At 40.0% G+C, this 288,358-nt stretch overlaps 2 protein-coding genes across 6 annotated transcripts; one reads left to right on the forward strand and one right to left on the reverse strand.

The window, feature by feature from the left end:
• Positions 1-12,644: 12,644 nt before the first annotated feature.
• On the reverse strand, positions 12,645-124,365 carry NPY5R (neuropeptide Y receptor Y5). The gene is made up of 2 exons (XM_063460024.1): positions 124,193-124,365; positions 12,645-14,112 (listed from the first exon to the last, which is right to left on the reverse strand). Exon 2 carries the CDS (start codon positions 14,101-14,103, stop codon positions 12,757-12,759), a length of 1,347 nt encoding a protein of 448 aa, XP_063316094.1. The 5' UTR covers positions 14,104-14,112; positions 124,193-124,365; the 3' UTR covers positions 12,645-12,756.
• Positions 124,366-124,549: 184 nt separating this feature from the next.
• On the forward strand, positions 124,550-221,996 carry NPY1R (neuropeptide Y receptor Y1). 5 transcript variants are annotated; one of them, XM_063460027.1, is made up of 4 exons: positions 124,550-124,597; positions 197,996-198,102; positions 219,185-220,027; positions 220,576-221,996. In XM_063460027.1, the coding sequence occupies exons 3-4, from the start codon at positions 219,338-219,340 to the stop codon at positions 220,990-220,992; spliced, it is 1,107 nt and encodes a 368-aa protein (XP_063316097.1). In that variant the 5' UTR covers positions 124,550-124,597; positions 197,996-198,102; positions 219,185-219,337; the 3' UTR covers positions 220,993-221,996. The 5 variants fall into 5 exon arrangements, with proteins under 5 accessions (XP_063316097.1, XP_063316098.1, XP_063316096.1 ...); XM_063460028.1 differs by lacking the exon at positions 124,550-124,597 and adding an exon at positions 125,592-125,642; XM_063460026.1 differs by lacking the exon at positions 124,550-124,597 and adding an exon at positions 125,664-125,820.
• The last annotated feature ends 66,362 nt before the right edge of the window (positions 221,997-288,358 follow it).

Genomic DNA, 288,358 nt, shown 5'->3' on the forward strand with positions numbered 1-288,358 from the left:
TACTAACACCAAGTAAAAATGACTTGGTATTAGTAAATAATATTCCCCTACTCGCTATACCGCGAGTAGGGGCATGTCTAGTAAGCAGTGAGCAGCCTGTGGCTGCTCACTGTAAAAAAAAAAAAAAAATATATTGCCCCCTACCCCTAAACGACGGGTGGGGGCCGTAAAGTAAAATAAGGGAGGGAGACCTATTGTCCCCCACCCCTGAGCGGTGGGTGGGGGCCATAAAGATAATGAGGGGGGGGACCTACTGTCCTCCCCCCCGGCCCCCACCCCTGGGCGGCGGGTGGGGGCCATAATGGTAATAAAGGGGGGGGACCTACTGTCCTCCCCCCCGGCCCCCACCCCTGGGCGGCGGGTGGGGGCCATAATAGTAGTAAAGGGGGGGGGGACCTACTGTCCTCCCCCCCGGCCCCCACCCCTGGCCGGCGGGTGGGGGCCATAATGGTAATAAGAGGGGGGGACCTACTTTCCTCCCCCCCCGGCCCCCACCCCTGGGCGGCAGGTGGGGGCCATAATAGTAGTAGGGGGGGGACCTACTGTCCTCCCCCCCGGCCCCCACCCCTGGGCGGCGGGTGGGGGCCATAATAGTAATAAGGGGGGGGACCTACTGTCCTCCCCCCCCGGCCCCCACCCCTGGGCGGCGGGTGGGGGCCATAATAGTAGTAGGGGGGGGGGACCTACTGTCCTCCCCCCGGCCCCCACCCCTGGCCGGCGGGTGGGGGCCATAATAGTAATAGGGTGGGGGGGACCTACTGTCCTCCCCCCCCGGCCCCCACCCCTGGGCGGCGGGTGGGGGCCATAATAGTAGTAGGGGGGTGGGACCTACTGTCCTCCCCCCGGCCCCCACCCCTGGCCGGCGGGTGGGGACCATAATGGTAATAAGAGGGGGGGACCTACTGTCCTCCCCCCCCGGCCCCCACCCCTGGGCGGCGGGTGGGGGCCATCATAGTAATAAGAGGGGGGGGGGACCTACTGTCCTCCCCCCCGGCCCCCACCCCTGGGCGGCGGGTGGGGGCCATCATAGTAATAAGGGGGGGGGGAGACCTACTGCCCCCCCCCGGCCCCCACCCCTGGGCGGCGGGTGGGGGCACTAAGTAAATTCCCCCCCCCCCATCAAGGTGACTAGGGGTGCCCAAGCCCCTAGTCACCCACCCCCCACCCAAATAAAAAATGCCCCTACCTACCCCCCTCACCCTAAAAAATAGTGAGGGGGGAATAAAATTGCTAACCTTTTTTCTAAAATCTTCATTTTTCAGCCCCAAAAAAGGCCAAATAAAAAACCATCATAGCCGTCGAACTAAAAATAAAATAAAAAACCCGAGCGCAAAAAAAAAAACAGACGAAAAAGAAAAAACCCGAGCGCACAAAAAATTATCCATCTTCACCCATGGAGGGCTCCGCGCAGACTGAGCTCCGCAGGGCGGGGCAAGTCTTATAAAGCCTTGCCCCGCCCTGCAATTAGCCTAAGAACACTCTGATTGGTGGGTTTAAGCCAATCAGAGTGCTCTTTGTCATTTTACAAGCGTGGGAAAGTTCTTTGGAATTTTCCCACGCTTGTAAAATGACACAGAGCACTGTGATTGGATGGATTTCAAGCCATCCTATCACAGTGCTCTGTGTCATTTTACAAGCGTGGGAAAGTTCCAAAGAACTTTCCCACGCTTGTAAAATGACACAGAGCACTGTGATTGGATGGCTTGAAATCCATCCAATCACAGTGCTCTGTGTCATTTTACAAGCGTGGGAAAGTTCTTTGTAATTTTCCCACGCTTGTAAAATGACACAGAGCACTGTGATTGGATGGATTTCAAGCCATCCAATCACAGTGCTCTGTGTCATTTTACAAGCGTGGGAAAATTCCAAAGAACTTTCCCACGCTTGTAAAATGACAAAGAGCACTCTGATTGGCTTAAACCCACCAATCAGAGTGTTCTTAGGCTAATTGCAGGGCGGGGCAAGGCTTTATAAGCCTTGCCCCGCCCTGCGGAGCTCAGTCTGCGCGGAGCCCTCCATGGGTGAAGATGGATTATTTTTTTGTGCGCTCGGGTTTTTTCTTTTTCGTCGGGTTTTTTTTTTTTGCGCTCAAGTTTTTTATTTTATTTTTAGTTCGACGGCTATGATGGTTTTTTATTTGGCCTTTTTTGGGGCTGAAAAATGAAGATTTTAGAAAAAAGAAGACGTTGAATGGTAAGTTTAATTTTACTTTACAGGTTAGCAATTTTATTCCCCCCTCACTATTTTTTAGGGTGAGGGGGGTAGGTAGGGGCATTTTTTATTTGGGTGGGGGGTGGGTGACTAGGGGCTTGGGCACCCCTAGTCACCTTGATGGGGGGGGGGGAATTTACTTAGTGCCCCCACCCGCCGCCCAGGGGTGGGGGCGGGGGGAGGACAGTAGGTCCCCCCCCCATTATCGTTATGGCCCCCACCCGCCGCCCAGGGGTGGGGGCCGGGGGGGAGTACAGTAGGTCCCCCCCCTTTTTTCCATTAGGGCCCCCACCCGCCGCCCAGGGGTGGGGGCCGGGGGCTGGAGGACAGTAGGTCCCCCCCCCTTATTACTATTATGGCCCCCACCCGCCGCCCAGGGGTGGGGGCCGGGGGGGAGGACAGTAGGTCCCCCCCTATTACTATTATGGCCCCCACCCGCCGCCCAGGGGTGGGGGCCGGGGGGTGGAGGACAGTAGGTCCCCCCCCCTTATTACTATTATGGCCCCCACCCGCCGCCCAGGGGTGGGGGCCGGGGGGGGGAGGACAGTAGGTCCCCCCCCATTACTATTATGGCTCCCACCCGCCGCCCAGGGGTGGGGGCCTGAGGGGAGGACAGTAGGTCCCCCCTCATTCCCATTATGGCCCCCACCCGCCGTCCAGGGGTGGGGGCCGGCGGGGGAGGACAGTAGGTCCCCCGTCCCCCCCTTATTACCCTTTTTTTTTTTTTTTTTTTACAGTGAGCAGCCACAGGCTGCTCACTGTTTAGTGGACATGCCCCTACTCGCGATATAGCGAGTAGGGGCATTGGGGAGATTTTAATCTCCCTTGTGCTATTATGGGGGTCATATTGACCCCCATAGAGTGAGGAGGGGACCTGGGGGGCTTATGAAGTGGTGGGGAGCACTGCTGCCTGCCGCTTCTGTCTTTACATATTACAAGGAGGGAGCTGCACGCCGGTAGCTCCCTCCTTGTAATAAACCGAACAAACAAACGAACACTGATACACAGTGTTAGTTTGTTCGTCTGATTTTTTCTATTCATTCATTCGTCTGTCTGATGAATGAATGAATGAATAGGTGAAATTCCCGTTCGCATGTCCAGATGTTTCACTGGGCATGTGCGGGAATCTCCCAGTCTGTGTAGTGTGGGTAGATGACGTGTCCCACAGGGACTTCACCTACCCACACAAAGATGGCGGCGCCCTGAATATAGATCGGGGCAGAAAATAAAGAATAAAAATTAGGTAATGTGGGGGGCATAGGGGCATTTGGGGATGACTAGGGGGTCGATTGGATGTAGTTGAGGCGGGAGGGGGGTTAAAAAAAAAACGGAATTTGGCATGACAGTGCCGCTTTAAGGGAACAGGTATGAGGAGTCCCATCTCCCATGACACAAATAAACAAACAACAGACTCATAAGACAAGGTATTCATGCTCCAGGAGAACAAACGTACAACAGATTCCCTCCTGACACCTAGCAGTCTTGATGTGGAAAAACAGTACATTCAGATTTTGCAGGAACTGATTGATTACTCACATTTGGGTGTGATTATCACAGTAACCTAATGACAGTAAATACAGCCAACAGCTGATGCCAGGAAATCTGTATCCTCCCTGATGCCGGGGGAACCAAACTTTCCCATGCATTTAAATGAGTGCAGGACAGTGCAGAATCCAACTATCTTCAATGAGCTCCACAGTACTGAAAGTTTCCTAGCACTTGGGGAATCATAGTAAACCTGAATTAGGGGGGAGAGAGAAGGTAGTCCAAATGTCCCCGTGTACTTGCCTCACCAAAACAGAACCCCATCTAGCCCAGGGCTCATAGTCAGTGGGAAGTAGGCTGACAAATAAGCAGGCTCTACCTTTCACAGGTATTAGACAGGAACTGACACGTGATTCTTGGTTGTGTAAGATAAATGCATTTCCTTATGGTATAAAACATCTGTATGATTTGAGCTAGGTGATACCACAGTCATGGATTGAAATGGCACATTTTTTATTTTAATTTTTTTTTATTTTGATTCTTTATTTTTGGTGTGCACATAAGAATTCAGCTCCTCCTGTCCCCAAGGGCTGTGAAAGCCAAAATAGTCTCCATGGAAATAATTCACTTTGTATAAATTGTACTTTATGTTTTTATTTTGGTCATATTATAATAATCTTTTTCAGGAATATTGCTTCCATTGAGATGCTTATAATGTATTCCATTTGTATTACAAGCTTCTCTATATGTATTATCCTCAAATACAACCCCTATAAACCATGTATATTAGCTGTAACTTCACAGAGCCTCAATTATTGTTTATTGCTAATTATTAACACCATCTACCAGTATACAGAATTTCCATACTTTTAAAAACAATTGAGTTGATTTAAATTTTAGTAATGCCATATTCATTTTCATAAACAAGGCTTTTCTGCTAAAGTTTCCCAGTAACTATGCAGATGTAGCTCTAATAAATGAGTTACTATTTCTGCAAGCTGACTTGTATTGACATTTAATAACTGCAACATCATTGTGCAGAGGGTGGTCGAGCTGCTTCCCGGGACAAAACTATAAACATACAGGGATTATGGATTAAGTTCTTTTCATAAGGGCAGCATTCTCTCTGTAGGCTAATTATTTTTACTGCTTTATTTTCAACATTTTCTTCTTTCTCAAAATTCTTCCCACTTACCACATATCTTCTTAAATTCATGAATAGATATTTCATTTTACCAAATCCCCAACTGCATGAGGACAAAGTCATATTAAAATGATGACTTTGTCCTCACGCAGTTGGAGATTTGGTAAAATCTCTGAAATTATTTTTTTTATAGATGTACTCCATCCATCTGTTTGCATTCCATACCCATTCTGTAACTACAATGATCTAAATCATATTAACACTAATCTAAAAAGCTCTTAACAATTTATACCCTCGTCATATTTCCTCTCGCAAATCTCACAATTCACAGTCATTCTACTCTGTGACTGAACTTGACTTGCAGTGCTAATGCTCACATACATTGACATACCTCACATACATAATACCCTACCGTACCTATTTGATTTCCCCCCCAGTCCCTTGTCCTTTAAGAAGTCTTTCAAAACTAATCTATATAGGACATCTTATCATGTTTCGGAGTGATCTAGTCCTTACACCAGACTTGCTGTCTTTTCTTATATAATTAGTGGTTGCCAGTGGCGTACATACCAGGGTCGCAGGGGTCGCGGCTGCGACCGGGCCCGGCCCACCAGGGGGCCCGGCCGCCCCTGCGACCCGGTATGTACGATCTGGGCCAGCCTCTTCTCCTGGGGGGCCCAGGAGCCGGCCACCTCCGGGCCCCCGAGGCTGGCCCTGCTTACACACGGCGGCCGGCTGGTGTGCGAGGGAGCACTCTCCCCTGAGTGCTTCCTCTTCAGCTCCCTCGCGCACCGCACTGATACCGGCGCCGGAAGATGACGTCATCTTCCGGCGCCGGTATCAGTACGCGGCGCGCGAGGGAGCTGAAGAGGAAGCACTCAGGGGAGAGTGCTCCCTCGCGCGCCCGCAGGACCAGCCAGCCTGCCGGGTGACTGGCCCCCCCAGGAGCCCAGCAGCACCACTGGACCCCAGGGAATCCCCTCAGCACTCCAAAAGGTAAGGAGGCTGGGGGGATTAAATAAAAAAAAACATGTGTAAGTGTAAGTGTGTGTGAGTGTGTGTGTGTGTGTGTGTGAGTGTTAGTGTGTGTGTGTGTGTGTGTGTGAGTGTGTGTGTGTGTGTGTGTTTGTGTGAGTGTTAGTGTGTGTGAGTGTTAGTGTGTGTGAGTGTTAGTGTGTGTGTGTGTGAGCGTGTGTGTGTGTGCGTTAGTGTGTGTGTGTGTTAGTGTGAGTGTTGGTGTTTGTGTTAGAGTGTGTGTCTGCTAGTGAGTGTCAGTGAGTGTGTTACTGTGTGTGTCTGTTACTGAGTGTGTTTGTGTGTGTGTGTGTGTGTGTGTTAGTGAGTCTGTTTGATGTCTGTTAGTGAGTGTGTGTTTGTCAGTGAGAGTGTATGTTTTGTAAGTGAGTGTGTATGTATGTCTGCCGCTGAGTGTGTCTTTGTCAGTAAATGTGTGTGTCTGTTAGCTAGTGTGTATGCATTTGTTCGTGAGAGTGTGTGTGTGTCTTCAGCACTTACCTTTCTCCAGCGCCGGACTCCCATGGCGCTGGGGATCCCTCCGCCTCTCAGCTCCGAATGCGCATGCACGGCAAGAGCCGCGCACACATTCAAACCGCCCATAGGAAAGCATTACTCAATGCTTTCCTATGGACGTTCAGTGTCTTAAAGCCACTAGAGACAGCCACTAGAGGCTGGATTAACCCTCAGTGAAATCTAACAGTTTCTCTGAAACTGCTATGCTTTCAGCTGCAGGGTTAAAACTAGAGGGACCTGACACCCAGTCCACTTAATTGAGCTGATGTGATCTGGGTGTCTGTAGTGGTCCTTTAAGTGTGTGTGCATCTGCATGCAGTGGCGTACATACCGCGGTCGCAACCCCTGCGACCAGGTGCCCGCCGCCATGTGTTGCTGCCCCGGCCCGCGCAGAGTAAGCGCGAGGGGGGGGGGGGGGGCACGGATCAATTTTCGCACCGGGGCCCCATGGGTCATGTGTACGCCACTGGTGGTTGCACTTTTCATTCTCTCACCTTTCTGTTACACAGCTTACCCACACTTTATTTTGTTTTATATGTTTAACTAGATACAGGAGATCTCTTCTCCTCTGTCTCGTTATTCTTTTTTTATATCAAATATACAGTGTTAAAAGTTCTAAATATAACGCTATAAAATGTAACAATATTCTGTTTCACTATATGAATAGTATAGTAACAAGTTCAATTACTAGTACTGTTTTGTTTACGCTGCTTTATTAGAATAACAATATGCACTGTAAAACCATAGGGCAGGCATCTTTACAGAGAAGAAAACTGCTTTCATGAAAAAAAGCTCTCCAAATACAGTATTACAAAGCTATTCTCTGCTGAGGTACCAATGTCCTTTTATTCCAATAGTCCACAATGTAGGAGTATTTATAATCATTACAGTAACTTCATAGTACTGAAGTTGAAAAAAGGCTTAAAGAGATGATAATAAGAAGATTACAAATCCTGTCTTTTCTCTGCTTACACGGTTTTTAAACTACATGAAGATTTACAAAAACATTTTTTTTGCTTCTGTACGTATTATTTCAGATTTTCTTTTAATGCCTATTAACACTTGAATAGAATAATGGTGACAATGCTGCACAAGTAAACCATCAAATGCCCGATGTGTTAGGTGAGTGAGTCAACTGTAATGTTGTAATAAAAAAAAAAGTACAAAAAAAACATTGTATACTGGTAAGTTAAATGGATAAGGGGAGGTAAAAGCTATTGCAAGCTTTCAACACCGTAACACCTTCACTTCAGACATAAGATTACAAATAATGATGAGTGACATATGTTGTGTGCGTGTTTTATATTTTTTATTGACAGCAACACATTTTGTATTTAAAAAAATATCAGAATATTTCTTGCATCGAACTTCAAAATCGTAATAATAGTCTTATATGAGTGATTTGATACCAACTAAGCCTTTTCACCCCAAAAAATAATATTATGTGTAAACAAAAATTAGTTTAATTCAGAAGGCTACACACAGTGACGTACCTACCAGGGTCACAGGCGTCGCAGCTGTGACTGGGCCTGTCACTCTAGGGGGCCCGGCCTCAGATACGACCCCTGTTCACCCCTTGCGGCCACACTCTGCGCCCTCCCAGACACTCTTTTATTAACAGCCTTGGAGAGCTTATAAAGTGTCCTAGAGGTGGGTGTTGTGTGATTTAACCAGGGTTTTAGCACTGCCATTAAGGTGGTTGTGGACAATGTTATTGTTCAGTGTGTGCTCTGGGGGGCGGGGTCTCCGGCCTCAGGCTGCTGGCAGGAATCTTTCCGGGTTCCAGCTCACTGAGAAATTCTTGCTGCATGAGCTGGTGTTCAGTGGGTCCCTGCCAGACTCCCCAAGCTGCTAATTGGGCTGTTCTTCCAGCAGCCAGACAGAGAGGAAAGGAGGATGGCAGTCAGCTGCCCAGGATCCCGGAGGAGCACAAGAGGGCTCTGCGGAAGGCAAAGGACATGCTAAACCAGCCCCCTGAGGACATCCTGCGGGACAAACAGCGGCCTATTGGATCCTGCCCCCCAGGATATTACTGCTCCCATGAGGATGGCAGGGAAGGACCCTAAGGATCACGATGTCTAATAGAGGAATGATAAGATGAAAGAGGTGGACCTTATGAACTGCTGTTACCTGTGTATGCTGAATTCTGGCTGCACGTGTATAATGTTTTTGAGTGTGTGTCAAATAGAAGTGAGTGTCTAGTGAGTGTCTGTCAGTGTGTATGTGTTTCAGTGAGTTAGTGTCTGTGTGTCTGTCAGTGTTTGTGTCAATCAGTAAGTGTCTGTCAGTGTGTGTCAAATCAATGAGAGTGTGTGTCTGTCAGTGTGTGTGTCAGTGAGTGTGGTTGTCTGTCAGTTTGTGTGTGTGTCAGTGAGTGTATATCAGTTTCCCTGTGTTTCCTCTCCTTGTGGGTTTCCTGACTTTGCCTGATCTCTGGATTTTGCTGATTGCCGCCAGCCCTGACCTCTGGACCGTCGGACTCTGATTTCTGCATGACTGCATATCCTTCTTCGGATACCTTTGCCTTGGATTTTTTTCTGTTATTTTTATTAAAGTCCCTGTGCCATCACTGAACCAACAGCATCCTGTTCTCAACCTCAAGATCTCTGTGGATCATGCTTGTACGGGAGAGCTGTTACTGTAACTGAGTTCCAGGACTGAACACGACCCCAGTGGTTTGTTACAGGGTGGGAAGATTTGTGGGGGTTACTTATACCTTTTTGTTTTATTTAGGTTCCTGTCTAATTAGGGATACCCATTGTTGTGCTGGCCAGGAAATATATATAGATATATATATTGAAACGTCTTTAAAATATTATGTTAGTCCAATAAAAAAGGTATCATTGCATACTGCAATACTCTGGTATTTTGGCATATTATAAATATATTTTTGCTTTAGTTATTTTCTTATTTCTCATTATTTTTTTTTCTTAGAATTGCATTTCTGTGTTAAAATGTATATCTGGAATATTGTTATTGTAAATGTAAAAATGTTTTGCAAATCTGAATGATTGATTATACTTGCTTGCTATCTTTAAAAATAAATATTTAAATTGCTTTGTAATTTTACATTTTATGCTAGCTATGCATCCCACACATAAAATGTGTTTTGAAGCAAAAATAATTTGGCAGTGTAGATTAAATATAATTATGGTATTTAACACATTCACATAATCTATAGAGGAATATTTAAAAGCCATGAAATCTAAACAAAGCAATTAATAGAGAGATTTTGTTACTGCCAAATATTTTTTTCTGGAGATCTCTCGGGACACCCCACACATGGTCAGTTTGCACTGCCAAACACCTATTTGGGAACAAGCTTTAAAGAATAAACCAAAAAGGCACGTAAATGGGCCAATGTGAAGCTAAATATGCACATAACAAAATATTATGTATATATGTTGCAGTACACTAATAGGAGAATTTTCACACCATCTGTTTCAAATTAACTTAGAAAAAGTAACCAAGAGAGGGAAAAATAGGAAGACTAGTAAAATAATAATCTATATTTATTAAATATATATTATAATATCTAGATATTTAAATATAGATATTTTATACTGTTCCAGCTTTTTCTCCCTCTGTAGCTCACTTCTCATTTACTGGCTTTCCCCTGGGCATCAGGCATCTTTTTTTTCCCATTTATCATCTCTTTTTTTGGCATCACAGGTGGTACTTAGAATATGGATCACAGAAGACATCTTGGGACACGGTAAGCAAATACCATTTTGAGCCATAACTCTCGTGGTTCTCAGAAATCTTTTGGTCAGTAAAGGTGTAGCAGGAACATATGAAGATCTATTTACTAACAGCCATATGCGATTTTGCTAAATTTAACTGATTTCATTCAGCTCAGTCCTTCTCCATTTGGTTTTTAAAATTCCTCTGTATTCCCAAATAACTGTATGATAGTCCAACTGAGTCTACTGTATGCCTTTTATTTTTAAATGTATCTTATAGCTGCAGTGCGTTTCAACTGAAAATAGTTTAAGAGAATTCCAACTAAATTGCAGCTGAATTGTAGCAGAATTTCCCTGCTAATAAGAAAATAAAATGCAAATAATATTAGAGTAGGTTTTGAGGTGGATTAACGGTTGTGCCATCTTTATATGTTAACAGGGTTTTGGGTCGCATTGCGATGACTTATGATTAGGTAGATAGTTACAGAGTTAATCAGTAAACTCAGAATTTTCCACAATTAAATTTGAAAAAAAGAGGCAAAAATACCTGATCTGAAAAATACTCCATTATATAGTTTTTTATTCCTAGTTCCTGAGTTATACATTAGATGATTCTTTAAGCCGTTATAAACGCTGTGGAACGCACATCCATTTTGCTTCCCGAGCATGGAACGCATAAAGATCACGTGATCGGCAATTATACACGTGACGCATGACGTACGACGTGGCGCATGACGAATGCGGAAGTGGCTGGAGCTTCGAACGGACCCGGCTTTTTCATTGCGGCTAAACAGCTACACCTGAGAGGAAGATTCCGGCGAATCGGATGCAGGCATGGGGAAGACACCCACTATTACACCAATGACTTGGAGGGCTTAGCCCTATATAATAGCTTTTGATTGTTAGCGTTTTTAGGATGCTGTTTTATGTACCTGTAAAATTTGATTTACTGAAAGAGGTCCCTGAGGAAGTCCTTACTGTAGAAGGACGAAACGCGTAGGACCAGCATCTCTTTCTTATTTGTTTTTATTATATTTTATTCAATTTAACCTTTTTCAAGTAAATAAATCGCCTTTAAGTATTCCTTTGGTTGCTGTCTGTGAGATTTCATGCTGACCTGGATACCCTATCGGCTATCACTTGAGGAGGGAATTTTAAAGGAACACACCCCCCATTTCCATCAAGGGGAGGCACCTATAATACGCTTTATTATTCTGGAATATGTGAGTGCATTCTGATCACTGGCAATTTTCACTATATTTTATTAGCAATATTTGCACTATGTTTTGTCCTCTATTATAGGTACACTAGCAATATCCCAAAATATCCCATCAACTATATAATCCTGCAATTTGGTTATCAGCTGGGAGATAAACCTGGGAGGCCGTGTACCTATCAGTTAAGTTAAAGTTTTTTTGTGGTTTTTATCACTTTTCCACGGGTGTCCGTGTTGTTTGTTATTTGCTGAAAAATACTCCACCTGAGCCATACTTACAATGTATTTTTGCCTCCGTTTTTCCACTTTGGTTTAATTTGTGAAAATTCAGTTTGCTGAGTAGCCTTGAACAGGTACAACCAAATTATAGTAATTTGGTTGCAATTCCGCTGTTTGTAAACAACTGCATCCGCTATGACATACAGAGGTTAAGCTCATTTCAACCAAGAACTGAACTGCAGATAAATGAAAGTGAACATTCAGTTTAAATAATTACATTTTTCTTGTGTATTTAGCTGAAAACACCTTAATTGTGACATCATCATTAGTCTTGTGTTAGTTTGATGTTTTGGTGTTTAGTGGATTTTAGCATCAGATAGAGACTACCCATTGACAAACCCATCTTTAGATAATTATTTTTTGTAAGAACAGGTGTGATAGAATTATTGCATTTAATTGTGTTTTCTTTTTTTAAAATGATACCCATATTTTTCTCAAACATCTATGAATCACACTTTTTGAAGAAAGTATATGTACTATAGACGGGAGAGAAAGCCTGACAAATAGAATGACAGCCTAACTTTATATGCTAACATGCCTTATGAAGGGATACTTATGTTGTGAAAGCTTGCAAGATATATCAGTAACCTTTATCAGTCTGTTAATATCACTTTGTACTTTTTATTATGCAAAACATATATATATATATGTATGTATATGTATATATATATATATATATATATATATTCTCACTAAACAGTATATTACCATCATTTTACAGAGTTAAATCAATGACAAATTTACAGCAAAATGATACGTTAAGGAAATATAATTTCTTATTCATTTATACTTTGAAGTCAACATATATTTTTTAGGACCTCGTAGAGATCATATGCATGACAATTGTCTATATAATGATATATACATATTTCTTATATAAAGATATAATTGTACAAATGTTGCTTTACAAATAACTAGTGAGGCATATCCTAGAACTATCATAAAATGTATTTCCTGGCATGTATATATAAGTGATTGTATCTACATATTTTCCAATAGATCATAAAAAATGAACAATAACACCCAATTTGAGAAATTGACTCTATACATCTTTGAGCAAGAATTGATAACAATACTGTATTATACATTGCTACAGTATACCCTATTTGGGGGGGGGGGGGTATGTGTTAAAAAGTTTTTTTGTGTGTGTTTGCTTTTATGTAAACTAAGAATTTACAATCTGTAATGTATTCTAGACACATCTGAACTCAGGATATCTGGAAACATTGTATGAATGACATCAAATCAGCTTTGATTCCATCATTTAAAAATCCATAAAGTATCGGATTTAGACAACAGGACACCATGCCAAGCAAATGACAGATGCAGTACACTAATTTAAAATGTCGATTGGAAATTAAATTGGCATTAAAATCAGTTACAAGGTGAAAGAGATGAAGTGGCATCCAGCTGACAGCAAAAGCCAAGATCAATACAGTTAGTCTGCAGAAAACCTTCCTAGATCTTTTTTTTATACGAGTTATGGATTTCGATACAGAAATCATGTTGTTCAGTTCAGAATTCTCGTCTGGTTTCATTTCAAAACATATGGGTACTCCTGGCAAATATGCACTAGATGGAAGTGTGTGGCTCCGTTCTGTTGTAGATGTTTCTGGAATATCTCCAGTATTACTTTCTTGATGTCGTCTTAGAATGGCTGGAACAACACTAGCTGTTTTCTTACTGTACCTTCTTCTGTGCTTTCGAACACATGAATAGCTCCATCTTCGACTGCTGGAAATTTCGACGTCAGAATGAATAGTTTTTGGTTGCTGAAGCGTGAGATTTATCATTTCATTTTCTTCAACTTTAGTGTCTTTGTTGGGCAGCCTTGATCCTATACTTCTACAAACGCTTGTGTGACTTATGGTTAAGCAAGATAATGGTAATATATATTGCACAAGCAATAATGATATAGTGAAGGCAATTCTGTATGAATCAGATGGCCATGATTCTATGCACAAATAACTGTTCATAAGTGATTCCAGATTAAATGCTTCCCTTAAATTAATAATTTTATGAAACACAGGCAAAGGAGAACATATGGTGAATCCAAGAGTCCAGACAATGGCAATTAAAAAGTATCCATGGTTTGCAGTTAAATTTGCAGAGAGTGGGTGTTTTATCATATGATATCTAACCAAAGCAATAGACATGAGCATTAAGGTAGATATAAGAACAGATACACACTGGAGGAAAGGCACAACATGACACATGATTTCTCCAAAGATCCATTGGTCTAGCAAGACACATGTAAGTGTAAAAGGGGAACAGAAAAGTACTACTAAAATATCAGAGAAAGCTAGGTTTCCAATAAGATAGTTTATTATTGTCTTCTGCTTGCGTTTTTTGAAAATGGCCAAAAGAATAAGAAGATTTCCCATAAATCCCAGGAGACTTACAAAGGTATACAAGCCAATCAGAAAATATCGTATGTCATCAACACTGCTGTTATAGTCCTCCCATGCTGGAAAATCAGGCTGTGTTGTTGCAAATGTGCTGTTTTCATCTTTGGCAACAGTTCTGTTGATTAGATTGTTTGTTTCCAAATCCATTTTGCTGTCCTAATATCAATAAAAAGAGATTAACAAATTTAAATTAGAGAAATGAAAATGAATCAATCAGTTTAATTATAAAATTCAAATTTTAGCCACTAGTTGATTAGATTTATTCTTAAATAAATGATAGAATTGATAGAACAAATCATATTTTAATCCAGATAGCTACAAAATTGTAATGACAATATAAATTTGAGCATATACTTTTAAAAACAGTAAATACATTTAAAAAAAGCAGTCACCATGTCAATGTTTATGCCCATGGTTTACCTCTTAAATTGTTTAGCGGTATATTGAATCAATTGTAATTCATTTAGATTGCATAATTAGTAGCTGAATTTACTTTGCAATGAACATGATCACAGTAGAGCAAACTACCATCCTTTAAGCTACTGGATGTTGCTAGTTGGAAATTAACAGGTATACTCATGAATGTAGGAAGGAATAAAATAACACAACAGAAAAGAAACTGTCATTATCTGTATAAATAAAAATATTGAATCCAAGAAATGTTGCTCAACTCCAGAAGACCAAGTTTCCCTGCTCGTCAGAAACCAAATGCTGAACTGACACTAAAGAGAAATACACACTATGTAAATGTATAATAAAACCACATTTCTTAATGAAAATTTTATAAAGTAACAAGGCATTTTGTGACAAGGATTATCTAGGGATGCTATAGCAGCTTGTAAATAATTTTTTGAACAATAGGTTTCCATTTGTGCACCCGCTTTTGTATGATACAAAAATTACACTAATAGAGATTACTTACCTACATTCCAGCTCTATGACTCGCCACCTGCAGGCACCAGCTACACCTTCAAAAAGAAGCAATGGATTGGAAATAGGCATTCACGTTAGTAAGCAATATTTGATTCCAGGACCAAGTTTTTCTTGGTTCTGGAGGAGGAAGTGCCTCTAGTGGCTGTCAGGAAGACAGCAACTAGAGGTATATTAGCCCTTCATTGTAAACATTGCAGTACAAAAATGCTATATTTTAGATTGCAGTTTTAAAATGACAGGACCACTGCACCCAGACTACTATTGAGATGAACTGTTCTTGGATCTTTAGTGGCCCTTTAAGCATAAAGCATAATTAAGCATTAATATCTAGTACCTGTGCCTACTGTATTCCTACATAAAGGCATTATTTGTAGATTCACAAAGGTTCTTTAGATTGTAGGTCTTGTGAGGACCTTCCACACAAATAATATACGTATACCATCTGACTGTTGGAGTTATTGATTTAACCCCTTAAGGACCAAACTTCTGGAATAAAAGGGAATCATGACATGTCACACACGTCATGTGTCCTTAAGGGGTTAAAGGACTAGTCTCTTAACCCTCATTATTGAACATTGTTAATTTTTTATGTTTACAGGGTCCTTATTTCTTTATACAACACAATTTAACCATTCCTGACATATCATTGGTTTCACATGTGTATTTATATCCTGACTATCTTTGTCTATTTTCATTTATTTAATAAAAGCTTCATTTTATTAGTGACATTAAACTTCCATCCCATAAGTCCTCTGGTGCCTTTCAGCGGTCTTTCAGTGGTCTTTGAGTTCTTTTTTCATTCTTGATATTAATTTGCATGGCAATTGTCATTAAAATCTCTCTGAATCAATAGGGAAATTATTGAAACGAGAAAAGTAATTAACGTTTCACAGCTGTATGCAGATTTTCCATTAGTAATGACTTGGAGATTAAAATTATAAAACAAAATACATAAATAAGTAGTTTTTAAGTAGTGCTGTAAAAGATTAAGGAAATAATGGAATCATTAATTTTCATCAAATTCTTGTTATCTCAGAGTGGAACTGTATGTAAAACAAATCATTATTTTATGCCTTAAAGTGACATTATTATACTTATTTGGTTTCCTAATGAATAAAGTAAAGAAACAATTATGTTACACTAAAATAAACAAGTGACAAGCACACGAACATGTAAGGACCAGAGAACACTTTGTAGGACTTCACCTTTTATCTCTCATGAGTTGGACCTTTTACTCTCTGATGCAAATTCTCTGATTTAGGGAAATCTACAAATGTGATATTCAATCTATGGGGCTGTAAAACTGACTCTGGTTCTGTGCTATTTATGCACTCGGTACATGTGACATGAATATTAGGCCCTCCTCTAATATTGGCTCCCTTGGAAAATATAGCAAAGAAGGCTGTGAAAATGATCTTTAGCGTTTAAACATTTGATATTTTGTTAAAAAAAATATGCAAATATACTCTGCTCTCATGAATATCAAACAATTGCAAACTGGTTTATCAAAAAAATAAATACAAAATAAATCTTTGTTAAATATATGTGTGGCACACTTATTGGCACCCCTATGAATTAATGTGAGAAAAATATATTTGAAGTATATTCCCATTTATATTTTATCATTTTAGCACACATGGGTTTCTAGGAACAGGAAATTGTTCAGTGACTTCCGGTTTTGCTGAGGTATAAATATAAGGTAACACATAGGCCAAACTCCCTTAGTCATTCAACAATAGGTAAGACCAAAGAATACAGCTGTGATGTACAGCAATACGTTGTTGAGCCTCACAAAATAGGAAAAGGCTATTAGAAAATGTCAAAATCATTAAAATACCATCGGGGCAAAACCATGTCAAAACCATTTCCACCATCGGGGCAATAATTAAGAAATTACCATGAACTGCAAATGTTATGAATCAACCAGGAAGTTGTCATGTGTCTATATTGTCTCTAAAGAGGATGGTTTGAGTGGACAAAAAATCTCCAAGGATCACAGCTGGAGTTAGTTGCATCTTGGGGTCATAAAGTCTCCAACATTACAATCCAACTTCACTATACAACATATATTAAATGAACACCTAACTGCCTTTGCATGAAAGCTTAAAATGGATTGTGGTTGGATTTTCCAGCAGGGCAAATATCCAAATCAACTACATCAAAATCAAAACGAAAATGGTTTACTGACAACACAATTAAGGTCCAGCCATGGCCATCCCAGTCCCCTGACTTGTTCCCCATAGAAAACCTGAGGGCTGAACTGAAGAGGAGAGTCCACAAGTCTTGATCTTGAAAGTTGAAGGATCTTGAAAGATTCTGTATGGAGGAATGATCTCAGATCCCTTGCCATGTGTTCTCTAACCTCATCAGGCATTACAGGAGAAGACTTGGAGCTGTTTTCTTGGTAAAGGGATGTTACAAACTGCTATTTGTAACTGGCCCTTTAAATGGAAAATTGCCTGGATTGTGGAGAAGCCTATTTGCCAGCCTCCTTCCTTATGACTATGGCCCTGTGTGAGCGGTGATACCCCAGATAGCTATGCCATGGAGCCTATTCATATAATGAAAGACTATGGGAAAGACTTTAGTTCCATGGCAATTGAACTGTGTGATCTGCGTGCTATTCGGTAGTTTTGTGCGCTCAGATCCCAGCTATCTGGGGATATGTGAAATGTCTGTGTGTTATGTGTAAAAGGTGACTTTCTGTATTTTAAAGTGTTTTATGTCTTTCTGTAACCATGTGGTTAATGGAGTCTGCTTCTAGCCCTGGATAATTGGATTACTTTCCTCTTTGTCTCCAGGATAGAGGCCTATGTAAAACCTGTCTAAACCGGTTTGCCGTGCGGCTAGTAAGGGACAAAAGATACTTTTAGTAACTTTTGAATCCCTGGTCGGATTCATGCCATTTTTTAATATGTCGTTCCCCTGAATGGATTGATTGTGGATATGTATTTTTATGTGAATGTGATGTATGGTTTTAGAGTTATGAAAGTTGTGTAAAAAGTATATTTTAACTGTATGTATAATGGGATTATGTGTCACACTAAGGGGAGGGGATGTGTGGGTTGCACCCATGATACTATTGGTTATTTTATGCCTCCCCCTGGGTGTGGTCTGTATGTGTACACTTGTAATAAAAACCAGGCTGGGTGTTCCAGCACCTCAGACCTCTGCTGACCCTCTAACTTGCAGCCTTGACTCATGTTTGTAGGGGACAGCTATAATCACTACAGGGATTGCTATGCTCTTCATACTCCCTTAGCTACTGAGCTCTTGTAAGAGCTCTTGTTCCTGATCCTGCTTCGCTCTACAGAAGGAAGAGGTTCACCTACTGGAGCCTGGTCGTAGATCCAGGGCGCAGAGCAGACGGCGAGATACCAGCCCAGCAGCAGTGGTTCGTAGAGTCTGCAGTACTTATGGTGGCTACGCAGTAGTTATGGTGTCTACGGTGCTGATGGTCCTTTGGTGAGCGCTAGGAGCATCCTTTTCTACGGTCCAACTTCCAGCCCGCCTGGAGGCAACCGTAACAAGGGAGATAGCACAAAGGGATGACTAAAAGATTGACAATATCTGTACCACACAAATGTATCACAAAGATTTATTTTAATAAATGTGTTTTTGAACAAAAGATCAAATGGTTAAGCAAGAAATGTAATTTCTTTGCAGCCTTCTTTGCTCATATTTACCAAGTGTGCCAATTTTATGGAGGGGAGAGGGAGAAATAGAAGAAGCAGAAATAAGAAACAGAGAAAAGAGAGGGAAAAAGTAGATACTGATGGGATTTTTAACTTGACAGGAAAACCTTTACCTATAGGATAAATAGAGGTCTTGCAGAAAGGACTAAAGTTTGCCCCCACATCAGATTTTTTTTATAGATATGAATAAGTTTGTTAGGAGATTATGCCTTAAAAATTCTTCCATAATAAGAAAGAAAACACTCAAATGGAAGAAACTACAGAATGTAATTACACTAGTTTTAAGGATAAGTCTCTTTTTTTGCCTAAAAATATGATCTCGAATGAAATTAAAACATTTGAGCTTATGGTAATGAGAGAAATAAACAACTTAAAACAGCTAAATAAGTTCCAGTAGAATTTGTCAGATAGGGAAAAGAAAGCAAATAAAAAATATGAGAAAAAAAATGACTTTTATAAAACCTGCAGATAAGGGTGGGTTAGTAGTCCTCCTGAAAGTCAAATAAATATTAGAAGCAGAGAGGATACTCTCTGACCAGTTAACATGTGAAAAACTGCGGACCAATTCTACAGAAAAAGTAAAAGAGAAATGTAATAGATATATAGAGAAATGATTAGGAAAAGGAATTTTAACTGAGAATGAAGCGAAATGTTTATTCAATCCAAAGCTCAAAGATTTTTTTTACTAGTTTCCCAAAGTACACAAAAATATGAACAATCCACCAGGGAAAACAATTGTATCGGGAACAGATTCTGTTTCATTTGTGAGTACCCGGTTACCTTACTTCAACCAGTAGTGACAAAAAAATCCAGTTTACATATTCTCCAGCTTTGTAAGAAATTACATGAATAGAAAACTATGTCCTAGCGACCAGTGACATCACCTCTTTGTATAGTATAGTATAGTATTATACCCTATCAGATAGGTTCAGAAGCATTTAGATATTTTTTAACAAAATTGAATTTTAAAGAGAACCAAATTGGTTTTCATTTAATTCTGACCAATAATTATTTGCGGTTCCAGAATACATTTTATTTGCAAATCAGTGGAACTTCGATGGGCACCAACTTTGTACTCAATTATGTTACCAAATTGTTTATGGCATATTAGGAGGAAAAGTTTGTTCATCAGGGGCACCCCTTGGTTGGAAATTTGGTGGCCTATCACAGATTTATAGATGATATATTTTTTATATGGCCAGGATCGCATACATATTACATTTTTTTTTTTTAACATTTTAAAATTTCAACAATTAGGGAATAATTTTAGCCTCCATTGTAAGCACTTTAGAAGTTAATTTTTTAGATCTCAATATATACATTCAAGGCACCAGTATTAAGACCAGAAACTTCTATAAGGAGGTAGACACAAATGGTAATCGTCACGGTTCTGTCAGCGTGGAAACACATCGGTCATGCCGACAGAAATGATAAATACTTGCCTTGCTCACGGCAAACCTCTAGAGGCTACATACAGCCAATCACAGCTTATTTAAACCCAACTTGCCTTTTGATCAATACCCTGTCATGGTTTCCCTTTGATAGTTATCCGAGAGTGTGTTCCTGATCGTGTTTTTCTGTTTTTTTACTTTGGCTCCGTTTTGACTTCCTGTATTTCTGGTATCCTTGACTTTTGGCTTTTCCTAATCGTTGTGTCTCATTCTGTGTCCCTGACCTTGGCAAGTATTTTGACTATTCTCGGATACGTTAAGTCCGGCCATTCTAAGATCCGGTTAGATGTTATCCTAAGTCATATGTGTGATACTATCTCTGCATGCTGGATCAACAGTAATCCTGACAGTAATATTGAGAAGAATAGCTTCCACAACAATCCCTTGCTCATTAATGCACATAAAGGCCAATTTCTGAGAATCAGATGAAACTGCTAAGATGACCAAGACTATATGTCACAGGCAAATAGGATTAAAGAACAATTTTTAGAAAAAGGGTATGAAGAGGAAGCATTACAGACAATTTTGGAGGACGTAAAAGTAGTACCTAGAAAAAATCTTTTAACTTAAAAACAAAGGGAGCGTAATAGTCCCATGACTAATGATATTACGTTTGTTTGTAACTTCAATGGGAATAAAAAAGTATGTAGGATATTGCGAAAATATTGGCATATCCTACTAGATGACCCAATTTTAAGGGAAATCGTACCTTAACAACTGAAGTTTGTTTACAGAGGAGCCAGAAATTTGAAACAAACATTATTGGAAAGCAATCTTAAACCCCCACATCTAATCACTTTTTATTAATTGAGTTTATTGTTTTCAATCATAAAATAGAAAGGGTGGGGGTACAGAAAAAAAAAGGGGTAGGGTGGGGGATTCAGGGTTACAGTACAAAGGATCAGATACAACACAGTGACATTCATATTTCATATTAATCACCACCTATCTATGTACGCAGTGGTTTGGGCGTAGTGTAGTCTCTGCTCGTCCCAATTTAGAACGGGCGTTACCTATACCCCTCTTTTCCACCTTCAAGTGTAACTCGTCATTGAGACAGTGTAGCTATCAGCCTTTTATAGGCATGCAGGGGCGATGCTCTGGCTATCTTGTGTCTGTTCGTCATGTGATACGTGTACCTGCTATATACCTTAACCTTGTTGGGCATTCAGGGGGGTCAAGAAGTCTCAAGTGTCGGCTATCTACTCGACGAGGCTCTCCACCTACACGATTAATGCCTCCTATATATCCCCCTAAGTGTGGCACTCTGTGATGTATTACGTAAGTGTCAAGGCATTGCTACGCCTGAACCTCCCAAATTAAAGCATAATAACGGAAAAAACAAATAGAATACATTTAAAAAACAATCTAACCTAAATCTAACATGAGGGAGAACCATACCTGCTTGCTATCCAGCAGCTATTCGGATTTCTATGGCTGTCGTCTTAGGCGATGGCATCGACCAGGATGGGGGGGGGGGGAGGAATAAGAAGCTCCCTGCCCTAAAGTTCTCTTATTTTTTTTGTGTGTTTTTTTTTTTATAGTTAGTAACAGGTGTGTGCATGATCTGGCTCTGAGGCCTATTGAAGGTTTTATGGAGGCTGGAACTGAAAGCGGCTACACCAAGGTTCCCAGTTTTGAGATATTTTATGTTTTTGGTCGGCAGTTATCGCCGATGAGATGTCATATACATAATTTAGTCGGATTTTGTCCATGAGGTTCTTTTCAGAGGGGCAATTGGTTGATTTCCAATTGAGCGCTATAAGAGCTCTAGCTGCTAGTATCACCTGTGCGGCCAATGCTTTCTCCTGCTTCGTCCAGCTGGCGGGAAGGTCCAACCATAGGCAGGCCCCAAACTCCAGCGGGAGAATAATATCTACTTTGCTAAGCAACCTAGAAACCTCCAACCACAATGGCCGAATAAGGTCGCATCCCCACCATATGTGGAGCGTCGTGCCTTTTTGTGCTCGGCATCTCCAACATCGGTCAGAAGTGTTTGGGTATATTTTGCTAAGTTTATCCGGCGTCAGATACCATCGGTACATTAGCTTTCTGTGAGCTTCAATATGTGAGTAGCACGCGGTATACCCAGTCAGTGCATTGACTAGTGCTAGCCATTTGTGGGGAAGAAGAGTTGTCCCACTTTCTTTTTCCCATTGGGACATAAATGATAGGTTTGGGGACAGTGGGAAGTTCGATATTGCTTTGTAGCACCTGGAGAGCAATTTAGGCCTAAGGGGGTATTTCCAACATGTCATAAGGAGATCGCATTGCTGAGTAGATTCCCCAGCCTTGCCCTCTGTGGTCCTATCTACATGCTCCAATAGTGCGCTTTTAATTTGGAGGTAAGGGAACACATATCTAGGAGCTAGGCTGTACTTCTGTTGGAGCTCAGCAAAGGGAGTGATTTCCGTACCAGTAAACAATTGGGAGACACTAGTGATGCCCGCTTCTGCCCATGTGGATAGTGAGAGCCATGGTAACACTGTGGACATGGCGTTTAATGGCGCCAATCTGTGAAATCTAGGAGTCTTAGTCTGAATTGCTCTAAACTTATCCCATATGTGTACCGTCAGTTTTGTTGTGGAAAGGAGCGTGCGCGCCTTCCCCCTTTTAGCTGGTGGGGACCACATGTGCTCTAGGAGTGTCTCCTTAGGCCATTGTTTGCGTTCCATGTCGACCCAAAGTAGTTGTCCCTTGTCTGCATGGAGATTTACTGCCTGGGATAGTATGGCTGCCAAGTGATACATGGCCACCTGCGGCACCCCCATCCCTCCCATCTGGAACGGTCTATACAAGGTGTGACTCGCTACTCTCGCACGTTTGTTCCCCCATATAAAGCTATTAATAATGGACTGGGCTTTTTTACAAAAACTTCGTGGAATAGTTAAAGGCAACATACGAAATAAGTACAGTAGTTTAGGTAGGGCCATCATTTTCACTGCATTAACTCTCCCTGCCCATGAGAGCATCACGTCTTTCCAGGAGTTCAGGTCTTTGCGGATGGTTTCCAAGAGAGGAATATGGTTTAGTTTGTATATAGTATGTATCGATTTGGCAACTCGTACTCCCAAATAGGTTACCGACTCCGTCCTCCAATCGAAATCGAAGGTCTTTCTTAACACCTCAGCATTCTCCAAAGGGAGGTTAATTGGCAAGGCTTGTGTCTTAGCCGTATTAAGTTTGTAATAGGAGATAGAGCCGAAAGATTGTAGGATGGGCATAAGGTTTGGGAGTGACACCTCTGGCCTTGTCAGTGTCAGCAGAATATCATCTGCGAACAATGAGAGTTTGTATTGATGTTCGTCGATATTGACTCCGTGGATGTTCGGGTTCTGCCTAATGATCTGAGCTAAAGGTTCTAGACATATTATGAAAAGCAGGGGGGACAAAGGACAACCCTGTCTCGTTCCATTCGAAATTGGGAAGGGTGGGGAAATGAATCCTGCGTTAGTGACACTAGCTTCTGGGAAGGTGTATAAGGCCATAATCGCTTTTATGAATGCGGAAGGAAAGCCAAATTTGTCTAGTGCCGATTTCATGTATAGCCAATTGAGCCTATCGAAGGCTTTTTCCGCATCCAACGCAAGCAGCAGTCCTCCCAGTTTGTTAGTGTTGAGACCCTCCAAGACGTTAAGAAGAAGCCTAGAATTGTCTGAGCCCTGCCTGCCTTTGACAAAGCCAGATTGGTTATAGTGGATTAGAGTGGGGAGTAAGTGTTTGAGTCTAGTTGCCAGGATTTTTGCATATAGTTTGGTGTCAATATTCAATAGGGATATTGGGCGGAAGTTAGCGCATGCTGTGGGTTTTTTACCCGGTTTAGGTAGTGTAACTATATGAGCTCGTAGCATTTCGCCAGGTAATTTACCTTGTGTGAAGCCTTGGTTAAACAGAGACACTAAATGTGGGGTAAGAGCAGTTTGGAAGGTTTTATAGTATATGGAGGAGAGTCCATCGGGCCCTGGTGATTTCGCGTTGGGTAAGTCTGTGATCATTTGTGTAACTTCCTCAACTGAGATTGGTTTAATCAGGTCAGGGATCTTATCAGTGGGCAGCGAAGGTAAATGGATTGTTTCTAGAAATTTATTTATCTGTTCTTGTGTTGGTTGGGATGTCAGGTTATCATCTTTAAGATTATAGAGTGTGCGGTAGAACTGAGCAAATTCCTGTACTATTTCATCTGGGTTTACAACTTTCTGACCCAGGGGATTGTGAACGTAAGCTATTTTGGTTGCTAGGCTACGCTTTTTAAGTCTATATGCAAGTACTTTCCCTGCTCTGTTTCCCTGCTCATAGAATTTTGCTTTAAGTCTTCGTAGAAAGAAATTTGTTTTAGCCACTTCCAGTTCTTGTAGTTGCGTTCGTATGTCTGTAATCTCTCTAAGATGCGTCTTTGAGGGTGTTTGTTTATTGAGTGTATTCAGTTTTGTGAGGCGGCTAGTGAGGGTTATATACTTGGCTATACGCACGGCTTTGGCCCTACTCGCATGCTTAATTAGTACTCCCCTGATATATGCCTTATGGGCTAACCACAAACTTTCTGTGGATGTGTTTGGTTGAGAGTTGGTCAGAAAATAGACTTCCAGTTCTCTATGGAGGTCTTCTAATACTTGGGGGTCACTGAGCAGGCTTTCGTTAAGCCGCCAAGTTCCTCTCCCTTTAGCAGGGAATTGTTCGTTCAGGTGGAGAATGATCGGCGCATGGTCCGACCACGATATCAGGCCTATACTAGTATTGACAACGTTGCCAATCAAGGAGGTAGGTATCAAAAAGCGGTCTATTCGGGAGTACGAGTTATGAGCCACTGAGTGAAATGTGAAATCCTTTTCTTGCGGATGTGTCACCCTCCATGGGTCTATAAAATTCTGCTCTAATAGAAGTTGATTGAGGTGCCCCGAGTTTGTTTTTCTGCCTATCTCAGTAGATGCCTTCACTGTGTGTGAAGAGGATGTATCCAGTTGAGTATCTAAGATGAAATTCGTGTCCCCTCCTATTACTACATCCCCTAGTCTGCCTTCGTCCAGTGCATTGAAAATAGTAAGGAGAAATGTGGTTTGTGCTGTATGAGGGCCATAAACGTTAATTAAGGTGTATGGGGCGTTATTCAGCAAACATTGTATAATTAAATATCTTCCCTGTTTGTCTGTGCGTTTTTTTACTAGTTCAAACGCCACATCTTTCCCGATAAGGATCGACACCCCCCGCTTCTTTTTAGAGAAGCAGGAGTGAAAGTCTAGGGGATATAGAGGGGAATTAAATTTGGGTCTTTTACCCCACTGGAAATGGGTTTCTTGGAAGAATACAATTTGGGCTTTAGCCCTTTTCGCTTCCAATAGTGCCAGTCTCCTTTTATTTGGGGAGTTGAGTCCTTTAGTGTTCAATGACAGAAACGTCAGCACCATTATATTACATACAACCTAATATGCTGTCTAGTATTGCTGAATGGCAATTCATACTCCTTTAACTTAGTCCCCCTGTCAGTTACCATCTCCCTGGGGCTCTGAGTGCAAGCCTCTTTATGTGTCCGTACTATGATTCCCTCAATCAAGACAAAGAAAAAAACAGTAAGATTTAAGAACTGAAGAACAAAATAACAGAACAAACATATATACAGTTGCCTGAAAACCACGTGACAAGCACATGGTAGGCAATCAGAATTGGTGACGTATACTGTATACGTCTGAGTGGCCTGGCTTGGGCCACTGGGGGGTGAAGTATCGGGTGGTACCATCTGTTGGATACAACATGTCATAGGGGACCTTCCCTATCCATGGATTTAACCTTAGACCGAGTCAGAGATGGTAAGTCTCCAAGTCGAGATAATGAAAGGACATGACTTATGTATCGCTGACTTGCTCCCTACATATTTCGGTTTACCTTCTATGTCCATTTATACTTATATATTTTTAACCGTGTTAACTTATGGGAATATGTCAAACATGCCCGGTTATTTTCCCGTGTATTTTTTTTTTTTTTTTTATTATTATTATTATTTTTACCTTTATTTTTTTTTTTTTTTTTATTATAGTTTTTTTTTTTTTTTTGTTTTTTTTTTGTTGTTTTTGGTTATTATTATTCTTTTTTTTTTATTCCTTTTTTTTTTTTTTTTTTTCTTTTTCTTTTTAGTGTGTTTAGTTTGACGTCTCATCCCATTATGTGATTTCTACCTGCATCCCATTTTACATTTACGGGATCCGGCCTCCAAAACACCTTCCCTCTCATTTAAAAGAGATGGAAAGAACTAATGACAATATAAGTGTCTGTGCCGTGACAATATAAGTGTGCCGTTCACTTAGCTGCGTCAATCCTGTGCCAGTCTCCAGCTACTCGGGATGGGTGGGCTTGGGTGTTCTTTTCCGCCGACTCTGGTTGCGGCAAAGGAATGTTCCACTGTGTTAGCCCGTTCCTCCCGTCTTCTGGGTTGAGAAACACCCTCTCCACTCCATTTCTCCGTGCGATGAGGCGTGTCGGGAAGCCCCATTTATACTGTATGGACGCCTCTCTGAGTGCCTTGGTGATAGGGCCAAAAGCTCTCCGTTTAGCCATCGTCGCTGGTGACAAGTCGGTGTATAGCTGTATGTCCTTGAAGCGTTCTCCTAGGTTCCGCGCGTCTCGCGCCGCCATCATCAGCCTCTCTTTTGTCGTATAGAAATGCACCCTTACAATGATGTCTCTGGGCACTGCCGCTGGCAGGCCCCTGGGCTTCATCAGCCTGTGTACTCTATCTAGCTGTAACTCCTGCTCAGAAGCCTCTGGTAGCAGTGCCTGAAAGAGTTGGGTGACATAACCTCTTAACTCCGGTTGTTTAACCTCCTCAGAAATGCCGCGCAGGCGGATGTTGTTTCTGCGGGCTCTATCTTCTAAATCCACCACTTTTGTCTCCAACTGTTGGATTTGAGACTGAAATGTGGAGTAGGCGTCAGCCAGGGAATTATGTGCTTCTATGACCTCCTCCATCTTGTTTTCCAAATGGGCCGTGCGGTCCCCAATAGCCTGCACATCTCTTTTAATATCAGCAGCTAATTTTTGGAAGTCAGCTCTCATAGTGTGTTTGAGGTCTGACAACAGGATCCTAATGTCCCCTTCAGCTTGGGGAATGTGTTGGAGGCGAGATACCGAAGTGACATCACTTGCCTCTGATTCAGATGCTGGTGAGTGCGCCACGTCGGCGCCATCTTGGAGCAGCTTGCTCGATGATGAGAGGGCCGAGATCTGCAGATTCGCGGCTTTCTGCCTCTGCTTTCTGGCTGGTTTGGACGACATCGCGGTCTGCCGGTGTTTAGCCGTGGAGGCAGCCGTTTTTTCCGGTCTAATGCTGTGGATACAAGCTGTTAAGGTACCCGGTCCGACGGAGCTAGTCTCTCACACGTCCAGTTTCGTCCGTGCCTTAGCCACGCCCCCCATCTAATCACTTTTTAAACCAGAGTAAAGGCAGTTTGGCTGTGGAATATGTCTCACATGTAGGACTACTATAAGCAGCAAGAGACATATAGTAGACCTGAAACCATTGGTTAATAAAGATTTTAAAATATGGGACCACCTGACATATTTTTCAAAAGGGGTTATATATGTATTGAAATGCCCCTGAAATGTATATAGCATATAGGAAGCACCATTAGGAACATTAATGTTAGGATTGCAGAACATATAAGAAACATAAGGAAAGGACTGGTGGCACACATTGTCTCTTATCACTTCAAGGCTTACGTGGAACATAACACATATTTTCTTTTTTTATATTTTTATATTTATTCAAAAAGTTTCAACAAATACATAAAATCACATTTGTTTATCCCATATAGCCTCATCGCTCCAAGTGCATCATAATTGCAACAATAGATAATAGCGTCATATAGCAATATAAGTGATAATATCTATCGAATTATTCAAAATATTTAGATTATATATAAACATTAAAAACAAAAAAGACAAGAAATAACAACAAACAAAAAAAGACACATATTTTCTTAATGATTTGCTTTTGCAACAATCTCCACAAATAATGACTATTTTACTCTAGTGGCAAAAGTTCAAGTGGAAAAAAAGTGTTACATTTTTAAATTCTTTTAACATATTGTCAAAGAGATTGAAGGATACAACATTAAGCTGTATTAAGACGTGCTGCTTTGGATTTTTACCAAATCAAAATATATATCTGGAATATAAATCTAGATTAGTGATAAAAAGAAATGGACAATGTCAGAATGTCAGACTGGAATGCATACTTTCTAGAGCAATAAATGCAAAAACAAATGCTTTTAGGTTTTTACATATATTTAAACTTGGCACTGCTGGGGGTCTTTATTGGCAGTAGCCTGTATTACATGGTATTATGATTGCATATTACTGCTTAGTTGACTTCTGCATTTGGCTTCAAACAAATTGTAATTTTACACATTTTGGGCAATCAGCAGTTTGTCCAAATTCCATAACACAACTGCTATATGGATGAATCATGAAACATTGATTGATGTTTATTTTATTCACAGATCAATTGAGAAGTGGCCAATAGAAGGTATAAAAAGAGGAAAACTAAAAGAAAATCTATAGTTATATGTTTAGATATGATATATTTAAGTAGTAAGTACTAATTTGGGTTGGACTAAGTAAAACTAAGCACTAAGTTAAGTTAGACTAAGTGAAAATTATATCAATTAATTTTAAGAACTGTGTTATGTTAGATGTGTTACCTTTATTCTCTTCATCATTTGGCACTCCAGTTGTTGTGGACTACATCTCCCACAATGATCTTGTTAAGATATTGTCAACGCATCAGGAGCTATGCAGTCCACAACATCTAGAATACTGAAGATTGCTTAAACTTGTGGCTTAATGTATATATTTTATGCTGTCCAACCTCTCAACCAGTCTGCTGCATATATACAAGTTTAATAACAACCTTTCAAGTCTTTGCTGATACAAAGATTGTGTAACCATTACATATGTTATGAGTTAGACTGAGCAGCATGGTTCTTTGCTTTCCTGAATAGTAATGCTATACCAGGGTTAGACAGCCTACAGCATTCCAGATGTGGACTGCATCTCCCATGATGCTTTGCCAGCATTATGGCTGTGATAGTGTTATGGGGAATGTAGTCTACAACATCTGGAGTGCTAAAGATTGCCTATACCTGTGCTGTGCTATTGAGCTCCTTGCTAGACTGCATTCCAGAGTTATCACTAAACAGAAACCAATATATTAAGGGTATTCTTTAACATAAACTATATAGAGAAAAGTATCGGGAATGCCGGACCGTTACACCAACAAGGACATTTATGACATTGCATTCTAAATACATACACATATTTAGCTGGTTTCCCTTTTGCAGCTATAACAGCTTCTATGGAAAAAACAAAGAACTGAACTGTCCAGTGACCTTAGATAGGATAAAATATAACTTTTAATAAATTCTCAATAAAATACACTTTAATGGATTAATTTTAATAAGAGCTACATAGATGTCAAGCTCTAGACGGACATAACATAAAAAGAGGAAAAATGAGGAAAACGTTTAATAAACGTATATGTCCCTACTAGGATGATAGGTATCTCAAACTGCAAGTGCAGACTTTTACTGTGTGGTTACGTAAAGAGATACTAACTGGTCTACATGGTGGGGACAAAGAGAAAAATGTGGACAAGTAGTATGAGAGCATAGAAGTCCTTGAAATAAGACATACAAATAGGGAGAGCTGACTAGATCTAGAAAATCGTCATGTAATGCTATAGTACTGACTCCTGCTGTATAGCAGGTCTGCAATAAGTTAGGGTCTAGAGACTCACTAAAATGAGCTGCAAAAATCACTAGGGGTTCCGACAGATGTACTGAAGTAAAAGACTATTAGTCTAATAGTCCGGCTTCCACCCCGGCAGGTCCCAGAGATTATTCCCAGCTACTTAAGCTCGGTCATAGTTTACAGCTGGTCAGCATCTGGCTGAGAGAGACCGCTGTTGGGGTGTTTAGCACGGGTTAAGTTACTTCAATAAATCAGAGTCGGGGTACCCTCCGATATATACTGCAGAGGAGGCTGACAATGGCTTGAAATTCCTTGGGCTTTCAAAAGATCAGCTCCATTAATATAGCTTAGTCGAAATAGTGCTGCTAGTCTAATTCAACTGCATGAAACAAGACTCCACAATCAATAGGGGTCTACAGACTCACAAGTACACACACTAGAAATATCAGTAGATTGCAACAGTTGCTAGGAACCTCAGTCAAATTGGTCTGACCCGTGTCCCAGCAATTAACTTTAGGTTCTATTGCTATCTTATGAACGGCACCCGATGCTGAAACTTATGGCAACTTGGTCTGGTCCGTACCTTAGCAAATAACTTGAATTCTTAATAAACTGATCTTGTTCAGTGAGTATATGAATATACAGCTTGTCAACGACTGTCTATGAGAGACCGTTAGTAAACTGCTTACACGGACCAAATAACCTCTCTTGGAATAGATCGAAGTCCGAGGACCCGCTGTTATATACTGCCAAGATAGCTAAGAGTAACTTAAGATTTCTAATGATTTCTAGAGTACATTTCTATGGTATGACTTGTTTAGAGTATAACCCCGCTGTTCGTACCCACTAGTACTGGTGCCCACTAGTGTATACAGCGAAGATTGCTAAAGGTAGCCTCTAGACTATCAAACGCTTACTGCAGTAAGCGTTTGATAGTCTAGAGGCTACCTTTAGCAATCTTCGCTGTATACACAAGCTGTATATTCATATACTCACTGAACAAGATCAGTTTATTAAGAATTCAAGTTATTTGCTAAGGTACGGACCAGACCAAGTTGCCATAAGTTTCAGCATCGGGTGCCGTTCATAAGATAGCAATAGAACCTAAAGTTAATTGCTGGGACACGGGTCAGACCAATTTGACTGAGGTTCCTAGCAACTGTTGCAATCTACTGATATTTCTAGTGTGTGTACTTGTGAGTCTGTAGACCCCTATTGATTGTGGAGTCTTGTTTCATGCAGTTGAATTAGACTAGCAGCACTATTTCGACTAAGCTATATTAATGGAGCTGATCTTTTGAAAGCCCAAGGAATTTCAAGCCATTGTCAGCCTCCTCTGCAGTATATATCGGAGGGTACCCCGACTCTGATTTATTGAAGTAACTTAACCCGTGCTAAACACCCCAACAGCGGTCTCTCTCAGCCAGATGCTGACCAGCTGTAAACTATGACCGAGCTTAAGTAGCTGGGAATAATCTCTGGGACCTGCCGGGGTGGAAGCCGGACTATTAGACTAATAGTCTTTTACTTCAGTACATCTGTCGGAACCCCTAGTGATTTTTGCAGCTCATTTTAGTGAGTCTCTAGACCCTAACTTATTGCAGACCTGCTATACAGCAGGAGTCAGTACTATAGCATTACATGACGATTTTCTAGATCTAGTCAGCTCTCCCTATTTGTATGTCTTATTTCAAGGACTTCTATGCTCTCATACTACTTGTCCACATTTTTCTCTTTGTCCCCACCATATAGACCAGTTAGTATCTCTTTACGTAACCACACAGTAAAAGTCTGCACTTGCAGTTTGAGATACCTATCATCCTAGTAGGGACATATACGTTTATTAAACGTTTTCCTCATTTTTCCTCTTTTTATGTTATGTCCGTCTAGAGCTTGACATCTATGTAGCTCTTATTAAAATTAATCCATTAAAGTGTATTTTATTGAGAATTTATTAAAAGTTATATTTTATCCTATCTAAGGTCACTGGACAGTTCAGTTCTTTGTTTTTTCCATTCAGTTCTATGGGTTAACCCCTCCATTTACTGTCCAGCTATTCTATCTAGCAGCTTCATCCTATCTTCCACGCTTATAACAGCTTCTACTTTTCTGGTAAGGCTTTCCACAAGATTTTGGAGTGTTTATGTGGGAATGTGTGCCCATTCATCCAGTAGAGAAGGCCTGGCTCATTCCAATAGGCAATCGATGGGGTTGAAGTCAAGTAACAGTTAAGTTCAAGTTCTTCCACACAAAACTCCTCAAACCAAGTCTTTATAGATCTTTCTTTGTGCACTGGTGCACAGTCAGGCTGGAATAGAAAAGGGCATTCCCTAAACTTTTCCCACAAAGTTGGAAGCATAGCAGTGTCCAAAATGTCTTGGTATGGTGAAGTAGTTAGATTTCACTTTACTTGAAGTACATGGCCTAGCCCAACACTTGAAAAACAGGCCCATGCCATTATCCCATGTTGTGATTACTAAAACACTGTGTAGATATTTATGTCTGCAATACTTTAGAACAGTAGATATCCAAACACATGACTCTTTGAAGACAGTCCATAATTTAACACTATTTCCCTCTTTTTTATTCATTATCACTGAATAACCTGGGATTTGCAATTAGCCATTCACCTTTCAGATATAATTTCATTGCAATAAGCAGTGAGCTTTTTTTTCTGAAAGTTATATCTACCTTGTATAAAAAACAAACAAATAAAAATACCTTTGTAGTGGTGTGGTTAATTCTGTGGTTAATGTTGTGATTTAACTTATGTACAACATATTTAGAAAAGGTATAAAGATGGACATAAAACAAACAGGTGCTGGGGGGCAGAGCCTAGCAGCTAAGCTGAGCGGTTGTGCCAAGTTTCAGCTCCTGCTCTAATCTACATAAATCGGGGGAAAAACCCCCCAAAAAACTGGCACAAAGCATACCGAAGCGGAGCTATCAAGACGGGGACACCCGGGTGAACCCACTGACACCGAAAACAAACGTGTGACCCACCGGGACCCTGCTCTGCAACCCTGAGGCCCACCGTAGATCGAGCTGTGGAGAGACTGCCGCTCTCCACGCTGTCTGACCTGGGTATGGATTCCTCTGGGCTCCCACCTCCTACCCCCCCCCCCCCCTCTGGACTGATGGGGTCATCTTGGTCCACAGCAAGCGACGGGAGAGGCATACACAGACCGAACCCGCAGCCTGAGGAACAGCAGCGGCGGGGAAGCCAAGGCGGTGGCAAGCCTACTAAGTGAGCAACGCCACAAACCTGAGCTGGAGGAATACAGCGACATAAAGCAGCGCATAGACGCAACCTTCACCAGATTCTGGTCCAGGCTCAGAGAAAAGATGCAAACACCTCCAACAAAACCGCATACCCTGCTATCCAAGGGCGAGCGGAGCCACGAGCGCAGGGAGCAGAGAGAGGCACCCTGGAAGCATATTGGGACGAAAAGGCAGCATGTAAGTGTGACACAACACGCGCCACCCATCGCCAGGAACCCCAAGCACCATCTAGCCTCACGGAAGATCCACACTCACAGGCGCCCCAAGCAGAATCCCCGGGCCCCCTGCCCGCGCATTGGCATCAGACGCCCAAACGCACGAAACCGAGCTCACGGTCTGCTGCCTGGAAAAGGTGTAAATCAGTACTGCACCTACATGAGAGCGGACAGCCGACACAGCATGGGGCACTACACTTCAGAGCCTACCCCAGACAGACAAAGGACTTGACCCACAATAACACCGCAACCCACTGAATGGCGGCGCTCAACCAGGTAGAACCCAGAGACTGTTACGGAGCACAGAACTGGTGAGACACCACAGCCACACACCTGGACATCTCTGCCCACATATCACTCAAGGCATACACAGGGCAAGGAGAACTCACACAACACAGGGTCGCTGACCCTCCGATGGAGGGCATTGGCTGGAGGAGCCTAAGACACCACATGAGCCTTCCCCCAGCCATACCAATTTAGTAGAATGCCTGTTTTATGTTTCTCTTTGATTTGCTTCCCCATGTTTTGCATGCAACTCGACCAACGACCAGCTAGGTCCACACCGGACCGCACTTAGACACAGAACACAGCACCTAACTACACTTTAGAAACTACCCTCACCGCTCCTGCTGTAGCCATACACTAGTACATATACTGATTCAGCACAACAACACAGTGGTCCTGGCACCCTAAGCATCACATACAGTTGTTCGACAAAGCAAAATACCTCTCCCAGTCGCACCCGCTGATCAAACCCGTAAGCATTAGTTAAGCAACGTACCCCTTTTCAATAGCATAGTCAGACGATAAGCCTCACAGCAGCCCTAGCTCGCACACTGACTCTCAACACACTATTGTTCATCGTTTCTCATTATAACTATAAAAATGTGCACAGTTATTCATGCCATGCATATGTCAATCTATGTCTCCTAAAACTCTGGCAACAGCTGTTGTGGCATTGCTGGCATTATGGTTATATGTATGATCTCTGCACGAAAAATAAAGAATTAAAAAAAAAAACAGGTGCTTCAATCACTTATGTGGGTCACTCCACAACACAGAGAAATGTGCAAATAGTAATTAACAATAGTGAGAGCACACACAAAAGTATTGTTTTACCAAAGAAATTGATACAATTCCTATACCTAAAAGACATAAATAAAAGCAAGCATAGGGTAGTACTGTAAATAGAAAATAAATAATAATGAGCAAAGAAAAAGAATAATCTCTATAAAAAGAAACAAAAAATTCACTTACACTTTAACCCCTTAAGGACACATGACATGCGTGACACGTCATGATTCCCTTTTATGCCAGAAGTTTGGTCCTTAAGGGGTTAAGTGCAGCTGTATTTTTTTGTTTATTTTCTAGAGGTTATTAGTTTGCTTTGTTTTTGTCCTTAGCTTAATAAATGTAAGTTTTTTTTAACCCTCTATCCGATATCCTGGATCTCTTTTGGGGAACTACTCTAAAGGCAATATTGGACGCAAGGCATAAAGCTGATCTCAGGGGACAACCATCGTTGCATCTCATTCAAGACAATTAAGTCTGAGCCAGCTGTTTGAGCGGCTTAGTAATATGTGAGTGAAACTGTTTGTTTATTTTTATTTATTTTGTATTTATAGTACTGCCCTTTGTTTATTTTCATTTTTGTCTTTTAGGTATAGGAATTTTACATGGTTTTTTTTTACTATTTTCTTTTATATATCTGTTTACTTGGCATTATGTCATAAAGGTTATTAATGCATGTGATACCTCACAAATAGCAATGTAAGTGTATTGTGGTGACATATTTTAAATACCAGTCATACTTTTATTGCACATGTGCTGCCCTTTATTTCACTGTCATTCTAATGTACTGTACCTGTGTACAACTTTGCTTGAAGTATATTAGAGAGATGTTTAAATAACCTTCAGAAATTATCTCAGCTTTGCAGTCACTTAGCAACAATCCTTTCACGTTTGCTCAAAGACAAAATCGCTCCAGATTGAACATTTTTAAACAGTGTCTGTTGTGATATCTTAAATAAAATGTATAACTCTACGTGAAGCAATTCTTAAATACCCAAATAAATTATTTGTCATAACCACTACATGTGCAAACAAATATAGCTAAAATAAAAAAATGTTTCAACTCTGATTAGATTTATAGATTTAAAAGGAAATTATTACTTAGGATGGTAAAAAGCACATGTTGAATATGATATTAGTTTCAAGGAAATTAGCACTATTGGCTTAGGGTACAATTGGTATTAAATTGAATCATTTGCAGAATTCTGGTAAATTTAATTTAAAATATACAATTTGGTTATCTATTAAAGGTAAATCACTTCTAATGGGGTATGGAAACGGGTACATGTCATTGTTGTAATTGGGTAGTAACCACTTACAAAACCATGATGGTTGACTGTTTAAATTGCAAACAGTCATTGTCCAATGGATCCCACCCTCCCACCTCCCCCCACCTACCCCACCCCCCCAAAAAAGCCAGTAGTTAAATTATAGGTGGCAATTATTCTGCTGCCCTCTAATAACTACTGGAGATTAGAACACACCTTTCATCATCCTTGTGTTTTTGTGTGTATCTACCTGTAAAATAATTAGTACCTACCACATCAAGAGTTGTTAGCTGATAGCCACACTATTCTTCTCTTCTTCTCATCAAAATTGTTATCATAGGATACAAAATCAAATCGTAGCAAGCTGCCATACATTCAAAATAACAAAATAACAATGGGCATACAAAAGACGATTCCTCGCAGCAGAGAGGATATGTGAAAAATGATTGTTCAGGCTTAATGCATGGATCTATATACCCCCTACACTATAGCCAAAAGGCTATCGTGCAGGGGGTACTTGAGTTGCTCCATTAACTACCATTTACTGAGAGATCGTATGTCAATGTAATGATGGTGTGGTGTGACAAGCTATGACAAAGAATGTTAAGCAAAAATCATCTATTGTATAATTCATGATATAACAAATGATGTAACGCAATGTGATGTAAGATACTGTTGTCTGAAAAACAAGATGATTTATTATTTATAACTTGCTTGGTGTGCTAAATACAAAATGGACTGTGTTGCAATAGATAGTCTTATTGATATTGTGTTCAAACTATTCATTCTTATTTCTCCTAATCTAAATTCTTTACAAAATGTTTTACAGCTGAAAATCTGTTATCTTTCAGCGGATGAAAACTGAAATGAACACATTTAGGGAAAAATAATTTTACCAATAGTGGCAACAAGCAGTAACCTTTCACTGGCTAATGTTTATTCACAAAAAAAGCAAAACACGAATCAAGCCCATAAAGCTCAATTTGCTTTCCCCTCTGCTACAGTGATGCTTTTCATCTAAAAAAAAGAAAACGATTGCTCTTCTAACATGATTATGCTTCTCTGCACTTTTGCAGAGTGACTGAAAATAGCAGCTCTCTTTTCAATTACCTTCTCTCAGATTACAATTACTCTTGTGGGTGAGACTTTAAAGCCCACATTTTTTTTCAGCCATATAAGAGAAGTACGGGACTATAGTTAATTTATACAACATTATATTTCTGCGTCCTATGATGTTACATAAGAGTGTAAGTGAATATATGTATTTCAAGAAACTGCACAGCAGTATCACATTGCTTTCTAGGGAAAAAAAATGCTATTTAATTACAAGAAATGAACGTATCTACTACAATCTAGTCCCTCTTTTTGAAATATTGCAAAGTAAGAAACACCATAAATTAAAATCTTGACATTAACCATTTCAGTTAGCGTTCTTCACTATATCAGAAAACTGAAATGAATATATGGCTATAAGCTGGAGTTTGTGAAACGCCATTATATAAATAGAATGAGCCAATCAAGTCAACTGGATGTCTCTATTACAAATAAATAATTCAATTAAAAAAACTGTGAGGTAATTTTAATCCATTCATATCGGGGGAGGACCAGTGTACAACTTGCCCTCTTCCTCCACTTGGTGGGATTGAGCACAATAGGTTAAAATACTAGAGGGTGCTCAAGCTTCTGCCCCTTTAATGGCTAATTCCTGTAAATCTCTGTAGATGTCCAGTCTTCTGGCCTATTACAGGTTAGCCCCACAAGGGTTAATAGAGACCGTAATTTATGCATTTAAAATAAAAATAAAAATGTGATTATTATGAAGATATTAGGTGTTCTCTGAATTCTGCTGAAATGAAAACAGACTATTAAAGTATAAAAATCAAGTATAAATCAAAACAAATTAATATAGATATCTCATGCCTCTACTGCCATAAATGTATATTACTGTGTTGATAGAGCTGATGCTCACTACAGAAAGCTCACAAACAGGGTAGCTGACACACGCAAAAGCTCACTACAGAAATCTCACTACACACAACTCACTACAAACATAACAAGACACTACTCACTGCTCACTACATAAATCTTACTGACACACACACACAAGCTCATTATACACAGATCACTACAGAAAGTTCACCACACGCAAGCTGTATGATACACACACACAACACAACATAACACACCTCACTGCACAATAGCTCACTGACATGCACACAAGATCACTAGGTCACACAACTTACTACAGACAGCTCTGTAAAGTGATTAGGAAAACAAACCCTTCTCGATTAACAGATATATTAAACTGCAGTGAACTACCTGATCTGAATACAATCTTTTTCATAGAATAAAAACTATATATTATTTATTTATTTATAAAAAAAATTACCAGGAAAGATACATTGAGATTTCTCTAGTTTTCAAGTATGTCCTGGGTTCACAAAACATTGCATTGATACAATAGGGTACAATAAAATACAAAAACAATATTGTTACACAATATATACAAAATTTAATATAGAACAGGTTAAAAATATAAATTCAACCATGCAGGTGCATTCTGTTTTGAGATATGTAGAGAGGGATCTCTTAAAGGATTTTAGGCTTGGTGAAGTGTGTGGGAGGTCATTCCATAATTGCGGTGCTCTGTGGGCAAAGGAGGATCAGGCTGCTTTTTTTTTTTTTGTATTGAGGTAAACTAAATAAAGTGCTGGTACTGGATCGGAGGTTATAGGAGGTGGGAATTGCCAGGGAGAGCATTCTGCTCAGGTAGTGCGGGAGCTTCCCAGAAAAGCTCTTAAACACAAGGCTGGAAAGATGAAGGGTGCGTCTGGATTCCAGCGACAGCCAGTTTAGTTCTTTTAGCATGTCACAATGGTGGGTCCTGTAATTACATTGTAGCATAAATCGGCAGAACGCGTTGTACAATATATTGAGTTTATTAAGGTGGGTTTGTGGTACAGGTGCATATACTACATCCCCATAATCAATGAATGGCATCAGCATGTGCTGTACAATCTTTTCCTTTACTGTAGGGCTTAGGCAGGATTTGTTTCTGTACAGGGCATATAGTTTTGGATAAAGTTTTTCTATGTGGAGGCCAAAAGATAGATTGGGGTCTAACAACATACCCAAGTATTTGAAAGAGTGGATTGCGATTAGTGTGCTATTTGATTTTGCTTTGAATAATAGGTGGGAATTGTGTAATTTGTGTAATTTATGTACTGTTCCAAAGATCATTGTGACAGTTTTGTCAGTATTTAGGAAGACTTTGTTTTTTGTGATCCACTTTTCTACCTCTGTAAACTGATCTTGGAGCACAGCCTCAAGTTGTGGTAGATTGGATTTGCTTGCAGAGATTACTGTGTTCATCTGCATTCATGTGTACATTTGAGGATTTGCATACATTAGGCATATCATTTATAAATACTGTGAATAGTAGGGGGCCGAGAATGATACCTTGGGGAACACCACACGTGACTGTGAGAGGGAGGGAGTCGCTGTCAGAAATCAACACATATTGTGAACGATCTGATACATATGATCAAAACCAGGTTAACTGACAATCACCAATACATGAGTTTTTTAGTTTGTGCAGTAGAATGTCGTGGTCTACTGTGGCAAAAGCCTTTGCAAAATCAAGGAAAATAGCTCCAGTTAGGTCTCATTGTTGCATGCCAGTTTGGATGTCATTGCAAACATTTAAGAGGGCAGTTGTAGTGGAGTGATTTGGGCGAAAACCCGATTATTCACATAGTTGAGTATGGATGCATTTTTCAAAGATTTTTGACATTACTTGGAGCAATGATTTTGGTCGATAGTTAGAAACCAAAGTAGTGTCACCACTTTTATGGATAGGCACTACTCTTGCAGTCTCTAAAGTTTGGGTATGTATCCAGACACCAAGGATTCGTTAATTAGGTTTGTGACAGGTTTAGCAATTGCCGGAGTACTGAGCTTCAACAGCATTGCTGGGATTTGATCAGGTCCAGACTGTTTTTTCATTTTTAGATTCTTAAGGTGTTTCTTAATGACAGTAATAAGTACAGGTCTAAAATTTATCTTGTCTTTATTGGGTCTTTTCAAATTTAGTGGTGCCTGATCCATATTTGTAGTTTCAGGATGTGTGTAATTTATTAGCTTGGCAATCAGGGTGGTGGAGCATCCGACAAAATTATTGTTAAAGGCATTTGTTACATCTAAGGGAAGTTGCAGGGTTTGGTTATCCACTTTGTCAGTAGAGGGTTGGGAGTGGATTGGGGTCGTTTCTAATTTATTGATGGCTTTCCAAAGGTTTCTAAGGTTTGAAATGTTATTGCTCAGATTTTCACAGAAATATTGGGCCTTGGCCAATTTTGTTTGTTTTGTGCATATATTTCGCCATTGTCTATATGCACAGTGATCGTTTATAGAGCCAGTACATTGGACTTTGACCACAATGAACCCCTAAACTGGTACATTTGGATGAGGTCAGCTGTGATTCAATTCATATCTGCCCCTTTTACTCTCACCTTACGCAGCGGGGCATGCAAATTCCAAGCTTGTAGGAGTTCAAACTGAAAGAATTCAACTGCACAGTCTAGATCTGGGATAAAGTTTAATCTGTGCCATGGGAGGTTCTTGATATCATTTAGAAAGGATTCAAGATTACATTTTTTTGAAGGACCTGGTGATTTTAACCTTGGGAGAGGATTTAGTAGCCTTTACATTGGACTTTGACCACAATGAACCCCTAAACTGGTACATTTGGATGAGGTCAGCTGTGATTCAATTCATATCTGCCCCTTTTACTCTCACCTTACGCAGCAGGGCATGCAAATTCCAAGCTTGTAGGAGTTCAAACTGAAAGAATTCAACTGCACAGTCTAGATCTGGGATAAAGTTTAATCTGTGCCATGGGAGGTTCTTGATATCATTTAGAAAGGATTCAAGATTACATTTTTTTGAAGGACCTGGTGATTTTAACCTTGGGAGAGGATTTAGTAGCCTTTACATTGGACTTTGACCACAATGAACCCCTAAACTGGTACATTTGGATGAGGTCAGCTGTGATTCAATTCATATTTGACCCTTTTACTCTCACCTTACGCAGCGGGGCATGCAAATTCCAAGCTTGTAGGAGTTCAAACTGAAAGAATTCAACTGCACAGTCTAGATCTGGGATAAAGTTTAATCTGTGCCATGGGATGTTCTTGATATCATTTAGAAAGGATTCAAGATTACATTTTTTGAAGGACCTGGTGATTTTAACCTTGGGAGAGGATTTAGTAGCCTTTATTTTGTGCACGCAGTACACAATATATAGGAAAACATGTAGAAAGTAAGATCCTCCTAATTCTCAGTAAAATAACATTTTGACTTCTTGGTAGAAAAATAATCTCTTGCAAGTACCAGTGAAATAAGAGACCAACAGGAATAGTCACTAGCAGAATATTATGAAACTCCCCAATATATTTTAGGACCGGAAAGTTAAATGTAAGTTAAATGACATTCACATACACTATATGGACAAAAGTATTAGGGCACACTTCATGTGTATAAAATGAAGCACCTAGCTGTCCAGTCTTCAAATAGAAACATTTGTGAAAAAATAGGTAATTCTGAAGAGCTTAGTGAATTCAAGCATGATACTGTGATAGGATGCCATCTTTGCAATAAATCAGTTTATGAAAGTTCATCCTTGCTAGATATTCCATGATCAACTATAGGTGGTATGATCGGAAAGTGGAAACATTTAGGAACATTAGTAACTCAGCCACAAAGCGGAAGACTTAATACAGGGAGTGCAGAATTATTAGGCAAATGAGTATTTTGACCACATCATCCTCTTTATGCATGTTGTCTTACTCCAAGCTGTATAGACTCGAAAGCCTACTACCAATTAAGCATATTAGGTGATGTGCATCTCTGTAATGAGAAGGGGTGTGGTCTAATGACATCAACACCCTATATCAGGTGTGCATAATTATTAGGCAACTTCCTTTCCTTTGGCAAAATGGGTCTAAAGAAGGACTTGACAGGCTCAGAAAAGTCAAAAATAGTGAGATATCTTGCAGAGGGATGCAGCACTCTTAAAATTGCAAAGCGTCTGAAGCGTGATCATCGAACAATCAAGCGTTTCATTCAAAATAGTCAACAGGGTCGCAAGAAGCGTGTGGAGAAACCAAGGCGCAAAATAACTGCCCATGAACTGAGAAAAGTCAAGCGTGCAGCTGCCAAGATGCCACTTGCCACCAGTTTGGCCATATTTCAGAGCTGCAACATCACTGGAGTGCCCAAAAGCACAAGGTGTGCAATACTCAGAGACATGGCCAAGGTAAGAAAGGCTGAAAGACGACCACCACTGAACAAGACACACAAGCTGAAACGTCAAGACTGGGCCAAGAAATATCTCAAGACTGATTTTTCTAAGGTTTTATGGACTGATGAAATGAGAGTGAGTCTTGATGGGCCAGATGGATGGGCCCGTGGCTGGATTGGTAAAGGGCAGAGAGCTCCAGTGCGACTCAGACGCCAGCAAGGTGGAGGTGGAGTACTGGTTTGGGCTGGTATCATCAAAGATGAGCTTGTGGGGCCTTTTCGGGTTGAGGATGGAGTCAAGCTCAACTCCCAGTCCTACTGCCAGTTTCTGGAAGACACCTTCTTCAAGCAGTGGTACAGGAAGAAGTCTGCATCCTTCAAGAAAAACATGATTTTCATGCAGGACAATGCTCCATCACACGCATCCAAGTACTCCACAGCGTGGCTGGCAAGAAATGGTATAAAAGAAGAAAATCTAATGACATGGCCTCCTTGTTCACCTGATCTAAACCCCATTGAGAACCTGTGGTCCATCATCAAATGTGAGATTTACAAGGAGGGAAATCAGTACACCTCTCTGAACAGTGTCTGGGAGGCTGTGGTTGCTGCTGCACGCAATGTTGATGGTGAACAGATCAAAACACTGACAGAATCCATGGATGGCAGGCTTTTGAGTGTCCTTGCAAAGAAAGGTGGCTATATTGGTCACTGATTTGTTTTTGTTATGTTTTTGAATGTCAGAAATGTATATTTGTGAATGTTGAGATGTTATATTGGTTTCACTGGTAAAAATAAATAATTGAAATGGGTATATATTTGTTTTTTGTTAAGTTGCCTAATAATTATGCACAGTAATAGTCACCTGCACACACAGATATCCCCCTAAAATAGCTATAACTAAAAACAAACTAAAAACTACTTCCAAAAATATTCAGCTTTGATATTAATGAGTTTTTTGGGTTCATTGAGAACATGGTTGTTGTTCAATAATAAAATTAATCCTCAAAAATACAACTTGCCTAATAATTCTGCACTCCCTGTATATATAAACTTGCAGAGAGGGGTCGCTGAGTGCGAAGGTCAGTTCGGGCACTGGTAGGCGGGAGCCCTACAGATGTGTAAGTGGTTGTGGTGGCAGTCCTGGCACTGGGAGGCGGGAGCCCTATAGATGTGTAAGTGGTTGCGGTTGCAACCTATAGTTCAGGTAAGTGAGGCATGGGGTGCAGCCTACAGATCAGGTAAGTGTGGCATGGGGGGGGCTACAGATTAGGTAAGTGAGGCATGGGGAGCAGCCTATAGTTCAGGTAAGTGAGGCATTGGGGGGCAGCCTACATATTAGGTAAGTGAGGCATGGGGGACAGCCTATAGTTCAGGTAAGTGAGGCATGGGGATTATAGAAAATAATTCAGGACTTCATGGAGGATGTAGTTCCTAAAATTGATTTTTTTTTCTTTTAAGTCCCATCTCTGCTGTATGTCCCATGTAGTCAGGTACACTATTACCACATATGTGGACCATGATACATTAAAGAAAAGGAAATGGCTACAGTCATGAAAGAGTTAACTAGGTGCATTACTGCTGCCCACAGTGTGTTTGGGGCAGCACAAAGCATTTAGAATACACTGGGAAAGGGCAGTATACCCTTCCATAATGTCCAACATGTCACTCAGCAGTGAGTGTATATATTCAGCAGTCTGTGCATGTATTCCGCAATATATGCAGGGCCGGCGCTACCATAAGGCGGCCCAGGTGGCCGCCTTAGGGCGCACCGGCCCTGGGGGCGCAAAATCAGGCTGACCGGAAGGAGGGAAGCGCACTGCGCTCCCCTCCAACCGACGACCTATTGTAGCGTGGCCGTCATCTTCCGGCGCCGGCATCCCTACGCGGTGCGCAAGGGAGCTGAAGAGGAAGCACACATGGGAGAGTGCTCCCTCCCTCACGCGCACGCGTGCCCGCCCGCCCGCCTGCCTTCCTGCCTGCCCGCCCGCCAGCAAGCCAGCCTGCCTGCCCGCCAGCCCAGGAGCCTAGCAGCACCACTGGACCCCAGGGAATCCCTTCAGCACTCCAAAAGGTAAGGAGGCTTGGGGATTAAATAATAAAAAAAACGTGTTAGTGTGAGTGTTAGTGTGTGTGTGTCTGCTAGTGAGAGTCAGTGTGTGTGTGTCTGCTAGTGAGTGTCAGTGAGTGTGTCTGCTAGTGAGTGTCAGTGAGTGTGTCTGCTAGTGAGTGTCAGTGTGTGTGTCTGCTAGTGTGTCAGTGAGTGTGTCTGCTAGTGAGTGTCAGTGAGTGTGTTACTGTGTGTCTCTTACTGAGTGTGTTTGTGTGTGTATTAGTGAGTCTGTTTGATGTCTGTTCGTGAGTGTGTGTTTGTCAGTGAGAGTGTATGTTTTGTAAGTGGATGTGTATGTATGTCTGTCGCTGAGTGTGTCTGTCAGTAAATGTGTGTGTCTGTTAGCTGGTGTGTATGCATCTGTTCATGAGTGTGTGTGTGTGTGTGTGTGTCTTCAGCACTTACCTTTCTCTAGCGCTGGACTCCCTTGGCGCTGGGGATCCCTCCGCCTCTCAGCTCCGAATGCTCTTGCCGCGCACGCATTCAAACCGCACATAGGAAAGCATTACTCAATGCTTTCCTATGGCCGTTCAGTGTTTTTGAATAGCGGAAGCTCCTCTAGCGGCTGTCAGTGAGACATCCACTAGAGGCTGGATTAACCCTCGGTGAAACATAGCAGTTTCTCTGAAACTGCTATGTTTTCAGCTGCAGGGTTAAAACTAGAGGGACCTGACACCCAGACCACTTCATTGAGCTGATGTGATCTGGGTGTCTGTAGTGGTCCTTTAAGTGTGTGTGCATCTGCATGCACTGGCGTACATGCACTGGCGTACATGTGTTGCCATGTGTTGCGGCCCTGGCCCGCGCAGAGTAAGCGCGAGAGGGGGGGGGGCACGATCAATTTGCCCAGTGGGGCCCCATGGGTCATGTGTACGCCACTGCACCTACCCTGGTGTCTGCCGCAGGCTGTGTGGAGGGGGCGAGGATATGAATGACATCATATCCCTGCTCCCTGTGTACCACACAGTGCGGCTGGCGCCCTGTGATGGGGCTGGGCTGCAGGACAGGACTCCAAGGAGCCAGACAGCATGCATCCAGGGGACAAGATTGAACTGATGTAAGTATGTAATTGTGTATGTCTCTGTATGTATGTATGTCTCTGTATGTATGTATGTAGGTCTCTGTATGCCTGTATGTCTTTGTATGTATGTCTCTGTATGCCTGTATGTCTCTGTATGCCTGTATGTCTCTGTACAAAATTTATGTGTCTGTATGTTTCTGTACGCCTGTATGTCTCTGTATGTACAAATGTATGTGTCTGTATGCCTGTATGTCTTTGTACGTATGTGTCTGTATGCCTGTATGTCTCTGTATACCTGTATATATGTATGTGTCTGTATGACGGTATGTCTCTGTATGCCTGTATGTATGTATGTGTCTGTATGCATGTTTCTGTATGTCTATGTATGTATGTATGTATGTGTCTGTATGACGGTATGCATCTGTATGTATGTCTATATATGCCTGCATGTCTCTGTATGCATGTATGTCTCTGTCTGTGTCTGTATGTCTCTGTCTGATTATTTCTGTGTTTGTATGAAACTTATTTTAAACGAGCGTGGGGGGCACCAAAATGCATCTTCGCCTGTGTAACTAAAAATCCTAGCACCGGTCCTGAATATATGTGTGTGTATTCAGTAGTCTGTGTGTGTATTCGGCAGTCTGTGTGTGTATGGTTAGCAGTCTGTGTGTGTGTATTCAGTTTTGAGTGTATGTATTCAGCAATCTGTGTGTCTATATTCAGCAGTCTGTGTGTGTGTATTTAGCAGTCTCTGTGTGTGTATTTTAGCAGCCTGTGTGTGTGTATTTAGCAGTCTGTGTACTCAGCAGTCTGTGTCTGCATGTATTCCGCAGTCTGTGTGTATGTATTTAGCAGTCTAGGGGTGGGGAGCAGAAACACAGAGGGAATGGAGAAGAAGTCAATTACAAACACTGAGGGGCTGGGGAAAGGATAGAAACACACAGAGGGGCTGGAGAAGAGGACAATGACACACAGAGGAGCTGGGGATGGGGCAGGGACACACAGAGTGGATGAGGAAGGGGTCAATGACACACACTTAGACTCTCTAATTGATGCTGAGACAGCATCTGTTAGAGGGCCACCCCTCCAGGGCCATTTATTATTATTATTATTATTATTATAAATATTACTGGCATTTATAAGGTGTGGAAGTGTTGTGGGTGCAATCTGGTACTGTGGGCACATTCTGGTGTTGTAGCTAGTGCTGTGAGTGCTGAGAGCTAGCTTTGTGTGCAGTCATTTTTTTTTTATAATTCAGTTATAGTGCTTTGATCATGGATATAGGACTAATGGGGTGCATTAAATAGTGTTAACATTAAAGCAGACTAGAAATTGCAACACTCAAATCAGACAATGGCAACTTGATGTTTTTTAAAGCTTTTGCATCAGGTTTGTCATTACAATTATGACCCCCCCCCTGGAAAATTTCCTGCGGACGCCCATGCTCCCAGTGCTCAGACTGCCATCACAACAACTTACACATCTGTAGGGCTCCCAGTGCCATGATTGCTACAACAGCCACTTACACATCTATAGAGCTCCCGCCTCCCAGTGCCTGGACTGCCACCACAACCACTTACACATCTGTAGGGCTCCAACTTCTCAGTGACAGACTGCCACCACAACCACTTACATATCTAAATGGCCCCCAGTACCAGGATTGCCACCACAAGCACTAATACATCTATAGGGCTCCCAGTGCCAAGAATTAGCTTTTTGGTCAAGATTCCTGTCACCATTCACATAATTTAGCCTCCCTCTCTCTTGTTTTACCACTTTTCAGAAATCCAAAGCACTTTGGAACTTCGGTAATTCGGAACTTTGCTAATTTGGCACTTCCAAACTTCGGCACTTTGGAACTTTGGCACTTTGGACATTCGTAAGCATCTGAATGTCCGAATTGCACGAAATTTGTCCGAAAATACATTTGGAACTGAACGAATTGCACATGTCTAATTGGGCCCCTTGCTTACAGTGAAGGGAAATCTTCAGCATACCAAGACCTTTTGGACAATGACATGCTTCCAACTTTGTGGAAGCAGTTTGGGGAAAGGCCTTTTCTATTCCAGCACAACTGTGATTCATTGCACAAAGAAAGGACCATAAAGACATGGTTAGATGAGTTTGGTGTGGAAGAAATTGACTGTCTTGCACAGAGCCCTGACCTTAATCCCATTGAAAACCTTTTGGATGAACTGGAACAGAGATTGTAAGTCACTCTTCTGGACAGAGATCTTAGATGTTTTACCTGTAATCTGCTGAAGCCATTACCACAACATGGCAGTCAGAGGCCCAAGTTTTCCTGCCACAACTGGGACAACTACTTGCCTTCACTTCCTTTCTAGTTCCTCTTTCAGTCCTTGGTATTTGTCCATATTCCCATGTTTCTTCTTCCTGATGTTATGGTCACTGGCTTTTACCACATCCACAACCACTGCTGTGTTTGGTTCCTTGTCTGCCATGATGTCAGGTTGTTTGACCACTACTTGTTTGCCTGTCTTGATCTGATAGGCCCACAGGACCTTAGCCCTATCATTCTCAACTACCCTTGTGGTATCTTCCATTTGGACATAGACAATTCCTCCCCATTTTCTGTGCAGATATTTTGGTACACCATCCCAGCAACTTGGTTGTACCTGTAAGAATATGCTGTGCCTGTTAACATCTTGCACCCTGTTACTATGTGCTGGATTATCTCAGAGGCTTCTTTGCACAGTCGGCATCTTTGGTCTTGTCTGGTGTGGTAGACTATCTCTTCTGTTGATCTGGTGCTGAGTGCCTATTCCAGTGCTGCTAGGATTGGTACATAAGTGCCACTGGTAGGACTTTTACAATGTATGCTACAGCCACTATCTGCCAGGGGTACACCCCATGGAGAGGTTTGGCTTTCCATGGAACCTCCTCCTTTTCTGCATCTTCTATGTGTTGTGTTCTCACGAATTCCCTTAGCAGTTCATCTTTTGAGGCCATCTTCATCATGTAGTTTTAGATGCTCTGTGTTTCATCCAGGACTTGACACTTGTCAGGTCCCCACCTCCCGGTTAGTGTACAGTCCCTGGCTGCAGGATTTCAGGTGGATTCCTACATTCATAGAGAGTAATTTCCAGGTCTTGACATTCATGGTAACCAAATCTTCTCTTGGCCAGGTCATTATTCCATCTTGGTACCTGATGACGAGTAGGGCATATGTGTTCTTTAAGCTGGGACTTTAGGACATGTGTGACTCTCTTGAGGTACTTGGATGTTGCTATTCTCCTTGCCTCTTCCTAATTGTTGCCATGTGTTTGCACCCACTCCTCCCCCCTCTCCCTCCCCCCCAGGTACTTCTAGCTGTTCTCTACATCTCCTATTTGACTTTCTGGTACTTGATCTCCTTTTTCCTGTTCGCCTTCCCTATTTTTGCTATAATCCACCAACACGTATCTAGTATGAATGACATTCCATAGTCCTTGCTGTTTATCCTAGTTAGGTGGATCAGTGAGTCAAGCCCCCACTTACACTTGGCATAAAGTTTGATGTCATTCATTTAGAGTATGTGGATGATGACCTTGAACATGTATCAGTATCCACACTTCATAATGATCTGGCTAAGGGGGTTGAGGCCTATGCAGAACAGCATTGGGGATAGCCCATCACCTTTGTATATTCCACATTTGGTGTTGACTTGTGATATTGTCTTGGAATTGGCTTCTAGGGTTGTTTTCTACTTTCCTATCGAGTTCTTGATCATATAGGACTAAGCATTCCAGTATCCATGTGTGTGTCAATGTGTCACAGACTTTCCTGTAGTCAATCCAGGCTGAGCACAGATTGGTCTGTCTGGTCTTATAATCCTGTGTGACTGCTTGGTCTACCAGCAGTTGATGTGTGGATCATCTAGTGTTGTTTTCAATCTCCTTTTGAGTATTGCTTATGTACTGACTCATATGCCCAATATTCTTGGATACTATGATGTCTGACAGGACCTTTCATTTTGTGGAATTACAGGTTATCGGGCCGTAGTTTTGTTCCGCCTTATGTTAGCCAGTCAGGGTGGAAGCCTGTTGCTAGCAGCTGTTTCATTTGTGCTGCTCTGCATTCATGTTTTTAACTTCTTTATCCAGTAGGTCTGTATCATATCAGAAGCTGAGGCTTACCAATTCTTCATGTTGGCTACTTGTTGGATATCTCCCACAGCCTGGTGACTGAAGCATGCAGTGTTCTGCTTTAAGGTCTAGTAGCCACTGGGCCTTGGTGTTATGTGATGCTTCTTTCTACCAGATGTTCTTCTAGTACGGTCCAGTCTCTGCACTTCGTTGGTCCTGGCAGCACTCCCTCCAGCAATGCACTGGTCAGCAGGTGCCTGTTCTTGTGGGAGGGGGTGCTCCGTGCCCTCCCATGCCACATGTGACATGTGGCTGACCTCCCCTCTGCTTCTGGTTACTAGATCATGAATTTTAGGAATCAACCAAATCATTTCACATTTTAGTAGAAACATAGTTGAAAGGATTTTTTTTCCAGTTTGACTATTTTGGCTTAAAACATAAAATTCATTGGTAATTTCTCTCTGTCAATTTGTATTGTTAGCTCTATTATTTGTAACTGCAGCCATTGCCACACATACCCTGCAATAAATTCTTAATCGTGATTATATGAATAAGCAACATGCCCTAAATACAGAACTGAATGTTCTACCTCGGGTTCTATAGTACTAAAATAGTCACTTTCTTTGACTTAAAAGCTTATGCATTACATAAAAATTCAGCTGTGTTAAGGCAACCCTGTGGGAATACATGTAAGCTATTTTGGAAGTTATAGATAGACTTAAAACTGTGCATAAAAATATGTAGATTTTCCTAAATACAATTTATATCAGGCTTTACTTTTATCAACTAAACAGGCAATACATCTGTCTCAGAAGCCCAACTCTGTCAATATAACACTTACAGAATTATTCACTTAACATGGAATTTTGTCTGAATGGACAAACTTTGGTGAAAATGGCCAAATTCTAATTGGAATGGCAATTTTCATATTTACTAACATCTGTGTCGGAAGAATTAGAGGTCATGTTTAAAATATGTTTGCATCTGAACCCTATACAAAACAAAGTATTCAAGATATGTAGAAAGTACCAATTATTAAGCTAAATAGGGACACGATATAGTCCTTTCTATCATTTTGCTTAAATGCTTTTGAGAAGTCTAAATATTGTTTTTATTATTATTTTTTAGCTCTACAATAAATTGTTATTTTTTTATATTAGTCCATATAGTCCTTTCTAGCCTCCAGGAACACTATGTGGGGAATGCTATCCCAATAAAATAGCATATTGCCAACAAACCTCAGAGCCAGGAATTTAAGGCTCTGTCTAAGGTGGCCATTTAACAGGTGCTGACATCTCACTATATTATATACACTATCTGTACAATACCACCTATGAAGTTTTTTCTCTCTGCTTGTTCCATATCTCCGGGAGAACATCGTTTGGTATAAAGGGGTGTGTTGCTGCCTCAAGAGCAAAAAGGAGTCACTTACGGAGCCAATAGCTTATAGGCTCCAACCCACGTGAGTGGTTTCAACCAATTGCTACTATTATTAATTTTTTATTTTTGTAAACCATCTGCACTATATTCTCTTTTTTTGTTTTACTTTGTATGTATATTTGGACACATTGTATCACTATGTTGGAGGGGTGAGTATACCCCCTCAGTATTTATATCTATATTCATTATAGTGCTCCACTCGCTGGTATATTGTTTATACCTTTCTTTTTCTTGTATTTTGCACTTTATTGTGGATTAAGGTATTCCACTTTTTGTGTTGAGCTGCTTTTATTCAGGCACTTTAGTATAACACTCACTATCTCAGTAAGGGATAGTTATTGTTTTCTCTGTAAATAGGGACACAATTCATCATTTATGATGCATATTCACAAATGATCATTCACTTGCTTTTTGTAAGTGAACAAATACTAGTACTATTATTTGTCTGTGGGCAAAATTAAAATTAGTCGATAAAAAAAAAATAAAGCATATGGGGGTCAAAAAATATTCATATTAGCCTTTAGGTTTTTAACCTCCCTTATATCCCACCTGCCATGCTGTTGGTGAGTGCATATCTATTAAACAGTGCCGGTAAAATAGGCTAGACACTGGGCAGCCATTCAGTGAATAACCTTGATCATTTTTAAACCAAGTAAATATGTAAGAGGTAAAAATGCATAACTGAGCTAATTCTGGAACACAGTTTTACATTTTTACTGCACCAGATGGTGCATTTGCCCTAAAATGCTTCTTTTCGTCTTTCTAAATATTTTGGCTTTTAACAAAGGACATAGTTATTAATGCATTTTAAAAAGTAATGGTTAAGTTTCACAATAAATTCCACCAGTTTGTAGACATTTCCATTTCAACAGACTGCCAAATTTAGAGAGGTGGAAACAAGAGTAAAAGAAAGTACTTTTCTTTCAAATAAGGGGCAAAAAGATTGATGGCTGCTTCCTTTTACTTCATTCAACAGAATCCTGTATTTCTTTATCCTAATGATGAAAATGACACTGGCCATTTAACAGGTGCTGACATGCTAAATAAATAAAATACATTTCTATTATCAACTGTTGTCTTTGAGGTTATGCTTGGTGCAATAATACGAAAGATAAGATTCTGACAATGCCAACAATAACACATAATTTATAACCCACAGTAGCCTTTAATTAAATGTTGCATAATTATTTGCAAAAAGATTACACTTAACACCTGAGCAAACATTGGAAATCGAAAACAAGACTAGACAATAAATCTAATTTGATTTATTTTAACTGTAATACAGCTTAATTTGTGTGCATAAAAGCTTTTCTTTAAGATAATTTTAGTTTTGTAATTTAAAACCACATTTAATTTGACTTCTGTTGGCCTTATGTTCATATTTACTCTTGCAGCATACATTTAGAAAGCCATTAGTAAATCATTACATTCTGTTTTCCTTATCTACAGGTATATATTTCTCTCACTGTTTAAAAAAAAAAAAAAAAAAAATAGAAATATGAAATTAATTGTTTAAATAAATCATATTTCATATAAGAAATATCTTAACCAATTCACTGATATTGGGATAGATGACTGATGTTTTATTTCATTAGAGAAAAGGAACAAAACACCAAATAAATATGGAAAAGATCAGATGTTATTCTGAACTTAGAGAACTGCAAGTCTGGTTCAGATTTTCATCATTGGAGATCGTATGTACCCAGAAATTGATTGAGACTAATAGTTTGGCAAAAGAAAGCATGTTTTGCTGAATAACATCATCATATCTCCAGGAAAGTGCCACCTAGTATATATATATTTTTCTGGAGATATCTAGAAACTGCTGGTAAGTGAGTGCTTGGGAATTAGTGACCATACATTTCCCTGAAATGTAGTCATCCCAAAATTTTATTGGATAATTAAGCAACACAGTGTTTTTGAAACTAAATCAATCAGGTAAACAATGTCATGATGGGTGCTAACCCAACACAAACAACCTGAACCAAAACTGAACCTATACTAGGATTGGAAGCGTATTACTAGTTCTTAGAGCTGGTCAGATATAACTCACAAAAGACAAAAGAAAAGTCAGAGTTATCCAAGGACAGGAGATACACACATTTTAACTATCTCTGAATCAAGCAGTGCTTGGGTTTAAATATGTATGTTCTCCTAAATCAGGGTTATAAGAAGTAGAAGCTGTTGTGACACTAGTTTGGAAGACATAGTATTAACACCCAAGGCCCATCCTCAATTAGACATTAGATCTAGCAAAAGATGGGGTATATTGACGTTGTGGCAGGCTAATGCATTGTATGATCATATACTGTAACTAAACCCCCATTATTTTTGCCTAGATTAGGTGTTTTAAAAAAAACGAATAAAATCTGTGAGCTTTAAAGTTGCTGTTTAGTAGATAAAAATCATTCTATTCCATCTTTCATCTTTGCCTGTCCTCTCTTCAAACCCACATCGGTAATTCTCATCTGCAAACCTTTTCTGCGACAATGCCAAACCTATGGAAGGCTGACTATTCTTATCAAGAATAAAGGGGACTGCACACAGTCATACAATCACAGGGTGCTACTGAGTATGGATCAGCATACCCTATAAAACCAGTATAATCCAAAGAGATATCAGGCACTCACTGTGACAGGAACCAAGCAGATTTATTGGATCAAAAAAAACAACTGGTTCTATTTTGATCCAATAAATCTGCTCGGTTCCTGTCACAGTGAGTGCCTGAGATCTCTTTGTATTAACTATTCTTATCTGGCATTCTCCTCATCAACAGTCCTTTGTAATGCCCCTCAAAACTCATCTCTTGAATAAATAGAAACCATATCTTCTTCTTTACCTGACTGCCCCTGTCTTTTCAAATTTAACTAGTGGTTCAATATCCATTTTAGCCTCCTGTTTTCCACTCTACAACATTCCTTTACATGTAATGCCTTCTCTAATATGATTAACTAAATACAATCATGATACCTTGCAAGCTCTTTTCCACACTGACACAGTGACACATCCTCTTGTGATTTTATTTATTTATCCTCTATTTTGTAACTTAATGAAATTGTGATTAAGTAATGATTAAAGACAGAGGTAAGGTAAGCATTTGGCTGGAATTCTTAGTTTTTGATTGAGATTGAAAATCTGTGTTTTGTCAAGATTGACTTCTTCTTGTTGACCCTAGATTGTTTTTGTCCTATGTCACATTTTAACCTTTCTGAAAAAAAGCACTTGGCAATGCAGTCATCACATAATTTTATCCAGCTCTCTGTAAAGCATGATTACACTACAAACTAAGTCCATTAAGGCATTCCCTGCATCTTGGATTTCTGTCCTATGGCTGGGCCTGTTCGCTCCTATACATTATCTAATCTCTCCATGCCTTTCCATGCTTACAAATCAATTACTTGTGATTTCTTGAAATCCTTAATAATGGGGGATTTAATAGGTTTGTCTGGCTGCATTTTCTATGTAACTATGTCCATGCCAATTTATTCGATTACTCTGCTGTTTACAGTCTAAAGAATCACTGATAGGAGTAGTATAGTTTGGATTCATTTTAATTGTATGCTTTTACTTATATTTTTCTATTATTCTATTTTACTGCCTGCTGATTTGCTCCTAGATTATTTCACATATCGAAGGAGTAGTGTTTACGTTTTATTTTTTGCATGTTTATCATTTGAAATATCCCATTCTATCATTTTCTATCATTTTTATGTCAACAAATTTTAACGTTTTATTTTACAATTTTTTTCAGGAGTATTAACCAGTAAAACTAGACTTCTAGTACTCCTTTGTGAACGTGTTTTACACATGGTGGCAAAAGAGGTTGCTGAAGATGTACTGTGTAACTTGTTGGGTTTTAATATGTAATTGTTATGATTACATATTGACACTCACATGCAAAAGTGACTTATATTAGGTGTGTAGGTGGCTATAGCTAGGGCATAGAAGGGAATGCAACCCGTTCACTCCATAAATCCCCATTGACAGCTAATCTACATTTTGTTCCAATACTCTTGTCGGCTTGTGATATTTTTTTAGAAACAGCATTACAGGGATTTCACAGCTCATGAATAGCCCCCCCCCCCCCCCCCCCCCAAAAAAAAAAAAAAATTAATTAAATGGTGTGCTGATGTCTTGACAGCCTTTGATCTCATTCCATTACAACCAAAGTCATGCCACTTTCATCAGGTTGAGTAACAAGGCTCATCTTTCCAGTTTATTCTGACCCTGTGTCACTATGCATGTGTATCTTTGTTTGTCAGTGAGTATGTATATCTGAAAGACTGTTGAAATTTTGACAATTGCATATTTTTTTATTTAGTTTTTTCTGATATTGATAAATACGATATTCTTTACTCTCTGCTAACTGATCAATCAGATCTTCAAAAACATGTATAAATAGCTAGTAAAACAAATCATGATGTTACTTGGCAGTCAAGCTTAGCATACAATTATAGATTGTTATAAAAAAATAGTTTAGCAAGTTTTGTTTTACATATTTTTTTAAGAAAACAGAGGCAATCATTTTAATACCAGGAATACTATGATTATTAGACTATGAATCCAGTCAATTATTGACACAGCACCATTATAAATCAGGCACACAAAAAAAGATCAACCTTTGAATATCCATTTTGCTGCTTTTTTTTTTATTTTTGCTAAAACCACAGTTTTTAGAAGCATCTGCTACATTTAAAGTATGGATTTGTTAAACATTTTCCTCTGCTGTAGATTAAATGTTTTTTTGTACATTAATAAATTAGCTATATGTCTTTGTATATATTAATAAATAGCGACATGAGAGTACGGAGCTGCACAGGTGACATCCACAATTATTTTTTTTATTATCTCGTGGGCACAACATAGGTAAGTCATGGTAACGAAATAGTAATACTAAATCGCGCATACGTGTTAACAATATCCTGGGCAGCGACGTCAGTACTTACTTTCCTGCTACCTTTAGGCTCCTGTTACAACCTCCAGAGAGCCCTTCTAAATGGGCTCCAATATGACAGCAGTATTGTCCGGCCCCTCTATGAGGTCAGGAGGATGCGACGTCTGCCTCCATCCTCCCAGCCTCCTCAGCAGATCAGGCAGCTTGCCTGAGTGGACCAGGAACTCTCTGGAGAGGATTCTTAGGCACCAAGGCCAAGTGTGCCGCTCTCCAACACTAGAAGACACCACCAGCAAGGCTGTAAGGGACAATGTAAGATATACCCTCTGACCACCCCATAGCCTTTCTCGGCATTAGGTGGACAGAGTGACAAAGAGCTAGAGCAACAGAGTGACATGGGGTCAGATGCTATAATCCTCCTGCCCCCCTGGTTTTGTATCACTTTCCTTCTGACCCCCGTCACCCTAGTCTTTTCTCTCATCCACTAATCTCATGTCCCTCTTTGTGTCACCCTTTTCCCCTAATCATCTAGCCTCTTGTCACTCTGTCCCTCTCACCCTTTCTCAACTGATCCCCCTAATCCCCTGTTTCCATAATTCTGTGTCATGTTCACTCTCATCACCTAATCCTCTGTTTACCTATTCCCTTGACTTTTGCCACTCTCCTCCTATCCTCTTGCTTTATGTCACTTGGTATCTCCCCTAGGTCTGTGTTACTGTCATTCCAATTAGTCCTCTGTTTCCCAATTCACCTGGCCTTTTGCCACTTTCCTCCTGTCCTTCTCGCTTTATGTCACTTGGCCCTTCTAATCCTCCTAGCTCTGTGTCACTGTCATTCCACCTAGTCCTATGTTGTGTCAGTTTGACCCCTAACCCACCTTTAGAGCACATCCTGTCAGAGTCACATGGAAACCGTGACTGCGGCCAACAGGTACAAGGGGGAGAGAACGGGAGGGTCTGCAGGGGAAGATGGGTGAATATGGAGGATCTGCATGGGAAGGAGGAGGAGAAAAACCCATGGAGGTTCCTGGGGGGACTAAGACACAAGGAGGGGTCTGCAGAGGAAGGATGGAAATATTAAGGGTCTCCAGGGGAAGGGGGGAGAAATGGAGGGTCTGGGGGGGGAGGGGTTGAGAAATGCACGGTCTGCAGGGGAAGGGGGGAGTAATAGAGGGTCTGGGGGGGTTGAGAAATGCACGGTCTGCAGGAGAAGGGGGGAGTAATAGAGGGTCTGCAGGGGAAAGGGGGGGTTAGAAATTGAAAGTCTGCAGAGCAAGGGGGGAGAGAAATGTAAGGCCTCTGGGGAAGGGGGGAGAAATAGAGAGTTGTAGGGGTGAAAGGTGTAGAGAAATGGATTGTCTGCAGGATAGGGGGTGAGAAATGGAGAAATGGAAGGTCTGCAGGGGAGGGGGAAAGAAATGTTGTGTTTGCAGGGGAAGAGTGGAGAAATAGCGGGTCTGCAGGGGAAGGGGGAGATAAATGGCTGGTCTGCAGGGGAAGGGGGAGAGAAATGGAGGGATTGCAGGATTGCAGGGGAAGGGGGAGAGATAAATGGAGGGGAGGGGAGGGAAGGGGGGGAAAGAAATGGAGGGGATGCAGGGGAAGTGAGGTGGGAATAGAGGGGCTGAAGGGGAAGGGGGAGAGAAATGGAGGGGCTGCAGGGGAGGGGAGAGAGAGGAGGAGGCACTGCAAGAAATGGAGGGCTGCAGGTAAAAGGTGGGAAAGAGATAAATTGAGGAGCTGCAGAGGAGGGGAGGGCAAAGATAAATTGAATGGCTGCAGGGGAAGGAAGGGGAGAGATAGAAATGTGGGAGAGAGAAATAGATGGGCTGAAGGGGGAGAGGGAAATGGAGGGAAGGGGGGAGAAAGACACATGGAGTGACCTGTGGGTGAAAGGAGACACATGGAGGATCTAGGGTGAGCAAATGAGACACTTAAGGGTTGGAATGAGACACATGGGGGGAAATGAGACACATAGAGGGGCAAGAGTGGAGGGGGAGAAAGACACATGGAGGTGCCTGGGGGTAATGAGACCTATAGAGGGGCTGTGGGGAGGATAAGACACAGTAAAGGGCTTGTGGTGAATGAGATACATGGGGGCTGTGGGGAGGAAACAAGACACTTGGGAGGATGAAACACATGCCTCCAAGGCTTGGGGGAGGGAAGGAGACACATGGGGAATGAGACACATGGAGGGGCTGAGTGCCTGAGAAACATGGAGAGGCTTGGAATGAGACACATGGAGGAGCTGAGGGCATAATACACATGGATGGGCTGGGAATGAGACACTTCGAGTGGCTGGGAATGAGAAACATCGAGAGGCCGGGGGGGGGGGGGGTGAGCCAGGACAAATTTCGCACCGGGCCCAGTGGTTTCTAGTTACGCATCTACCTTACCCCCTTTCAGGGCATTAGATGTACAGAGTGAAACAGCGCTAACCCCCTTGTGACTCTTTCCTTATAACCTCCTGTCATCGTAGACCTTTAAATTACCTAACTAAATTATGCATTTTTGTACAGCTAATGCCTAGTTGCTTTGTAATGTTAATTTAAAGGACATCATAGACTTGATTTAATTATTTTGAATCAGAATTTATTTTAATCTTTTCAAAAAAAAAATTTTCAAATGATTTATCTACATTAATGTCTATGGAAATTTTTGTAGATTGCAATAATTTCTGATTTAAAATAATTAAATCAAGGCCTATGGCCTCAATTTAAAGTGGTACTGACACCCTCCTCCTGAAAAAGTAATATATCATGAAGGTATAATTTTTATAATATACTCATTGTAAATTTCACTAAAATTACTATACAGTCAAAAGATTTAGTGAGACAAAGCATTGACTATGTTTATGTCCTTCACCTGAGACTAGATACTTGGCCATCTAGAGCTATCAATCCCCCCAGTCATCACCGGTGACAGCATCAGGGAATTGACTTTATCTATGGATGCTCCATAGACCTCAATGAAGCACTTTTGCGCACGTGTAAGAGTACAGCAGTAACATTGGCTCCTGGCGCTGAAGCGAATACTGCAAGTACTTGTAAAACAGAATAAGGAAGGTATGTTTTCCAAATGATGCCAAAAGGTCGGAAAGTAGTGTGTGGGTTAAGAAGACCCTCTAATCATTAAAGCTTTTTGATATGGAAATTCAGAGGAAGTTGGTCTCGATTTTAATATTTTTGGAAAAACTTTTCAAAAGATTTAATATGTTTGAATGTTTTAATATTTAAAACAAAATCTTGAAATGTCTTATATTCATTCTTTTTTTCTATACGATACAGTGTATTTTTTATATTTTAATATTTTTAAATAACAAATTTAGAACTTTCTCCAAAAATATTAAATAATGTATAAAGCGTATCAGAAAATATGAAATCAAGGTCATTACTGGAATATGAGGAAAATAGAATTTCCAGGATCTAAAATAAAAAAAAAAAAGAATAAGTACAAGAAAATAGATTAGCTTATCAAATGTGTAAGATGTACACTTGTAAGAATTACCAGATTTTACTAATTTCATGACGTAAAGTCATGATTTTATAAAGGACACGGAGGCGAATATTATGCTTCTCTCTTTCTTTAATATACCTCAGCAGCAAAGAAAAAAGTTTTTAAAACATTAGAAGAATCAATTAGGATAGGTACTCCAGGGGTTAACCTAGTATGCTATCCTTAGCCAATAGGAACAGTCCATGTATCCATGTCCACCCATGTGACCTCTCTTCTCCCTCTTTCTTTGATCATGCCGAAGCTTCAATTCATCAACTTGCGTAGATACTGGGTCCATAACCTGTGCGTCGACCTTCATCTTCATAACCAACAATGAACTTTAACCAATTGAATTGAGATGAAACTCGATCAACCATATCATTTACTGTGATTCGTTAAGCTTAAAGGAGAGAAAAAAGAAATGGTAATGTGTGGTCTAGAAACTGTGTGTCGCAGTTATGAAGGTTAAATCCTATAATATATGAACCTCTACAGACCATATGTTCTACTGTAAGCGATATTGTTTAAGAGTCATTCTAGTTCATTCATTACATTTCATACCAACCCACAATATTACTAGTCATACAATTTACTGGGTGGGATTTCACATCTTTCTTGATATTTTAATCATCATTCGCGATACTTATCATGTTTGTTTCGCGATACTTACCGGGTGGGCTAATATTCGCCTCCGTGTCCTTTATAAAATCATGACTTTACGTCATGAAATTAGTAAAATCTGGTAATTTTATTAAAGGACACGGAGGCTCATATTATGCTAGTTCAAAGCTGAGCAATGACTGATGATGTTATGTGTTCTGTAGGGTGAAAATAGTATTCTTTAAATGTGGATTCCCTTGACCAGTCGGCCGTCCGCAACAGGTCTTCCAACCTGCATCCCAGATTAAATGCTTTAGTCGCCATAGCTCCTCTAGTGGAGTGTGCTCCAAACATGGATGTATCAATGTTAGCGGAGGTCATCACCCATTTTACCCATCGGGCTATGGTAACCGAGGTTACTGGTTGATGCGGTGTGTTGATAGCTCGGAATAGTTCGTGCCGATTAGGGTTCCGAAATGGTTGCGTCCGTTTTTCATACTCTTTGAGACACGCTATTGGGCATAGGTTTGTATTGTGAGGGAATGCTGGGTAAGATACCGTAGTAATCGTTGTTTTTGTCCGTCTGGTAATATTAAAAGTGACCCCTGATGGGGTGAACGAACGTGCATCCACGTCCAATGCCCTCACATCGGATACTCTTTTGCAAGATATCAAGCAGAAGAGCATGGCCAGTTTCGCTGATAGCTGTTTAAGTGTAAGGTCAGAATTCTGTGGCCATAATTCCAATAAATTTAGGACTAGGTTTACATCCCACGTTGATGCATATCTGGGTTGTGGAGGTCTTGCAAACCTCACTCCGCGTAAGAGTCTACACACCAATAAGTGCTTCCCTATTGGTGTTCCTTCAAAGCCTTGATGTCCAGCCGAAATTGCTGACCTATAGACATTAATAGTACGATAAGCTAGGCCTTGATCATATAAGTATGTCAGGAAACGTAGCAGGTAATTCACAGGAGCATATACGGGATCCACCTGTTGTTCCAAGCACCAACCACTCCAGGAGTTCCATGCTCCCGCCAATAATTCCAACGTTGTCTGTGGAACCTCCGGGACGACCCATGGTCCCCTGATAGGAGCCACGCTAACAGCCTGAGTTGCCCTTGCATCATCAGTGGGTGTGGGTTCCCTTCGGGGTCCGACAAAAGGTATGGGTATTCTGGGAGTAGTCTGGGAAGATCTATAGACATCTCCATGAGAGAAGGGAACCATGGCTGTGTTGTCCAGAATGGTGTTATCAGGACCAACGTCGTCTGAGAGCGGTAGAGATGTACTAGGGTTCGTGCTATCAGAGCGAATGGAGGAAACGCATATAGTTTTCTGGTCGGCCATGGCTGGAGGAACGCATCCGTAGCTATTGCGTCTGGGTCTGGTCTCCAGCTGAAGAATTTCGGTAGTTGCGTGTTCAAACGAGACGCAAACAGATCCATGTGCAGTGGGCCCCACAGGTCCTGTAATCGTAGGAATACTCCGCGATTCAGGCGCCAATCGCTGGCGTCCCGCAGATATCTGGAATTCCAGTCCGCTACAACATTCGTGAGGCCTGGGATGTACTCGGCTCGTACCGATATGTTGCGGTCCAGGCAATATTGCCAGAATTCCGTGGCTAAATCTGCTAGGATTTTGGACCTGGTGCCGCCAAGGCGGTTGATATATTGCACCGCTGATATGTTGTCCATCCTTAATACGATGGAGCAGTGTGTCTTGGTACCTAAAAGGCTCTTCAGAGCAAATGCTCCTGCCATAAGTTCTAGGCTGTTTATATGCAGCATCCTTTCCGATTGGGACCATCTTCCGCCTGTTGAAATACGACCACAACGCGCTCCCCAGCCCTGTGTGCTGGCATCGGACTCTATTATACAATCTGGAGCGTTGCCAAAGATTGCTCTGCCATTCCACGCTTCCATGTGCTGCAGCCACCATTTGAGTTCCTCTTTGGCTGTGTGATCGAGCTGTACGGAGTCTGAGTAAGATTGACCTGATTGTAGTTGGGCCGCTTTCAATCTTTGTAGGGCCCTGTAATGTAGAGGTCCCGGGAAGATTGCTTGAATGGACGCTGAAAGTAGTCCAATAATCCTGGCCAGTTGTCTCACCGTGAGCATTGGGCGAGTTAGTGTTCTGCGGATCTCTCTTTTGATGGTTTTGATCTTTGTCTGCGGTAATTTCAAGGTTCCTTGGACCGCTTCTATATTGAATCCTAGGAATTCTATGGACTGTGAAGGGGTCAGAACTGACTTCTCCCAGTTGCATAGAAATCCCAGGTTGTTTAAAAGTGTAATTGTCCAAGTTAGGTGTTGTTGGAGTAGGAGTGCGTCTTGAGCCATGATCAGTATATCGTCCAAATATACGATCATGCGCACTCCTCTGCTGCGTAGCAGCGCCACTACCGGTTTCAACAGTTTCGTAAAACACCATGGGGCCGATGACAGGCCGAAAGGGAGGCAGCGAAACCTCCACATTTGAGCCTTCCATTGGAACTGCAGGAAGTGGTGGCATTCTTCCGCTATGGGGATGGCGAGGTAGGCATCCTGTAGGTCTAATTTGACCATCCAGTCTCCCAACCTGAGGAGGTCTCGCAGGCAATAAATCCCTTCCATTTTGAAATGGCGATACCGCACATATGCGTTGAGTGGGCGTAAGTTTATCACTGGTCTCATACCTCCGCCCTTTTTGGGGATAAGAAATAGGTTGCTCAAGAAACCTGGAGAGTGAGGCGCGACTTGATAGATCGCGCCTTTCTCCTTTAATAATTCTATTTCCTTTGACACGAGTTCCCTGTCTTGTGGGGTAAACACTATTGGCCGAGGGACCGAAGTTTGGACTGGGGTTTGAACAAATTCTATGTGGTACCCCCCCACTGTGTTGAGGACCCAGGCATCGGACGTTAGTCTGTGCCATGCCTCGATGAACTGGGATAGTCTGCCCCCCACATATGGTGTACAAGAATGGGAATTCTGAAAGGTACTCACCATAAGGCCGTCGGCCGTAAGTGGCGCCTCTGCGTCCTCTGGGTTGCCATGCCCTGCCCCTGACAGGGAAGAAGGGTGAGGGGTTTCTGGTTTCCACCTGTGGGAATCTTGGTGAAGAGGAGCCTCGGTAGCCCCGGTAGGAGCTCCTAGATGAACGGCTGGACAGACGGCCCCGTTGTCTGCCAGCCCCCCCAAAAACCTTTGGGGCGAACACACGCTTTAAGTTTGTTTGTGCTTTGTCCAGGGCTGTGAATGTATTAACGTAATTGCCTAATTCTTTGACAAAATTGTCTCCAAAAAGGAGGCCTTTCGCCTGCGGTCCAGGTTCAGACAATGCCATGTTGACCAGCTTAGGGTCGATTTTCATAAGAACCGCTTTGCGCCTTTCTGTACAAAGTGCCACATTGGAATTGCCAATCAGGCATATAGAGCGTTGTGCCCACTCTCTGATGGCCAAAAGGTCCACTGGTGTGTCCCCTGAAAGTGCCGCTTCGACCATGTCGAATATTTTTGCACTGGGGCCTAAAGAATCCAGCACCTTGTCCTGGCAATGGCGCAGAGAATAATCCAGCCCTTTCTTGGCTTTCCAGCCCGATTTACCCAGAAACTGGGCAATTTTGGGGTCCAATTCCGGTGTGGCGCAAGCCATATCCGGGACCGTCGGGCGTGGGCATTCTGCCCTCAACTTATTCCTGGTACCTTTGTCCAGGGGTTTCCTAATTCTGGCCGCTATATATTGGGCCACATGGTCAGCAGGAAACCATTCGGTCGACCTCGGGTGCTGAAGGTCATCAGGATTAAATAGGGGTTCCCCTTGCGGATCTAAAATAATTGAATCATCCGCTGGCTTTTGGCCTTTGTTGGCTGTTTTGCCAGTTAAACTGTGCTCTGGAGAAGAGTTCTCCGATTCCAATGAGCCCATCTCTTCTGGCTCGCTCAATACCTCCTCTTGGTCCGAATCAGTGTCGGATATTTCTGTTTGGGCTTTTGCCCATTTCCATGACCTCACCGTTTTTGCCCGGTGGGAGGCTCTCTTACGTGGGGGCCCCACGTCCTCATCAGTGACAGGGCGCAACCTGTCCGTAAAATCAGTTTTGGAGGTTTGTTTTCCCATATAATGGGTCTTTTTAGTAGCCTTGCGACCGCTAAGGGGGGCAGGCTTTTCATCTTGGGCCTTGGAGCTGGGGCCTCTGTGATTATGACCAGACGCCATAATGGCATTACTAATGGATAGGGTCAGATTGTCAGACATCGCCCCCATAGCCGTATAGATTGCTTGCGTGACTGATTTAGTCATGGTTGCATCTAATAAGGAATGGAACTCTTCAGAGTTCAATTGTTCCCCAGACGCCACCTCTTCCCCTAGAGGGGAGATAGGTTGTGGGGCAAGGGACCCACCATGTGTGGTGTCCTTATTGCTCGCAGCCGTCCTGGCACATTCTTGTTCCTTCGGCTGCTGCATTATATATATATAATTAAGTCTGCTCCAAAAGTCACTAATTTTGCACAGTAATATTGGCCCTCGGAATAAACAATTTAATTATAACTGCTGTGATGCAGTACAATATTGTCCCTTTAATATTAGTAATCAAGGACACAGGGAAGAATTTACCTTAAAAGGTAACTAAAATTGAGGAGATAGGGCAAGGCACAAAAAAGCTGTCAGCTTACCTAGTGTTCCCTCCGAAATGGCTGCAAAGGGACACTAGGCTGGCTGACAGTTATTAGCCACTACCCCTTCCTCGCGCTCCCGCCCAGTGGGTTGGGAACGTCAGGAGAAAAGCGCGGCAAATTTCTGCCGTTAGAGGGGAAAATGGCCGCCGCGCTATGCGACCGCGAATGCGCATGCGCGGGCGGCTCAGTGAAATGTCCGCACTGAAGCCGGCCGCCGCGGAAGCTATGAGGGAAATAAAACTTGACAGATTGCGGGTAATAAACTACCAAGCGGGATAGGGGAGGGGGGAGAGTGTTACTTGGAAAGGAGGAAAAAGCCCGGTCCACAGTACGAAGTTAGGGGCATAAGCCCCAGTAAACACCAGGGCTGCCCCTCCTCTACCTATAGAAATCCATATAAAGGGACACTAAAACACTCTACCTCCCTGAAATCAGCAAATTATGTACAATATTAATGTAAAACAGTAATATAAACACAAATCAATCTATTACAACCAAAAATCAACAATAATTTAACTCAAATACAGAGAGCTAAAATTAGGTGATACTTAGCTGAGGCAGCAGCAAAGAAAGAGGGAGAAGAGAGGTCACATGGGTGGACATGGATACATGGACTGTTCCTATTGGCTAAGGATAGCATACTAGGTTAACCCCTGGAGTACCTATCCTAATTGATTCTTCTAATGTTTTAAAAACTTTTTTCTTTGCTGCTGAGGTATATTAAAGAAAGAGAGAAGCATAATATGAGCCTCCGTGTCCTTTAATAAAATTTATAAACATTGCTTAAATCACCTAAACTATTTGGAGTATTTTTATTTCCTTTACTTCTAAGATAGATTCTCTCTATGCAGTTAGTTGATGGCCTGTGTTATGTTGTTAAAGTACATGTTGGATTCTAGCTAAAATGTATTGTTTAACCATTTGGATTGGCTGAAACACCGTAATGCCAGCTCTGACAAATCCTGTCGAATTGATGAATTTAATTTCTTGCAGTGTGTTTAGAGGGTTATTCAGTAAAATAAGAGTTCTAAATTAATTTCAAAATGATGTACTAAGTAGCTGAATTGGAAGCAAAATTGAATTAGATATGTTTTTCAGTTTGGCTGTTTTGAGCTCAAATTTGAAATTCACTGTGAATTCACATTAAATGATCTGCATTGAATAACACTGTCAGTATTACAAGGGGCTAACAACATGGGACTAACAATGAAATAGTGCCAAAATTAGATTAGATGTTTTTCAGGACCCTACCTTTCAGTCCCTGTCAGCCATCACCTCCAGCCCAGTTGTACCTCCGTCAATCGCTGCTTCCTAGTACTTGAGAGTACCATAGACACTGCACTGGAACACCATAACCACCGTAAACCCCACAAACCACCACAGCTTGGTTGGAGTCTCGCCATCCTCCCCCCACCCTGGACCCAAGACCAGGATCCAGCTTCCAGTGGGTAGACCTCTCCTAGTCCAGAGAGTGTAGCATGAACAGCTCTTAGAAGAGCTAGTGATTATACTCAGGGGAGTATTGTGATATAGCAATCTCCAGAGTGTATGTAGTTCTCTAATCCCCCAAACATGAGCCAAGACTTCATGAAGGGGTAAAGCATTCTGTTTAATGGAAGCCACAGCTGACCTTTTATGCAAGTAACCCAAGCAAGGTGTACGCACACATGGACCTTATTAATGTAGATAAATCACAATAATGTAGATAGATCAATCAGAACAGTGATTAAATGTATGACACTCCCCAACACATCACACTCTGCTTGGGAGATAATTGAATCAGTAACTGTACTAATTCTAATCCAATTATCTCCAAGCACAGAAAAAAACACACTTTTTTAAAACACCCCAAAAGCACCCTAAAAATACATAAATACATAAATACCCACAAATGTTACATCCCGTGATAGCCCTGATCTGGGTGACCAACATATCTAAAAATCACTCAGATCAGTTCAGGGGTTCAGGAATTTCCTGGAAGTCTTATTTTTGACTGACCATGCACATGGTCCCATGCCCAAAACAGTTCCAGAGAATTAGTGCCAGCGGTCGGTCTTTGTCTGGAGTACAAAAGTACATACTTCACATGAGCAGAGCCTTTTAAAGTATTTTAGCCAGGTCTATTGCAGGGCCATAGTCACAGGGTAAGAGGCTGGCAAGCAGGCTCCTCCAAGAACCAGAAACGAGGTTACTTTTGTCACACCCCTCTATCAAAATAGGGGATTTATAAAAAAAAAAAAAAAAACTTGGGCAGTTTATCACCCACTTACACCACTACAATAAAAGGCATTTGACAAAGGGTGAGCAGCAGCAAGAGTAATCTAATTTTAACATATTTTTTTAAGGTGGGTATACAAGGATATAACTACTAGCACCATCATGGCCACCACATTTTAGAATACTTTTTTTATACATAGAGTTAAAAAAAGACCTGCCATAATCAATGTAGGCAGGGTTCACTTGGGCAGTAATCTGCAGCCACATACTGTGGATATTACTGAGGGAAGAAGCTTCAAATTTCCTAAGCACAAACAGTTGTACAGAAGCACACTACAAATCAAATAATGAGTCTCTTACTAGATATAAAAATATCATAAATCAGTAAACAATTCTAAATCAGTGAATCAAAGTGAGTGTACATGACATTGGCAGTATTTGCTATGCATGAGGAACTTTTTATTTATTATTTTCTATCTATATGCTGTTTGCTTGGTTTTGTTTTTTTTAATTCACCAGATGATGAAGGGTTTTGATTGTTCCTGTCCAACCTGCCTCTGCTGACAACTGGTTTTATCCCCACATCCCACCTGCTCTGTCAAATGGTAACGGTAGTAGTGGTAACGTAGATAGCGCTGATATGTGGTGATATCTTCACAAAATCTGATACAGCAGCAGTGAACCTACTTCCTGTCCTAATACTTTCTTGTTCTGTTTTTCCCACCAATAATACAGACTTGAGGTATCTTTGCAGATGTTATTTCACATCGGCACACGCTAGGTGACCTTTCTCTTGCCCCCTACTCAATTCCTTGCTGCACAATTTACACTTTGCAAGTCAATTTTCTTGGAGACATTCAAAATGATCTCAAACTTTGATTTAATAGTGCAATATATTGCTTTGTAGCTGCTGAAGATACAGGTGGATTTGCATTGATGGCAGTGAAAGCTATCACTGGTTGATTAATGTGAATGGAAATGTTGATGGTGCCTGTACAGTTGATATTAATAGTAATGTATTTGTGATTATAGTGCTGGTGATGGTAACAATGAGAGTGAGTAAGCTACTTGTGCCAGTGGTAGCAGGTGCAGCTCCTGTCATAATTGTCTCTATTTGATGTGATGATTCTATAGCAGATATAGGTGCACTTGGAGATGATGGACAAGATGCACGCGACGAGTGCATACTAGAAGATAAATACGAGGCAGCTGCCTATCCTCACCAAACTTTCTTCTTCAAATTCCTTCGACTCCTCATACTCACAGTCAAGTAGCTCCTGGGCCAGAGGTGCTATGTCTGCCGTGGTAGGAGAAACATAATTCTCATCATTGGATACATCACTGCCAAAACTACCAACATTAGATAATGGGGACATTACTTTGGTACTCTGCTCTAAATCTTCACTAAAGCACGGCTCTGGTGATCCTCACAACATAGACTATGCTGTGCTCTCCTTCTGTTGCCTCTTGAAGAGGCACCAAGAAGGTACTATGCTTAAACTAGGTGTGGTAGAAGGAACTGTTGAGCCAGTCAAAGCACAAGTTGTTGCAGCATGAAAAAGATAAGAAAAAAACAATTGCCTCCTGGGTGTTGAATCTGATGTAATGTACATGCTGCTAATTGCATTATTATCGAGAACTTTCAATGTATTACACTTACAGCTAGGTACATTGACAACAAATATCTAGACAGGCAGAGTTATTCATTAAATCATGAAATTGTTATGATCTCACCAGGGCATTGTACATTGCTGGCAGAAATAGCTGAATGGTAAGAATTCTCCAAGTTAGCAATGTGTACAGTTAGGCTATTCTGGTCTTAAATTTCCCTGGTGAATTCCTGACAAATTCATGGGTTTAGTGAATTACACTGAAAATCTCACATCAAATTCTTAGTCTTAAACCAGTTACTTTTCTGCTATTATTACATTGTTTTTATAATACAGATATACTATATGTGTATTTATGTGTTTATTTACTATAGTCTTTAGCAGAACATGATCTAGAAATAGCTTAGTAGATGTGTCCCTATGAGATGTTCTCGGGGAATATAAAATAAAACAGTTCCATAAGATTGGAAGTCCTTATTTAAAGTCTATAGATTCCAGGAAAATCAAACATAAAATATATAATGTTAATAAAGAAAAAAACTATAAAAATAATTGTAAGAATAGTAGAGGTAGTTATAGTAACAAGGGGGAATAATCAAAATATGTGTCCACTTCAATGTTGAACCACGTAATGTGTTGGATGTACAAAATAAAAATGTGGAACTTATCTCTAAGGACCACTCTATCAGCTTGGTAAGTAATATTGTAAGCCAGATATGCAGAAGGGATACCTGATCCTCCAGTGGAGACAGCGTCTGCCTCGTGCTCTGAAGCAGACCGTCTACATTCAGAACTCGGAGGAACGCTGAAGGTAAGTCCCGTGGGATGCTGGAACCTTGTGTATCATTACCAGTTGCTGTGTGTAATGTCCGGCTGAAGCTAAAAGTAATCAACTTGATTAAGTGATTAAGTAAATCTATTCTAACTGAGGTATGCCCCATATGCCTATAAAATGTGAGAACTTCAAAGGGTAAAGCAACTATTTATTGATAAAAGTTATGATACACAACTCTTGGACACAGCCTTAAAGAAAGTGGAAAGTATAGACCGCTCCACACTTTTAAACAATAAAAATGGGAACACATCAAATTGTCAACCACTAGATAAATCTATGAGTGATATATGTCCTCTAGTGTTCAATTATAGTGCACAAACTCATCTTTTAAAAAGGAGCATTTACAAACATTGGCATTTGCTATGACAGGGCCCAATACTTGCCCCCCAACTACCCTTGAAAACGAGGGTGATCTTTAGGGGAGCACCCACACTGAGGAACAAATTAGTGCACAGTTATAAGAACCCCACTGTAGGCAAGTACGTTTTAAATACAGATAAAGGATACTTCAAGTGTGGAAATTGTAATGTATGCAAACTGACAGGCTCCAAACATAAGAAAATAACTACATTTCAGTCTTCAGTAACAGGACAGATGTTTAAAATTAAGCAGTGTATTACATGCAATACAAAGCAAGTGATCTACATGTTGGGGTTGCTGTGTGGCCTTCAATATGTGGGTCAAACTAAAAGAATGTTTAAAATCAAATTGAGAGAACATGTCTACAATATCAAAAGAGGGTTTGATAAACATTCTTTATCATAACACTTTAAAATGTACCACAAAAGTGATCAAACTTTACTCACATATTGTGGCATTCAGCAAGTAGGTGTACCACGGAGAGGGGGGAATTAAGTAAGACACTAACGTACCAAGAGATGTATTGGATTTTTTAATTTTAAAACTTTAGCCCTTCAGGATTAAATGCAGAGGTAGAATTGGTCAATATAGTGTAAGAGTAGTTATTATATGGAAGTATCCACTCAAGATAGACACTATTCTATTTAAGTTAAAAAATGCATTGTATCCATGTACACTTCAGCATTGATATGTCCTCTATATACAGTTGCAAGAAAAAGTATTTGAACCTTTTGGAATGATATGGATTTCTGCACAAATTGGTCATAAAATGTGATCTGATCATCATCTAAGTCACAACAATAGACAATCACAGTCTGCTTTAACTAATAACACACAAAGAATGAAATGTTGCCATGTTTTTATTGAACACACCATGTAAACATTCACATTCAAGTTGAATGCTATTTTTCAACAGAGATATCTTGATGAAAAAAGAGACACAATAATGAAGAGGTTGTTTCTAAAGTCTGATTGTTTTCAAAGTCTGCTGTACAATGTATTGATTGCATTATGATTTTACTGTTTCACTGTTTTACGGGATAATGCTTATGCTATTTTTATTGTCATTTATGAAAATGTTATTCTCATTTATATCTGAAAATGGACAGTTCAGCTATAAAATATAAATTTGACACTAAGCTAAGGTAAAAACTCAGTAGGAGTGTACAACCTTAAGATAAGATCTATGCCAGCTTGACAGAGTATATAACTGCAAGGCAGCGGCACCTATCTCGAGAAAGCCCTCATGAGAAGGGTGAAACGCGTTAAAGGTGCCAGCCATTACACACAGCAACTGGTAATGATACACGAGGCACCAGCATCCAGCGGGACTTACCTTCAGCGTTCCTCCGAGTTCAGAATGTAGACGGTCTGCTTCAGTGCACGATGCAGACGCTGTCTCCTCTGAAGGATCGGGTATCCCTTCTGCAAAATCTGGCTTAAGATATTACTTACCAAGCTGATAGAGTGGTCCTTAGAGATAAGTACCACATTTTTATTTTGTACATCCAACACATTATGTGGTTCAACATTGAAGTGGACACAGACTTTGATTATTCCTCATTGTGACTATAACTACCTCTACTATTCTTACAATTATTTTTATATTTTTTTTTTATCTTTATTAACATTATATATTTTATGTTTTATTTTCCTGGAATCTATAGACTTTCAATAAGGATTTCCAATCCTATGGAACTGTTTTATTTTATATTCCCTGAGAACATCTCATAGGGACATGTCTACTAAGTGCTAAAACAGTGGATTGCATTGTTATTTGATAATTTTGGTAAAATTATTTTTGTGTTTTAGCAGCTGGTATATATTACATGCTTGTGGTATTTATTTAATTTTGTCTATTTGAAAGTGATGCAAATTCAGCCACACTACACAGCTTAATTGGCATAATATCAGTTATTTATTTGCGCTCTCTTTTCTATAGTTGTTTTTATGATCTAGAAATGAATTTCAAAACCATCAACAAAGTTACGTGTTAATTACTCTACAAAGATGCAGTATTTCATATAACATCCATTTTATGTAAGCTAGCAATTAAAAGCTGAAACAGCTATGAAAAAAAGAGGAAAACTAAATTTCAATTATCACTGTGCTTATTGAAACAGAAAAACACATCAGAGAAATAGTCATTACAAGATTTAGAAGAAAACTGGATACATAAATCCCCCAAAATGATTATTCTCTTATAGTAGCTGAATATGGAAAAATATATTGTCTCAAGTCTTCTTTATAAATCTATAAATTCTTCAGCTATAAATTCTTCATGCGGCCTCCACCTCATGGTCGTTCATGTGAACAGCGGCCACCCACACAAACAATTAGAACACTGCGGTTAGAATCGTTACCAAGTGTTAATAGGGTTTAACAAGCTCCCCGGGTGGTCTCTGGTTCGTGCGGCTGTTCGGTTCCCGAACCATATAATCCCAATTGCACGAACAAATCCTTTTTAAAGTATATTAGCCAAGACCTATTGCAGGTGCCATAGTCCTTAGCCAAGACACTGGCCAGCAGGCCCCTCCAAAACCCCGTGGTGAGGTTCAGTTCATCACACCCAGGGCCAGTGCAAGGATTTTTGCCGCCCTAGGCAAAATTAAAGTTTGCAGCCCCCCCCACATGACGTCAAAATGCCCCACCCATATGATCTGCCATGTTAACTAATGCAAGTGCTGCAGTGCCGCCGTGTTTACATTAAAAGGCCTGCAGGGACAGGCTATAGACACCAGAACCACTACATTAAGCTGAAGTGGTTCTGGGGACTATAGTGTTTCTTTAATGTGAGGTAAATTAGAGATTAGTGCCACGAATAATATACTAGATTGCCTACTTACAACCATATGAGGATGATGATGGGCTCTAGCTGCAGTCTGGCTCCACTGGTCTGGTGTAGAACAGGCTCTCTGGAGGCTGTTTGCAACTGTGGTCACAAAAATCAATGTTCTGGGAGAACGGGAAGCAGCTCCATTTTTTTAACGCCCTTTACACAGCTCAAGGTTTGGGTGCCATGGTCCACCTTCATGTTCCACCAATGAGTTTGTTCACAGGAGGTGGAGTAGGGGATGTCCTGATGTGTGTAAGGAATGCATTGTGTGAATCTGTGTTTGTATGTGTAAGGGCTGCAAGGAGTGTTTCTGTGTATGTACGGGATGCAGTGTGTAAGGGGTGCATTGAGTGTGTGCAAGGGTTGCATTGCTTGTGTGTGTGTGTGTCTGTGTGTGTAATGCATTGTGTTTTTCTGTGTGCAAGGGGTGCATTGTCTTTGTGTGTAAGGGATGCATTGTGTGTGTATGTGATGGATGTCAATCTCTCCCCCCTCCCTTGTCACTCTCTTCTCCCCCTCTCCCTCCCTTGTCACTCTCTTCTCCCCCCTTGTCCCTCTCTTCTCCCACCTCCTTTGTCACTCTCTTCTCCCCTGCTTGTCCCTCTCTTCTCCCCCCTCCATTGTCACTCACGTCTCCCCCGTTGTCACTCTCTTCTCCCCTCCCAACCCCGTCAATTCCCCTTCCTGTCAATTTCTTTACCCTCCCTTTCAATTTATTCCCCCCACCCTCCCTGTCAATTTATTCCCCCCACCCTCCCTGTCAATTTACCCCCCACCCTGCCTGTCAATTTATCCCCCCCTCCCTGTCCATTTATTTCCCCCTCCCTGTCAATTTATTTCCCCCCTCCCTGTCCATTTATTACCTCCCCAGTCCATTTATTCCCCCTCCCTCCCTGTCAATTTATTACTTCCCCCTCCCTCCCTGTCAATTTATTACCCCCCTCCCTTTCTATTTATTTCCCCCCTCCCTTTCTATTTATTCCCCCCCTTTCCATTTATCCTCCCCTCCCTTTCAATTTATCCCCCCACCCTCCCCTACCTATGATGTAGCGTGGCCGAGTCCTGTATGGTCCGCGCGTACAGGGAGCTTTTGTTTCCTGTACTCGGCCGGACTAAAAGGAAGTGCACACTCAGTGTGCACTTCCTGTTAGTCTGGCCAGTTACAGGAGACAGATGCTCCCTGTACCCGCGGACCATACAGGGCTCGGCCACGCTACAATGAGGGAGTGACAGGAGGGAGCGCTGAGCGCTTCCCTCCTGTCAGCCCCTCTCCTCATGCTGCGCCCAGGCGTTGCGCTTTTATGGACGCACCAGCCTAGGCAAAGCTGCAGTCGCCTGAGGCTCTCTGCAGAGCACTCGGGCGGCTGTAGCATGAGGGGGGCCAGCGCTCCTGGCGGCGCCCCTTCCCAAGGGGCGCCCTAGGCGGCTGCCTAGTCCACCTTACAGGTAGCGCCGGCCCTGATCACACCTACCTTTATCAAGTTTTAGTTATACTCACCTCCTTCCTAATGGATACAGCACTGCCTTTTGCTCATCTTCATAGGTGTCAACTTTCCTCTTGGACTTCACCTGTTTGGGAATTCTCAAATAGCTTCACCATGCCTGAACACAGACTATATGTGTGTACTCAGGTTTACAGATATTGGTATACAGTCTTTGCTGATAGTCTGTCTGTCAGGAGGGAGTTGGAGTGCAATTGTAGCAGCAAGTTGTAAAGAAATCTGTACATCTACTGGGAATTCATTTATGGTAAGTGAATTATACCTCGATAAAATATGATTGTGGTGACTGTGGCTGAGTGCAGGTTTGTAGACATAAATTATATTATATCTACTGTACAAACTGTATTGCTTTACAAGACGTATACCTTTATTAATTACACATTGTCTTAATTTACTTAACCTTGAAAAGGCCCATTGAAACCTTTGCTTTATTCACCTCATTGCCCTTTGGTTTTTTCTCATGAAGAACATTTGCTTGTGTTCCAGATTATCTTGGATTGATTGATTTATTGTTTGTTCATTTCCTGACATTGGCTTCTCGTAATTACTCTCTGTTTGCTGCCCTTACTGACCTATTGACTTGTCTTTTGATTACTATGACTTCTGGATTCCTTAATATCTGCTTCTTTTTGTTTATGCTACACCTTTCTTGTAATCAAGTATATAACAAGGCCTTCTAGGAGGTTTTCCAACTTTATTAAATTCAGAAACCATAAAGATATCCTTTCCATCCTTTTTTATTATATACAAACAGGGATATAAAATCATCTGCACTGACCTTACAGAAAGACCCCTTTGAATGGTATTATCATCCCAACTATTTGGTGGTAACCCCAAGAAGTTCTAAGGGTTTAAACACTTTGAACTTATGCCCACAGCCTTTCCAAAAAAGGGGTTGGAGGGAGTGTTTAAAGACACACAAGGGGGCTGTAAGATGCACAAATGAGAAAAATAGAAGATATGATACACTAAAAGAAGTAAGATATTCAAAACCGGGTATATGAAACACAAAAGGGATGCAAGAAATTATAAAGGGGGTTTAACCGAGACAAGAGGTGAAGATGCATTTCTCTTTTTGGGGGGGATGGCAAAATGCATCATCACCTTGCACCAGCCCAGCCCAGCCCAGCCAATTACAATGAATTATATATAGTGCAACATATTTCACAGAGCTTTATTTTGGTAGCACAACAATGACATCATTTATGAATATCCGTGATTCATGCAAACCATAGGCAGATCTTCATTTGATAAAACCCTTATGAATTAACACCAATGTTCTATAAAAGCAGAATTAGTCACTAAACTCCAAATTCTTGTGAATTTAACCCATATGGAAAAAAAAGAGTAAACTAACTAAGCTGTGACTATAGCTGACGTTTTTCTTAAATCAGCTACTTTTGCCAAAATTGTGCCATTAAGATAAATCACAAAAATATTAAACTTAGTAAAAAACATTTTATGTGATTATACCAGATTAATTCAGGACATTTGCCTCCGAGATGACCTGAGAAACAGTATTCTAGATGTGGCCTTCTCCACTCTGAATGTTTGAAGGATGACTGCTAAAATGTTTCCCTCAAATTTTGAGAAATTATCACCCATGTTACCAATATAGATGTGAGGCTCCAGAAGAGCCATCATATGGGAAAGTAACCATGGAAACTTTAAACTCAATTAGCTTCTTAATACACTAATCCTCAAATTCCATTGCCACTTGAGAAATTTTTCAAGTTAGGTGAGACCTGTTTATCAGAGGATGAAAAAGTATACTATAGAAGGGAACTACTATGCATCTACTGCAAAAAATATAAAACATTTACTCCTTGATTTTGGGTATATTTTTCATCAAGAGTCATTAAGGGGACACATACCTTTATTACCAGAAAATAAGGGAAACTGTATGATTTAATCTGTTACCTTAATTTGGTCATCCTGCTCCATTTCAACCAATATACTTCTCAAGTTAATTGCAGAGGATAATGTGCGGGATATAGATTTTGCAGTCTTTCATAAGAGGTCATTTATGGCAGATTATAGTAGTCTGATATAGACTAGATATATAAGAGTCAGAGAATTAAACTGACATTGTCACTCTGTTGAACAAAACAGGCACTCAAGGATCAGTTAAACAGAAGGTTTATTTTAAAAAGTACAACGTTTCGATCGCCAAGAGACCTTTCTCAATCTTGGAGATCAAATAAATCTGTTGTTTAACTGATCCTTGAGTGCCTGGACCACAATCTTGTTCAACTATCATGGTAGGGACAGCCAACCCACTCCTTTTTGTTAATAGTGTCACTCTGTGTGACATCTATATGCCTATATCCTTTTATTTTGCATTCGGTTAGCAATTTAAAAAATTGAAAGTTACTCAAGTAACCCTTTCCAATTGACTATTTTTGTTCTCTTGAATTCAGTTCCCATCAGCCCTGTAACCATACAGCAACTACTGGTGCTCCACTACTTTAAAGCAGTTAGAAAGTATATAAAATGTTATAAATAGGTAGTACATAACCCCAGGGTCTGCAGCTGTTACTAATCTCCAGCTTGCATTTCTTCCATTGTGATCTTAGATAGCATATAAATACATTAAACTCCCTGCATTCACATGGTTTATTTCATTCCATGGAAAATCTTGCGACAATTAGATATTTTTATTGTATTGTCCAAAGGAATCAGTAGGTGTTAAAGAGAAATTTATAAAATCATATGAGGAATGTCAAACCTGAATGGATCTGTTAAAGCACTGATAACAACACTAAGAATAGGAATGAAATTTGCAGATACTTTAAGATTGGAATAGTAATGCTTTTAAAAAACATGTCTACCAAAGTAAACTACTGATAAAGGCTAAAATAAGATAAATATAATTTTGGCTATTATCTCCCATAAATTGAATCTACACAAGAACTGGATATATACTTGTGAATTAAACCATTAAAATCTATTTCCTTTTTTTCTCTTTGTGGAATAGCACAAATAAGATCTTCAGCTTGTAAACTACATCTCCTCAGCCATGATTTGCAAACTTGACATCATTTATTCTGCTTTTGAGTTGGTCTTAAATTGACAGATTTGGAGCAGTGCACATTTTTCTAGAGATGCGTTTGTCTGAGTCATTATCAGCCTGTCCCTTGTGGAACCTCTTGAAGCTGAAACCTGCAGAGGATCTTCTGTCTGACACTACACATCAATTTTAAGACAGCTTATTTTTTACAATAAATAAAAAAAATCTCATAATAAATCATAATATTATGTTTCCTCTGAGCTTTTACGCTATTTATGTGTTTTTCAATAAAGTCCTGAATATCAGCTGTTGCCTTTTTCCATATGCACGTGAACACCTTCTCATACATAGGCACAAACAAACTCACACTCAAACAATGATTACTGCACTGGTCCCCGATAATTAGTGATGTCGTGAACATAACATTTTCGGTTCGCGAATGGCGAACGCGAATTTCGGCAAATGTTCGTGAACCCGCAAACCAGGCGAACCGCCATAGACTTCAATAGGCAGGCAAATTTTAAAACCCACAAGTTACACGCTGTGTAATTTGACTCATAACTCTCTGATTGGTGGATTAAGTAACCAATCAGAGAGTTATGAGTCAAATTACACAGCGTGGGAAAATTCCAAAGAACTTTCCCACGCTGTGTAAAATGACACAGAGGACTCTGATTGGTGGATTTCAAACCAACCAATCAGAGTGCTGTGACAGGTAAATGTAGAGACTTACCTGTCAGTCTCTTCATTTACCTGTCAGAGCACTCTGATTGGATGGCTTAAACCCACCAATTAGAGTGCTCTGAGCCTAATTTTTGAGCCTTTATAAGCCTTCCCCCGCCCTGCAGAGCTCAGTCTGCGTGGAGCCCTTCGCCTGGTGAACATGGATTATTTTTTTTGCGCTCGTTTTTTTTTTTTTGCGTCGGTTATTATGGTTTTTTATTTGGACTTTTTTGGGGCTGAAAAAAGATTTAGAAGAAAGAAAACATCGAATGGTTGTTTTTTTTTTTTTTTTACAGGTACTTAGTTAAAGGTCCCCCCCTCATTATTTTTAGGGTGAAGGGGGTAGGTAGGGGGTTAATTTTTTTGGGGGGGGGAGGGGGTGACTAGGGGTTTGGGGACCCCTAGTCACCTGGGGGACACACATTTTTTTAGGGCCCCAACCCGCTGCTCAGGGGTGGGGGCCAGGGGGGAGGACATTAGGTCCCCCCCTTTTAGTATTTAGGGCCCCCACCCGCCGCTCAGGGATGGGGGCCAGGGGGGAGGACCTTAGGTCCCCCCCTTTTTAGTATTTATGGCCCCCATCCACCGCTCAGGGTTGGGGGCCAGGAGGGAGGACCTTAGGTCCCCCCTTATTAGTATTTAGGGCCCCCATCCGCTGCTCAGGGGTGGGGGCCAGGGGGGAGGACCTTAGGTCCCCCCTTTTTAGTATTTAGGGCCCCCACCTGCCACTCAGGGGTGGGGGCTAGGGGGAGGACCTTAGGTCCCCCCCTTTTTAGTATTTAGGGCCCCCACCCGCCACTCAAAGGTGGGGGCCAGGCGGGAGGACATTAGGTCCCCCCCTTCTTAGTATTTAGGGCCCCCACCCACCACTCAGGGGTGGGGGCCGGGGGTGACAGAAGTTCCCCCCTATTGTTTTTTTTTAGGGCCCCCACCCGCCGCTCAGGGGTGGGGGCCAGGGGGGAGGACCTTAGGTGTCCCCCTTTTTAGTATTTAGGGCCCCCACCCGCCGCTCAAAGGTGGGGGCCAGGGGGGAGGACATTAGGTCTCCCCCCTTCTTAGTATTTAGGGCCCCCACCCACCACTCAGGGGTGGGGGCCGGGGGGGGGGGACAGAAGTTCCCCCCTATTGTTTTTTTTAGGGCCCCCACCCACCGCTCAGGGGTGGGGGCTGGGGGGAGGACAGTAGGTCCCCCCTATTCCATATCATTGAGTAAACTTTGACAACCCCCCCACCGCCCACACCCCCGAGCGGCGGGTGGGGGGGTTGTCAAAGTTTACTCAATGATATGGAATAGGGGGCGGACCGAACATCGCATATGTTCGCCCTCCGCGGCGAACGCGAACAAGCGATGTTCGCCGGGAACTATTCACCAGCGAACTGTTCGGGACATCTCTACCGATAATATCTGCTTATTAATTAGCACTAGTGATGATGAGAAATATGTAATGCCGGAGGTAGCCCTATCATCTGTTTTGATTATCTAATAGGCATGACATATTTTACACTTATACCAACATGCAAATAGGACCATTTTATTTATAGTAATTTCTCAGAACAGAGATAGATGCATTAGACAAATAGAAAATCGTGTGGGATAGGTTTTTCTTTTACACAAAGATTAAGCCTCTTAAGAGTGCACTTCATATTTTATTTTAATCCATCTGAAACAGTATCCATTTTTTAAAAAAAACTATTGCCTGTCAAAACAGAATACAAATGACTAAAGAATTATCTACTTGGTTCTTACATAAGAGCTTCCAGATACAATTATAATAACTCTCCTTAGAATTATGGGACATGTATAAGGTAAGTATGCCACAAAAAATGTAACAACATTATTATTAGAAAATATACATGGGGTTTCTGTGCTAATAATCTATATTAAAATGAGAATAATTTATAAACAAAGAAATACAAAAAAACACCACAAAAACAAGAAATAGGAATATGAGTACGACAATAGCCCAGTGCAAGCTTCCCTCTTCAATGAAGTTTACATAGATTCAGTCAGTGTGGAAGACAATTACAGAGTACTTTTATTGGGTAATGTAGTTTTCAAATACACTCTGTTCGATACACTTAGGTAGTATCATCCCTGCATGAGGTTGGAAAAATTGTCTGTCTGTCTGTCTGTCTGTCTGCCTGTCTATCTATCTATCTATCTATCTATCTATGTCTGTCCATCTGTCTATCTATTGCAACCAGCAAAATATTTTTTTTAAATTAGGTATATGTGTATATCTGCCCTTGAATACATGCATGTATCAAATTTAGATTGAATTTGTTCAATCTGACTTAAATTTCAACATGCACCAATTATACAATATGACCATACAATTCAAAAGAGAGCAGAACTATGACAAAAATGGTCTGACTGACTGAAGGACAGTGCTGGAGATATTTTTTTTTTTTTTAAAAAGCAACAGCCAAACAGACACAGAAAGGTAGTTAAGGATGGAAGTAATATTTAGGGATAACAAAAAAATGGAGAAAAAAACTGAAAAAGAAAAAGAAAGAATGAAAAACATGGAATAGAAAAAAACATTTAGGCTCATCACAAAGAACAAAGGGAATTTACTGAGACAATGACTCAAAGAACAAACAAGAGAGAGGGAAAACAGAGGGAATAGAATATGAGAAAGATTGTAAAAAAGACTGTTGAAAGGGAAAATATGAGAAAATGCAGACAGACTGAAAGAATAAAAAAGAGGTAAAGAAAGTGAGTGCAAGACAGAGAAAATAGCATTTTATGATAGAAAGATAAAGTTTGATAAAAACCTATAAAAAGATGAGAGGGATAACAAGATTATATGAAAATCTTGAAAAAGAAGGAAGAAAAAGCCAAATGTAGAGTTAAGCGGTCTCAAAGGAGACAACAGAAGCAAGTGGCTGGAATGCATGGTCACTGACCCCATCATTTTAGTTCAACAAATCGCTTTAAAAAAATCATAGATTCTCTTTTGGTTTTAACAAGCTGCTAAAAAAGAATGTTAACCATTTAGCAGCAAAACATCATAGATTCTCTTTGGGTTTTAACAAGCTGATAAAAAGGAATGTTAACCAGTTAGCAGTGTGATCCACATATTTGTAATGCATATTGGCTGGCTTGTAACTACAAAACAATTTGCTGTGGGCACTTCCATAACTGTAGGTCTGGAAATTGTTTTATATGTGGCATATTTAGGAAACTATTTTCTGCTACACCAAAATGTTTTTTTCTCTACCAGTACCTTGTGATATATATATAAAACTGAATTCATAAAATGTGTTTTCATTGTTAACTGACCTGAAATTACCTTCTCATCATATTAAACAATAAATGTAAAAAATATAAAAAAAATGCTTTTAAGGAAATCTATTTTTTTCAAAAATAAAACTTATAATAAAATATAAATCTTAAAACTCAACTAATTCTTTAACACAAAAATAATAGTTTTACGCATATATACATGAACAAACCTTATATCAACAAAAACATAAATTAAATCCTAAACACCAAACTTTACTTAATTGTTTCTTATATATTATAAGAAAATACATCCCATAGAATCTAGAAGTAGCTAATAAGTATTTTTATTCATTATCTAGACAAATGTAATTGTAGACTAACATGTCCTGCAGTAGTTGACTCAAGGAAGAATTTTTTTTTAATGTTTTTCTGATTCATGTAGCGTAAAGGCCACTTGTTTCCTGCATAAATTGTAAGATAGATTCATTACAAAAACTAGCAAAGAGTGCACATTTCAAAAATCAAGAATCCACTGTGGGTTAAGCCCCACTATATCCTATAACCACCACAACATTGGCGGATGGAGTATATCCATTTCCTCCCAGTGGTTGTTCTTTATCTCATTTTGTCAGGTTTCAATACCTAGGTTGTGTAAATACTGTGTGTGTTTGACTATTTAATTTGGGCGTTTAACCATTATTTACAACAAACTATGGCAGGTTTTCTTGCTAATAAACTAGACAGCACAATGTGGTGCAAAGATGCCGAAAAAGTTTTTTCCAACGAATTATTGGAAAATATGGAGGTTCCCTCTGATATTCATCAGAGCTTTAACAAACTTAACAAAACTTATAAACAACAAATAAGGGCTAGTTGGGAGATTTCATCCTTGGATTTCTATCTAAAAAAGAGTATGATTCCAAGAGGGCTTAGAGTCCACACGGTTCCCTCCTCCCATGCTGAAAACCAAGAAATGGTTAAGGAATGGGAAGTAGCAGCAGGACTTTGTTCCAATACATTTATGCAAATTATCTGTAAATATGAAAAACTCAAACTGGAGGCCACCGATAAACAACTTGAATCTGAACTGAGTAATATCCATCAATTCCAGTCTGACCCCACATTTAATCAATTAGAACTTAAACTGAAGCAGAACTTAGACAAATATCAACAAGTGATTAAAGTTAGAAAACATCAAAAATTTTTAAGGGATCTGAAAGATTATGAGACCGGCAACGTATATAGCACGTTCAAACGCCGCCTAAGAACCAACTCCGAAAACGCACTAACTTCGGATTATGACTCATCCGATAATGATTCGGAGAATAGATCACGGACACAAGTCTGTCCATCAGATTCTGACTCTAACACCTCTAACCAGGGTAGCGCTAGGGGCATCTTGAAAAAAGGGGTGAATTTTTTAGAGATGGGCCATTTGGACGACCCCCTACCACGCCAACCCCCATATTACACACGAAACAGGGGCCGGGGGGGGAGAAGCACCACAAGGAGACGACGATACTGACAAATAAACTTCAAATTATCAACCTCTCCATGCACCCTCTAACCCCTCAGGAAACAAGTGTTTTATCGAAGGGCCTCTCCTTTGTGCCTGTTCCACCCTTTAATAAGTTCATATGGGTAAAAGATTTACATCTATTTGCTAGAAAACTTGCTTTATGCAAGTATCACCAAATCAAACTGGATAAAAAACTAAAAGATCTAGGCATTCTTGACAAGGACTATGAGTGTCTAATGACTCTGATATCTCTCCTTGACGAGAATGACACTGATACCACTACTTACCAGACAAATTTGAAACCCCCGTGTCGATTCACACCGAATCTGGGTAGTTTCAAAAATATTGAATTTTTTCTAGAATCAGTGAAATTTGCTATTGACAATATTCACCATAAGGATTTGGATATACAGCCAAACATGAACCTTACAAGATCGGAGAACAAAGCCCTGCAGGCACTCAAAGGGGACATTACAATCACTATCAAACCAGCTGACAAGGGAGGGAACATTGTCATTTTAAACACCACTGATTATATCAAGATGTCACTTAAGATACTTGAAAACAGAGACACATACCAACCTCTTGAAAAAGATCCTACGAATACATTTCTTCAGGATTATCGAGTGATTTTGGATATGGGCCGCAGTAGAGGGGTGCTATCCAGGGAGGAATATGATTTTATTCTTAACAAACTACCTAGGATAGCTACCTTCTACTGCCTGCCCAAAGTCCATAAAAATCAAACTAATCCTCCCGGACGCCCTATAGTATCCGGTGTTGACAACCTCACCCAGAACGGCAGTATCTATCTTGATAGGGTTCTCCGCCCATTCGTGGAAAAATTACCTTCGTACATACAAGATACCAAGCAAACTTTGGTCCGCCTCTCAAGTTTAGAAATCCCTGAGTCTGTGTCACTCTGCAGCCTCGATGTGGAGGCTCTATACTCCTCGATTCCACATAAGGGGGGTATCCAACATGTGAAACATTTCCTGGATAAAAGGGGTCCTGCCTTCAGTGACCATTCCCTTTTTACTCTAGAGCTCCTTGAATTCATCCTTAGCCACAACTACTTCCTCTTTAACGAGAAATTCTATCACCAGATACAAGGCACTGCGATGGGGACGGCTTGTGCCCCATCGTATGCCAACCTTCATCTGGGTTGGTGGGAGGAAGTAGTTGTGGCGACAAATTCAGCCTTTGCACCATTTAGACCCTTTATCCATCATTGGGCCCGCTATATTGACGACATATTGGTCCTATGGACAGGCAGCGAGGATCTATTCAAAAACTTTGTATCACTTCTCAACACTAATAACTTGAATTTATTTTTTACATCAGAATTTGGGGGAGATACACTGAACTTTTTAGACCTCACAATTACATTGAGGGGAGACTCCATCAGTACCACACTATACAAAAAACCTACATCCTCTAATAGCCTCCTACGATGGGAAAGTTTTCACCCCCAACCACTCAAACGGGGGATTCCCACCGGACAATACATTAGAGCCCGCAGAAATTGCAGCAGCATCGAAGAATTCAAAGTACAAGCTGATGCACTACGACAGCAGTTTCGGGACAAGGGCTATCCGAACAAATGCCTCAAACAGGCTTACAAAAGAGCTTTAGAGGCAGATAGGAATAGCCTTCTATTACCCAAGAAGGTGGAGTTCTCCACTAAACTGCAACCACCACGTTTGATAGCCACATTTGATTCAGGCTGGGAGGCCGTCAGAACTGTTTTTCAGAAGTTCTGGCCGTGCCTCTTGGACGATACCCACCTAAAAAGAGTTCTGGGACCTAGAGTTGAAATGACCGCCCGTAGAGGGAAAAACCTCAGAAACATTCTCGTTCCGAGTCATTTTCACTCGCCCCCTGTACGTACCTGGCTACACAATACCACGGTGGGATCATATCAATGTGGCCACTGTGTGGCTTGTAAGTTCATTAAACGGGACTCCAAAACCATCTCCGATAGCACCGGAAAAAGATCGTTCAAGATCAAATCTTTTTTCAATTGCAATACCGCGGGTTTAGTATATCTCCTCACATGTTCTTGCCACTTACAATACGTGGGAAAAACCTTTAGACCCTTCAAGGAGCGTATCAAAGAGCATGTCAGATCACCTAAACTGCTCGTTGATACCCCCATAGGTCGTCACCTAAAGGAAGCCCATGCTGGTAACCCACAGGGACTCCGTTTCTGTGGATTAGAATTGGTCCGGAAGGATAGACGTAGGGGTAACTATGACCGTTTTCTGAGACAACGGGAAAGTTTTTGGATCTTTCAACTTAAAACACTACACCCAAAAGGTCTCAATGAAGGATTCTCCTTTGCCCCTTTTATCTAAATATTCCAATTCATATATCCTGTCAAGTTATTTTGCATAACTGTACATTGTTCACACTATGTAAATACCCTGCATATATATCTATAAGTGCATTAGTTTGTTTTAAAATTCCCTTTTTCTTATTTTCCATTTAAGGTTAATTTTTATTAACCCTTTAAAAACAACTGTCAACACAACACGTTCATTCTAAACAATTTCTCTTAGTTTCTCTGCATGTTAGAATGCTTATTACTTCTTTTTCATCTATAATGAACATTTATTATTTTTTGAGTGTTCCTTCATGCCTTTTTTGAACCTCCAGTTTGATCCCGAATCATGGCAACTGTATGCCTATTATAGAATGATATAGTCCTATATACTAATTGGATGTACTTTGGTTTATATACTGTTAAATCTTTATAACCCTTCCTAAGTACTTAATCCATCCGTTTGTGTATGTTGGACGAACTCTATATTTCTATAAATTTACAACAGGGTCCCAATATTGCTACCTACATTTAGTGTTTGAATCAGTGTCTTATTCATTCCAGCACTTGCTTTCCCGTTACGGGTTAACTGCAATGTAGACCCTGTATCGTTTGAAGGGATTACCCCGCCCCCTCCCGTCCGCACGGATTTTCTGATTAGACAGGGAGTTTAACGTCATACTGGGGGAAGTCCTAAGACCCATTTAAAAAGAGGCGCCATGCACTCTGAAAACGGCTCTTGACAAAGGCGACTGGTATCGCCGAAACGCGCGTTGAGCAGAGCAGCTCAAGCAGAGCAGCTCACCATGAGCGGATTCATCTTTACCTTTTAAAATTTCTCTGTTTGGACAATTCTGGGGCTGTGCCATCTCTATGATCCTGAGCACTTTCAAGACCATTTGAATATATATGTATGCGATATGTACAGGATGCTAGGGACTCCTACCCCCAAATCACATTTAGCTGTTTAGGCATCTAAGTACATATTGTTACATTATTCATCTTTATGCTTTTCTATATGATTGAACATGGATGTGCACATACCTTCTGCCTTAATAATTAGGATTTGCTTTTTGAACTGAACTTTATTTATGGCATTTAAAGGTATATTAACAGTTTGAACTGCATTTGTAACCCAATCAGCTCTTAAATTATCTCCAGATATTTTCACATGGTGATATAACATCGATTGTATATTTTAACGAGATATTTAGAGCCTGTCTTTATATCTGTGCAAGGGATAAAAAGCTCTATGGCAAACTAAGGTACAATTATATTGCAATCCACAGCCTTTAAGCCATCCACAGTTTTATATCCTTAATAACTGCACCCTTGTCTTATACAAATAAGTATTATCTAAGACAGTCCACCAAAGATATATACTAAAGTATTATTGTATATATCTTTGGTGTTTTTTGGATATTCTATTGTATTTATATTTTGTATTTTTGGGTATACATCTTTGCAGTTTCCATCATTTTGATACAAAATATAATCAGACGCTTTAGCAACTGTTGCTGCACACTCTGTTACCTTGGTCTTTTTGACACAATTATTCTAAATGGAGTATTCGGCATATGTTTGAAGCCACACTTATATCTCCTTAGTTTTTGTGTTCACTATAAGTAACAGCCAGGCATAGCTAAGACCCGTACCCCACTAGGTCCTTTATTTTAACTTCACACTTGTATATATAATCACGTTTTTGCTTTCTTCCTCAAGAGGGACTATTAAAGAGTTTTTTTGTTTTGGCTAACTGCATGCAAAGACTCCCTTTAGTGGGTACCTGCAGTACAAGCCTTTTTGTAAATTTAAGGATATAAGGTCTATTTGGAGGGCAATCCGTGCTTCGAGTTGCCGACCAGTAGCCTCTCTTTTTTTCACTGTACTCAATCAGTTTGCTATAAGTGTAATCTATATTCAGTTGGGATTACCAAAAGGTTTCAAGACAAGTAATGTTTTATAAACATGATTGTAACAATTACCAAAATAATATAATTGGGCTTTCTCTGCTGTTGAAAAAAATATGCTAAATATTTTTGTCATGATCCAACTTTATGGATTAGTCATTAAGATTTTTTTTCTATTGCCTATGTGTGATTATGAGTCATAGCCTTTAAAACTCAATTCATTACCTTTTACGCGAATTGCATGTAAACACTAAACAAAAAGACAGATAAGGTGTTGTACTATATCTTTACTATTATCCCTCACTTGATTATATAATTATGTCTACCTTTGTCATTTTAAATGAATTACGACTAAAATATTAGTAAAAAGAACAGATAATGGTACACTTCCAAAGAAATGTACCACTGTCACTTTAAAGCTTCAGAATTACATGAAATTGCCTGAATGGTGGTTCAATCTTGATGCAATCTTGCTTATTACACCAGTTTGAAACTTCAAATGATGCAACATCCCCTTGAAGATATTTGACTTTAATTGACCTTAAGTGACTCCCATCAACAGAGCTACCAGTCTTCTTTGGTCAACCCTTTTTATGTTGTACTAAAATGCACATGGATGTATGAAGCCAATTATTGTCTTAATAGAAGACATGTAGAATAAGAAGTAGTTGTAGAAGTAGAATGTTATGAATTAAAAACAAATACATTACTTGTAAATGTTTAGAAAATTTATCATTTTTATTATTTTTCTGCCTGAAGAATTTTCTGTCAGACAATTTTGAAATGCAATGGACTGCAAACACTGGCTAGGATAACTGACAATTTGACTCTAGGTGCGAAAAGAGGAGTGTCAGAAAGGGAGCATGGGAAAAGTATAAAACTGTTTTTTTTTCATAAATATTAGTATACATTAATTTAAAAAAAAAAAAATAGATGCTTACTACTATATCACGTAGTTTATATTAGGATAGTAAAAGAAATTGATGAAAATGTTGCTTTACGCCAGTTAGAGAGATGAAACCTAAATCACATGTCTAGAAAGAAATACATTTTTGTATTTTTTAGAACGTAGATGCTTAAAGATAGAAATACCTCATGCTGAGTTGTGGAATAGATTCCTTCTGAAATATAAATGGCATATAAAAGAATATATTCCAGGCACTGCACACCATAAATGTATTTCTCAGGTTTCGATTATTGAGGAGCACATCTTTTATTTATTGAGGAGCAAATTTGTTTTCTTTTAAAATGTGTTTTAGATTTTATTGACAATTTTTATATAGGTAACAGTTTAAAAAAAATCTTTATTTATAAAAGATTTTAAAATAATACAAAAAGTCAGTAGTCAGAAGGTTCAAATGGGGACAGAGCACAATACTTCATGATACTTAAGGCAACAAATAAGCATGTCAAAATATAGTGCAAACCCACCATCATCAATGTCATGTGCCTCCACCCCCACCAGTAATATTCAGCCTTAAGACAAGGAGAGCACAGCAATGTCTACTTTTTAGGGGTCATCAGAGCCACTCCTCACTAAGTGAAGACTTATCAAAGAGTAACAAAGTATTTTCTAGGACAGAAAGCAGATAGGCTTTAGCTCAGTACAAGTGGGGTGGAGATAGGGGGAGGCTATGATCATCAAATACAGTGACTTATGATAATATTAAATGTATGCTTACTAATGCAAGTAGCCTAAATAACAACATGGGGAAACTAGAAGCAATAGCTCCACTAAGCAAATGACATATAAGACATAACAGAAACTTGCCACACATGCGCATTCAGCCGATGACGACCGAAGGAGGAGGAGAGTCCCCAGCACCGCGGGAGTCCGGCGCTGGAGAAAGGTGAGTGTTTAACCCCCTTCCTCCCCCTTTAGCCTGGCGGGAGTGGAACCCTGATGGTGGGGGCACCCTCAGGGCACTATAGTGCCAGGAAAATGAGTTTGTTTTCCTGGCACTATAAAGGGTCCTTTAAATTACACCTTCATGTCACAACTTGTACAGGCACCAACTAGAAAGGATGCTTGGCTGGATCTGGTTATAACAAATAATGTTGATCTTTTGACCAACATTCAAGAAGGTGAAATAATGATCACAATATAGTGTCCTTTAAAATAAATTTAAAAAAATCAAATGCACATGGGTTATACCAAAACATATGATTTTAAAAAGACCAATTTCAATAAGATAAGGGCAGCTTTACCATATATTGACTAGCATAAGCTCTTTAGGGATAAAAACACAGAGGATAAATGGAATATCTTCAAACAAAGATTATAAATTTATATTTCTAAGTATGTGCTATTGGGTAATAAATATAAAAGTAGCTTAATAAAACCAATGTGGCTTAGTGGGAAAGTAAATCAAGAAACGAAAATTAAGAAACGGGCATTTAAAGCATTTAAATATGACAAATCAGAGGCATCCTACCCCTAGCTCTGGTGGTAGTAGTAGTGGAGTACAGGTGATACTCGAAAAATTAGAATATCGTGCAAAAGTTCATTTATTTCAGTAATGCAACGTAAAAGGGGAAACTAATATATTAGATAGACGCATTACATGCAAAGCAAGATAGTTCAAGCCGTGATTTGTCATAAGTGCAATGATTATGGCTTACAGCTCATTAAAACCCCAAATCCAACATGTTGGACAGGAACAGTTGCACCGCTCATCATCTGGTGAATTGAAAAAGAAAAAACATAAAAATTATAAAAGGTCTTCCTGCCTAGAAGCTACTGCCTGTGCCCTGGCACCCACTTTGATTCACTGCTTTACAATTGTTTTACTGACTTGTGATATTTATTTTATTTTATTTCTATAACATGTGCTTTAAAAATTGCAAGCTTTTTTTGCAAAGTATTATACACAGTGTGTGGCTGTGGTTTACTGCACAAGTAAACACTGCTCACTCTGAGTGTAGCAGATCTTTCTTTTAATCCTTTGTAGCAAAAAAGTATTTTACAATGTGATAATGGTGCTAGTGGTCACCCTCTTGCTCACCCACATTAAAAAAAAATTAAATTACTCCTACTGCTCCTTTTTCAAATTTCTTTCACAGAGTTTTTGCCCTGCCTGCAGTCTTGTGTTGACTATTAGCTCTGCAGGTATAGTTGTGGGCAGCTGATAGGGCACTGTTTTTTTTCCATACTGAAGGATGGTCACTTATTTTTCTAAGACAAAAGTTAGTGGGCATGGCCAAGTAATAACCCAATCACCCCTTCCACCTTAAGAAGAATAAAGCTTTCATATACATCCAGTTTGTAGTTTAATTGTCTCTCTTTCAGTATGTTGAAAAACAGTGCCCTATCAATAACTTCTACAAACTGTGACTTCAGATGTAGCAGGCACTGCAAGATTCTGTCAGACAGGGCAAAACCATGAAAATGAAAGGCATTTGAAAAATAGGAAGTTGGAGAAATGTAATCTTAAAAAAGGATTTAAAAAAAAAAAGGAAAAAGTAAGAAGGCAATTGATTACCCACTGTCAGATTCACAGTTTAGTGTCAGACAAAGAGAGTAGTCAGGGAAGCCAAAGGTCAGGACAGGCGGCACAGGTTCAGAAGCGATGATACAGACAAGGGTCAAAATCAGGATCAGGATACAACAGGACAGTCTCTGAAGGTCTTTACACATTTAGGAGCACCGTACAACTGAGCAAAGAGTGAAGGTTGTATGCGACTTAAATAGGGAAGTGGGTGGTCTTGATAATTGAGGTTCCACCCTGGTTTCCACCTCCTGTACATTTAAAAGGCTCTGTGTCAGTGCGCGCTTCCCTTTTGATTCTCCTGAAATTCTACCTTCTGTGTGGTCACATGTGGAAGCAGCAGCGTTCTCACGAACAGACTCCTGTTCTTGCTGTGTTCAGGAGCCGGTGTCCGTACGAACAGAGTTCTACATGCAGTACAGGTGGGTGGCGTTCGCACGGAGCGAGGTGGCTTTCATACGCATGGAGTTCTGCCTTCTGTGTTGGGTAAGTGACGTTCTCAAGAACAGAGGTGCCGTTAACATGAATGTGAGTGGTCGGTGTGGGTGGTTGAGCCAATCGCGCTGCCTGGTGGGTAGAGTGGAGTGAGAGAGAGATGTGGCGTGGGAGCGCGAGGTAGGTGAGTGTGGGAGCGAGATCTGATACCCACTCACATGTTCCACCATTGTATTTGATGAACATGTGGGGGATCCAGGGGTAGGGGGGCAACGGGGCAATTGCCCTACCCCCAAGAGCCAATGCTCTCTCCTGCAGGGCCGGTGCTATCCAAGCGCTGGCCCTGCTAAGTGCCTTCACGGACCGGAGGGGAGATTAGAGATCTCCTTCCCCGGTCCACAGGCACACTGCTGGGTGGCTGGCACGGAGAGAGGAGGGAGAGGAGACCCGGGAACTCTAACCTGCAGCTCCTCCGGGTATCCTCTTGTGAGCACGGAACGTTGCCGCAGTTACCATGGCAACACTCAGCTCTCGCAATAATGAACTCTAGCCTCAGGAGCTGCAGGCTAGAGTTCACTCCCCACTAGAACTGCCAGGGATTCACCATGAGGACAACCAGGGATTGGAAATAATATCCCTTCTCCAAGGAAAAGGTAAGATGGGAAGGAGGATAGAAATATTTTTTTTATGTTTTACTCTGCCCCTCCTTCAACTACACACATACTGCCCCCACAGCCCCCCATATACACACTGCCCCACTACACACACTGCCCCCACAGCCCCTCATACACACACTTCCCCCACTGTACCCCATACACACACTTCTCCTCCATACACACTGCACCCCCACACACACTGCACTCCCACACCCATACTGCACCCCCACACGCACTGCACCCCCACACACACACTTCTCCTTCATACACACAGTGCTCCCCATACAAACACTGCACCCCAGCACACGTCCCCCCACTCACGTCTCCCCCACACACACAGTGCTCCCCCATACAAACACTGTACCCCCACACACTTCTCCCCCCACACACTACACCCCCATACACACAGTGCTCCCCCACACAAACACTGCAGCCCCACCCGTCTCCCCCCCACACACACTTCTCCCACACACACACACACTGCACCCTCATACACAGACTTCACCAACTGCACTCCCATACACACACTGCCCCACTACACCCTCATACACACACTGGCCCCATACACACAGTGCTTCCACTGCATCCCACATATACACACTGCACTCCCATGCACACACCACACCCCTCATGCAAACACACACTGCTCTCCTACACACAGTGCTCCCACTGCACCAACATACACACACTGTCCCACACACACACTCTGCGCCCCTCACACTCTACCTCCCATATCTACTCTGCATCCCTCACACACTCAGTGCCTCCCATACACACACACACACACTGCCTACACATACACCCACACATTACTGTTCTTAAACAGTTTGACTATTTACTCTGGGAGGGTTCCACAGCACTTCTGGCACCATGGCACTCCTGGCACCATAACCACTACAGAGAGTTGTAGTGGTTATTTTGCCTGGATTGTTTCTTTAAATAATCTATGAGTGCCCCTCCCGAGATAAGACTCTGGATCCGCCAGTGATGGACACATGTCTCTTTTCAGCCTATTTAACTATGTAACTATGTAAAAAAAATATATTCCTTATTCCAATTAAATGACTCCCACTGCTACTAGGGCACAGTTTTTTTGTGTGTGTTTTTTTTAACTAAAGGATGGTCACTGATGCTATAGACTGGATATTTTCGTCAGAGTGGAAAGGAGTGAGTGGGTGAATTGCCCTCTAACCTTCTCTCCCTTCATGTGTTTTTTTAATCCATGTATATAATAAAATATTTGGAACTCAGAATTGGCATTGTAAAAAAAAACACATGATATTGTGTAGCCATTATGCCACTGTGTAGCCAAAGTAGCCATGTTTGCATGTCAGCACAGTCATGGCAGCTTTTTTCCCAATATTCTGGCTGCTTGAAATATCTTCCCAAATATTTTATGATACAGAAAATGTGACACGCTGAATACTGGCATGAACTAAATTCTGCCGATATGAGATTGTTTTTCTCTGCCAAAGTGTTTTAGTAGAACTAACATTTTTTGCCATGCACAATTTAAGTTGCCACCAGCTACCCTATCTTCATGCAGAGATGCTTTTAAAAGCTAAGAACAAGAAAGTATAAAAGAAAAGTTTTTAATGCCAAATATTGTAGATCAAAAGTTAAAGTTAAAGTATATGTTAGTAGCAGAATTTAAAGGCGAAGAGTGAGATGAAAAGAGACTTTGGGATATTTGGGATGTTTTTTTATTAAAGGGAAACTGTCAATTCCCATGATTTTTATTGTTTCGTCTACTTATATCTTTCTCTCCTCAGGTAAACATGTTGGACAGTAATGATCCAAACACACACATGTCCTACACAATATTAAAACCTAAAAGTACATTTACCCCAAAGTTTAAAAACTGTAGACTCATTGATTCATTTGTCAAAGTGACCTATAAAACACCTCAAGACATGGATGTAAATACATTGCAATTCCAACCCCATGTAAATCTCTATTAAAGGAAATGAAAGCTTTGAATGAGTTGCAGAATAACAAAAGTATTATTATTAAACTAGTAGATAAAGGGGATAACAGTATTATTATTAAACTAGTAGATAAAGGGGGTAACAGGTCCCATTACATCCAAATGATGAACATTTTGAAGATGTCATAGAGTCATTATCCTAACTTACAGGCAGTAACTTACTCTAATGTGCAGGGTGATCCCAGTGCCCAGACTGCCACCAATACCATTTGCAAATCTGTAGGGCTCCCAGTGCCAGGACTGCCCCCACAACCACTTGCACAACTATAGGGCTCCCAGTGCCTGGACTGCCACCACAACCACTTACTAGACATGTGCAATTCTTTTCAGGCAATTCGGACATTCGGTTAAGATGATTCACAAAGATTAAGCCTCTTAAGAGTGCACTTCATATTTTATTTTAATCCATCTGAAACAGTATCCATTTTTTTAAAAAAACTATTGCCTGTCAAAACAGAATACAAATGACTAAAGAATTATCTACTTGGTTCTTACATAAGAGCTTCCAGATACAATTATAATAACTCTCCTTAGAATTATGGGACATGTATAAGGTAAGTATGCCACAAAAAATGTAACAACATTATTATTAGAAAATATACATGGGGTTTCTGTGCTAATAATCTATATTAAAATGAGAATAATTTATAAACAAAGAAATACAAAAAAACACCACAAAAACAAGAAATAGGAATATGAGTACGACAATAGCCCAGTGCAAGCTTCCCTCTTCAATGAAGTTTACATAGATTCAGTCAGTGTGGAAGACAATTACAGAGTACTTTTATTGGGTAATGTAGTTTTCAAATACACTCTGTTCGATACACTTAGGTAGTATCATCCCTGCATGAGGTTGGAAAAATTGTCTGTCTGTCTGTCTGTCTGTCTGCCTGTCTATCTATCTATCTATCTATCTATCTATGTCTGTCCATCTGTCTATCTATTGCAACCAGCAAAATATTTTTTTTAAATTAGGTATATGTGTATATCTGCCCTTGAATACATGCATGTATCAAATTTAGATTGAATTTGTTCAATCTGACTTAAATTTCAACATGCACCAATTATACAATATGACCATACAATTCAAAAGAGAGCAGAACTATGACAAAAATGGTCTGACTGACTGAAGGACAGTGCTGGAGATATTTTTTTTTTTTTTAAAAAGCAACAGCCAAACAGACACAGAAAGGTAGTTAAGGATGGAAGTAATATTTAGGGATAACAAAAAAATGGAGAAAAAAACTGAAAAAGAAAAAGAAAGAATGAAAAACATGGAATAGAAAAAAACATTTAGGCTCATCACAAAGAACAAAGGGAATTTACTGAGACAATGACTCAAAGAACAAACAAGAGAGAGGGAAAACAGAGGGAATAGAATATGAGAAAGATTGTAAAAAAGACTGTTGAAAGGGAAAATATGAGAAAATGCAGACAGACTGAAAGAATAAAAAAGAGGTAAAGAAAGTGAGTGCAAGACAGAGAAAATAGCATTTTATGATAGAAAGATAAAGTTTGATAAAAACCTATAAAAAGATGAGAGGGATAACAAGATTATATGAAAATCTTGAAAAAGAAGGAAGAAAAAGCCAAATGTAGAGTTAAGCGGTCTCAAAGGAGACAACAGAAGCAAGTGGCTGGAATGCATGGTCACTGACCCCATCATTTTAGTTCAACAAATCGCTTTAAAAAAATCATAGATTCTCTTTTGGTTTTAACAAGCTGCTAAAAAAGAATGTTAACCATTTAGCAGCAAAACATCATAGATTCTCTTTGGGTTTTAACAAGCTGATAAAAAGGAATGTTAACCAGTTAGCAGTGTGATCCACATATTTGTAATGCATATTGGCTGGCTTGTAACTACAAAACAATTTGCTGTGGGCACTTCCATAACTGTAGGTCTGGAAATTGTTTTATATGTGGCATATTTAGGAAACTATTTTCTGCTACACCAAAATGTTTTTTTCTCTACCAGTACCTTGTGATATATATATAAAACTGAATTCATAAAATGTGTTTTCATTGTTAACTGACCTGAAATTACCTTCTCATCATATTAAACAATAAATGTAAAAAATATAAAAAAAATGCTTTTAAGGAAATCTATTTTTTTCAAAAATAAAACTTATAATAAAATATAAATCTTAAAACTCAACTAATTCTTTAACACAAAAATAATAGTTTTACGCATATATACATGAACAAACCTTATATCAACAAAAACATAAATTAAATCCTAAACACCAAACTTTACTTAATTGTTTCTTATATATTATAAGAAAATACATCCCATAGAATCTAGAAGTAGCTAATAAGTATTTTTATTCATTATCTAGACAAATGTAATTGTAGACTAACATGTCCTGCAGTAGTTGACTCAAGGAAGAATTTTTTTTTAATGTTTTTCTGATTCATGTAGCGTAAAGGCCACTTGTTTCCTGCATAAATTGTAAGATAGATTCATTACAAAAACTAGCAAAGAGTGCACATTTCAAAAATCAAGAATCCACTGTACTCAATCAGTTTGCTATAAGTGTAATCTATATTCAGTTGGGATTACCAAAAGGTTTCAAGACAAGTAATGTTTTATAAACATGATTGTAACAATTACCAAAATAATATAATTGGGCTTTCTCTGCTGTTGAAAAAAATATGCTAAATATTTTTGTCATGATCCAACTTTATGGATTAGTCATTAAGATTTTTTTTCTATTGCCTATGTGTGATTATGAGTCATAGCCTTTAAAACTCAATTCATTACCTTTTACGCGAATTGCATGTAAACACTAAACAAAAAGACAGATAAGGTGTTGTACTATATCTTTACTATTATCCCTCACTTGATTATATAATTATGTCTACCTTTGTCATTTTAAATGAATTACGACTAAAATATTAGTAAAAAGAACAGATAATGGTACACTTCCAAAGAAATGTACCACTGTCACTTTAAAGCTTCAGAATTACATGAAATTGCCTGAATGGTGGTTCAATCTTGATGCAATCTTGCTTATTACACCAGTTTGAAACTTCAAATGATGCAACATCCCCTTGAAGATATTTGACTTTAATTGACCTTAAGTGACTCCCATCAACAGAGCTACCAGTCTTCTTTGGTCAACCCTTTTTATGTTGTACTAAAATGCACATGGATGTATGAAGCCAATTATTGTCTTAATAGAAGACATGTAGAATAAGAAGTAGTTGTAGAAGTAGAATGTTATGAATTAAAAACAAATACATTACTTGTAAATGTTTAGAAAATTTATCATTTTTATTATTTTTCTGCCTGAAGAATTTTCTGTCAGACAATTTTGAAATGCAATGGACTGCAAACACTGGCTAGGATAACTGACAATTTGACTCTAGGTGCGAAAAGAGGAGTGTCAGAAAGGGAGCATGGGAAAAGTATAAAACTGTTTTTTTTTCATAAATATTAGTATACATTAATTTAAAAAAAAAAAAATAGATGCTTACTACTATATCACGTAGTTTATATTAGGATAGTAAAAGAAATTGATGAAAATGTTGCTTTACGCCAGTTAGAGAGATGAAACCTAAATCACATGTCTAGAAAGAAATACATTTTTGTATTTTTTAGAACGTAGATGCTTAAAGATAGAAATACCTCATGCTCAGTTGTGGAATAGATTCCTTCTGAAATATAAATGGCATATAAAAGAATATATTCCAGGCACTGCACACCATAAATGTATTTCTCAGGTTTCGATTATTGAGGAGCACATCTTTTATTTATTGAGGAGCAAATTTGTTTTCTTTTAAAATGTGTTTTAGATTTTATTGACAATTTTTATATAGGTAACAGTTTAAAAAAAAATCTTTATTTATAAAAGATTTTAAAATAATACAAAAAGTCAGTAGTCAGAAGGTTCAAATGGGGACAGAGCACAATACTTCATGATACTTAAGGCAACAAATAAGCATGTCAAAATATAGTGCAAACCCACCATCATCAATGTCATGTGCCTCCACCCCCACCAGTAATATTCAGCCTTAAGACAAGGAGAGCACAGCAATGTCTACTTTTTAGGGGTCATCAGAGCCACTCCTCACTAAGTGAAGACTTATCAAAGAGTAACAAAGTATTTTCTAGGACAGAAAGCAGATAGGCTTTAGCTCAGTACAAGTGGGGTGGAGATAGGGGGAGGCTATGATCATCAAATACAGTGACTTATGATAATATTAAATGTATGCTTACTAATGCAAGTAGCCTAAATAACAACATGGGGAAACTAGAAGCAATAGCTCCACTAAGCAAATGACATATAAGACATAACAGAAACTTGCCACACATGCGCATTCAGCCGATGACGACCGAAGGAGGAGGAGAGTCCCCAGCACCGCGGGAGTCCGGCGCTGGAGAAAGGTGAGTGTTTAACCCCCTTCCTCCCCCTTTAGCCTGGCGGGAGTGGAACCCTGAAGGTGGGGGCACCCTCAGGGCACTATAGTGCCAGGAAAATGAGTTTGTTTTCCTGGCACTATAAAGGGTCCTTTAAATTACACCTTCATGTCACAACTTGTACAGGCACCAACTAGAAAGGATGCTTGGCTGGATCTGGTTATAACAAATAATGTTGATCTTTTGACCAACATTCAAGAAGGTGAAATAATGATCACAATATAGTGTCCTTTAAAATAAACTTAAAAAAATCAAATGCACATGGGTTATACCAAAACATATGATTTTAAAAAGACCAATTTCAATAAGATAAGGGCAGCTTTACCATATATTGACTAGCATAAGCTCTTTAGGGATAAAAACACAGAGGATAAATGGAATATCTTCAAACAAAGATTATAAATTTATATTTCTAAGTATGTGCTATTGGGTAATAAATATAAAAGTAGCTTAATAAAACCAATGTGGCTTAGTGGGAAAGTAAATCAAGAAACGAAAATTAAGAAACGGGCATTTAAAGCATTTAAATATGACAAATCAGAGGCATCCTACCCCTAGCTCTGGTGGTAGTAGTAGTGGAGTACAGGTGATACTCGAAAAATTAGAATATCGTGCAAAAGTTCATTTATTTCAGTAATGCAACGTAAAAGGGGAAACTAATATATTAGATAGACGCATTACATGCAAAGCAAGATAGTTCAAGCCGTGATTTGTCATAAGTGCAATGATTATGGCTTACAGCTCATTAAAACCCCAAATCCAACATGTTGGACAGGAACAGTTGCACCGCTCATCATCTGGTGAATTGAAAAAGAAAAAACATAAAAATTATAAAAGGTCTTCCTGCCTAGAAGCTACTGCCTGTGCCCTGGCACCCACTTTGATTCACTGCTTTACAATTGTTTTACTGACTTGTGATATTTATTTTATTTTATTTCTATAACATGTGCTTTAAAAATTGCAAGCTTTTTTTGCAAAGTATTATACACAGTGTGTGGCTGTGGTTTACTGCACAAGTAAACACTGCTCACTCTGAGTGTAGCAGATCTTTCTTTTAATCCTTTGTAGCAAAAAAGTATTTTACAATGTGATAATGGTGCTAGTGGTCACCCTCTTGCTCACCCACATTAAAAAAAAATTAAATTACTCCTACTGCTCCTTTTTCAAATTTCTTTCACAGAGTTTTTGCCCTGCCTGCAGTCTTGTGTTGACTATTAGCTCTGCAGGTATAGTTGTGGGCAGCTGATAGGGCACTGTTTTTTTTCCATACTGAAGGATGGTCACTTATTTTTCTAAGACAAAAGTTAGTGGGCATGGCCAAGTAATAACCCAATCACCCCTTCCACCTTAAGAAGAATAAAGCTTTCATATACATCCAGTTTGTAGTTTAATTGTCTCTCTTTCAGTATGTTGAAAAACAGTGCCCTATCAATAACTTCTACAAACTGTGACTTCAGATGTAGCAGGCACTGCAAGATTCTGTCAGACAGGGCAAAACCATGAAAATGAAAGGCATTTGAAAAATAGGAAGTTGGAGAAATGTAATCTTAAAAAAGGATTTAAAAAAAAAAAGGAAAAAGTAAGAAGGCAATTGATTACCCACTGTCAGATTCACAGTTTAGTGTCAGACAAAGAGAGTAGTCAGGGAAGCCAAAGGTCAGGACAGGCGGCACAGGTTCAGAAGCGATGATACAGACAAGGGTCAAAATCAGGATCAGGATACAACAGGACAGTCTCTGAAGGTCTTTACACATTTAGGAGCACCGTACAACTGAGCAAAGAGTGAAGGTTGTATGCGACTTAAATAGGGAAGTGGGTGGTCTTGATAATTGAGGTTCCACCCTGGTTTCCACCTCCTGTACACTTAAAAGGCTCTGTGTCAGTGCGCGCTTCCCTTTTGATTCTCCTGAAATTCTACCTTCTGTGTGGTCACATGTGGAAGCAGCAGCGTTCTCACGAACAGACTCCTGTTCTTGCTGTGTTCAGGAGCCGGTGTCCGTACGAACAGAGTTCTACATGCAGTACAGGTGGGTGGCGTTCGCACGGAGCGAGGTGGCTTTCATACGCATGGAGTTCTGCCTTCTGTGTTGGGTAAGTGACGTTCTCAAGAACAGAGGTGCCGTTAACATGAATGTGAGTGGTCGGTGTGGGTGGTTGAGCCAATCGCGCTGCCTGGTGGGTAGAGTGGAGTGAGAGAGAGATGTGGCGTGGGAGCGCGAGGTAGGTGAGTGTGGGAGCGAGATCTGATACCCACTCACATGTTCCACCATTGTATTTGATGAACATGTGGGGGATCCAGGGGTAGGGGGGCAACGGGGCAATTGCCCTACCCCCAAGAGCCAATGCTCTCTCCTGCAGGGCCGGTGCTATCCAAGCGCTGGCCCTGCTAAGTGCCTTCACAGACCGGAGGGGAGATTAGAGATCTCCTTCCCCGGTCCACAGGCACACTGCTGGGTGGCTGGCACGGAGAGAGGAGGGAGAGGAGACCCGGGAACTCTAACCTGCAGCTCCACCGGGTATCCTCTTGTGAGCACGGAACGTTGCCGCAGTTACCATGGCAACACTCAGCTCTCGCAATAATGAACTCTAGCCTCAGGAGCTGCAGGCTAGAGTTCACTCCCCACTAGAACTGCCAGGGATTCACCATGAGGACAACCAGGGATTGGAAATAATATCCCTTCTCCAAGGAAAAGGTAAGATGGGAAGGAGGATAGAAATATTTTTTTTATGTTTTACTCTGCCCCTCCTTCAACTACACACATACTGCCCCCACAGCCCCCCATATACACACTGCCCCACTACACACACTGCCCCCACAGCCCCTCATACACACACTTCCCCCACTGTACCCCATACACACACTTCTCCTCCATACACACTGCACCCCCACACACACTGCACTCCCACACCCATACTGCACCCCCACACGCACTGCACCCCCACACACACACTTCTCCTTCATACACACAGTGCTCCCCATACAAACACTGCACCCCAGCACACGTCCCCCCACTCACGTCTCCCCCACACACACAGTGCTCCCCCATACAAACACTGTACCCCCACACACTTCTCCCCCCACACACTACACCCCCATACACACAGTGCTCCCCCACACAAACACTGCAGCCCCACCCGTCTCCCCCCCACACACACTTCTCCCACACACACACACACTGCACCCTCATACACAGACTTCACCAACTGCACTCCCATACACACACTGCCCCACTACACCCTCATACACACACTGGCCCCATACACACAGTGCTTCCACTGCATCCCACATATACACACTGCACTCCCATGCACACACCACACCCCTCATGCAAACACACACTGCTCTCCTACACACAGTGCTCCCACTGCACCAACATACACACACTGTCCCACACACACACTCTGCGCCCCTCACACTCTACCTCCCATATCTACTCTGCATCCCTCACACACTCAGTGCCTCCCATACACACACACACACACTGCCTACACATACACCCACACATTACTGTTCTTAAACAGTTTGACTATTTACTCTGGGAGGGTTCCACAGCACTTCTGGCACCATGGCACTCCTGGCACCATAACCACTACAGAGAGTTGTAGTGGTTATTTTGCCTGGATTGTTTCTTTAAATAATCTATGAGTGCCCCTCCCGAGATAAGACTCTGGATCCGCCAGTGATGGACACATGTCTCTTTTCAGCCTATTTAACTATGTAACTATGTAAAAAAAATATATTCCTTATTCCAATTAAATGACTCCCACTGCTACTAGGGCACAGTTTTTTTGTGTGTGTTTTTTTTAACTAAAGGATGGTCACTGATGCTATAGACTGGATATTTTCGTCAGAGTGGAAAGGAGTGAGTGGGTGAATTGCCCTCTAACCTTCTCTCCCTTCATGTGTTTTTTTAATCCATGTATATAATAAAATATTTGGAACTCAGAATTGGCATTGTAAAAAAAAACACATGATATTGTGTAGCCATTATGCCACTGTGTAGCCAAAGTAGCCATGTTTGCATGTCAGCACAGTCATGGCAGCTTTTTTCCCAATATTCTGGCTGCTTGAAATATCTTCCCAAATATTTTATGATACAGAAAATGTGACACGCTGAATACTGGCATGAACTAAATTCTGCCGATATGAGATTGTTTTTCTCTGCCAAAGTGTTTTAGTAGAACTAACATTTTTTGCCATGCACAATTTAAGTTGCCACCAGCTACCCTATCTTCATGCAGAGATGCTTTTAAAAGCTAAGAACAAGAAAGTATAAAAGAAAAGTTTTTAATGCCAAATATTGTAGATCAAAAGTTAAAGTTAAAGTATATGTTAGTAGCAGAATTTAAAGGCGAAGAGTGAGATGAAAAGAGACTTTGGGATATTTGGGATGTTTTTTTATTAAAGGGAAACTGTCAATTCCCATGATTTTTATTGTTTCGTCTACTTATATCTTTCTCTCCTCAGGTAAACATGTTGGACAGTAATGATCCAAACACACACATGTCCTACACAATATTAAAACCTAAAAGTACATTTACCCCAAAGTTTAAAAACTGTAGACTCATTGATTCATTTGTCAAAGTGACCTATAAAACACCTCAAGACATGGATGTAAATACATTGCAATTCCAACCCCATGTAAATCTCTATTAAAGGAAATGAAAGCTTTGAATGAGTTGCAGAATAACAAAAGTATTATTATTAAACTAGTAGATAAAGGGGATAACAGTATTATTATTAAACTAGTAGATAAAGGGGGTAACAGGTCCCATTACATCCAAATGATGAACATTTTGAAGATGTCATAGAGTCATTATCCTAACTTACAGGCAGTAACTTACTCTAATGTGCAGGGTGATCCCAGTGCCCAGACTGCCACCAATACCATTTGCAAATCTGTAGGGCTCCCAGTGCCAGGACTGCCCCCACAACCACTTGCACAACTATAGGGCTCCCAGTGCCTGGACTGCCACCACAACCACTTACTAGACATGTGCAATTCTTTTCAGGCAATTCGGACATTCGGATGCTTGCGAATGTCCGAAGTGATGAAGTTCCGAATTACCGAAGTTCCGAATTGCCAAAGTTCCGAATTGCCAAAGTTCCGAATTGCCAAAGTTCTGAATTGCCAAAGTTCTGAATTGCCAAAGTTCCAAATTGCTGAAGTTTGGTAGTTCGAAGTGCCGAACCGAATGCCATTAGTCCGAACTGCTGAAGCAGACACATTTTTTCCCCTGCACATCCCTACCAGCCATAGAGCTATCTCTTTGCTTAATTGTGATGTTAAGATCTTTGCAAAGATCTTAAGTGAGAGAATTAAAGAAACATTATCTACTCTGTTTTTGGTAAATCACATTGATTTTATCTGGAATAGGAAGGCTACAACAAAAGTCCTGAATTTGATAAATGAATCTAGGAGTAAGGGAATTCCTGCGTTGATTCTGTCAACTGATGCTGCATAAAGAATTCGACAGGGTGAATTGGTTCTTTCTATTTTATGTCTTATAATCCATGGGCTTTGGTCCTGTTATGACAACCTGGATAAATTCTCTATATCATACACCAACTCAGGTGAGTGTTAATGGTTCATATTCAAGACCAAAATCCCTCTCTAAGGGAACACACCTCCTCTTTCCAAAATATGTAATAATCATGATATCACTTAGAAATAATTAGACTTTTATCACTATAAAATATCGGCCATTGCTGACGATTTATTAATTTTTGTTACTAACCCCCAAATATCTATACTCAACATAATGAAATAGCTAACAATACCTGATATCATTCCAAGTCTGAAGTTCTTATTATCTCTGAGAAGATTTCCAAAGCCTTACAGGAATCATTCCCAATTAGATGGGTTAAGGATAAAATTATACATCTTGGTATTTATCTCTCAGACAATTTACAAAGATGATACAAACTTAACTACCTCAAAATATTAGGGGGAGATTAAATTAGACCTGCAAAAATGAGCCAAGCAAAATATTTAATGACTTTGTACAGCTATTGTAGTTAAAAGGAATGTGACACCTAGGGTTTTATATATTATGCAAACAATACCAATCGAAGTTCCTAAAGGTTTTTTTATTTCTATATAGGAAATACCTTTGGAAACCAAAAGAACCTCGGTTGAGTTACTCATATTTAAATAATCCTAAAAAAAAGAGGTGGAATGGGGCTCGCAAATATTATAAATCAGAACATCTGTCCTGAGTAATAAATTGGAATCATTTAGATACAGTTTGGATAGATCTGGAACAATATGCATTTAATAGTCCCATTAAGGTATCTCCTTGGTGTCAGGATCGAGTGGAACCAAAACACACAGAACAAATCACAAAAAACTGAATTTTTTGTATACCGGTCCTTAGAATGGCTGGACTAATGGACAAATAGAGTCAATACGAATATCCAAGGTCAAATCTATACAGAATACTGGATAAACTATACACAAGCCAAGGTCAAAGGATTACAGAAGACAGGAATAATGATAAACCATAACCAGAATAATTACCAAAGAAGAATACTGCACTAAAGCGATACTGGGCCAACAAGAACCACAACAGGGCAACAAGGAATGAAAAATGTAAGTATATATTGGCAGGTCTTAACTCCCATTGGTCTAGGTCATCTTGGAGTTTTGTATAACTATGGACAGTAATTGATCTTTTCAGGTTGACATTTATATTTGTGTGCTGAATTCAATTTGTTGAATTCATTTTGGCAAATTCTGGATTCAGGACCAAAGTTGGTCACACATAAAGGCACGCTGTGTGCAAGCATGCAGTGTCGAACGGAATGCCAGAGGAAGGCGGGGAGAGAGCAGAAGACCTGATGGGTAAGTGGGCAGCCGACCTGACACCTGGCCCCTTGGCTATGTAATACTCAAACAGTCTTTAAAGATACATAAACACCCTACTGTTGCATGTACTTGCAAAATTAAGTAAATGAGAAGGAAGAAGATATAGTTGTAGGTTCTATACCCCAGATTGGGGCATTTCGTAATCGATTATAAGAGAGCTTCAACAAATACTGGACAACATTTAAATAATTTTCAGCTATATTATATTCTCAAATTCTTCATAATGTGGCTACTCTGAAACAAACATGCCAGATATCATAAATGTTATCCCCTTTTGAGAAACTATGATTTTTACAAGAACCTCAGACTGGATTGATCTCTGCAGGTTATAAAGTAATAACATAAAGCATATAATTTGTCAAATTGTACTTTTTTAATCTGTGGGAGACTTATTGTAATATAAATATCACAAACGAACAATGGCATAAGACTGCATTATTAACATATAAATGTTCATTATCTAAAAAAAGAAAAGAGAATTCCTGTAAGATTCCATATGCCATATAAAATCCAACAAAGTAGTCCAGAAAATTGCTGGAGAAGCTTGAATTATATAGTATATGTTCATATCTGGTGGACATGCCTACTTTTGAGTCAGTTTTGAAAAAGAAATGGTCAGTATCATAAGATCTCTAGATGACCTAGATTTGGAAATGGACCCCTCACAAATTTGAATTCATAACACAAAGCACTCAAGTAAGAATTATAGGAATTATTTTACAGTTAGGCTGATTGATTCAGCTAAGATTTTGACACCATAATACTGGAAACAAGCACAAATTCCTTCATTTAGGGAATGGTGTTATGTGGCTTATGAGATATGCAAAATGGAACAAATAATATTTCTGAGTAAGGGTAAGAGTATAGAACACACCAAGAGATGGTTACTTTGGTTTAAACCTTTTGTCCTGACACTATAGCATCCTTAGGACCCCCACCCTCAGGGTCCCCCTCCCTTGGCGCTGAAGGGGTTAAAACCCCTTCAGCCACTTACCTTTATCCAGCGCCAGGCTCCCTCGGCGTTGGTGACCTCTCCTCCCCCGCTGACGTCAGCTCCCAAGTGGAGCAGAATGCGCATGCGTGGCAAGAGCCACGCGGGCATTCTAACAGTTTATCGGAGAGCATTTCTCAATGCTTTCCTATGGATGTTCTGCACGCTGGATGCAAATTTTGCATCCAGCGTCACAGAAGCGCCCTCTAGCGGCTGTCAGGAAGACAGCCACTAGAGGCTGAATTAACCCTGCTATGTAAACATAGCAGTTTCTCTGAAACTGCTATGTTTACATCTGAAGGGTTAAAACCTGGGGGACCTGGCACTCAGACCACTTCATTGAGCTGAAGTGGTCTGGGTGACTATAGTGTCCTTTTAAATATAAAGAAAGTGACACTCTGTTGTGGGAACATTGAGTCCAGTCATGATATTGCCGGTATCAGGCCCCGCAGGTCACCTAGCTGAAGGTAGAAGGCAACATCATGCAAGTGAGATAGACCCTTGGAGGCTCACTGGGATAGTTTATTTATGCTGCAGCCGGCAAACCAATCTGTAGTGAGTCTCCAATCTCTTGCGGCGAAGCCCCACTGCTTTTTTGGATAATATATTTTTTTAATTTAAGAGACTTAACTGTTTTTCACCTCAGTTATTTGTATGGGCTTAGATCTGGAAGAGGGTTAGTCGTGCTAAGTGTTTATAAGTTACATTTTACAATTGCATTTTGCACTCTGGTTACAATTTAACAATGGTTGTTTCAGATCTGATTTGTATTTGGGCAGTAATTTAGTATTCCACTGTTTCACGCTCTATATGATGTTACTATTGTTTTAGTTTACTACTATGAACGATTATTTTATTGAGCTTTTTTCTTTTTATGTGTGCATAAAGCACTGCTATAAAAAGTTATATTACCTCATTTTTAACATTTTGGTTTTGCTTTAGTGACTTGTACGCCTAAACATATTACTCAATATAATATACATTATTTCTTTTTTTTATTGATTGTCTTCATTTTATGTCTATTTATACCTATATTTAGGAAATGTATTTGTGAAGTGTAAAAAATAAAATTAATATAGAAATCTACACGTTTATATCCCGCCAGTGGGTAAATCCATTTTAGCTCCCTGTCAATCATTTTTATTTGCTCTATTCTTTGCACTTGACAGTCAGGATAGAGAAAGCTTACAGAGAAAAGAGAAACAAAACAATGTTTACATGTCTCCTTTTTCTTGGAATGCTTGCCCTGGCTTTGTCCTCTCTGAACTAGGTAAAGATGTAACGTATTAACTCTTTAGTAGAAATTTAAAAGAAAACAGAGCATTTCATGAAAATTAAGTTAACTCACGTTATAAGTGATTTCAATATTTTATTGATTGGTATAAATTCCAGAGAAGTGATAGTTCCCCCTTTACATTTGATATATTAGGGAAATATGCTACAAGACGATCATTGATGATAGTCATTAACAACTATTTGCAACCGTAACAAATACTTTCAGAGTCATTTTAAAGACAATACTGCTTATTCTTAATTTAATTCTTCCCATAAATATATTTTATTTTGAGATATTATGTTCTGCAGAGTTGAAAGATCTACAATTATTTACTTTTTAATATGTGAATGAGGTATCCTGAAGAAATATGTGTCAACTCTGCAATAGTGATGCTTGTATGTACAATATGTAAAGAAAGGTAAAAATATCTTTGAATATTAGCTTTGTACTTATTTTATTTTATATCCCTTTCTACATTTGTTAGTATACAGTGCATTGTGTAGCTTTGCACTCTGTATCATTAGAAATTGGGAGATAAACTTTATATTATTCACAATGGTAACACGCCACGCAGTTTATGTACCATGATTATCTAATGTAAAAAGAGACTGGGATTTTAATTTTTACTGGTCTTTAGTATAACTTCTATTTTTCATGTTGCACATAAAACTGTGATATACTATTGTTTGTTCTCCTTTTTTCTGCTGAAGAGTGAATTTCCATTCTAACAGGGTTATTCACTAAAGTGAGAATTCAAAATGAGTTTCAAATTTAAGGTCAAAATAGCCAAACTGTAAAAATTCTCTAAGTCAGCTATGATTTCCATTAAGCTACACTGGCTTTAAATTTGAAATTTGCTTTAGATTAACTTGGAGTTCTCCCTTTAGCAAATAACCATGTGTGTCTCTGATGTTTAGTGAACAGATGGATGTAGGTTCATTGACATTGTGCAGTCTATTGTATCTTGCGAACAATTATGTTGTTCCTGTTACACTAAAGTTCCATATTATTCAAATGTTTATTCCGATTTTTAGAATATTGACCTATGCTTGTTCTGGTTTCTGTTATTGTGACCAGATAGGAAGACAGAGACAGACAGACAGAAAGATTATTCCAATTATTATTTATATAAATAACATTAATATATATATATATATATATATATATATATATATATATATATATATATATATATATATATATATGGATATATATATATATATATATATATATATATGTGTCAAATAGCAAAATGTGTATATTTTAACAATTGAGAATGTAATATCTCTTGAGATATCAGTATCTCCATGTAATGCATAGTTACCTGATCAAACCTAGCTATATAAACAAACTATGCCTATATAAACAACTGTTTGCCATTAGTATTATTTAATAGATGTGCAATGTAGCATAAGATATGCAAGCTAAATAACAAACTTACTGATAAATCTTAACTATTATTGATGCGTGTTGCTTTTCTGCTCCCTTGATCTTGAGTTCAGGATCAAGAATTGCTAAGCATTTAGTTATTGGAAGCATATCGCCAGGGCACAGATGTGCATTAATAATGTGCTTAAAAATAATGTAACAAATAATTATCACTTGCTTTTTTGCATTAAGCCATAGTAGTAATTTATTAATTAGATAGCAAGTTGTTGGCTGATTTAATTTCAAATATATTCACACAACCATTGTACTGTTTACATGAAGAGCTGATAGGAAAGGCACGGATTGCACTGGTATTACACAAAGTTAGATAAAGCACTTTTTGCACACACAAAAAAAAGCCTGATTCAGGGTCAAACAGCTTTTTTATTGGTGTGCATCCATAAAAAATTACACTGTTCTTGTATTATTCGCTTAAAAAGACACGGACTACTGTAGAAAGTGTGGATACAATCCATGGGTCTGTCTTGATAAGGGTTAAAGTGCAGTCCAAGCACCATAACATCAACAGCTTGTTGTAGTGGTTATGGTGCCAGCAGTGCCAACTAACTATCATTAAACCCTCTCCAGAATATTTTTGGGCTGCAATCCTTGGTCTTTTTGCCATCTAGCAATGCCCCTGGCAAGGGCTGCAGACCCTAATTATAATAATCAAGGAGCAGTTTCTAGGGATGACCTACTCCCCAGTCACCACATCATTGTATATTTATTTAGAGCTCCAGCCTGCCACTAGGCTTGCAAAAAAAAAAAAGGAGCCTTAGAAAATAGCATACCAGCCCTATAATGCATTGCAACAGGAAAGCATGCAGATATGCAGGTTGGAAGAAAAACTCAAATTGAAAATTATTTTTACAAACACAAAAGGGTGCACTCATAGGATGCCTAAATAAACAAAGGAACATCTATATTCTAATGGAACACTGCAAACAAAAGAAAGCTCAAGTACTTTATGTGTTAGGAGTGTGTTCCACCTAGCATAGTGCTCTGGAGCTAAGCACAAGTGTAAGATGTTTCTACACAGTGCACCTGCTTTGTAAAGACTTCTAATGAGCTGATTCTTCTGCAGGCTCTGGTCATTCCTGGGCACAAATGGGAGTGGTCTTGCAGTAGTTGGAGATCTGATCTAGATATGCAGTTATTGCAAGCTTAGTTTTCATTATCTCAATGAAAACATACAAAATTAATTACATCCATGTTTTATTTGAGGGTCTATTAAACTGTTATTTATTTTCTTTTTCTTTTTTTCCAGTATTGTTACTTTAAGTACAAACTGTACAAGAAAAGATAGTGAAAGTTCCAGCCCCTGACATTTAACATCTGGAGAAAGCTCCATAAACTTGTCCTATATGATGCTGCATTTCTGCTTAAAATAAAGAAGTTAGCTCATTATTAATCCTTCCGAGTCCATTTCCAGTGGATATGTTATAGAATTTAAGTTTTCACCAGGGCTAAAAAGTCTGGGAGGGGAATACTAATTCACTAAACAGTGGTTTTTTTTTCTGAAAACTCCAAATTTTAAAATTTAGGCAAAACAGCCAAGCTGAGTTGGAGACTTTTTCCAAACCAACTACTTTGGCCCACTTTAAAATATTTTGATTTTCAATTGCTGCAATTCAGAGTTTAATGACTAACTAAGAATATTGCAAGCCCATCGTAAATGGTTCACCAACATCCCCAAAGGACAACATAGGAGGGTTTTTAGAAATTGCACAGAGAAGGGAGATTTTCAGGAACAGGTTCAAATTTGAAATAAGAAGTTTTTAGATAGGAATTATCCCAGATAACTTTTATTTATTACTCAGAGAGAGGTTGAGGGTCTCCAGAGGGAAGACCTTCTAGTAAAAAATAATAGAAATAAGAAAGATGTAAGGAACTGTTCAGAATTTGCCTTTTTGACTAAGTTTAACAATAAGGCTGATTTAATACAGAAATCGATCAAGAAAAACTGGCTGATCTTACTGCAAGATAAATATCTAGGAAAGATTTTACCCCAATATCCCAAGGTAATATATAAAAGACCTAATAATCTAAGGAATATTTTAGCCCCTAGTGTTTTACCCAAGAAAGATGTTACAAATGAGAAGGTACATTTTTTATCAGAAAGACCCAAGGGCTTTTTTAAATGTGGCAGGTGCAGTACATGCAAATTCCAAAAAAACAAGATTACGGAATTTTCTAGTACTGTGACCAAGGAAACTTTTAAAATTAAACATTTTATTAATTGCCAGAGCAAGTTTTGGTATATATGTTACAGTGTAAGTGTGGAGTCCAATATATAGGACGTACCATTAGAAAACTTCACATAAGATTATTGGGACATTTTAATGGAATTAAAAACAAGAATATGAAACATAGTGTACCTAAACAGTGCATTGCCTTTAGGGAATTTGATTTTAAGGATTTTATTTGCATTGGAATTGATATGATTGTATCGCATTGGAGGGGCGGGGATACTGAAAGAATGTTAGCCATGAGGGAGACAGAGTGGATATATTTAATAAATCCTCTGTCCCCTCAGGGCTCAACACAGATTTGGACATACTGGCTTTTATGGATTGATTATAGTATTGCATTTTTTATATTTTTATCATATTTTTTGTCTGGTGTCCAAAACTTCCTTTTGATTATGGAGAAATATGTTTTTACTATATGAACCAAAATATGTTCTTTAATATATATTTGAAATATGGCTTTGAGAGTGCTTGTTTTTTTAAGAATAAGCACTAACATTTTTATGCCCTCAATTTTATGATGTTATCTTTATGCTTTCATTTTTATACCTTCATTTGTATGTTTTCATTTCTAAGAAGGACTATTTATGTGTAAAAGATTACTTTTGAGTTCCTGAAGACAATTTTATAGATCCTGATGTCTTTTTATCTGATGTTCCTATTATGCACCATTAAATGTATGTATTACATCTATTTTCTATGGTTTTTAAGTTGTACATGCCTTTATTATTGATGTATGTAGTGATAATCTTCAATTAATGTACCTTGTATGATCTTTGTTGCCTATTGGAAATATAAATAGACTTATCTCCACCCAACATATTTATATACACTTCTGGATCCGTATCTCACTTAATTCTATGCATTTATATATTTTTTTCCACCTTTTTGTATACATCTTTATTCTATACATATTTTTATAAGTTCTTTATATATATATTTTATACAATTGTTATATATTTTACATATTCTTTGTTTTTTCTTCCCTTACCAGTACTATTTATATTATTCTTTAGGCTGGTAGTAAGGATTGTTAGGGGTCAGCTGGGGGGTAGGCAGAAGTGTACACACAGACCGCATTAGTTTCGGACGTTTTTTATGTAGAGTGTCCTTATTTCGGCTGTGTAAATAATCAATAAAGATATCCTGCGTTCCAGCGTGGCCGCACATGACGTATGACGGTGCGCGTGACGCGGCGCGCACATGGGCGATGACGGAAGTGACTGCACAGACCGGCGAATTCAAAAGGGAAGAAGATCTTGAAGAGAGAAGACGCTCCTGAGGAAGTCGCAAGACGAAACGCGTTGAGCATATCCTGTGACCCTGCAGTTTGGTATCAGCGGTTTTATTTGCATAAATGCTGTTTTTTAATTGTTTGTGCAATATTTTGCCTTTCGTTCATTATATATTGAACTTGAAAGTGTTTGACTCTGTGCACATTTACTTCTATCTTTACTTGCACTTTTGATCATTCAGTCCAGTATTATGTTGTGTTAAGGGTCTTTGGCCTATTGTGGACTTTTATATTTATTCATTTTTTATTGCACCTGTTTTGTGCTGCGAAGTGTGTATACTTTGTTATCAATAAATTCTTGCTATTTTTTATCTTTGTTTCTATATTCCTTTTTTACCCCTATTTTATATTGCCGATATAGTGATTGTGGCGCCCTGTGCTTTCTGTTTTTTGGTGTTTATATTTGTGGTTGGAGTGACCTCTCCACAGAGGCTTGCCTGCATTCAGTTTTTCACTGCCCTTCACCCACCTTTCACTTTATTTAAGAATAATGCAAGCCCTGACTATATTAATACATATGTACATGTATATTAATACTTGTGCATTCTATTAAATTATGTCTCTATATTAGATATATTAAACTAATACATGCATTAACATATATTTAAATTTATGCATAACACTCTCGGTAATTAAGTAATATTATTTATTTTTTACAATTTGCCCAATGAAAAACACTGTTTATAAAAGCGAAGGATCTATATAAGGAACAAGGCATACTCTCACAAACACACAATTATACAATCACTGACATATGCACCAACAATCATTCACTGTCTCACAGACATAAGCACTCACTGATACACTACCAGAAGCATTCACTGTCACACACAAATTATGAGCACTCACTGAAAATCTTACAGAAGTTCTCACTGTCACACAGAAATCATAAGCACTCCCTGAAACACTGACAGAAGCACTCACTGTCACACATCGATCACAAGCACTCACTGATGTATTGACAGAAGCACTCGCTGTCACACATGCATCACAAGCACTCACTGAAACACACCAACACTGGCACAAGCACTCGCTGAACACACACACACTGTCACTAGCAGACAATGACACAAACACTTACACAATGTAGTTAAAAACATCAACATTTCCACAATGTAGTTTACAGAGACATTTGTTTGGGACTCTTAATGCTGGATGGAGCCTGGCAGTTTACAGGATAGGAGAAACACAAACACTTTATATTAATCAAGCCATAGTGCACTGACCTACTTGACACAAACATATATTAATTAACTTTTTTTTTCATATTTTATAGTTTACCCCTACCCCCGCAAAATAAAATCTTGGTGATCACAAACTACTGCTAATATTTTTTTTCCCCATATAAAAACTGGTGGAATGCTGCCCCAAGTACCCAAATAATGGACCTTCAAATCAGTATGGTACATTGCTCATAGAGCACCTGTTTGAATCTTTGCAAAATAGTGTAAAATAAAGCTGTTTAACAATGATAATATATGTTACAATAATGATGTTTTATTCTTCATGAAAACAAATTTAAAGAAAAAATACAACTGCAAAGTTTGACTGACAGGTTAGTGTAGAAAGTACATAGATAAAAGAGACAAATCAATTTGTGTAGTTGTAGTATAATGTATCCTTCCATAAAAGAAAAAATATACCTTACCATGAAAGAATGAGAAACTGAGAAAATGGATGTATAATCTAAAATTTAATATATCTCTAACATTTGTAACATATTTTTATGCCAATCCACTAGGGAAAAGATCATCAAATGTATTGAAGGGTGCCACTTACTGCAAGTCAGTAGTTTGATATGTATGATATATGTCTGCAACGAAATACAATTTTTGAAAGAAGCAAAGTATGAAAGGAGGAAGAATTCATGCTGAGTTTTGAAATGGACTCTATGCTGAATCTAAAGCAAACATAACAGAATATATTCCATAAAATTACATCAGAAATATATGTGTGCAATCTTCACACGTTAGGTACAAAACGTTAGAAAAAAACAGAAAGGATTAATTTCTAATATGGTTTGTTTTTCACTCTCCTCTCACATTATGTTGTGAATTAAATACTGCATAACTCATTAACTTTATAGCCAACTAATCTCGAACCTAAAATAAGATACATTGTGAGTCAATGAGCTAAAGTACTTTGTTAAAAAAGAGAGAAAACTCTGAAACTAGTTGTGAAGATATGTGCTGTTATTGCAGAGCTGTTTACTATTTATATTGGATGTTATTGACAAAAAAATTAACATAAGAATATTTTTCACTAATTTGTTGTGGGAATGCTCACTCATTTGCTTTTATTACCAAAAAAATAAAAGTAAAATTTGGTGTGATGAAGCTCACTCATTTGCTCACCTGTAAATCTACTATAAGGCAGATTTGACTGTCAGATTGCTCAGAGAGTAATGATGAAACATTGTATATACTTGCATATATGGAAATAGAAAAAGGAAATGAGTGAATGGCGCTTACACAGTAAAAAAATAGACAATATAAACACAGTAATGGAGTGAGAAAGGTGTTCCCCAACACCCTAAAGTCAAATGGTAAAATAAAGGTACTTGAAGACAACAAGTGCCAAATACACACACCACTCCCTGTGTACCAATGGTACCAATAAAAAATGGGCAAAAATAATTAAGAATACTTTTACATGTGCAGATGTATGTAGATAATATTCCGACGTTTGGTCCAGTTCTTGGACTTAGAGATTTATATTTCAAATAATCATATTTCCACTAGAACCTTCTTCAAACCGGTGGACATTAATGGGTACATTGACACCACGAGTTGTCATTACGATCCGTGATTGCGCAATGTGCCCAAAAGTCAATTCAACCGTATCTTTAAGAACTGTAGTGACACCATGGAATATGAAGAACAGGCAGGATGACTTAAAAACTTTTTTGTGGAAAAGAAATATGATCCGACTATTCTAGATAATCGGATTCAGGAGACTAAACAACAAAATAGAGAGTCCCTATTAGAATATAAAAATAGGCAAGTAGCCAAACAGACAGAGGAACCCCTTTTGATTTTGGATTACAATGATGATGCCAATACCATAAAATCTATCATCCATAAGTATTGGCATATTTTGAGAACTGATGAAGGTCTTAATGACATCATCAGTGAAAAGCCAAAAATTGTATATAGGGGCACAAAGAATCTTCAAACCCTATTAGTTAAAAAACCATATAAAAACCCATGTCACCAACACCAATGTTTTTAGTCAAAAGCACGGTTTCTACCCGTGTAAAATGTGCACAGCCTGTAAAAGAACAAAATTTAAAAAAGATAAACATACTAAATTCATTTCTAATATATCAAAAAAGGAATATAAAATCAATTCTATCCTCACATGTCATTCTAGTAATGTGATATACCTCCTCTGGTGCCCTTGTGGACTACAGTATGTGGGAATGACTACAAGGACCTTAAAAACTCGCATACTGGAATACTTGGGCAATATACAGAAGGGGGTATGCCAAACACATGTCTCTGCACATTTTTCACAATGTCACAATAGTGACCCTTCCTATTTATTGCTATTGCCCAAAAGAAAAAGGATTGGAGAGGCGAAGATAATTTTAAAGAACTTTGCAAATTTGAATGCAGGTGGATATTTGAGTTAAACACTCTATCCCCCAATGGTTTAAATTTAGATTTTGAGCTGGCTCATTTTTTATAGTATTTTATTGGATTTTATATAAGATTTTCGTACCCCTTTAAATATATATACTATGCATTTTAATACCAGCTCATTACATATATATTTGATATACTTTCACAGTTTCATTTTGCCCTCTCTGATCAACCAATCCTATTTATATGGGCTGTATCTACATATTGCAAATGTGATATACATTTTTATGACATTATGTATTATTACTTTTCATGTCTCCTATTATTTCCCCTCTTGTAGGGGATCTACAGAGAAGACATATGCATGATTATTGTTATCTTTCTTATAGATGTATATATTACTATGTCACTTTATACTATGAGGAATGCACTTTACAAGTTACTATAGGTGCCCATTTACAACATGGAGCCTTTGGCTTCAATTGGGCAAAGTAACTGAATCAAACTAAACTGATGGAATTAGCGCCGAAAATATAGGAAGTGACATCAGACGCCGGTCAGCCGAACTTCCGCCCACGTGACCGGCAGCCATAGAAGCGGCGATGAAAACTCGGACTGAGTTGAAACGCGTCTGCATAGCTGTGAGCTTGTGTGTCACCATATGGGACCTGCACAGTTATTTTGTAACTTTTATTTGTCATAAATTTGTTTACTTTTAACATCATCATTGCTGCTTTTTCCTGATTTAGGGGGACACCATTCAACACCATTCAAGATCCTTGACATAGCCTTTTGAGACACCTTTGGGCATTATATACAGAGCCTGGCACGGCTCTGGAATTCGTGAGTGTATCCAATTACTTTTATACTCATTTATTTGTATATATAGTCTATACTATGTACTATTCTTTTGTGTTGTTGTAGGAACCTACCACATGGAATATTATCTACATACATCTGCAAATGTATAAGTATTCTTAATTATTTTTGCCCATTTTTTATTGGTACCATTGTACACAGGGAGTGGTGTGTGTATTTGATACTTGCATATATGTTTGTTACATCTTGCTGACTTATATTGTATCATATTTAATATTCAACATTAATTGGTTACAAAGTAAATGGGTATCACAGTATCTAACTTACAAAATAATGGGAGTGAACATTGTATGATTTCTAATGTAATTTCCTTTGGAGACAAAGTTACATTTATTTTAGAGCCTGCCAGGGTCACATCAGGTTCCTATTGTACCTGGGCCCTGAAGTTTCATCTGTCAAGAGGGGCACAAGTCAGGTGGGGGCCCCCATTACAAATAAACCCTATTAAAGGGACTCTCTAGTGCCAGAAATACATATTAATTTTCCTGGCACTGTAGGACCCTGCAGTTAAAACCCCTTCAGTGACTTATTGGACTCCAGCGCCGATGTCCCTCAGCGCTGTGTCAGGCTCTGCCTACTCTCCTCGGCGGGGCAGACCTAATGCGCATGCGCGGCAATGGCCACGCAAATGCATTAGACCTCCCCATAGGAAAGCATTATTCAATGCTTTCCTATGGGGATTTTGACAACGCTGGAGGTCCTCACATAGTGTGAGGACGTCCAGCTTTGTTTAAAACACATTTTGTGTTCTAAAAACACGGAAGTCCCTCTAGTGGCTGTCTGATAGACAGCCACTAAAGGAGGACTTAACCCTGCAAGGTAATTATTACAGTTTATAAAAACTGCAATAATTACACTGGCAGGGTTAAGGGTGGTGGGAGTTGGCACCCAGACCACTCAAATGGGCAGAAGTGATCTGGGTGCCTGAAGTGTCCCTTTAAGTATGTTGCCAGTTCTGAAATATACTAAATAACAATTAAAGCACTGGAGGGAGCACCTGAAGTGCTTCCTCACAGTCCTGGAGTTCTAGAATAATTTACTATGGCAATGCTCTGACTCATTGCTGAAATATCTCCCCTGCAAAGTCAGGGGAGCTGACCTCTGGCCAGAGAGACCACACACTCCCTCAGGAAAGCAGTCAGCAACTCCCCAGGACCACCAGGGATAATACCCCCATTGGACCACCACATTTTATGCAGTAAGCAGGAAGGTGGTTAAAAACAAAACATTTTCTATTTAATTATTATATAGATCGATATTATTCATTTACACATATATAACCACCACACAAAATTACACTCTGCCATCACCACACTCACTCATTCAACTCCGCATACAACCTCCCATGCCACTGAGATGTATTTTTTCAAGGAGATGACGAGGGCCCTTCTTTAATACTTGCACTGGGCCCCAATAATCCCTAGGTGTGCTCTGGTTAAAAATATTATTCCTAAGACATTTTCTTAAACTATTTATTTTACAAATTTTACCTTCAGGAAACTGTCCTTTTCTAGTTGTTTTCTTATTTCCCCAAATGCTCAGCATTGGGAGGAATTTATTATTTGGTAACACCTCCTCCCCTTGAACTGTCTCATTTGAAGTCCCTCAAAAGGATACTTTAAGCTCCAAGACAACTTTAGTTTAATTAATTGGTTTTGGTCATGCCCTCGAAATATTGCTGCTCAATTCTCTGCCATTTAGGAGTTATTATTATTATTGGTATTTATATAGCACAAGCATATTCCGTAGCTCCTTACAATATTATCAAAGGGAGAGATTTAACAATAAATGAGACAATTACAAAAACCTACAGGAACACTAGGTTGAAGAGGACCCTGCTAGATCAAGCTTACCGTCTATAGAAGGTGGGGCGTAAAACACAACAGGGCAGGAGGTAGCAATCAAACAAGGTGGAGTGAAGCAGAGATTGGAGGAGAGAATAGAGTGCTACCCTTTAGGAGAGAGCAAGGGACAGGTATGTGAGGTAGAGGTTACTCTGGGAGGGCATAAGCTTTCCTAAAGAGATGGGTTTTGAGGCACTTTTTAAATGATTGAAGACTAGGGGAGATCTTGATGGTCATAGGCAGGCTATTCCAAAGGAAAGGTGCCACCCGTGAGAAGTCCTGCAAGTGTGAGTTGGCCGTATGGGTGCGAGAAGTGGAGAGGAGAAGGTCACGGGCAGAGCGGAGAGAGACCGAGAAGTGGCATACCTGCGGATCAGTGAAGAGCTCTAGGAGGGGCTAGAATTGGTCAGTGCTTTATAGGTGTGGATAAGTACCTTGAATTGACTTCTTTAGGATACAGAAAGCCAATGTAAGGACTGACAAAGGGGAGAGGTGTGAGAGGAGCGACAAGAGAGGAGCTCAATTACTACACACTTCCTGTAAAGAGAGATTTCTTTTTTAAACTGCCTTTCTTATACAGTGTATTTAGTCTAAAATGTCTTATCTCTTGCTCTGTTAATCACCTGCTAAAACCTGCAGTAACCTCATATGTGTGATAAATGTTCAATTTACAGAGCCTAAGATAATAACTTCTAAAGTGAACACACTGTGCGGTGGGACTTAATTTAAAATTGTTTCCTTTTTTTTTATCGACAGCTGTGTCAGTCACAGCCAGGGAGGTGTAGCTAGAGCTGCATAACAAAACCAAAAATTATTTAACTCCTAAATTATAAATAAGCAGTGAAGTTGCAGGGGTATGATCTACACACTAAAAACTGCTTTGTTAAGCTAAAGTTGTTTTATTGCTTAGGGTATCCCCTCAAGACACCATCCATGGCCCCTTCTTTTTTCTCACTATACTGTCTCTTTAGGTAATCCTATTAGCTTCCATGGATTCAAGTACAACCAATAAGCCAATGTCACCTAGATAATACTCTCTTTCCTTGATCTCTCTGTTGGCCTTTTAGAATCTGTTACCAGCTGCCTCTCCACCATCTCCTTGTCCCCATTTTCTATAACTCAATAATTTCAAAACTGAGCTTCTTATCTTCCCTACTTGTAAAATTAGTCCTTCAATCTCACTAAACCTGTAAGTTGATGATACATCTCTCAGTCCATGCTTTTAAGCTCACTCGCTTGGTATTATCCTAGACTGTTGCCTCATGTTTACACCCAATATCCAGTCTGTTATAAAATTAAGTCATTTTCCCCATAAACACATTGTACACAATCACCCATTACTTTTTCAAAATGCTACAGAAGATCTTTTCCACACTTTCACAATTTTCCACATTAATGACTGTAACTCTCTAATTTGTCTCTTTAGAACTCATAATGCCTCTCTACAGTCCATAATGATTTCCCCTGTCCTCTGTTTGCACCACTACTGCTAACTATCACCTACAGGATTTCTGAAGGGCTGCACCATTCCACTCCATTCTCCCATCTTCTAGTCTGCTGCTAACCCACACATTCACCTGTTGATCTTATCCTAATTTGATCTTTTTCTTGTGTTTTCATTGTTGATCCCTTCTACATCGTAAGCCCATTTGAACAGGATCCTTAATATCTCCCTGATTCTGGTATATATTTCTATTAATTTGCTTTTCATTTGCTGGTATATCCGTACTTTAAAATAGGAAAGGAATGTGGAATAAGTTAGTGCTATATAAATTTCAGAAATAATAATAAAAAGTATTTTTGTTTATTTGCCATTTGGGGATGGGTGTTAAATACATAAATTAAATTACTGATATTATGTTGGTATTTTTCGTTAATATATACTTAGTGACAATCACTTTTTTCGCATGTGTTTCCTACACATGTCTTTATTCAACAATTGCAACAACTGTTTCAAATGCCCTATGGCTTTCCAGATTTCAGTCTGGCTGACTGTGCAACAAATACTTTCAGACCATGGCATCAATTTAAATGGGTTGAATCAGAAAGGATTACTATTATTTTAGAAATAAAATGTTTCATGTGATTTATCTACAAAAGATACCATAGACTTTAATGTAGACTTCTCTAGATAACTCATTTTCATTTTCTTTCCACCAGAAAGAAATAATTTCTGATTTAATATTTTTGAATACGCATTTCATGATTTAATATTCTGATTTTTTTAAATGTATTTACATATTGATATATTTTTGTAAGATATATATTTTTTGATATTTTAATATTTTGAAAAAGAAATTTAAAAGTTTATCCAAAAAATATTAAATCATTTGAAACATTATGAATGTATTAAATAGAAATATTAAACTGAACCTTAGGCTAAAGAGTAGAGGCAATCCTTTCTTTCTTTCTTTCTCTCTTTCGCACTCTGTTTCATTACATGTTTCATTACATGTGTATATTTATATAACAATGAGAAACCACATACCAGATCTCATTTAGCCACCCAGTATTCAAAGGGGAGGCACCCTTGAGGCGGAAATTACATCATGCATCTTGTGAGTGCAATTTGATCAAGATCTCATTTTTTTGTTCAGTACTGTATTGCACTATATTATACAATTTCAGCTGTATTCTCCTATGTTTTATCTTTGAACTTGTTAAAGAGGGAGATTGTCTGGGACATCCCTTGGGGAAGCTGTAATCAAAATTTAATCAGATAAGTGTAAATTTACCACACAATACATGTTGGGTGAGGTTGTGGGTAGTTAGTATATGTTTGTACCAATGATGTCATTGTGGCTGATTTGCTCCCAATTGATCAGTTTGTTTAGGCAACAGTTTTGAGTAACAATTGTTATTTCAAAAGTCTGGTTCTGAGCAGCACACCACACCCTATATATATACATTTATGCTCAGTTAATATCATCAGGATGTGAAGGTAGATTTCATCCACCATTAGTTTGTCTTTGCATTCTGTGCATCAGGGAATTGTGGACAATTTAATTGTCCCATGTAGCATCATTAAGAGTACAGAGAATATTTTTTTTGCATAATTAAAGGATCACTATAGTGTCAGGAAAACAAACCTGTTTTCCTGACACTATATCATCCTTGGGGGACCCTCACTCTCAGGGTCCCCCTCCTGTGACGCTAAAGGGGTTAAAACCCCTTCAGCATCTTACCATGATCCAGCGCCGGGCTCCTTCGGTGCTGGTGACCTCTCCTCCCCCACTGACGTCAGCTCCCAAGTGGAGCGGAATGCGCATGCACAGCAAGATCCATGCTTGCATTCTAACAGTCCATAGGAAAGCATTTCTTAATGCTTTCCTATGTATGTTCTGCACGCTGGATGCGAATTTCACATCCAGCATCGCAGAAGCGCCTCTAGTGGCTGTCAGGAAGACAGCCTCTAGAGGTTGGATTAACCCTGATATGTAAACAAAGATGTTTCTCTGAAACTGCAATGATTACATGTAAAGGGTTAAAACCTGAGGGACCTGGCACCCAGACCACTTCATTGAGCTGAAGTGGTCTGGGTGACTATAGTGTCCCTTTAAGGGTAAGAATATTTTTGGGGAGAGGAAAATAGGAGGGCATGAGCAGTAAGTCTAACCATGTTAAAAAATTATCATTGCATAAAGTCCACAATGAATTCAGGTGCTTATAATTTGCTACTGGAAGCCTAACGTAGTTATACATTAAAATGTACTGTTTTTGTGTTTTATGGAAAGAAATGTGTACAATTTATTTCCTTGTCAATATGTATAGATAGCACATTTTTAGTTAATTTATATATAAATATTTGCTCCTTGTTTGTAGACAATAAAACAAAGTTACATCACAATTAAGTCAACTATCAGAAAATGGTATTTAAAACAAGCACATTTTCTATATGTAACACTTTCCAATTTTTATGCCTCACAGCTCCCTATTTACGATTGTTCCATGTACATAGTCATATTGTCCCATAAATATTCAGTTTTCTGTCCACAATAATTCATTATTTAGTGAATAGACGGAGTTCTGATACCCGCATGACAAGTGAGGAATGTAATGAATCATTCCATGCTCAAAATAGCCCATATAAACAACTAAATGCCAGTTGTGTTATTTAATAGATGTGCAATGTGGCATGGAAATGCCAGCTAAATAAAAAATAATTATAAATCTAAGCCATGGATAATTAAAGCAAGTATGACCATTCCATATTACGCATTTATCATGGAGTTGTCATCGCATTTTGCTGTTACAAGATATTTGAAATGGCCATATACTCAACTGTGTGCATTAATTTTATAGTTATAGTTTCTCTTCTTTGGGGTCTCTTTGTTGACTGTCTTTAGTTAGACTGTTTAGGCCCGACTCTTCCAGATCTATTCCCAACTCACCACAACCCACAAGCTTCTTGATCTTTACCATTAACATGAAGTAATTACATTTGCTGTCATTATATATAATACTATCTTAAGAAGATATATATATATATATATATATATATATATAAACATACAAATAATAATAATAACATCTTGTCAAATGAAATCCTTTTCCATCTGCATGCAGGAATATTATAATAATTAATGAACTTAATGGCTATCAAAGTGTAATGTGACAGAACATTGCAAAGTTTTAAAGAAGACTATACACTTTAACACAATAAATCACCGAAGAGAGAATTGATGGGAATACAAAGTGCTTTTCAAATTTAATTTAAGTAACACCACTGTTACCTACATTAAAGGTGCACATGTGAAAGTTAAGCTCTATGACTGAGGATTCAGAAGCCAAGCTATTTATTTTAAATATTTATACTGGGCAAACTAGATGGGCCGAAGGGTTCTTATCTGCCGTCACATTCTATGTTTCTATGTTTCTATGAAAATCAAATAGTACAGGAATATGAAATTGTGGAATGCTTGTAGCACAGGTGACTTGAAGTTTGTTTTTGTTTTTCACGAATGGCTATTTTGCCCATATATTTGAAATAACTTTGAATTCACTTTGAATTAAAGACAACTCTCACTTTAGTGAACAACATTGGAAGAATAGTAGAGATTATGAATAAAGGGCCACTGTGGTTAAAGATGTAAAAGTGGAATAATCACAGTGGAAACTAAAAGAATTGTCATTCTGATTGCTCTACTTTTAAAAAACTTTGTACCAAATAATTCCTCTTTTACATCACAACAGTAGAACCGGGACATATACTAAGTTATGATAAACTTGATGGTATGTGTTGCCTGTGTACCTGGCCTAGTGTGCTCTTAGCATAAACTCGGTTACCACTGGCAAAACTAAAGATCAATATGGGTCAGGTACCTTTATTAAATGGCTAAAACATAGTCCTGAATTGTTACACACAGAAAATAGAACACATTCAACAAACATTGATTTTAATTAGTGAATATTGGGTAACATTATAATATTCACATTACATGTATTTGTGTCTTACTTCATGTGGCTAAATTACTTTTTTGTCTAAAATGCATGTAATTATGTGTAAACAATTGTCTGGGTTGCTCTTTTGAATAACATAGTATAGTTTTGCAAAACCTGTTTTATGTTGCTGGATGCACAATTTGATACCCTGTAGTAAACCTCTCCACTAAAACTTTCAACAGAACATCTGCACTTCTATGAATCAGACAATTATCACAGCCTGATTAGTTTGACAATTAAACGCTCTAAGAGATATTTTAGCTAAGGGTGACTAGTCATTCTAGCCCATATGTCATCTGTGTATTGACCCACTCTTTCATCACGCAGAGCGTTTATAATGCATTTCTACATAAAGCTATCAACTGAATGCATAGTGAACTGACTGACTGATAAGACACAATATGATTAATGTCATTTTAAAAACTACATAAACATCACACACTTTTCAGAAACTAATCTTGTTGATGATATTTTCCTAGAGCATATATAAGCCACATCTTTATATAAATATAAAAGAAATACACAAACATACATACATAGCAATACAAAATGACATATCATTTTTCTTGAGGGGGCTGGGGTACACTATATTGTATATATATATATATAATTTTGAAAATAAGTCCCAGCACTCCAGTAAAGAATGCTCTGAAAGATGTATAAGTAGGACTGCCTGATTTTCTTATATTCACAAATAAACAATTAAACGATTTTGAATTCAGAAGAATCAAGACTTTCCAGACTTCAGCACCCTGGACAGCGGTAGGCATCTGGTATTGTGAGAATTAGAGCCTCTTGTGCAAGCTAATAACATTAGCATAATGGAGATGAGCCTGCTATCACTTCTGCATAATCACAATATTACAGTGTGATGGGAAGGGGCTGTATTAAATGCCTTCCTGAGCCCAACTCAGCCACTACATACTGTTGTACATGTATCAATGCCAATACATTATAGCACGTTTCACAAAGAGCGTTCTCCACAACACTTTCACGCAGTTCAAACTAGTAAGTTAACCCACAAACGTCCACATGTAAAGAATAAATAAATATTGAACATACCTTAGGTCATTTAACCCCCAAATTCCTTAATACGGTTTGCAGAACTAAGTTATATCAGGATGGAATCTGTTTGTCAGTGCGAGCTATAAATACACCAAAAGCCACATATACAGTGATAGGAGAAAAAGAACAGGTCCGGTGTATTTTTCCTGTAGAAAAACAGAAGATTGTTGGATGAAGCTAGGGACGCCCCTTTAAAGATGAACTCCACCTTGAGCCAATAGCACATGGCTTAAAGATGACTATGTCCTGTAAAGCTATAGAATAACAAATCCTATTGCACTGAGGCTGCTGCTACATCTCACCAGCACATAGCAATTACAGAATGCTCTAAAAATATAAGCCATTACAAGACGAGGGAAGTTTATAGTGCCAATCAATGTCCCAGCAGAGGCTTGTTTGAAGGTCAGTGCCATCTTGTGGCTATACATTTTTTTTTTTTTTTTTTTTTATTTAAGTTATTGCATTGCATACTTCTGTGTATTCACACACACACACACACACACACACACACACACACGCAATTATATTACTCAAAGCTATTCATCAAATGGTTATGAGCTGTCACGATCGTTTCAGTGGATTGAAATAACTTGGTTAAAGAGATAATTTATTCACGCAGCCCATTAGCTCTACTGAGTTATGTAGGTGTCTCTCTCTCTCAACACGTAGTTTATTGTTAAATATATTGTAGAGTAGTGTATGTAGAATGGGGAAATCTAACATGGTTCAATAGCATCCAGATTTAATCAGAATAAACATGCGTAAAACATTTCTTTCATAGTGACCAAAAAATATTGTGAAATGTTAATGCATGTATTTAGGATTTTATTTGTATTCTGCTGCTGAAATTTACCATGCTTTATATAAGGTTCCTACGCTTTATATAAGGTTCTTTATTTATTGGATGCATTCATTTTCATATATTGGCAATATAATACACAAACACAGCCTTTGTACAGTAGATCCTGTTTTATTTTTTCTAAATATGGGACATACATCAAATATTCGTATATCAATTACATATCTGGATAATGTGAATCGTGAGATCCCCCATTGGTTTTATCGTTCTTGTTGTTGTTTAATTTCCTTCTTCTTCTTAATGCAACCACTAATGCACGAATTATGAACAGACTAATCTATATAATCATTATTTTCATACAATGTATGTCTAAAGGAACTATAACCTCTGGGGAAAAATAAAATGATTTTGACCACCAGGTGGCACTCTGGCCCACAGTCACCAGAGAACTATTAACTCCTAAAGCATTTCATACTTCCTCACACTTCAAATATGTTCTCAGCTCAAGTATTTTTCCTTTGGTTTGATATTGAATTGCATTTCTCTAAGGATTACTAAGCAACACACCCCCAGATGGGTAATGTGAAGGTGATGTGGGTTTATGGCCAGCTATGCAAGATCTGAAGCTTTTGCAGATCAGCTTGTGATGTGAGTATAACGAGGTGGAGCTCAACTACAGAGGGCGTCCCTAAATCTTCAGCAATCTTTTCAATCTCAGGCAGGGCATTTACTGGAGATATGAATCCTCTTTCTGTCTATCCATTCGTTCGTACATCTCTCAGTCTATCCTTTATGTGCCACAAGGAACAGCTGTGGAGCTAACAAGGTAATGTACTAGTGCAGTTACTGATCCTGTGCTGCACAGAACTGTTGCCTAACGTAAAGGTGCATGAATGAATGTTAATCGCTATGATTGAGTGATAAGAAGCATGGTGTTATACTTTAAAAACAAAACAAAAAAATGATAGCAGATCATGGCATGTTTGCAGCATAGAATCGCATCAAGCAAAGGGTACTTCTCCAACTACTTTTTTGGGAAGGTTGGTCACGTGTGAATTCTATAGAACGTGCTGTATCGGTTACTGTTGATCAGATTGAGGGACTATTAGACACACACACACACACACACACACACACACACACACACACACACACACACACACACACACACACACACACACACACACACACACACACACACACACACACTCTCTCTCTCTCTCTCTCTCTCTCTCTCTCTCTCTCTATCTCTCTCTCTCTCTCTCTCATTTACATATTTTTTTTTTGGGGGGGGGGGGGATGAAAACACAGGCTGTTCCTCTGCTATACATAAGGATCTCTGTGTTTCGATTGCATTCACCTGAAGTAAGCATACTGTAACCCTATGCTATGTTTGCAGTTAAAGGTAGGGCAGTTTGTCAGTTATGTGATTGAAAGGGGCATCCAATGGCAAAGCATAATGCTATGTGTTTTATTAGGAGAGGTAGAAAGGCAAAGCTATGTGTCACAGACAGTGCAGAACCTGTAACACCTGCCTGTTACTTGTCACATTGTTTCCATCTTATGTAACGATTGTCGCTTAGTCTGGGAACGTTTAATGTCTGTACTTTTGGAAACTGTGTAACGTGCTTACTGATATAAGCAGATATTGCCATCTTTAAGGGTGGAATCGAACATATGTAAATATGTTGTTTATTCAAAGTAACCAATAAGCAGATAATATTTTTAGATAAAGTCATTTAGTAAATTGTGATACATTTTGTTGCAGTAGATCATTTACAGTTATAAAATGGGATGATTAATCTAATCTATCTATCCATCTATATATTATCTATCTATCTATTTCTATCTATCTATCTATATATCTATCTATCTATCTATCTATCTATCTATCTATCTATCTATCTATCTATCTATCTATCTATTTCTATCTATCTATCTATCTATCTATCTATCTGTCTATCTGTCTATCTGTCTATCTTTCTTTTTCTATCTATCTATCTATCTATCTATCTATCTATCTATCTATCTATCTATCTATCTATCTATCTATCTATCTATTATCAATCTATCTCTATATCTATCTATCTAACTATCTATCTATCTATCTATCTATGTATCTCTCTCTCTCTCAATCGATCTATTATCTATCTATCTATCTATTTGTTAAATAACAAATGTTTTGAATTAATTGAAATATTGTGGTATACCACCTTTGCACTCTATCTGCTATCTTCTACCGTCTCTCTCTCTCTCTCTCTCTCACTTTCTTTCTGTCTCTATGTTGATCTCCTTCCTCTCCTCACTCTCATCTCTTACACACACATACACAAACACCCATGCACACATTCTCCCACACAATACACAAAATGTGACGATTTTTTGCATACTTGTGCAGTTTGTGAATAAATGGTTATTTAGGTATATATACATTTTAGGATATCAATGTGGGTGTGTTTCAACAGGCAGATCATAATTTAAAAAACAATAGTTCCTGAATGGTGACTTCATCCATGCAACTATCCCCTGTAATGAACAGGTAATAATGCACAGATCAGCTCTGTACTGTCTGATTCCCTACTATCTGGCGGAACTGGGATTATATATGTCCTGCTCTGCCTAAGATTAGTGCAAGTTATAAACACAAGTGACACCAACCATCATTCTGCCGCTGAAATAGCTGTGACCTGGAACATGTATCTCCCACTAATCTTAGGCAGTACTGGGATATGTGTGACCCAGGGATGCCCTTAGAGCAATCCACTATTCTCCCCTAGTTGACTACACTATATTATCACTTAAACATTAACATCACACTACCCTGCCCCTATCACTATATAGTAACCACTAGACTACAATAACCTATGCACTGCACTGACCCTTATATAAGCATTAACCCTAACCTAACCCTAACCTTGAACTATGCAGTAATATTTATAGGATACATAACTGCAAGTCAGTAATTTCAGGGTTAAGAAATAATATAAAATACTCAACCTTTGGTCTCATTACAGTGTTTCCAGAACCCTTCGATGGCACTATTTTCTCATCATACATGGCTCATCATTATGTTTTCTCTATTCCTCTCTCTCTCTCGCAACCTCTCTCTCTATACAAATTGGCATTTCTAATTATAAAGAGACAGCTGAGACATTATATACTGCTGTTATACTAATAAGTGAGCAAAATTTTGAACAATTTCCAATAAAACAGATATTACAAGAATGGTACAGCAATAGGAAGAAATAAATATACATCAGTAATCAGTTGAAGGGAATTCGTCAACATATATTTAAACATATGCAAGTCAACATTACTTCACAGGTCTAGCACAACTTGTAAGTTATAAAATCACATTTACGTCTTGCCTCAGCTATACAGACAAAACAAAACAAAACAGATAAGAAATTGGTAATATAAGGCAGGCAATAAAGGAAATAGGTAAATAAATATAGTCAAATTCTGTAAAAGCATATTGGCTGGAAAGCAAAAAAAAATGTTACATTATCTGATTTTATCATCCCATAAGAAGCCATTTTTTAAAGTACATTTCTCTCTACAAATCTTGTTTAAACCTGTCTTCACTACTTTGCAGGGGTGTAAATGTACAAATCACAATGACTTCATGAATAGTCAATCTGCTGTTTCTTGTGTATGCTGGTATGTCCATTTAGTAGTCCAAAGTTTTCATCCACAAAGTGCAGCTTAGTTATAGGAGCCCACTAGTGCAGCCCAAATTTATTCAAAAAGTATTCAAAGTACAGACGTTTCAGGACCCTGTCTCTTTGTAAATTATAAACACCCTCCTTTGTGGATGAATACTTTGGATTGCTATATTTTGCTTGCGGTTGGGGCTACAGCAGCTTATACACAATAGCTACACTAGGTTAAAGTATTTTGCCTTTTGGTATTGTGCTATACCACACTCCTAGATCGTATTTGTGTTTTGTCCATCTAGTAGTTTGTTCTTAGATGCTTTATGAAATATCAGTCTGAGTCATCTGATTCTGTCACTCAGGATCAGATCTATTGCATTGTCTGCGTAGCTGAGGCAATACGTAAATGTGATTTTATAACTTACAAGTTGTGCTAGACCTGTGAAGTAATGTTGACTTGCATATGTTTAAATATATGTTGACGAGTTCCCTTCCACTGATCACTGGTGTATATTTATTTCTACCTATTGCTGTACCATTCTTGTAACATCTGTTTTATTGGAAATTGTTCAGAATATTGCATTGTATTTTGTTATTTCATATTGATTTGCTCACTTGAGGTCTCTTCTCTCACTGTAAGATAATCTCTTACAGTAAATGGCTGCAGGTATCCCAAATGAGCCAACAACTCCACCAAACATTTCCATTGGATGTATAATATCTCATCCAGTTTGTATGTGCATACATATGCATCTGGTTTTCCATAGTAAGTCGTTAATAGATTGTAATAGTAGCTTGGGATCTGAGAAATATAAATTTGATGTATTTTTATACTCTGTGAGAAATGGTAAATGTATTGTTACATTGTATACCTTTTTTTTTTGCAGATTATATTCCAGATTGCCTACATCTGTATAATATTAAATTTAAGTGCTGAAAAAATACAATTTATTATTGTAGATTACATATGGATTGTATGTATTGCCATGCATCCAATTTGATGCTTCATTGTGCATTCTGCTGAAATGTCTGAAAAGTCTCCAGAAATTGTAATATATGTAGTGACTCTAAAGGTTTAAGTGTTCTTAGAAGGTGACTGTTTTAATTGGTATATGATGTCATACTGGTGATCTGTATCTTTTGCAACTTGTATACTGGTTTCTTGGAGGGTAGCAATATGCATATTATTGACATCCTTGACTTATTTTACACATATTCTATCTAGTGGTTAGTGCCATAGCTTGACCCTCTTAGATAGGTATTTGAGATCGATAGTATTCACATTCATGAACTTTTATCTTAAATATTCTGATGTGTGAAAAGTGTTCGCAATTATCTGTTGGATACCCATTTTGTTGCATGGAGTATTGTCATTTTGTGAAATATTTAGAATTTTTTGGCACACTCCACATTGTCTTTGCCCCTTGCTCTAAATCTTGCTGTACACGTCTACCATTCTTTTAGTTCTCCCTGTACCAAAATGAGAATTGCACACATTCTCTCCTTGAGCATGACCAAGCACTCCTTACCACAGCACATATTCTCTCCTGTGTTTAGCCTCTAGTTGCTGGTAGCTATGTGGGAGATTTAGAATAAGGATAGTATGTACTATTAATTATCCAACCTCTTCACACAGTGTTCTACAGCATGCATCACATAGGAGTGTACTGATAAGGCCTGGAGAAACGGTGTCTACTGAAAGCAGCGATGGGCCACAATCCATTAATAATAGTTACCAATTCATATCTTAATCTGGTAACCACATATTGGTCAGCACCAGCGATAAAAGAAAATTATAATGGGCCAGTTGAGAATATCTCTGATCTCCCTAAACACCCATGTTTATTGTTGTAAATCAGGAATCTGTGCAATGGCCATTCTAAGCCTGTTGATGAGCGTATACTGTAATTGCCTGATATTGTTGTTACCCTTTATATAGTTGTAGGTGCAGGTATATGTTTCATGTCTTTAAAAAAAAAAGTTTAGCTAGGTATCTTCATGGTTTTGTTTTTTGAAGAAACATTCCACCAATGAATCAGACTGTTGAACAGATTTATGTAACTATCTGTGTTAATAGCCTAATTCTTGTAGGTGCTCTGTAAACTATGTTTTTATAGTCATCATTGACCTTAGATAATATTATTCCACCAGTATATGGTCAATCTAGAAGTTCCATTGCAGATGATACAAGTTATTTTTACTTCGTTATCATTTATATTTTTCTTTCAAGCTCCTCCACATTAAAGGAACACTATAGGGTCAGGAACTCAAACATGTATTCCTGACCCTATAGTGCTAAACCCAATATTTAGGTGGCTTGACCCCCTTTGCCTGCTTAAAAGCAATTCAAACTTACCTTATTTCCAGCACTACGTGGGTCTGCAGGCGCTAGCTCTAACCCTTTGGTGACATCATCAGAATTGACGCTTTTTAGCCAAACCAATGCTTTCCCATGTGGAAAGCATTGGATTGGCTGAAATTGGCAAGGGGGCGGGCCAAACGCTGTTTTGGCCAATCAGCACCTCCTCATAGAGATGCATTAAAGTAATGCATCTCTATGAGGAAAATTCAGCGTCCCCATGCAGAGCGTGGAGATGCTAAACGGCACTGCTGCTTACTGTGCAGCATTAAGCCAGGAAGTACCTCCAGAAGCCATCTGAGGAGTGGCCTCATGGAGGTGTCGCTAGGGGCCATGTAAACACTGCCTTTTCTATGTTTGCATGCAAATACCTGCATATAATCTATATACTCACCAGAACAACTACATTAAGCTGTAGTTGCTCTGGTGACTACAGTGTCCCTTTCATAAACAGTTCCAGTGACTTGCCAATAAAGTTTAACCCCTTAAGGACCAAACTTCTGGAATAAAAGGGAATCACGACGTGTCACACATGTCATGTGTCCTTAAGGGGTTAAAGCAAGCTATTACACAAATCAGGATTATTTTCTAAATAGTGTGAATACTTTTAGTTACTACTACACATCTCCAAGGCAAATAGATACTTTAAAAAACAAATATCAAAGACTAGACAGTTAGAATCAACAGTCAGGTACTTAACTCAATTGTGATTATTGTGGAAATCAAAGAAAACATATAGGAAATTGTATAAGTATTCTTGAAAAAGTAATGATGCATCATAAAACGCATATGAGTCTTGTAACAGAAACTGCCGAAATTTCTCAATTACATGCTTCCTTGGAGCATTTGTTATTTCATTTGTATTTCAATACTGTTTCTATTTTGTTGCAGCAATGTGTGTTCTTGTATAATATAATATACCATAAAGACCACAATTAGAGGGCAAAATCCGCTATCTAGAAAGCATTTAAAGTATTGTACTTTAACAGGAGAATTCAATAGACACACACCTTCTACTCTAATAGTCTGGTCTAGTCTAAGACTTCTCCACAATTTAAACACTATTACATTTTTACTGGAATATATAAAAGAAACGATAATAACTGCTATTGTGTTAACTACTAAAATGAAGAACCCCAAGTTCCTTGTGTGTCAAATATGATATTTCTTTTACACTTCTTTTAATTGTTTTATTTTTGTCTTGTTTTAATAAGACTAATTCAGTTTAGCTGCATCAATAGATCTTATATTTTTTGGCTTTAAAGCTCCTATTATTATTCTTATTAGATATGAACAGTTTTATTCATTTGTATTATTTTGCCCATTCACTAGCTTGTTTACTTGATGTGCAATGCAGTTACTGCTAAAGTTTCATATATATTCTTTATCACTTTTTAAATGCAGTTATCTTTTACTGTCTGGCTAGTTTGATTTTATGTATAAAATCATAAGCCTGCTCCGCTTGCATTCGACTAAGAATAAATAAGGTACAACATTGTAATTATTAATTACAATGATTTTTAATGTAATAATAATTCAATTAATGAAACTATAGTAATAGCACTTCTATTAGTACACACACACACACACACGTGCACTAGCAAGTAAGATTAATACTAGTTCCATCTAAAGCATTTTCTTCAGAACAGTATGTGTATACACTAATTACCACAACAATAAACCACTTACCTAATATTGTATAGATCACCGATGTGCTGCCAAAACAACTCTGTTCCATCGAGGCATGGACTCCACAAGTCATCTGAATGTGTCCTTACACCAAAATATTAGCAGCAACTCCTTTAACCCCTTAAGACCGCAGCCAAATGTATAAGTTGTGAACCAAAAAAAATGTAAACAAACCCCAGATTTTGACTATATGTCTGTTCAACAATAATTTACCTCTTTCATATTAAATGCACCCACACTTATTATATATCATTTTATTCAGGGGAAACAGGGCTTTCATTTAACATCAAATATTTAGGTTTGGAACATAACGTAATATGAATACAATATAAAAAAATGAGAGAAAATAAGATTTTTTTTACATTTTCTTAGTTCTATGTGACATTCTAACTGTGAATGTCATAATATTGTTTGCTTTTACTGCAATAAAATACACATATTTGTATTCAGCGATGTCTCTCGTGTAAAACAGTACCCCCTATGTACAGGTTTTATGGTGTTTTGGGAAGTTACAGGGTCAAATATAGCATGTTACACTTTTCAGTTTTTTCACATTGAAATTTGCCAGTTTGGTTACGTTGCCTTTGAGACTGTATGGTAGCCCAGGAATGAGAATTACCCCCATGATGGCATACCATTTGCAAAAGTAGACAACCCAATGTATTGCAAATGGGGTATGTCCAGTCTTTTTTAGTAGCCACTTGGTCACAAACACTAGCCAAAGTTAACGTTGATATTTGTTTGTGTGTGAAAAATGCAAAAAACTAATTTGAAAGCCAATTTTGGCCAGTGTTCGTGACTAAGTGGCTACTAAAAAAGACTGAACATACCCCATTTGCAATACCTTGGGTTGTCTACTTTTGCAAATGGTATGCCATTATGGAGGTAATTCTTATTTCTGGGCTACTATACGGTCTCAAAGCCAACGTAACCAATCTGGCGAATTTCATTGTGAAAAAACTGAAACGCAAGCCTTATATTTGACTCTGTAACTTTTGAAAACACCATAAAACCTGTACATGAGGGGTACTGTTATACTCAGGAGACTTTGCTGAACACAAATATTTGTGTTTCAAAACAGTAAAAAGTATTACAGCAAAAATATCGTCAGTGTAAGTGCCGTTTGTGGGCGAAAAATGCAATAAATTTCACTTTCTCTGACGATATTGTTGTAATACTTTTTACGGTTTTGAAACACAAATATTTGTGTTCAGCGATGTCTCCCGAGTAAAACAGTAGCCCCCATGTACAGGTTTTATAGTGTCTTGGAAAGTTATAGGGTTAAATATAGTGCTAGCAAATTAAATTCCCTATACTTTCGGCCTGGGTTGTTAGGCAGGTCCTGCAAATTGTAATTAATAAAAGGACCTAATTATGTAAAATGATTACATAAATATATATGTAAAATTATTATATATACACGTGTGTGAAAATATATATATATATGTATATATATGTATATAATTTTTTTACAATTATTTTTATTTATATATTGGTATACATATAGTGATGTATACGTATATACTTAGGTATATGCATATATATTATTCTACGTGTATTTTGATATTTTGATATCTATCTATATATATATATTAATATCAAAATACAGTTAGAACGAAATTACACACATATATATTTTTAATTATTTATTTATTTATTTATTTTAACGTATTTACATATTTTTTTTATTCTAAAATAAATATATATATAATTATAATTATGTATATATTTAATCAATATCCTTCTACGTGTATTTTGATATTAATATATATATATATATATATATATATATATATATATATATATATATATATATATATATATAATTATATGTGTAAAGGATAATCAGCACTCCCAGGTTTTGTAGAAAAACAAACTTCTATTTATTCCGAAATGTCAACGTTTCAGTTCCTCTAGGGAACTTTCATCAGGACAGCAAGCAACAAACAAATGATGCACAAACTGAGTTTAACCCCTTAACACCGCAGCCAAATGTACAAGTTGTGAACAGAACAAAACGTAAACAAAACCTGGCATTTGCGCAATATGTCTGTCCAACCGTAATTCACCTCTTTCATATTAAATGTACCCCCCTTTATTATATATCATTTTATTCAGGGGAAACAGGGCTTTCATTTAACATCAAATATTTAGGTTTGGAACATAACGTAATATGAATACAATATAAAAAAATGAGAGAAAATAAGATTTTTTTTACATTTTCTTAGTTCTATGTGACATTCTAACTGTGGATGTCAAAATACTGTTTGCTTTTACTGCAATACAATACACATATTTGTATTCAGCGATGTCTCACGTGTAAAACAGTACCCCCTATGTACAGGTTTTATGGTGTTTTGGGAAGTTACAGGGTCAAATATAGCGTGTTACATTTGAAATTGAAATTCGCCAGATTGGTTACGTTGCCTTTGGGACTGTATAGTAGCCCAGGAATTAAATTTACACCCATAATGGCATACCATTTGCAATAGTAGACAACCCAAGGTATTGCAAATGGGGTATGTCCAGTCTTTTTTAGTAGCCATTTGGTCACAAACACTGGCCAAAGTTAGCGTTAGTATTTGTTTGTGTGTGAAAAATGCAAAAAACGCAAATTTTGGCCAGTGTTTGTGACTAAGTGGCTACTTAAAAAGTCTGGACAAACCCCATTTGCAATACCTTGGGTTGTCTACTATTGCAAATGGTATGCCATCATAGGGGTAATTTTCATTCTTGGGCTACCATAGGGTCACAAAGGCAACGTAAGCAATCTGGCGAATTTTAATGTGAAAAAAATGAAACACAAGCCTTATATTTGACGCTGTAACTTTTGAAAACACCATAAAACCTGTACATGTGGGGTACTGTTGTACTCGGGAGACTTCGCTCAACACAAATATTTGTATTTCAAAACAGTAAAAAGTATTGCAGCAATAATATCGTCCGTATAAGTGCTGTTTGTGCGTGAAAAATGCAGAAAACGTCACTTTTACTGGCGATATCATCGTTGTAATACATTTTACTGTTTTGAAACACTAATATCTGTGTTCAGCAAAGTCTCCCGAGTAAAACAGTACCCCCCATGTACAGGTTTTATGGTGTCTTGGAAAGTTATAGGGTTAAATATAGTGCTAGCAAATTAAATTCCCTATACTTTCGGCATGGGTGGTCAGGCAGGTCCCGCTAATTGTAATTAATTAGGATACCTAATTATGTAAAATTATTACATAAATATATGTGTAGAATTAATATATGTATATATATACATATGTGTATATATACGTATATATATATATAATTTTTTTTAAATATTTGTATTTTTATATAGGTATATATATAGTGATATATACGTATATATTTATGTATATAGATATATATATTATGATATATATATTATTTTGTTCTACGTATATTTTGATATAAATATATATATTAATATCACAATACAGTTAGAACGAAATAACACATCTATATATTTTTTAATTATTTATTTTTAAATATTTTTCTAATTTTATTTTTTTACGTATTTACATATATATATTTTTTATATTATATATAAATATATATATACAAACTGCAAATGTCCCGCACTCAATGTACCGGTCTTGTGCTTGCCTCGGTGCTGCCTCAGCCTTCAATATATTCAAATGGAAAGAGTGCACTCAAAGGTCTTCTTATGGATATAAACGATTTATTGTGCCAAATTTCAAAAGACATACAAGTCGACGTTTCAGTCCTCGTGGGACTTTTTTCAAGACAATGAAAGGCGGAAAAACAGTGATTTAAATATACATTGCAGGTGATTTGTTTGGAGAGTAGGTTATATGAAAGAGAGGCTGTGCAAACGTGAAAGTGATTATTCAACTTTGAAAATAGGGATTAACCCCTTGAGTGCCTAAATAAAAAAGGCCTGCCGGTGATAGTGGTTACGGCCAAATATCTAATAATCTGCGCTCGCAGACATATATTAAAATTCAAGGATAAGAAATAAGAAATATCGAAGCCGCCTTGGAGTGACTAAGTGTTTAAGATTCTATTTGAATATTTTAACAAATTTGTTAAATTGAGTTAAACAGTATTTTACGTTTGCTACATTTTTAAACATTTTTAAACTTGCTACATTTTTAAACATGCTACATTTTTTAAACACTAACATAAGGTGGCTGCGTATAGATTGGAATTCCCAGTGTCAATAGATACATTGTAACAGAACTTCAAAGTATATTTAAATACCCCACTGGGGTGCTATGTATGTACTAGATTATATTACAAATTAACGGCCATACAGTCTATAGAGTATAACAGGAGCAACCATCAGCCAACATATTCTAGCTAAATAAAAATAATATATGAATACTATATGAATAATATGTAGTGGGGAAAAGTCTCATGAATTAATCACCAGTTATGATTTTTCTATGACCTTTAGTACAGATATATCAATTACTATTATCTTCTTTATCTTTTCGGGATGAAGCAGCTGAGTGGATTGATTTCATTAAGTCCCCCCGGGGACAAAGTTCCCAATGTAAAAATCCAGAAGGCTTCTCTTTGAAGAAGTAGGACATCTCTGTCACCCCCCCTGTTCGGGGCCGGAACATGTTCAATGCCCATAAATTTCAATGTGGGCAGTGTGTGCCCCATTTCCAGGAAATGTTTGGCTATGGGGGTGGATGCTATGCCGCTAGATAACGCAGTCCTGATAGTGGATCTGTGTCCACATGGGCAGGTGATGCGATATACTACATGTGTAGTGGTGCACGTGATCCTTTGCCGTATCTTGTATTCTTTACCTGAGCGAGGGTGGTAAAACGCTTTGCCCGGGGTCATACTATTGCAAGCCATGCACTTCAGACAACGATAACAACCTGGGCTTTGAACAGACTGATGCGCTATGGATATATCCGTATGAACCAGATAATCTCTCAGGTTCCTGTTTCTCCTATAACTAATCATAGGGGTATTTTGGAATATCGTCGGTAGTGTTTTGTCTTTTTTAAGAACCTCCCAGTTGTGTCTTACTTTCTGGGACATCTCTCCCGATAATGAATGGAACGTTTGAGGGAAAATCATTCTATTTTGGTTGTTTTTAATTTTAGGGCCGTCTGTGTAATTTTTGAGTGCTTTTGAATATGCACACTCCAGCAATTGTCTTGGGTATCCACGTTGTGAAAATTTTTCAAACATTTCTTGTACCTGGTTTGCTGCTTTTGTAGAATCAGAGTTGTTCCTCAGTATTCTCATAAATTGAGATACCGGTAAAGATTTTATAAGGTTGGGTGGATGGTGACTGCTGGCGTGTAGTAACGTATTGCGGTCAGTTTCCTTGGCAAATAAAGTATACCCCAGCTTGTTATTTTCTATGAAAATTCGAAGGTCCAAGAAGTCAATTTGTTGGTTGTTAATTTGATGGGTAAGTCTTACTGGTGAATCCAGTTGATTCAATGACCCTATCATATCATGGAGACTTTGTTCTTCACCTGTCCATATGATGAGCACGTCGTCGATGTATCTCAGGTATTTCAGGATATGATGACCATATTTTTGAAGAATGTGTACCTGTTCATATGCATGCATGTATGCATTGGCATACATGGGTGCCATAGGGGCACCCATCGATGTTCCGGATATTTGTATATAGAATGCTTTTTCAAATCGAAAATAATTAAGTGTGAGGCATAGTTCCAATAATTCAAGTATATATTCAATCGGGGGCTCTATACGTTCTTGGTACTGTGTTAGTACTTGGCGCATCGCCTGGATTCCCTCCTCATGGGGAATTATGGTGTATAGACTGCTTACGTCGATGGCTGCTAAGTAGACTCCGTGTGGGGGGAGTTCTATAGAGTTTAAGGCTGCTATGACTTGCGCCGAGTCTTTGACATAGGTAGGTAGTGACATTACCGGTTTTTTGAATTTTGCGTCTAACCATTTCCCTATGGGTTCTAATAATCCCCCGATCGCCGATACAATCGGTCGTCCTGGTGGGCGCTCCAGGTTTTTATGAACCTTGGGTACTGTGTATATGATCGGGCACCGAGGGTGGGTTTCAAATAAGTACTCATATTCCGTGGTGGTGAGGAAGCCTGCTTCTAAGCCCCTTTGCAGTGTCTGTTGGACAACTTTACTGAATTCATAGGTGGGGTCTATTTGCGTGTATTCATAGACTCTGGTATCCTTTAATTGTTTAAGGATTTCCTCCTTATAGTCGTCATATTGTTGGACGACTATTGCGCCTCCCTTGTCCGCTGGACGTATGGTAATGGACATATCTTTAGCCAGGCTGTTTAAGGCTTCTCTTTCATCTTTAGATAAATTCGGACGTCTTTGGTTCCGGGTGGTTATAACCTTCATAGTATCAAATTTTAACATTTGTGAGAACGTTTTTAATGTAGGGTTTAGGTTGGAGGGGTCAAAGGTGCTTCTCATTTTGAACTTTTCACTGTTCTCCTCACTTTGATGTTGTTGATTAGAGCTCTTGAAGAAATCTGCTAAACAGAGTTTTCTATTAAATTGAAATTGCTCAATTTCCCATTGGAATTTATTAATATTAGCAGTCGGAACAAATGAAAGTCCTTTATTAAGAAGCATAATTTCTGTAGTGGTAAGGTTCCTAGTGGATAAATTGATGATAGGGTTAACTAGCGTCTCCTTGGCGGTCGTCCCCTGTGTCCAGTGCCTTTTCCCTTTCTGTCCCCTCCTGGTGTAGTTTTGATGTTTGGGGGGCGCTCTGTGCCTTGGTGGTTCCCACTTGTGGTTTCTCTCACCAGGCCAAGTCCCGGTTCTAAAAAAGACGTATTATATGATGCTGTGGTATTAGAGTAAGCCCCCTCTCTTTGCGAATCCTTATAATCAGAGTCAGAAGCCGACTCTCCCGAGGTAAAGTCGACAGTAGATGCAATTGGTTTTCTAATTCTGGGCTTGTAGGTTCTATATGCGGGTCTGGTGTTATCTCCTGACAGCCACCTGTATACTCTGTGCTCTGAGTAATCAGCTTGTACTTTGGTAAGTTTTTCTCTTTTGAACCTGACCAAATCGTTTTTATATTGTTTCAGATCTTCTGTTAGTTTCTGAATCAATGTATCACAGTTGGGTGCTGTAATTGTAGTTGTATGCAATACTTCATAATTTGAAATTTTAAATTTAGTGATTTTTAATTCACGACCTACCTCCTCGATCACCACCAGCATCAGGTCCAAGGAACACTTGTTTAGTATACCAATCCACTTCCGACACACTTCAGGGTTGTTTCTTCCAATAGTTGGAACGTTTTTAATCCGAAAACCTCTAGGGATTTTTTTCATGCGGTAATAGTCGGATAAGTAGGTGGCATGTAGTTCGAGATCAATTTGTCTTTGTTTAAGTTTAAGCAGATTTCTGATGACGTCCCGAGGTTCAGTAGATACTGGTAGGTCCGAGTCCGTTTGCGGCCACAGAATAGCTGCAGCTTCTGCTTCTGTGTATTGCAATACCTCTGCGTGGTCTGCATACGCTCCGGCTCTAGTCAGGAATTCCTCCATAGATCAAATCCTTGAAAATGATGTAACTCTCCTGGGTCTGGTGCGTGGATTGAGCCCTGGCTTGACGGGCTCTCCGTAATCAATACAAACTGCAAATGTCCCGCACTCAATGTACCGGTCTTGTGCTTGCCTCGGTGCTGCCTCAGCCTTCAATATATTCAAATGGAAAGAGTGCACTCAAAGGTCTTCTTATGGATATAAACGATTTATTGTGCCAAATTTCAAAAGACATACAAGTCGACGTTTCAGTCCTCGTGGGACTTTTTTCAAGACAATGAAAGGCGGAAAAACAGTGATTTAAATATACATTGCAGGTGATTTGTTTGGAGAGTAGGTTATATGAAAGAGAGGCTGTGCAAACGTGAAAGTGATTATTCAACTTTGAAAATAGGGATTAACCCCTTGAGTGCCTAAATAAAAAAGGCCTGCCGGTGATAGTGGTTACGGCCAAATATCTAATAATCTGCGCTCGCAGACATATATTAAAATTCAAGGATATAATGTAGCAAGTTTAAAAATGTTTAAAAATGTAGCAAACGTAAAATACTGTTTAACTCAATTTAACAAATTTGTTAAAATATTCAAATAGAATCTTAAACACTTAGTCACTCCAAGGCGGCTTCGATATTTCTTATTTCTTATCCTTGAATTTTAATATATGTCTGCGAGCGCAGATTATTAGATATTTGGCCGTAACCACTATCACCGGCAGGCCTTTTTTATTTAGGCACTCAAGGGGTTAATCCCTATTTTCAAAGTTGAATAATCACTTTCACGTTTGCACAGCCTCTCTTTCATATAACCTACTCTCCAAACAAATCACCTGCAATGTATATTTAAATCACTGTTTTTCCGCCTTTCATTGTCTTGAAAAAAGTCCCACGAGGACTGAAACGTCGACTTGTATGTCTTTTGAAATTTGGCACAATAAATCGTTTATATCCATAAGAAGACCTTTGAGTGCACTCTTTCCATTTAAATATATATATATATATATAACAATAATTATATATATATTTAATCAGTATCAGTCTACGTGTAATTTGATATTAATATATATATATATATTAATATTTAAATACACGTCGTGTATGTGTAAATGAGTGTGTGTGTGTGTGTGTGTGTATGTGTATATATATATATATACTTAGATCATATATATATATAATATATATGATCTAAGTATATTTTATTTGTAACTGTAATTTTTGTTTTTTCTTTTTTTAACTAATATTTTATTTGTATTACAGGACAGGGGGCAATGACAGTGTCAGCCAGTGATTTCACATCACTGGCTGACACACAGGATCAGTGATCACAGTGACTGCCTGTCACTGTGATCACCTCCTGCAGATTGGGTAATTGACCACAAGGGGGAGTGCCTGGGTGGTACAAGCACTCCCCCCTTCCAATCTGCAGGGGGATCACTGTGCCAGTTACATGTGTCAGCCAATAGGCTGACACATGTAACACTGATCGCAGTGACAGGCTGTCACTGCGATCAGAGTGCTTTGAGATCGCAGTGACAGCCTGTCACTGCGATCAGACTTAGCAGATCGCGGTCACTGACCCCAGGGGGACTGCCTGGGGGGCCAGGTAAGTCCCCCGACCGCGATCTGCAGAAGGGGAAAGCCGCCGGCCGCATGTGTCAGCCGATTTGAAATCGGCTGACACATGCTGAATACTGGTCGCAGTGACAGCCTGTCACTGCGATCAGAGACTGCAGATCGCGGTCACCGGCCACAGGGGGGGTTGCCTGGGGGGCCAGGCATCCCCCCCGACCGCGATCTGCAGCGGGCGATTAGCGCCGGCCACGTGGGCGGCCATTATGGCGAGGACGTACTATTACGCCCGCCGGCGTTTAGAGCCGGTTCCTGCAGGGCGTAATAGTACGTCCTCCGGATTTAAGGGGTTAAATAAGAACAACAATCAAAATAAACTTACAGATCAGCTGTGTATGGGGGCCGGCCATTCCAATCAACGGACACATGGGCAAACACCATCTGAAGTCCATGTCTCATTGTGCGCTGTGTACTTCCGTATGTGGGCTGGTTGCCAAGGTGATTATGACGCAAAGCGCCTGCCTTTCACTCATTGGCTTATTCCCCAAGCGCCAGCGTTACTTGTAACTACGGAGATTCGAGCGCATGTGCATGAGACATAGAATTCCGATATAGTGTTAATTCCCGGAACGGATCAGAAATATAGCCTGTTGCCCGACCAAATACCTAATCGCTTCATAAAAACAGGGATACATAACAGCCCTAAGCCCTTCTCCCATCTCTGGCTAAGTGTTGTGGTACCATATACATAATAAAACCAACATGACTAATCTATTTCGTGAGAACTGTGTATTATCGAGACTGTAACACCGAAAAATCTGCTGGGCACAAGGTAAAGCCTGACCTCTCTATGGGCAGGGGTGTTCCTATAAGAGTACCCTGGTGTGCCTAGGATACATTATACGATCAGGAAAAAAGAGTGTAATACCGGACAACCTGTCCTTGGTATAGCTGGAGAGAAAAAGAAACTAAGTGAATAAATGTGAATTAAATTTAAACAGTGACAAATATGTCTATGATAGACTACTGGTGCTATAACATGTGCTAACAATATTGACCAAAAGTCAGTGCTATAAGTGCTGTAATATTCATCATCTAATTGTCTGGTATAGTGGAGAATGTCTATAATAACCATAATCTCCATCCCTATCAGTCCAAATAATGATATAGTACGAAATCAAATGAGAGGATGAGGGGAAAAGGGCAACAATATACCCCAATTGAAATATAGATAGGTCAGCATCTGTCTAAAAGTCTATAGTGACAAAAAGATGTATATGTATGTTGTACACTCAAAATTATTAAAAACTTAGTTATATAGTAATATAAGCTTAAAAGTCCGGCACCTGGACTAAAGAATAATATTAATGAAGAAATTCATATATATTCATATAAATTCCTCCAATCTGATACTTAATATTTAAAGAAAAGAAATGTATGATAATTTTTCATTAAGTCCAGCAGGAGCAAGCGTTCCCAATTTTTTAATCCACCATGTTTCCTTCTGCAACAATTTCTCCCGTCTGTTGCCTCCTCTTCTTGAAAGGGGAAGATGGTCAATCGCGACACATTTCAATGATGTTAAAGGATGACCTTCCTCTAGGAAGTGGCGTGCCACTGGTTTGTCCGACTTATTATCCCTGTAGGCAAGCCGAATGCTCGACCTATGGCCCCTTATTCGTTCACATAGGGCAGTTTCAGTCTTGCAAACATAGTTCAGCCCACATGGGCATGATAATTTGTATATAACGAACTCAGTTCGGCAGCTTATCCTGTGTTGAATTTTAAACAGCTGGCCTGTGTGTGGATGATTAAAACTTTTACAGGGAATGAGGTGTCCACAAGTGACACACCCCAAACACCTCACACATCCATTATTCACGATATTCTTGTTGGTCGGCATATAACTTTGAGTCGGATCTGTGTGGACCAGAAGGTCTCTCAGACTCCTGCTGTTTTTGTAAGAAAACATCGGTTTCTTTCGAAGGCTATCAGGAAGACTAGGGTCACTTTCCATGATGTGCCAATTCTTGGTCACTGTTTGGCAAAATCGAGTGGTAGAAGTATTATAAGTCATCGGGAAAGGAATCCTAGATTTACTCTCACGCGGTTGCTTCTCTTTCCCTGCTGTGTGGTCCCTCACTTTCTTGAGTGCTCTATCCAAAACTTTCCGTGTGTAGCCCCTGACCATGAATTTGTTGTACATTTGTTGTAGCTGTATTTCACACTGGGCCACTTTGGAGTTGTTCCTGATAACTCTCAAAAATTGTGAATATGGCAAAGAGTCCCTCACATGCTTGGGATGAGCACTCTCGTAATGAAGTAATGTGTTTCGGTCCGTTGGTTTTGTATATAATTGATATTCAATTATTCCCTGGTCGAGCATGATCTCTAGATCCAGGAATTGGATTTTCTCACTATTAATGTTTGATGTCACTCTGATAGTTGAATCCAAACCATTGATGTCTTCAACAAATCTTGTTGCATCTTCTGGACCGCCTTTCCATAGGATTAAAATATCATCTATGTACCGAAAATATTTTAAAATATGTCCTGAGTACTTCTTAAGGATATGTTCTTTCCCACATACGGAAGTACACATCGCGCAATGAGACATGGACTTCAGATGGTGTTTGCCCATGTGTCCGTTGATTGGAATGGCCGGCCCCCATACACAGCTGATCTGTAAGTTTATTTTGATTGTTGTTCTTATTTAAACTCAGTTTGTGCATCATTTGTTTGTTGCTTGCTGTCCTGATGAAAGTTCCCTAGAGGAACTGAAACGTTGACATTTCGGAATAAATAGAAGTTTGTTTTTCTACAAAACCTGGGAGTGCTGATTATCCTTTACACATATTGAATAGTGCAATCGAGCACCGGGTCATTAATATTGTAAGTAGGAGTGCAAGGTTTTTCCCCTTTTTTCTATAATTATATATATATATAAATATTAAAATACACTTAGTGTATGTGTAAATGTGTGTGTGTGTGTATATATATATATATATATATATATATATAAATGATCTAAGTATATTTTATTTTTAACTGTAATATCTTATTTTTTAACATTAATGGGTTAAAAGGGGAGGAGAGGGGCAGAGACAGTGTCAGCCAGTGATTTTACATCACTGGCTGACACACAGGATCAGTGATCACAGTGACTGCCTGTCACTGTGATCACCTCCTGCAGATCGCGGTAATTGGCCACAGGGGGAGTGCCTGGGTGGCCAGGCATGCCCCCCACCGCGATCTGCAGGGGGATCCTGCCTGCAGTTACTATGGGTCAGCCAATAGGCTGAAACATAGTAACCTCTGATCGCAGTGACAGGCTGTCACTGTGATCAGATCGCAGGGAGAGGCTGTCTCTGCATTCAGATCGCAGAGACAGCCTCTCCCTGCGATCATACTCTGCAGATCGCGGTCACTGACCGCAGGGGGACTACCTGGGGGGCCAGGCATGTCCCCCGACCGTGATCTGCAGAGTGAAAATGCGGCCGGCTCCATGTGTCAGCCGATTTTAAAATCGTCTGACACATGGTAAATACCGATCGTAGTGACAGCCTGTCACTGCGATTGGAAGCTGCAGACCGCGGTCCCCAGGCACAGGGGGGCTGCCTGGGGGACCAGGCATGCCCCTCGACCGCGATATGCAGCCGCCATGTGCCGCCGGCCACGTGGGGGGTAAGACCGCCCAGGACGTACCATGCCGTCCTGCGGCGTTTAGAGCCGGACAATTAAGGACGGCATGGTACGTCCTGCGGTCTTAAGGGGTTAAGTCCTGCAAGTTGTGTAGTGAAGTCTCCATTGATCAGATTTGTTGTTACCTGAGCATTCCAATGGGATTGAGATCTAAGGAGTTTGGAAGCCAAGGCCACACACTCTTTGTCATGCTCCTAAAATCATTTTTGAATAATTTCTACAGTGTGACAGGGTGCATTATCCTGCTGAAAGAGGCCATTGCCATCAGGGAACATCATTGCTTAGAAGGGATGTATGTGGTCTGCAACAATTTCCAGGTAGGTGGTACATGTCAAAGTAACATCCATATGAATGCCAGGACCCATGATTTCCCAGCATAACATTGCCCAGAGGATACCATTGCCTCAGCCAGCCTGCCTTCTTCCCATAGTGCATCCTGCTGACATCTCTTCCCCAGGTAAATTACACACATGCACCCAACTATTCACCTGATATAAAAGAAAAAGTGATTTATCAGACCAGGCAACCTTCTTCCATTGCTGCATGGTCCAGTTCTGATGCTCACATCGCCATTGATGGTGCTGACAGTGGTCGTTATGGGCACTCTGACTGGTATGTGACTGTGCAGCAAACTGTGATGCATTGTGTCTTCTGACAACTTTTTATCATTGTCAGCATTAGGTGTTTCAGCAATTTAGCTGCAGTAACTCTTCTGTGTGATTGGACCAGGTGGACTAGCCTTCGTTTATCAGTGAGCCTGGGCAACCTAGAACCTAATGTCGATTCATCTGTTGTCCTTCGTTGCACTACTTTTGGTAGTTGCTAACCACTGCATAACTGAAACACCCCACAAGACTTGCTGCTCTGACTCAGTCCATCACTATGTAGCCCTTGTCAAAGTCACTCAGATCCCTTTACTTGCCATTTTTTCTGCTCCTAACACATGAAATTCAAGAACTGACTGTTCACTTGCTACCTAATATAATGTGGGCTGTATCTCCTGTCCAATCAAGAGTTGGAAAAAAGATGATTGATGGTAAGAGGACAGCCAGTAAATGTTTATTATATTCACAGATCAAGTGTGTATACTGCTAGCCATTGTCACATACTTGGAACACTGCCACTAATTGGAATCACCAATTTTCTTTTTTTTTGTTAGTTGTTTGGACAAATTACAAATATTTTTTTTGAAATTGTGGCACAGTGGTATTCACGCAAACGTTGAGCAGAAGATAACCTGTTCTGTTAATCCTAATTTTTATAAACCAAAATGGAAGTGCACACATTTTCTAATGAGGACCTAGGTGCACCACGAAGGGATGGGCAAGTTCACAACAAGTCGATTTGTAAAGAGGGCCTGGGCACAGAGTGTAGTATCTAAAATAGCAGAAGTTTATTTCAGGAACAGTTACAGAAACATTTCAGTTCAATACATGAGCCTTCCTCAAGCAGATAAAGGCTTGACCAACCCCTTAGTGACCAAGGATGTATCAGGTACATCCAACAAAAACTGGCCGTTAACGACCTCGGCGTACCTGATACGTCCGTGGCACATTTGAGCGATGGAAGCGATCATTATTGCTTCTGTGGTAACTTGTCTTCCTTGCATGGTAATTTGTCTTCCTTTCAGGATCTCCCTAAACAAAGAAACAGATCTAGGTAGGAGGGCTAAGAATCTTTCCTTCCCTCCCACAATTGCTAAAGGAAGTGATGCATGACCAGGATGTGATGTAAAACACATCATCTCAACTAAGGGTATATAAGATATTGCCAGGCAGGAAATCAGTCTGTTGCTTCCTTTTCTTCCTTGGTGGATGTGATGTTGAACTTGCAGCAGTAAGCCATTACTAGATGTGAAGGCCTAACCGTGGGTGAGTTCCAACGTGTGGGGAAGGGGATTACTATATATATAGAAATATATAAAGAGGGAGAGAGGGAGAGAAAAAGAGAGACATAGATTAAAATGGGTTGTTGCTGCTTGGGTCTGGGCTGTGTGTTTGTGATAAATTTATAGTATTGTGTTGTTGCCTTCTAATAAATACCTTGTAATGTACCTTGTACCTTGTAACGAACCTTGTGTAATATATATATATATATATATATTAATTTGGTAATACATCACAGCTTCCAACTGCACTAATGGTATTGCAGCGATACCTCGATGTTGAGGCATCCTGCAATACCCCCTGACTACTGGGCCGTCGGTTGATCGCTACCGCGGAGCAGTCACTTCCAGGTTGCCCCACGTGGCTCCCGGCAGTGAGGCAGAGCTTCCGATGCTCTGCCTGTGTGCTGAGTGCCTCGAGGGGTGGAGGCACTCAGTGAAGAATAAAATAATAATAAAAATAAATGCATTTATTTACTTACCCAATCGCCGCCGCTCCCCTACCGGCAATCGGTGTTCTTCTCCATTGTGGGGACTATCCAGACAGCCGCCCTTCTGCAAAATAGGACCCCAAGGGCATGTGATCGCTCTGAAAAAAAACATTTATTTGCCCACTTTTTTCTCTCATTTTGTTTAACTTAAAATGACTTGTGCTCCCTATTTTTTTATTAACATGATAACAATCAGTCTTTATCAAGGTGATCAGATCCACCATGTTTACAGGGACACATATAATAATGTCATATTTATGAAAATGCATGATGACAATGTATAATGCATATTCTACAGCATTCTTCGTTGCCTATTTGCTTAATCTTATACATTTTCTTCTGAATTCTACATACTAAAGGGTTACCCTTTTCATGTGCTGCCCATCAATATTGTATGTATGATATGTGTCCCAGAACACATTGTGGATCTGGTCACCCTGCTAATTATAACATCTCTTATTATTTCTTTCCAATCCATATATATATTAAAATGAGCTAGTGCAATTCAGAATATGCAGTGCAAAATGATCTAGCCATTAAGCTAGGCATTTATGGAATATTACAGCCATTTGTGCATAGCACCACACCAATTTTCTTCACGCAGACTTGAGTGCAAGGGTACAAAGGCTTTTGTATAACAATAATGAAAGGGAGTCAAGATGGAGCTGTTTAATTACTGATTAGAGGTAAATGCCACTTTATGGATTTCTGCATTCAATTGTATTTTTCAGACCTCAAGAAAACACATATTGGTTAAAAATAGGGACCAGTAAAGACAATATTAAGTGAATATGAAGTGACAGTCCTTCCCATATAACAATGCCTTTGGAGCTTTTGAATGCAGATAATTCAATAATCTATTTATTTATTTTAAAAATTAACAAACTTTTTTCAATGTTCTCTGGAACAAAGTAGCAAAAGTTAATGTCTACAAGAATAGATGTTTAGAACTGGACCTCCTATATGGACATCAAATTGATAAACAGTTGTAAAAAACAGGTGCTTTGTTCAGAAACAAATCCTATTTAAATCGTGTGGCAATGAAGCAGATTGTACAACAAATGTTAATGCCAGTCACTGACACTTCAGATGTAGTATATGCATCTGTTGTCAATTCTGATTTATGTAAACTCAACATAGTATGCAAGTCATTATTCTATATTATCCTGCAATGTGACTAAAATCTCAACAAGTACACAGACCAGTAATGAAATCCATGTGTACCTGTAACCTTTCGGTTTTTTTATTGCGAGGAGGGGTAGGAGGGTTTCTTTATTAATATCACGATATTGTAAAAAATATTTTTTACAAAATAGGCAAATCTCTTTATGTATTTTTAAATGGTAGAAAGATCTGTTGTTGTTGCTGTTGTTGTTTTTTTGGCAATCTTTCTTTTATTAGAGGCAAATAAGATGGGGTACATAAGAGAAATTGGGGGAAACGTTCAAATGAATTACAGTATAGAGTCAGTACAGCAAGATTAAATTACATTTCCTGAATTGCGATGCCTCAATTTTTAAATTTTTGTCGTTAAAACTTTAGTTAGAAAATACAGGCTATGGATCATAAGATCCGGTTGGAACATGCTAAAATATTAGAGGTCATACAGTTGGTTACACATGTGTAGACAAGAAGCTCACAGTTTAAAGAAACAGTGGTTAGACATTAGGTTAAATGTTATGAGTGTCGATCAGTGAATTAAAACATAAACAACGTGTACTTATATTGCATGTAGGGTCCTATTCAGTGTAGTGTACTGCTAATTTACAAGTTGTTGCACGAAAAGAAACAGCTTTAGGCCAAATAAGGTCCTGGAAACTCCTATATGCGCCATAGGAAAGACAGTGTTAGATATCTTATCAAGATAATAGTAAAAGAGGAAATGAGTCGAGCATAGGGAGTCCAAGGAGGTCTAATTAGCAGGTAAAACAATATGTGCTATGCTTATGGACTACATTGCCATATGTGGCTTTAATAACCTAAGATGCAGGTGAGTTAAGCTAAGAGGTACCTGCTACACTCTGCTGAGGCAAGTAAGGCTGGTACCTGAGTAGTCGGGTGAGGAGCACCTCAGTGAGTGGTTTAGAAAAGAAAAAGATAAAGAAAAGGAAACTGAGTCCTCGGCAGTCCAGTGGTGCTCATGACCATCTCGTGTGTAGGAGCAGCAGGTATCCCTGCGAAATAACAGGTAGGTATGGGACACCTGCCGCTAGTCCGTCTTAGGCCCTCAGCCCACGCCAGTCCTTGCGGCCCGCCGCCCGGCAGCAAGAATCCGCTCGGCAATATGCTGTGGCCAAACGGTCTCGATGGGGTGTTGCGAGGGACGTTGGAGCCGGTCAGATTTGGTGATGTGAGGCTGTGCCGTTCCCCGAGTTGCTGTGCGGGTCTGCATATGCCAGGTTGCGCTTTGGTGGTCGGAAGGGTCAGGTTCCTCTGGGTGGGGAGTGTGTCGAGCGGGATCGGTTGTGTCGTTCCGGTAGTCGTAGGACCGTCTGCTAGTCTCGGAGGGAGATGTCGTCCGCACTCGCCGCTTCGGTCCCCGGTTCTGTTTCTGGCCGGAGACCGCTCCAGTGGCTGGGGGTATGTGTCTGCCTAGTTGACGCCGGGTCGCTGGTCGTATCCATGTCGCCAGTGCACACATTGCTGAGTGGAGGGACCTTCCTCTGATCTGGAGTTTGGTCCACAATAGATTGCCGATCCGTTCAAGGAATACCCAAATGTTTTCAGGTGGCTTAGTGAGGGAGCGTTTTGGCGCTGATTGTGCTTTGGCCGCCATCTTGATTGGCCCTTAGTAGTCCTGGTTAGTCTCGAGGGTCGTTGCTTTTTGGAGCTGTGTGTGGGGGGTAATCGTCCCCCACGAGGACCGGGATATCCCCCGCCGGTCCAGAGGGGGGGGCAGCAGGGCAGTCGTTAGGTTGCGCTTGGGAGCAGGTCCTAAGCCGGGGGATCGGCCGCCTCCCTCAGGCCTCGGGCTCCGCTTCAGTGTAGGCCGCATGGTCAGAACTTGTGCTCGCAGTGCGAAACTGTACAAATCGGGTGTCTTTCCGTTCCTGGTAAGGTCCTGGACCTGTTTTTGGGTCCCGTGTGGTGCTGGCCACATTAATTTAGCCGGGATTGCTAAGATTCTGCCCGTTTTTGCCCGTTGTTGTTTTTTAAATGTATAATACTGCTGCGGAACTGAGAAAAGTATTTTTTACCAAATTCTTTAGGGAACGATGAATTAAATGTTGTAGGTAGAACAGAGGCAGTAAGTATAGGGCTGGAGTAAGCATGCTGTTTGGATATTGTGGCATCTGTCAATAGGTGGGATATTTTAGACAGCAAGTGATCTGTTAGTTCTTGAATTTCATGTGTTGGAAGTAGGACAATTGGGTAAGCAAAACTATCTGAGTGATTTTGACAAGGTGAAGTAGTGATGGCTATACTATTTAGAGGTATGCAGTCATTAGTACCTATCAAAAGTAGTGTAAGGAAGGACAACCAGTGAACCAACATCAGAGTCATGGGTGCCCATGTGGAGAGCAAAGGCTTGCCTGCCTGGTCCAATGACACAGAAGAGCTACTGTAGCTGAAAAACAATGCTGACTTAATAGAAAGATGTGAGAACACAGTGCATTGCAGTTTGCTGTGTATGGGCCTGCGTGGTCACAGACCAGCCAGAGTACCCATGATGACCCATGTCCACCACTAAAAGCACCTTCAATGGGTACATGAGCATAATAACTGGACTATGGAGCAATGAAGAAGGTTTTTTTGGCAGCAGGATGCACTATGGGATACAAGGCAGGCTGGCAGAGAAAGTGTTATACTCTGGGCATTGTTCTGCTGTGAACCCTTGAATCCTGGCATTAAGGTGAATGTTACTTTGATACCTACCTAGAGATTGTTGCAGACAATGTACACCCTTTCATTACAATGATGTTATGGCAATGGCCTCTTTCAGCAGCATAATGCACCCTGTCACACTGCAAATAAATTGAGAATGGGTTTGAGGAACATGGGATTTGCTGGGACAATAAATCCAGTCCATGGACGCCTCACTTTGCAACATGCGGACTCACAGGATATGGTGTCTTGTGTCGTATTCAACAGGACACATTCAGAGGTCTTGTAGAACCCATGCCTCAATGAATCAGAGCTGTTTTAGCAGCACAAGTGGAACCTACACAATGTTAGTCAGTTGATTTATTGTTGTGGCTGGTCAGTGTATGTTTGCAATATATAACACTGCTGAGTGTTGTAATCACATTGAAGGACAAAGTTGCATAGTGAATTATACAGAGTGATGAGCTGAAATTGATTTGCAGTATAGATGCATGTACTATATTCCTATAATCAATAACTGCATTTGTTATGTAATTTTTTATTTTGTTTTGATCGTGGGATTTAGAAATTTTTGTTTTGAAACAGAATATAAAGCTTGAGTCACAGTTTATCATCAGTCTGGGTCTAGAAACATAACAGCATTTTTATAGAAATTAAACTGGGCTAAGGTATAATTCAGTTTTGCTTTGATGTTTAACTGGGGGTGTTTTAATTAATGTGAACTTCGTTTCAAACACAGTTGAGATAATATTGAAATTATTTTGAAACATTTTGTTTCTTAAAAAAAATCTCTCAAGCTGAGAAAGCGAACTTTCATGTAGCCTCAGTTGTAATGTGGTTTGGTTTTTCAATGTAGATTATGGTATCTTCTGCATTCATGTACACAAACTTGCCGATTCAGAGGTGCTCTGTTTTAGTCGTCTAGAATTCACTATTTGGCCCTTGTCAAAGTCACTCGGATCTTTTTGCTTGCCCATTTTTAGTTTCCAACACATAAAATTCAAGGACTGACTGTTCACTTGCTGCCTAATATATACCACCCCTTCACATAAGCCATTGTAGTGACATAATCAATGTAATAAACTTCACCTGTCAATGATTTCAATGTTGTTGTTGATTAGTGTATGATTTAACTGAGTTGTGTATTGTGTGATAGTAATTATCTTATCTGTTTTGTGTGTTTAACTCAATATCGCTTTTCAGTATATATTGTATAAACAATAGTAAAGCAAAAGTACAGCTAAGCTAGCACAGTAGACATAAGGATCCCACAAGGTCAGGCAAGGATCATGGTTTGTGAGTTATCTAACCATTACAAACTCTTAGAGTTGTTCTGTGCTTATACTCTGTATAAACGGGGATTTAGGTTTCTAAAAAAAAAAATCTGATACAGTTTGGAGAACATGTACATAACATGTATGAAACACATCCCTTAAAATATGACTCAAATAATATATATAAATATATTTTTTTAAATTATTGGCGCAAATCATTGATTGTACTATTTTAATAAGGTGTCATTGCATATGAATAAAAAATAATAAATAATGGTATACTACATGCGTTTGTTTATACATAGCACTGTAGTATCATCAAGAATTCAAATTAATTTTAACTTATTTAGAAAAAATATGCACTGTATTAAACTCTTTGTTGGATTGATTCCATGTCATAAGCTCAGCCCTTTGACCCTGTTGGTCAACGTAAAAAGATCAGGAAAAAAAAAGAGAAACAATGTCTCCTGTAATGCAGTCTGCATTAAAATGAAAATAATGACAGTTGTATTCAGAACTTGCTTTACAGACTAAAGTAATTTGTGAGTATTTTACTAATAGAGTAAGTACCTAGATCAGATCTGCACAAGTTGGCAGTATGTAGTGGCCAAAATTAAATAGGACTAACTTCTTCGGGTCGCAGATAGGTTTTTAGTACCTCACTTTACAAGTAAAGGTATAAAATTGCATATAAAAATATAGATATACACACATACTGACAGACATACAGATACACACACATACACGGATACATACAAATACACACACACATTGACAGACATACAGATACATACACAGTGACACATAGATACACACTAACATACAGATACACAGACACTGACAGACATACAGATATACACAAAGTTACAAAACAAAAATGAGAAAATTAGTAAATATCACCAAAAAGTGCACCCCAAAAAATTGGCCGAAAAAGAATTATCATAATGACCATAGAGAACGTTCCACCAATCCCTCTTTTTAGAGGCCGTACAAACCCAATTATCAGAAGAATTTTTTTAGAAATCATGATAGAAAACATTTTTCCTCTAGTAAGACCATAGCCAGAGATTCACCTCGTTTCTGCAAAGCTAATACTCATACCCCTCTAAGCTCTCACCAAAGACAGTATAATATTTTTTTAGACAAGGGCAAGACCAAAGTGGACATCGTCAACTCTACTCTATTCCTACCCAAAACAGGTTCTCAAGCTTAAGATCCCTATAAAGAAAAGACCACATGTAGAAATAGAAGACAACACAGAAACACTACATCTAGCGATACCACACAGACAACAGCAATCAGCACAGAAGGAATTTTTAACTTATCAGGATTTTCTTTGAGCAATGATCAACTATCATTATTATCCAAAGGATTAAAATGTGCACCAACAAAAAATCCCCAAACTTTTATGTTATTTTTGGAAATTCAAAAGTTCTTTAAAAAACTGACGTGAAAAAGATTGTGAATAACCCTTATTGACTCAAACTGCACTGACCCTATTCCCCAAAAAGTACAATCAGAGAATGATAGCTCTTTAATTCCTAAACTCAAATCTTAAATTAAAATTTACCGTATATACTCGAGTATAAGCCGAGTTTTTCGGCACATTTTTTGTGCTGAAAAACCCCAACTCGGCTTATACTTGAGTCAATTGTCTGTATTATGGCAATTTACATTGCCATAATACAGACAAGGGGCTGTGGGGGCTGGCAGTGAGCGCTTATTTCTCCTGCAGCTCCTGTCAGCTCCCTTCGCCTCCGCGCCGGTCCTGTCAGCACCTCTGTCAGCTCCCAGTGTAAGTCTTGCGAGAGCCGCGGGGTCATAGTGTGGCCGCAAGACTTACAGTGTGAGCTGACAGGGGAGCTGACCAAACCGGCGCGGAGGAGAAGGGAGCTGACAGGAGCTGCAGGAGAGGTAAGCGCTCTCTGCCAGCCCCCCTCCACTGAACTGCCAATGCCACTGGACCACCAGGGAGTGAGAGCCCCCCTCCCTGGCCATGTATCAAGCAGGGAGGGGGGAAGAAAAAAAATATATAATAATAAAATAAAATATTAATAATAATAATAAAATAATAATATTAAAAAATAAATAAATATAATAATAATAGGGTGGCTTCCCTGTTGTCTGGCAGTCTGTAGGCTGAGGCTGTTGGGAGATAGGTGCTGGCTCTTGCAGTCTGCACCCCTCCAGAACTGTCCTCTGTCCATCGGACTTTCCTGGCCCAGCCCCGCTCCTCTCTTCCTCCTCCCCCCCCCCATGCAGCTCCAGTCTCTCTGGGAGGAAGTGACCAGCTGTCACCTACTCCTGGGCTGCCAGTAAGCAAGGGGCCTGGACACAGTGTTAAAAGGCCACAAAGCCCAACTAGACCCCTGCTGACAAATGCCCATGGGGTGGCCCTAAGTGGTTGAGCCCACACAATGTGCCCCCTTAATTTTTTGCAATTTGAATGTGTTTATGATATGATATGCATTTATAACAGCATGGATTGCATTTATGGATTTCTAACCCTAATCTTTCTAAATATTCCCCTAACCCTGATTGGTCACTCTAGAGATAAGTGATAGTGTTCTTTTGGAATTTAATAAAAAGTTTTGTATTCAGTCTAATTGTGACGAAAAAGGTGATGTGAAGGACTTCACTTGGAATGTTTTATAGATTAATCTGGAAGTATATCCATTTTTAAATTATAGACATCAAAGTTTGGTGACATCAGAAAGTTATTTTAGGAAAATTGGTCTCCTGTGTTTCAATGGAATCATGTTTGTTTGAAACTTAGTAAGACTTTATTTTTGCATACAAAGCCTCTGATGACACTAGTGCTTGAGAAGTGCTAATTTAAAAATAGTAGTACTTTTTACCCTACATCTATACAGTTTTTGATCATCTACAAAATGTTGTGAGAGAGAAGAATGTTAAGCAGAATATAATTTATTTTTAAATTATGAGACATCAAATGGTGACATCAGAACTTTGTTTTTTTGTGCAAATTGGCCTACAGCATTTCAACTGCCTGCGATGATGGCTTGGTTTCATATAAAGTCTTCAGATGTCTAGTTCTTGAGGTCTAACAACTTAAATGGGTATTGCCACTTATCTGGAATATACAGCATATAATATAGCAGAGAAAATTACATATCTTAAGCTTTTTCATGAGATACTCTGTTTCCTTTAAAATTCATATTAAGGATTTAGTAAATAACATTAAATTCCATTTCAGACAATGCAAAACCTGAGCAAATATTGCAAATGAAGAGGAGAAATAGAAACATGCTTCATGTTGCCTCTTCTCTGAATGTTTTCTCTATGCCAGTGAAGACAGATTTTGTCTTAAGTCAGAGTAGGCACCTGCCTACATGCGCCTGTCCTGTAGGGGGTATCTGCTGTGCCTCTTAAAATTTCCCTTCCTACTGCCTACCTGTGTTTGCAGGACTCTAGGATCGCTGCATTCAGTCTGAGGAGCCCCATCTGTAGGTGGCCATGCCCCCTCTGACGAAACACAGCGACCTGCAAAAGTTAGAGGGAAGAGCACTGGAAAGAATAAGGGAGAGAACGGGGACAACTCAGAAATCAGATACCCACAAAGATGGTCTGATTGTGCACTTCCCTTTTGCCCATCTTCTCTATTATTAATTCATGAACCTAACTCAATGTATCTATTCTTACATTTTGAATGACTATGTCAACTCTGCATAGGAGACTCAGCTTACACCACAGCAAACATTTGCTTTGTTGAATTGAATTGAATTAAGAAACTCGGATTTATTGTAGAGATTTAATTTCCAAACCCAGGTGGGAGATGTTAGGAGGATGGACATATGAACAGATAAACTGCCTTATGAACAGTGAATTATTACAGCACTTTTACCTGTAAATTGAGGGTGTGTTATTTATATTTTAAATTTACACTAACGCATATTAAAAGACTTGCGGGATTATTCACTGAAGTGAGAATTCAAAGTGAATTCATAGCTTAGTTTGATTTCTTTTTTTTTTCATTTTGGCTACTTTGGAATTAATGTTGAAAAGGAATTTAAATAAACGTTGAATTCTCACTTCAGTGGATCAAATGCAAAATTAATTTCTAATAAACAGATACATAACATGGTACAGGTTAGCTCTTGTGATATATTAAAGTTGAGATGTGATTTACTAAAGGGATAATTGCCAGGAATACAAAGCAAATTCAAAGTAAATTTCAAATTGAAAAATGCTCCAAGTCAGTTATGCTTCCAGTATGTTATTCTTAAATTTAAAATTTACTTTGAATTCACATTAAATTCCTGACAATTCTCACATTAGTGAATAACTTAGTGAGTGTTGCTGCTTTTTATAAGGCTTGGTAAATCATTTCAGTCCAAACTGCTAGTTATCCAAATGTGGGCCAATCAGGTGATCTGTCAAATTCCCAAACTCTTAGCCAAAATGTACCTAAATCACAGAGCAAATGAACTGTGCAATACTAAAATGTCTTATTTTGGGATTTGGAATTCCACCCAGGGTGCAAAAAAAAAAAAGAGAGGGTTGATGGGGAAAAACGGTTGATGATTTGAGGACAGTCAGTAAATGTTGATTTTATTGACAGACCAAGTGAGCAGTGACCTACAGAGGGAAAACATTGGCAGTAGTAAAAAAATCTACAATTTATATATTATATATTTAATAAATGTATAATCTGTAAACATATAAATACAGATTTTAATTTTTTTAGTGCACCTCCTGTTTTTCCTCTACTGGTTACTTTTTCCCCATTTGAACCAATATGATAAATATGTCATCAGGATTTTTGCTTTTTGTGATTGTGGAAAATCAGCTATTTGGGTTATTAGATGTCCAAAAGCATCTTTAATATAACATTTTTATGAAGATGCTCAATATAGGAAAATCTCAAAGCCACATTTTTCTTATGAAAGGTGCTCAGCTCAGATATACTAGCATGGTGGAAAGGTAATGAATTTGACCTTTGTGAAGGTACAGTACTTCCTTGTGCCTTATCTTATCAAATTAATAAATTGTAAGCTCTCCAAGGAAACTGCTATGTGATATCCTTTCTACAGTTCTAAGTGAATTGTTACAACTTAAAAAAAACACAAATAATCATTCATTACGTGGGCATGTGATTAGTTTTCTGTGAAAATACTGCAGATTGTAAACACAACAGGAGACATGTCACAAGGATTGCAAATAATCCACTTATGTGGAACTGCAGTGTAAGCCATGTGTGACAACCCCTAATGTAATTTCATGAACCTACAATGAAATATCACTTTGTTTTTGATAACGCCATTGTCTTATCATAGCCTGCATATTACTTTTCAGCATACACTGTGAGGTGTATACAATTAAATGACAGGGCAAATAAAGGTATGCTTTAAAGAACAAAAATAAAAATATATATAAAGCAGGACTTGCTTCAGCTGGGCAGTAATCAAACAAGTTGCATTATATCTTGAACAGAAAGGGGAAAAAATAATGGAGAAATTATATATTGTACAGTTTTAAATTAGCTGTCAATATTAAAAAGTGGGACTTAATGTAATTAGAAAACAGTAATGTGAGTGTAAAAAGTTAAAATAAATAACAGTATTTAATCTGATTTTAATATGATGTTCACAGAATTATCTTATCTCAATGATTTCCATACCCTAATTATGTCTGTTAACAAAGCTATTTTAGGCACATACCGTATATACTCGAGTATAAGCCGAGTTTTTTAGCACATTTTTTGTGCTGAAAATCCCCAACTCGGCTTATACTCGAGTCAATAGTCTGTATTATGGCAATTTGCATTGCCATAATACAGACTGGGGGGGAGAGGGGTGCTGTACTTACCTTTCCTGCAGCTCCTGTCAGCTCCCTCCTCCTCCGCGCCGTCCGTTCAGCACCTCGGTCAGCTCCCAGTGTAAATCTCGCGAGAGAGATTTACACTGGTTGCTGACAGAAGAGCTGCACGGACGGCGCAGAGGAGGAGAAGAGAGCTGACAGGAGCTGCAGGAAAGGTAAGTACAGCTCTGACAGCCCCCTTCTCCCCCCACTGAACTGCCAATGCTGGACCACCAGGGAAGGAGCCCCCCTCCCTGCCATGAATCAAGCAGGGAGGGGGGACGAAAAAAAAAAAATAATAATAATAAAATAAAAAAGTTAATTAAATTAAATAATAAGAAATAATAAATAAAAAAAATTAAAATATATTTTTTTTAAAAATAATAAAATTGACCACCCCCCACCAAGGCTCTTACACACACACACACACACACACACACACACACACACACACACACACACACACACACACACACACTGCACTCATACACACACTGCATTCATACACACTGCACTCATGCACACTGCACTCATACACACTGCACTCATACACACTGCACTCATACACACTGCATTCATACACACTGCATTCATACACACTGCACTACTACACACACTGCACTACTACACACGCTGCACTCATACGCACACGCTGCACTCATACGCACACGCTGCACTCATACGCACACGCTGCACTCATACGCACACGCTGCACTCATACGCACACGCTGCACTCATACACACGCTGCACTCATACACACACAGTGCATTCATACACACACAGTGCATTCATACACACACACACTGCATTCATACACACACACACTGCACTACTACACACACTGCACTCATACGCACACGCTGCACTCATACGCACACGCTGCACTCATACGCACACGCTGCACTCATACGCACACGCTGCACTCATACGCACACGCTGCACTCATACGCACACGCTGCACTCATACACACGCTGCACTCATACACACGCTGCACTCATACACACACAGTGCATTCATACACACAGTGCATTCATACACACACACTGCATTCATACACACACACACTGCACTACTACACACACTGCACTCATACGCACACGCTGCACTCATACGCACACGCTGCACTCATACGCACACGCTGCACTCATACGCACACGCTGCACTCATACGCACACACTGCATTCATACACACACTGCATTCATTATACACACACACTGCATTCATTATACACACACACTGCATTCATTATACACACACTGTAAATAAATATTCAATTAATATATTTTTTTAGGATCTAATTTTATTTAGAAATTTACCAGTAGCCGCTGCATTTCCCACCCTAGTCTTATACTCGAGTCAATAAGTTTTCCCAGTTTTTTGGGGGAAAATTAGGGGCCTCGGCTTATATTCGGGTCGGCTTATACTCGAGTATATACGGTAATTAAAACTTTTCTTCCTTCTGCTATATTTTGTATTAAAGTTTCCATTGAATTTCATACAGCAATATGAAGTGATATGAAATTTACAAGATTGTTACCAGCTCATTATTGATTCTACACTCTAAACAATACAATCACAATATTGTCTTAATATAATAAATCAAGTATGTTTATTATATAATGAGTGAACATCATTTATTATGAGGCTCCATTAATAGTCAATAGTGATGTCCCAAACTGTTCGCTGGCGAATAGTTCCCGGCGAACATCGCTTGTTCGCGTTCGCCACGGACGGCGAACACATGCGCTGTTCGGTCCGCCCCCTATTCGTCATCATTGAGTAAAATTTTACCCTGTACCTCACAGTCAGCAGACACATTCCAGCCAATGAGCAGCAGACCCTCCCTCCCAGACCCTCCCACCTCCTGGACAACATCCATTTTACATTCATTGTGAAGCTGCATTCTTAGTCAGAGTAGAGACAGTGTAGCTGCTGCTGATTTGATAGGGAAATTGATAGCTAGGCTAGTGTATTCTGTGTCCACTACAGTCCTGAATGACTCATCTGATCTCTGCTGTAAGGACAGCACCCCAAAAAGCCATTTTTAGTGCTAGAACATCAGTCTGCTTTTTTCTTTTTTTCTGTGTAATGTAATTGCAGTTGCCTGCCTGCCAGCCTATGTGTCAGGCTCACAGCATATACTGTGCCCACTTGCCCAGTGCCACCACTCACTCACTGGTGTCACAATAGCTTGCATTTAACAAAAAAAAAACGTTTTGGACTGTAATATAATAGCAGTCAGTTTCCTTCACGAGTGTGCGTTTCAGGGCCTGCCAGGGCACAGTGTCACACCAGTGCAACTCATAACTGGTGTAACAGTAGTGTAAATTTTTTTAAAAAAAATACAATTTTGACTGTAATAGATTGAATAGCAGCTAGTTGTCTGCCAGCGTGTGTGTCAGGCTCACAGCGTATACTGTGCCCACTTGCCCAGTGCCACCACTCGCTCACTGGTGTCCCAATAGCTTGCATTTAAAAAACTAAACTTTTTGGACTGTAATATAATAGTAGTCAGTTTCCTTCATGAGTGTGCGTTTCAGGGCGTGCCCAGTGCCACCACTCACTCATATCTGGTGTCCCAATAGCTTGCATTTAAAAAAAAACTAAACTTTTTGGACTGTAATATAATAGCAGTCAGTTTCCTTCACGAGTGTGCGTTTCAGGGCCTGCCCAGTGCCACCACTCACTCATATCTGGTGTCCCAATAGCTTGCATTTTTAAAAAAACTAAACTTTTTGGACTGTAATATAATAGCAGTCAGTTTCCTTCACAAGTGTGCGTTTCAGGGTCTGCCCAGTGCCACCACTCACTCATATCTGGTGTCCCAATAGCTTGCATTTAAAAAAAACTAAACTTTTTGGACTGTAATATAATAGCAGTCTGTTTCCTTCACGAGTGTGCGTTTCAGGGCCTGCCAGGGCACAGTGTCACACCAGTGCAACTCATATCTGGTGTAACAGTAGAGTACATTTAAAAAAAAAATAACAATTTTGACTGTAATAGATTGAATAGCAGTTAGTTGTCTGCCAGCGTGTGTGTCAGGCTCACAGCGTATACTGTGCCCACTTGCCCAGCGCCACCACTCATATCTGGTGTCACAATAGCTTGCGTTTAACAAAAAAACAACTTTTTGGACTGTAATATAATAGCAGTCAGTTTCCTTCACGAGTGTGCGTTTCAGGGCCTGCCCAGTGCCACCACTCACTCATATCTGGTGTCACAATAGCTTGCGTTTAACAAAAAAACAACTTTTTGGACTGTAATATAATAGCAGTCAGTTTCCTTCATGAGTGTGCGTTTCAGGGCCTGCCAGGGCACAGTGTCACACCAGTGCCACTCATATCTGTTGTCACAGTAGCTTGCACGCATAGTACCACTAATCGAAAAAAAAATGACAGGCAGAGGCAGGCCACCCCGCAGAGGCCGTTGTGGTCGTGGTGCTGCGATTCCCTTTGGCCCTAGAATAATGCCCAATGTTCAGAGGCCAGGTACCCTGAACTTGAAAAGTTCTGAGGACATAGTTGACTGGCTAACACAGGACACCCAATCTTCTACAGCTTCCGCTCGGAACCTCGACGCACCATCCTCCTCCAGCTTAGCTTCGGGCACCTCTCAAGTTACCACTCGCCCGCCTGCCACCACCACCAACACTAGCACCACAGCCACTTCACTTGGTATGTCAGAGGAGTTATTTACACATCAGTTGGAAGAAATGAGTGATGCGCAACCATTATTGCCAGATGTAGATAACAGCGATATGTCTCAGTCAGGCAGCATTACACACGTACGGTGTGATGATGATGATGTTGTACCCACTGCTGCTTCCTTTGCTGAGTTGTCAGATACAAGTGAAGCGGTTGATGATGACGATGCATCCGTGGATGTCACGTGGGTGCCCGCTAGAAGAGAAGTAGAACAGGGGAAAAGTTCAGATGGGGAGACAGAGAGGAGGAGGAGACGAGTTGGAAGCAGGGGGAGGTCGTCGCAATGAGCTAGTGGCACAGTCAGACAGCATGCATCGGCACCCGGGGTCAGCCAGACAGCACGCCAATCAACGCATGCTGTTGCCACCACCAGAATGCCATCATTGCAGAGGTCAGCAGTGTCGCATTTTTTTTGTGTGTCTGCCTCTGACAACAGCGATGCCATTTGCAACCTGTGCCAAAAGAAACTGAGTCGTGGGAAGTCCAACACCCACCTAGGTACAACTGCTTTGCGAAGGCACATGATCTCACATCACAAATGCTTATGGGATCAACACATGAGTACAAGCAGCACACAAACTCAAAGCCGCCATCCTCCTCCTGGTCCAGCATCTTAAGCCACGTTAACCACTGCTGTCCTCCTTGCCCCCTCTCAACCATCCGCCCCTCTGTCTCTCGTCTTGAGCAGTTCCTGCTCATCTGCCCACAGTCAGGTGTCTGTCAAGGAAATGTTTGAGCTTAAGAAGCCAATGTCACAAAGTCACCCCCTTGCCCGGCGTCTGACAGCTGGCTTGACTGAACTCTTAGCCCGCCAGCTTTTACCATACAAGCTGGTGGAGTCTGAGGCATTCAAAAAATTTGTAGCTATTGGGACACCGCAGTGGAAGGTACCCGGCCAAAATGTCTTTGCACAAAAGACAATCCCCAACCTGTACTTGATTGTGCAAAAGGAAGTAATGGCATGTCTGGCACACAGTGTTGGGGCAAGGGTCCATCTGACCACTGATACCTGGTCTGCAAAGCATGGTCAGGGCAGGTATATCACCTACACTGCGCATTGGGTAAACCTGCTGACAGCTGCCAAGCATGGAATGTGTGGCTCTGCAGAGGAGTTGGTGGCACCGCCATGACTTGCATTCAGGCTTGCTGCCACCTCCTCTACTCCTCCTACTCCATCCTCTTCCATAACCACCTCAGGTGAGTCCTCTTCTGCTCCTGCGTCTTGCTCCAGATCAACGGCACCCCCCCAGGTCCCCAGGTACTGTTCCACATCCCGGATATGGCAGTGTCACGCAGTCTTGGGGTTGACTTGCCTGAAAGCAGGGTCACACCGGACCGGCACTCCTGTCCGCCCTGAACGCACAGGTGGATCAGTGGCTGACTCCGCACCAACTGGAGATCGACAAAGTGGTTTGTGACAACGGAAGAAATTTGTTGGCGGCATTGCATTTGGACAAGTTGACACATGTGCCGTGCATGGCACATATGTGTAATCTGATCGTACAACGCTTTGTGCATAAGTACCCAGGCTTACAGAATGTCCTTAAGCAGGCCAGGAAGGTGTGTGGCCATTTCAGGCGTTCCTACACGGCCATGGCGCACTTTTCCGATATCCAGTGGCGAAACAACATGCCAGTGAGGCGCTTGATTTGCGACAGCCCGACATGTTGGAATTCAACACTCCTAATGGCCGACTGCCTGCTCCAACAAGAAAAAGCCATTAACGAGTATTTGTATGACCGGGGTGCAAGGACAGCCTCTGCGGAGCTGGGATTTTTTTTGCCAGGTTACTGGACGCTCATGCGCAATGCCTGTAGGCTCATGCGTCCTTTTGAGTAGGTGACAAACCTAGTCAGTCGCACCGAAGGCACCATCAGCGACATCATACCATTTGTTTCCTTCCTGGAGCGTGCCCTGCGAAGATCAGGCCGTAGATGAGCGTGAAGAGGAAGAGTTGTGGTCACCATCACCACCAGAAACAGCCTTATCAGCATCGCTTGCTGGACCGGCGGCAACGTTGGAAGAGGATTGTGAGGAAGAGGAGTCAGAGGAGGAATGTGGCTTTGAGGAGGAGGAGGAAGACCAACCACAATAGGCATCCCAGGGTGCTCGTTGTCACCTATCTGGTACCCGTGGTGTTGTACGTGGCTGGGGGGAAGAACATACCTTCAGAGAGATCACTGAGAACGAGGAACAGGACATGAGTAGCTCGGCATCCAACCTTGTGCAAATGGGGTCTTTCATGCTGTCGTGCCTGTTGAGGGACCCTGGTATAAAAAGGCTGAAGGAGAACAACCTGTACTGGGTGTCCACGCTACTAGACCCCTAGTATAAGCAGAAAGTGCCTGAAATGTTTCCGAATTACGGCAAGTCGGAAAGGATGCAGCAGTTCCAAAATCAATTAAAAAGTATGATTTACACAGCGTATAAGGGTGATGTCACAGCACAACGGGAATCTAACAGGGGAAGAGGTGAAAGTAATCCTCCTCCTGCAACGACCACGCCGGCAAGGACAGGACGCTTTACAGACGTGTTGTTGATGGAGGACATGCAGAGCTTTTTAAGTCCTACGCATCGCCACAGCCTTTCGGGGTCCACCCTCAGAGAACGACTCGACCGACAGGTAGCAGATTACCTCGCCTTAACTGCAGATATCGACACTCTGAGGAGCAATGAACCCCTTGACTACTGGGTGTGCAGGCTTGACCTGTGGCCTGAGCTATCCGAATTTGCGATAGAACTTCTGGCCTGCCCCGCTTCAAGTGTCCTGTCAGAAAGGACCTTCAGTGCAGCAGGAGGTATTGTCACTGAGAAGAGAAGTCGCCTAGGTCAAAAAAGTCTAGATTACCTCACCTTTATTAAGATGAATGAGGGATGGATCCCGAAGGGACTGACAGTGGGCGATACATTCGACTAAAAAAGGCCTGATGAGGGGGACTACTTAACACACCACTCCTATCTGGTGGCACATTAGATTGCACGCACAGTGCCCCAAATTTGAAGTAGGAGGACCGACCAAGCATCTTTTTCCATCTCCCGCTTCCTAAAATAGATGCCTTACATACACATCCCCTGATAGGGGACGTAACAGGGATTAAACTGATAGGAATAGTACTACTTAACACACCACTCCTATCTGGTGGCACATTAGATTGCATGCGCAGTGCCCCAAATTTGAAGTAGGAGGACCGACCAAGCATCTTTTGCCATCTCCCGCTTCCTGAAATCGATGCCTTATATACACGTCCCCTGATAGGGGACGTAACAGGGATTAAACTGATAAGAATAGTACTACTTAACGCACCTCTCCTATCTGGTGGCACATTAGATTGCACGCGCAGTGCCCCAAATTTGATGTAGGAGGACCAACCAAGCATCTTTTTCCATCTCCCGCTTCCTAAAATAGATGCCTTACATACACATCCCCTGATAGGGGACATAACAGGGATTAAACTGATAAGAATAGTACTACTTAACGCACCTCTCCTATCTGGTGGCACATTAGATTGCACGCGCAGTGCCCCAAATTTGAAGTAGGAGGACCAACCAAGCATCTTTTTCCATCTCCCGCTTCCTGGGTGGAGGAAGAGAGACCTTCAATGACATCAGTGAGGACAAGGAACGGGACATGGCTAGCTTGGTATCCAACCTTGTGCAAATGGGGAGTTTGCGGTTGTGCAAATGGACTGTTTGCAGTTGTTTGCGGTGCGTTAAATGGGGAGTTTGGTCTGTCACTGTGAAGCGGGCGTAACCCTTACACTACCTGATTGATACAACATCATACCTGATGCTTTAAAGCACGTTATTCCAAACAATTTGGGAATGTTAGGTGATTTATGCCCTTTATGGATTAAAACCAGACACTGCATCAACTATGTAATTTTCCATGGGAGTTTTGCCATGGATCCCCCTCCGGCATGCCACAGTCCAGGTGTTAGTCCCCTTGAAACAACTTTTCCATCACTATTGTGGCCAGAAAGAGTCCCTGTGGGTTTTAAAATTTGCCTGCCCATTGAAGTCTATGGCGGTTCACTCGGTTTTCTCCTCCAGCAATGTCATGATGATGGAGGAACCTAATGTTAGGACCGCATTTGTTTTACTGCTTCCTCATAGGAAAGCACTGAGTGGGCGACAGCCACTAGAATGTGTCTTAACCATGCAATGTAAAATTTTTTTACATTGCAGGGTTAAGAGAACAAGTGCAGTGCAACCAGACCATTTTAATGAGATGAAGTGGTTTAGGTGTCTACAATGTCCCTTTAACAGGTGATAGATATACTAACATACCCACCTATTAAAACTGATATCCCTGAATATTATGTTTTTGCAAGAATTCAGTGGCTATTAACCCCTTCAGGACCGCTGACGGTTCAGGACCGTCAGCGGTAAAACGTGCGTTTGGACCGCTGACGGTCCTGAACCGTCATAACGGTTTTGGGCTACTTACCTGATCGCCGTCGGTCCCACGGCGGCGATCAGCTCTCCTCCCGGTCCAGGGGGACTGCCTGTCTGCCCGGGCAGTCCCCCCTCGGCAGATCAGGACCCCACGGCCATGTGATCACTCGATCACATGACCGCAATAGGGGTCTTTGTATCTGCCTGCAGGGGGACTGTCTGTGCTGACAGGCAGTCTCCCTGCAAGTGAAAAATCAGAAATAAAGTTAAAAAAAAAAACAATCAGTGTAAAAAAAATTATAATATGTGTATATATATATGATATATATACATGTATTATATCTATATATATAATATATGTATATGTATCATATATATAATGTCACACTAAGTGTATTTTTATATTTATATATACGTATATTAATATAAAAATACACTTATATTTAAATTACACACGAATATATACAATATATATAATTGCTATATATATGGTATATATATATTATTATAAAATACAAATAATATGTTAATAAAAATAAATAACAAAAAATAAAAATAATTTTTAATAATTAAAAAAAAATTATATATATATATTCAATTTTATTCTAACAGTATTTTGATATTGATATATATATATTTATATCAAAATACACTTAGAATGTAATGATATATATATCTATGTATAAATAAATAAATAAAAATAATACGAAATATACATATGTCCACATACAAAATTACATTAATAATTTCATAAATATACACGTAGACGTCAAATATATAAATATGTATATATATTAAAATTCTACGTGCATATTTATGTAATATTTTTACCTAATTAAGTAATTTTAATGATTGCAATTTGAGGGACCTGCCTGCCAACCCAGGCCAAAAGTCCAGATAATTTAATTTGCTAGCACTGTGCTTAACCCTGTAACTTTCTATGACACCCTAAATCCTGTACATGGGGGTACTGTTTTACTCGGGAGACTTCGCTGAACACAAATATTAGTGTTTCAAAACAGTAAAACATATCACAGCGATGATATTGTCAGTGAAAGTGAAGTTTTTTGCATTTTTCACACACAAACAGCTCTTTCACTGAGGATATTATTGCTGTGATATATTTTACTGTTCTGATACACTAATATTTGTGTTCAGCGAAGTCTCCTGAGTATAACAGTACCCCACATGTAGAGGTTTTATAGTGTTTGTGAAAGTTACAGGGTCAAATATAAGGCTTGATTTTTTTTATTGAAATTTGTCAGATTGGTTAGGTTGCCTTTGACAGCGTATGGTAGCCAAGGAATGAGAATTAGCCCCATGATGGCATACCATTTACAAAAGAAGACAACCCAAGGTATTGCAAATGGGGTATGTTCAGCCTTTTTTAGTAGCCACTTAGTCACAAACACCGGCCAAAGTTAGCGGTTTTTGCATTTTTAACACACAAACAAATATAAATGCTAACTTTGGCCAGTGTTTGTGACTAGGTGGCTACTAAAAAAGACTGGACATACCCCATTTTAAATACCCTGGGTTGTCTACTTTAAAAAATATGTACATGTTAGGTGTGTTTCGGGGATTTATGACAGATAACGGTGTAACAATGTCACTATTGATACATTTAAAATATATATATATTGAAACAGCAATTTCCTACTTGTATTTATAGGCCTATAACTTGCAAAAAAAAGCAATAAAGCATGTAAACACTGGGTGTTTTTAAACTCGGGACAAAATTTTGAATCTATTTAGCAGTTTTTTTCATTAGCTTTTGTAGATAAGTAAAAGATTTTTCAAGTAAAAGTCCAAAAACATGTTTTTTTTTTTATTTTTCACCATATTTCATTATTTTTTTTAAATACAATATATGACATAATATAAATACTGGTATGTAAAGAAAGCCCTTCTTGTCTTGAAAAAAACAATATATAACTTGTATGGGAACCGTAAATGAGAGAGCGGAAAATTACAGCTAAACACAAACACCACAAAAGTGTTAAAACTGCTCTGGTCCTTAACGTACAAACATCGCAAAAACAGGCCGGTCCTGAAGGGGTTAAAACATCTCCAAAGACTCTGATAAAAACACCACTTCAGACAGAGAATTAAACATCATTATTGTTAACCCCTTAACCCCTTAAGGACCAAACTTCTGGAATAAAATGGAATCATGACATGTCACACATGTCATGTGTCCTTAAGGGGTTAAGGACTGAGTCAAATGTACACGTTGTGATCAAAACAAAACGTAATCAAAAACTTGAATTTGCGCTATATGTCTGTTCAGGCATAATTCGCCTCTTTCATATTATGTGCACCTACACTTATTATATATCATTTTATTCAGGGGAAACAGGGCTTTCATTTAACATCAAATATTTAGCTATGAAACATAATTTAATATGACTAAAATATAAAAATAATGGGAGAAAATAAGAATTTGTTTAAAAAAAATTTAGTTCTACTTGACATTCTAACTGTGAATGTCATAATACTGTTTGCTTTTACTGCAATAAAATACACATATTTGTATTGAGCAATGTCTCACGTGTAAAACAGTACCCCCTATGTACAGGTTTTATGGTGTTTTGGGAAGTTACAGGGTCAAATATAGCATTTTACAATTTTCAGGTTTTTCACATTGAAATTCGCTAGATTGGTTACGTTGCCTTTGAGACCGTAATGTAGCCCAGGAATAAGAATTACCCCCTTGATAGCATACCATTTGCAAAAGTAAACAACCCAAGGTATTGCAAATGGAGTATGTCCAGTCTTTTTTAATAGCCACTTAGTTGTTGTAATACATTTTACTGTTTTGAAACACTAATATTTGCATTCAGTGAAGTCTTCCAAGTAAAACAGTACCCCTCATGTACAGGTTTTATGGTGTCTTGGAAAGTTACAGGGTTAAATATAGTGCTAGCAAATTAAATTCCCTGGACTTTTGGCCTGAGTTGTCAGGCAGGTCCCGCTAATTGTAATTAATAAAATTACCTAATTATGTAAAATTATTACAAATTATTACATAAATATATATGTATAATTATATATATATATATATATATATACATATATATATATATATATATATATAAAACATTGTGTGAATTTGTAATTGCTCAATAAAGCAACAGATTAAATTTACCTTGAAAGACTCCTGAGTGCTCTCTACTGGTATATATGTGTGTGTGTGTATATATATATATATATATATATATATATATATATATATATATATGTATATAATTTTCATTAATGATTTTTATTTATATATAGGTATATATATATATATATATATATATATATATTGATATATACATATATAGATATATATTATTTTGTTCTACATGTATTTTGATATCAATATATATATATATATATATATTAATTTTAAAATACAGTTAGAACGAAATTACACATATATATTTTTTATTTATTATTTTATTTATTTTTTATAATTTTTTTAATTTAATTTTTTAACGTATTTACATATTTATGTCTTTCAGACAAATTTAATAATACTAAGTAAAGATTACTTAGTATTAGTAAATTATGCCCCTACTCGCTATACCACGAGTAGGGGCATGTCTATTAAACAGTGAGCAGCCTGTGGCTGTGTAATTTGACTCATAACACTCTGATTGGTGGATTAAGTAACCAATCAGAGTTATGAGTGAAATTACACAGCGTGGGAAAATTTCAAAGAACTTTCCCACGCTGTGTAAAATTACACAGAGCACTCTGATTGGTGGATTTCAAACCAACCAATCAGAGTGCTGTGACAGGTAAATTTAGAGACTTACCTGTCAGTCTCTTCATTTACCTGTCAGAGCACTCTGATTGGATGGCTTAAACCCACCAATCAGAGTGCTCTGAGCCTAATTGCAGGGCAGGGCAAGGCAAGGCTTTATAAACCTTCCCCACCCTGCAGAGCTCAGTCTGCGTGGAGCCCTCGCCGGGTGATTATGGATTTTTTTTTTTTTTTGGTGCTCGTTTTTTTGGGGTTTTTTTTGAATTGCGTCAGTTATTATGGATTTTTTATTTTAGAAGAAAGAAGACATCGAATGGTAAGTTTTATGTTTTTTACAGGTACTTAGTTAAAGGTCCCCCCTCATTATTTTTAGGGTGAGGGGGGTAGGTAGGGGGTTAATTTTTTGGGGGGGGAGGGGGTGACTAGGGGTTTGGGGACCCCTAGTCACCTGGGGGGTGTAACATTTTACCCGCCGCTCGGAGGTGGGGGCTGGGTGGCGGGACAATAGGTCCCACCCCTATTGGTATTTAGGGCCCCCACCCGCCGCTCAGGGGTGGGGGCCAGGGGGAAGGACATTAGGTCCCCCCTTATTAGTATTTAGGGCCCCCACCCACCACTCAGGGGTGAGGGCCAGGGGGGTGGACCTTGGGTCCCCCCCTTATTAGTGTTTAGGGCCCCCACCCACCGCTCAGGGGTGGGGGCCAGGGGGGAGGACATTAGGTCCCCCCTTATTAATATTTAGGGCCCCCACCCACCGCTCAGGGGTGGGGTCAGGGGGGAGGACATTAGGTCTCCTCCTTATTCCAATTTAGGGCCTCCACCTGCCGCTCAGGGGTGGGGACCAGGGGGGAGGATATTAGGTCCCCCCTTATTAGTATTTAGGGCCCACACCCACCACTCAGGGGTGGGGGCTGGGGGGATGACATTAGGTCCCCCACTTTATTTTACTGCAGGGCCCCCACCCGCCGCTCAGGGGTGGGGGCTGGGGGGGCAAAAGGTCCCCCTTTAGTTTAAAAGCCCCCACTCGTGCGTCACGGGTGGGGGCTTGAGAGGGGGGAGCCTATTTTTTTTAACAGTGAGCAGCCTTAGTATTAGTAAATTTGTCTGAAAGACCAATTTAGGTCTTTCAGCCTTTTGGTAGATAACTCCCTAATACCGTGGGAATTTGGTAGTTATCTACTAAGAGGCTACAAGAGAAGTCCCGAAGTGCCAAAGTCCCGAAATTCCGAAATGCCGAATTTCCGAAATTCCCAAGTTCCGAAGTGTCGAAGTGCCGCAGTGCCGAAGTTGCTGAATTTCTGAAGTGTCGAAGTGTCGAAGTGTCGAAGTTCTGAAGTTGCCGAAGTTCCGAAGTGTTGAAGTGCCGAATTGCCGAAGTCCCGAATTACGAAAGTCACGAATTTCGGAATGCCGAACCGAACCGAAAATTTTCCCCATGCACATGCCTACTTTGCATTTATTTACATTAGATTTCACCTGTCTTTTGAGTGCCCAGTCTTTAGAAATCCATCTGTGTTGAAGTATTATTCTGCTCACATTGTATTACTTTACAGAGTTTTGTGTCATCTGCAAATACTAAAACATGACTTTCAAATTCTATTTTAAGATCATTTATAAATATGTTGAATAGAAAATGACCCATGACAGAACTCTCAGGGACACCACTTACCACTTTTAGCATTAATGGCAAGTCTCTGTACTCTATCTTTAAGCCAATGTTCTACCAAAAAAACAGGAATTTTCTTCTAGACCAATTTTGTTGAGTTTGAACATTAACCTAATGTGTGGAACCATACTAAATGCCTTGGCAAAATGCAAGCAGATCACATCCACTGCAACACTTTGATTTATACTTCTTTATAGAATGCAATTTAGTTAGTTTGACATAACCTATAATTCAAAAAACCATGCTGATTTTTGCTAATAGTGTTCTCCCCAATTAATTCCTGAAAATTATCCCTTAATAATGCTTTAAATACTTTCCCAGCTCACAGCTTTATAATCTCCAGGCAAATATTTTGAAACATTTTTTTTTCAATAGAAACCACATCTTCCTTTCTCCAATCCTCTGGTACAATTCCTGAAAGAAAAGAATCCTGAAAGATTAAAAGCAGAGGTTTTCTTATTTCCACACTTAGCTCCTTAAGAACTAGTGGGTGAATACTGTCAGACCATAGGGCTTTTTATTTATATGAATTTTCTTTAGTTGCTGTAGCAACTTGTCTTGAGTCATCCAATCACAATTTCTGTGCAAATTTATTTTCCAGCAATCATTTGCATTACTCTTACCATGAGTCCTGCCTTAATATGTACTGAGGAAAAATTGTTATTTAAAATTACTGCCTTTTCCTGGTCTTCATTATATAACATACCAATTTCTGTATACCTACACTTTTCATTTAAATTTATGTACTTAAAAAAATTGAGGGATATAAGATCATGCCGAGGTGGTTTTTACACCCTCTAGATTAACAAAAATCTCACCGAAAAATTCTCCACTCTGCTGGAGATGTTTAGCAAAGAATGGCACTATGGGACATATATGGTGGAGTTGCAATTGAATAACCGAGTTCTGGGATATGGTATATACAGTAATAAAACAGATGCTAAATATAAAAATAAACAGCCAGAAATTGCTATTCTACACCTTAATTTGGGAAAATTATGAAGGTATTCTCAGACTTCCTTTATGGCAGCTAAGATTCTGATAGCACGACAGTGAAAGAAAGCAATAACGATACCTACTGAAATACATTTTAAGAATCAGCTTCTCTTTCTAAAAATAAAGAAGGGAATATTCCAATATAATAACCTTTCACTGAGGTTTACCCACTTAGAATTGACTAACAAACTTAGGACATTAAGTTGAGTCATAATCTAAGTAAAGATTGTGGTTCATGCTGTATTGCTTGTCTTTAATTTTTTTTAATATTGTTTTTAGGAACAAGCTGTATAGCTTGGATGACGTGTCTTGTAGTGTAAATATATGTTAATATAATGTAATTTTAAAAAGGATGTAACTTTTCTAAGTATTGTATGTTGTCTTCTATGTTGTTACATAACACAAAAATATTTTGAAAAATATTTTTCAACTAATATTATATTTAAAAAAATTGGGGAGGGGGGATGAATTTACATTGTTTGGTTATCACTTTCTCATTTTTAGTTTTGCCTCTCTAATTGCCTTTTTGCATGCAATATTTGCCATCTTATATTCTATATAGTATGCTTCTGATTTGTCTGATTTAAATGCCCTTTCCTTATTTTTTATTTCTTTTATTACCTTTCCACTAAGCCACATTGGTTTAAATTTGTTTATTTTATATTATCCAATGGTGTATACTGAGAAGTGTACATTTCAATTATTTGTTTGAAGATATTCAATTTCTTAGATAATATAAAAGAAACAAATTTAAACCAATGTGGCTTAGTGGAAAGGTAATAAAATAAATTACAAATATGTAAAGGACATTTAAACCAGACAGATCAGAAGTATACTATATAGAATAGAATATATATATATATATATATTTAAATCAGACAGATCAGAAGTATACTATATAGAATAGAATATGTATATATATATATATATATATATATATATATATACATATATATATATATATATATTATATTCTATATAGTATACTTCTGATCTATATAGTATACAAAACAATTACATTAAAAAAAATAATAATAAAAAATAATAATAATAATACAAAATAATCATAATAAAAAAATATTAAAATAATAATACAAAAAATAATAAAATTGCCCACCCCCCACCAAGGCTCAGCTACACACACACACACACACACACTGCACTCATACACACACACTGCACTCATACACACACACACACTGCACTCATACACACACACTGCACTCATACACACACTGCATTCATACACACACTGCATTCATAAACACACTGCATTCATACACACACTGCACTCATACACACACACTGCACTCATACACACACACACACTGCACTCATACACACACACTGCACTCATACACACACTGCATCCATACCCACACTGCATTCATACACACACACAGCACTCATACACACACTGCACTCATACACACACTGCACTCATATACACACACACTGCACTCATATACACACACACACATCACTTATACACACACGCTGCACTCATACACACACGCTGCATTCATACACACATGCTGCACTCATACACACACGCTGCACTCATACACACACGCTGCACTCATACACACCCTGCACTCATACACACACTGCACTCATACACACCCACTGCATTCATACACACCCACTGCATTCATACACACCCACTGCATTCATTATATACACACTGCATTCATTATATACACACTGTAAATAAATATTCAATTAATATACATTTTTTAGGATCTAATTTTATTTAGAAATTTACCAGTAGCTACTGCATTTCCCACCCTAGTCTTATACTCGAGTCCATAAGTTTTCCCAGTTTTTTGGGGCAAAATTAGGGGCCTCGGCTTATATTCTGGTCGGCTTATACTCGCGTATATACGGTAAGCTATGGGTTTATATTGCAATTCAAAAACCCACAGGTGAGGTTGTGGTTTTTGTTTGTGATTGTTTTATTTTTATGTCGAATCACTAGTATCATGGATCTAAGTGTTCTTTATTTGTGGCCTATTTCATTGATCGAAGAGAAAGGTTTTTTAAAGGCATCAGAAAGTATGTTAGTTAAACATAATATTTTTTTGTATAGTAGCATTTGATTACATCACTAAGCAATGTTTCTTAGAAGGAAGTTTTTATTTTATTTTATCGTAAAGGGAACGGATGAACAAAGATAAGGAATGGAAGGTTAAGTAGGGTAGATGCCAAATGACCTTTGGCCACATTGGATGACTGTTTTGAAGTTATTTTGTAATTACCTGTTGGACTGGTATTCACGTTTATTGGAGCCATGGAGCTTAGTATCTGTTTTTTTTTAATAACTGGGTTAGAGTGCCTAGCCCACCATTATTATTTACCCCAAAGGCGAAAGAGATATGTTCCATGTATTGCTTTTATTTTGTTTCTTTATTGAAATTTGTGGTATGGTCAACCACTAATGATTTTAATGTATTTTCTTAAAGCTTAGTTTATGCTGTGCTGTTTGAGTAAATTTTACCAGAACAGAAGAAATTAGCTGAATTAAGCAAGCGCTAGCTAGTGGGTAACAGTGAACATTGAGAGTTGCATCAAAATCTTTATTGGCATTTTATTATATTTCATAAGCTGAGTGCAGAAACTCTGCCGATTCAAAACAGTTGGAATAAAACAGAATATACTGAGATGTAATATAAAGCTTGCAGTATATAGTAGGGAAAAGCTATATCAATAAAAAATATTTAGATCCCTGTGCCACCTGCTCTCCGTGGAATGGCTACATCATGCAATATGACCTTGCACTCTATGAATAACTTTAGCTAGCAGCAGAGTATGAAAAATGCATTTAATTGCAGATGTTTCTTGCTTAAGAGCTGGATTTTAATATTTTTAGATACTCTGCATTTATTATGCCACTATATTTTTTGCATTAATATATATACTGCCTACAACTATTTTTGGAGCAACTCACTACCATCATGGTTCCTATTTTAATTCTCACATTTATTTTTCTAATGTGTAATAAACATTTGGCTTTACAGTCTATGCAATTCTTGAAAAAAAATGTTATCACAACATGTTAAATAGTGTTTTGTGTGAGTTTGTTGGGGTATTACTGACAGCATATTATGAAGTTATGTCAACAGGTTTATGGTATCCGACTGCCCATTAGCATCTGTGTATTTAATTTGTCCATTAATATGCCAACACTCTATTCAGCTAGAACAGATGGGAAGTCTTGTATGCCTCCTTAGTAATCAAACATGAAAAGGAAGCATCTAATTTATGGTAGTGTAATAGTTTTCTAGATAAAAAAATACAAGGGGGGTGAGGGCTGCGCCCAAGGCTAGTAGCAGTAGTCTATGATAGTAAACAACCAGACCAAATTGTCTAAATGAAGAATACAACAAATAGGCCTATGTAAATAATAGAACAGAAAAGAGTAAAAAGTCCCAATTGAACAGTAGAAATGAATAGAATAAGATAAAAGGGGTAATCCTCAGGAGTTAGTCCATCCGGATAGTAAAATGATTTTATAAAAGTCACATAAAAAGTCTCTCTATATACCAGGATAGGGGGGAGAGTTGGCAATCCTCAGGAGTTGATCCATCCGGATGGTTAAAATATCCGTATATGTGGAAAGAAAGGGAAAACAACAGAAAAGGCGATGGTGTAATATAGTCAGGAGCAAGTAAAAGGTTAATAAACTGAAGGTAATACACTCACATTTAAAAGAGCTCTAGCCATCTCTGGGGTGAAGGGCGTGTAGCAGTATGATCCCCGCTAGCGGATATAGTGGAGAGGTGCGTCCATCAATCCAGTCTGATTAGGCAGTGCTCCAGAATATATATAAAAAACAGCAATAGTGCTCTCAGTATATAATGGAATGGTAATAAAATGTGTAAAATGTACTTACAAGTGTGGAGCAGAGGGTACTGCTCTATTATCACAGCGTCGGTGGAATAATCCCCACCTCAAATTGCTTTACTTAACCCGCTTCAGTCTGGAGGTGCTGGTCCATGCTGTTGTGCTTTCTCGCCTTGACTACTTCGATCCCCTTCTCAGTGGTCTTACGTGTTCCCAGATTGCACCACTGCAATTTATAATGAATGCGTCGGCAAGGCTCATTTTCCTGTCCGCCCGCACCTCCCACGCCTCCCCCCTAAGTCAGTCCCTACATTGGCTTTCAGTTAGATATAGGGCTCATTTTAATATTCTGGTGCTTGCTTATAAGTCCCAAATAATGCTGCTCCAACCTATCCTTCCTAATTCACAGATATGTCCCATCGAGACCCCTGCACTCTGCCGAATACCTACGCCTATCCTCTGTCCGTACTCCCACATCTGATGCTCACCCCCAAGACTTCTTCAGGGCTCCACCTTTTCTGTGGAACTTCCTTCCCTTCTCCGTTACCCGACTTTCACCTAGTCTCAGTGATTACTTTTCTAGCAACCTATTTGATTACCCCTACTTATACCCTTTATGTCACTATACCCCACTCCCTCTAGCATGTAAGCTCAGTGTGCATGGCGCTAACCCCTCTGTTCCTGTCCATCCATTTGTCTGGTTACAATTACATGTCTGTTAGTCCACCCATTGTACAGTGATATGGAATTTGCTGGCGCTTTATAAATAATAAAATAATAATAACGTGTGTATGGATGTACGCATTAAGCAGTATGTGTGTATTGATGTACGCATTAAGCAGTATTTGTGTATGGATGTAGGTATTAAGCAGTATGTGTACATGGATACATGTATTAGGCAGTATGTGTGTATGGATGTAGGTATTAGGCAGTGTGTGTTGGAAACCATATGGCAAAATGTAAGCAAAAATAGCTGATCTAAAAGAATTTAATTCGGCTACAGTCACAGTTCACCTGTTTTTACTTAAACTTTGCAATTTGGTTTTCAACTCATTGCAATTCAAAGTTTAGTGAAAAAACCTCTGTGAAATTGTATTTGCATGGATGAGGAGGCGGCAAAATGGATCTTTGCCTAGGGCGGCAGAAATCATTGCACTGGCCCTGAATACTGATAGTGTTTGGCTATAGAGATTTCATGGCTATGTGCTGGATTTTTGCACCTGTTAGTAATGGGTGAAATATGAAACATGGGAACTCAATAATTAATAGGGGTGTTCACATCCTAAGTTCCATATGGTGTATGTTGGAAGTCTATTTTGAATAATTTTATCACATGCTTGGAGAACTTTTAATTATACTTTTTGCATTGATGACAATACCAACCGAAAGTCAGAAGTATTTAGTTAATGAGTGGCAGCATTTCTTTTTATTTTTTTATTTTTATTTTTATTCAAGGTTTTTATTGAAGTCATTCAATAGTCACAGATGGATATGAGCATTCACATGACAGATTACAGTGCTGGGCAGGTCAGCAGAGTATGCAGTTCGAACTTCAGTTTGGGAATGTACAGTACATATATGGCAAGTCCTATATCTAACATTGTCTGCTAGGAGTTGCTTTCCCATTTAGTGAGGTACTTGTGTGGTTACAGTATGTGGTAGGGGTTTGCTGTGTTTAGCAATATCAGTGGGGTGTATAGTTAGGTAGGTATTACACTGAGGTATGGAACTTGAAACATAAAACTTGATGCTCGGTGATGAAGGGAAGGAACTCGTGGGCAGCAGGGAGACGCAGATCGGGTTTCTGCTGTGGCCGGGTCTGTTCAGTGCGTTGGGGGGAATGAGTTGGGGAGTCAAAGGTCAGTGAGTCGGTATTTGTGTGGTGGGGGGTCTGTCGCTGGAGTGCTGTCGTGTATGTGTGTTTGCCGTGTGTCGTGGTCATGTCTCATGGGAACATGTGGGGTTGTGTTGTGTTCCTCTTGGGTCAGGAGTAGGGGGGTGTGCGTGTGTGGGTTGTTCTGTGTGGCTTCATTTCCCATCGCTGTTGTGTCAGTAGTGGGTTATGTGTGTTTGGAATTGCTGGGGAGATGGCGTGAGGGGGGTAGTGAAGGACAGGGGTGGGAAAGGTGGAGGAGGGGTAGATAGACTTAGAGTTAGGCGGGGTGAGGTGTGAAGGGTTAGGTTAAGGGGGTCTGAACCCAGGTCCCCATCCTAGCTCCCCCCGCCCTCAGGCCTGGCGTCCGTGGGATCGTCTTGGGTCATCTGGTCTGGCTGTCAGGGCTCCGCGGGCAGCGGTGAGGGGAGGCTGCAATCCTCTCGCAGCACTCACCCTCGGTCCGCGCCGCCCGTGGTCCCCTCTCCCCTTACCGGTCAGCGAACGGCGTCCTCTCCTCTTGACACGCTGTTCGCGTCCTCCTCTCCTCCTCCCAGCAGCAGCATATCTAACACTGCACGCTGGGAGCCGGCACTGTTATCAGAAGTTATCAGAAGTTATCCAATCAGAATTAAGATAAGGTTATAAATACTTACTTTTTCTGTCTCTCAGTGCCCTGTTGTGGTCTTTGCTTTATAGTATTGATACTGAACTTGTATTTCTGGTTACGTACTCTCTGGCTTGTTAAACTGACTTTGTGACTTTCTCCTACCCTTTGACCTCGGCTTGTTTCTCGTTATTCTGTCTTCTGGTTCCCCTTACTCGGCTTGTCTCCTGACTATTCTGTGTGTGCTTAGCCCGGCCACTCTAAGGTCCGGTACGGCACCTTTTCTGTGTGTGTGTGTTAGCGTGTTGGGTTCCCCGAATCGTGACACTGGCGACCCTTCCATTGTGGTCTCGTTGTCGTTGTCTGTTCCCGTCGGGGCCAAGAGCCTCCTAGCTTCTCCCGGGGAATGTGTGTCTCCCCAACTCGCAGAGGGGGAGGTGAACCACTGGAGCCAGTGGTACCAAGTGTCATGATAGCGCTGTATGCACCCTGGAGTGGCAGCATTTCTAATATACAGAAAGTGCACATAATTCCTTTGACCTTACAATAAACTATAAGAAGATACATAATTTTACAGAAAACTTCTGAAAGCATTCCCCTTTGATATAGAAGCTTTCAGAGCAACTTTGAAATATTGGGTAAGGGCTATATTTTTTTAGGTAAATTAAATTAGACAGACAAATTTCCTTTAGGAGGAAGTTTGTTAATACATAAGTGATTTAGTGAAAGATAAAATTAAACCAGCAGCTCTATACACCTGTGTGAAATACCTTCCTCTCCACACACCTCAATAAACACACAACTTTAAGTAGTACTAGTAAAACCTATACTCTTAGTGGAGCGCTGTAATAAATATTAAGGGGGTGGCTTACCCCACGTTATCTTGATGAGACCGTGTACATCAGTTACATAAAAGACAAAACAAGAAGAATAGAATAGAGTGCAGATGGTAATAAGATTTAAATACTTTGTCTTGACAATTGGGTCATTAAAACATATGAAATAAAACATAAAATAAACATTAACAATTTATTTGTTTATTTTATGTTTTATTTCATATGTTTTAATATTTTTTTCTACAATAAATGTAGTACTTTATAAGTTCTCTAACGCATCAATAATCTTTATTGTGGTGGTGCCATCCCCTCTATATTGGCACTATACCGGTTATACTCAAAGCTAAGATTTTAAGGCTCTATATAAAGTGAGCTTGATGCCTATTTTATACTTTTATGGTATTTTATTGGATATACTACACATTGGACGCCTCTCTCTTTTTTATCTTTACCAGAGTGATATCAGAGTGGAGGAGTGGTGTGATCCTTTAAGAGCATAAAAACCCTTCTAACAGAGGCAATATAGTATAGGCTCCTTTACATGTGAGTGACCCAATTTTCAAAACATAGCATTTAAATCTTATTACCATCTGCACTATATTCTATTCTTCTTGTATTATCCTTTATGTATCTGACGTACATGGTGTCATCAATATAACATGGGTTAAGCCACACCCTTATATTTATTACATCTCTCCACTAAGGACTATATATTTTACTCGTACCACTTAAAGTTTTGTGTTGTTGTTTCTTTGTTTTGTTTTTCTACTTTGATTAAAAAAAATATGTGGAAAACTCAAAATGCTGGCAACTTATTTTCTGTACAAATAAATATAAAATCACTTAATGATCCCCTTTAGGTTCTGCACAGGTTTTGAATGCTTTTAAGTCTCTGCAATTATGACCCATAAACCATTCATCCAATCATTATCTAAAGAGTTATTATCTCTTTAGTTGCATCATTTATACATAAACACTGATTATAGTTGTGTTATGACTGGTCCCCAGGCAATTTATCTTCACCCTTGTATAAGCCAGCATGGCAGAAATACATCAGTCTATTGCACTTTACTACTTGTTTGACTAATCTCCCACTTCCTTTGAATTGTTAGTTAGTTCAAGCAGGACAACTCTCACCTTTAGTTCTGGAATCTGTGAACCTGTATTGTCATTATGAAATTTTAATTTAATCAGTAGTTGACAGCTGTTTAAAACCATACAAGGCTATTGCTTTATAGTAATGTTGGTGATTATTGTTGATGCATCATCTATGAGATACATTAACCTTCTCAACAACATTTATAGTCATTAGATTAACTAGACAGTTAATTTGACCTGTGTCTAATATAATATGATGAGATTCATTCATATAAAAAATAATTTTAAGTTAAATACAGTGCCAGTGATTTTGTTCTTTGGTATAGTATTATGTCCCTATGTTTTGATCCTATGGATTTGACTTTCTATATTGATCCTAGTAACACTAAAAAGTATGATAATTTATTTATTTATTATTCATATAATCTAGACTTGTGCATTGCAAATTATTTTATTCCAGTTACTTGATCTAACTGAAAGATGAACATTTGGAAGAGCCTGGTGGCTGACTCACCGCATCCGGATACTCCGGTCTCCCTGGCCTCCTGGCCGCTTCCCGACCTGGCCACCTTCCCGGCCGCACTGGATACCAGCTCAGCTCCCGCCTTCCTGCCAGCCGCGGATCCGCGGGGCGCCATCTTCCCGCGTGTTCCTTTGTTTGCGGCCTTCCTCGCCTTGCTGACCGCCTTGCTTACCGGCGCCGGCCGCACTGCCGTCTCCGCCGTGCTGGAACTCGTTGCTGCCGCCCTGTCATCGACCGAAGGGCTCCTCTGACGTCGAGTTGCGGGTGCCAAACCCGGGCTCAGGCGCTGGGGCGGCCTTGTCCTTCGCGCCGGTCTCCGCTCCGGTTCCTGGGAGGTTGCAGCAGCGCCGAGCTGCTGATGTAACCACGCCATGCCTCTGTCTCTCACAGCCACCCGAACTCCCTCCAGGATCTCCTCCAGCGACGCCATAACTGCAGAAACGAGAAAAAAGAAGAATCCCACAGATCTGACAAAGAACAGGTGAGTGAAATTCTGTTAAAATGGCCCCTCTCTTAAGATGGCCGCTTTTTAAACTGCTCCTAGACCACCCCCACGCTGCATTACCCTAAGCCCACCCCTAAATCTTTTTCCCTGCCCACTCTCTGGCCCTGTCAAGGCCCACTCCCCCTCTGTGCTGTTCCATGGGCTTCAGTTTGGAATTAAATTGATTTCCCAAGTCTAATATAAACCAAAACCAGATTTTATTTATTTGGCCCAGCCTTCCAGAGATTTGTGACAGTGACAGTCACAATTAGCAGAATCTATTTGCATTTGTGATCATTAGTCCCACACCACTTCCATTATTTACAAGGACAAAGGTTGTAGAGAGAGAGGATGTCTCCCTCTCACTCCCCTATAGGGCATTTAAATAACAGATACCAGACACCGATACCTATATGCTACCATTAGAGATGTCCCAAATAGTTCGCTGGCGAATAGTTCCTGGCGAATATAGCTTGTTCGCGTTCACCACGGCGGGCGAACATATGCGATGTTCGGTCCGCCCACTATTCGTCATTATTGAGTAAACTTTGACCCTGTACCTCACAGTCAGCAGACACATTCCAGACAATCAGCAGCAGACCCTCCCTCCCAGACCCTCCCACCTCCTGGACAGCATCCATTTTAGATTAATTCGGAAGCTGCATTCTTTTTTTTTTTTTAATTCTTTATTTTTGAAGTGCAGTGAACATACACGTAGTGACAATGACATATGGTGCAATGCAAAACGTTGGAATACAGACTTAGAGTTATGAAACAAAATGTCAAGAGGAACTGCACATTTTTAAAATATAAAACAATCATGCTAGGTAAACTTGTCTTGATATAAGTGAAAAGCATGGCATAGGGAAATCATCAGACATGTTGAGAGTGTTCGTAAGTTTGAATACACATGCTTGAACTGAAGAGGGGTAAGGGGATTAACACCACCAGTTATAGATCAACATGTGTGAATCAGAATATCAAAACGAGGAATAAGTAGACTAAATAACCTCTTAGTGAGTGCTGTTAAATGCTAGACAACTGACTACACCTCATAACAAGGGCATTTTAGATTCTCAGCAGCAGAGATGTTTTAGCCAATTCCTCTGACATGCTTCAGAGAGTGGTCGTCTCTACTCGCATCCATGTGCTGCTTAGTAGTGCTTCCACCACCTGCCGGGTTCACCAGAGGATCGCTCAGACCACGAGGGTCAGCAGGTCGGCGCATCAGCACCCTTGCTCCCCGAGCCCAGTCCACTGTGGAAGAAGATGCCTGGTCGCCCCCCAGCCCTCCAGCTTCAGTATAAGTAACCTGTGAGGTTCTGGGATTGGTCCTGTCCAGTCGTGGGCAGCTGGTTGGCGTGCCATCCCCCCTGGCTCTCTGTTCCGAAGGAGAGCACAATGCAGGGGCACCTCTGGAGATCTCTTCCATCCTAGGTGAGGTGAGTAGCAAAGCCCTCTGCCGTGATTCAATCCGATTCCAGAAGGCTGCACAGAGAGCATCAAAGGCTGCATGGAACTTAGCTTCCCAGTGTGGGCTTGATTGCTCTGTCGGAGTGGCGGCCATCTTAGCTGTGACACGATGGCTCGTTTTGTCAGGGTGAGTAGTGGCCATTCAGCCTTGTGGGTTACTTTAGCCTTTCCCTGGTGGGGACCGGGATAACCCCCACCGGTCCAGAGGGGGGGAAACGGGGCTGTAGATATGAGGTGCAGACACAATGAGAGCTCCAGGCTGGGAGATCGGCCGCTTCTCCCTGCCACAGAACCCCCAGAGCAGATAGGCCGCAGGACAGTGCGTAGTCATAGGCTGCTACAAACTTGATCGGGTAAGCAACCTGGTGTTCAGGAACAGGTAAGTGTTCAGTGAGGAACCAACAAAGGTATTATTCCCTCTGTAGGTCTCACTTTGCAGGCTGTATGCAGGGAGCTCACTTGCCATGCTGGCCAGGCCCCGCCCCCCCCGGAAGCTGCATTCTTAGTGAGAGGACAGTGAAGCTGCTGCTGATTTAATAGGGAAATCGATAGCTAGGCTAGTGTATTCAGTGTCCACTACAGTCCTGAAAGACTCATCTGATCTCTGCTGTAAGGACAGCACCCCAAAAAGCCCTTTTTAGGGCTAGAACATCAGTCTGCTTTTTTTTTTTTCTTGTGTAATCTAATTGCAGTTGCCTGCCTGCCAGCATGTGTGTCAGGCTCACAGCGTATACTGTGCCCACTTGCCCAGTGCCACCACTCATATCTGGTGTCACAATAGCTTGCATTTAAAAAAACTACTTTTTGACTGTAATATAATAGCAGTCAGTTTCCTTCACACATGTGCGTTTCAGGGCCTGCCAGGGCACAGTGTCACACCAATGCAACTCAAATCTGGTGTAACAGTAGTGTACATTCAAAAGAAAAACTAGAAATTTGACTGTGTAATAATAGCAGTCAGTTTCCTTCACACGTGTGCGTTTCAGGGCCTGCCAGGGCACAGTGTCACACCAGTGCAACTCATATCTGGTGTAACAGTAGTGTACATTTAAAAAACCAACACTCTTTTGACTGTGAAATAATAGCAGTCAGTTTTGGGGGCCTGCCTGCCAGGGCAGTGTCACACCAGTGCAACTCATATCTGGTGTAACAGTAGTGTACATTTAAAAAAAAAATGTTTTTTGACTGTAATAGATTGAATAGCAGTTAGTTGTCTACTCTGCCAACTTCTGCCAGTGCCCAGTGCCACTCATATCTGTTGTCACAGTAGCTTGCACACATAGTACCACTAATCGAAAAAAAAATGACAGGCAGAGGCAGGCCACCCCGCAGGGGCCGTCGTGGGCATGGTGCTGTGATTCCCTTTGGCCCTAGAATAATGCCCAGTGTTCAGAGGCCACGTACCCTGAACTCGAAAAATTCTGAGGACATAGTTGACTGGCTAACACAGGACACCCAATCTTCTACAGCTTCCGCTCGGAACCTTGGCGCATCATCCTCTTCCAGCTTAGCTTCGGGTACCTCTCAACTTACCACTCGCCCGCCTGCCACCACCACCAACACTAGCACCACAGCCGCTTCACTTGAACTGTCAGAGGAGTTATTTACACATCAGTTGGAAGAAATTAGTGATGCGCAACCATTATTGCCAGAGGATGTAGATAACAGGGATATGTCTCAGTCAGGAAGCATTACACACATGGACGTACGGTGTGATGATGATGATGTTGTACCCGCTGCTGCTTCCTTTGCTGAGTTGTCAGATACAAGTGAAGCGGTTGATGATGACGATGCGTCCGTGCATGTCACGTGGCTGCCCGCTGGAAGAGAAGAAGAACAGGGGGAAAGTTCAGATGAAGAGACGAGTTGGAAGCAGGGGGAGGTCGTTGCAAGGAGCTAGTGGCACAGTCAGACAGCATGCATCGGCACCCGGGGTCAGTCAGACAGCACGCCAATTAATGCATGCTGTTGCCACCACCAGAATGCCGTCATTGCTGAGCTCAGCAGTGTGGCATTTTTTTTGTGTGTCTGCCTCTGACAACAGCGATGCCATTTGCAACCTGTGCCAAAAGAAACTGAGTCGTGGGAAGTCCAACACCCACCTAGGTACAACTGCTTTGCGTAGGCACATGATCGCACATCACAAACACCTATGGGATCAACACATGAGTACAAGCAGCACACAATCTCAAAGCCGCCATCGTCCTCCTGGTCCAGCATCTTCAGCCATGTCAACCACTGCTGTCCTCCTTGCCCCCTCTCAACCATCCGCCACTCCGTCTCTTGCCTTGAGCAGTTCCTGCTCATCTGCCCACAGTCAGGTGTCTGTCAAGGACATGTTTGAGCATAAGAAGCCAATGTCACAAAGTCACCCCCTTGCCCGGCATCTGACAGCTGGCTTGTCTGAACTCTTAGCCTGCCAGCTTTTACCATACAAGCTGGTGGAGTCTGAGGCGTTCCAAAAATTTGTAGCAATTGGGACACCGCAGTGGAAGGTACCCGGCCGAAGTTTCTTTGCACAAAAGGCAATCCCCAACCTGTACTCGATTGTGCAATAGGAAGTAATGGCATGTCTGGTACACAGTGTTGGGGCAAGGGTCCATCTGACCACTTATATCAACATCACTGCGCATTGGGTAAACCTGCTGACGGCTGCCAAGCATGGAATACGTGGCTCTGCAGAGGAGTTGGTAACACCGCCACGACTTGCAGGCAGGCCTGCTGCCACCTCCTCTACTCCTCCTATTCCATCCTCTACCATAACCTCCTCGGGTGAGTCCTCTTCTGCTGCTGCGTCTTTCTCCACATCAACGGCACCCCCCCAGCTCCCCAGGTACTATTCCACATCCCGGATACGGCAGTGTCACGCCGTCTTGGGGTTGACTTGCCTGGAAGCAGAGAGTCACACCAGACCAGCACTCCTGTCCACCCTGAACGCACAGGTGGATCAGTGGCTGACTCCGCACCAACTGGAGATGGGCAAAGGGGTTTGTGACAACGGAAGAAATATGTTGGCGGCATTGAATTTAGGCAAGTTGACACATGTGCCGTGCATGGCACATGTGTGTAATCTGATCGTACAATGCTTTGTGCTTAAGTACCCAGGCTTACAGGACATCCTGAAGCAGGCCAGGAAGGTGTGTGGCCAATTCAGATGTTTCTACACGGCCATGGCGCACTTTTCAGATATCCAGCAGCGAAACAACATGCCAGTGAGGCGCTTGATTTGCGACAGCCCGACAGGTTGGAATTCAACACTCCTAATGTTTGACCACCTGCTCCAACAAGAAAAATCCGTTAACGACTATTTGTATGACCGGGGTGCTAGGACAGCCTCTGCGGAGCTGGGAATTGTTTTGCCACGTTACTGGAAGCTCATGCGTAATGCCTGTAGGCTCATGCGTCCTTTTGAGGAGGTGACAAACCTAGTCAGTCGCACCGAAGGCACCATCAGCAACATCATACCATTTGTTTTCTTCCTGGAGCGTGCCCTGCGAAGAGTGCTGGATCAGGCCCTAGATGAGCGTGAAGAGGAAGAGGAAGAGTTGTGGTCACCATCACCACCATCGCTTGCTGGACCTGCGGCAACGCTGGAAGAGGATTGTGAGGAAGAGGAGTCAGAGGAGGAATGTGACTTTGAGGAAGAGGAGGAAGACCAACCACAACAGGCATCCCAGGGTGCTCGCTGTCACCTATCTGGTACCCGTGGTGTTGTATGTGGCTGGGGGGAAGAACATACCTTCAATGAGATCACTGAGGACGAGTAACGGGACATGAGTAGCTCGCCATCCAACCTTGTGCAAATGGGGTCTTTCGTGCTGTCGTGCCTGTTGAGGGACCCTTGTATAAAAAGCAGAATGACCTGTACTGGGTGTCCACGCTACTAGACCCCCGGTATAAGCAGAAAGTGCCTGAAATGTTACCGAATTACCGCAAGTCGGAAAGGATGCAGCAGTTCCAAAATGAATTAAAAAGTATGCTTTACACAGCGTATAAGGATGATGTCACAGCACAACGGGAATCTAACAGGTGAAGAGGTGAAAGTAATCCTCCTCCCATGACCACGCCGGCAAGGACAGGACGCTTTACAGACGTGTTGTTGATGGAGGACATGCTGAGCTTTTTAAGTCCTACGCATCGCCAAAGCCCTTCTGGGTCCACCTTCAGAGAACAACTCGACTGACAGGTTGCAGACTACCTCGCCTTAACTGCAGATATCGACACTCTGAGGAGCAATGAACCCCTTGACTACTGGGTGTGCAGGCTTGACCTGTGGCCTGAGCTATCCCAATTTGTGATAGAACTTCTGGCCTGCCCGCTTCAAGTGTCCTGTCAGAAAGGACCTTCAGTGCAGCAGGAGGTATTGTCACTGAGAATAGAAGTCGCCTAGGTCAAAAAAGTCTAGATTACCTCACCTTTATTAAGAAGAATGAGGGATGGATCCCAAAGGGACTGACAGTGGGTGATACATTCGACTAAAAAAAGCCTGATGAGGGGGACGTAACAGGGATTAAAACTGATAAGAATAGTACTACTTAACACACCACTCCTATCTGGTGGCACATTTGATTACACGCGCAGTGCCCTAAATTTGAAGTAGGAGGACCGACCAAGCATCTTTTTCCATCTCCCGGTTCCTAAAATCGATGCCATATACACGTCCCCTGATAGGAGACATAACAGGCATTAACACACCTTATAATAATGCAGAGAGAGGCAATGCAGAGAGAGGAGTCTGAAGAAGAGGAGTCAGAGGAGGAAGGTGGCTTTGAGGAGGTGGAAGACCAAACACAGCAGGCGTCCCAGGGGGCTTGTTGTCACCTTTCGGGGACCCTTGGTGTTGTACGTGGCTGGGTGGAGGAAGAGACCTTCAATGACATCAGTAAGGACAAGGAACGGGACATGGCTAGCTTGGTATCCAACCTTGTGCAAATGGGGAGTTTGCGGTTGTGCAAATGGACTGTTTGCGGTTGTTTGCGGTGCATTAAACGGGGAGTTTGGTCTGTCACTGTGAAGCGGGCGTAACCCTTACACTACCTGATCGATACAACACCATACCTGATGTTTGTCAGATACACGTTAGCACGTTATTCCAAGCACGTTATTCCAAACAATTTAGGAATTTTAGGTGATTTATGCCCTTTATGGATTAAAACCAGACTCTGCATCAACTATGTAATTTTCCATGGGAGTTTTGCCATGGATCCCCCTACGGCATGCCACAGTCCAGGTGTTAGTCCCCTTGAAACAACTTTTCCATCACTATTGTGGCCAGAAAGAGTCCCTGTGGGTTTTAAAATTCGCCTGCCTATTGAAGTCTATGGCGGTAAGCCCGGTTCGCCCGTTCACGACATCTCTAGCTACCATTAATTCAGTTCTTTCCATCACAGCAGGTAGGCTGTAGCATTCTATTAATGTTCAGATTGTTTTAAAAGCCTTATTATGAGCTATGAAAATACTCTCTATAACATTACTCCACCTACACCAGATGGTTCCATTGACCATTGACAGAAACTTGCATGGATCCATGGATTTGTGTTGTTTATACCAAACCTGACCCATTTTTTAGAACAAACTGAGATGTGTCAGACCAGGTAATGTGTTTACCTAAACATTTTTTCAAGAAAAACAAGACCACCTGTCTGAAACCACCAGTGGGAATAATTATATCATTCATTCACACTCTGTAGATAAGAAAATATTTCTCCACCTCTTCAAATTGAAAATAACAACACAACATCTACAGATATAAAGACAATAAAAATACCTAAAGCAGTACTGTATATACAGCAATATCGGATTTCTATCCATTGCTCTCACAAAAGTATAATTCATAGAAGGTAAATTTCCACTTATGGTTATTGCACCACACTTTTCCCACTTCCACTACAATTTTTCCTTGTAACCATAGAAATGAGAAGAAAAAAATGTTTTTGCAATCTTCTAATGTTGATGCATTCATGGATTGTTTCATCAGTTTCCTGTTCTTTGCTGACAGGAGTAGAACCCCTTGTGTTTTCCGCTGCTATAGTCTATGAACGAAAATACCAGGAAATAAGCAGTTTCTGAGATATTCAAACCATCACATTTGGCACCAACAAATATTTTACAGTCAATTACTTAGCCACATTTTTGTCTGATATGTTTGCATTATTGAGCAGGTGTTCAGGTATACCTAATAAAAAGTGGCTACTGAGTGTATTTTGTGTTCATAGAGATATAAAGAAAAAAAAGTCAAAGCATTATAGAAACCTACATGTTAAACATTGTGTTCTACAAAATTGCAAATAGAAAGCTGTGTTACTATAGTAACACCAATTGCACCTAACTCATAACCACTTCTAGTATAAGGAAAGAAAATAAAATTAAAATTCAACACTATTAGTCTGAAAAAAATATAAATGTAAATTGTTGTAGAGTAATTTAAATTAATTATTATCTATCTACATGACTTTATATTGTATTCAGTATTGCGGTTTGTAGTTTGCAGTTTGAGTACTCAATGTATTTCCTTGTGAAATTTATGTTGACTCTATAGTTAAACAATATAGTTTCGTCATTCTATTTTATTTAATTACATTATTATCAAATCTGTTAACACTGACATTTTGATTGACATAACCCTGTTATTGTAAAAGAATTTCAGTAAAATGCAAGTGTGTATTATTATAATTACCTTAGTCCAGATATAAAACGTGTCCCTTTATTCAAATGAATCCTATCCATGGTGGACAATTTAACCTTTAAAAATGCATTTAATCTAATGTTTTTAAGTAAGGTTACATTTATTCATATATTACACATACCTGTGTAAACATAATGTATTAGAATGGACTCCAGGTCATAATGAAATAATAAAAGATGCTCTGCATCTTGATATATATAAAATTCTTGCTGGATTTCCTATTGTATTATATTTGAGATAAATCATTTGATAGATGAATTTGTGACAGAACAAATTTGACAGTCACAAAAGTCACAAAAGAAAAATGTGGCAACATCACAGCTAGATTCCATTTGTTTTACCACTGATTCATATTATTTTATCATATTGTAGTATTCTGTTCCTTTGTAAAAAAAATAATAATTAATTAACATATACAATTGCATTTACTTGTATAGGTCAATATTCTCTTAAAAATGCATTGTCTATGGCAGGGGTTCCTAAGTAATTTTTCCCGTGGAACCCTTTGACATAGTATACCAACATCGTGGAACACCCGAAAAAAAATTTGTGCCGTAGCACTAACCTTTTAGTAAGTGGCTTTTTTTATTATCATTTTTAAATATTTTGCTTTAAAAAAGGCAAAGTCTTTATCTTGCTCAAAATGTCGACGTAATTTAGCGGGTGCACACAAACTGTTTGGCAATATTTTCTTGCAAACTAAGCATTGTGCTTGAGGTATATTTCTGGCACTTGTGAATCCAAATTTTAAGTAGCTGTCCTCATATTTTATTTTCCTTGTTTGAGAAGAAGATTGGGTAGCAGTGTGCGCTTTTCTTTTTTACTTTGACTTGCCACTTGTCTCTGCTATTTGTGGAACAGCAGATTCAACGATTCCGGACCTGTTTTCTTGATTTCTTGTTGTAACGTCTTTCTCAGTTTCTATAAGTGTCGAACAGTTGGAAGTAGTCATAATATTTCACTTGATAGTTCCTTGTTTTAACTAGATGTCCAAATGCATGGTTGTTGGATGGTAAAAAAAGCAAAAAAGCAACAGCAGTCTAAATGGCAGTACAATATATTATTTTCTTAATTATTATTTTATTTATATTGTGATCTGAGAACCTGAATGATTCCACTCTCTATCACTCAGTGGATATGAAATGGTTGACAGAGGGCGGACTGACAGTGGGCAGGCATGCATAAGTGTGTGGCAATCTCACGATCTCTTAATAAGATCGCGGACTTGCGATCTCTGCTGTTTTCGTCCTTAAGGGAACAGCAGGGAGCGATGGTCATCTTGGATGTGGCGATTCACAGCAGAACCCCAATTTTATTCTCGCGGAACACCAATTGGGAAACGCTGGTCTATGGGAAATAATTTTGCCCTATGATTATTGATTAAATAAAAACTGTATTTTCTCCCCTAACTTTATATTCAAATACACTAGTTTCCGAAATTACCACAATTTTTCAATTGTTTAACAAAACTCGTCTCCTTTTTTGACAAAACTTCACAGAAAACAGATCTGTTGTTCATACAGTTTACACATTAATAATCAAAATGAAAATATTTTTTGAAGAGAATGCAAAAACATCAGAACCCATTTATGAAGTTCAGCTAAAAATTATAGGGAAACTATACAGGAATTATGTTCTTATTGACAAATGCATTCCACAATACAAGGAGAAGCTGCATTATATAAATGAATATTCATTATAACACTATAGAATAGTAAGTTCTCCTACACTTCACACTGTTACTCCCACTCATTGTCAATCTGTTGCTATAGCAAAATTTCCAATCATGAAGCTAGTCACATGATTTAGAGTGTTTGTTTCACAGTCAGTGTTTAATATTACAAGAACAATACATTATATATTTTTTATTGCTATGTCTAGATTAAATGTTCTATTTTGCTATTTTAACAGGCAGAGCATGTTTTAAAATACCAAATTGTACAGTGTGGCACCACAATTAATCTGTTTAATTTCTTTGTATACCTTTTTATGGCCAATATTATATATTCCTTGGATCAGAGAGAGAATATTACTGAGTAAAGGTTAAATGGAATCTATTTTACTAATGATTTACTGCATTCCTTAGCTGCCAGCTTTTCCAATCTACTGGTGTCATTAGAAGTAACACAATAAAGATTGATAAGTAAAAATGCAAAAAATAAAAATTAATTTAAAAAGTTTACATTTTTTGTATTTATTTAAATTTTTATTACATTTTATTTTTCTGCTTTTTTACTTATCAATCTTTATTGTATTATTGTATTTTCCATGAGACAGAGTCATTACTCATTACATGACAGGGAGAGAGCACTTTTAATCTTTTGTATTTTCAATTATAGATTAATAGGTTCCCAATTCCTCTTATTTTTGTCCTTGGAAGTAAGCCATTTTTTGGCAGACACTTAACCAGTGTGGAATTTTGGTAATAATTGTATATGCTAGAAGAACAACAGGGTATCTATGAATCTTCTTTTAATAGTAATGAAGCCTATATGCTTCTACATATAGTATATAGAAAACAAATGAGACTGGATACATACTAGAAAGTCAACACGGAATCATTTATAGACAGTGAACACACTTAATTCTAGGCTGTAAAAAAAGTGAAATTAAAATATTTTGTCATTTCAAATGGTTATGCAAATTTTGTGGTATTTGTAATTAACAAAGCATTACCATTTGGAGTGTTGGTCAATTCTTACCTTAACCCTATTCGAGAGAATGCAAAATGGCAATTAAGTAAATATGAAACATACACACATTCCTCTGATCAAATGATTGAGTAGGTAACAAACATTCTAATAGGTTCTTCAGTATTTTACTTATTTTAAGGAAACTTCTTAGTAGAGCATATTCTTAGTTGCACATTTGGTACAGCCAGGGTGCATACAGCTTCTTTGATGGTGAATATATTTGTAATTTCTTAGCTATTTAGCTAACCCTCTGATGACAATAGAATTCTGAAAATCCTGGGTCACAACATTATCAGAGAAACTGACAGCTGAAGTTATTTTCTTCCTAAGCATCTACTTTTGTTTTAGCTCCTTCAAAACATGATTAGTTTAATTTTGATTTTCAAAATGTAGATTTTTTTTGAAACCATTGAATTTTGATTACTTTTCTTATCAATTTATATTTGTGGAGTATGGCTTCCAAGGAGGCATCAACGTGATATACTTTAAACAAAGTACTCTAACAGGGGAGTGACCAACCCAACTCACTTGGGGATTCTCGCTCCGCTGTTAGACACGTGTGGCAGAGGTGGTGTCTAGACCACCTACTTTAACTTAAGTACTTTTCTTACTTACAACTCTATTTCTCCTTCTTCCCTCCCCCCTTACACCCATCAAGCTTCCCCCTCCCATTTTTTCCCTTCCTTCCCCCACCAATTATCTCCCATATTGGGAGTGAGACAATGGGAACACCGGGGTTCATCCCAAGTCACTAAAGGTGCGCACGCTCAATGCCAAGGGACTCAATAGGCTGGAACGTCGATCATAGCTCCTTAGAGAAATATGGGCATTCTGCACGTCAGTCACTGTGTTTCAAGAAATGCACTTCAGAAAGGGTGGAGATGTGTCCCCACTACGAGACTGGAGATACCCCAAAGGATACTTCGCCTCACATGAGACGTGTAGGAAAGCGAGGTTGGCGATCCTCTTCTTCAACCTGACTCCCTTTGATATCACCGACCAGATGGGGGATCCGGAGGGTCGTTTCCTGTTCATGAAGGGGCACATCAACTCCCAAATACACACTTTTGCCACGCTCCATGTGCCGATCAATCGGCAACATCTTTTCCTATAGTCAATGCTGCAAAAACTAGCCGAATTCACGGCAGGGGTCAACATGTCACTGGACCTTAGGTTGGACACGTCTCGAGGGCACAGCACTATCCCTTACCAAAACATTAGACAAGTCAAAAAAGCCATACAGAGATTGCACTTGATAGATTGCTGGAGGATATTGAATCCAGAGGGTAGGGACTACACCCACTATTCGGGGGTGCATAAATCTTATGCCAAGATAGATTACATGTTCCTTATGCAACCATTCCTGACAGCCCTTCAAGATGCCCACGTCAGGAAAACATGACGTGGTCAGACCACTCACCCATGGGAATATGCATGAAATCCCCCTTGTTCAAACCCAAGGAACGAATTTGGTGCCTGAATGAAGTGGCCTCAACAATCAAAGATTCACTAACCCACTACTTCGCGGACAACGCTACAACAGATATGACCCCAACGGTAATTTGGGAGGCACACAAAAGTGTGATACATGATAAGTTAATCGCCAAAGGAGCAGGCAGGACAAAGGCCAGGGAGGCGGAACTTCAGTTGTTGCTCAAAATTTTAGCCTAGTTAGAACAGAGACATAAACTAATGTTGACAGACGCGGAATTCAAAATCCTCCTGGATGCCAGAAAGAGCCTGACGACACTGCTCTCCCAGCAACAACTACACAAGCTGCAGAAATCCAGATGCTTTTTTTGCGAGCACTCGAACAAATGTGGGAGAATACTAGCGAAAATACTGAGGGAAAAAACAAGAATGATTCCACATGAATAGGATATGATTAGGGTCTCAGGGGCACACAGAACACCCCACAGAGATGACAGAAGCCTTCAGATTATTACAATGCCCTATATAATTTACGGGAGGCAAATCCTCTCAGGTGGAGGCCGCTCGCATAGCCAATGCCGACATGTATCTCTCCACACATGTTAAGAAGAAACTCTCAGTGGAGATGATGGCAGCACTGGATGAAGAGATTACCATTGGGGAATTACAGGGGGCCATCAAAACATCCAAAACATGCAAAGCGCCAGGCCCAGATGGCTTCTCCCTGCGATACTATAAGAAAATTGGGGAAGCACTGCTGGCAGTGTTTAATTCCCTACTGCAGGGAGAGAAGCTGGGGATGGAGTTGCTGACGGCACATATCACCGTTCTCCCAAAGGAGGGTAAAGACCCCGAGATATGTGCTAGTTACAGGTCGATTTCTTTATTGAACTCTGACTGCAAACTACTAGCCAAGGTCCTGGCGGCCCGCTTGAAACCAGCCCTAACATCTCTGATTGGCCCGGACCAAATCAGCTTCGTCCCTGGCCAAGAAGCCAAGGACAAGTCCATTCGACTCCTGAACATGATACCTCCACTTATCCATATCTTCTGGGAATGCCCACACCTGGTCCCCTACTGGAGGAAGATCTTTGACACTATGGCACAGGTGGTGGACGAGGGAGTGAACTTCAATCCTGCAGAGATGTTGCTGAACAAATCTAGTCTGTCAGTCTTACGATACAAAAAATCACTCTCGAGGCATTTGCTTAATGCAGCAAGATCAATGATCCCACTATCTATGCACCAGAGAATAAAGCATAGAGGGAGCCTAGGGTCCACCACAGAATTCTGAATGCCGACGGGATCCCCAGACAGGGTTAGGGCTGAGCTGGAGGGTGGAACATCAATAAAATGGACAACACTCACCCGCAAGCCGGAAATACCCAGCACAGGCCCACACCTGCACCACAGCACCCCCCCTTCACCACAGCACCCCCCTTCCTCCTTTCCCCCCTCTTTTTTTCCCTTCCCCCTCATCTTCGTTGTTCACAGCTCATCACCATTAACTTACTTCTCTCTTCTACTCTTCTCACTCCAACACTTCTTGGGACTCAGATGTGTTGCCCACACAGACGAGTTCCACCTTACACGCACACAGCACTAATTGGCAGAGCCAGAGGCCGCGCAAGTCACATGGGTCAGATGGGAGAGATCCTCCTGGGATAGCGTGCAGCTGGATACTTAGGTCACCATACAACAGACCAGGATATCGGAAAGAGGGGTAGGATTAGGCCCCCTCATGGGTAGGGTGTCATGACTTGTACAAGGACCTAACACACTGAGGCATGGGACGACGCTGATAGGGGGAAAGACAGCCACCGATTGGCTACTCGCCCAGGACTGCAAGGCTACATGCTATCCCACTATCACAAGTACACCACACTACAACAGACGGAGCGGGTTGATCAACCAACCGCTCGCCATTACCGAGACAACTCTTGACAGACCTAGGCAAATATAAGAAAGGGGGACATGCGCCAAAAGCCAAACCCAGCACGTACATAATCCATAGGCTACTTAGATGATACCTGGAGTTTGAGCCACGGACCTGCTAGCTGCTCCCCAGAAAGTGCTATTAGACTAACACGAGATAAGGCCCAAGAGGTCATGATGGTGAACAGTAGGATTTGGAGCCATTCATCAAGCTACACTGGACCCAAGTTCTAAAGTGCTGGAGATGTACAACCTCCCACATATGTATGTTTCAGAATTCTTCATAAACATGTATATGAGTAGCGTTATGTAATATGCCAGCTGGTACATACTACCTTGTTACTTCATCCCTGTAATTTCCTCTTGAAAAAGTAATTTAAAAAAAGAAAGGTTGACAAAAAAAAAATCATATAGCAATGTTTTGCTCACTTAATTGGATCTCTGCTGGGCTCAAATGCTCCCTGATTGCAAAGTGACATGCTTTCACCAGAAATATATTATAACACTCATGTTGTCTCTAGTGAATAACTATGGAACATAGGAAAGTTCAGCAGTAAAAACTGGGGACCAAGTTGGAAGAACATATCTTTACTGTTTTTGACTCAAGGAGGAGATAGGAAAACCATTGCAGTGCAATATATCTGATTTATCTTGCAGTCATAGGTTCTTCTTTTCTTCCCACACTATCAGCAATTTGCTGGAAAGAATGGTTGCTCCATACACCCAGCATCTTACTATCAACCAGAGCAAACCTTCCATGTTCCCCGGTTATTCTGACACTGACTGATAGATGCATAGCTGGTCATAAAACATATGCTTACAGCATCAGGAGCATGTGTATCATGACCAGCTATGCATTGAAAGCCATCCCCAGTAAATATGTGTTTACTATGAAAAAGCTGGCCATTCCTGCCATAGAAAATAATGACCAAGACCAACAGTGTTTATTTGGTGCAGCTACTAGCCAGAAGTGGCTTAGTAAACACTTTTAAAATCTAGATAACTCTTCATCATTACATTGAAATACCTGTTCAATCTAAAGATAAAAACATGGTAATTTTGTTAAAAAAAATCGAGATTCTTTTTCTACAGCAGAGTCTCTTTAGATTCACTAATAATTTGCTTTGTCATATTGAAAAACCTACTGCACCTGCTTACAGTACAGTTTTGTCTGGTTACAAAGATATGCCTTTATCAATGTACACTTTATTCATTTTAGGGAGAACAAACACCAGGACTTCTGTTCATAATTTCCCTGCAACCAGGCTGCATTTTTGTGCAAAATAAAATAACTAAAGAATCAGAAGGATGTATTACAGTTTGCAGGTAAGATGGGTTAATATTTTTCTGCATGTTTACCCAATAAAACATTTAACTTTAAGATTAAAGGTAAAATGACAATTTTACAGAGGTTTAGAAAAAAACAAAGTGGTATTTATTAAATTAATGATAATAGAATGTGATGCAAAATTGTCATCAAAATGGAACAGTCATCATGGAAACGAATGGAATATTACTGTTGAATCTGTTTCCATGGTTATTTCTCCACATTTAGAATGTTGTACTTCTATTAGCAATTCTTTTAAAAACTCTACCATAGTTTTCAAATAAATCCTTTGATGTCATTTTCATAAAAGCATGATTTGGAGTTAAAATTTTTGTAAGCTGTGTTGAATCCTGCATAATAAGTAACATCTAGAAGGTAAAAAGTAGGATTGGAAAATGTCTAAATTCAGCTTGACAAAGACCACTTGGCAGGTCAAAATGTTGCTTTTCTTTTTTTTGGACCATTAAAATTGCCTGCCGCTTGAACACACTGAGTTCCTGGAGATTTTCTTTTTTGTTGCCTTGTCATTGTGGGATTGCTGGTCCTGGGTGCGGGTGCCCGCTGGAATTGAGTGTGGCTCCTATCTGCATTTTTAGAAATGTCTTAAGTATAATCAAATGTCTAAATAAAGGAAATACATTTTATGAAACTAAAACACAAGGTTAATACTGGTCATTAAGCATAGTATGTATATTTAACAAACTACCTGATTATATCTGCACATAAAAATAATGATTCTTCAGTAACAAAAGTAAAACACAAGATACTGTGTTACAATGAATCATTTGTTAGTTGAAAACCAATATATTTCTTGTAATACATTTGAATAAGAAACACAACTACTGTGATGCAATGTAAATCTGCTTGGATATTCTGTGCCATCATCTGAATCACAGCTTTGCATTCAAATTGCTAAATAACTGTCATATTATAAATAGATTGGAACCAGCTTGTGTTTTTTATTTCTTTCCTTAAAAGGGACTGTAACACAAGACCTGTCTTTCTCAAGATTTAACATTTAACACTGTGGAATTTCCAGACACATGTTTCCTTTACTGTAATACAGAACACGACTACAGATAATACTGAAGTTAAATGACAAGGCTGTTTCATTTAATAAGTAATTTTTAAATGTCCATTCAACATATAACTTGTCCCCGATACATATCCTGCTGTTGATCAAAATTTACCTAAAGGAACATAATGTTAAAAATAAATATGTTTATGTTTAATGTTAAAGCTTACAATATTGCCCCCTCCCTTAAAGAACAAAAATCACTATAAAACACTCTATGCCTCCTGTGAAGTCATGAATACTAATGAATGTAATGAATGTTGGCCAATTCAATGCTTCTCATAAAGAAGAACTGGTTACATAAGGCACATTAGCAGCACTCCACCAACTGAATCCTTTTCTGTAAGAAGCATTGAGAGAATTTAGTGTTGTCATGCTGTCAGCGAGGATATTAATTGTGAAGAACATTGATGGCATGGGTTGTGATAAATGTACTCTTTTCTTTCTCTGAAATTTTAATATTTTACATTGTCTGCACAAAGAGAAAGATGGTTTGGGATCGATGCTTAGACGTTCCCTTCAAGAGAGAGTTATTTTATAAATGCATTATTTTATAGAGCTGAAATATAATTAAAATTTTAATATATTTATTGTTTCTATTACAACATATGTGTTGTTTAGTTTTATTATATATATTTATCATTTAGATTAATTTTAGCTCATTTTTTTATAGTGTATAATGGTATAAATCATGAATATCACTAAAGATGACTTTGCTCATTCTAGACATGTACACAGCTGGATAATTCAGTTCACCCAAATTAATTAATGTCTAAACCATTGGCAACAAAAGTGAGTACCATTATTTTCAAGCACTGCCTTAACCCTAATGGGCATGGAGTTCACTAGAGCTTCACAGGTTGCCACTGGAGTCCACAGAGCTGGTGGATGTTAGAGACCTTGCGCTCCCCCAACTTCCATTTGAGGATGCCCCACAGATGCTCAATAGGGTTTAGGTCTGGAGACAAGCTTGGCCAGTCTATCACCTTTACCTTCAGCAAGGCAGTGGTCATCTTGGAGGTGTGTTTGTGGTTGTTATCATGTTGGAATACTGCCCTGTGGCCCGGTCTCCAAACACAGAGGTGTGTTTGTATGTAGTGTTAACTTTTTAATGCAGGAGTGTGTTTGTTTTGTAGTACTGAAGTTTGAATGCAGGAGTGTAGTTTTGTGTAGTGTTGGCATTTGAATGAGATGTATACACATATATTAAGGTCAGCTGCATCATAAAGCAGGCTGTAAAAGCCAGCCCTGCCTGAAACCAAGCATCTGGTCATTTTGCCTGTTTGGTGTTTCCTGCTGGATCTCTGCTTCGCTACTGACTGATTTCCTGGACTCTGACCTCTGCCTGCTTTACCGACTACTTTACTCTGCTGCCAGCCCTGACTTCTGCTTCTCGTCTAACCCTGCCTTTGGATTTCCCCTTTATCTGTACTGCGCTTTTGGTTTTTGCCTCCTTCCTGTGCCATCTCCTGCAACTGGGCTCCAACTCCTGGTAAACTGTTACATAAGTCCCCAGGTGACTGTTACATATACACACACTGACATACATGCATATATACAGACACATATACACACACTGACACACATGCAGACACGGACACACAGACACAGACACACCGAAACACAAATGCAGATACAGACACACAGATACAAACACTGACACACATGCAGATACACACACTGACAGCATACAACATACAGTTACAGAGATACACACAATGACAACATACAGATATACAAATTGACTACACACACACACATATATATATATTTATATTTATACATATATATATATATATATATATATGTGTATATATATATGTATGCAAGGAACACAGAAATAGAAACTTGTATTCCTGACACTATAGGTTTAAAAATAGCCGTTTAGGTCCCCCCCCCTGTTAAAAAAGGTGCAGCCTAGGTCTCCTCGTGGCTGTCCCTGCCCCCAATTTTTAATTATCTCAAACAATCCAATATCATAGAAATGTATTGGAAGGCAAATGCGCGGTAAAATGCCATACTGCGCCAATCGGCATCTCCTCATAGAGATGCATTTAATCAATAGTTTGCATGTGTGCAGGGTCAGAGTGCAGGGTCAGAGTGCACGGTCATGTGTGTACAGTCTGTAAATATAGGGGTGAATGTGCTTAAATGCCGGGGAGTTAGTGTGATTTAATACAATAATAATAACCACCACTAAATCACATTAGTAGTAATTGCAGGGGGGATAGTGGGTGCAGGAGATGGTTAGGGGCCGTAGTGGATGCAGGGGGGATAGGGGCTGTAATGGTAGCAGGGTGTCAGGATTACAGTATGATTCAGCACGTAGAATTGTGTAACACAGAGGACTGATAGGTAACGTATACCGGACCTTAGAATGGCCGGACTAACGTACCAAAGAATAGTCAGAAATAGCCGAGTTCAAGGAATACAGAAAGAGACACAAATACCCCGCCTGTGGATCTGATTGGTTGTAACTGGCCATTGACCCCAAAGGCAGTTACCAGGTTCCTATTTGCATCATTGCTGCTCTGCACAACTTTTCCTGTCAGGACAGTATATGCCATTAATCAAATTTTTATGTGCAGATGAATATGGGACACAGGGAGGATAAGGGATTTAGTGGCATGGGGGCATAGGGGATAAAGGTGAGGGAATAAGGTGGAGGCAGTGGGAAAGAGGCTGTAGTGGGTATAGGGGGCTGGAGTTAATAGGGGTTGTAGAGGGGGCAGGGAGTATAGGGGATCTAGAGGGTGCCTGGGGGTAAGAGCTGTAGGGGATGCAAGGTGAGGGGGATAGCGACGGTAGTGGGTGCAGAGGTTGATAGGGGCTGTAGTGGGTGCAGGGAGTATAGGGATCTAGAGGGTGCCTGGGGTAGGGTGTGTAGTGGGTGCAGAGGGGTAGGTGCTGTAGTGGGTGCTGGGGATAGGGGCTGTAGAGGGGGAAAGGAGGTATGGGCTGCAGGGGGTAGAGGCTGTAGTGGGTGCAGGGGTTATAGAGGATCTAGAGGGTGCCTGGGGGTAGGGGTTGTTGTGGGTGCAGGGGGGTATGAACTGTAGTGGGTATAGGGGGCTGTAGTAGGGTAATGGGAAAATAGGGGCTGGAGAGGGGAGTATTAGTTGTAGTATGTGCAGGTTGGTAGGGGTTGTAGTGGGTGCAAGGGTATAGGGTTTTAGAGGTGTCTGGGGGTATGGACTGTGGTGGGTGCAGGGGGTAGGGGCTGTTGTGGGTGCAGTGGGTAGAGGTTGTGGTAAGTGCAGGGGGTATAGGGGGCTGTAGTGGGTGATAAGCAATAGTTGTGGGTGCCTGGGGGTAATATGTGTATGTGGGGCTTTGGTTGGTAATGGGGTGGAGTTTAGGAGCAGTTAAGGGGCTGTAGTGGGGGAGATGCTAAAAGCGTTTTTAAAGAAGAAAAAAAAAGATACAAAAAGATACATATATATTTCCCCCTTCCCTGAGTCTTACCTTGGCCAGAGAGAGGGGGCTTCCTTATTCTGCGTGGGAAGCTTCATATGCCTCATGCTTCCTGTAACACAGATCAGAGCATGACATGATGTTTCTTCCTGAACCAGCCACACGGAGCTGCCCTGAGCAGTGTTACTGACAGCCTACATGCTCAGTGTGGCTGTGTTCCTCTTCTTGCAGAGGCTCTGCTGAATTCACATTGAGACAGGCACACTGAGGGGCAGCATAGTGGGTCTTTGGGAGCAGATTATTAGCAGCAGGGGCCCGCAGGGGCCCACAGAGAGCTGTGTAGGCTTCTTACTGAGTGCAGGCTGGCTTCGGAGATTGTTTAACTTCCCAGCTCAGCCATTACTGCACTGCAGCAGGGGCAGGCCCCCAAGATTTATATTTAGATTATATTTGTCACTTCTCACTTGATCTGTGAATAAAATGAGCATTTAGCAGCTGTTCCTGAATCACCAATTTTCTTTTATTTTCACGTTTTGATTGGACAGGAGATGTTGCCCACATCATTGGACATACCTCTTGTCCATCATGCCAAATTAAGTTGTTATTGGCCCTCCCTTGCCTTCCTCTTCATTTCATCCTCCTTTTATTTTAAAATAACATTTTGCACTAGTCATTTGTTCGACTTTACTTCCGAATGGTGCTTTAGAGATATGGATTTTAGCTATGCAGGCAAATCCCAATTCGGTGGAATCCAAATGCACAAGTCTCCTCTTTCCAGTAATCCAGACTTGTAATGTATAATGCTAGTCTTGTTATTACAAGTATTACTTGCATGTATATATTTTTGTTATTTACATTGATACCAGCATACCGTTATTTTTTTATTGGTGGTTCTTGATAGAGGTAGATTTATATATTGGCTATACAAGGCTATTTTTCTGATGCTCAGACATTGCATATTTACAGACAAATGTGCTTTTTACATTAGAATTTTATACCCTTGAATTTTTCACTACATAACACACAGAACTGGAGTCTATTGAGAAATGTGCCTAGAATTTAGCATTACAGTTTTACAGAGAATTTGAAGATAAAACTGAAAAATGTAGCACCGATGATAGACTATAAATCAGTGATTGCTAACTTTGGCATCCCATATGTTGTGAATTACCCATGATGACGAGTTAGCTTTATGCATGTGAATACAATAAAAATAAAACAAAGCAGGGGGTAGTCATTTGTTAACTGTTTTAATTAAAATCACATGTTGTTTTTTGTGTGTAAGTTAACCTGTTAATTTATTTTTTCAGAGTTACAATCACTTATAGTTTTATATAAACTTAAAACCCTAAGCAATTAGCTATAAAAAAAACATAGTATTTAACACATTCCCTTCTAACACAGTATATATATATATATATATATATATATATATATAATGGAAAATTTATTCATACTTACCGTAATTTTCTTTTCCTGGCTATTATTCATGGCAGCATATACACATGGGTTAGCTCCTCCCCTTACAGCCGATAGGACAGGAAAACCACCAAGGTTTTAAAAGGAGGCTCCATCCCTAAGGTCCTCAGTCAGTTTACAAGCTCTACAGTACATAAATAGAGACATTAATGGGTGGGAAGTATATGCTGCCATGAATAATAGCCAGGAAAAGAAAATTACGGTAAGTATGAATAAATTTTCCATTTTCCAGGCTAATCATGGCAGCATATACACATGGGGAATACCCACGCTTACAAAGGGAGGGACAGAATAGCCAATCAAATAATCAGAATAATTCAACATAGATAGAAGAATTAACTGAGTTAAGTACTTGAGTACCAAATTGTGCATCATAGACTGTTTTAACGAACAGTATGAAATGCCAGACAAACGTGTCTAAAGAGGTTCGAATGCTAGCTAACAAAAAGTGTCAGCGGAAACCATTACCATGGCAACCCATGATGCTGCAACAGCATGAGAGGAGAGTGCCCTGATACCTTCCAGCACAGGTAGAGAACGGACGTGACGTCCAAATTGTGCCTCACGAATTACTTCAATGTCCAATATGTAATGCAGGACAAACTAGTTCAAAGAGGTCCAAATGCCAACTTTACAAAGTTTCAGCAGAGACCATTGCCATGGAAGCCCACGAGATGCTGTAACAGTACTAGTGGAGAATGCCCCAAATCCTTTGGTACAGGTAGAGAATGGCACTGAAAGGCTCTCACTTTAGGCAGGATCTCTGGTGCTACCAGCAAGACAACCATATCCTGTTGAAATTCAGTGAATGGGGGTACACAGGATCAAGCCTGGAGTTCACCCATTTCCCTTGCTGGGGTACTAGCCACGAGCACTTTCTGTGCTACCACCATGAAAGCACCTTCTAGAGGTTTGAATAATGGTTCAGTCAGGGCCCATGAGAGCAGTGGTACGTCACACATTGGCTTCACCACACTCCGTGGAGGCATGATTTCATTCAATGCCTATATGAAGCAAAGTGCAGCTAAGTGCACACATTCACCTTGCTGAGGTACAAGTCACCAGCAACAGCAACGTCTGGGCTAAAATCATGGAAGCTCCTGCTAGAAGTTCAGTCAGAGTCTGTGAGACCAGTGGTACGTCACATATTGGTTTCAACACCCTCAGCGGAGGCTTGAGTTCAATTGTTGCTTACATGAAGCAAAGCACAAGGGATATCAACGCTCAATCGGTACCCTTCAGTACAGGTAGAGAATGACCTAGATAAGCATTCACCATAGGCAGGATCTTCAGATGCCAAATGCAAGATGACCATATCTGTTGAAAAGTAGTGAAAGGGGGTTCACAGGATCAAGCCTGGAGTTCACCCATTTTCCTTGCTGGGGTACCAGCCACCAGCACTTTCTGTGCTACCACCATGGAAGCTCATTCTAGAGGTTCGAATAATGGTTCAGTCAGGGCCCGTGAGACCAGTGGTACGTCACATATTGGCTTCACCACACTCAGTGGAGGCATGATTTCAATCAATGCCTATATGAAGCAAAGTGCGGCTAAGTGCTCCTCTAGAGTGTTATAACACAGAACCTTTCAAGGCCTGAACGAGGAGTAATTCCAACAGACAAAAGCATGTCAAGCTTAGTAAAGCCTGTATAGGATTGTAAGAGGATCTCAATGACCGTCTCAGGGATGCCTATACTAATATGGACCCCTGCATCAACACCAGAACTTGAGGATCCTGGTGTGTCCTTGGGCCTTGTAATAGGTCTGGACATACAGGAATTTCCCTTGGAGGTTCCAGAATCATCTTATTCATCATAGGAATTTGAGTCGACACGGTCTTCCACTGTCACCTTTTGCATTGCCTTCTTAGGAAAGTCGAAAATAGGAAAATATGTACATCAGACTAAAATTCTAAATTTGAGTCAGTGTATCCTGAACCTGAGCATTCTGGTCCTAGCATGTAAAAAATACTTCTGGACCTGGTAGGTCCAAGAAATGGCCATCAGATCTATGTAGGGTATCAGACAATCTGCGTCAACCCTGAGGATATGTCAGGACCTGGTTGCCAATCCACCTTGTCCACAGTTATTCAGCTCTAGCAAACAGCCATTGTATTCTGAGCCACTGGTTGTTCTTCTGTGCCCTGATTATGGGCTGGAATTCCATCAATACGTATCTGTGAGACCCATCTTGGTAAATATAGGATACAGTTGCATTGATTTTTGAGCAAATTTGGACCCACTAATTCTTCAGCAAGCATCTGAAGTGAAGAAGAACCTTGAAAATGACTCTTAGTTCCATACAAATGAATGGAAATATTGTGCAACATGTTCCAAACACTGTGCAACCAATCTTATAAAAACTGGAATTCGAGCTAATAATCGACCAATGAGGTTCTGTTCACAGGAAACTCAGAGATCTAATCCCTCTTTCAGCTGCCAGGGAAGGTGTAACTCCACTGATGGGGGACATAGTAAGTGGCTGACTCTAATAATCTTTCTCTTGTTGGATCAAGATAGGAAGGATCTGTAAGGAATCCAGAGATGCCATTGGGCCCATCTGACAAGTCTGCTGGTGGAAGCCAGGATTCCTAGTAGTTGTATCTATTTTCTTGCTGTTACCAAGCAGAAATGAAGAAACTGGGAGAGAAAACCTTTACAATCTGTGGAACTGTTCCTGAGATAGGGAAAAGCAGAGCATAGAATTTTCCACTCGGGAATGTCAACCACTGAGCTGGTCTGAAACTGCTTTTCTTGATATTCATCAAGCAGCCAAACTTTAGGAGTTATGAAAGAACTATATACCTCTGTGTGCCTGCCTTCTGAGGGTCTAAGGCTATCAGAAGTAGATCCTCCAGCTAATGGAACCAGGTGGAGTTCTGGACTCTCAATAACACTATAAGCACATATAAAGATTCTTGGGGCCACATTGAGGCCAAATGGTAGGTTCTCTTCTGAGCTAATGCCGAAGATCTCTGCAGATTGGACTGAAAATAAGCATCCTTGAGATATATAGAGGTAAGGAAATTATCCTTCCAGATTGCTTGAGATATGGATCTGCTTGACTCCATCCCGAAGACTCTGACATTCAGCCTCTTGTTGGCCCCTCTTATGTCCAATGTAGGCTTTCCTGTGCTTTTCCTCTAAGCACCAGAAGAGAGGCGAAACTTGTCCCTGGAACTGCTCTTGTTCTGGGACCTAAAAAAAAAAATATCACCTCTTCGTCCAGAAGGCTTCTTCCTTCAGTGCTTTACCTTTTGATTCATTGGTCTTAATACTCCTGTTGGTATGGGGACTCCTGTGCCCGTTAAGAAAAAACTCCAGTCTATATCAATCTGGACCATGGATACCACACAAGCCCCCAGAGTATGATGAGCCCCAAAACGACTGCGTTATAGCTCCATTAGAACCTTGAAAGGCAGGTTTACCAACTGCCATGAGTCACCTCTGGAGTATTCCCTGCAGGGCCAGTAGCTCCATGTATCTCAGAAACACTGGTCACTGGAGGTTCTCCGGTCTGACTATGACTATGAGGAGCTGGGATCCTTGGAACTTCCATCCTAAGGTACCAATATCTTGCAGCCCTCCTTCGCCTTTTCAATGGAATTATCCAAAGTTTCCCCAAACAGCACCACCCCTTCAAATAGAATGGTGTAGAGGGCAGACTTTGAGGATGAGTCATCATCCCAGAAATAGAACCATAATGCTTTCCTAGCTGCTATAGATAAAGCCATTTGATCCAGAGAATATCCTAGTTACATCTAGGGAAGTTTCTGTGAAGAAGTCAGTTGTAACCTGAAGACTTCAGACTGCCTCTTCAATCTTGGCTTTTAATATCTCTCTCCATAGTAGCCTTGAGATCTTTAATCACACATTTCATGTTTGTAGAAACAGCAGCGGAAGTCACAGCTGGCTGGCCTCCTGCAATGGTAGGCGTAAAATTTTGGATAGGTCTGCGTCCACCTATGATCCATAAGTGTGCAACTTAGGTGGTGTAGTTCTGGGGTTGGAAATAACTTCCTCCACAGGGTAAAGCCTGGCCTCTTTTCTTACCCCTAAGGCCTCTGGAACTTACTTTGTAAGCCCTGCCTGCATGTCATGTGGCTGCACAGTGATAGGTCATGCTGAAGCGACAACCTTCTGGAGGAAGTCAGTGCATAACCGATTCCTTCCACTGTTTTCACCTCATAACCAGATCTTGGTGAAGAATCAGACACCTGACAAATAATAATAACTAAATATTACCTGTGGTAAGTATTAAGAAAAAATGTGCACTGTTAAATTCTATAAGAAACCAGCAAAACAGCTTTAAAACAGGCTGAAGACAGCACTTATCCATGTCTGGAGACACTGCAAATACTTACCAAATAAGTGTGGTAGGTTTACTGTACTTTTCCCTTTATTTTAGGCACTTTCTGGCAATTGCCCTTATCCAAGATGGCTGCCACAACTTGTATTCCCACAATGCAAGTCATCTGTATTAGGCCCAATAAGGCACAAACTGCACACATGTGGGCCTATTCCGAGTGTGTTTGCTGTTTAGAGACCAGGGAGAGGACTCCTTCTGAAGCCTACATGGCCCCGAAACACCCAGGGTACCGGGAATAAATCACTGGGACCGAGGGGAAGCAAAACAGATAACAAAAGTGCCTGCAAGGGAGTTGAAAAGGCAACCACGTGCAAAAAGTCAAAGTTTAAAGGCACCACAGTCTAAAGGCCTCAAGATATAAAAGGTAACACAGTTTTCAAAATGTATCACAGTTTTAAATATATCAGTCTTCAAATGCACTGCAGTTTTCCAAATGTACTGCAGTTTCAATACATGCAAAAGTATTAAATGCAAATTTAAATGAAACAGTTTTAAATGCCACACAGCTGAAATGCAACAGCTTAACCCCTTAAGGACATATGACATGTGGGACATGTCATGATTCCCTTTTATTCCAGAAGTTTGGTCCTTAAGGGGTTAAATGCTTCCTAGCAAAAGCACAACCGCATAATGTACCACAATCTTAAAAATAAGGTACAGCTGTATAATGCACTAGTTTAAAGATATCAAAGCTTAAATGCATCACAGCATAAAAGTACAACTGCATAATGTACTACAGTAAAACAGGCAAATAAAGTAATGAAGATAAAAAAAACATACATGTCCGTAAGTTAAGGGAGCAAATTGCTCACGTCCTAAGGGCTGTAGGACAGGAAAAAGACTGAGGACCTTAGGGATGGAGCCTCCTTTTAAAACCTTGGTGGTTTTCCTGTCCTATCGGCTGTAAGGGGAGGAGCTAACCCATGTGTATATGCTGCCATGATTAGCCTGGAAATATATATATATATATATATATAAGAATTATTTAATTTAATGTCTGTATTTCTTTTAATATATGTTTTAGTTCCTTTATACAGTAGGTAATAACATTTGCTTCAATAAAAATTATGTTTTTATGTCAGGAGAACAATGTAAAAAGTGTTAAGCAATGCCAACAAAAGAATACCATTTGTAGTCGGATTAAAATAATTTAAATTTGTATTTATTGTTATAATTTTGTCAAATTTACTTTCCATTGTCCTTCCAGTCTTACTACCCACAAGTTAAGCTTGATGCCCATCTCCAAAGCGACTCTGACTACTCTCCTGTTTGCCAAGACAACATGAATTGAAAATAAAAAGGACAGACAATTCCTAGATACTGTATTTGTGCATCACCAGGCTGTTAGAATCAAGAAATATTTTTATCAACACATTAGGACCGTAATTATGCTGAACTTACAGGATGGATGAAATCTTAACCACCATTAAAATTATATTTGATTTTGAGCTGCCTAGTATCAGAAACCATCCAGTCTCATGAGCTAATTATTTGTCCTAGGAAAAGAGTGTATGCTTTCCAGGGATGACGCTCACCCCTTCTTATGACTTTTGTCATGATGTTTTATAAAAAATAAGGTTTGGGTTGCCAGAAATGAAGAAGGTCTAATGTCAGGAGACAATCCACTGATCCATCTGATTTAATAAGAATTTGTCTGAGGAGTGGACAAAGACGCAAGGCTGTGACAGGCTAGACAGGAAGCCTTACGAGATACGGGAATATGAGGCACCATTTATGCCATAACAAACATTCTGTTCCTCTTTTAACAAAGATCTTCAACATTAATGATGATTGATTCAGAAGGAAATTATTGATATTGGAGCACATACCACTAAATTAGAATATATAATATATAAAATAAATGGAAACACACAGTGAATTGATGGATAAGGTCAGGAACAAAGATTTGAAAAACTTGGCACCAAAGACAGCAAATGTGAATCTGCACCAACTTAAGAATCCGTAGTGGGAGTGGCGGAGTCGGTTACCTCAAACCTTTTTCTGACTTCCATGAAGTGTTTTAGGCTATTCTGGAAAATGCAAATACCACTGTTACACTCAGTATAGGCAAGGTTCACTTGTGCAGTAAACCGCAGCCACACACTGTGTATATTACTGAAGGAAGGAGCCTGCAGTTTTGCAATTAACAAAGTACAAGCAGAGTCACAGAAGCATGCAGCAAAGCAAATAATCTGTCTCTGACAAGAAATGGAAAAATAATTACAGTATAGAAAAATATGGCTTCTACCAACTGAAGTAGCATGTGTAGCCACACTGCAAGATGTAGCCAGGCATGGTACAGTGGCGGGCATTTGAAAACATTAAAGCAATCACCAGCATCAACACCACTACCACATTTTAGAGCAGCTGAATAATATGACCAGCATTCAGGGTTAACTTGTGCAGTAAACTGCCACACACAATGCATAGTACTGATTAAAGTAGTTTGCTATTTGCAAAGCACACACAGTGGCTCAGAAGAACACTGCATATCAAATCTGTCTCTTACTATAAATATAATGAAAAATAAATCATAAATCAGGAAAACATTTCTAAATCGATGAATCAAGTGTTACTGACTGTCGAGGCCTGTCGATAGGAGTACTTTAGGGCTGCACCCCGCCAGTTTTATGTGAGGAAACAATGATTTGCAGTAGTTTAGAAGCACTAATATTTTTTTCTGGAGGGGTGGGTGGTAAGCAAAAAATAATAATAATAATTATATATATATATATATATATATATATATATATATATATATATATATATATATATATATAATATCTCTTTAACCCCTTAAGACCGCAGCCAAATGTACAAGTTGTGATCCAAAAAAAAACGTAAACAAAACCTGGCATTTGGGCTATATGTCTATCCAACCGTAATTCACCTCTTTCATATTAAATGCACCCACACTTATTATATATCATTTTATTCAGGGGAAACAGGGCTTTCGTTTAACATCAAATATTTAGGTATGGAACATAATTTAATATGAAACAAATGTAAAAAAAATGGGAGAAAATACAAATGTTTTAAATTGTTTTAGTTCTACGTGACATTTTAACTGTGAATGTCAAAATACTGTTTGCTTTTACTGCAATACAATACACATATTTGTATTCAGCGATGTCTCACGTGTAAAACAGTACCCCCTATGTACAGGTTTTATGGTGTTTTGGGAAGTTACAGGGTCAAATATAGCGTGTTACATATTTCAGTTTTTTCACATTGAAATTCGCCAGATTGGTTATGTTGCCTTTGAGACCATATGGTAGCCCAGGAATAAGAATTACCCCCATGATGGCATACCATTTGCAAAAGTAGACAACCCAAGGTATTGCAAATGGAGTATGTCCAGTCTTTTTTTAGTAGCCACTTGGTCACAAACACTGGCCAAAGTTAGTGTTAATATTTGAAAATGCAAAAAACTAATTTGAACGCAAATTTTGGCTAGTGCTTGTGACTAAGTGGCTACTAAAAAAAACTGAACATACCCTATTTGCAATACCCTGGGTTGTCTACTATTGCAAATTGTATGCCATCATGGGGATAATTTTCATTCCTAGGCTACCATGCAGTCTCAAAGGCAACCTGGCGAATTTTAATGTGAAAAAACTGAAACGCAAACCTTATATTTGACTCTGTAACTTTTGAAAACACCATAAAACCTGTACATGAGGGGTACTGTTATACTCAGGAGACTTCGCTGAACACAAATATTAGTGTTTCAAAACAGTAAAACGTATCACAACAATTATATTGTCAGTGTAAGTGTCATTTGTGTGTGAAAAATGCAAAAAATGTCACTGTCACTGACGATATCGTCGTTGTAATATATTTTACTGTTTTAAAACACTAATATTTGTGTTCAGCAAAGTCTTCTGAGTAAAACAGTACCCCCCATGTACAGGTTTTATGGTGTCTTGGAAAGTTACAGGGTTAAATATAGTGCTAGAACATTTAATTCCCTGAACTTTCGGCCTGGGTTGTCAGGCAGGCCCTGCAAATTGTAATTAATAAAATGACCTAATTATGTAAAATTATTACATAAATATATACGTAGAATTATTATATATATATATATATATGTGTGTATATATATATATATATATATATATATATATATATATATATGTATATATATATATATATATGTATATATATAAACCAGTGATAAAGAGTGCACTCAGGAGGACTTCTTAAGAAAAATATTCGATTTATTTCACAAACGTGCAAACATTCAAAGACGATCAAGTCGACGTTTCAGTCCCCGAAGGACTTTTATCAAGACAGTGAATGGCGGGAAGAGTATATTTTTAAATACGATAAAACTGGATTCTGATTGGAGAGTGAACTATACGAAAGAGAGGTTGTGATGTCATCAGTGCTGTGTCAGAGTTCAGAGAGCATCATCACGGGTAGGGATTAACCACATAAGGTGCAAACCAGTGACAAAAATATGAAAAAGATGTGCGGCCGAGGAACAGATGATCTGCAAACTCGTAATTAAAACACAAGGATGATAGTAAGGATAAAATAAAATAGGATAGAAATGCCACCCCAAAGTGCTGATCTACTAAAGATCTAAGAAAGTAAATACTCATATAGGGAAAATAATATACAATTAAAGCTAGGGTGGCAAAATCCTTTGGAATCCTTTGGAAACCCATACACCCTCAGGTCTCAATGAGGAATTCAATTTCACTCCATTTATTCATTAACACTCCCCAGTTCTTTTTCATCTCTAGGACAAAAGATACCTATGTTCTATCCCCTTTCCCCCTGTGAGTTAACACAACCCACAGTCCACTGATAGCAGTTCTGCTTTCTGACAACCCTTTTTTTCTGTAACCAAGTTATTATCTCTCTGTGCGAACAACAAATTATTTTCTACTCTTTAATAATTCAATTTCACTCTCAATTATAACAAACTGTTTAGTACACTAGCAAAATTGTCAATGCTCTCCATATTCTAATGTATCTAAGCAATTTTGGTATTTAAATTCACTTGGCAATTTACCAATTTCCACTTCTCCTCCATGTATGGATAATGCTAGTCATTTAGCAATCTCTAAGTCTCTCTATTTCTAATTTTTAAAAGACATTTTTGGTTGAATTTTACCAAAAATAGAACTCGAAGGGTTAAATCCAAAAAGAGCACTCAAAGGGTTAAATCATTTACCCCTCCCACCTTAATCATTTGGGACTTCTCATTGACCCACTTTACTGCACCAATGAGATCCAACCCTTCCTCCTATTTAAACTGAACTTGAACAGGAGCTCAGTTCCCCTCTGAAGAGCCAGAGTGGCGAAACGTATGTCAGGGGCTCTCACCTGGCGTTATCCAGCACACTGCATCATCAGTGTCACATTCTATCCCTGCCAAGATTTTCTAACAGGGTTAGACACACGGCAACACTGACTCATCTGCTCTATCTAGAAGCAAGTTCAGCTAAATTTCTCTCTAGCCTGTTTTGGCTTTCTGCTGGGAGTTTGGGACTTTATATCACTGCACTAGCGATCAGAAGAAATCAGGCTTTTTGCTAAGGGGTGCCCTCGAAGGCACGAGTTGCTAGGGTCACTAGTGACAGGCAGATAGTCTCCTTTACTATACACCATATTATCTGCAGTTTTCTCTCCCCCTCCCCTTTTGAGTATCAGTTTTGTATTTGAGCTTTTCAGGAGCTCAGTCATCCTTTCACGCTTTACCAGTATTAGCGATTTAAATACTGCAAATTTACCGGTCTCTCTCAGAACCTTGGTTTAGCAGTCTGAGAATCTGCCAAAAGTTGTTTGGTCAATTTGGCGAATATACCAACTCAGCTACTTACTACCTAAACGTCTGTATATATGTGCATTATAAACGGCAAGCTTATTTCATTACAGACCATCTGCACCAGGCTCTACAAAATATCTGACATAAGTGTTTTGGTAAAACTGTCAATTATACCCATACAGCTACCTTACCGCTATAATGTCTTTTAATAGTGTTTTGAAAACGGCAAGCTCATCTATTTAATGATCATACCGCTTGAACAGACGCCCTGCTATATATACTCAGTAGCAGGAATTTAGTTAGCAGCTTACACCGCTGTATACACTTTGGTGGCTTTGTATCATTAACAGTATAACCCCTTCGACTTTGTAAGTCACAGTGGCTCACTGTTTTGTTCCACTGTCTCCTGGTGTTGCCACATTTGTTATATATATATATTTATATTTGTGTTTTGGTGGGTCACTATACCAACCGCTACTTTTATTTTTAGTTACAATTAAAAGCTACGTTTTATTGTTGGGAATTAACTACCCACTTTTTCCCACTTTAGTTTCCCTCCAGTTTGAGGGAAACCCACTCTATCAGGATTATTTCTACCTATTTTTCATGTCCTTTCTCTCTACGTTCCTTCTATTATTTTGTATTTTTGGTGAATTTATTTCACTAGGGGTTAACCCCCAAGTAGGAGAAATCCACTTATATATCCCTCCCCTCCCCCCCTTTTTGAGGAAAGGTATCTCTCCCAATGCAGGAATTGCTGACCTTAGAAATGGGGCCTTTTAAATTTCTCCCATCAAATACTCCAATGATTCAAAATATTTTATTAAAACATTATTATTGCTGCGTGCACATCAATTCCGAGGTATTGGAAGTCCTTTATCTTTTCTTTAGCAGAGGATGTACTACTATCTTTAATGACTCAAACTTAACATTATGATTTGGCAACAAGGGCATAACTATAATTTATGTTGTTGTAGGGTTATGTGGTTTATGCCTTAAGTTTAATGCCTTATCATTTTACCTTTTTTTCCTTTTAAGTTTGGTTCCTTGTGTGATATTTCCAGTGTTATGTTCTAGGTACTTGTTGTGATGTAATGATAAAGAGAGAGGATAATGGATTTTAGGGCCTATGTTCACTGGTAATACTTGCATGAAAATATAACATTTACTTCTTTCTTTTTCTTGTATCAATGGCAAAATAAAATCTTCAATACATTAAAAATAAATAAAAAGTTTATATATTAATGCAAACCACTCTAAAAGTGTAGGTTAACAAAGATCAATGAGGTGAATTAAATTTTAAAAAAGATTCTGCATTCTAAAGGGTGCTAGAGTAGTAAGCATACAAGAAGTGCACATTAGACTTTGCTCATATAGCCAGCTTTGTATTGACATTTTTAATGAGGAATAATTGAAGTGTCATTAAGAAAACCACCATTTACAGGGATGTTCATGTGTTTACTGTACAAATATACATACCTCTGTTTCTGTGATATTGCACTATTCTTCTCTACCAAGTCAGGAAATACTCTAATCATTTTTTTTATATATTTGGTTTTCAGCTGTAAACATTGATTTAGCCTATAAGCTTGCCCCCTCTCCTATTCATTGGAATATATATATATTATTTTTTTTACAAAAAAGAGCAATGCAAGCAATTTCAGCTGTAACTGGCGTTACCCCTTCCCTTCTGATGAATATGTTTCATTAATAACCTGATGACATTTAAGTACTTTGATATAGAAGTAACGTAGGGGAGACATTGTAAAGTTAGGAACCCTGATAAAACAGGTGGGGAAAAAAGATTCTGAAGAGGAGGAGAGGCATGATAGGAGTGACAAAGACACATACAATTAGTTCTGTATATACTTATTTGGTTGATAGCAGTGGTGTCACAAAGAGGGTGCTGGGGGTTCGGACCACAAGAAGGGGCATTAGGGGGGTGACACCAGGGCTGGACTGGCCTACAGGGATATTTCCTGGTAGGCCACCTGCCCAGGGGGCCCCTGTGTGCTGCAATAAGCCTCAAGACAGCCTGCGCTCCCTTGGGCCGCGGCCAATTGCATGCTTTTGCGACCAGCCACAGCCACAAAAGCATTAAGTATTTCTCCACGCCAGCCGCCGGATAATGACAGCGTATGATGTCATACCCGACGGCTGCGTGGTGGCGGCGCTTTAGTTTGCAGAGTGGCTGGCTATCTCCAGGCCAGCCACTCACTCCTCCTTCCCTCCTGCTCACAGTACCTGCTTGAGCAGGCCTGGATGGAACTGGTGGACAGCTCACCTTGAGGTTGGGGAAGATGAGCTGTAGCATATTAAATTGTGGGGAGGGCAGTATTAAATTGTGGGGAAGGGGGCAGGGTATTGAATTGTAGGGCGGTTGTGAGGAGAGGGGGTAATGTATTGAATAATGAGGCAGTGTATTGAATGGGACAGTGAAGGGGGTAGAAAGAACACTATGGTAGAGGGGAGGGGGAGAAAGATCTCTATGGGATGGGGAGAAAGAAAACTATAGGACAGGGGAGGGGGGATAAATCACACTATAGGACAGGGGAGGGGGAGAAAAAGCACTATGGTACAGGGGAGAGGGGGAGAAAGAATATTATGGGACACGGGAGGGGGGAGAAAGAACACTATGGGACACAGGAGGGGGGGGAAACACTATGGGACACAGGAGGGGGGGGAAACACTATGGGACACAGGAGAGGGGGAAAACACTATGGGACACAGGAGGGGGGGGACACTATGGGACAGGAGTGAGGGGGTAGAGAAAGAACACTATGGGGCAGGGAAGGGGAGAGAAAGAACACTATGGGATGGGGGGAGAAAAAAACACTATGGGATAGGGAAGGGGGAGAAAGAACACTATGAGACGGGGGGAGAAAGAACACTATGGGACGGGGGGAGAAAGAACACCATAGGACAGGGGAGGGGGAGAAATAACACTATAGGGTAGGGGAAAGGGGGGAGAAAGAACACTATGGGACAGGGGAGAGTGGGGAGAAAGAACACTATGGGACGGGGGAGAAAGAACACTGGGACGGGGGGAGAAAAAACACTATGGGACAAGGGAGGGGGAGAAAGAACACTATGATACAAGGGGGGAGAAAGAACACTATGAGACAGGGGAGGGGGGAGAAAGAACACTATTGGGCAGGTGATGGGGGAAGAAAGAACAATATGGGACAGGGGATGGGGAGAAAGAACACTATGTGGCAGGGGAAAGAGAGGAACAATAAGGGGGGCACTAAGTTACAGAGGAGGGAAGGGAAAGGAACACAGGTAAGGGGGGAGAAACATTAATGGGAATGGTGGGCACTAAGAGACAGGCAAGGAGGGGGAAAGAGGAACACTAAGGGACCGGGGAGGTAGAGGAACACTAAAGGACAAGGGAGGGAGGGGAGAGGAACACTAAGGGAAATGGAGGGGGTTAGGGTGACACCGTGAGTTACCGCACTGGGTGACACCAACCCTAGTGATGCCACTGATTAATAGAACTTTATCATTATCTTTCTCAGAATTATTGCCTATTATGCTTGTGCACAGTAAAAAAAAAACTGTTTGGCCAAATAAGTTTGTTTGAAAAAAAATTTCTGTTCAAGTGGACTGAAATTCGTTCATATGGTGTTTCAGTTTGGACCTAATTCAACTATGCAATTGATTAAAAAAAATGATTTTATTGAAAAAAGGCAAGAAATAGATTATTAAATGTACTACAAAATGTATATGTGATATAAATATAATGTATATAAATTTTGCAGTGCACTGATAGGTGCATTTTTCACACTAATGTTTTCCACAGATTGAGTGAGAATAAATAACTAAGAGTGGGGGAAAAGAATAGGTGGCACCGGCCCATGGAGGCACACCCAGCACACCCCGTGTGCACGCCCATGGTGAATTGCATTTCATTTGCACAATTTAAAAATATATGTACAATCGTTTTTATTTTTATTTTTGCTCTATCATTCTTTGTACACTCTACATTACTTTCTGTTTGGTATGAATTAAGAAAACACAGCAAAATAAAACACAAAGTGTTTTTATTATGTTAACCCCATTCCGCCATTACGGTATTCTATGCCGTCCTGCATTCATTGGGCTTTAAAGCCGTGTGGTAACATAGAATGCCATAACGGCTTTCAGCCCCAGGAGCCGCAGTGTACTTACCTTCCATGTTAAAGCTCTCAGAGAGTGATCACTTGTCCGCAATAGGCGTCCATAGAGCATCCTGCTGCTGTAAAATAAAAATACAAAAATATTAGTGATGCCCCACTAAACATAATATCAGGATTTTTATCAGATGTCTTGAGACAAGTCCTGATACAAAGAATGAAATATTGACTTATGTGATTAAACACAAGAAAGAATACTGAAACTCACTATGAAGTCCTCTGGAGTGTAGTTATTTTGGAGATGTATATTGGTGTATAGAGCAGTAGGGCTTAGGGGAGATGCCAAAAGGTGTGTTAGGGAGATGAGAAAAGAGATACAAGAAGATGAAGGGAGGTAGCAGAATAAAATACCAGAATTTGGGGAGTCAGTGTGGAACTCTGTGAGTTAAAGGATTGCATTGGGGATTGATCTAGAATGTGACCTTGAGGTAGGGGGTTATTCATTTTGATATGGGCTTAAGCCCCAGGATATTTTAGAACTCAGCAAATCAACAATGTCCCTGTCTTATACCTCACTATTTTAACTGCATCTGTAAAATGAAAAATAGTCCTCACTACTACAAGCATTAACCCCTTAAGGACACATGACATGTGTGACATGTCATGATTCCCTTTTATTCCAGAAGTTTGGTCCTTAAGGGGTTAAACATGCTATGGGCAACATTTCAAATACCAAGGTACCAGGAGTCCATATAAATGTTTCTTACTGTTAGAACACAATGTTTTCCTTGATAAATTTTTAAATTAAATAAAAAAACAATGATCTAATTTTGCATGTTTTCTTTCAACAGTTTGCACAAATTGCTAACAATATGAAGAGTCGTTGGAAGCTGTGTGGATGACTCCCTGCAGGACAGAAGATATAAACAGATATTTACTGCTGCGCTGAAAGACATACCATCTCTCTTAATTGTTTTGTTTCCTCACACGAACACTGCATAAAAATGAATTTCTCCACATATCAAGAAAACCAGTCCCTTGATACAACCATCCTCGCTAACAGTTCGCTTCCAGCTGCAATTGCTGATGAATGTAGCTTGCCTTTGGCAATTGTTTTTACTTTAGCACTTGCCTATGGAGCTGTTATAATTCTTGGACTTTCTGGAAATTTGGCTCTTATTATAATAATATTAAAGCAAAAAGAAATGCGCAATGTCACCAACATCCTCATAGTAAACCTTTCATTTTCGGACTTGTTAGCAACAATTATGTGCCTCCCTTTTACCCTTGTTTATACCCTCATGGATCACTGGATTTTTGGGGAAGCTATGTGTAAGCTAAATGAGTATGTGCAGTGTATTTCTGTGACAGTTTCCATTTTTTCATTGGTTCTGATTGCTGTCGAACGTCATCAACTGATCATAAACCCTCGTGGATGGAGACCTAGCAATAGGCATGCTTGCATTGGAATCACAGCAATATGGATTGTATCAATAACTGGATCATTGCCTTTCATAATTTATAGCAATTTAACTGATGAACCATTCCAAAACATAAGTGTTGACTTCTATGTTGGAAAATATGTGTGCATTCAACAGTTCCCAAATGAACAATTCCGGCTGTTTTACAACACTCTGCTTTTTGTGATTCAGTACCTGGGACCTCTTTGTTTTATATTCGTATGCTACACGAAGGTAAAGTTTCTGTCTGTGTGTTATGTCACTGTACATATATAAAATAGAAAAAATCCTTGCACTTTTGCCTACTTTAAACAACTTCTTTACATGTCGGGTGCTAGACCATGCTACAGATATACATAATGGAAAGGTGTGCACTCCTAGTCTTCCATAAGAAACTGATTTATTGCTTCCTACCTGAACCTGAAAGGTTAACAAAACATATGCAGAAAGGAGTCAAAAATTCTCTCCCCAATTGGGACTTTCTTCAGGACAGCATGTACATACATATATATATATATATTTATTAGCAGTAGTTTTAAAACAGCTCAGGATCTACCTTTTGGGCACCACTATATACACACATATATCAGAGATGCCCAAAAAGTAGATCTCCAGATGTTTTAAAACTACATCTTCCATGATGCTTTGTCATTCTAAAAGCATTCCAAATGTCTGCAAAGCATCAAGGGAGTTGTAGTTCTACAACATGTGGGGATCTAACTTTTGGGCACCCCTGATATATACACACATCTAATGATTATTGTTCTCTTTTTTTGTTTCAGATATTTCTAAGATTAAGAAAGAGAAATAATATGATGGACAAGATGAGAGATAACAAGTACAGATCGAGTGAAACGAAAAGAATCAACATCATGCTTTTATCTATTGTAGTTGGATTCGCACTTTGTTGGCTTCCTTTCTTCATCTTTAACTTGGTGTTCGATTGGAACTATGCAGCCATCGAAATGTGTAGCCATAATCTATTATTTTTGATTTGCCACCTTACTGCAATGATCTCCACGTGTGTGAATCCGATATTCTATGGTTTCCTCAACAAAAACTTTCAGAGGGATTTACAATTTTTCTTTAATTTTTGTGATTTTAGATCTAGAGAAGATGATTATGAAACTATAGCTATGTCTACAATGCACACTGATGTTTCTAAAACATCTTTGAAGCAAGCAAGCCCAATAGCATAAAAAATGGATGATTGGCTGTCTGTCTAGTGACAGTAAATGTGTTGGAACTTTATATCCAAAAAAGCACAAATTCATTGCAAAATACATTATTTCCAAGCACCGCCCACGGGATTTGGAAACATGTGTACAAAATGAATGTGTGCTGACATTTTTGAACTCTGGACAGAATGTGTATGTAATTATTTCACATTTCAACTGATATTTTTTATATAGTGAAATTTACAGACATGCTTTTTTAAAATCAACGTTCTAAAAATATTGTGTGTTTTCTGGCACTAAATACTACAGTATAATGTTCACGTAGCAACTCTGAATGTTCCGGTTTTGTACTTTACACTTAAGTCTGTACACATAAGTATAACCACTATATTACATATGAGATATTTATTAAAAAAAGTTAACTTTTATAAACACATTTTAATAGAGAGTTGATTTACAGTAATACAAAATAATTTTATATCACACAAATATTAGTATTGTATTGATAATGTGGTGAAAACTATTAATCTTTTATTCACTACCTTTCAGATTCTTTAGTAAAAGGCCCAGATGAACACAAAATGTATATGTAAGGTACTGTGCCTTAAATTAATAATAATAATAATACATTTTTGTCTACATCATTTAATGTGGCTTGAAAAGGCTTAGAATGTTCATGAAGGATTAAAAATAAGAGATAATAATAATAAGAACATTCAGTGTTATATAAATAAAGTTATACACACACAAACATATTGACGGATTGATCTATACAGATTTATATATAGAGAGTGATTATGTATACAATATCAAAACATTGTAATGTAATATCAAAGCTTACGTAATATATCAAATACTTGTTTGCATGGGTGAAAATGTAAATAGCTTTATTGCCATTTAATAAAACAACAATATAATACAGGCAGTAAGTTAAAACATTTTCTTAAAACGGACCATAACTCTTGTCTTCAAGCTTTTCCCACCTTAAAGAGTTCATAAAAGGTTTACTATGTCAAAGCTGTTATATTTTTTCATACAGATCATTATATTAGTTTGAGATTTCAGTGGGAAAAGCAAGTCTTATGACTTGACTGGCGTACAGATCTGTGTTTTACAATATATTGACTATCCACTATATATATATATATATATATATATATATATATATATATATATTCAGACACACTTTAAGTGTCAACCAACCCATTCTCTCAAGATCTAGGGGAGAGGAGGTTGTGAGCATACTAGGTATACTATAGGGATACTGCAAGCTGCAGCAGAAATGTACTATGTTTCAGCTATAACTGTATTTACTGAATATGGGGTTTACACCAACTCACAAATATTAGCTTCTATTTTCTGGTGTCATTTTTAGGATGCTGAATACATCCCAATGGGATCCTTCCAAGTACACATGAGCAGAGTATTTCACAATTTTTTATGTCTTGTCTCCTGTAGGTGATAAAATATCCACTTATATATTAACATTTTAAGCTCTGTTTCAGAGTTTGAACTAAAATAAATACTGCACATTCACTAATAGTACCTAAACATTTATGTAAAGTATGAAATAATAAAGTACACATTTAAGTAATGCAAACTATATCATTTTTTTAATCTATGGATAGCAGCCTAGACACAAAATTACTGTTTCTGCCAAATATTTATCTATACATTTCTCCCATGTTTCAAATAAATTTACTGGTTTGAAAAAAACTATGTTTAAGCAAGATGTTTTACATCATAAGGAGCCAATGCAATAGAATATCGGAGCAACCAACATTCTAGTATTTATTGAAATAAATACAATTTTATGATATTAATTAGAATTAAATGAACATAAAAAAACAATGTATTTTAATATTAGAAAAATGTAGTTGTAGGGGTAGGCCGTTTTCATGTTAAGGTAACATGATTTTACATTTTTCAGTTGTTGTTTTATAAACATTATATCAAGGCTGTTACCCCTGTTAACCCTACTAAGGATGGAGGCAATGATACATGTTCTAAGCCAACGCAAAACATAAAATGTGAGCTGCATGTCTGTTCAACCATAAATCACCTCTTTCATTTTAAGTGCTACCACACCAATTATATATAATTTTGTTCAGGAGAAGCAGGGCTTTCATTTCACATACAATATTGATATATGAAACATATAACATTAATCTGAAAATAAATCTAAAAAAAGTGTGAGAAATTAAGACATTTTGTTATTTTACAAGTACTGCATGGCATTTTAACTGTGAATGTCATAATACTGTAAGCTTTTACTGCAATAAAATGCACATACTTGTGTTCAATGATGTCTCATGAGTACAACAGTACCCCCCATGTACAGGTTTTATGGGTTTTTAGAAAGTTAGAGGGTTAAATATAGAGCTTGCCCATTTCGCTTTATACACATTGAAATTTGAGACTGTATGACAACCCAGAAATTAAAATTACCCCCTTTATGGTATACCATTTGCAAAAATAGACAACCCAGGGTATCAAAGAGGGGTATGTCCAGTCTTCTTTTAGCAGCCACGTAGTCACAAACCATATCCAAAGTTAGTACCCATATTTGTTTTTTTGCATCTTTCATACAAATAAGCAAAATATAGAAAGTTAAGTAGGATTTATTGAGCCCCCCATGCAATATTTAGTAGCAAGTAGAATTTTTTTTATTGTGCAGGTGGCTAGAGTAATTGGGACCCCTAGACACCATGAGTGTGGGGCACTTGCTTACATTTTGGGGTTGGGCAATGGTATTGCCATTAATATCACCTATCAAAGCCCATTGGGAAGCACATAAGCATGTTCCCTCCTTTCTACAATTTTAACAGTCTCATCTGCCTCCCATGGGTAAGGACGGGGGAACAGTTTATTGTCCCCATAGTTAATTTTAGAGTTCAACTTGCAGGTCATGGAGGGGAGTCCCCCATGGGCTGACAGTAATTTATTAAATTAATATGGAGGCTATATTGAAACCCAAAAGTTCTATTTTATTTGTTTTGCATTTTAAACAGGGATGTAATTTCTAATTAGTGGAGTGATAGCTGCTTGATCCGAGGAAAGCAACTGGGTTTTTTGCCTTCTTTTGGATCAACCGCAGAAACATACGTGAGGAAGGCAGAACTTGATGGATGCAAGTCTCTTTTCCGCTATGTAACTGTGTAACTATGTAATGTGGTTAACCACATTGCCACATGATCACCCTCATGCCATAAAGGTTTTGTTTTTAACCAGCACTTGCAGCCAGTTGGAAATAGTAAAGCGTTAATTTATCAACAACCTTTAGGGGAATTCAATTAAGCCATTTATCTGTCAATATGTGTCTATCCATTTAATCACTTTAGTTAATATTTTTAGTGAAATGTATATTCAAAACAGTAATTATTAACTTCCAATAAGCTTTTAACAGCCTCTATTTAATTGATGAAACTTGATAAATGGCTTATCAGGAGCTGATAAAACCCTGATAGAGATAAATGGCTATAATTAAACCATGGCAATAATTAGTATAAATGTATGTGGAAGAGTGTGAAAATTTCTTAATTTTATAAAATGTTGACAACGTTTTAAAACTGCATAATTTATCTATCTTTTCCTGAAATGTGGTGCTTTTTAAAAATCCAGATATTGATAAATATAAGCGTTTTTTTACCCCAACAGCAACAATGAAATCACTGAAGTAAATCTAACAGGATGAGCAGTGCAATTTCTTAATCTCCATATACAAGCAGTGTAGATTGAATCATTGCTGGCTCACCTGCTCATTGCAGGTTTTTCTGAATCCTTTGAAAGGAGGTGTTCAAAAAACTGTGACTGACAAATCTAAATCCTAACAATGTATATATGTATCACCCTATTGTGTAATATGATCTGTGCATCAATATCAATGTTATTTCCTACTTATTCGAAATCATGCAATAATACTAATATTTTTCTACACATTAAAACAAAATACATTTACCAAATTGAGCTATTAGCCTTCTCAAAAATGTAATTGATTTTAAGTTTGACCACAGACCTACGTTATGTAAATATTGATAGACTGTTATAGGGTTATAAATGTTTTTTTCTGCAGTGGACTTATATTGAAATGATAAAACTATATTCCAATTTTAAAATAAATGAACTACAATTCTATTTTTATAATTCACAGGAGTAATAATGTTAGAGTCATCAAAGCATTGCTTCCTCTGGATCTGCAGAGGTACTATATATAATGTGTGTTTACATTGTGTGCACACTTTACTATCTCATGTGCACAATTTAGTAGATAGTTAACATGTATGTATGCTTTAAATATTTCATGTGCACACAATAATTAAATAATTAATACTGCTCCAATCCACATTGGGTATTAATTTGAGTGCACAACTCATTAATAAGTAGTGTATGAGATATAGTCAACTTGTACTCCTTATTTACTAACTATATCATAGGCACAAAATAGTCAACTTGTGCTAAAGGTCCTCCTACCTTTGATGTGCCCACAAAAAGATCTCTCGAGATCTGGCATCACCCATCTAATCAGAGATAGGGCACGTCTACAAGCCTGAATCTCCAGATTCGCCTGTGGCCACATCTTATCCCAAGCTCTCCTAAGGCAGGTGGACCTCCAACCCAAGGTGACTATTGCGTGCCTACTATATAGCTATATATAGCTATAATTAGCTATATCACACAAATGAGTAATTAACTATGTTGTGCATGCAAATTATTACATTATTGTGTTCACGAAATAGTTAAATCATGCGCACAAGTTAACTATCTCATTTCACACTTAGTATCCTGTGTGAAAGATGTACTAAATTGGTCACACGGGATAGTACAGTGTGCAAAAAAAAAAGTAAAATAAAATTACATGGCACCTCCTGGGCTCCATAACCTCCTTTTAATTTAGGAGAAATACGGTTGTACCATTTTTTATAAAAAGAAAAACTCTGTATTTTAGAAACCAAAGGTTATATATTGTTTTAATGCATTTTTTTAAAATTATAGACTTTTGCCTCCTGAACTTCCACAAAACATGAACTTTATCTGCTGAAGATACTGTCACCGATGGGGTTATGTGCATGATGTTATTCAGTTGTAAAGACATTGTATTAGTTTTGTCACTCTGAAATAGTAGTTCAGCCACTCAAACCAGTCAACCTTTATAATACAAAATGTAAATACTACATTGTGCTGTATATGTACTGTTTCATGTACTACAAATAAGTAAGCATGCCATATGCAAGCTTTTTTGTTAAAGAAAAAAAAACGGTGTAATTTTGTTTGTAACATGCTTCTGTTCTAAGGATTTGCTAATTTTTAACTCAGTGTTAACTTGTATCTAGTTTTACTTGCATTGCAGTAGACAAATTTATAAAAGTAGCCGTTGTAACATTTGTGCCTTTGTAATGTAAATGAGCAAAATGGCATGCATAAACGAGCCACTCACTTTTCAATAAACAGTACGGAGTTGGAGAGTCACACCTTCTATGTAATGCTATAGGGTATTTCATCAAAATACATCTAACTAGTGCTATGGTAATTAACGTTTACACTGCAATCTTCAGTCTCAAAATTAGGTTAAATATATATCTTGTTGTGTATAACACTAGATTATAAATGACAAGGATGTCCTAATACTACTCAAGTAAAATTAGTGCTCCAAGAATATATAAATACATTATCAACAATCAAAGTGATTTATTAAAGAATATTAATTTTCAATTGTATGTAAACAGTATGTATACCTCCACTTTAAAAAAATACCAACTTTAAACAAACACTCCGAGCACCATAACCACCACAGGAGTGCCCTGGTGCTCCTCCATTGTAAGTATTCAAACCATTTTAGAATGGTTTGTCTTCTTACCTTTGGTCAACTGTGCAACACTCCCTGACCCTTATACAGCTGGAAGCTGGTGGTTCAGGGCTTAGTTCATTGGCTGACAATGATTGGGTGACACTCTCAGCCAATGAGCTAGGTCTGCACCAAAGGCCTTCCACCAACCTGGCTGCTAAGAGAAGGTGGGGTGCAGAGTTCAGAAACCCCAAGTAAGGAGTCAAGTTATTCTAAAATATTTTGAATATTTACAATGAGGGGTGCAAGGTCACTTTTTTGGCATCATACGGTTATGAAGCTTTGCATGATCTTTTAAAGGACCACTATAGGCACCCAGACCACTTTAGCCCAATTAAGTGATCTGGGTGCTAGGCCACCTAGTTTTAACCCTGCAGCTGAAAACATAGCAGTTTCAGAGAAACTGCTATGTTTACAGCTGCAGGGTTAATCTAGCCTCTAGTGGCTGTCTCCCAGGAGCTGTCATTGATGGAGGAGGAGAGGTCACCAGTGCCGAGGTAACCCCAGCTGGATTAAGGTAAGCACCACTTTCCCTAGTCACCATTTAGGTGACTATTCTGAACGCTATAGTGTTCCTTTAAATGCTTCACTAAAAAAGTTACATTTTTTCATTTATGTAACCTGAGCTTACATATTGCCGTTTTTAGGAAAGTTACAAATGTGAGTGCTATATTTTAATAATGATTTTAAGAATGAGTTTAACAAGTCTTTAAAATATATGTTGTGTTTAAATATATATGTTTTATTACAATATTATATCAAAATGATAACATTTGTATGTGCGTCATATGGTTATTTCCATAATCTTTTAAATTTTTAACAAGTATTAATTAATTTAAAAAACTGTACAATTCACTATATATGGTGTTAGATGTGAAAGGATTGATTTGTTAAATGTTCATCTCACATATTCCTTGTGTTCCCACATCTTATACTTCTGTAGGTGTTTCATCTTTTTCAATATTGTTTGACGATAGCCACCTAAATTGCAAAATATTTTAATCTATATTGTATTGGAGGTACACAGCAAATTGAATCACGTCTTCATTATAAACTTGTGACATAGCATTGCAGTTATGAACATTAAATGCATCAAGTCAATTATTTCTAATGTAAACATTAACAAATAAAAACTAGTTCCACTTGTAAATGCCTTTAAGCAATATGTAGTAACATAATTTTAAATAATCCAATTAAAAGTATTTTAATACAGTACTTTTCAAAAATATGGAATGTACTAAAGTCTGAATTTGCAAGAATATTTTGACAAGTTTTCTAGATACAGTATTCATTCATTTTGTATATGTATAAATGTCTTTTTTGTGAAATAATTCTTTGACTGTCTGATGCTATCCTTTTCTACATACGTAAATCTGTAAATCCCTTACAGAGGCAATCAATAGAATAAGACACGTTTCAGCACAGTAAGATTTCTTGAGCTATTTCCTATTGTTTGGAAATAGACTACAGATGTACAGAGGAAGATCGGTTAGATAAGAATTGTGAACATGACCACATTAAATTAAAAAAAAAATCAGTAGATCAGAGAAGTAACCATTATATATTATTGAACATTGTGTCTTGATAAAAAAAAAAAAATCAAATGTTGGTTGTTTTGTCAAAATAATATATACTAAATTTAAATATGCGGTTATGCCCCCTCCCGGAACCAAGCAGAAAGAGGTAAGTTACTAGTGAGTAAACGTAACACATATAATGGGACTAGTGCCAACTTAAGGAAGGGATGAGCAAGTTTATCAACTTGCATGTGCAAAATAATAAAGGAAAAGACAGAAGTCTGCAAAATGGGGTGGATGGAGGTGCTTAGTTGCCCACAGTGGTTGTCGCGGGGTTAAAGGAGATATATGTGCATTTTCCAAAATCAACTAATGCTGAGAATTTGCCTCAGAAAAAAATATGTCTGTAGTGGTATAATAAGGAGAAATATTATCCAGTACCCCTTTTCCATTGGCATTCTCATGGACCCATGTAACACCCGAGAAAGCTTATGTCTTCAAATATTCACTTACATAAGAGTTTGAAATTTCTTCAACAGAGCTTTTGGTAAGTCTGTTGGAAGAGTTTAAAATAAATATAGGATTTGGGGTAAATCCATAATTTTAATAGCATTTACATGCCCCATCCATGAAACTTGTAAATCTGTCCAAGGTTTAATCAAGTTGTACAACTTAGCAAGCAATTTAGAGTGATTTTCTTTTTTAAGTAAAGTATTTTTTATTTTGTTAGCTGAATGCCTAGATAAGTCAGAGATTTGATTCTCCATTGAAATAGGTAATTAGATTGCAGGTGGTTGAAAGCCTTAATAGGGAAGCTTATCAGAAGTGCCTAAGTATTGCTGAGATGGTTTTTATAAAATAATGGATTCCCGTACAAGGTTAATGATTCAAAAAATGAGGTAGGGGAGATTCAGGGTCTCTTACAAGTAATGGAATATCATCCACATATAAAGCTATTTTTTGTCCTCCGGTTCAGCACAAGTGCCTTTAATGGCAGTGTGGGAATTTAGTCTGTGGAAAAGTAGTTCTGTGGCCAGAAAAAAAAAGATTAAGGGAGGCAAAGGAAACCAATATCCGAAGAGCGTAGAGTACATTTATGACCAGTTTAGGCAGTCAAATGCCTAAAATGCCCTAGGTTCGCTGCACCACACCAGAAGATTGAGAAAATGTCTAGTCTTGTCTCCTACCAGTCAGCTCAGGACAAAGCCAGCTTGCTCCCTTGACACCACATGTGACGCAGATGATTGGCCAATTGCTTAACATAAAGTTTAATTTATGCCTTTAACAGGGAAATAGGTCGGACGTTTATAAAGATGTTGGAATTTTTTCCAGGTTTTGGGAGTGGTGGAAATTTGTGCTTTCAGCAAATCTAATTAACAAATTATGGTGGGGAACCAACATGTCTGCAATTGTCACATAATTGGAGTTGGTAAAACCTAAAGGATTTCCTCCTTGGTAAATAGGGTATCCATCATAGATGCTTCGGTAAGTGTAATTGATGGTAGAAAAACAGAAGTCAAAAAGGTTTCAGTATCTGTCTTGGTTGGTGCGTGGATAAGCTTTTTAAAAATGTTATACTTTTTAGATAAACTGTAAAAAGTAAATTTTCAAAATATTAGAATATAAATTATATATCAAACATAAAAATATATCAAGAAATATCACAATATTAACATGTTTTAATATTTTTTAAAACTTTTAAAAGTTTATCTTAAAATATGAAATCATTTGAAAAGCTAATCTAAATATATAAATTGAAGCCAAAGTTAGTTCAACAACAATATGGTCAGAATTGGCAAATATTTCTCCCCCAGCTGAGCACAACTGAAACATTTTGCATTGGGAGTATTTCTATTTTACTTTAGCCAATAGAACATTACCTGCACTGCTACTTGGTAGTATAACTGTTTGAATGTGCATACATGTATTTTGGTAGTAATTATGTTTATCATGTAGTAATCATGTATTTTGGTAGTAATTATGTCTATTGAGTTTTCTTTTAATATTTATTCTATCTCCATATGGGTGGAGCAGGATGGTGACAGTTTATTGACTAATTCCAAAGTTGACAAGCATTCTAGAAGTTCTCTTTGATTTAGAGCTATAGATTTTTTTCTTTAGGGCACATACCTACCTTTATAAGTAACCTGTGTGCTATAACATTGTGTGCCTTCCAGACTGTAGGTAGGGCAACCTTTAAACCAGAATCATTGAGTTTAAAATATTGCTCTCAATAAAGCTTTCTGCAGTGCAGTGAGTGTGGATGGGTTCTTTAGTAATAAATTGTAACAGAACCACAATCATCCATGGAGTTATTGTGTTTCACAACTTTATCTATTTGTTGTATATTCCCAGTCACCACTATCTTTAATACATTTTGCACAGATTTTAATGTGAAGATATAATGAAGACATAATAGTGTAATTTTTATTGTGTATGTTTCCCCAACTTTCTCTCTTTTGTATAGTTATAATATATTATGGTATGAGGTTGTCTGTGTGATTCCCCATATGAGTATGTGTCATGTATTATATCAAGTGTGTCACCATAAGTCTAATGTCCTGTTGATATAGGCTAGTACCATAGTAAAAGAACATAAACGTCTCTGAGTGGAAATAAAGTACTGAGTTGTTGTTCCTTTAGGAAGAGAGTGCTCGATCTGATTTTTTCAGGGATTACAGTAGCAGAGTTTTAGTTCTTGCTTTCTGACTGCAGGGTTCCCTGGTCCTGAGGGCTTTAAGAAAATGAGCTAAGCCTGTAAACACAATAGTCAAATGCAGCACAGGCAGAGGGGTGGATACCTGCATAGAAGAAAAGGGCACAAGGATTGTTTTCTGAATGAGGGGATAATGTGGGCAGATAGATCACTTCCTTCATTGAAGATATGGTGGTCCCTGGGCTTCCTGGAGAAGGGATGCACAGCATAGCAGGACAGGTCTGGATACCAAGCTGAAGACCAGACTACCCTGTTCTCATCACATGAGCCATTGAAATGCAAGGTGCCCCAACCTCCAGCTGGAAAATAATTATATATATACAATTCTAGCCACATGATAAAACAAATTTAAAAAAATGTAAATTGGTTCTAACATAACCCTCTCCACCAAGAATATATAAATTCTAGTTTAAACTATGAACTGACATTAAAAAGTGTAAGACTTACAAGTATGATCAAGGGTCTTCGCCCTCCAGAGAGTTGGAAAATCTTTGGCAAAGCTACTCTGGCTATGCTTAACCAGCCGTGATAAAATATCCAGGGTTAGGTCCAGAATACAACTGAAACCACAATACAATTAATTGGCCCTTTTTCAATAATAATGTCACGGAATTTTTTTTTTTTGCGAGAATGGAATTTGATGTTGATTTCAGGCATATAAGTTTGCTATAGTAAGGTTCTTTTATTAAGAGTACACACTAAAATGAGGACCTTTGCTTTTTTCGTAAAATCGTTTATCAGACTATATACCCAGACCTCAAGAAACGATACAGGGTGCAGCTTCAGAGGGGTCTGGAAAATATTTTCACTATTTCAAATTCCTCTAAGAAACAGGAAAGAAGACCACAGCTACTTTGAATGTCCACAGACTGGTAATCCACACCTTGTCTGACTCTTGAAAGGCAGGGCAAGAACATGCTGAAATTTCTGGTTGACTAAGGTTTGCTTCTGAGAATATGGCATTGGAGGGAAAAGGATTTAACTTTTTCTGACTTTCCTTCTGACTATTCTTGAGCAAGTTAGCACCATTACCATAGGTGTTCACAGTACATTTCATTAGGGTGTGCACCCAGGATATTTTTAGAAGACGTTATGAAGTTATGGTGTCTCTGAGAGTTGAATCTGTCTCTGTGTCTTATGTGAGAGAGATATGCTTGGTAGCATTTAGTGATGTCTATGGCAGTGTGTGATATGTGTTTGGGCACATTTGAGTGAATAGTATGGTAACTGTGAGTGAGTAAATGACTGAGTGAGTGAGTGTCACGGTTCTCACAGACAGTCAGACGTGGTTGCTCCTGTGGTTCCCAACAGGGGACTTGAACCAGGGAACTTCTCTGTCCTGGTCCTGCTTTCTGCCTCTGAGCCACAGCAGCTTTATACAGTGACTACTGATTCCAGTCCTGTTCATCCTGGCATGGCTACTACACTGGGGGCTGCACCTTGACTTGGCTGTGTTTCACCTGACTCTGATCAGTCATCAGCAGGGTATTTAAACCCAGCCTCACCCTGTGCTCAGTGTCAAGTCTTTGATCCTGTTTCGTACCAGTGTTCCTGTTGTTTCATCTGCTGCTTATTATTTGACCCCGGCTTCTGACTACATTTATTCTGACCTCTGGCATCCCTTGACTTCAGCTACTCCTCGTTGTTCCTGACCTCTGGCATCCTTTGACCTCGGCTATCCCTCGACATTCCTGCTGGTCCAGTCCTTGCCTGTCCTGCGTATTGGTACTGCATCCTGCACAGCCCCCGTGCACAGACCCACAGGCCAGGTGAATTCTTACCTGACCACCTCGGCCTGTGGCTATCTGCAAGGGTGAGCAACATATCTGCGCTACAGACTCCCAACTCAGGTAAGACCCTGACAAAACACTTGACCAATATGGAGTCCGCAGAGATGTGCTCCCCCTCATCCCAGCAAGTGTCCAGCCTGGCCCAGACTGTTTCGGAGCTGCAGCAAGAAATTTTATTTCTTAAAGGCTCAGTACATCCAGCCCCGGAACCAGCTTATCCTGAATCGTTTGTCATCATGCCCGACCGATTTGATGGTAGCCGCACGTCCTTTCAGTCATTAAAGATGGATTGTGAGGTGTTGTTTTCTTTAAAGCCTCGAACAAATGCCACAGAATTCATCAGGGTCAGAGCGGCTATCATCCTGTTGTCTGGTCGCATCAAAGTTTGGGCTCATCAAACATTGAAGATGAAGCGTCCTGTTCTTGTCAGCTGGGAATCCTTTAGTACTGCTATGGGCTCACAATGCAAGACCACTGTGCCCAAGTCAGCTCCACGTACTAAAAAATCTCAGATTCTTCGTAACCAAGAAACAGAGTACCACCACTACACCCCAGTGATGCCTCCTTATGTTCCAGTTCCCAGGAAAACTCCACTGGTATCCTGTGTTCCACTTGACCCTGAGGAACCTATGCAATTAGGACTTGTCCACTGCAAAGTGACACCTGAGGAAAGAGACCGCAGGAGAAGCTATGGCCTATGTTACTACTGTGGAGAAAAAGGGTATTTCATCACGCTTTGTCCTATTCGCCCTCCTAGACCTCCAGCTCTCCGACTGGGTACTCATTTCCTTTGCCCTGTGTACACCGCATACCAGCCTAAAAAGCCAAATAGAAGCCATTGTTCTTGCCCATGCTTGGCTTCCTCGGGGAAAACTACATCCCCTGCTCCAGAGCCACCTGCAGCTACTCCCGAAGTTACTTCCTGTGATACCATCACTACTTCCTGCCCTCCTGAAAAGGATTTACCTGTGGATTGTGCCCTTGCTTCTAATGGCACTACCGTCCGTACAGAAGACCTTGAAATGTTTGAAAAAGCATTGTTAGCTACGAACACTGCTCCTGCTGAAGTTGTGGAAGTGCTTGCCACCTGTGCCCGGAACCTAAAAGACCTGGACAATTCTCCAGTCGTACCAGAAGCTGGTACTGCGGACTCCCAAGCTGTAAAGGGAATCCATACTGGGGAGTTTGACTATGGGGACTCACTGGATTCCGATAGTGACCCTGGTGTGCTATGCTGACAGAGAACCTATTTACGCCCGGAGGTCGTTTTTAAAGGGGGAGTACTGTCATGGTTCTCACAGACGGCCAGACGTGGTCGCTCCTGGAGTTCCCAAAAGGGGACTTGAACTGGGGATCTTCTCAGTTCTGGTCCTGCTTTCTTCCTGAGCCACAGCAGTTTTATACAGTGACTACTGATTCCAGTCCTGTTCATCCTGGCATGACTACTACACTGGGGGCTGCACCTTGACTTGGCTGTGTTTCACCTGACTCTGCTCAGTCATCAGCAGGGTATTTAAACCCAGCCTCGCCCTGTGCTCAGTGTCAAGTCTTTGATCCTGTTTCGTACCAGTGTTCCTGTTTCATCTGCTGCTTATTATTTGACCCTGGCTTCTGACTACGTTTATTCTGACCTCTGGCATCCCTTGACTTCAGCTTCTTCTCGTTGTTCCTGACCTCTGGCATCCTTTGACCTCGGCTATCCCTCGACATCTCTGCTGGTTCAGTCCTTGCATGTCCAGTGTATTGGTACTGCATCCTGCACAGCCCCCGTGCACAGACCCACAGGCCAGGTGAATTCTTACCTGACCACCTCGGCCTGTGGCTATCTGCAAGGGTGAGCAACATATCTGTGCTACAGACTCCCAACTCAGGTAAGACCCTGACAGTGAGTGAATGAGTGCGAAGCTACCGTGGAAGTATTAAGCATGTGGAGATAAAGTTAAGTGTGGGAATGTTAAGTGGGTATGAAAGGAATGGTTAAGAGTAATAGGAGGTTACAACGAAGAAGGGATGAGTTGGAGTGATAACAGGTTGAGGAAGGTGGGAGTGATCGTAGGATATGGAGTGAGGGAAGGATGTGCTGGAAATTGTAAGAGTATGGAAGAGAAGGAGAGTTGGCTGGAAGTGATGGGAAGAGGGGGAGATGGCTGGGTGTGATAGGAGAATTAAAAGACAGGGGGATTGAGTAAGAGAGACAGAAGGATGGAGGAGGGAGCAGGGGATACATGGTTATAGAGGCATACCATACATTACCATACATTTTGTTAAAGAATGGTGTGAAACTGAGAAATTCTTATTAAAGATAATCACCAAGAAACAGAAAAGACTTCAGATCTAATGGGTGTTGCCACCCCTTAGGTCTTCTGTCTTTAAGAGTGCAGCGCTGTATATTATGTGAGATCACAGTAAATTACCTGTGATTCAAAGACAATTATCCTTTATATTCTCCAATGTAATGTACATACAAAAGAAAACAGAAATATATACAGATAATTGTGCAGTATGTTAAATACTATAGTGAAGAATTAAGTGAGTAACAGATGCATCTACACTCACATTTTATAGAGCCTTTTCAAGTAAATTAGGCTCTAAACTTCCACACGTCTGTGTCTTTAAGGGTAGATCACACGACCCCTCTCTCCAAGGTAAAGTGTGTGTTTTCCTCTCCACAGCATATATAGAAGACACAGAATTTTCAAACTAAGTGTAGCATCCTTTGTAATATTTCCATACACTTAAAAATAGGTTAAAGTGCTCACCTTGTTTAGAGCCTTTTGGTAACTGGCTATAAGTATATAGGCCTAGTGTCAATTTGTGGGGTGACACTGCCCCTTCCCTGGAATCACTTGTGCTGGATGCAGTGGATTGTATAAAATAATGGAATTTATTACAGAGTATATAAAATCAATATAAAAGTATTTCTAGAAAATAAAAAATAAATAAGAACAGTATTAGTGGTTTGGGAAAAAATGATGAGTCCACTTTAAAAGCCAAAACGCGTTTCGCCGGTAAAAACGGCTTCCTCAGTCAGCTTGTGGGTGTCCTCTTGGTATTCTGTGTTTTAAGCGTCCAAAATCCCGCCAAACATGCCTTCCTCCAATCAGCAGGGTCCTTTGTGTCACGTGACGCGGCTAAAAAGCTGTCGCTTCACTTCTGGTTTTTCGGCACTACAAGATCCATAGTGCTTTGCGCTCAGCGCGTCACTTCCGGTTTTCTTTCGGTTATTTGTGGGAAATATAGTCTGCAAGGGGAGATTAAGTCCATATTAGAGCCTACTTAGGCTCATAAACAATTAAAATGGAAGTAAAAGAAAGAAGTTTGTAGTTAAATGCTATTATATGTGGCTTATATTTAAAATGTACATCTTTATAAAATCCTACTTATACATTCATATTTCACCATATATATACTAATTTATTCTGGAAACAACAACTGCTATTTATTCAAGTTAATAAAAATGTGTTAATTATACATAAATTAATAAACAAGTATATCTAATTGCTTACTATTAAAAACAGTGGTGTCCCATATATAAAAACATGCAAATAATAGACACAGTGGAAAAAAGGTGCTGGTGACCGGTATATTGTGAATATATACATACACAGTCTGATTTATAGAAAATGACATAACTCAAAGTTTGCATTTAGACCTGTAGGGGCTAGAGTATTGAGATTGAAAATCCATTTTGTTTCAATTTTACCTAATTTTCTAATTTCATCTTCCCCTCGCCAGTTAAGTGTGATATTTTGGATTGCCATGAATTCTAAAAATTGGGGGTGTTTATTATGTACTAAGCTAAAGTGTTCTGAAATACTGTGTTTATCGTACCTTTTTTAATGTTTCTGATATGTTCATTTATTCGTGTTTGTAAGGGACATTTTGTTCTGCCTACATAGAATAAATTACAAGAACACTTTAGAACGTATATAACCCTTTTTGAGAAACAAGTAATCATTTGGCGTATTTTGTATTTCTTTTCCCCTTTCGGGTCATAGAAATCTGTAATGTGCCTTTTTGTGCTTTTTGTGCTTCTACAGGCTAGACACTGTCCACAGCAAAATCCACTTTCTTCCCGAATAACTTCATATCTAAAGAAATGATCACCATTGATAAATCAGTAATGCAAGACATAAATAAAATAAAGGTGGAAACCACCCAGAGTATGTATAGTGAACAAAATACAAAAGGACAACCTGATATAGGTCAAATATCCTCAAATGGAATCTGTGTAAGAATAGAAAGCACTTTCATAGCGTAAAAAAGTTAATCCAAGTAGTGTTTAAAGTGAGATAGAAATACACTCACAAACAAACGAATATTCAGGCCTTTCACCCTCTCAGGGGTAGTGTGATGAGCAAAGAAGTCCTCCAACACGATATATGTGGATGTAAAAAAATGCAATATAGTGAAGTTTCACATTCACATTTATATATTTATAAACAAACTTCACTATATTGCATTTTTTACATCCACATATATCGTGTTGGAGGACTTCTTTGCTCATCACACTACCCCTGAGAGGGTGAAAGGCCTGAATATTCGTTTGTTTGTGAGTGTATTTCTATCTCACTTTAAACACTACTTGGATTAACTTTTTTACTCTATGAAAGTGCTTTCTATTCTTACACAGATTCCATTTGAGGATATTTGACCTATATCAGGTTGTCCTTTTGTATTTTGTTCACTATACATACTCTGGGTGGTTTCCACTTTTGTTCTCTTGTTACATATTTCCACAGGTGGTTGTGAAGTTCACCTGAAACCATCTCAGTATATGTGTATTTTCCTAGTGTATATACTTTATTTCTTTGTTTCAATAAATAAAATAAAACCTAAAAATAAAAAACATATGAACTTAAGCAAAGAAGAATGGTTAGCCTTAAAGGACCACTCTAGTGCCAGGAAAGCATACTCGTTTTCCTGGCACTAGAGTGCCCTGAGGGTGCCCCCACCCTCAGGGACCCACTCCCGCCCGGCTCTGGAAAGGGGAAAGGGGTAAAAACTTACCTTTTTCCAGCGCTGGGCGGGGAGCTCTCCTCCTTCTCTCCGCCTCCGTTCCTCCCCGACGGCTGAATGCGCACGCGCGGCAAGAGCTGCGCGCGCATTCAGCCGGTCACATAGGAAAGCATTCATAATGCTTTCCTATGGACGCTTGCGTGCTCTCACTGTGATTTTCACAGTGAGAATCACGCAAGCGCCTCTAGCGGCTGTCAGTGAGACAGCCACTAGAGGATTAGGGGGAAGGCTTAACTAATTGATAAACATAGCAGTTTCTCTGAAACTGCTATGTTTATAAAACAATTAGTTAACCCTAGCTGGACCTGGCACCCAGACCACTTCATTAAGCTGAAGTGGTCTGGGTGCCTAGAGTGGTCCTTTAAAAACACTACAGAAAGATAAAAATAAGGTCATAAAACCAGCAGATAAAGGTGGAGGGATTGTCATTATGAAAACAGAGGATTACCTCAAAGAGGGACTTAGATTAGTAGAGGATACTGCGACATATCACAAATTGATTGGAGACCCAACAATCAGCATAAAAAATAAATTTGACAATCTGCTGAGCAAAGGAAAAGAAATGGAAATACTAAATGAAAAGGAATATAGGTACCTCAATATCATCAAACCAAAAATCCCTGTCTTCTACCATCTTCCCAAAATCCATAAACATTTAACCAATCCTCCAGGTAGACCGATAGTCTCAGGGATAGATTATGTATCCAGTAGGCTATCGGAATACCTGGACAAATGTCTACAACCTCTGGTTCAAAAAACTCCAAACTACCTCAAAGATACATTAAATATCATACAGACATTACAAAATATACAATGGGAACCTAACTATATCCTAGTAACAGCTGATGTTAGTTCCCTTTACACTATCATCTCACACACGAAAGGTCTAGAAGCAGTGGATTTTTTTTTCTCAAAAAGGACAAAACCTACCCAGAAGAACAAATAAGTTTTATTATGGAAGGAATAGATCTTATCCTTCATAACAACTATTTTTGGTTTAACAACGAATTATTTTTACAGAAAGTCGGTACTTCTATGGGGACGAGGTTCGCTCCAAGCTACGCTAATTTATTCATGGCCTATTGGGAGACCCAATTTATAGATAACAATCTGGAGTGGGGAGCGAACCTGGTCTCTTATAAGTGGTACATAGACAATATATTTTTTAATCTGGAATGGTTCACTGAATCTTTTAAAAAATTTTACGTTTTTAAACACAAATGACTGGGGAGTGATATTAACTACAGAATATAGTAAAGAAAGCGTTATTTTTTTAGATTTAGCTATCTTTATAGAAAACAATAATATTAAAACTAAAACTTTTTTTAAACCGGTAGATGTAAACATTTGTAAACAATTGAGTTATGTAATTTTCTATAAATCAGACTGTATGTATATATTCACAATATACCAGTGACCAGCACCTTTTTTCCACTGAGTCTAATATTTGCATGTTTTTATATATGCCACATATAATATAATACCATTTAACTACAAACTTCTTTGTTTTACTTCCATTTTAATTGTTTATGAGCCTAAGTAGGCTCTAATATGGACTTAATAATCTCCCCTTGTGGACTATATTTCCCACAAATAACCGGACGAAAACCGGAAGTGACGCGCTGAGCGCAAAGCACTATGGATCTTGTAGTGCCGAAAAACTAGAAGTGAAGCAACGGCTTTTTAGCCGCGTCACTTGACACAAAGGACCCTGCTGATTGGAGGAAGGCATGTTTGGCGGGATTTTGGACGCTTAAAACACAGAATACCAAGAGGACACCCACAAGCTGACTGAGGAAGCCGTTTTTACCGGCGAAACGCGTTTTGGCTTTTAAAGTGGACTCATCATTTTTTCCCAAACCACTAATACTTGCAATATTTTGTTCTTATTTATTTTTTATTTTCTAGAAATACTTTTATATTGATTTTATATACTCTGTAATAAATTCCCTTATTTTATACAATCCACTGCATCCAGCACAAGTGATTCCAGGGAAGGGGCAGTGTCACCCCACAAATTGACACTAGGCCTATATACTTAGAGCCAGTTACCAAAAGGCTCTAAACAAGGTGAGCACTTTAACCTATTTTTAAGTGTATGGAAATATTACAAAGGATGCTACACTTAGTTTGAAAATTCTGTGTCTTCTATATACGCTGTGGAGAGGAAAACACACACTTTACCTTGGAGAGAGGGGTCGTGTGATCTACCCTTCAAGACACAGACGTGTGGAAGTTTAGAGCCTAATTTACTTGAAAAGGCTCTATAAAATGTGAGTGTAGATGTATCTGTTACTCACTTAATTCTTCACTATAGTATGTAACATACTGCACAATTATCTGTATATATTTCTGTTTTCTTTTGTATGTACATTACATTGGAGAATATAAAGGATAATTGTCTTTGAATAACAGGTAATTTACTGTGCTTTTGCATAATATACAGCGCTGCACTCTTAAAGACAGAAGACCTAAGGGGTGGCAACACCCATTAGACCTGAAGTCTTTTCTGTTTCTTGGTGATTATCTTTGTATGGTGGGTTTTGAGGAGTACCCACAGAGTGTATACCGCAGCTAGAATTTACTGTTCACATTTATTATATAGCGCCACGTATTCCACATCTATTGTAAATATATTCAATCTTATTAAAGATGACTAAAGATAATTTAAATCCAGGACCAAATATTAAGGAGCAGAAATGGCAGATAAAATAAATGCTTCTATATGGAGAATTTGGAGGCCAATGCAATACATTGACTTCCTTGTCATGTTCCTCAAATGCATTGTGTGTTCTAATAACTTTCTATCATGACCAGCATTAAATTTTTAGCAATTTGAGCTACAGTAACTCTTCTGTGTTATTGAACAAGACAGGCTAGCCACATGCATCAATAAGCCTTTGGTGCCTGAGGCCGATTCACCACTTGTCCTTCCTTGCACCATTTTTGTTATGTACTAACCACTGACACTTGGAACACCAAACAAAGACTTGCCGTTTCAAGATACTCTGACCCAGTCATCAAGCCATCACTATTTGGCTCTTGGCAAAGTCACTCAGGTCTCTTCACTTGCCCATTTTTACTGCATCCAACACATGGAATTCAAGAAATGACTGTTCACATGCTGCCTAATATATTCCACCCTTTAGCAGATGTGATGGTAAAAATATTATCAATGCTATTCACATTATCTGTCATTGGTTTTAATGTTGTGGCTGATAGTGTATACTGGTGCTTGTAGAAAGATGTTGTGACATGTCTGCTATGTATTTTTTTTTGCTTTATAGACTTCAACGAGCCATTTGAATAATAATAACATCGTAAAAATCTTGCAAGACATAGGTATAGACATAAAACACATTTACATTATCTGTAATTTGTTCTGGAACCATAGTGCATTAATAGGAATAGACCAGGCAGAATAACACACATACAGGAGATGAGTTTGATAAGGTTGTGATCTGTCTCCAATTTTATTTAGCTTCTATTTAAGATAAGTGTTAAAAGATGTACTAACAGTCCTCATAAAAATGATGACATAATAATTAAGGTTAAAGAGATGACTCTGCCGTTCTAACTGTTAGATGTTAACTGTAGAAATCTTTAACAAATACTAAATCATGAAAAGTGTATGATGATTGGTCTCAAACTCAAGAACTCTTGATCTCAAGCCCAAGGTCTCAGTATCTAGGACACTAAAGTTATGAAATATAAAAAGTTTTTATTAGATTTGAATATTCAAAAAAGAAGCACTTCATATACTTAGGATATCCTTTAATCCACAATGTGTCTCAGAGAGGATATGAGAGCACTCTACAAAAAAAAATATAGAATCAGTACAAACTGTAACCTGTTGATTAGCAGGAATATACAACAGCCAAGGTGATCCATGGTGATTGGGGAAAAAAAAGGCTTTTTTGCTTACAGTATAGGAAAGCGAATGAATTCTGTAGATATTATTTGTGATGGACTGCCTAGCACCCCAACCGGGTAGCTCCGTCAATAGCTGCTTCCTAGTCCTTATGAGCACCATAAGCACTGTACTGGAACACCATAACCACCCTAAACCCCACAAACCGCCATAGCTTGGTTGGGGTCTCACTGTCCTCCACCCACCCTGGACCCAAGACCAGGATCCAGCTTCCAGTGGGTAGACCTCTCTTAGTTCAGAGAGCGTAGCAGGAACAGCTATTATAAGAGCTAGTGATTATACTTAAGGGAGTATTGTGATATAATAATCCCCAGAGTGAATATAATTCTCTAATCCCCCAAACATGAGCCAAGACTCCATGAAGGGGTAAACAAATCTCTGTTTAATGGGAGCCACACTTGGCCTTATATGACAATCCCCATGCAAGGGGTACACCAACATGGACCCAATGGTAGACTGATTTGCAACTTCACAGATCAATAACAATAAGGTTTCAAGGCACAACACTCCCACTCACAGCACACAATCCCTCCCCTCTGCCTGGGAGATAATTGTATTAGTAACTGTACTAATTCTAATCCAATCATTTCCAAGCATAGAAAACAATATACTATTTAAAAACACCCCAAAAGTACCATAAAAATACATAAAACATCCCCCGATAGCCCTGATCTGAGTGCCCAACATATCCAAAAATCACTTAGATCAGTTCAGGGGTTCAGGAATTTCCTGGAAGTCTTATTTTTGACCGACCATGCACATGGTCCTATGCCCAAAAGAGTTCCAGGGAATCATGGCTAAAGGTCGGTATCTCTGTCTGGAGTACAAAAGTACATAACTCACATGAACAGATCCTTTTCAAGTGCATTGCGCAAGGTATAGTGCAGGGCCCATAGTCCTGAGGCAAGAGGCTGGCCAGCAGGCCCCTCCAAGAATTCGTGACGAGGTCCAGTTTGTCACATTATTATTAAAGGACCAGATTTGTTAAAACAAAACAGAATATTCAATTTATAATTATTGATGATGATTGTATTTATTAAAAGTAACATGCATGTAAACAGGTCATTGATACAAGAATACATCTGGTTACCATTATTGAATCAATAAGGACCTTTCCCCTTTTTTGTGGCATAATTGACTATCTCGTCGATATTTTTATTTTTTTGCCTTCTTTTGGATCAACATCATAAAACGATATGTTTAACGTTTGTACATTAGGACTACCATGATTACAGGGAATTTATATTACCATAGTACTGAAGGAGTCAATAGCTCTATGAATAATGCATGCCTATAACATTGTAATAATTTTCATAAAAAGAAACAATACAATGCATAGCAAGATATTGCTTTGATACCAGAAATTGTAATTACTAGTTTATATCCATCACTGCACACAATTATCCTAATCACTTCTGGAAGACTCAAGTCTGCATGACTAAACTGTTCATATGACCTATCACGAATATTATGTAAACTTGACAGGTGAAGAGCTAATTTATAACCATACAGCAGGGCTACAACAGATAAATATGATATTTAAAGGAATACATGTGCGATTTAATGTTTGGATCTTAGTGTGAGACCCCTAGACATTTGTTGGAATTTGCAGAATAAGAATATGTACCGTAAATACTCGAGTATAAGCTGACCCGACTATAAGCCGAGGCCCCTAATTTTACCCCAAAAAACTGGGAAAACGTATTGACTCGAGTGTAAGACTAGGGTGAGAAATGCAGCAGCTACTGGTAAATCTCTAAATAAAATTAGATCCTAAAAAAATTATAGTAATTGAATATTTGCAGTGTGTGTATGAGTGCAGTGTGTGTATGAGTGCAGTGTGTGTATGAGTGCAGTGTTTGAGTGTGTGTGATGCAGAGCCTTGGTGGGGGTGGGCATTTTTATTATTTTTGTATTTTATTTTAATAGTTTTTTTTGTTATATTAATTTTTTTCTATTATTATTTTATTATTTTTATTATTATTATTATTATTATTATTAATAATATTTTTATTTTTTTTCGTCCCCCCTCCCTGCTTGATACATGGCAGGGAGGGGGGCTCTCACTCCCTGGTGGTCCAGTGGCATTGGCAGTTCAGTGGAGGGGGGCTGGCAGGAAGCACTTACCTCTCCTGCAGCTCCTGTCAGCTCCCATCTCCTCCGCGCCGGTCCGTGCAGCTCCTCTGTCAGCTCACAGTGTAAGTCTCGCAAGGGAACTGACAGGAGCTGCAGGAGAGGTAAGTAAACGCTCTGCAGCCCCCCACAGCCCCCAGTCTGTATTATGGCAATGTATATTGCCATAATACAGACACTGACTCGAGTATAAGCCGAATTGGGGTTTTTCAGCACAAAAAATGTGCTGAAAAACTCGGCTTATACTCGAGTATATACGGTAAGTACATGACTGATAACAGAAATGCTTTAATTTTGGTTGAGTTTATATAATGTGCATTTATAATGCAATTACAAGTCTAAATATGAATGTCGCAGAACACACCTAGTTTTGGTGTAATTCATGCAAGTCTGCATCATGCTGCAGTCATGCTTTCCATAAAATTATCCTTAACTATGAACATTCATTTTCATTAATCTGGATTTAAATTACAATTGCTCCATGATTGTTTAAAAGTAGTTAAAAGTAGTTAATTAGAAAGAGACTGTGATTTTAAATAGGTACATTTTCCATAAATACTATTTATACTAAAACGTTTCCAACCTTTTAAAGAGGGCCTTGACATATATAGACAATGGCATGTCAACTCCCATGATTAGGTCCCCTTCTTAGTAATAATATTAGGGCCATCACCTGTGGCTCATGAATGGAGCCAGGGGATACAAAAGGGTCCTCGCTTTATTGTTAATATCAGGGCCCACACATGTCATCAATGGGTGGGGACCAGAGGGGGAGAAATTATCAGACTGTTAAGCTTTTTATTTATTTAATAACCTTTTTTTTTCATCTTGTGTTTTTAAAGCAAGCTCTGGCCAACTGCCACATAATCAACCCTCCCGTCATTGAGGGTTTTTAAACTATTTATTTAACTTTTATTGCAAAAAGCAAGTGAATAATAATTTTCAATTGTGCATCATGCCAAGTGCATTTGGTGTATCTGTGCCTTTTTACCAGGGGTTTATTAGGCACAACCACTATGGGAGTGTCTGCGGTATGTGGGGTGTTCCTTTAACTCCCTTGTAACATTTTATTGAAGTTAATTTAAACAAAACATGTTCTATCTATTTCTACATTTTTTATTATGTTGTATTTTTTTTTAAAAAGGTAAAAAATAAGTTTTCATTGAATAGTGTGATATTGAAATCCTACATAAAATGTGTATAAATTAGGAGTTTTTTTAATACTGATTTTAATTTTTACAATACAAAAAAAATTGCTTAATTTTATGTAGCATTTTCAATCTGTGATTTTGAATGTATTAAATGTTCTTGTAGAAATTCTTGCTATAAACATTGACAATACCAGATTTTCTTGGTTGCTAAGCAACATTATGAAATCATGCTCTCTGTAAAGACCCATTTAATCTGCTACAGCATCTAACTATAGCTTCTAACTATAGGAACTGAAAAATGTGTATACTTATCTCAAATAGATATCTCTATTAATTTGTTTCTGATGGCTCATCCAAATCAAATGCTTTTTAATCAACATCTGGAGAAATCGATCATCCAGGATTTGCTTGTGGAGTCTTATTCATTGAATGAGAGTACACAGGTGATTCAACCAGGTGTGGATTAAAAGGCATTTAATTCAGACAAATTATTAAAAACACATTTTTGCACAAATCTAATCTCTATAATGAATTGCTTATAGCGTTAGATTATCTTTACAGTGTTTGTGTCCCTTTAGAAAATGCAGGTAAAGCAGTTCTGCATTAAATTGTAGGCATGTGCATGGGGAAAATTTTCGGTTCCGCATTCCGAAATTCTGAATTTTCGCAATTCGGGACTTCGGCAACTTCAGCCACTTCGGCAACTTCAGCCACTTCGGCACTTCAGCAACTTCGGAACTTCAGCAACTTCGGAACTTCATCATTTCGGAACTTCATCATTTCGGAACTTCATCATTTCGGAATTTTGGGACTTCGGCACTTCTATTGCAGCCGTTTAGTAGATAACTCCCTAATTTCCACAGTATTAGGGAGTTATCTACCAAAAGGCTGAAAGACCTAAATTGGTCTTTCAGACAAATTTACTAATACTAAGTAAAAATGACTTAGTATTAGTCAATTTTGCCCTACTCCCTATACCGCGAATAGGAGCATGTCTAGTAAACAGTGAGCAGCCTATGGCTCACTGTTTTAAAAAAAAATAAAAATAAACCCCGGCGGGTGGGGGCCCTAAAGTAAAACAATGGGGGGGAACCTACTGTCCTCCACCCTGGCCCCCACCCCTGAGCGGCGGGTGGGGGCCCTAAATACTAATAAGGGAGGACCTAATGCCCCCACCCCTGAGCGGCAGGTGGGGGCCCTAAATCCTAAAAGGGGGGGACTTAATGTCCTCCCCCCTGGCCCCCACCCCTGAGCGGTGGGTGGAGGCCCTATATACTAATAAAGGGGGGGACCTAATGTCCTCCCCCCTTGCCCACAACCCTGAGCGGCGGGTGGGGGCCCTAAATACCAATGGGGGAATATTGTCCTCCCCAGGCCCCCACCCCTGAGCGGCAGGTGGGGGACCTAAAAAAATGTCCCCAACTCTCCCCAGGTGACTAGGGGTCCCCAATCCCCTAGTCACCCCCTCCCCCTCCAAAAAAAAATGATCCCCCTACCTAAACCCTCACCCTAAAAATAATGAGGGGGGACATTTAACTAAGAACCTGTAAAAAAAAAAAATAACTTACCATTCAATGTTTTCTTTCTTCTAAAATCTTCTTTCAGCCCAAAAAAGGGCAAATAAACCATAATATCCGACGCAATAAAAAAAAAAAAAGCGCTAAAAAAAATCCTTCTTCACCCATGGAGGGCAGGGCGGGGGAAGACTTATAAAGCCTCGCCCCGCCCTGCAATTGGGCTCAGAGCACTCTGATTGGTGGGTTTAAGCCATCCAATCAGAGTGCTCTGACAGGTTAATAAAGAGACTGACAGGTAAGTCTCTACATTTACCTGTCACAGCACTCTGATGGGTTGGTTTGAAATTCAGTTCTCTGTGTCATTTTACACAGCGTGGGAAAGTTCTTTGGAATTTTCCCACACTGTGTAATTTGACTCATAACACTCTGGTTACTTAATCCACCAATCAGAGCGTTATGAGTCAAATTACACAGCGTGGGAAAATTCCAAAGAACTAAAATGACACAGAGCACTCTGCTGGATTTCAAACCAACCAATCAGAGTGCTGTGACAGGTAAATGTAGAGATTTACCTGTCAGTCTCTTCATTTACCTGTCAGAACACTCTGATTGGATGGCTTAAACCCACCAATCAGAGTGCTCTGAGCCTAATTGCAGGGTGGGGCAAGGCTTTATAAGCCTTCCCCCGCCCTGCAGAGCTCAGTCTGCATGGAGCCCTCCATGGGTGAAGAAGGTTTTGTTTTGTTTTTTGCACTTTTTTTTTTTTTATTGCGTCGGTTATGTTTTTTTATTTGGCCTTTTTTGGGGCCGAAAAGATTTTAGAAGAAAGAAAACATTGAATGGTAAGTTTTTTTTTTTTTTTTTTTTTGTTTTTTTTACAGGTTCTTAGTTAAAGGTCCCCCCCTCATTATTTTTAGGGTGAGGGGGGTAGGTAGGGGATCATTTTTTTTGGGGGGGAAGGGGGTGACTAGGGGTTTGGGGACCCCTTGTCACCCGGGGGGGGACTTTTTTCGGGCCCCCACCCGCCGCTCAGGGGTGGGGGCCGGGGGGAGGACAATAGTTCCCCCCTATTGGTATTTAGGGCCCCCACCCGCCGCTCTGGGGTTGGGGCCAGGGGGGAGGACATTAGGTCCCCCTCCCTTTATTAGTATATAGGGCCCCCACCCACCGCTCAGGGGTGGGGGCCAGGGGGGAGGACATTAGGTCCCCCCCTTTATTAGTATTTAGGGCCCCCACCCGCCGCTCAGTGGTGGGGGCCAGGGGGAAGGACCTTAGGTCCCCCCCTTTTAGGATTTAGGGGCCCCCACGCACCGCTCAGGGTTGGGGGTAGGGGGAGGACATTAGGCCCCCCCCTTATTTAACTGTAGGGCCCCCACCCACTGCTCAGGGGTGGGGGCCTGGGGGGAGGACATTAAGTCCCCCCCTTATTATAATTTAGGGCCCCCACCCGCCACTCAGGGGTGGGGGCTCGGGAAGGGGGACCTTTTTTATTTTTTAACAGTGAGCAGCCACAGGCTGCTCACTGTTTAATAGACATGCCCCTACTCGCGGTATAGCGAGTAGGGGCATAATTTACTAATACTAAGTAATCTTTACTTAGTATTAGTAAATTTGGCTGAAAGACCAATTTAGGTATTTCAGCCTTTTAGTAGATAGCTCCCTAATGCCGTGGGAATTAGGGAGTTATCTACTTATTCATTCCTGTCATTACATTGACTGGCCAAGTAACTTACATTTTATATGAATGTATGTTACTTGATTGTTGTAAGTGTTGCAAATGCTTACAGGTGAATCCTGGCTATGTTTGTATACTTTTTATTTAAAATTGTATACAATGTAACATTTTTCTTCTTTCACTGGGTAAGTATATTAGTACTTAGGCAATACTGTGCTTCGGAACTTCAGCACTTTGTTGTGTCAGTGAATGTGTGTGTGTGTCTGTGAGGGAGCATGTATGTCTGAGTGAGTGTGTGTGCCTGTGAGTGTGTGCCTGTGAGGGAGCTTGTGTGTCTGTCAGTGAATGTGTGTGTGTGATTGTGTGTATGTGAGTGTGTGTGTGTTTGTCTGACAGTGTGTTTGTGAGGGAGCCTGTGTGACTGAGTGATTGTGTGTGTCTGTCACTGTGAGTCTGTGAGTGAGTGTGTCTGCCAGTGAGTGAGTGTGTGTGTGTGTGTATATGTCAGTCTGTGCGTGTCTGTCAGTGATTGTGTGTGTGTGTCTGTGAGTTAGTCAGTGATTATGTGCGTCTGTCAGATTGTGTCAAATCAGCAAATGTGTGCATGTGAGTGTATGTGAGAGTGTGTGTCTGTCAGTCAAAGTGTGCATTAGTCTTTAACAGGAAAGAGTGGAGCAAATTTAAAATAGGGAGTGTGCGAGTTCCATCATGCCTAGGGCAGCACAGACCCAAAATACACCACTGTCCCTATGTGGGCTGGATGCTATGTCACTTTGTTCAGTTAACTTGCAAACCTCCATGCTTGCTGAGCTGGATTTCCCAGGGCTTTGTCACTCTGAGGAGATTCTGGAGCAGCTTGGGGAACACACAACACATTACCCAACATGCCCACAGGAGGTGAGGTAGGCATGTTCCCCTGCATGTTGCAACCCATATGTAATGGCTGCAGTGGCCAGTGGGCGAGGAGAGAGAGTGCAGTGTAAGCTGGTGGCTGGGAGGAGAGTTTTGCGCATCCCCCACTACCAGGACACCGAAATTCATGTGGTGTCTGGTGAGTGAGCGCAGAGCACCAGTCTCTCCCAGTGTGCTGTGACAAAAATAAATTTTTCGATACATTTTTGGTAAAAGTGCTGTGACGGATCGCCTGACACCCGACAGGGTACCTCCATCAGTCGATGCTCCTAGTGCTCACCGAGGACTCCAAGCACTCCACCCAGCAACATCAACACCGCAGTCCCCATGTCCAGTGTTACAGCTTGGCTGGGAACTTGCCATCCTCCAAACACCCTGGACCCAAGGCCAGGGTCCAGCTTCCAGTGGTGAACCTCTCCTACTCCAGAGAGCAAAGCAGGAACAGCTCTTATAAGAGCTAGTGCTTATAATTCCTGGATAGTGTAGTGATATAGCCATCCCCAGGATAGATACAGCCATTTGCCCCACACATGTGATTAGACTCTATGTTGAGGGTAAGTAGGAACAGAATTTTAATGGAGGCACACTGGCCTTTTATGCAAGTTTCCCAACAAGGGTGACACCGATGTGGACCTTGTTGGGCACAGGAACACAAGTTAACAAACCAATAAAAACAGTTATAAAATATACAACACTCCCATAACAAGCATACAATCTCTCCCCTCTGCCTGTGAGATAATTGAGTCAGATACTATATTAATCCAATTATCTCCAGGCAGAAAAACACACATGTTTACAAAGTCTCATAAGTGCCCAAAAGCACAACATATCCCCATGTTACATCCCCTGATGGCCCTCATCTGGGTGAACAACATATCCAACAATCACCCAGATCAGATCAGGGGTTCAGAAATTGCATGGAAGTCATTCTTTTGCTTAGGTGCAGGCAGGTTTTCATGCCCAAAACTGTTTCATAGAATCGCAGTTAAGTGCCGCTGGAGGACCGAGCAGGAACCGTGGGGTTTCATGCCGAAAATAGTTCCAGGGCATTTGCGACTAAGTCCCCCTGAAGTCTATTTGCGGTTTTGGTCCATGCGAACAGGATGGCCGCCACCACGTGTTCGAATATCGGATGGCGGCCACTTCGACTGTTTGGGAGTTTGAAGTGCTACTTCGAAAGTTCGAGCTGTGGCCATAAAAATCTAAAAAGGCACGAACAGTGATTTAAACACAATTTTTATCACAGGGGCCATAGTCACAGGGTAGGAGGCTGGCAAACAGGCCCCTCCAAAAGCCAGTGGCGAGGTCACTTTCGCCACATATCTCCCTCCCTAAGGGCAGAATAACCAGGTACCTGACCTCCTGTCAGTCGGTGCCTGAGTTAGTCAAGTAGCCCACCCATAACTAAATACTGGTACTCCTGGATTCTCAGTTGCTCTCCGGCTGGTAGTTGGTGTTACTTGGTGGGCAGAGACCAGCGGTGCTCTGCCCTGCAGCCAGTGTTACAGCTGGGTAATTGAGAGGGATGCCAATTCCAGGATTAAGGACAAGGGGATGGCAGAGGCCAACTGCACTCTGCCCTGTTGCCAGTGCTTCTGCTGGGGTGGCCTGTGGTTATTCAGGCCCTAGACAATGGAAAATGGGAGGGCAGACGCCAACTGTGCTCTGCCCTGGTGCCAGCACTTCTGCTGGGCGCGGGGACTAGTACATAGTCCTGCCCTGTAACAAAGGGGCAGGTAGGGCAGAGGCCATCGGCGTTCTGCCCTGATGCCAGCTCTTCTGCTGGGATAGGGTCAGCGAATACTACCCCCAGGACCTGGATCGCCTACCTCCTCCTCCTGGCATTCCTGTGGGGTTTGTTGGGGATCTGGATCTGCTGTCTGGCATCCCTTTAGGTCTGGTGCAGAGACTGCGGTCCCATCTGCACCATTGGGGTCAGGGGAGCTGACAGATTTAAATGCTAATTTTGGCCAGTGATTGTGACTTATTGGCCACTAAAAAGACCGAATATACCCCATTTGCAATACCTTGGGTTGTCTACTTTTGCAAATGGTATGCCATCATGGGGGTAATTCTCATTCCTGGGCTACCGTACGGCCTCAAAGGCAACAACCAATCTGGCAAATTTCAATGTGAAAAAATGGAAAAGCACGTCTTGTATTACACTCTGTAACTTTTGAAAACACCATAAAACCTGCACATGGTGGATACTGTTATACTCGAGACACTTTGCTGAACACAAATATTAGTGTTTCCAAACATTACAACTTATCACAACAATTATATAGTCAGTGAAAGTGCTGTTTGTGTGTGAAAAATGCAAATAACTGCACATTCACAGACAATATCATTGTTGTGATATGTTTTACGATTTTGAAACACTATTGTTTGTGTTCAGTGAAGTCTCCCAAGTAAAACAGTACCCCCCTATGTACAGGTTTTATGGTGTTTTGGAAAATTACAGGGTTAAATATAAGGCTTGCGAACCATATTCTCTGGACTTTCTGCCTGAGTTGTAAGGCAAGTCCCTCAAATAGTAATTAATGAAATTACTAAATCATGTAAAAATATTATATAAAGATATATGTAGAATTTAAATAGAATATTGTTTATATATATATATATATATATATATATATATAAACAATATTCTATTTAAATTCTACATATATCTTTATATAATATTTTTTTTTCTTTGGTTTCTTTGTTTTTTACTATATATATATATCTATATATCTATATATATATCTATATATATATATATCTATATATCTATATATCTATATATATCTATATATCAGGTATATAGGGCCCCCCCCCTTATTTAACTGTAGGGCCCCCACCCACTGCTATGGGGTGGGGGCCTGGGGGGAGGACATTAGGTCCCCCCCTTATTATAATTTAGGGCCCCCACCCGCCACTCAGGGGTGGGGGCTCGGGAAGGGGGACCTTTTTTATTTTTTAACAGTGTTTAATAGACATGCCCCTACTCGCGGTATAGCGAGTGTGTGTATATATATATATATATATATATATATATATATAGCGAGTGTGTGTGTGTATATATATATATATATATATATATATATATATATATACAAAAATAGGTAAACAAGGCACTCCACCTATATTCAAATTCTAATAGAACAAATGCCTAGGTGCAATCCCGCGTCCAAATATAGCAAACAATCAAAAAAGGGAGCACTCCAGGTCTTTAGTCAAATGGAAAAAAATGTATTTACAGTATCAAAACATGATACAAATTCTGTGCAAAGAGAATCAACGTTTCGACCCTGCTGGGGTCTTTATCAAGATCACTGAAACGTTGATCTTATTTTTAATGGGTTACTAATAAACTGTAAGTTTTAACCTTCAAAAGTCCGAGAGTGCTGATCACTACCTGTACATATTTGAATTTTCCTGGATTTCAAGCACCCGGCAAACAGTTTACTAAAGCGTGAGTGCAAGGACTTTCTACATTTTGATATACAGGGCCGGCCTTAGGCATTTGGGCGCCCTGTGCGAAAAATCTTCACAGCGACCCCCCTTCCAGTCCGCCCCCTCCCCCACTCCTTCCCCCGTCACACACACAGGCAGACAGCCATACACACACACACACACACTCAGGCAGTCATACACAGACAGCCACACACAAACACACACACACACAAACATAGAATGTGATGGCAGATAAGAACCATTCGGCCCATCTAGTCTGCCCAGACAGTCACACATAGGCAATCACACACACAAACAGACACACAGGCAGACAGCCACACACACACAGGCAGACAGCCACACACAGGCTGGCAGTCACACAGACAGTCACACACACAGACAAACAGTCAAACACACACAGACCAACAGTCAAACACACACTGGCAGACAGCCACTAACAGATACACAGACTAACAGATACACACTAACAGACACACACTAACAGACACACACTAACAGCGCCGCCCGACCGCCCAGCAGCCCAGCATGTCTGTTAGCCGCAAGGCTAACAAGACATTTGCCTTGGGCATTTGGGGGCGTCTTTTTTTGCAGCCCCCTGGAAAATGCCGCCCAAGGCAAATGCCTTGTTTGCCTCGCGGCTAATACGCCCCTGCTCTATGGCGCCCTGTGCGGCCGCACAGCTCGCACACCCCTAAGGCCGGCCCTGTTGAGATATATATATATATATATATATATATATATATATATATATAATCTAAGCACTTTAATTTACTTTAAACTTTTTTTTAATATTTACTAACTTTTACAACTTTTTTACATACAGCAGGGGGGACAGCCTGAGAGCTCGAGCTGGCAATTCCGGCCATGTGACCACAAGGACCCCGCGATCACATGGCAATGGAGGGCCGGATCGTGCAAAAGGAGGCTGCCAGGGCTCCCAGGCAGCACCCCGGATCGCAACCGCCAACGTGGAATCGGCGGGGACCCGTTAAATCCCCTGGACGGTGAAGACGTTCTATGCCGCCCTCCGGCATTTAGGACCGCCCAAAGAAGGACGGCATAGAACGTCCCGCGTCCTTATGGGGTTAATTCTTCACTTGTGAGGATGTCTGGTAACAGCCTACAATGGCTCTCACGCACAGCAATAGTTATACTATGTGTGTAGAATTTATTATGGACAAAACTGTTGAAAATGTCTCTTTTTCACTTTTAATAATTATTTTTTATAATTAGTGTTGTGTTAAGTATAAGTATTAAAAATTTAAAAGAATGGGAACGAAACTACTAAATGAAGTCAGGATAACTTCTCACAAATATGTGGGGGGTCTCTCCTCCATAAACGAGAAGCTCTAAACAAATTAAGTATCCATAAATATGGTATAAGCCTTTGGTATAGACGAAAAATAAAGCGGGATGGGAAGACTGCCTACTTAAAGTGTGCGGACTACCACTCCACCAAAAGAAGTACCTTTCCTTTAAAAAACAATATATAGTATGTGTGAGTACATTTAAAGAGAACAGAGTTAAAATATAATGGAATGAACACTTTACAAAAGTGCAGAAGAAAATTAATCTCTCCAGCTGTAGTAGACTACATCTGCCATAATGCTGTTAAAGCCATAATGCCAGATATGGTCCAACAACAAGGTTGCTGCTCATAATCTAGGCTAATCATCTGCCGTGAAGGGGTTGAATTATTTTTTATATTGTACTACTAAATATAAAATTAATGTTTATAGTTATTTGCAGTCATTCTAAGGAACTACATACATACATAACAGTTCTGTCTTTATGCATTATGAATACAGGTAGTGTGTGAAAATGGTGCAGAACTCTCATATTCCATAAATGTTCTCATGAGGGACACATAACTAATGCAATGACGTGTCACCCAGGTGTCCTTCAAGTTGCATAGGTAATGAACAATAGTTCAAAGTCTGGGAAACCTAAATATGGCTACTTTGTTTTGATTACCTGCCAAAACAGCTTGTGTTTTAAATATGTTGCTATAGCAATAAGGAGGAATTATAACTATAATGATGTTTCAATTTGAAATAAGCTGCATTTACTTTAAAAGTCAATGTGCTAATCAAATTAACTGCCTTGTAGTTAGCGTATTATAACAATGACGACAGTGATTGGTATTAGTGTTGCAGGAGCAAAAGAAAAGTAATTGAAAAATATTAATGCACATATTGTATTAAAACCATAATTATGTGGAAAAACATTGGAAGATAATAAAAATCGACAATTAGGTTAAATTAATGAATTGTTTTAAGGGACACTATAGTCACCAGAAGAACTACAGCTTATTGAATTTGTTCTGGTGTGTAGAATCTTTACCTTCAGGCTTTTTGCTGTAAACACTGTCTTTTCAGAGAAAATGCAGTGTTTACATTACAGCCTAGTGATAACTTCACTGGCCACTGCTCAGATGGCTGTTAGAGATCCTTCCTGGGTCATGGCTGCCTAAAATGCATCCAAACATTCAGTGTCTCCTCCCTCTGCATGCAGACACTGAACTTTCCTCATAAAGATTCGGTGATTCAATTCATCACTATGAGGAGATGCTGATTGGAGATGCAAGGGCTCTGTTTGAATCATGCTGGCTCTGCCCCTGATCTGCCTCTTTGTCAGTCTCAGCCATTCCTATGGAGAAGCACTGTGATTGGATCAGGCTACCACTTCTGATGATGTCAGCAGACTTTTTTTTCTTTTTTAGGCAAACAGCATGCAGAGTTACAGCTTGAGGCTTGAATACAGTAAGAGTTTGCTATATTTATGGAGGCATGAGGGGCCCAGGGGGGCTAGATGGTGGTTTTAACACTATAGGGTCAGGAATACATGTTTGTGTTCCTTACCCTATAGTGATCCTTTAGCATAATAGTTCTGAAATGTATTTCTTATAATAAGCTGGTGATTCTCCAAATGAAATATGACCACAATCTCTATTACAAAATAACAGATGTCGATGTTGATGTAGATGTTGTAAATATAAATTGTCATATAGTTAAAAAAATAAAAAATAAAGAATTAAAAACACTCCAGATGTCTAGTACTAGTCCTAGTCCAGAATTAATTAATACATTTAGTGTAGATTTTGGACTATAGGCAGTCGTCTAAACTCACGTTTATTTCAAACAGGATTCCTCGTGACACTTTGACTTCAGTAATTGAGGAAGATAGACCAGCAGATAGGAATTTTCCTGGTTTTACCTTTGCAGTACCTGTTTTGGAAGATAGCATGTTTCATTGATCCTAGTGTGAGACTGGCAAGTTCCTGCTGTGCCTAGCCACTGCCAGTGCTACTCATACCAACTTTGATCACTGACTAGATTGAATTATTTTACTAATTTGTGTTTTGTTATTTTTTTCATTTCTTGTCAGAGACATATCATTTGATTTTCGGTGCCACTACATGTGCTTTGCAAATAGTGATACATTTTGTGGCATTTTACTGGCAATTTGTGGCAATTTTCATTGCAAAAATCCTTTTTTTAAACTTAAAATGACTACTGCTCCTGCTCCTCATCTTTCATTCATACCCGATTGCAAAAGGAAAAGCAATATATCATTATAAAACTAAACATTCTCACTTACTTTTTGATAGAGATACAATGATATAAATGTGACAAGTTGACAACTTGGCAATACCATTGAAAAAAAGCTTGCTATTACCTTTAGGTTAAGCAATATTTAGCCATTTTCATATTACACCACAGGTGGTGGCAACTTTTTTGTTGCCCTTTTGATCTGTCCATCTTTTTTTCCGAAGGACAATATCCAGAAAAGCCAAACAGCCACATGAACGAATATTGTACTAACCAAAAATTTTTTTGTTTTCAAGTTAAGTTTATTCATTGATTGTATTACAAAAATTGACTTCGATGGTTCGATATATAACGCATTTGTTCAAACATATTTTGTATTGAGTTCTTGTGTGATTTTTGGATTTTATTGAATGTGATATCTGATTGAAGTAGAGAGTATCCAGAGCTTGCACTCTGATCGTTCTGTGGCCATACGAAGCAAACTGCAATGCACTGTGTGTTCTGACACCTTTCTATCATGGCCAGCATTGAGTTTTTCAGCAATTTAAACTACAGTAGCTCTTTTGTGTGATCAGACTAGATAGGTTAGCCTTCCCTCCCCACTTGTATTAATAAACCTTGGTTACCGATGACCCTGACGATCATACCAGGAACACTCCGCAAGGCTTGCTGTTTTGGAGATGTGCTGATCCAGTTGTCTACCAATCAATATATAGCCTTTGTTAAAGTCACTCTGATCTTTAATTTGCCCATTTTTTCTGCTTCAATACATGAAATTCAAGAACTGACTCTTCATTTGCTTCCTAATATATCCCACCCCTTGATAGGTGCCATTGTAACGATATAATCAATGTTATAAACTTCACCTATCAGTGGTTTTAATGTTGTGGCTTGTCTGTATATAATAGTGAATAATATATGCTGTATTTCTAAATATAACTAAAGCAAAGTTGATTCAAAATCAGTATGTCATTGACATCAAAATAACACTATTTATCAAATAAACAGCACCTAAATAGAAATAAGATATAATCCCAAATGTCCTGTAATGGGTTATTCACTAAAGTGAGAATACAAGAGGAATTCAAAGCAAATTTAAAATTTAAGGTTAAAATGGTCAAACTGTAAAAATTCTACTCAGCTCAGCTATGCTTTCCATTCTGCGACTCTGGCCTTAAATTTGGAAATTCACTTTGAATTCTCACTTTAGTAAATAACCCTGGACATTTTCACTTCTTCAGCTTAACCCCTTAAGGACACATGACATGTGTGACATGTCATCATTCCCTTTTATTCCAGAAGTTTGGTCCTTAAGGGGTTAAAGGGACATAAGTAATTTGACATATTTTTTAAACCAGCAAGCAAACACTTTCAAACAAATACACAAACCAAAATAAAGCAAGAAAAACCTTGAAAATTATGTAATGAACTTGGTCAGATTCCATTGATGGGTATGCCTAGGGGGGTTTCTTCAGCCCTACCTTCCCTCTTACCCACCCATCTCAGTTTCAGACTAGTACGCAGAAATAAGGAATCATCGTGCAGCAGCAGAAAGCCAGCACTGTAGCCTGATTTACAATAATAAGACTCCACCCCCATCAGGATGTTGCCAGGTGAAATCTGTATAAATCTGTCAGGAATGCGCAATGCACTTTCCCAGCATTCCTAGGGATAGAACACTGATTGGTTAGATAAGTTTCCCCCTGGAGTGGGTATGGAAAGCACAAGAAAGAAGGTAAATATGAAAAAAATAATCATATTTACCTGTTTTTTTCAGCCTGCAGATTGAGGCAACTGACTTATTGAAAGCTAAAGTTTTTGGAAAAGACTGTTGTCTCAAAGGAATGCATATCCCTTTAACGTCACTCACTTGTAATTTGCAAAACGCTTCCTGGGACAACATTTTTCATCGAACCTATATCACTGTTAGTGATATTACTTGACTCAAATTTAATGTGGAATTTGAGTTGTTGTTTTTTTTTTTTTTTATAAATTGGCATAAAGTGCTGAGCGAATTAGCATTTTAAAAAGCAATTGCAATCAAAAAGAGAACTATTTTGCATAAATCAATTTATGAAACATCAATCAAATTTTTTTATTTTTTTGTGTTAATTAGACAGCAAACTATTTTAATTAACTGTCAGTAAAATGTAATAATGTAGCTGCAGGTGTGCCATTTAAATAGCAATGTCATGCTTCTTTCAATAAATGTTGCTATGAATCTAGATGACCTATATTTTCTTTTGTCACAGCACATATTTATTCACAATGATTTATCGATTCTTGAGCTATATTGTGAGATACCTAGCATATCATGGTGTAACAACATAGCAACATTACAATAATTCAACAATATTGCTTCCATTGCAAAAATGTGGGTGACAGAAGTATATTGGGTGATTAACATTAGGCTTGACTTCCCATCCTAAGCTGCTTAAAACTATTACACATTTGCATGTACATAGCTTAGCTATGCATAGATCCTAGATACTGGTGCAAAACCCCTTGGCAGTGATCAGACAGTACTCACTTGTTTTATTTCCTAATTGCTTCTAATTCAACCTTCCTTCATTTATTCTGCTGTCAGTTGTCAATGGCTTTCAAATCTTTACTTGATCTCCAAAACTTGAGCTGTTCATTTTCACATTCTGACTGTTGACTAAATTGCAATTTTTATCACCTTGCTTAGTCATCATAATTTCTACTGGCTCGCTTTTTGTGATTTCACTTAAGAGCATACAAAATAATAGAAAGAACGTAGAGAGAAAGGACAGGAAAAATAGGTAGAAATAATCCTGATAGAGTGGGTTTCCCTCAATCTCGAGGGAAACTGAAGTGGGAAAAAGTAGGTAGTTAATTCCCAACAATAAAACTTAGCTTTTAATTATAACTAAAAATAAAAGTAGCGGTTGGTATAGTGACCCACCAAAACACAAATATAAATATATATATAAAAAATGTGGCAACACCAGGAGACAGTGGAACAAAACAGTGAGCCACTGTGACTTACAAAGTCGAAAGGGTTATACTGTTAATGATACAAAGCCACCAAAGTGTATACAGCGGTGTAAGCTGCTAACTAAATACCTGCTACTGAGTGTATATAGCAGAGCGTCTGTTCAAGCGGTATGATCATTAAATAGATGAGCTTGCCGTTTTCAAAACACTATTTAGAGACATTATAGCGGTAAAGTAGCTGTGCAAGCGGTCTGTAATGAAATAAGCTTGCCGTTTATAATGCACATATATACAGACGTTTAGGTAGTAAGTAGCCGAGTCGGTATATTAGCCAAATTGACCAAACAACTTTTGGCAGATTCTCAGACTGCTAAACCAAGGTTCTGAGAGAGACCGGTAAATTTGCAGTATTTAAATCGCTATTACTGGTAAAGTGTGAAAGGATGACTGAGCTCCTGAAAAGCTCGAATACAAAACTGATAATCAAAAGGGGAGGGGGGAGAGAACTGCAGATAATATGGTGTATAGTAAAGGAGACTATCTGCCTGTCACTAGTGACCCTAGCAACTTTTATTTTTAGTTATAATTAAAAGCTAAGTTTTATTGTTGGGAATTAACTACCTACTTTTTCCCACTTCAGTTTCCCAGTTTCCCAGTTTCAGTTGAGGGAAACCCACTCTATCAGGATTATTTCTACCTATTTTTCCTCTCCTTTCTCTCTACGTTCTTTCTATTATTTTGTATTTTTGGTGAATTTATTTCACTAGGGGTTAACCCCCAAGTAGGAGAAATCCACTTATATATCTCCCCCCCCCCCCCTTTTTGACACTTAACAGCATATGTCCTAAATTATACTTCTTTGGTTACATAATTAATTCTGGTTGGTCAGCTTAAGTGTTGTATAATAAGTCAAGTTATAATACTTCCAATAATAAAGATTTCTTCATTTGATAATTAAAGGGGTTAGATAGTTACATAGGCTGAAAAGAGACATGTGTTCATCAAGTTCAGCCTTTCTCACATCTGTTTTTGCTGGTGATCTAAACGTAGGCAAAAAGCCCAGTTTAAAGTGCTTTCAAATTTTGCAACAAACTAGGAAAAACTTCCTTCTTGACCCCAGAATGGCAGTCACATCTTTCCTTGGATCAAGATACCGAATATAATTTTTTTTCCCGAGTATTCATTCAGTTGCTGATTAAACAGCCTCTGATAATACCACCGCTTCAGACAGAGGATTCCACATCCTTTTTGTTACTGTAAAAACCCTTTCCTTTGCATTAAACTAAATCTAATTTCTTCCAGTCCACATGCATGACCTTGTGTCCTATATATTGTCCTGTTTATGAATTTGTTTTCCAGATAATGGTTTGTATTAGCAATGAATAGAATTATTTGTATTGGCCACAAATACAACCTAAAGAGATTTATATTTGTAAACATTTCTTCATAACTAAAATGCAATCATAAAAAAAAAGATAGTGTTCCATAATAGAGAGAATCCCTAAGCCGTGAAGACAGTGAGTTATAGAAATAGAAGTAAATATAAAACGTAACCTTTATTCAATATCAGATTAAATAAATATAAAAGTACAAATAAAATTAGTAAGTGAAATGTCTAGTTAGCCCTTATAAACCGCTAAATTTGAAGACTATAGCAGAGTGAATTTAAATAGCTGCAAATGTATCCAGCTGATACGAGATTCATACTGTCCAAGTAGACATCGAAATAATAGTATAGTTATTGCGTTCTAAATTGTAGCAATAATAATATAACACAATAAAGGGCTACAGAAGAATATATTCCAATGACTAGTAGAACAATAATCTAGAACTTGCTTGAAGGGCACTAGATAGGGGACTATAACTAAAACATTTGTATGAACCACAAATGAAGACAAACGAAAGTGATATGATAAAATACTATAAAGTTACTCTACCTGTCAATATCTCTTGCTCAATAAATAGTGACAGATAATACTTCAAGGTAATGTCCCCAAACAAAGTTTATTGGAGGCGAGGTCTCCGTGAAGAGGTTACTATCGATCACAATGCAGTTCTGACCTATTAATCAGACGGTCGACTAAAATGTAGTGTAGAAGGTAGACTCTACAGAGTACTAACAAACTTACATACATGATACCTAGGATAAGCTGAACTTGTGCCTTCGGGGGCACCAAGTATACCTTCTAATGGCTAAATACGCCATATCGTGTATCAAGCAGGGAGGGGGGACGGAAAAATAAATATTAATAAAATAAATTAATAATAAAAAAATATTAAAATAATAATGTATAAATAAATATTAATAGAACAAAAAAATGATTTAAATAATAATTAATAAAAACAATAATCAAAATGCCCACCCCCCACCAACACATACACACTGCATCATACACACTCGCACTGCATTCATACACACACGCACTGCACTCATACACACATGCACTGCACTCATACACACACTGCATTCATACACACACTGCATTCATACACACACAGCACTCTCACACACACAGCACTCTCACACACACAGCACTCTCACACACACAGCACTCTGACACGCACTGCACTCACACACACACGCACTGCACTCACACACACACGCACTGCACTCACACACACACGCACTGCACTCACACACACACGCACTGCACTCACACACACACGCACTGCACTCATACACACACGCACTGCATTCATACACACACGCACTGCATTCATACACACACAGCACTCACACACACAGCACTCTCACACACACACACACTACACTCACACACACACTGTACACACACGCACTGCACTCATACTATACACACACTGTAAATAAATATTCAATTAACAATCTTTTTAGGATCTAATTTTATTTAGAAATTTACCAGTAGCTGCTGCATTTCCCACCCTAGTCTTATACTCGAGTCAATAAGTTTTCCCATTTTTTGGGGGTAAAATTAGGGGCCTCGGCTTATATTTGGGTCGGCTTATACTCGAGTATATACGGTACATTAAATGTTATCTACCATATGAGTGCCTAGTCCCCCTAATCTATCTAAATCCCCCTGCAGCAAAATAATATCCTGCTCAATTACTTTCATTGCCTATTTCAAGATTTTTTTATAAATATGTTAAATATTTTAAGTAGAAGCAGTTCTAGAACAGAACCCTGAAGGACACCACTTACCACTTTTGTCCAGCTTGAAAATGTATCGTTATTGACAACTCTCAGTACTCGATCTCTAAGCCAATGTTCTACCCAAGAATAAGAAATTACATTTTTATATTTTTTACATTTATGTAAAAAAAAATTGGGGGTTGGTTTTGAACTCTTTGGCTAACACTTTCTCATTTTCTTGTTTAGCCCCCTACTTGAATGTTTGTCAAAAGATCAGCATGTTTGTTATAACCAGATCTAGAGAAGCATCCTTCCTAGTGTGTGTTTGTTCCAATTGTGACATGAAGGTGTCATTTAACAGGTTCAAAAACTTGATTTCCCTTGCTGAACTAGTAGTCCCTCTTTCCCAATTTATGTTCAGGTAATTAAATCTCCAATAGTTAACATGTTACCCTGTACCCTGCACCGTTCCTGTGGAACTCGCTTCCCTCCTCCATTAGATGCTCACCCAGTCTCCACTCCTTCAAAAAAATCGATAAAAACTCACTTCTTCATAAAAGCGTATCAATTAAACTGTTAATAGCTCCCGACTGACTCCTCTTCTGCAACTGTCACTAGTCTAACACTATCCTTACCTTTTTGTGTCATTTTACCCCACTCCCTCTAGCATGTAAGCTCATTGAGTAGGGCACTCAACACCTCTGTTCCTGTGTGTCCAACTTGTCTGGTTACAACTACATGTCTGTTCGTCCACCCATTGTAAAGCACTGCGGAATTTGATGGTGCTATATAAATGGCATAATAATATTAATAATAATGTGAAGTTTTCCCAATTTGTTGTTTTTCCTCAGCAATATCAACATTAGGTGGCTTGAAACCTATCCTGCCAATAATTCATTTCCCTTTTGTTGCCGCAAGCAGATATAAGCTTCCACATTTTCCTCATCACATTCCACTTGCTTGGGTTATTCACAAAACACTGGATTTTTTTCTGGAAAAACAAAATCTGGTGAAAATGACCAAATTCTGACCGCAATGTCAATTTTCATATTTATTAAAGACAATTCAAGTCTGAATTTGGCCAGCCTGAGCAAACTTGCAGCAATCGCCATGGATGCCTTCAGGGTCCAGCTTAAAATCAGTGTTATCACAAAGTATAGGATAGGGATAGGCAGCCTTCATCACTTCAGATGCTGTGGAGGAGTAGTCCAAAACATCTGGAGTGCCGAAGGTTGCCTATGCCTGGTATATGATTTGGAAGATTTCAAAGAACTGACTTTAACACTAGGTCCACTATTGACCCATTTTTGCAGTTTCTATGCATTAAACTTTTTTTTAATGTCACCCATCTGATGTCCATGACTATGACTATGTCCTCACCTCATTATGTCACATTTCAACATTATATCACAGGCCCCACACCAGCAATAGCTGCCAAGTTGCTAGTTTTAAAGTAACAGAATAAACCAAGAGGTAATAAACTCTCTTGGATATGAAAAGGAAGGAAAAACTAGGAATACTCAAAAAAGCGGCAGGTGGGGGCCCTAAATAAGAACGACGGGGGGACCTACTGTCCTCCCCCAGGCCCCCATCCCTGCGCGGCGGGTGGGGCCCTACATAACAATGAAGGGGGGACCTACGTCCTCCCCCCCGGCCCCACCCCTGAGCGGTGCTTGGGGGCCCTAAATAAGAATGAGGAGGGGGACCTACGTCCTCCCCCCCCCTGCCCCCACCCCTGAGCAGTGGGTGGGGGGCCCTAAATAAGAATGAGGGGAGGGACCTGCATCCTCCCCCCTGGCCCCCACCCCTGCGCAGTGGGTGGGGCCCTACATAACAATGAGGGGGGGGACCTACATCCTCCCCCCCGGCCCCACCCCTGAGCAGTGGGTGGGGGCCCTACATAACAATGAGGGGGGGACCTACTTCCTCCCCCCCGGCCCCCACCCTGAGTGATGGGTGGGGGCCCTACATAACAATGAGGGGGGTAACTACTGGCACCCCACGGCCCCAACCCGTGAGCGGCGGGTGGGGGCCCTAAATGAAACCCCCCGTATCCAAGGTGACTAGGGGTCCCCAAGCCCCTTTTCACCCCCCCCCCACCCAAATAAAAGTTATCCCCTACCTTCCCACAGCGTGGGAATATTACAAAGAACTTCCCAATGCTGTGTTAAATCACACAATCAGAGTGTTATGAGTCAAATTACACAGCGTGGGAAAATTCCAAAGAACGTTCCCACCTGTGTAAATGAGAGGAGTACAGAGTCAGGAGCGATCCGAGGTCTAGGGCACAAAGAGACAGCGTAAACTAGGACTAACTGGACTAAATGCACTCACACTTATTATAGATCATTTTATTCAGGAGAAACAGGGCTTTCATTTAATATGAAATATTTGTATATGAAACATAATTTAATATCAATAAAATTGAGTTTTGCATGACATTTTAACTTAATCTCATAATACAGTTAGTTTCTATTGCAATAAAATACAAATATTTGCATGTCTCACAAGTACAAAAGTACCCACCATGTACAGGTTTAATGGTGTTTTGGAGAGTTACAGGGGTCAAATATAGGGCTTTCCCCTTTTTAATTTATACACATTGATATTTGCAAGATTGGTTTGATGGGCCTATGCTGTCTTTGGGATCATATGGCAGTCCAGTAATGACCATTCACAAAAGTAGACAGCACAAGGTATTAAGAATTAGGTATGCCCAGTATTTTGTAGTACCCACCGCTCAGGGTTGGGGTCGGGGGGGAGGACAGTAGGTCCCCCCTCATTGTTATATAGGGCCCCTGCCAGCCGGGCAGGGGTGGGGGCCGGGGGGAGGACAGTAGGTTCCCCCCTCAATCTGATTTAGGGCCCCTACCCACCGCTCAGGGTTGGGGTCGGGGGGAGGACAGTAGGTCCCCCCTCATTGTTATATAGGGCCCCCGCCAGCCGGGCAGGGGTGGGGGCTGGTGGGGAGGACAGTAGGTCCCCCCATTATTATTTAGGGCCCCTACCCACCACTCAGGGTTGGGGTCGGGGGGAGGACAGTAGGTCCCCCCTCATTGTTATATAGGGCCCCCGCCAGCCGGGCAGGGGTGGGGGCTGGTGGGGAGGACAGTAGGTCCCCCCCTCATTGTTATGTAGGGCCCCCACCCTCCGCGCAGGGGTGTGGGCCAGGGGGGAGGACAGTAGTTCCCCCCTCATTCTCATTTAGGGCCCCCACCCCCGCCTTTTTCGTGGAAAGAAGAAACTGCTGATTTCCCGCTCAGACTACACGAAAAAGGCAGGGATTTGGAACATTTAAAAAGCGGACATTGAGGGAAGAGCAGTATACCAATTGAGGAAGCCAACACTAAAGGCAAAACGCATCTTGGTACGAGAGGAGAGGAGGAAGCTTTGACGTATTTATTGTCCACTATCTTTTTATACATATATACATTTTGATTTTATATGTTTTGAATAAATTAATTTTTATATACTCACCTCTACCTCCTACTTTTGCTCCTTAGATCCGGTTGTGGGTAGTGTCAGCCTGCCAAATTTTACACATATACCTTTTATACTTAGAGACAGTTATTAAAAGGCTCTCTAGTAGGTGAGCATGGATTACTGTTTTATATTGTGCACCAATGTTTTTAGTTTAATCTGCACCCAGAGTCTTTCTTTTCTGCTCTTTTTGGGAGATAAACTACTTGCTGGAAAAAGAGGAACAAAGTTCACTGTTTAGGTGCTGTTGCCTACCTTAAAGGCACAGACGCAGAAGTGTTTAGAGCCTGTATCCCCATTAAAGGCTTTATAAAATGTGAGTTTGTTTCTATTCAATGTATTTTACCTAATTATAATTGATATCAAACAATATTACCCTATATACTTTTTTCTCTGTTTATTTTACATGAATATGCCCTGTTTGTTGTGAGGGGTAAGTGTACAGTGTATATTTTACTTGTTCTGATATCACACTCACAGCACTGCACTATTTACTGAATAGTGAGAAGGTCTTTTTGTACCCACTCACTGTTTAAGTATTTGTTTGCTTTGGTGTCTAACTTTGGCTAGCGTTTGTGACTACGTGGCTACTACAAAATACTGGGCATACCTAATTCTTAATACCTTGCGCTGTCTACTTTTGTGAATGGTCATTACTGGACTGCCATATGATCCCAAAGACGGCATAGGCCCATCAAACCAATCTTGCAAATATCAATGTGTATAAATTAAAAAGGGGAAAGCCCTATATTTGACCCCTGTAACTCTCCAAAACACCATTAAACCTGTACATGGTGGGTACTTTTGTACTTGTGAGACATACAAATATTTGTATTTTATTGCAGTAGAAACTAACTGTATTATGAGATTAAGTTAAAATGTCATGCAAAACTCAATTTTATTGATATTAAATTATGTTTCATATATAAATATTTCATATTAAATGAAAGCCCTGTTTCTCCTGAATAAGATGATATATAATAAGTGTGAGTGCATTTAATATGAAAGAGGTGAATTACGGTTGAACAGACATATAGTGCAAATTCCAGACTTTGTTGATGTTTTGTTTTGATCACAACTTGTACAATTGACTCCGTCCTTAAGGGGTTAAATTTTGCAATTCATTTGTAATTGTCCACAATATTATATCATATAATTGGATACAAAGTATCACAAACATACACAGAGTGTTGGGATAGTAAAGCGCAAGCTAATTATTTCATGAATAATAAAATGATTTAGCAACTTTACTTGCAAATGTACTCTTAGGATTACAACATTTATATTGCATGTGATTTGAGCAATATGAGGCAATATAACAGCTACAAGCATCTTGGCAGACAAACATGTTCATTAGCTCCCACTGTTGCTAAATACATAAAAAGAAGAAAAAGTCACATTAAAAGTTGCACTCCGTGAGTGCAAAGAGACTTGTGAAAAGAAAATCTATCAAATCAAACAACTTTAGTTTGAAAACAAAACTATAATGCACATAACATAGAGACATTTATTTTTTACTTGAAGGACATGAAAATAAATACCAATCCATTCAGTAAGAATATACCTAATTATCTATTCTATAATTAAAATATCTGTTCATGTCAGAACTGGGCTAGCTTAAACATTTAGAGACTGAACCAAGCCAAGCCATGGGCTTTATTCATTTACATCATCCAATAGATCTGTCTAGAATGTTTGTAAAATGGCAAATGATGCCCATGTGCTTGCACAATACTTGCTAAAACTAATATGGATCATGTCTGACAAGGCAAACACCACATACACTCACCATGGCTTTTCCTTTAAATAAAGGAAAGGTTCACTCAATTCAGATTATTAGGATGACCTTGGTGAGCTCTATTAAGTAATGTACTAAAAAGGGTAACCTGAACAGCTGAGCCCAGGTAATAACAGATATTATTCAATTTTAAATAAATAAATTAATATGTCACGATTGCATTACCCCAGTAAGCAGAACTTAGTTTGGAATATAGAAAGGTAGAATAGGACCTTAAAATTGGCTGGGCTGATGCTAATAGAGAGATACATTGTAAACGTAAGAACAAGCCAAAGTCAGAATAATAGAAGGACAGGAATACTGGTAAACAAGCCAAGCTCAGGATTAAAAAAATACACAAAATTGAAAAATAAGCCATAGTCAAATGTTATAGAATGAGAGAAAAATAATAAGACACTAATCGGGAACCAAATGAAAACCTTTACAGGGCAAGGTCAAGAGGTTGTTTATAGAGGTCAGGACACTCCACTATTGGTTAGCATCATTTCATAATTTTGATACCAAAATGTGCAACATCTTTATTGCAGAAATGATGCAGGCATGCTTGCATCATTATTGATGCAAGCACTTGCAGTTTCATAAATAGATGTGGAATAGCAGTGTTCTTTGTGAATATCAATGCAGGAAAGCTGCTAAGACTGAAACCAGTGCTGAATAATTACACAGAGTTAGTGTCAAAGTAACAGGTACTGTGAAATCGCCATATCAAAAAGTAACATATTAAAGATATTTTGTCCAAATGAAATTTGCGGCCAGCATTTCTTTAACAATATGCACCCCATATATGAGCAAATGTTAAACCATGCAGATGAGGCTCCTACCCCTCTGATCTCCCCAACATATTTTCATCCCTTCATCCTCCCTGTTTCATAGACCGATGTGAAAACTATTATGCATTTCCAAAATCAATAATGTAACTTTGCATTTGTTAAAATGTATACTTAAGATAGAAAAATATTGTATTACTAATAATGCTTTTAAAAATGGCTTTGTATTTAACAGTCAAAATTATTTAGTGTTTTATTTTACAATTTGTATTTTGGAAACTATTAATTACTTAATGTGTTAGTATGCCTGAAAGCAGAAACAGAAAACCTGTTTAACTACATAGGCCTCCAAGCAATGGCAGGACTACCACGGTTGTTGTTGCTCCAGGTGGCCCAGCTGCCCTGTTGACCCCTGCTGATGCATATTTTGATATTCAAATCCGTATTTTACAATTTTTATATATGGTTCGGTTATCCAGTTTTACTAGAGTTGGTTTCTAAATAGCTATAACTAGGAGGGTTAGTTTATATAATTCAGGACATGGAAGCCTCTCTTCGGCAATAAAATATACTAAACTATTGAATCAGTGTCTGTGAGTGCCTTGACATGCCACAACAGTTGAGCTTCCAAACAGTAAGAGGTGAGCATTCCGAAAGATGGATGGGTAACTTGTAACCAAGGAGCGGTGACTGCAGGTGATGTCAGACTAGGAAGGTTTGCAGTGCAGGTGGAGGATCACCTATGTGCTGTGGGGTGAGAGCCACAGAAAGGGGCTGGGGATGAAGAAAGAGACACATAAAAAGAATGGGGACGCACACACAAAGGGGCTGTGGAAAGAAAGAGATACACGGGGGGTGGTTATAAGAGACACATAAGAGGGTGTAGGACATACTAAAGGGGGATAAAATAAACAAAAGAGGGTCAGAAAATCAAAAGGCGAAGACACTTTTTTTTCAAAGGAGGGGCAGCAAAATGCATCTTTGCCTGTGTAGCCACTGGCCCTGAATCTCAGCCAATCCAATGCTTTGTTCCGCACTGCACCAATCAGCATCTCCTCATATCAATGAATCATTGAACAGATTTATCTCAATGAGAATGTTCAGCTCCTCTATGGAGAACATGGAGACACTGATTGTTAGTGCTGTGCACTGTACAGCACTGACCACGGAAGCACCTCTTGTGGTGATCTGAGTGACTGTCATGAGAGGTTCTACTAGGCAGTAAAAAGACAGTGTTTACATTAAACTGCCTGTAAGGACATGCTATATACACTAGACCAACTGCATTGAGTTGTAGTTATTCTGGTGACTATAGTGCCCCTTTAAGTATTAACAAGGTAACATTCTATTATTTGCTGAACATGTCACACATACATTTTAAATAGCATAGTTTTGTAACTACTAAAATGTTTTGATTCACCACCAAGTAATTAGATCATACAAGCTTATTCTATGTTTTACTTGTATGGGAGACCAAACAATATTTTTACTTTGTGGAGTAAAAATAACTTCCCCCACCTACTGATTATAATAATAAAATAGTGTGTATGAAATCAAACGATAATGTAAACAAAATGCGTCTTTTAGATCATTGAAATATGTTTCTCAAAAATTTGAAAATATTGAGAGAAGATTTCCACACTCTTCAAAGACCAATGATTTTATTAGTGGATACCTGGTGCTCAAATGTTCTCCTTCTCCTTCACAATGTGTATATATTTTATTAATTAATGTGTTTTTATTATTAATGTGTTTGTGTTCATGATTAAACCCTTCATGAAATGAGTGCATTCTATGCTGTCCTACAAAAAGAGGGCTTTAGCGCCACTAGGGGCTTTAATTTAACGATCGTGCCTTTCCGGGATATGGCATATTTTTATATATATATATATATATATATATATATATATATATAGGGGACTGCCAGACAATCCAACAACAATCCCCTGCAAATCCAGTCCATCTGCATCATGCTATCATGATGACTGCAATCACATGACTGGATCAGCCGAAATACATTATTGGCTACAGGGATGCTGCCCCAATGAATAAAGCAACATTAACATGGAAAAATAACATATAAATATACACTTATATTTGAATTACAATTATATATATATATATATACACAGACTTCAGGTGGAAGGGGTTTTCAATCACAATTTTTTCCCCACCATAACATTTTTGGTATATATATATTGTGATCCTTGTCTGCAGGTAGCACGGTCCTCTAGGGTAAACAACAGGCACAGTCCTTTTATTTGCATATAATCCAGGCACTTTATTTGTAAGTCCACATAGGAGACAGCAGCAAATGAAAACATAAATATAACTCAAATCACTATGAGCAAAAACCTAGCTCGTCTGAGCACTTACTAACATCGGATTCCCTATCTCTCAGGGGTTAAACTATAACAAAATAATATTGGTTTCACCAACTTAGTGTCTTTGTCAGCTCTCTGCACTCCAGTGCTGAGCCTGTTGCTTTCCTTTCTGCACTCCCAGTGCTCCAAGCCAGCCTTAACTGCTTTCCTTTCTGCACTCCCAGTGCTCCAAGCCAGCCTTAACTGCTTTCCTTTCTGCACTTCCAGTGCTCCAAGCCAGCCTTGACTGCTTTCCTTTTGCACTCCCAGTGCTCAGTCTCCTTGACTCTCTCACTGGGGAGAACAGCCTCTCTCCTACCTGCTTCCAGGGAGGAAGCCAGCAATCCCCCTTTACCTGCCTAGCAGGGAGGGGTTTATTCCCACTGCTACAGCTGATTATCTGCAGCTGAGCAGTGGGTTGGAGACAGTTCCAAAAAACTCTGGCCTGGACCTTATTTCTCCCAGTTGTGTATAAACTGAGGAGTGGAGCATTGGCCAACCCTGCTCTCCAAATGCTCCACCCCAGGGGCCCATAACTAAACATAGCTTTGTGTTGCACACCATACATACAACACGTGCTTCTCCTGGGGTTAAATGTTAAAGGCCTCTCTGCCTTCACTTTATCACTCTATATATTTGTGTTCAGGGCCATTTCAGTAATGGTATGAAATAGCGATTAAGTACATTACCATAATAAGCAAAATTCGGTTGAGGTGTGCCGATACCGACGTGTGTGATAGGCTTGTAAATAAGTGGGCAAAAAGGAATACCAATCTTGTAATACCAAAGGTATTTATTTACGACAACACATGATATTATAATGACACCTTAACAAATGCTTTCCTTAATTCTTGTATTGGCTGAGGTATATAAACAGCATAAGCGGACGACTTCCAGCGGCCTAAGGTTTTGATTACATGAACCGGGATGTCCTGGCTTGAGGCAGTGGATGCTGCCCCTATCCTGAATGAATGTCCTGAATATTTGGTGGCGTTTAAGCCGAGTTGTGTTAATAATAAACTAATGTATACCATGAATTTAGAAGTGGTAAGGGTGGCCCCGTGAGTGAAAGGAGAGGGAGTGAGGCGTGTGCGGGTGTTGACAGTAGGTACGTGTCAGAAACTTTTACCGGGCGCCATCAGTTGTTGCTGGGATAGTAGTGTATAAGAACCACTTGACCCATCTGGCTGGTCTTAGTTGAGGGTAGGCTTAGCACATAATGGTCCTGTAGTTTGTAAAGGTTTGCGTACTGTAGGCAATGCTTAGTATCGTGTTGCCCTGTGACAGTGAACTCTCTTGGTCGGAGAAAGCCGTAGAAAGTCAAGTATATGGCGGTTTTAAGAACGGTATTTGTATGAGGTTCGAAAGGTATGGTATCCAGTAAGCCTGAAATACGTTTGAAGAGTTGTATATCGATAGGCCACCTACGTTGTGGAGTAGGACCGTGGGCTTTGAGTATACCCTTAAGGATGGTTTTGATGGGGTAGGATGTGAGGAATCCTTGTTTATTGGGATGAGCTGAGAACATGTAGTGTTGGATGCCCGTGAGGTATAACTTAATAGTGTTGTGTGACATTTTTAGTTTGATGTGGCAAAAAGTGGCGAAAGCCACCAAAGTTATATTATCGAACCAGTTGGTCAGGTGGTGATCTGTCATGAACTTTTGATATAACCAGCAAGCTCTGTCATAAGCAGTGTGCGTATTCTTTGAGAGGGCCAATTTTGTCAATTTTTCTGCTGTGACTTAGCAATTCTTCTAGTCTATTATTAATTCTTGGAGCTGGGGAGTGGTCGTGGCTATTGGTGAGGCTGTAGGTAGGGTTATCCTGAATGCCTGAAATTGAAGACGAGATAACTGGCCAGCAGCTGTATTATAAATGCCTGGTATGTGGTAACATACCAGATAAAATTGGTGACAGGCTGCCAACCACGTCAGTCGTCTGATAATTTTCATAATGATTAGGGAAGAAGACCGGCCTTTGTTTATGATGTGGCAAATTGCCAAATTGTCAGAGAAACATCGTACCGGTCTGCCCTCCCATAAATGACCCCATGTTGCTGCTGTGGCTACGGTGAGTATACCTCAAAGAGTGGTGAGTTCTTATAGAACCCTTCAATCTGGCCTACTTCTTTTGGCCACCTACCACACAGCCAATTGTCCCCAAATATGGCCACAAACCCTGTGGAGGCCGCTGCATCAGTCCAAATGGTGGGGAATCTACAGAAATTTGTGGGAGGAACATGCTCCTGCCATTCCAACTTGCAAGCCATTTACTTCTTATTTGCATATTGTGGCTTCATATGCACCTGGCATGATATTTAAATGAACAGTATGAGTGCAAGGAACTCTCCAGTATAGGAAAATCATGGTGGCAAGTTCCATACACTCCGGCAGGCATCCTGTTTCCCGAGATCATGCCTACTCATCGGTTGCTGGCTCCCTTGGATGCCCATTCCTTCCTATGGTGGCCCGAAGTCTGCCTGGGAAATGGAACCGTAAGTCATAAAGACGACCGTCGCTGGCGCACAGCGTCATCTCGGGTCGGATTTACTTACCTCTGTTCGAACACTCCCGTGTTGTTGAACGCTGCAGTTCGTCTAAATGTATTTTGTTTTGTCCATATAAATGTGGCTCTAAGGCTGGACTTTCAGCTACTTATCTGCATAATAAGCTATTTCATGGTAGGCTTTCGGGAGCATGTGCACAAACGCTTCTCATTCAACCGTTTTAATATGTCATGGATAGGTTTTGTTAAAAAACTTATGTTCACTTTCGTCTAGATACTGCACGTTCGGTTCATACACTTGTATCGCTCCATAGAGCCCATGTGTTTTTGCAACCAAATGGAATATGTAGGTTCTCATAGGAATTACAGTTATGGTATCTCACTAATTAATTTAGGACTTTGGCGTTGGGTTGTATTAAAGCAGGCCCCCTGCTGGCCAGTTCCTAATATGACAATTTGTACTAAATCCCAATTATTGTCCTAGTATCTAGGTAAATATAAGTCATTGATTGTGACTCTATAGCTGTTGGTTTCAACCAAACCGTAAGTTGTTATTGTTCAACCATTCAGATATGGCAATTTTCTAGTAAAGCAAATTCAGCCTATTTAATCATACTTAGCATCACTGCCCTCTAACAGCCTCTGAGTAGATTGCAGTAATTGTAAATCCCTTGTTTTTTGTAAAGGGCGAATATCTTCTAAGTATCTGTCTGAAATCTTCTTATTAAATAACCTCTAATATAAAACAGTATCATAGGCATTTCTGTTAGTCACCCTACACTCATTGGGCCAACATTGTTTGGTAATTCACTGTTTTTAGATATGCCCCAAGGGACAGCTTGCACGCATCTAATTGTGTAATTTTCATTGGGGTATAATCTTAAACAGCTGGCTAGACCTGTGGTTCTCTGGTCTCCTGCTTTTGCATTCCCTCACTTTCTAACACCACCTAGACTTTCTTGGTACGGTCGTCATGCTTTAAGAACATCATTGAGTCATGTGCAGTTAAGCTATGAAGTTTTAAATCTGAAGCTAGTATTCGGAGAAATTCATTATGTATGCCCATCATGGCCTCTAGCCTTTTCAGCCACTATGGCATTCTAGAGGCCTCGGTTCCCGTTTTGACTCTGTCTTCCAACACCTCGTTTTATTGGGCTCGGTACATATGTATATGTCATAAACTGGATGATTATTCGTAACTATTAGGTTCTCTACCATCTCATCACCAACATGTCTTAGCTACACACACAACTCCACAACCTTTCTCCGATTAACATCCTACCTTCACCCGCATTAATCCCAACACAGCCCGCGCAGCCACCCTGACACTTAGGATACAAATCGGGATACGCATATTTCCTACTCCTGGCACCACTATGCTTTTACAACGTATGTTCATATGCCCTGTAATGGACAACCCGCCACAGGCTAATTTGAAATAGAGACATTTATAGATTTTTGGATTAAGAATAAGTCTGGGTTTAGGTTCTGGGTAGTCCATTTATAGGCACCTAGTATACGGATATCACTATTTTACAGTTATATAACGGTAATATTTCCTCAATCTGATTATCATAATGCCACAGACAGGTATGACCTTCGATGCGTCATATTAGTTATGATAGAGTTACGATACGAGTTATGATAGACGATATGCCTTGGGCCACACGTCTATATTTACATTTGCATTTCTGCACAGTCTGCGGTTTGCCTACAATCATATTTATGTGTTATGTCTAATCATATTTTGTCATTTCCCTAAATATGGTGGCATAGCTAAACATTACAGTTCCTGTCTGCGAATATTTGGTCCTGTGGCTTTCAACCGGCCTGTACATGAAGGGTACATGGGGGGTACTCACGATGTCTTGCTAATATGCATTTCCTTATGTCTTATTGAATCATATTATTTTACAGGTTTTTAATTCGGAGCATCATTTGCTTTTTAGACCTCGCACCCCTTTGTCAGTTACGGTTCTTTTTGTAGGTTATAGACCTCTCCTTCCCCTCTCTGCCTCCTTTAGGGGATACTGAAGATTTCGGTTACAACCATACCATTCAGAACTGCACGGACTCTTGTGCGAATTCAGGTATGTTTTTAGCCACAATGGCTCCCCCTGCAATATAGACCTTATTAGTGAGTAGGTTTTACTGGCTTATAAGGATCTAGGTGACTAATAGATGTTAAGTTTCTGGCATCTCTGCCTTGGAGTTAGTGGTCCCATGAGGCCAATACTCATCCTATACGCATGAGGTATTACGCCCCCCCCCCCCGGACCAAACATAGTTAGACGCCTCGCACAGTGGCATAGAGAGGGCCTCACTTGTCACACCCAATCAAGATCATTACATACTGACTCTACCCATCACCAAAACTAGTCAACTGGGTCAACCTGTCCACATTACATACTATCCCATGAATAATATATGGTGCCAGTGAAGGTTTTCGATCCCTACCTCCTCACCGTACCGTATATCAATTCTCTTCCGCTACGGTCACTTCACGGGACTATCCTCACTACCTCTAAGGCATGTTATACGTACGGTTATCATTTAACAGGGCTCGGAATGAACCCTAGCCTTTATTCATGACACTTGTGTAGGATAGTGGCCGCATCTACGGCATCGAGCCAGCATGTTCCAGTCCATGTCATTAAACTCTAGGTCACTGGAAGTCATCAGCATATACAACATATATACCCCAACCAGTACAGGAAACACGAAGGGCATGCATGGAAAATGTCATCTTAATGTACTTATGTGGTAATCTGTACAAATGAATACATAATAAATCTAATGTTTATTCCAGTTTTTAGTGACATGATTCTATTAACCTAAAAAAAGTGGAAAAAAAATCTTACCAATAAAGAAAAAATAGCCTTTAAACAACTAAAAGAAAATTATGAGTTAGTTATGAGGCAAGCAGATAAATGAGGAGGTACTGTTATTTTAAATTGTGAGGACTATATGCAGGAGGCACATAGAATTTTAAAAAATAAAGATACATATATCATTTTAAAATCAAGCCATATAGATGTATATTGTGGCGGAACCAACTTCGCCACTGAGAACTGGAGAAGCCTGGTTGCTAGCTTCCTGCCCAGTGATTATGGTCCCTGGGAGATATTGCCCTTTAAGGGACTGAATTGGGGCTTATGGACTGCTACCATAATGTACTGACCCTTTAAGAACTACTTTTGGGCAGGTGGATTGTATTATACTGTCCCTAGCTCTTTAAATACTTTAGGGACAGATTGGTACTTTTGTATTTGGCACTTTGGACACATTCGAAGCTGTCGAAGCTGTCGAAGCTGTCGAAGCTGTCGAAGCTGTCGAAGCGGTCGAAGCGGTCGAAGCTGTCGAAGCGGTCGAAGCTGTCGAAGTTACCGAAGTTACCGAAGTTACCGAAGTTGTCGAAGTTGTCGAAGTGGCCGGTATCGGACAAAGGACCACGTGGCGGCGGCCATTTTAACTTCGAACACTGCCGACCCTTAACATCAACTCCACTTCGACACTTCGACTAAAGTCGAAGTACAGGCACACTTCGAATGGGACTTAGCCGTTTTTATGCCAGGAATTGACCGACCGCACAGCCCAAATCTATGGAACTGTTTTGGGCAAGAAAATGTGCTTGCGGTCGGTCATAAAAGGACTTCCGTGTAACTTTTGATCCACTGGAGGGATTTGCCTGAATTTTGGAAGTGTTTATGTTTAAAGTATGCTGAGTCTGAATATGTGATTTGTATGTGAATGTGATGTATGGTTTTGAAGTTACAGATATTGTGTAAAAGTTATGTTTTAAACTGTATAATAAGTGGATTATCTCTCAGGCTAAGGGGAGGGGATGTGTGGGTTGTACCATATCTCGGATTGGTTATTTTATGCCTCCCCCTGGGTGTGGCCTGTATGTGTGAGATGGAAATAAAAGCCAGGCTGGATGAGCCAGTCCAGAGTTCCTGTTTTACCCTCAAAGTGATGTGTCGTCTCATTATTGGGGGAAGGATTTATTGCATGCTGTTCCAGTTGACTGCTAGGAGTACAAGCCTATTCGTATGGTTCCTATTCAATGGTCTACAGCATTCATATGCTTGGGAGAATTTAAAGGTTTCTCGGATTCGGTGATTGTGGTGTCTGCCAGAGTGCTTGGAGTCCTCAGGAAGCACTAGGAGCATCCATTAACGGAGGTACCAGTCGGGGTGCCAGGTGATCCGTTACATATATAAAAAGGAATTACATAGTTTTTTGATGGAGGGCCTGCACAATAATATTATTAATAAAGATGAATTTTATTATATTTTTATAAAATTTCCCAAAAATGACCATATTTTACTACTTGCCAAAAATTCACAAGTCATTAGAAAATCCTCCTGGTAGGCCAATAATTAGTGGCATTGGTTCTTTAACCAGCAACATCTCAGAATATGTTGACCATGATTTACAACAATATGTTTTAAAAAGCCCCTTCATATATTAAAGCCTGAAATCAAATTATTTCTGAAGTTGAAGGCATTGTCTGGAAGGATAATCATATATGGGCCACAGTAGACGTTGCATCTCTCTATACAGTGATTGACCATGAAAAAGGCATACAAGCCATAATAGACACTCTGGGTAATGACCCTAATATGCACAAAGCACAGTCCACTTTCATTTTAAACATCATTCATTTATCCTGTTTCACATTTTTTTTGGTTTGGAGGTACTTATTACCTCCAGACTTGTGGTACAGCCATGGCCACCAGGTTTGCACCAAGTTATGCCAACATTTTTGTGGCTAACTGGGAATCCAAAGGTATTTAGAACAATAATCCGTATGGTGCCAACCTGGTGCTCTGGAAAAGATATATTGATGATGTTTTAATTATTTGGAAGGGAGGTAGGCCACAATTGGAGGAATTTTTATAGTTTATAAATGCTAATTTATTTGGATTACACTTTACAGCTGATATTCAGACCCAGGCTATCAATTTTCTAGACCTTACCTTTTTTTGTGTCCTCAGGAGTTATTTGCAGCAAAACGTATTTTAAACCCACAGACGGCAACAGTTTTATAGAGTATTCCAGTTACCATCACCCCAGTTGGCTTAACAACATACCAAAAGGCCAACAAATGGGACTTTTAAGAAACTGCACAAATAAGACTGATTTTAATGAACAAGTTAACATTCTAAATAAACAATTGGAAAATAGAAACTACCCCTCTCAATTTCTTACCAATTCAGAAGAACAGGTAGAGAATATAGATAGAATAATACTCTTAAAGAACGAAAAAAAGATTCAGAAAAAGAACAATAAGAATTTTAGCACTTAATTTTTAACTAAATATAATAATAAGGCACATCTTATTTAGAATACTGTTAGGAAATATTGGCCTATTTTAATACAAGACCAAATTTTAAGAAATATTTTACCTAAAAAGCCTCAAATTATTTATAAAAGAACACAAAATCTAAAATCCATCCTAGCCCCTAGCACTCTACCACGAATCAGATCCCTTAAAGAAACATCTACCTCAAGTAGTAATAATTTTCTCAGGGAAAAACCTAAAGGCTTTTTTAAGTCTGGCCATTGTAGTACTTGTAAATTCCAAAAACCTTAATATCTTTGAGCTACTTTGAGATCTCAAACGTGCGGTTCATGCAAGACGACCAAAGACTTTGCATGACTTGGAGGCATTTTGCCAAGACGAGTGGACAGCTAAACCACCTGCAAGAATTAGGGGCCTCATAGACAACTATTACAAAAGACTGCACGCTGTCATTGATGCTATAGGAGGCAAGACACAGTATTAAGAACTAAGGGTATGCAGCAGTGGCGTACATACCGGGGTCGCAGGGGTCGCAGCTCCAGGAGGCCCAGCTGCCCAGTGGACCCCATGCAACGGGTACCCATGCTGTTAGGGCCACCCGATGGAGATGGATTGTCAGGGGGCCCGGTCAGCACTGCTGCATTTTAACAGTGCGACCGGGCCCCCTGTGATTACATCACATGCTGGATGGTAGTTACTGTCCCGGTCACTCCTCCCAGCTATTGTTTGTTTGTAAGGGTGTATGTGTCTTAGTATGTGTGTGTGTGTCTGTCTGTCTGTTAGTATGTGTGCCTGTCTGTTAGTATGTATGTATGTGTGTCTTGTGTGTTTATGTGTCTATGTGTCTGTCTGTATGTGTGTCTGTATGTATGTGTGTATGTGTCTGTGTGTATGTATTTGTGCCTGTCTGTTTGTATGTATGTGTCTGTCTGTCTGTGTCTGTGTGTGTGTGTGTGTGTGTGTGTGTGTGTGTGTGTTTATATGTATGTATGTGTATGTATGTGTGTGTGTCTTTTCGGGGGGGAGTGGGGAGAAAAGGAGGAGGGGAGCCCACAGATCAGTTTCGCACTGGGGCCCCATTGGATTGTGTGTACGCCACTGGTATGCAGGCTTTTGAACATCGGTACTTTCATTTTTTTATTTTTTTGCCATGTTTTGATTCATGATTTTGTCATTCTGTTATAATCTACAGTTGAATATGAATCCCATGAGAAATACTATTATTTGTTATTTTATTTTTTACAGTGATTAACAGGGACTGGCAGGGAACAAGAACAGGCACTGACAGCATTGGGCAAACATTCTTAATTGAATCTAATTTCTACTTATACTATTTGAAGTTGCTATTTTGCCCTTAATTGTAGGCTGAAGGGGTATCAGTTTAAATGTCAGTATTGGAAATTATATTTTATAATGTCATAGTTTCATTGTAGATTTATATTCACCCACTACCGTTTAGGGAAATGTGGCAGTCTAAATTGGAGAGTGAGAGGGTGAATAGGGTCTTGTGGTTATATAGTTATAGAGCTGTTTGGCAGTGACAAGTGGGGGCATTTGTTTTGGAAATTAGAGGTTAAAAAACAAAAAACCTTGCACCAGGGCCCTCTGTTAATTAGTTCCTCTAGTAATCTCTACACACAGTAGATAAGTTGAAACTTTCCTGTCTTTATATCTTTAAAATATATGAATAGTAAAGTGCAAAGTATTTCAAATTAACAAACTTTTCATACATTCTATAACTTAGCATGCAGTATTACCTTTGTCAGTTGAATACTCACAAGTGTGTGTTCCTTTAGTTTAAATGTAAAATAAAATAAATGCTTAAGTATGCTTTATCCCCGAGAGCATAAATGACAGGAACTGTACTTTGTAATTTGCATGTGTTGACAGAAATTATAGTGGTTTTTTTTTACACATTTGACATATCAAACAAAAAGGCTTTTTTTTTCTATTTTATTTATGATTTCTTTGCTGAAAGCATTGTGTTTGGAAATCTCAGATGCTCTCTAAAGTCATTGTATTGCTTAGATACATTCTGTACATAAAAAGATATTCTCTTGCTTGTCTCACAAAACATGCGTGAGTACAAATGGTATGTTGAAAAAAATAATAAAATAAATATAAACGTGTGTATGTGTTAAGGCTTTGTGTAATGTGTGTGCATCCAGGCTGTGTGTAATGTGTGTGCATGTGTTTAGGCTGTGTGTGATGTGTGCAGGGTGATCCAGCTGTGTGTGTGGTGTGCACTGGCTTTGTGTAATGTGTGTGTGTCTTTGTGTGATATTTGCTGGCTGTGTATAATATGTGTGTGTGATATTTGTTGGCTGTATGATATTTGCAGGCCGTGTGTGTAATTTGTTTGTGTTATATTTTGCCACCTTCTTGTTTAACTTTTTGTAAGGAGTGGGACTATGTTGTTTGGTGGCCCTTTAGGGCTTAAAAGTGGTCCAATGTGATACCTCTAGTGATCATTCCTTCGCAGTACATTGCTCACTTGGTCAGAGTGTATGCTAGGAATACCGGCACCACATTAGTTTGAGTGTGATATTTCCTGGATGTGTGTTATATGTAATGTTTGCTGACTGCATGTTATGTGTCTATGTGTAATTTTTGCTGGTATTGTGTAGTGATGTTTACTGGCTGTGTGTGTGTTTTGTATAATGTGTTTCTCTGCTGTATTTTGCCCCTCTCCTCCTTGGCATGCTGCAGGGATGGGGTTTGCACCACCTGTTGGTCTTTTGGGGCTTAAAAGTCCTGGTCATTCAGTAGGGGTTAAAGTCCCTGGTGGTCCAGTGCTCACTAGGTCAGAGTGCATACTAGGAGTCCTGGCAGATGTGCAAAGTTCTTTCCCAGAACTAAATACCCCACAATCCCTGTAGAAGGTCAAATGGTACAAAAAAGTGCCTGCCTGGAGTCCAGAATGATATGTTCCGGTCATTGGTAAATATGAATTCTATACCCCTGGAAAGCATTGTACTGCATGAAATAGCATATTGCTATCAAAATGACAACACAAGGCAAATAAAGGAAGACAGAAATACATGTTAACCCATAAAAGTATAGGTCTTTCCGCTAGAGCAAGGGTTTTCAACCCAGTCCTCAAGTACCACCTATTGGTCCAGGATTTAGGGATTACCCTGTTGTGTCTAAAGTGGTGTTTTTTTTTTTTTTTTTCTAAAAACACCTTAGACACAACTTGGCAATCCCTATCTGCCACTTGGCAGATATGGATTGACACCTATCCTAAGGATCCCTGATACACACTGACACAGAGCAGAATAGGGTCTGTTCCCCCTACATAGGGTAACTTGGCAGATATGGATTGACACCTGTCCTCAGGGACCCTGATACACACTGGGGGGGGGGACCCAAAATAATGAGGGGGAGGACCTACTGTCCTCCCCCCGGCCCCCACCACTGCGCGGTGGGTGGGGGCCATAAATCACAAGGCGGGGACCTACTGTCCTCCCCCCGCCCCCACCCCTGTGCGGTGGATGGGGGCCATAAAAATAATGAGGGGGAGGACCTACTGTCCTCCCCACCAGCCCCCACCCCTGCGCGGTGGGTGGGGGCCATGAAAATAATGAGGGGGGACCTACTGTCCTCCCCCGCTGGCCCCCACCCCTGTGCAGTGGGTGAGGGCCATAAAAATAATGAGGGGGGGACCTACTGTCCTCCCCCTGGCCCCCACCCCTGCGCGGTGGGTGGGGGCCATAAAAATAATGAGGGGGGGGACCTACTGTCCTCCCCCCCCAGCCCCCACCCCTGCGCGGTGGTTGGGGGCCATAAATCCCAATGGGGGGACCTACTGTCCTCCCCCCGCCCCCACCCCTGCGCGGTGGGTGGGGGCCATAAAAATAATGAGGGGGGGACCTACTGTCCTCCCCCCGGCCCCCACCCCTGAGTGGTGGGGGCCCTAAATAACAATCCCCCCAATCAAAGGTGACTAGGGGTCCCCAAGCCCCTAGTCACCCACCCCCCCACTCCAAAAGAAGATACCCCCTACCTACCCCCCTCACCCTAAAAAATAGTGAGGGGGGAATAAAATAGCTTACCTGTAAAGAAAAATTCAACGTACCATCTGACGTCTTCTTTTTTCTAAAATGTTTTTTTTTCAGCCCCCTAAAAATCCAAATAAAAAGCCATAAGAACCAATGCAATTTAAAAGAAAAAAAAAATTGAGTGCAAAAAAAAAAAATCCATCTTCACCCATGGAGGGCTCCGCGCAGACTAAGCTCTGCAGGGCGGGGGAAGGCTTATAAAGCCTTGCCACGCCCTGCAATTAGGCTAAGAACACTCTGATTGGCTGGTTTAAGCCAATCAGAGTGCTCTTTGTAATTTTACACAGAGTGGGAAAATTCTAAAGAACTTTCCCATGCTGTGTAAAATGACACAGAGCACTCTGATTGGTTAGATTCCAAGCCCACCAATCACAGTGCTCTGTGTCATTTTACACAGCGTGGGAAAGTTCTTTGGAATTTTCCCACGCTGTGTAAAATGACAAAGAGCACTCTGATTGGTTAGATTCCAAGCCCACCAATCAGAGTGCTTTGTCATTTTACACAGCGTGGGGAAATTCCAAAGAACTTTCCCACGCTGTGTAACATGACAGAGAGCACTCTGATTGGTTAGATTCCAAGCCCACCAATCACAGTGCTCTGTGTCATTTTACACAGCGTGGGAAAGTTCTTTGGAATTTTCCCACGCTGTGTAAAATGACAAAGAACACTCTGATTGGTGGGCTTGGAATCTAACCAATCAGAGTGCTCTGTGTCATTTTACACAGCGTGGGAAAGTTCTTTGGAATTTTCACCTGCTGTGTAAAACGGCAAAGAGCACTCTGATTGGTGGGCTTGGAATCTAACCAATCAGAGTGTTCTCTGTCATTTTACACAGCGTGGGAACGTTCTTTGGAGTTTTCCCATGCTGTGTAAAATGACAAAGAGCACTCTGATTGGCTTAAACCAGCCAATCAGAGTGTTCTTAGCCTAATTGCAGGGCGTGGCAAGGCTTTATAAGACTGAGGTGTCTCGCTCTCTAGCCAATCAGAACGTTGCTATGGGTTACCACGGCAACGCTCTGAATGGAGATCACAAGACATTCCCCATGTGGTCTGCAGCTCTGCATCCGGCGGAGCTGCAGACCGGAAAGCCCACTGGACCACCACGGAGCCATCCAGGACACTGGACCACCAGGGACAGATTGACCCCACCGGACCACCAGGGAGCCATCTAGGACACTGGACCACCAGGGACAGATTGTCCCCACCGGACCACCAGGGAAAAAGGTACATTTTGACCCCACCTGTCACCCCCTGTCAACTCCCTGTCACCCCCCCTCACCCTGCCATCCCCTCCTCACCCTATCTCACCCTGCCACCCCATCTGTCACCCCCTGTCACCCTGCCACTCCACCTGTCACCATCATCTCACCCTGCCACCCCATCTGTCACCCTGCCACCCCCATCTCACCCTATCTCACCCTGCCACCCCACCTGTCACCATCATCTCACCCTGCCACCCCATCTGTCACCCTGCCACCCCCTCCTCACCCTATCTCACCCTGCCAACCCATCTGTCACCCTGCCACCCCATCTGTCACCCCCTGTCACCCTGCCACCCCACCTGTCACCATCATCTCGCCCTGACACCCCATCTGTTACCCTGATACCCCCTCCTCACCCTGCCACCCCATCTGTCACCCCCTGTCACACTGCCACCACACCTGTCACCATCATCTCACCCTGCCACCCCATCTGTCACCCTGCCACCCCCTCCTCACCCTATCTCACCCTGCCACCCCACCTGTCACCATCATCTCACCCTGCCACCCCACCTGTCACCCCCCTCACCATGCCACTTCACCCTGTCACCCCTCTCTCACACTACCACCCCACCTGTCACCCTGCCACCCCACCTGTCACCCTGCCACTTCACCTGTCACCCCATCTCACCATGTCACCCCCATCTCACCCTTCCACCCCACCTGTCACCCCCCACTCACCCCGTCACCTTGCCACCCCACCTGTCACCCCATCTCACCCTGCCACCCCACCTGTCACCCCCCTCATCCTGCCAACCCCCCCACCCTGCCACCCCACCTGTCACCCCCTCTCACCCTGCCACCCCAGCTGTCACCCCCTTTCACCCTGTCACCCCATCTCACTCTGCCACCCCACCTGTCACCCCCTCACCCTGCCACTTCACCCTCTCAACCCTCTCTCACACTACCACCCCACCTGTCACCCTGCCACCCCACCTGTCACCCCATCTCACCCTGTCACCCCCATCTCACCCTTCCACCCCACCTGTCACCCCCCTCTCACCCCGTCACCTTGCCACCCCACCTGTCACCCCATGTCACCCTGCCACCCCACCTGTCACCCCACCTCACCCTGCCACCCCACCTGTCACCCCCCGTCACCCTGACACCCCCCCACCCTGTCACCTCACCTGTCCACCCCACCTGTCACCCCCTGTACCCCTGTCACCCCATCTCACCCTGCCACCCAACCTGTCACCCCCTTCTCACCCCTTCACCTTGCCACCCCACCTGTCACCCCCCTCATGCTGCCACCCCACCTGTCACCCCCTCTCACCCTGCCACCCCCTCACCCTGCCACCCCAACTGCCACCCCCCACCCTGCCACCCCACCTGTCACCCCATCTCACCCTGCCACCATACTTGTCACCACCATCTCACCCTGCCACCCCACCTGTCACCACCCTCACCCTGCCACTTCACCCTGTCACCCCATCTCACCCTGTCACCCCTCTCTCACACTGCCACCCCACCTGTCACTCCATCTCCCCCTGCCACCCCACCTGTCACCCCTCTCACCATGTCACCCCCTCTTACCCCTGCCACCCCACCTGTCACCCCCCCTCACCCTGCCACCCCAACTGCCACCCCCCACCCTGCCACCCCACCTGTCACCCCCTCACCCTGCCACCCCACCTGTCACCCCATCTCCCCCTGCCACCCTACTTGTCACCACCATCTCACCCTGCCACCCCACCTGTCACCCCATCTCACCCTGCCACCCTACTTGTCACCACCATCTCACCCTGCCACCCCACCTGTCACCACCCTCACCCTGCCACTTCACCCTGTCACCCTGCCACTTCACCCTGTAACCCCATCTCACCCTGTCACCCCTCTCACACTGCCACCCCACCTGTCACCCCATCTCACCCTGCCACCCCACCTGTCACCCCTCTCACCATGTCACCCCCTCTTACCCCTCTCTCACCCTGCCACCCCACCTGCCACCCCCTCACCCTGTCACCCACCTCTTACATTGCCACCCTACCTGTCACCCCCTCTCACCCTGCCACCTCACCCTATCACCCGCCTCTCGCCCTGCCACTCCACCTGTCACACCCTGTCACCCCCTCTCACCCTGCCACCCCACCTCTCATCCGGTCATCCGCCTTCCACCCCACCTCTCACCCTGCCACCTTGCACTATCATTCCCCTCTCACTGTCACCTCACCCTGTCACCCCCTGCCACCCCACCTGTCACCCCATCTCACCCTGTCACCCCACCTCTCATTCAGTCATCCCCCTTCCACCCCACCTGTCATCCCTCACTCCCTCTCACCCTGCCACCTCACCCTATCACCCACCTCTCGCCCTGCCACTCCACCTGTCACACCCTGTCACCCCCTCTAACCCTGCCACCCCACCTCTCATCCGGTCATCCGCCTTCCACCCCACCTCTCACCCTACCACCTTGCCCTATCATTCCCCTCTCACTGTCACCTCACCCTGTCACCCCCCTGCCACCCCACCTGTCACCCCATCTCACCCTGTCACCCCACCTCTCATTCTGTCATCCCCCTTCCACCCCACCTGTCATCCCTCACTCCCTCTCACCCTGCCACCCCACCTGTCACCCCCTCACTCTGCCTCCTCTTCTCACCCAGTCACCCCCCTCTCACCCCACCTCTCACCCCACCTCTCACCCTGTCACCCCCTCACCCTGTCACCCCATCTCTTACTCTGTCACCCACCCTGTGACCCCCACACTGTCACCCCCTTACTCTGTCACCTCACACTGTCACCCCCTAATACTGTCACCCCCTCTTACCCTGCCACCTCACCTGTCACCCCCTCACCCTGCCTCCCCTCTCACCCCACATCTGACCCTGTCACTCACCCTGACACCCCACCTGTCACCCTGCCACCCCCGTCACCCCCCCTCACCCTGCCACCTCACCTGTCACCCCCTCACCCTCTTACCCTACCTCTTACTCTGTCACCCACCCTGTGACCCCCCCACACTATGTCACCCCACTTACTCTGTCACCTTACCCTGTCACTCCCCACAAACTGTCACCCCACACACTGTCACCCCCTAATACTGTCACCCCCTCTTACCCTGCCACCTCACCTGTCACCCCCTCACCCTGCCTCCCCTCTCACCCCACATCTGACCCTATCACTCACCCTGACACCCCACCTGTCACCCTGCCACCCCCCGTCACCTCCTCTCACTCTGTCACCCCCCTCTCACTCTGTCACCCCCTCTCACTCTGTCACCCCCTCTCACCGTCACCCCCTCTCACTCTGTCACCCCCTCTCACCGTCACCCCCTCTCACCCAGTCACCCCGCTAACACTATGTCACCACCCCTAACACTATGTCACCACCCCTAACACTATGTCACCACCCCTAACACTATGTCACCCCCCTCATACATTAGGTCTCCCCCCTCTCACCCTGTCGCCCCCTCTCACCCTGTCGCCCCCTCTCACTCCCGTCGCCCCCTCTCACTCCCGTCGCCCCCTCTTACTCCCGTCGCCCCCTATCTCTCTCATGCTGTCACCCCCTCTCACTCTGTCACCCCCTCTCACTCTGTCACCCCCTCTGTCTCTTCCCTCTTACTCTGTCACACCCCTTACATGAATGTAACCTTCTCACACTAATGTCACCCTCCTCTTACTCTGTCACCCCCGCTCTTACTCTGTCACACCCCTTACACTAATGTAACCCTCTCACACTAATGTCACCCCCTTCTTACTCTGTCACATCCTCACACTATGCCACCCCCTCACACTATGCCACCTCCCTACACTATGTCATCCCCTCACACAATGTAATTTTCCCCACACACTCTGTCACCTCTCTCCGCACACACTATCTCTCCCTCTAAACACACGGGCACCACTCTCCGCACTCTGGCACCCTCCTGCTCTTTTACACTCACCCTGCCACAGTTACTCCTTTACTCAACCTGTCACCTCCTGAAGGCAATCATTCTACACACTGTCATAAAACATAGCTTTGCCATGAACTTAATGCCAAAGGCCACAGGCAGTACAGAAACATACACATGCTCTGAGAAACATACATATACAAAGATACTCACTGCCAGACACACACTCTCAGGCACACACAGGTAGACAATGCAACGATGTATACAAAGACTAGTTCTCTATATCCAGTACTGCAAGCTTCCCCTTCAATCTATCTACAGCTTCTTACACACACACACAAGTTAACTGCTATTTTTTTTTGCAATAATGGTGTTAGTGGGGGCCTCATGTATGAGTTTCGCCTAAGGCCTCGCCAAGTCTAGAGCCGCCACTGATTCCATTATATGACTTTACTCAGTTTTACATAAAGGGAATTATTGACTCAATTTGTACTTTTTTATTACATTTTATGTGCACCACATATGTGAAAATGTCTGCAACTTCCTATACAATTTGATTTCTGTTGTAGAAGAAAAATATTCACATGTGGGTTTACCTCCGATTTTAATTTTATTTGCTCAATATTTTTTAATATTATAGTATAATGAGACATTGCTATGAAACTGCATACATTTCAGTAAAACAATAGTGGAGGTGTTTTAAAACTTTTGACCAGTAATT

Source organism: Pelobates fuscus, chromosome 6 (assembly GCF_036172605.1).
Source record: "Pelobates fuscus isolate aPelFus1 chromosome 6, aPelFus1.pri, whole genome shotgun sequence".
NCBI classification, from domain to species: Eukaryota; Metazoa; Chordata; class Amphibia; order Anura; family Pelobatidae; genus Pelobates; species Pelobates fuscus.

Bases quoted from the DNA above. Each gene is read 5' to 3' on its own strand.
- NPY5R (XM_063460024.1), bottom strand. From the start codon at position 14,103: ATGGATTTGGAAACAAACAATCTAATCAACAGAACTGTTGCCAAAGAT.
- NPY1R (XM_063460027.1), top strand. From the start codon at position 219,338: ATGAATTTCTCCACATATCAAGAAAACCAGTCCCTTGATACAACCATC. The intron at 220,028-220,575 runs GTAAAGTTTCTG...TTTTTGTTTCAG, and splicing joins TATTCGTATGCTACACGAAG to ATATTTCTAAGATTAAGAAA.